Source organism: Anolis carolinensis, chromosome 1 (assembly GCF_035594765.1).
Source record: "Anolis carolinensis isolate JA03-04 chromosome 1, rAnoCar3.1.pri, whole genome shotgun sequence".
Taxonomy (NCBI): Eukaryota; Metazoa; Chordata; class Lepidosauria; order Squamata; family Dactyloidae; genus Anolis; species Anolis carolinensis.
The window spans coordinates 364,619,867-364,908,224 of record NC_085841.1 but is presented as its reverse complement, the minus strand read 5'-3'; the positions used below and the strand labels follow the sequence as shown (position 1 = coordinate 364,908,224).

The window sequence follows — 288,358 nt, the reverse complement described above, 5'->3', positions numbered from 1 at the left end:
GCAAAAGAAAGCTCTCCATGGACAGTTCCTGAGAAAAATTGAGAGCCAAATTGACAAAGAAAAAACATGGATGTGGCTCACAAATGGAACTTGGAAAAAGGAGACAGAGGGCCTGATTCTGGCAGCCCAAGAATAAGCCATTAGAACCAAGGCCACCTCCCAGCAGCAAAGAACTGGTGGGATCACAAACCTGCAAAAGTATTGTAAAATGAACATGCAAAGATACTGTGGGACTTTCGAATCCAGACTGACAAAGTTCTGGAACACAACACACCAGACATCACGGTTGTGGAAAAGAAAAAGGTTTGGATCATTGATGTTGCCATCCCAGGTGACAGTCGAATTGACGAAAAACAACAGGAAAAACTCAGCCGCTATCTGGACCTCAAGATTGAACTTCAAAGACTCTGGCAGAAACCAGTACAGGTGGTCCCGGTGGTGATGGGCACATTGGATGCCGTGCCAAAAGATCTCAGCCGGCATTTGGAAACAATAGACATTGACAAAATTACGATCTGCCAACTGCAAAAGGCCACCCTACTGGGATCTGTGCGCATCATCCAAAAATACATCACACAGTCCTAGACACTTGGGAAGTGTTTGACTTGTGATTTTGTGAAACGAAATCCAGCATGTCTATCTTGTTTGCTGTGTCATACAATAAAATAAAAAAGAATAAAAGACAAAGAGTGAATACCGCAAAAACACAATCTAGAGCAGAACAAAAAACTGGCAAAAGAAAGCTCTCCACGGACAGTTCCTGGGAAAAATCGAGAGCCAAATTGACAAAGAAAAAACATGGCTGTGGCTCACAAATGGAATTTTGAAAAAGGAGATGGAGGGCCTGATTCTGGCAGCCCAAGAACAAGCCATTAGAACCAAGGTCATCAAAGCCAAAATTGAAAAGTCGACGACAGATCCCAAATGTAGACTCTGCAAGGAAGCAGATGAAACAATAGATCCCGTCCTCAGCTGCTACAAGAAGATTGCGCAGACAGACTACAAGAAGAGGCAGAACACCGTAGCTCAGGTGATTCATTGGAACTTGTGCCACAAATGCCATCTGCCTGCGACAAAGAACTGGTGGGATCACAAGCCGGAAAAAGTTACAGAGAATGAACATGTCAAGCTACTCTGGGACTTCCAAATTCAAACAGACAGGGTTTTGGAGCACAAGACTCCTGACCTCACGATCGTGTTAAAAAAACAAAGTATGGATTGTCAATGTTGCAATCCCAGGTGACAGCAGGATTGAGAAGAAACAACTGGAAAAGCTGGCACAATATGAGGATTTAAAGATTGAATTGCAAAGACTCTAGCACAAGCCAGTCAAGGTGGTCCCAGTGGTGATGGGCACACTGGGTGCAGTGCCTAAAGGCCTTCGCCTGCACTTAAACACAATTGGCGATGACAAAATGATTACCTGCCAGCTGCAGAAGGCCACCTTACTGGGATCTGCACACATTATTCGCCAATACATCACACAGTCCTAGACACTTGGGAAGTGCCCGACGTGTGATCCAAGACAACAGCCAGCAGAGTGTCTGCTGTGGACTCATCTTGTTGTGTTTCAAATGATGATGATGATGATGATGATGATGATGATGATGATGATGATGATGATAGCAGGAACCCTATGTGTCATCCAGTTCAACCCCCTTCTGCCATGAAGAAAAAAAAAATGAAAGCACCCCCAACAGATGGCCACCCAGCCTTCAGTAATAGTAATAGTAGTAGTAGTCGTCGTACTCGTAGAAAACAATAGTAGCAAAAACCCAAAGAGTGATCGCGGAGCCCCTCAGTATGCTTCATGGTGCCCCAAGGGCTCCCCAAAGCATGCTTTGAGAACCACTTCTCTATAGTGATGATGATGATGATGATGATGATGATGATGATGATGATGATAACAATAATACTTTATTTATATTCCACCCTTCTGCCCAAGGGGACGCAGAGCGGATTACAGCATATAAACAGACGCAGGCGAACATTCAATGCCTTGTTACAATGACATACAATGAGACACAAATACACAGGCAAAGGCAAAGGCTTCTTTCATTTCCCGCTCTGGAGATGGTGCTCATCTCTGGCTCTGGGGGACCTGCTTGTTTCCATTTCCAGGCTGAGAAGCCTGTGTTGCCTGTAGACACCTCCTGATCGTGTGGCCAGCATGACTGCTTGGAGCATCTTTTTGCCTTTTTCCACCTATTGATTTACTCACATTGTCACATTTTCTTTTCTTTTTTTTTAAATGATTTTTATTGAGATTTATTACAATCGAAGTGGGAACTAAAGGGAGAGGAAAGGGGAAGATATGGGTAGGGGAGTATATGGGTAGGATGAAATAGGTTAAGGTGGGAAGGAGTAGGGGGTTAGGGGGAGGGGGTCTCTTCAGGGTGGAGGAGTTGTCAGGAAAAAGGGGAAGGGAAAGGATATAGGAAAAGTTATCTATGGGGGGAGGGGTAGACTTCCACTCTTCTGTCTTCCCGTTCGATCTGTTTTTCCATCATCTTCTTAGTTCTTCTTGTAGATACTTTTCAAAGTCTGCCCAGTCCGTTTCCTTCATGGCGCGTCCGGTGTTTTTTTTGACCATGTAGGTCAATTTATCCATATTCTTGATCTCTGTTACTTTTTCCAGCCACATTTCTTTAGTTGGGATAGTTGTTCCTTTCCAATGTCTCGCTACTACGAGTCTAGCTGCGGTCACTAGAAGCGTGAAGATTTTCTCTGCATTGTTCCTATTTTCCATTATGTCCTTCCTCTTGCTATCTAAAGTGGGGAATAGTCCTAATAAAAAAAATTCTGGCTTACATTCGAATTTGACTTTTAGAATTTTTCCACATTCATCTCTAATTACTTTCCAATATTTTTTTATGTTCTTACAGCCCCACCACATGTGGTGGTATTAGCCGACTTGTTCTTTACACCTCCAGCATCTATTGTCTGTATTCTTGAACATTGTCACATTTTCAAACCATTAGGTTGGCAGAAGTTAGGGCTAACAACGGGAGCTCGTCCCATCCTGCGGATTCGAACTGCCAAGCTTCAGATCAGCAGTTCAGCAGCACAAGGATTAACCCAATGCGCCACCGTGGCCCTTTTAGAATACTTTAGCGGCAGATTCCTGCATTGCAAGGGACTAGATTAAATGCTTCCTTCTAACTATAGGATTCTATGAGCAAAATTCCTCCTTGCCTGGTGAAGGAAGCCCTGATGCTAGAGTCAACTTGGAAGTCTTCTTATGGCCTTCTTGCCTGAGAGAGAGAGGAACAGCTGTATATCAAATGCCGGGGCTGTGGCGCAGACGGGAGAGCAATGAGTCACTGACCAGGAGGTCACAAGTTCGAGGCCCGCTCGGAGCTATGTTTGTTTGTCTTTGTCCTGTGTTAAAAAGGCATTGAATGTTTGCCTAATATGTGTAATGTGATCCGCCCTGAGTCCCCTTCGGGGTGAGAAGGGCGGAATATAAATGATGTAAATAAATAAATAAATAAATAAAGCGACTAGAGCAGGCATAGGAATTTTTTGGATTACGGTTGTATGTGTATGAAATGTAAATCAAGTGTTTCTGCTGTTTTGCAAGAGTGTGTGTTTCAGTAATGAAACAGTTAACAGCAGGCTAGTTTAGACTGACAGCCTGTTGTGCCTGCTATGGCCTATCAGGCATGATTTCCGGCTTTGGAGGTTGGCAACTTCCTTCGTACTGAGGAATGTGTTTCTTATCTCTGTGTGTTGAGCTGGTGCTTGCCAAGGCAAGAGGCTATAGAAAAATGCCAGCTCAGAATGATGGCTTTTGTTGTACTTTGTAAATATGTATTATAGATATTGAAATAAATGTTTGGACTTCAGACTACAGATGTGTTTGAGTCTGACATTGAATAGGAATCGGTGAGGCAGATGATTGCAACCAATTCATCAGAGTGCTGGAGAAGATGATCGATGGAGCTTGAAGAAACCCACCCGGCTCGCACCCTGACCCCCACGCTGTCAGAATTGTGGGAGTTGCAGTGCAAAACACCTGGAGGGAAGGCCAAAGTTGGCCCATGCCTGGACTAGAGAAATAGAATGAATGTAGCTTGACACTGCTTTAACTGCCAGGGCTCAATGCTATGGAGTCGTGGGTATTGTAGTTTTGCAAGGTCTGTAGCCTTCTCTTTAGCCCAAGAGAGCTGATGCCTCAACAAATCTGCACCTCCAAGGACTCCATCACGTTGCGCCAGGGCAGTTAAAGTGGTATCAAATTGCATTAATTCAATCCTTTTTATCAGCGCATGCCATGGCTTCCTGCTCAGTCCCCTTGCAGACGATGCAAAGCATTCTGCCATATTACAAATTCCAGGGTTCGTCATCATTAAAGCAGTCTCAATCTCACAAAACTCACAGCAACCCAGGACCAAGCTGCTATTAACCGTGTGGTGCGGATGCACGGCTAGAGAGGCTGCATCAAGGAGAGAGGTGTTCCAGTGTACGTATTATATGAGTAAATGATTCTCAGGTTATTAGACGGACGATGAGCCAGGGAAGGAGGAGGCTCGTGCTCCATCTTTGAAACCGCTTCAAGCATCGGCTTGGCAAAGCATTTGCAGCCATATGGCCCATCAGCTGTTGGGTTAGTGAGGAAATAACAAAAAGGGAATCAAATGAAAAAGGGCAAGTGGACTTTCAGGGGTGGATTTGTACCCTGATGTTGTGTCACCAGGGCGCATTGGCACAAATGAGCAACTGGGGCGGAAAGAAGAAAAAAAAAGACAAGCCAGGTACAAAGTGTTTGGGTTGGAAGCTTCAATCCAAATGGAAATGAAAGGGAGTGTCCTGCCGAGCCTGATCCAGCCACGTCTCTTCCGGAGAGCGGTGCGCACCTGCTCCCATCGAGCATGGACATCTTGCCTTTCCCGCACATCAAACCGGGCCCAGGATGGCTGTCAGCGCTGCCTGTTGACAAGCCGTGGCTGGGAGACAAAACGTTCATCAGAGCTAATGAGGCGACACTTTGATGGAGGGGAAACGGAGCCCCAGCACTGCTGGCGCCTTTGCGCTTGGCCTCCAAACGTTCTTGGAAGAAGAGCATCGATGGAGGAAGCAGAAGCCGTGTGAGCTCCAAAGGCATCTCAACGGAGCAGAACAAAAAGTCACAGCCACAGCCATCATCATCATCATCATCATCATCATCATCATCATCATCATTGTACTAGCTTGGGTACCCAGTGATACCCGGGTTATTTGAAAAGGACCTTGTTTATTTTTGGATGTTAAGTACGAGGGTTGAATGAAAAGTAATGCCTCCACCTTCGTAACTCCTCAACAGATGTCAGTCCTGGTCTGCGGCAGGTCCTGGCTTGTTCAGTAGACTCTCCTCTACCGTTCCATGTGGCGGGGAGCCTTAGCATTGAACGGTTGTGTTGTTAAAGTGTGAAGTATGGAACCCTGCACATACTTAAGGTCAATGCAACTTAGGCAACATGCAGTCAATGAATTCTTGACAGCAGAAGCTGTCACCCCAAAGGAGATTCCTCAGAGAATGCAAGCTGTTTATGGGGATTGTGTTGATGTGAGTCCTGTGTGTCATTGGGTGAGTAAGTTTAAAGGTGTTGAGGTGGGAACATCTGACTTGAGTGACAAACAAAGAGTTGGACATCCTGTGGCAGCAACCACCGAGTTTCACAAGCAAAAGGTGGACAGATTGATTCAGGACGATCGTCTTATCACTCAGAGAGAAATTTCAAGCATAATCGGCATTTCACAAGAACGTGTGGGTCACATTATTGCATTGCTTGGCTATCAGAAGATCTGTGCATGATGGGTCCTGTGAGACGCCGGTTGCGGAAACAGAGTGTCGACTTCTTCCATGACGGCTTCAGAAAACTTGTTCATTGTTGGCAGAAATGTATCCAATTGTCTGCTGATTATGTGGAAAAGTGAATAGCGGTAGTTAAAAAGCACATTCTAAGGATTATTTCTGCATTTCATTTATTAAAATATTCCCATCCAAACCCAAGTAACCAAGGTGGAGGCATTACTTTTCATTCAACTCTCATATGTTATGCTATGTCTTAGGGAAAAAACTCAGTCTTTGCCTTTATTTTGTGCGAAGGCTCCCATTAGAAAATAAATAAGGATGTGGGTGAACTACAATTCCCAAAAATCTTAGGTCAACCCTCCCAAAACTCGCCCAGTATTCTCAGTTGGCCATGTTGGGTCTGTGTGCCAAATTTGGTCTACATCCGTCATCTGTTGGGTTTAGTGTTCTCTCAATAAGGGTGAACTACAACTCCCAAATTCTCATGGCAATCACTCTGAAACCATGTTAGCCATGTTAGGTCTGTGTGCCAAGTTTGGTCCAGATCTGACATTGGCTGGGTTTAGTGTTTTCTGAATACGGATGAACTGGAACTCCTGGATGCCAATTCACTCATCCCCAAACCCCGACAGAATACAAAGTTGGCCGTGTTGGGTCTCTGTGGCAAGTTTGGTCCAGATTCGACCTATACATGAGTCTACAGTCTACACAATAAGTAATAGGAAGAACTTTTCTAGGGAATAGACCATTTCCAAATGTTAGATCCTCCTTCACTGGACATTTTTAAAGAGAGATTACATAGCCATCGTGAGGTATGTGTTGCACTCTAACTTTGAGGAACCTTTTCACCCAGCACCAGACCAGAGTCCAATAGCACTAACTACAGCAGTTTATTAAGAAAATCATGTTCAAAGAGAAAAGAGGCATTTCCCAAAAGAGCAGTAGAAAAGGAATTACAAAATAGCAGCAGTACAATATACAAAAGAACAGTAGTCCAGAAATGGCAAAGTACATGAAGTCAAGGGAGTCAAAACCGCAACCATAAATCCATGAGCATGAAAATAAAAACTTTTTTCAAGACATCTCAAGAATACAGGGAAACACAGGAAACTTGAATCATGAACTTGAGAACTGAAACTGGAACCCAAACCTTTTGGCAATGTTGTCTCCTCTGAGACATCAAGTAAACATCACTTAATTTAAATCCGAGCTTGACCAGGAAACCATCAAATTATGCCTCACACATCTGGGTTTCAAGGACTTCTCACGGAGTTTCTCCGAAAGCCTAAATCTATCTTTCACTCCCTCTGTCTGGAGACCTAATGTGATATTGCGGGAAAACTCCCCATCAGCTAAAAGCTTATTCCCAAGAGAAATTGACTTTTCACCAGTTTCATGCCTCACACATCACCAGATGTGTGAGGCATGATTTGATGGCTTCCTGGCTGGGAAATTATTTCAGAACCCCTGACAATCATCTTTGAGAGTTCTTGGAGAACGAGAAAAGACCCAGCAGATTGGAAGAGGGCAAGTGTGGTCCCTATCTTCAGGAAGAGAAGAAAGGATGACCCAAACAATTACTGTCCAATGTGTTGTCGAAGGCTTTCATGGCCGGGATCACAGGGTTGTTGTATGTTTTCCAGGCTGTATGGCCATGTTCCGGAAGTATTCTCTCCTGACGTTTCATCCACATCTATGGATGCCATCCATAGGTGTGGATGAAATGTCAGGAGAGAATACTTCTGGAACATGGCCATACAGCCATGGCCATACAGCCAATAGTCTCCACTATTTAAACAGCAATTGAATTTGGCAACCAAAATAATATAAACACATTCAACCTTTGCAAAATAATATTGGTTAATATATCTTTTAAGACTTCACAGGTATTGAAAAGCTTGTTCCAAAAAAAACCTTGACCAAAAGTTCTTTTGATTCTTTGAGATCCTGTGTTGATGGCATCAAATGTATAGCATATCTCTTGAAAAATTTTAAATTTTCTACATTGATTGCAGGTGAGACTAGATGGCCTTTGGTTACCATTTCCAACTATCCGTCTGTATTTGTACAGCAGACTAAGATGAAACAGGTGGATTCACTTTTTTTAATATGAATAATACACAGTAAAGCTTTGTTTTCAGTTTAATAAACGTTCCTAATGACCTAAAATCTGGCATACGATGTGAATTCTGCAAATTTGGGAAGGCCTTTAAAATGCAAACATATTGATGCGCAAGTATGAATAAAAGATGCCCAGATGATCCGGCAGCATCTGCCCCATTTTCAACAGGAATCATTTGCTGGGATCGCACTTTAATCAATTATTCCCTGACCGCTTGCTTGCCCATCACGAACAACTTCCTATAACTAAAAACTAATATAATGATAAGATTAACTGGCCGCAATTAAAATGAGAAAAGGCGCTCGGTCTTTTTCTATAAAAGAGCAAAAACTATATATCTTTTGGAGGTTCATCCACACAGAGATAACTGCAGTGTTTGATAACATTGTTAGATTTGCAATCATTTCTGAGCAAATGAGCCATATAATAGGCTGGCTTTATGTCTTATCCTTAAATGGCGAGTCTTCCAATTACGCCCAAAGAGGAATCGCGGCGGGCTGCTAATTGCAGAATTTTTTAATCTTGGGTTCGCATAAAAGGAGGAACGTGAGTTTGGCCTAAAACAAAGGAAGGTCCTGAGTTTCCATCAAGACCGGCAAGTTTTGTCGAAGGCTTTCATGGCCAGAATCACTGGGTTGCTTTGAGTTTTTCAGCCATGTTCCAGAAGCATTCTCTCCTGACATTTCGCCCTATGGCAGGCATGGTTGTGAGGTATAATATACCTTGCAACCTCTAAGGATGCCTGCCATAGATGTGGACGAAACGTCAGGAGAGAATGCTTCTGGAACATAGCCGGGCAAGTCTTCTTAGTCGCCACATAAAGTGTGTTATTATTATCGAAGGTACCTCCTAAAGCTTCCCCTTTTTGGAGCAAAAGATTGACAGGCAAGTGCATTGCCATGATGGCCTGTCTATAAAGGGATTTCCCCCTGCACTGTCTTTGTTGGTTAATATTAAAAGAAACACATCTCTGGCTTTATCTACACTGCAGAACTGATGCAGATTTTAACTGTCAAGGTGCAATGTTATGAAATCGTGGGAGCTGTAGTTTGGTGAGGCCGCAGTACTCACCAAAAGTAGAAAGAGAAACTGTATTGCACAGAAAACTCTATTATAGGGTCATTTTAAGTCATAAACAATGTGAAGGCACATAACAAAAAGATATACCGTATATGCTTTTCATGTGTTTTGATCAACCTAGGTCTGATCAAAATAGGTTGCTCGTTGTGGGCTGTTGGGGAAGGCCTGCTTCCATAAAACAAGCCTTTTATTGTTATCACAGTTATGATAAGGCAAACAGCCGTACATACCCCAAAGGGCTGTATCATGGAAATGGCCACCGCCCCGCATGTCGCAGCAAACAAAGAATATATGCCTTATCTAAAATTGACCAATAGCTGAGGATCTTTCTCACCTTCCACACCCACTTGGCATAAGTGTTGTCGACCGCGTTTCTAGGGGATCGGGCCCCTTAAGGAGAGAGCCGATCCGGTCCTGAGAGAACGGACCTTGGCGGAGCCAATAGGAGAATATGAGCCGCAATACAACCTGAAGCCGAAATGAAGAAGGTCCGCCAAAGTTGAAGGAAAATCCGCCAAGGAGTCTTTATTGAGCGATTCAGCTGAAAAGGACACTAGTAGCGATCATTCAGTCTACTAGCGTACCATATAATCAAAATAAAGCCATATTTATACAATGTTTCAGTCTGACAGCCCCTTGAATTTCCCGCCCCGCTCCCCCGCCCATCTGATCGTGGATAGGCTAGAGGGTTGAACGAGGCGGGCTTTCGTTTCCCGCCTTGCTCTGCTGGCCCAAGAGGGAGCTGCTTTTTGTCCCCACTCGAGCCAATCAGGAAGGAGAAGGCGGGAGTTATTGAAACAATGAAGTGACTGAGCAGGAAATATCGGATTAATTCCTGCCCGGCCGATTTCTAAAGGGATTAATGACAGCAATCAAGGGTTCCTGTCACATATACAGTTTTTAGATATGCCTTGGGGTGTCAGAGGTGGAAGTGGTGATGGGTGGTGATGAGCCATAATTGACAGGCTCCACAGGGCGCCTTCCTGAGGTGTCCTGGAATTTCCTTAGGGTGAGATATGACAATGTTTGCCTTGGGGGCGAATCACCTTTTGTTTTTGGGAAGGGGAAGCCTGGGTCATAGGAGCTGGGATGGGTTCTAGGGTTCAGGTTGAGTTCAGAATATTTCCTATTTGATTTCATGACTTGACAATTATATGAAATAAAATGAAAAATAAAACAAAGTTGGAATATAAACCCTGCTGGGGAAAATACATATTTTCCGGGGATCCCAAAGAGTACAAATACATATAGGCAGATAGATAGATTTCATGGAAATAAGGGAGAATCCATAAAAGTGAGTTACATTGCATAAAGGGGAACCATGAGTGATATAAACAATTGAAAATATTTGATAAGAACGAAGTTCATAACATCTGGAGAACCCAATATGGAAATTCATAAAAGTGGAGTTTTAGCAGCATGATTTTACAATTCATGAAGTTGTTATCTCTTGCCTCAGAGTGCAGGGATAATCCACAGTAAACTCCAGTAAAAAGTCTCAATCACCTTCTACTATAAATATATGGAATATAGAACACAAAGTCTTGATTTTTGAACTATCTTTTACAAAGTCCTGGGGGGGGGGGGGGGTGTCACCTCGATCACATTAGTGATACCTGCGACCTCACTTGTTGATTTCAAGCTAACATTTGGTCCTGGAACTTCCTGGAGAAAGGCACCAGCTCACAGGAAGGGAGGGGCATATGCAAAGGCAAAGCCACATAGGCAAAAGTTTACTATTTTCTGGCTTATGGTCCCTTCTGATATAGATGACAGGAGAGATAACACCAAGAGCGATCTTTTTAGAGGCCAAAAAGTCTGGTTTATTATATTCAGCTGAAGACTCTAGATGTGGAATCTCTTCCAAAAGCAAACCAGAGCCCCGATCAAAGCGTTGACATTGCCTTTTATACATATTCAGACAAAGAACATGCTTCTACATACATCTCGTCATTAGTATGTCACTTCACATGTTTACATACATGGGCATAAATATGCGCAATCAGCATTTTCCAATCTAAGCACTCTAAAAGCCTGTAGCAAGTTACAGATAACTATGGCTGGGCTATAGTACATTAATCAGGGGCCTACTTTTGCCTTGTCAAGAAGTCTGCTCTCCCTCTATTAGCTGTACTAGGAACCAATTCACACTGGAATTTATAGATAACAGGCCCCTCTTCTCCCTGTCCTGCCAGCTTGTACACAGAATCTAACACAGAGACAGTCTGATTTTTCTACATTTCACTGCTTCTAATGTGCATACAATATATGTCTAAAAAATCTATATTTTCCAGTTCCTCATCACTTCAAACTGTGCAAAGGCCCTCCCAAAAACCACCAACATCTGAGTCCAAGAAGAGCACCAGACTGTGGATTATCATAGAATAATAGAGTTGGAAGAGACCTCATGGGCCATCCAGTCCAACCCAATTCTGCCAAGAAGCAGGAAAATCGCATTCAAAGCACCCCCAACAGATGGCCATCCCGCCTCTGCTTAAAAGCCTCCAGAGAAAGAGCTTCCACCACACTCCACAGCAGAGAGTTCCACTGCTGAACAGCTCTCTCTCACACAGGGAGGAAGTTCTTCCTAATGTTCAGGTGGAATCTCTTTTCCTGTAGTTTGAAGCCGTTGTTCTGCATCCTGGGACTTCATCAAACCAGGGCTTGAATCCACTTTAAATCCGGTAGGCTGTTAGGAATGGTGGGAGTTGGAGTCCAAAACACCTGGAGGGCCTAAGTTGGCCCATGCCTGCGTATAGAGACTTTGGGGGAGAGCTATGGCATGTAGAAGATCAAAACACAGCTCTTTTCTTTCCTAGTCGCTGCCTGCAAAGCAGGGGAGCTGCCAGTCTTTGGTGCCAAAGAGAAAGATGGATGCAGTCGGCCACCGCTGTGGCCTGAATGCGTTGTCCTTTGCTTCCCATGGTTGCCGTCCAAGAGTTGATGGCAGTGATGGCTTGCTTAATGCCGCCCTAGAGATTGACACATGCTGGAGAGAAACACCCCCTCTCTCTGCTCTTCCTTCGTTTCCTCATGCGCTGTGTGCATGCCTGCAGATGCATGCCATTGTTGGAACATGGAAGCATAAAGCCTGATCATGGGGAGGGCGGGGAGCAGGTCAAATTGGGGGGAATATTGGGCCAAGTATCTGGATTACATGCCAAGCCCCCAGCCCTGTTTGCATGGCACTGGCGGCTCAAATGGAACCAGAGTGCTCTAATCCCCATAGGCACGCGTTTTTGTGATTACGTAAGCGGCATGGGCGCAATCCCTCATTTGGTGGTGTAATTAGCTGGTGGGCACGTCAATGCCAGCTTTATGCAAGAGGAGCATGCAAATGGCGGGATTGTGACGGCACATTGAGGAGTCAAGGAGGCAAACCGTGCATCAGGAAAACACACAAGCGGAGCTTGGTCTGTTGGAAATGAGACTCTGCTGAATTTAGCGGTATAATTTGGGTGCAAAGTAACAGGGCAAGTACAGATCATGGGCAAGATGCATGCTCTGTTGCCTATTTCAGAAGAATTCCACAGCACTGCTGGTCACAGCTGACCTCCAGTTAGAGCGCTCAAGGGCCAAGGCTTCCCAGTTCTCAGTGTCTATGCCACAGTTTGTAAGGTTGGCTTTGAGCTCTTCTTTAAATCTCTCACAGCAGTGCTGTGGAATTTGAAGAAGCACATATGGAGGGCTTAAGGGAGACTCGTGCCAAGAGTATTACTGTATATGCATGTATTTGACTAAGTTTCTGTGGGATCGCCACTTGTGTGTGTGTGTCTTAAGGGAAAAACACCTGGTCAATCAGAATTCATAGTTGGATAATTAGAACAATCAAGGATAATAATAATAATAAATAATAAAACTTTATTTATACCCCGCCACCACCTCCCCAGCGGGGACTCGGGGCAGCTAACATGGGGCCATGCCCAGAGCAATACAATATAATAAAATATAAAAACAGCATATCATAGCATAATTAAAAGTAATACAATAGATAATAATAAACATCACATCAAGGAATCGAGAAACAGTAAAACAAGAACAGGCCGCATGAACACAAAGATAAAACTGTCATAGACAGAACGCCACCAAATAGAGTACAACACAGTTTATTGAAGTTACAGAACTGAAAAGTGCCCGTAGAAAACAAAGGACTAGGCAAACACTTGTCTTCAGTGAAAAAGTAACAAAAACAGCTCCGTTTGAATTAAAACGGTTCGAAAGAATAAACCGGATTAAACAGGAGTTTAATCCGAACTAACTCAAAAGTGCTTACTTCAGCCTGGCAATTTAAACAAACAAAAGTTGGTAAACAAAGGTCAAAATGAACACAAAAAACTGGCAGCAGATTCCTCTCTGCTACCCAAAAGCTACAGATGAGTAACTCAGGCTGTTACTCCTCCGTGCAACGAGCGAAATCCGGGTCCAGGCACATCAATCAGGATCACGGCGGTCAACGGGGTCCCAGTCCGGTCCGAGGTCGGAAGCCAAGTGCAGGCGTCTAGAGTTCCACGAGTTCACCGATAGCCACAGAAGGGATAGTCCAGGGTCGTAGTCAGTCAGTCAGTCCAGCGTCAATCCAGAGTAGGTAATTAATGTCCGTCAAAAAGACGACGGAGGTCCAAGCTATCAAGATTAAACACAAGTTGCACAGAAAAACCCCACACAGTTCCTCCCGCCGTCTATGCCCAGTGTCCTTGGTAACTTACGTATCCAGCAACGAATCACACCCGTCTTCAGGAAGTTCCCCAACAAGAGCCCAAGCGTTCGTCCAGATTACCTTGCCCAACGCAATTAGCCATTGATCCTAAACCCCATTTTATGCCAGTTCATAACTCCTCATCGCTGTCAGCTGCTATCCTAATTCCAGGTGCCTCCTCATCATCATCCTCATCAGAGCTAAAACACCTTTGACTACGCCCCACAGCATCCCCAGCTGTGGATCCCGTTCCATCCCTCCAGCCCGTCCACGGGTCCGATCCTGCAACCCGCCAGTCGCCTCCCATGCTATCATTGCCGGTGACACCCAAATCCTCCCTCACACGAGTCCACTCCATGTCATCCTCCTCTGAGCTAACCATCTCTTCCTCCATTCCCTCGGTAAAACCCTCAAAGGAGTCTTCGTCAGTTGGTTCTGCAAATAAGTCCCGGAGCCGTTTCCTTTCTCGCTCCTCAAAAGAGTCCGACTCTCGAGGAGTCTTACGACCACGTCTCCCAGTATCGGAGCCAGAAGGCTCAACCATAACAATAGATAATAATAAACATCACATCAAGGAATCGAGAAACAGTAAAACAAGAACAGGCCGCATGAACACAAAGATAAAACCCAGAGTGAGAGGGACAGAGGGGTACTCCAATGTGGACAGGGACATATGAAAGTGGGGCAGTTTAGAGGATAGATGTTCGGGGGGGGGGGGGGAGTAACACAGAAATATATAACAGAAATTACTCACCGAAAGCACAGCGAAAGAGCCATGTTTCCAGGTCTTTCCCAAAAGCTAACAAAGTGGGAGCTTGCCTGATTTCAGTAGGCAGTGAGTTCCATAGTCGGGGGGCCACAGCAGAAAAGGCCCTCTCCCTTGTACTCACAAGGCGGGCCTGGGATATAGACAGTGGGATAACAAGCTTGAGCCACTCCCTAAATAGGGTATAACTTGGGGAATGTTTGTCATGCATTTTGGGACTTACTGAATCGCTTGCTTCAGAACTTACTCGGAGTAAGTTCCTGGCTGAGAGCCGACTATGCTTGTCTCCTTGTACCATTGAATGAAGAAGAAATCTCCAAAGAAGATGCATGGATGCAAAGAACTTTATATGAGTTTGTTGCTCCGGGTGGATTGAGTTATTTTGAAGCTGGATGTTTTGTGTTTTGAAGCTGCTTGTTTAATTTTCTCCTTGACTCTGCTACTTAAGAGAAAACTTGGATTTTCCTGAGGGTTTTTTGGCTTGTATTTGCTCATTGTGGAAGCACAAAAGGGCTGGATAAGTCTGGACAGGACTGCATGTAGTTTGTTTTTCCACAAACTGGTAACAAGTTAGAGTGCTCAAGGGCCAGTTCTCGGTGTCTATGCCACGGTTTTTGAGGTTGGCTTTGACCCCATCTTTAAATCTCTCACAGCAATGATGTGGAATTCGAAGAGGAACGAATGGAAAGCTTAAAGGAGAAACGTGCCAAGCCAACCCTGACCAGGACCACCTTCCATCTGGAAACCGATGTCTTCATTGAGGAAGAACATGTGGGTCAGGAATAGGTCTCCTACCGGCTGTTAGGAATGGTGGGAGTTGGAGTCCAAAACACCTGGAGGGCCCAAGTTGGCCCATGCCTGGTGCACAGTGATGTCCCATCTCCTTGATGTTGCATTTGGAGCAATATGTTTCCTATAATGCGCTGGAGCATTGGGGAGCATACTGTCAACATATTCCAGGCTCATTTAAAGTTAATAGCGAGAAGTACACAGACCCACACTTAATAGTTTTGTATCTGGCTTATTAATTGCATGAGTGTTTAATTATATCATGTCATAATTTTTCTATCTGGCTAATTAATTGTACGCTCTGCGGGCGCTCTGTTCCCCTTACGGCTTTGTCAATTCTATAATTTACAGCTCAGCTTGCATTATTTAGCTATTTATGTATTTTTTTTCTCTCCAACGAAGACTCACTCCAAAGCAGTGCTGCAGGACCCAGGCTGTTGCATTTTTAATTACGCGAGTTGAGTACCTCTTTTCCAAAAGGCTCAAAACCAGAAGTGCTTTTGGATTTCAGTTTCGTTTTTTTGTTGATGTTGCTGTTGTTTGGATACTGGTATTTACATATATCTACAGAATGCGATATCTTGGAGGCAGGTCCCAAGTCTACAACATTAAATTGATTGTTTTTCATATGCACTTTATAGAAGGTAATTTTATACACTATATTTGTTTTAATTTTGTGCACAAAACAAACATTGTGTGAATTGAACCATCAGAAAGAGAAGTTATCCCTATCTCAAAGGTTTGGAATATTTTGGATTTTGGAAGTCCAATTAAGGAATGCTTGACCTATTTTGATCACTTGTCCCATCTTGATAGTCCAGCAGAGGTAATACCATATCATGCTAGCTTTGAAGAACAGGGCAGTTTTAGCAGCGGACTGGAATCTGTTGAGGCTTGAGTCTGTTTGAGTACAGAAATCAGTGTCAGAAGTTAGAAGTCAGTTGAGGCTTGAGTCTGTTAAGAGTACAGAAGTCAATGTTAGAAGTTAGAAGACAATTGAGGCTTGAGTCTGAGTATAGAAGCCAGTGTTAGAAGTTAGAAGTCAGTTGAGGCTTGAGTCTGTTTGAATACAGAAGCCAATGTTAGAACTTAGAAGCCAGTTGAGGCTTGAGTCTGTTTGAGTACAGAAGCCAATGTTAGAAGTTAGAAGTTAGTTGAGGCTTGAGTCTGTTTGATTACAGAAGCCAGTGTTAGAACTTAGAAGCCAGTTGAGGCTTGAGTCTGTTTGATTACAGAAGCCAGTGTTAGAAGTTAGAAGTCAGTTGAGGCTTAAGTCTGGTTAAGTACAGAAGCCAGTGTTAGGAGTCAGAAGTCAATTGAGGCTTGAGACTGTTTGAGTACAGAAGCCAGTGTTAGAAGTTAGAAGTCAGTTGAGGCTTAAGTCTGTTTGAGTACAGAAACCAATGTTAGAGCTTAGAAGCCAGTTGAGGCTTGAGTATGTCTGAGTACAGAAGCCAATGTTAGAACTTAGAAATCAGTTGAGGCTTGAGTCTGTTTGAGTACAGAAGCCAGTGTTAGAAGTCAGAAGTTAGTTGAGGCCGAGTCTGGTAGAGTACAGAATCAAGTGTTAGAAGTTAGAAATCAGTTGAGGCTTGAGTCTGTTTGAGTACAGAAGCCAGTGTTAGAAGTTAGAAGTTAGTTGAGGCTTGAGTCTGTTTGAATACAGAAGCCAGTGTTAGAACTTAGAAGCCAGTTGAGGCTTGAGTCTGTTTGAGTACAGAAGCCAATGTTAGAAGTTAGAAGCCAGTTGAGGCTTGAGTTCCTTGGAAGTAGACTGTTATTAAAGAGAGCTGTACAGCGCAATATAGGTTTGAAGAGCCTGTTAAAGACTATAAGTTAAAGATACAAACCAAAACGTTTTTAAAGCTTAACGTGACAAGAAATGTACCTGTATATTTAAATACACAACGTTGTGAGTAAAGCAAGCATGTTATTTTAAAGAAGTCTACTTGAATATTTGTCTGCTGAGAACATTGAATAGAAACATGGTTTTTTTGCGCCCAGTGATCTTCCATTACCCAATAAACTCAAGGAACACTCCTGAAACTCTGCTACCCAATTGGTTATGATCCTAACATAATCCGATAGTCCAATAAAACGCAATCAAAGAATATGAAAAGCACTGCAGACTAATTCAACCAGAGAAGTCAGCTATAGCAGAACACTTGATTTATTTATTTATTTTTCAAACTTGATGAACCAACCTGGACATAGTATTTGGGGTCATAGAAATGCTGGGTCATGCTAAGAACCACTATGTCAGACTACACAGAGAAGCCACTGAAATCCACAAGCATTTGGATACTTTCAATAGAAAGGAGAAAACCATGAAAATGAACAAAATCTGGTTACCAGTATTCAGAACAACGCCAGAAAAAAGACAGTAAATAGGAAACATCACTCAGAAACAGGAGAACTCCAGACATCAAGCAATCAAGGGCCAGTTAATACCTCCCAAACAGAGGGTGCATCCAGGCAACAACAGCCAGGTTACCTTTATGCAGATGCCCTCACTGATTGACTTTGCAAACTTCATGGCTACTCAGATGCTAATCCAAGCTCGCTAATTGCAACATTCACACTTGCTTCAAACAGACGAGGGTGCTTTCTCCCACACTGGATTCATTCACTCCCGACATGCTGAAAGCGGGAAGCTAAATAATTAACGGAGCTGCTGGAGTGGCCTGAAATCAGCATGCTTGGGAGGACCCTTCGTTTATTTAAAAAAAGACCCTGTTCTTTTGAGAGAGCACAGGTGGAAAGGGGCAGGCAAGAGACCCCGGAAGGCTGGAGTCGATGGATTAATTAAACTCTTACCTGGAAAGGCATTAAGTGGGTTAATTAATATGCAATCCCTTTCAACCACCCTGCAAGAATCTCACAGAGACTCTGGATGCATTTGCTGGGGAATGGATGGCATTTGGCACCCCTTGGTGCTGTGGAGTCCTGGGAGTTGCAGTTTCACAAGACTCTATAGCAGGCTGTGTGTCACTTCGAGAAAAAAAAATTCACAATATATATAGTTTAAATAACAAAAATTTATAATTGTAATATATAACTGTATTTAATAAATCAAAAACTATTTACTACCATTATTTCCATGTACAACAATCTATGGTCCCTCTTGCAATTTCCACGCTGATTTCTCTCTATTGTAGTTTCAATGTAGTCATGAATAATAAATAATATAATAATAATAATATAATAGTAATAATATAACAATATACTACAATAATAATAGAATAATAGAATTTTATATATACACTAGAGTCTCACTAATCCAACATAAACGGGCCGGCAGAACGTTGGATAAGCAAATATGTAGGATAATAAGGAGGGATGAAGAAAAAGCCTATTACACATCAAATTAGGTTATAATTTTACAAATTAAGCACCAAAACAACATGTTATACAACAAATTTGACAGAAAAAGTAGTTCAGTACGCAGTAATGCTATGTAGTAATCACTGTATTTACGAATTTAGTACAGTAGAGTCTCACTTATCCAACACTCGCTTATCCAACATTCTGGATTATCCAACGCATTTTTGTAGTCGATGTTTTCAATACATCGTGATATTTTGGTGCTAAATTCGTAAATACAGTAATTACTACATAGAATTACTGCGTATTGAACTACTTTTTCTGTCAAATTCATTGTATAACATGATGTTTTGGTGCTTAATTTGTAAAATGATAACCTAATTTGATGTTTAAAAGGCTTTTCCTTAATCCCTCCTTATTAACCAACATATTTGCTTATCCAACATTCTGCGGGCCCGTTTATGTTGGATAAGTGAGACTCTACTGTACCAAAATATCACGATGTATTGAAAACATTGACTACAAAAATGTGTTGGATAATCCAGAACGTTGGATAAGCGAGTGTTGGATAAGTGAGACTCTACTGTGTATATATCTATATATATAAAAGAGTGATGGCATCACGGCGACCCACAAAACAACAAAACTACAGGCCCCCCAACCTCGAAATTTGACAACACAACCCATCATCCACGCCTCTAGGTTGATACAACAAAAAGAAAATAAAAATAAAGTCCTAATTACAGAGAGAGGAATAATTGCTTTTATCCAATTGCTGCCAGTTAGAAGGCTAAGCTCCTCCAACTTGGTCTCCTAGCAACCCAATAAAAAAAAATAAAAAACACTAAAAATTAATACAATAAAATACTATAATAACAGAAAATAACTAAAAATAATACAAGAAAATAATAAAATATAATAAATAAAAATATAACTTACAATAAAATTAATAAAAAAATGCAAATAACGTCAAATAAAAATTACACAACAATTTTTAACCAATACCACCACCACTTTGCCACAGCAACGCGTGGCCGGGCACAGCTAGTGTGTGTGTATATATATATATATATATATATATATTGCATAATTCCCATGGAGTAAACTACAAAACCACTGGACATAGGTTGGCCATCACTGATCTATGCTGTGGAATTAATCCACTTTGGTTTCCTTGGTTCAATGCTATGGAGTCATGGGGATGTCGTTTGACAAGGCCTTGAGCGTTCCCTGTCAAATGATGCTGATGCCTCAACAAACTACAAATCCCATAATCCCATAGCATCGAGTCATGGCAATTAAATTAGGGATGACATCTCTCCAAGAGGAGCTCCTGAAACATCTTCCCCTTTGGCTTTGGCTCAACACGGAGATTACATATGATGTGAGCCTAATGCGCATCCTAATTTGGGTGAGGTGATTTACCCTGTTTCCCTGAAAGTAAGACATCCCCAAAAAATAAGACCTAGTAGAGGTTTTGCTGAATTGCTAAATATAAGGCCTCCCCCGAAAGTAAGACCTAGCAAAGTTTTTGTTTGGAAGTATGCCCGCCAAACAACACCAGAGCATGCAAGAACAGTAAATGTACATAATAATAATAATAATAATAATAATAATAATAATAATAATAATAATAATCCAGCATATAAATCTTGTTTGCTGTTTCATAATAAAATAATAATAATAGTAATAATAATAATAATAAAAAAAAATACATCACACAGTCCTAGACACTTGGGAAGTGTTCGACTTGTTATTTTGTGATACGAAATCCAGCATATAAATCTTGTTTGCTGTGTCATAATAAAATAATAATAATAATAATAATAATAATAATAATAATAAATACATCACACAGTCCTAGACACTTGGGAAGTGTTCGACTTGTGATTTTGTGATACGAAATCCAGCATATAAATCTTGTTTGCTGCGTCATACAATAAAATTATTATTATTATTATTATTATTATTATTATTATTATTATTTATTTTATTTTTATACCCCGCCTCCATCTCCCTAGAGGGACTCGGAGCGGCTTACATTCCAGTTATATATGTAAATAATGGTAGTAACAAGAAATTCTTGACAGGGGTCACAGTTTGTCTGGTTTAGTTATGTTGGTTTCTGATGACAACTACTGTACAGTATAGAATAAATGGGGGTTTTTTGTTCAAAAATAAATGTGAATTCTTCTTCATGGAAAAATAAGACATCCCCTGAAAGTAAGACCTAGTGCATCTTTGGGAGTAAAAAATAATATAAGACACCGTCTTATTTTCGGGGAAACACGGTGAAAGGGGTGATTTGGGAGTCCCCCAATCACTTGAAAATACCGGGCTCTTGCCAAGCTGCTATGAGAACCACTCGGAGTCCAAAGGGTTGAGGACAAACACCTTTATTGTAGCTACAGACAGACAATAGCCTCACGCTGCAGTGAAGCGAGCAAAAATTGTCTGCCCCGAGCAAATCTGCCCAGGGTCTTTTATACACTACTTGTTTATCACATTTCTAGTTCCTCATTCTGGACTGGTTTTACTGGAAAAACCACCAGCACAGTTTGTGGTCGGCAGGCACATCCTGACTTGTAAACAACTCCAGGATGTAGCCCACCACAAACGTCACAGTTGGAGCAAAAGTACATGTATTGCATACATTTCTCAGAATCGGCTTAACCACAACTGATTCTTGCTAAACATACAGGACACATGCTATCTTGTCACAAGACAGCAAGTTGCAAACTTTAAAATCATTCTTGGAGGAGAGACTGATCTCAGGTTTCAAGCAGACAGGCATCAAACATGGAGTCACTCTGGTTCAGTGACCCCTTCAACGGTAGCCAAACTAGGTGAGCAGTGGACTCAAGTAAATAAGGTATATCGTGAATAGCTTTGGGTCCCATCCCAGGACAGCATAGCCAACAATCAGAAATGCTGGGTCTTCTAGTCTAATGACTACAGGAGGACCATGGGATTCCCACCACTTCTTTAAAGGAGCGGTGCAAGCAATGTACCCAAACTGGTGTGTTTCAGGACCTTGGACAGCTCCTAGAAGCTCAGCGCATGAGAGTTTCTCCTCCCAAGGACCCAGTGGCCTCCATTCATTCCAATGGGAGGAATGGAGGAGGGCGAATGTGGTCCCTATTTTCAAGAAGGGAAAAAAGAACGACCCAAACAATTACCGTCCGGTCAGCCTCACATCAATACCAGGCAAGATTCTGGAAAAGATCATCAAGTAAGTGGTCTGCGAACACTTAGAAACAAATGCGGTCATTGCTAATAGTCAACACGGATTTACCAAAAACAAGTCATGCCAGACTAATCTGATCTCTTTTTTCGATAGAGTTACGAGTTGGGTCGATACAGGGAATGCCGTGGATGTAGCGTACCTGGATTTCAGTAAGGCCTTCGACAAAGTCCCCCACGACCTTCTGGCAAACAAACTAGTAAAATGTGGGCTAGACAAAACTACGGTTAGGTGGATCTGTAATTGGCTAAGCGAACGGACCCAAAGGGTGCTCACCAATGCGTCGTCTTCATCATGGAAAGAAGTGACAAGTGGAGTGCCGCAGGGCTCCGTCCTGGGCCCGGTTCTGTTCAACATCTTTATTAACGACTTAGACGAAGGGTTAGAAGGCACGATCATCAAGTTTGCAGACGACACAAAACTGGGAGGGATAGCTAACACTCCAGAAGACAGGAGCAGAATTCAAAACGATCTTGACAGACTAGAGAGATGGGCCGAAACTAACAAAATGAAGTTCAACAGGGACAAATGCAAGATACTTCACTTCGGCAGAAAAAATGGAAATCAAAGATACAGAATGGGGGACGATGCCTGGCTTGACAGCAGTGTGTGCGAAAAAGACCTTGGAGTCCTCGTGGGGAGGAAGGGGAACATGAGCCAACAATGTGATGCGGCAGCTAAAAAAGCCAACGGGATTCTGGCCTGCATCAATAGGGGAATAGCGTCTAGATCCAGGGAAATTATGCTCCCCTCTATTCTGCCTTGGTCAGACCACACCTGGAATACTGTGTCCAATTTTGGGCACCACAGTTGAAGGGAGATGTTGACAAGCTGGAAAGCGTCCAGAGGAGGGCGACTAAAATGATTAAGGGTCTGGAGAACAAGAATCCCTATGAGGAGCGGCTTAAAGAGCTGGGCATGTTTAGCCTGCAGAAGAGAAGGCTGAGAGGAGACATGATAGCCATGTACAAATACGTGAAGGGAAGTCATAGGGAAGAGGGAGCAAGCTTGTTTTCTGCTGCCCTGCAGACTAGGACACGGAACAATGGCTTCAAACTACAGGAAAGGAGATTCCACCTGAACATCAGGAAGAACTTCCTCACTGTGAGAAGGGCTGTTCAACAGTGGAACTCTCTGCCCCGGACTGTGGTGGAGGCTCCTTCTTTGGAGGCTTTTAAACAGAGGCTGAATGGCCATCTGTCGGGGGTGCTTTGAATGCGATTTCCTGCTTCTTGGCAGAATGGGGTTGGACTGGATGGCCCATGAGGTCTCTACTATTCTATGATTCTATGATTCTATGATTCCTGTCAAATCATCTTTTTCTTGTGTAAATCTTTTAAAACATATTTCCCATCCGAAGACATAAAAGCTAGAAAAGAAGATATTTGCGAGGTGATGCAGGGAGGAAGCACGCACCTGTATCTTGTCAGCTATCTATCACGGCTTCTCCAGGTGCTATCACTAACAATATTATTTTCAGCAGTTCATGGCTCATTTCTTTAAAATTAAAATAAGGCTTCCGGCACTAAAGTGATATATATTTCCAGCCGTCTCCATGGAGAAGAAGGTGGACTTGCGGAATTTAATGAATGGGTTTTTTCTGTCATTCAAAGAGGGAGGAAAATAGAGGGGAGATCCAGGGATTCAAAGGGACTCAACATTTTGGGGTGTAGCTTTTATAGACATAGGTTTTAATACGTGTATTTGTGGTGTTTTTGCAGTTTTTATGTGTTTTAATTGTTCTGTAACCCACCTAGAGTCATGAGGAGAGGCTGATAAGAAATAAAATTATCATTGTTAGTAGTAGTAGTAGTAGGAGTAGTAGTACTGTGTGATGTATTTTTGGATGATGCACGCAGATCCCAGTAGGGTGGCCTTTTGCAGTTGGCAGATCGTGATTTTGTCAATATCTATTGTTTCCAAATGCCGGCTGAGATCTTTTGGCACAATTGCTCAATTGCAGCATTTAAAAACCAATATAAAAATATAAATACCAAAGAAAGTAGCTGATTTGGGAATCGTGGGGAGGAGAAAGGAGAGGATAAGAATCCCGCTCTGGATGTCACTTTAATGCTGGAAGGTGGAAGAGACCCATCACACCAAGGAAGGTAATGGCAATGTTGCAGGAATGTGAGATGTTGATGGGTTTTGCCCATTAATAAGGATGGGAAAGTCACAAGGAGGAAACATACCACACAAGGAGGGGCTGGGCTGTGGCGCAGCTGGTTAGTAGTCAGCTGCAATAAATCACTGCTGGCCGAGAGGTCATGAGTTCGAAGCCATCCCGGGTCGGATTGAGTGCCCAACCATTAAAATAGCCCAGCTCGTTGTTGACCTAAGCAACCCAAAAGATAGTTGCATCTATCAAGTAGGAAATTTAGGTACCACTTATGTGGTGAGGCTAATTTAACTAATTTATAACACCATAAAAAAAGTCATCCAGCAGCGTGAGGAAAGGAATGAGGAAGTATCCATCAAGGACTTGACGTCACAGTGAATGATGAAGCAGCAGCTCCTCTGTGGACGGAATCGAGCATAACCTCATGAAAGTTGGAAGCTGGAATGTTAAATAGCCTCTGTGTCTCTGTCTGTGTGTGTCGTATGTCTAATGGCATTGAATGTTTGCCAGTATATGTACGGTACATTGTGATCCACCCTGAGTCCCCTTTGGGGTGAGAAGGGCGGAATATAAATACTGTAAATATATAAGTAAATAAATAAATACCAACCATGGGATGCACGTGGCTTTGTGCAATAGGGACCATTGCTAAAGGAGGTCCAGCTATGACGCGGCCTTGACTATCTTGTCCTAGGCCTGAACTTTCAAAGATCTCTCCAAAGTGCTTAGCCAGATCCCTTCTGAGCACTTTGAGCTATTTTTAGTCTCCGTTGCAAGAAGAGCAACAGGATATAAATATTATAATAATAACAACAACAACAACAACAACAACAACGCTACCTGTCCCAGATTCAACACCTTGAATTGTTCTTTGACATTTTGGATTGAAACCCACCCTGGATTCCCTGCCCCATTGACCTCTGGGCTGCCAACTGCTGTGACCTGAGCCTACAAATGAGTTTAATCCACGGATGAGCCAACTGGCATTTGCAGGCACTTAACCGGAAGGCTGGTTTTTAAAGGCAAAGCTAAATTTGACTCCGTTGAGCAATGGGTTGAAAGCGAAGCCTTTTTAGCTCCTTGATGTACCTTGACACTTGACGATTGTGCTGATTTTTCTTGGCTGTAGGGCCATGTTCCAGTAACATTCTCTCCTGACGTTTCACCTGCATCTGTGGCTAATGGCACCCTCAGGGGTCTGTTGGCAAATGTTGCAATGAGCAAGCTTGAATAGCATAGAGTAGGGTTGTTGTGTGTTTTCCGGGCTGTATGGCCAAGTTCCAGAAGTATTCTCTCCTGACGTTTCACCCACATCTGAGGCAGGCATCCTCAGAGGTTGTGAGGTATAGAGTAGCTTTGTATCTGGAAAGGCCATCAATGAGAGTATCTTATAGAGGCAGCCTTGCCTCTGTTGCCTGAAGGCATCCTCTGTTTGGGAGGCGTTAACTGGTCCTTGATTGTTTGCTATCTGGAGTTCTGTTTGTTTCTTTACTTATTATATTGATTCTGATAATGTAGCAGCTCTTGAATATTTTATTTAAAGACCCTAATAATCCCTTACCTAGATGACCCTTACTCAAACATCTTGTTTTTCCATGAAAGTGTTGACAGGACATGTTCTGCCTGACATTTGCTCTTTGCTCACAATATAAGGTCATGCAAACTGCAGTAATGATTTGGCTGCCCGGATGAGTTACGTGGGATGAACTATGAACATGTCACCTGAGGATAGTGCATACGTGGAGCAAGCTATGGACACTTCACCTGATGTGATGAGTAATGAGTTATATAAGTTACAAGGCAACTACGCATGTCCAAAAGGATTGTAATAGTCAGCAAATTCCATTGTCAGTTAGCTTTCTGCGCATGCTTCTGTAAAATTGTATAAATTGGAAAGCCACTACAGGCAAGGGGTGGCATTGCGTTTTCTGGGCATTAGCAAACATTGTCACCTGCTCTTGGCCAAAAGTAAACTATCTTGAAGACAACTTCTGCTGTCAGTCTGCTTTCTTCACCCGCGTCTGTTGTCGACCGCGTTTCTAGGGGATCGGGCCCCTTAAGGAGAGAGCCGATCCGGTCCTGAGAGAACGGACCTTGGCGGAGCCAATAGGAGAATATGAGCCGCAATACAACCTGAAGCCGAAATGAAGAAGGTCCGCCAAAGTTGAAGGAAAATCCGCCAAGGAGTCTTTATTGAGCGATTCAGCTGAAAAGGACACTAGTAGCGATCATTCAGTCTACTAGCGTATCATATATTCAAAATAAAGCCATATTTATACAATGTTTCGGTCTGACAGCCCCTTGAATTTCCCGCCCCGCTCCCCCGCCCATCTGATCGCGGATAGGCTAGAAGGTTGAACGAGGCGGGCTTTCGTTTCCCGCCTTGCTCTGCTGGCCCAATAGAGAGCTGCTTTTTGTCCCCCCTCGGGCCAATCAGAGAGGAGAAGGCGGGAGTTATTGAAACAATGAAGTGACTGAGCAGGAAATATCGGATTAGCTCCTGCCCGGCCGAATTCTAAAGGGATTAATGACAGCCATCAAGGGTTCCTGTCACGTACACTGATTTCAGATATGCCTTGGGGTGTCAGAGGTGGAAGTAAAGATGGGTGGCAATGGGCTCAGCAGGGCGCCTTCCTGAGACGTCCTGGTTTTCCTTTTGGAGGAGATATGACAATGTTTGCCTTGAGGGCGAATCACCTTTAATTCGGCGACTCAAGCCCTATATTGTCCATGCAATCTGATTCTGATTAGGTTATGCGGCAGCGGATTAACCTTTTGTTTTGGGGAAGGTAAACCTGGGTCATAGGAGCTGGGGTTCATGTTGGGGTCAAAATATTTCCCATTTGATTTCATGATTTGACAATTATATGAAATAAAATGAAAAATAAAATAAAGTTGGAATATAAACCCAGCTGGGAAAAACACATATTTTCCGGGGATCCCAAAGAGTACAAATACATATAGGCAGATAGATAGATTTCAAGGAAGTAAGGGAGAATCCATAAAAGTGAGTTACATTGCATAAAGGGGAATCATGAATGATATAAACAATTGAAAATATCTGATAAGAACGAAGTTCATAACATCTGGGGAACCCAATATGGAAATTCATAAAAGTGGAGTTTTAGCAGCATGATTTTACAATTCATGAAGTTGTTATCTCTTGCCTCAGAGTGCAGGGATAATCCACAGTAATCTCCAGTAAAAAGTCTCAATCACCTTCTACTATAAATATATGGAATATAGAACATAAAGTCTTGACTTTTGAACTATCTTTTACAAAGTCCTGGAGGGGAGGGTGGTCACCTCGATCACATTTTTCCCCCTTCGGGGCTTGGAAATGGCTATGAACATTTCCCAAAGCCCCGACATTTCACTGCATGCAGGGCCTCTGCCTTGGTAGATCAGATTGTGACTTTTGTTGGAGGGCAGGAGCTTGAAGAGGTGAAAGCTGAGGTTCAGTCAGTGGTGGGTGATCCCATGGTGTTGAAGCAGATGTCCCTTGGTCTGGAGTCATGGGAAATGGAGCATGAAGGTGGAGGTGGTGAGGGCTGGGGATGATGGAGGCTGTGATGCAGTACTCCCATTTGGCTGCCTTTTCTTGGCTGCAGCTTGGGCCCCCCTTTGTAGTTGGCAGCTGGGGGCAACTGGGCACAGCTTCTGCGCCTCACAGCACGGCGCCTCCTGGTGACTGCAGGCAGGTCCAGCACTCCAACAGAGGAGACGGGAAGGAGAGAGTGCCTAGGGAAACTAAGGACAGATTATAAGCCCCCCTCCCTCCCTCCCGTGGTGGGGTTAGTCAGGGAAGTCACTCATACCTTGTGAGGGCTCCAGCAGTCCTGGGGTTCTTCTTTGGCACAGCTCTGGTGGGGGCGGAACATCCTTCCCTCATGGTGGTCACTGGTAGAATCCTGTTCACTTCTTCTGGGACATCTCCTGCCATGGCGGCCAATTCTGTCCCCTGGTGATGTCATGAGGGCCTCCTTGGCAGCGTCAAAGGCAGACCTGCACTCAGTAGCCCTTTGCCAGGGCAGAACCAGGCCAGCTGGAGGGCACCATACGGTGGTCTGGCCATAAAAGCCTGCCAGGTGCAAGAATCCTTTCAGCAGTGTCTTAGTCTCTAGCCCCTGAGCCAGGCAGATGGGGCTGCTTCCCCCGTGGGGGTCTCAGATCAGCCACAGGTGGGGCTGTCTCTTCTGGGTGACTGGGGGTCCGGGCTTACCCTCACAGGACCATCTCCAATGGCCTCTGGGTTCTAGCTGCTGCATGAAATCCACAGCGCACTCCGAGAGCCCCTACCCAGGTCTTAGAACTGTTCATGGTGGCAGGTATGGATTATGGGTCTTGCAGTCTGGTCTGTGTCCTCAGTCAGGTGGTTGGGTCCGGTCCTCTGGATCTCTTCAGCTGTGCCTGGAAGGTCCCCTGGACTCTAATGCCCTCCTCATATTTTAAAGGCAGTTAGAGGGATTTTTAAAACATTCACACGCATGCACTCAGGGAAAGGGAGGGAGAAGGACCCGAAAGGAAGAAAGGAGATTGTTGGGGAACTGCGGAGAGTGAAAGAGTGCCTTTACTATAAAAGTAAACCAGGATTTTGACTGTATGTTTATAAGGAGAAATGGGGATGCTGGGAAGGAAGGGGGGGGAGAAAGCTTTGAAAAAGGAGAATGTTGAAGTGCATTTTGGCCTAGGAAAACATGAAGTGGAAGAGAGAGAGAGAGAGAAAACTCACATATAGAAAAATACATCAATTCTTCCATCCCCCCCCCTTTTCTCCCCAAGATAAGGGAGGTTTGAGGAGAGAGAGAGAAAAAAAAGTTAAAACCACAGAAGCAGCAGGATTTCTCGGGGGGGGGGGGGTGGTCACAAAATATTAGGGCTTGAACCTTTGAAAATAGGGAGGTGAGATGGCACAGAAGAAAAGGGAGAGAGAGAGAGCATAGCACTAAGCTAGTCCATTCCAGCCCTCCTTCCCAGAAAACTATATATCACTGGTGGCTTTTAAGGCAAAGGGATGAGTAGAGAAGAGTTTACAGCCCACACATTACATAAACACACAAAATGTAATCAACACTTTTCTGGGAGTCCCCCTCCCCCACCCAAATCCTTTGCCATGCTTCCCAGATGGGAGAGAAAGAAAAGGGGAAATTAAGAAACAGAAGCGGCTAAAGGAATGCCCCCCCCCCCATTTGTAAGGACCAAAAGAAAATATAAGACAACACTGAGGTAAAACGTTAGGGATAGTGTCTAGAAAATGGGAACAAAGGGAAATAAGGGATTTTAAAAGGTGAGAAGAGAGGAAGGAGAGGAGAAATGGATTTGAGATTTGAGAGAGAGAGAGATTTTCACTCAGGCCGGGGAAGAGAGAGAGAGAGAAAAGAAAAAAAGGGTACAATTTGAGGGTAGGCAAGGCAGAATATCAAGTTGGAGAAGATTTGATTTGAAAGAAGGAAGCGATCCTTGGAGAACTATAGATCTTGGTGGCAGGCTTCAGGACTGAATCTTCTCCCCCCTTTGCCCCTCCAAAAACAGGAAGAGAAAAAAAGTGTCCTATTTGCACAATCTCCCCGCGGCCCCTCCTTCTCCTCTCTCTCCAAGAGAGGAATGAGCGCAGAGAGAGAGAGAGAGAGAGAGAGAGAGAGAGAGAGAGAGAGAGAGAGAGAGAGAGCCTGGTGGGGGGCAAGAGAAGGAGGGGGATGGTGGGGCGATTCTTCCCATCTGAGGAAAACTCAGAATGTGGCAGGAGTTGAGTGGCAGGGGCAGATACAATTTGGGGGGGGGGGGGCAATCAGGCTTCAAAGGAACGGCTGGGATGGGGGCTGAGAGAGTGTGACTTGAGAAGAGGAACAGTGTTTTGGATCAGGTGTGTTTCGGGGTCAGAGGGGAGGGGGCTGGGAGCCCTCCTCCACGTTAGACTGGGCTGAACTCTCTGGAGGGGAATTTCTTGGGGGGGGGGGATCCCTGAAGTAAGGGTTCCCTTGGAAGGCCAATTTGGGAGTCCTGGATCAGTGTAGGACTCAGGGTGAGGAGAAAAAGTAGGGATAGGGATTGGAGGAGGAGGCTGATGGGGTGGGGAGAAGGCAAGCAAATGTGTCCAGAAAATCCTCTGGAGGAGGGGGTAAGGGGAAAGGGTCTAGAGAGGAATCTTTGGGGGGGTTGTTTTTGGAGCCCAAATCTCTGCATGGGAAGACGTGGACCCCCTCCCCCCTCCAATTCTCTCCCTGGCTTTAGGGCCATGAACATCGCGGCATAAGCGAGCTGGAACCACCTGCCCTCCCCATGGCGAGTCACCTTTAATTCGGCGACTCCAAGCGGAGGGGGGGCAAGCTGTTCCCCTTCAAGGGCCACAAGGGGCCACTTATGCGTGCTGTGTTGGCCCAACCTGGCCTGCAGCATGTTTTTCGATGCAAGCCCACCCCAATTGGCCAGGATCTTGCCCAATGGAGAATCCCTGGGGATGTCTGCTGGGGTGGGACACCCTAGACGTGCTGAACAAACACCCATCCTTAGCTCAGCCCCTGCCTACACTGACAGTTAATGGAGTAACGACTCACCCAACCGGCCGGATGCAGCTCGTCCTTTCAAGAGTTCCCTCCACCAAGGCTGAATGGCTGGCGTTCGTGGAATCCGCAGGTGACCCGGGAACACAACCGTTCCCCTACCCCACGATCCTTGAACCTGTAATCTGCAAGCCAGACTGTTCTCACACGCCTTCAGGTGCCAGATGTTCCCGCGTTTCACCAGGAATTTGTTACCGAGCCCTGATCCGAAGTGCAATACCTCCAGAGCTCCGCCCACCTGGGTCTCAACAACGGAGCCGGTTCCCTTTTTTTTCAGGGCGTCCCCTGTTTCACGTTGGCGCCTTTCCTTCGAGGAGCTAAAAATCTGCTTCCTCCTATCTGGCTCCTTTGTTCAGTACCCTGAATCAGATCTAGAGAGAGAAAGGGACTGCCAGAGAAATTTGGATGTGAAATGAGGTCAAATTGTTGGTCGGAGGGCCCTCCTTGCAGCCGTTTCTCTCCCCAACCTGTTCCAGAATATCTGGACCAAGGTTGCCGCTTGGAATTTTAGCCTAGAAATTGATTTTTGGAACTTCCAAGCAAGTCCCTTCGTGGTAAAGCCAAATTATGTTGTCGACCGCGTTTCTAGGGGATCGGGCCCCTTAAGGAGAGAGCCGATCCGGTCCTGAGAGAACGGACCTTGGCGGAGCCAATAGGAGAATATGAGCCGCAATACAACCTGAAGCCGAAATGAAGAAGGTCCGCCAAAGTTGAAGGAAAATCCGCCAAGGAGTCTTTATTGAGCGATTCAGCTGAAAAGGACACTAGTAGCGATCATTCAGTCTACTAGCGTATCATATATTCAAAATAAAGCCATATTTATACAATGTTTCGGTCTGACAGCCCCTTGAATTTCCCGCCCCGCTCCCCCGCCCATCTGATCGCGGATAGGCTAGAAGGTTGAACGAGGCGGGCTTTCGTTTCCCGCCTTGCTCTGCTGGCCCAATAGAGAGCTGCTTTTTGTCCCCCCTCGGGCCAATCAGAGAGGAGAAGGCGGGAGTTATTGAAACAATGAAGTGACTGAGCAGGAAATATCGGATTAGCTCCTGCCCGGCCGAATTCTAAAGGGATTAATGACAGCCATCAAGGGTTCCTGTCACGTACACTGATTTCAGATATGCCTTGGGGTGTCAGAGGTGGAAGTAAAGATGGGTGGCAATGGGCTCAGCAGGGCGCCTTCCTGAGACGTCCTGGTTTTCCTTTTGGAGGAGATATGACAATGTTTGCCTTGAGGGCGAATCACCTTTAATTCGGCGACTCAAGCCCTATATTGTCCATGCAATCTGATTCTGATTAGGTTATGCGGCAGCGGATTAACCTTTTGTTTTGGGGAAGGTAAACCTGGGTCATAGGAGCTGGGGTTCATGTTGGGGTCAAAATATTTCCCATTTGATTTCATGATTTGACAATTATATGAAATAAAATGAAAAATAAAATAAAGTTGGAATATAAACCCAGCTGGGAAAAACACATATTTTCCGGGGATCCCAAAGAGTACAAATACATATAGGCAGATAGATAGATTTCAAGGAAGTAAGGGAGAATCCATAAAAGTGAGTTACATTGCATAAAGGGGAATCATGAATGATATAAACAATTGAAAATATCTGATAAGAACGAAGTTCATAACATCTGGGGAACCCAATATGGAAATTCATAAAAGTGGAGTTTTAGCAGCATGATTTTACAATTCATGAAGTTGTTATCTCTTGCCTCAGAGTGCAGGGATAATCCACAGTAAACTCCAGTAAAAAAGTCTCAATCACCTTCTACTATAAATATATGGAATATAGAACATAAAGTCTTGACTTTTGAACTATCTTTTACAAAGTCCTGGAGGGGAGGGTGGTCACCTCGATCACACGTCCAAACGAAATTCCACAACACTGATGTTGTTGTTTTTTAAGACTGCTAACCGGATTGTGTTCATTTTCATGGTTTTCTCCTTTCTGTTGAAATTGTCCACCTGCTTCTTGTGAATTTCAGTGGTTTTTCTATGTGGTCTGACACGATGGCTGTCAGAGTGGTAAAGCATTTCCGTGCTTCTGGAACATGGACATACAGCCCAGAAAAAACACAACAACCCTGTGATTCTGGCCATGAAAGCCTTTGACAACACATTCCTGTGTCCTCAAATAATATTCTGTGTCGACTCATTCATCGCCATGAAATATGCACTTCAGAACGCCGCGAGGCGGATCCCCACGCCTTCCTTCCTTCTTTCCTTCCTTCCCCAGGGTTGTCACACAAGCGGAATTTGATAGAGATAACTGTGGTTTACACGCACGTAACCAAAGAGGAGAAAGTTGCCCTGAAAAAAAGGGAATCCATGTGAAATGAGGTATGAAATTGGAAATGTAGCTCCCTGTGCCGTTCCGGCGGTGGGCTTGAGACGGAGAAGTGGCACTCGCTGGAAGAGACAAGGAACGGAAATTGGATCTGAGGCTCGCTGAACGCCAGGGTGGCCCACCTTCTGGAAGGCTTCCAGGTGCCGGAAATCTCTTTCTCGGGGTTTGTCTGCAAGGAAAGAGGAAGGGAAACAGACCTGGGAATGAGGGGTGGGAGGTGGGAAGCCCCAAGGGCCATCTAGTCCAACCCCGTCATGCCAGAAGGCACAAGCTAAGACAGGCATGGGCCAACTTTGGGCCTCCCTCCAGGTATTTTGGACTTCAGCTCCCACCATTCCCAACAGCTGCTAGGCTGTTAGGAATTGTGGGAATTGAAATCCAAAACATCTTGTATTTGGATGGCCACACCAAGTCCCTTCGGGGAGATGGTGGTAATGGAGCAGCTCTTGAATATTTTATTTAAAGAACCTAAAAATCCCTTACCTAGATGACCCTTACTCAAACATCTTGTTTTTCCATGAAAGTGTTGACAGGACATGTTCTGCCTGACATTTGCTCTTTGCTCACAATATAAGGTCATGCAAACTGCAGTAATGATTTGGCTGCTGGATGATGCATACGTGGGATGAACTATGAACATGTCACCTGAGGATAGTGCATACGTGGAGCAAACTATGGACACTTCACCTGATGTGATGAGTAATGAGTTATATAAGTTACAAGGCAACTACGCATGTCCAAAAGGATTATAATAGTCAGCAAATTCCATTGACAATTAGCTTTCTGCGCATGCTTCTGAAAAATTGTATAAATTGGAAAGCCACTACAGGCAAGGGGTGGCATTGCGTTTTCTGGGCATTCGCTAACACTGTCACTTGCTCTTGGCCAAAAGTAAACTATCTTGAAGACAACTTCTGCTGTCAGTCTGTTTTCTTCACCCGCGTCCAAACGAAATTCCGCAAGAGTGGCGGGGTAGAATTATTATTATTATTATTATTATTATTATTATTATTATTATTATCAACACAACGACGTTGTATGGCACAGCAAACAAGATAGATATGCTGGATTTCGTTTCGCAAAACCACAAGTCGAACACTTCCCAAGTGTCTAGGACTGTGTGATGTATTTTCTGATGATGTGTGCAGATCCCAGTCGGGTGGCCTTTTGCAGTTGGCAGATGGTGATTTTGTCAATGTCTATTGTTTCCAAATGCCGGCTGAGATCTTTTGGCACGGCACCCAGTGTGCCCATCACCACCGGGACCACCTGCACTGGTTTCTGCCAGAGTCTTTGAAGTTCAATCTTGAGGTCCTGATAGCGGCTGAGTTTTTCCTGTTGTTTTTCGTCAATGTGACTGTCACCTGGGATGGCGATGTCAATGATCCAAACCTTTTTCTTTTCCACAACTGTGATGTCTGGTGTGTTGTGTTCCAGAACTTTGTCAGTCTGGATTCGGAAGTCCCACAGTATCTTTGCGTGCTCATTTTCCAATATTTTTGCAGGTTTGTGATCCCACCAGTTCTTTGCTGCTGGGAGGTCGTACTTGAGGCATAAGTTCCAATGAATCATTTGGGTCACATAGTTGTGCCTCTGATTGCAGTCTGTCTGTGCGATTTTCTTACAGCAGCTGAGGATATGATCAATGGTTTCGTCGGTTTCCTTGCACAGTCTGCATTTTGGGTCATCAGCTGATTTTTCGATCTTGGCCTTAATTGCCTTTGTCCTGATGCCTTGCTCCTGGGCTGCAAGGATCAGGCCTTCTGTCTCCTTCTTCAGGGTCCCATTCATGTTGTTGTTGTTGTTGTTGTTGTTGTTGTTGTTGTTGTTGTTATTACCATATACCATGCAGGTGTGGACAAGACTAAATAGGGACCTCCAAAAGCAGCAGCATTGCCCAAACATAAATGAAGGAACATGAAAGATACTGCAGACTAACTCATCCTGAGTTGTCAGCCATAGCAGAGCACTTGGTGGACCAACCTGGACACAGAAGATTATCTGAGAACACAGAAATGCTGGACCACTCTCACAACCATCATGACAGACTACACAGAGAAGCCATTGAAATCCACAAGCAGGTGGACAATTTCAACAGAAAGGAGGAAACCATGAAAATGAAGACAATTTAGTTGCCAGTATTTAAAAAAACCCACCAGAATCAAGACAGTAAATAAAGTACAGCACTCAGAAACAGGAGAATTCCAGACAACAAATAATCAAGGGCCAGTTAACACCTCCCAGAGGATGCCTCCAGGCAACATAGGGCGTCTTCTGAGACAGGGAGAAGGCGGTTTGCAAGGATTCTTGCGAGGATTTTCCCAGTGGAGGTTAGAAGGGAGATACCATGATAGTTCCCGCAGTCTGTTCTATCCCCTTTCTTGAAAAGGGTGATGATGGTGGCATCCTTGAAGTCAGCTGGGATTTTCTCAGTCACCCACACTTTTTCAATGAGCTGGTGGAGTTGTTGTATCAGCTCAGGTCCACCCTCTTTGAAGATTTCAGCGGGGATCCCATCAGGTCCGCTGGCTTTGTTATTTTTTTGTTGACTGATGGCTTTGCTGGCTTCTTCCAAACTAGGCAGTGCTGCAAGCTCATCCCTGGTTTGTTGTTGCGGGATTTGTGAGAGGGTCTCTTCGGCCACATTGGAGCTGCGATTCAGCAGGTTCATCCTCATCAGTGAATTGAGACATTGAGCATTTGGATTTGCATCCCCTTGTACTTATGTACATGCACAATGCCCATGTGTCTGCACAGTACACAATACTCAATGTGGAGTGCGAATTTCAATACACTGTACCCCATTGCAGCTTTTCCAACCTTCAGGCTGTTTGTATAAGGAGAAACTAAGGGCATGTCTACAGTATAGAACTAATGCAGTTTGACAACACTTGAACTGCCGTGACTCCATGCTATGGATTCATGGGAGTTGTCGTTTTACAAGCTTTCTCTGCCAAAAAGGTCTTACCAAACTACAACTTCCTGGATTCCATAGATTGATCCATGAAGGTATGAGTGGCGTCAGGCTGCCTTTATTCCACGCTGAAGCTGCATGCAAAGTTTTACAAGTGTTGTTGTATGTCTTTTGGGCTGTGTGGCCATGTTCCAGAAGTATTCTCTCCTGACGTTTCGCCCACATCTATGGCAGGCATCCTCAGAGGTTGTGAGGTATGGATAAAGGAAAGGGAAGAATATATATCTGCGTAGAGTCCAGGGTGTGGCAAGAGTCCTTTGTCACTGGGAAGCCAGCATTAATTCCAACAACTATCATGTCAGCTGACACAGGGAACCCATTGAAATCCACAAGCATGTGGACAACTTCAACAGAATGGAAGAAACCATGAAAATGAACAAAATCTGGCTACCAGTATTACAAAACTCTAAAATCAAAACAGTGGATGGGAACCAACACTCTGAGGGCAGAGCACAGCTAATGACTAACAAAGGATGCCCCCAGGCAAGAGACAAAAACCTTTCCAATGCTAATTAGGGTGATTAACTGAAACATTAATGCTGGCTCCCAGTGACAAAGGACTCTTGCCACACCCTGGACTCTACACAGATATATATTCTTTCCTTTCCTTACTTAGTTTATCCATACCTCACAACCTGTGAGGATGCCTGCCATAGATGTGGGCGAAACGTCAGGAGAGAATACTTCTGGAACATGGCCACACAGCCTGAAAGACATACAACCCTGTGATCCCGGCCATGAAAGCCTTCGACAACACATTTTACAAGTGTGTAGCACAAATCCAATGCAAAGGTAATGATTGTCCATCCATTCTGGAGATGGGAAGCTTCCCAAGAGGCGCAGAGCTGTATCTTGAATCCATTCTAAACTCCAGAGACTGTTGAGCTTGCAAATGGTTTTCGTTTGCAACCATTCAACAAAGTAAACCTTCTTGTTAAGATATGGGAGGGAGCAAGGTGGGTGGAAAATGGGCCAGGAGTGCCATCTACTGGATCTGGAAACCCACAGGTGCAAGAAATATCCTGCTTTCCTTTCCACCTCAGCTGCATCTGCGTTGTAGAATTAATGCACACATAGGCACACATGTTCCATTCATGCACGCATCTTCATCAGGACATCATGTAACAGCCATGAAGAGAGGGATATAGAGATAGAAACTGCATCTAGAGGAGTCTGTCTAGATCAAATATGAGCAAACTTGGGCCTTCCAAGTTGCTAGGAATTGCTAGAAAACACCTGAATGGCCCAAGTTCGCCCATACCTGATGAAGAGAAATTTCCTTTCCTGGAGGTTTTAAAGCAGAGGCTGAATGGCCATCTGTCAGGAGGGCTTAGATGGTATCTTCCTGCCTGGCAGAAGAAGGTTGGATCATATAGCCCTCGGAGTCCCTTCCAACTCTATAACACTGTGTAACATGATTTTCGTACCTGGGTTATAAATGTTATTGCCGAATTGAAACTGTCATAAAAAGGTGTATTAAACTCCCAAAACTTTGTTTTTGCGGGAGGGACATCCTGCAGCACATTTTTCAATGGTTTTCCAATTAATATCTCAAAGAGTTCCAATCAATTCAACATACAGTAGAGTCTCACTTATACAACATAAGCTGGCCGGCAGTATGTTGGATAAGTGAAAATGTTGGATCATAAGGAGGGATTAAGGAAAAACCTATTAAATGTCAAATTACATTATGGTTTTACAAATTAAGCACCAAACGTTGTGTTTTACAACAGATTGACCAAAAAAGCAGTTCAAAACAAGTTATGTACCCTGTTTCCCCAAAAATAAGACATCCCCCGAAAAATAAGACCTAGTAGAAGTTTTGCTGAATTGCTAAATATAAGGCCTCCCCTGAAAGTAAGACCTAGCGAAGTTTTTGTTTGGAAGCATGCCCAACGAACAGAACATCAGAGCATGCAGGATCGGTAAATGTACATACTAGTTGTACATGGAAATAATGGTAGTAACAAGAAATTCCTGATAGGATTCACAGTTTGTCTGGTTATGCTGGTTTGTGATGAGAATTACTGTACAGTATAAAATAAATGTTCATTTTTTGGTTCAACAATAAATGTGAATTCTTCTTCATAGAAAAATAAGTCATCCCCTGAAAATAAGACCTAGCACATCTTTGGGAGAAAAAATTAATATAAGACACTGTCTTATTTTCGGGGAAACACGGTAGTAATTATTGTATTTACAAATTTAGCACCAAAACATCATAATGTAGTGAAAACATTGACTACAGAAACATTGTCTACTATAAGCAGACTGCGTTGGATAATACAGAATGTTGGATAAGTAAGACTCTATTGTAGTTTGTGGCAGCCGCAAAAAGCACAATTTGCGATATTGAATATCTCAGCCAAATTCAATATAGTTTGTAGCGACAAAGTTTCACAAGTATAAGAACTACTTTCAAAATAAGGACACAATTAAACAGGAAGTAACACTCCTAAGCCAGGAAGAGAAACTTTATCAAAGTTTGTTGCATAGTGTAATTTTATTATTCTATGAAGCCCTTTTCTGTAGTGCAGGAGAAAACAAGCTTGTGCCATCCTCAATATGACTTCCTTTCAAATAGGTCAACATGGCTGTAATGATCCTTTAGATCTTCTCTTCTCCAGGCTAAACATCCTCAGATGATATTATTGCTATGCACCTGGATAAAGAGACATAGCCAGGCACTCAATAAATGGTTATGAGAAGAGAACTGCAAAAGCATGGTGAGCCTTGCCACCCCATCGCATTGAGTCAGGGAAGCGTTTGGCAGAGTAGACCTCAGTCATATTCAGTTTTGAAATGAAACAGATGATTTCCCTGCCTTTCATCAGACTGTTAAATCTATCTGTGTTACTCAGTATTCTTTCAGTACAGGTCTCATCACACTGCAGAGACTTGGCCTCAACCACCATCCCTCCTCCCTTGTCTTCATGTCAGGACCCAGGCTGCAGAGCACCAATAACCATGCGCAGAGGCCAGAATCTATCTAATATCTTTATTAAAGGAATATATAAAGTCAGTAAAAACAAGTGAAGATTATAGTTCAGAAGTAGACCTTCCAGGAAAGGTCATCTATAGTCCAAGGAAACAATGTCCAATATGAGATATTAAGGTCCAAAGTTGTAATCCATTAACCGAAACACACACTTTGTCAAGCAAAGTGAGGGGAAATGACAAGGTCCTTTAGTCCATGGAACTTGACAAACAAGGCTGGAAGCAAACTAGATTCTTGGCAAACAAGGCTTGATTCAAGGCAACAAAAGCAAGGAACAAGAATAGGGTCCGTGGCGAATTCCGTGGCGAGGTCCGGGGAGCAAGGCAAGGCTGGGACGAGAACAAGGTCCTGGAAACATGGAACTGGAGTAGCGTAGTCTACACACGAAATCACTCCCGAAGCTGACGAATTGACTCCGCAAGGATTTCTTTGCGGCCAAACACCTATATAGGATCTTGTTTTCCCGCCAAGGAACACTTTCCCTGGGGAACAAGAAACGAAACCCATACTGTGTCCAGATGATGACTCCTTAAAGTTTCCCAAGGGAAACAGACTTAATCAGCTAATTGTCTGGCAGCTATCCTGGCGCTCCTGCGAGTCGCCTCCCGAGCGCCTCTATCTTGATTATAATAATCCCGGCGAGAAAATGGGGGAGATTTCTGCTCAAGGCTTGTTTGGCTGACTTCTGGTGGGCAAACATCTTGCAGGTGCAAGGGCTCCACTTCTGGCTGAAACGGTGGGAAACCCAAGTTTTCCTCTTCATCTGCCTCAATAGTACCAGGAACGGGACTACATGGCCCATCACACTTCATCTCTCTTTGAAATGTCAGTTGTTATGTGTCTTCAATAGTATGGAGCTATGGTATCTAAAGTAAGGTCCAGCTGACTTCATTTCACAGTGTAGATCAGTGATTCCTAAAGTGGGTGCTACCGCCCCCTGGTGGGCACTGCAGCAATCCAGGGGAGCGGTGATGGCCACAGGTACATATATCTTTCTGTTTAATTGCTATTAAAAAATTTTAAAAATTAATTTCCAGGGTGTGAGTAATATTTTTTCTGGAAAGGGAACGGTAGGCCAAATAAGTTTGGGAACCACTGATGTAGATGCACCCAGTGAAAGGTCATGGACCTTGGGAAACTGCAATTCCAAAGACCGTCTCATGGAGACATGGCATTTAAAGAAAAGTCCAACTGCATTCATTCCACAGTGGCGATCCACCCAGAGAAGAGTATGGACCTTGGGAAACTATAACTCCATTGCACGGAGCTATGGCATTTAAACTGGGGTACAAAGGCATTCATTCCATACTGTAAATGCACCAAGAGAAGGGTATGGACCTTGGAAAACTGTGACTCCCAGAACTTTTGGCTCTGGTGATGAGCACAGTGGCTTCTCACATTTTAAGTGTAGCACTCAGTGAAATTGAGTAAATGTGATGTATTGGTTGGAGGGGACAAAAGGAGAGTTTTTGTGTTTTGCCCAACAATGCAGAATCTCAGTTGCAGGTCATTTTCCACCAGCTGCAGAACTTTCGCCTGATCTTCCACCAAGAAGAGAAGTTGTTGTTGTTGTTATGTTGGTTTATACCCCGCTTTTTCTCTCCGCGAGGAGACCCAAAGAGCCCCGAGGGCGTCTTCCAGGCCTCGGCTCTCAGCCGGCGGAACGAGACCACCGCGTGTGTCTTTCTTTCCGCGTCACTCTTTGAAACTTGCTTCCTTTTTAGCATTTTTTAATTAAATGGGCCTGCGCCGTCTCTTTGGACAAACTATTATATTCAGAGATATTGCGTTTCACTCAAGTAGATGAAATTAGATTTAATTAATTCCAGCTAATTGAAATTCAAGGAGAATTTGGAGAAAGTTGAGACAGAACTAAATCTTTCCTTCTCGAAGAAGAAGGAAAAAAATGGGCGAAGAGGATTGCAAATAGGATACCTTTGGGGCATTTTGTGGCCGGGGAGGAAGGAGGGAGGCTCAACTTCCATCTAAATGAATAATAGGAGATAGAAAACGAGATCCCACATCAGGGCTGCAGAACATAAGTCTTCCTATGAAAAGTTATGCCTTGAGGGTGCAATCCTGCAGGGATCCGTGCAATGCAGTGGTTGCATTTCATAGAATCCAGGAGCAATTCAGTCCTTTGTGCCAGGCAAAAAGACACAATCAAAGCTCTCCAAACAGATGGCCATCCAGACACTGTTTCAAAACCTATAGAGAAGAGCAGCAACATATCCCACTGTCAAATAACTCTGATCGTCATGACCATGGCGCAGGCTGGTGAGCAGCCTGCTGCAATAAATCACTCTGACCATGAGGTCATGAGAATTGCCTCTGCGTTCTTCCTAATATTTAGTTGTAGTTCTATACGTTCTTTAGCTGCCTCTTCCAAAGAATCCTGGTGCTTTACCATGCTACCATGGGCTGAGCTGTGGTGAGCAGCCTGCTGCAATAAATCACTCTGACCATGAGGTCATAAGTTCGAGGCCAGCCCATGGCTGGGTGAGCATCTGTCAATTAAAAAATAAAAAATAGCCCCTGCTCGTTGCTGACCTAACAACCCGAAAGATAGTTGCATCTATCAAGTAGGAAATAAGGTACCACTTATAGAAGTGGGGAAGCAAATTTAACTAATTTACGATGTTGGAATGAGGAAGTGCGGTCACAGTGGATGATGAAGCAGCTGCTCCCCCCTGTGGCCAGAATCGAACATCCCCTCAGGAGAAGGTTAAATTGCCTCTGGGTCTGTCTCTGTCTCGGTTCTATGTGTATATGGGCATTGAATGTTTGCCCTGTATGTATATAATGTGATCCACCTTTGGGGTGAGAAGGATGGAATACAAATACTGTAAATAAATAAATACAACTCCCAGAATGGCATAGCATTGATCCATGGAACTTGAAAGTGGTACTATAAGACAATTACCTCAAAAGGGTTCTGGCTCAGGAGGCAATCAAGCATAAAAGCCCAGTCTCGGGGGAGTAGAAAAAGCAAAGAATTTATTTTCATCATAGCTATGATAAGGCAAACAGCCATACATACACAAAGGTCTGTACCATGCAAATGGCCGCTGTGAAGCGTGTCGCAGTTAACAAAGAATATATATCTTAGCTTATCTAAACTTGACCATTGCTGATAGTCTTCCTCACTTCCACACCTATTTTGGCACAGGTGATATCTGTGACCTAACTTGTTTACTCTGAGCTATCATCTCTCCTTAGGACTTCCTGGAGAAAAGCACCAGCTCACAAGAAGGGAGGGGCACAGGCCCTGTGTTACACATACTACAGTAGAGTCTCACTTATCCAAGGTTCTGGATTATCCAATGCATTTTTGTAGTCAATGTTTTCAATATATCGTGATATTTTGGTGCTAAATTCATAAATGCAGTAATTACAACATAACATTATTGTGTATTGAATATACTTTTTCTGTCAAATTTGTTGTATAGCATTGTGATGACTCATGGGCCTTGTAGTCCTGTTCCTAGTACTATTGTGGCAGACGAAGAGGAAAACATGGGATTTCCGCCGTTTCAGTCAGAATCGGAGCCTCTCCACCTGGAGGATGTTTGCCCTCAAGAAGTTAGCCAAACAAGCCTTGGGCAGAATTCTCCCCCGTTTTCCCGGAGGGACAATTATAATAGAGATAGGGGAGCCAGGGAGGCAAATCGCCGGAGCCTGAGAATCGCTGCCAAACAACTAGCTGATTAGGTCTGCTTCCCTTGGGAAATTCTAAGGAGTCATGCATCTGGACAGAGTTGGGTTTCGCTTCTCGTTCTCTAGGGAAAGTGTTCTGTTGGCGGGAAAACGAGACCCAATATAGGTGCTGGTCGCAAGGGAAACTTTGCGGAGTCAATTGATCAGCTTGAGGAGAGAGATCGTGTGTGGACTTCGTAACCCCAGTTCCTTGCTTTCCGGATCAAGTTTCCAGCCTTGCCTTGTTTCACGGACTTCAAGTTTCCAGCCTTGCCTTGTTTCACGGACTTCTTTGGACTCTGTTCATGTTTCATGTTGCCTCGTTTCAAGTCTTGAATCTAGCCAAGAACCAAGTTTATTTTCCAGCCTTGTTGTCAAGCTACATTGGACTTTAAAGACTCTGTCATTTCCCCACACTTTGCTTGGCAAAGTGTGTGTTTCGGTCAAGTGGATTATAACTTTGAACTCTAATATCTTATATTGGACAATACATTTCTGGACTATATTTGACCTCATCTGAAAGGTCTGCTTCTGAACTATATTCTTCACTTGTTTTTATTGACTTTATATATTTCTATAATAAAGATATTAGATAGATTCTGGTCTCTGCGCATGGTTATTGGTGCTCTGCAGCCTGGGTCCTGACAAGCATGATGTTTTGGTGCTTAATTTGTAAAAGCATAACCTAATTTGATGTTTAATAGGCTTTTCCTTAATCCTTCCTTATTATCCAAGATATTTGCTTATCCAAGGTTCTGCCGGCCCGTTTAGCTTGGATAAGTGAGGCTCTACTGTACTTTGGTTCATACAAAGAGCTTACATTGTCTATATCAGGGGTCCTCAAACTTTTGAAGCAGAGGGCCGGTCCACAATCCTTCAGACTGTGGAGGGGCTGAATTATCATCTGAAAAAAAATATGAACAAATTCCTATGCACACTGCACATGTCTTAATTGTAGTGCAAAACAACAACAATAACAATGAAAGACCAATACAATATTTAAAAATGAAAATAATTTTAACCAACATAAACCTATCAGGATTTCAATAGGAAGTGAGGGCCTGCTTCTGGCCAATGAGATAGTCAGGTTAATAAGGATTGTTGTTGTTGTCTGTCTTCAAGTCATTTCAGACTTTAGGCGAGCCTAAGTCCAAAATTATTTATTCATTCATTTACTACATTTATTTACTACATTTATATCCCGCCCTTCTCACCCCGAAGGGAACTCAGGACAGCTGTATGTACATACAATATATTATATTATTAGCATAGCACAATATTAGCATTATATATTACTATATTGAACTATACCAGTATACTGTAATATTATATGTAATATATAACATATAATTAATATTATTATATGGTAATATTATTAGTATTATATTGTATAAAATGATATTATTATCAATATTATATGTATATACAATATATTATATTATTAAAACTGATATAAAATATTATATTATAAATGAAGGTGGGGGCCAGGTAAATGACCTTGGAGGGCCGTATCCGGCCCCCAGGCCTTAGTTTGGGAACCCCTGGTCTATATAAAAGGCTAATATGATATATGCAGAGGCAAAGCCACAACTGCAAAAGTTTACGATTTTCTGGCTTTTGATCCCTTCAGTACCAAATTGCCCTAATTCTATAAATCCCAACCTAGAGTGCATCTACATTGTAGAATTAAGGCACCCTCTAGCTCTGATTGATAGGACCCCTGAGCCTCAGCCGGCCTCTCTGAAATGCACCAATATTCTTTCTAAACAGCAAGAGCCTCTGAGCTACTGAGGTTATGCAACCATTAATTTCTTTAGCACATCTTAATTGCTTAATCCAATTAAATAACTAATACATTTTCACAATTCCTGATCTTCCCTGGGATTAACTGAAATTTATCACATTTCTATGTAAACTCAGATGTTGTAGTTCAGCCTGTGTTACTTGTGTTAGTGTCAATGAGGTTTCTGAGCCTGGGCCTGTGTCTGATTGTAATGGGGATGATGGTCTTGACAGGCTTGCCTTAGAGCCAGAGGTTTCAGCAGAACAGAGACCAGATCCTCGAGGCCAAATTCCTGAAAGGGGTCGCTTTCCTAAGGGAGATTCCTCAGATACAGATGCAGCTGGAGAGGGTAATGAGCTGGCAGATAGGAGGCGAGACTTTTGTAAACAGAGATAGTTCCCAGCTCTGTTGGTCAGCTCGTCTTTGAGGGAAAAAAGAGCAGATAAATTATCTGCTGAGAAAGTGAACCGAAATGTGTTTTACTCAGGAGATGAGGTTTATTCAGTGAAAAAGAAAAGCCTGTTACTTCATTAGGGTCAACATTGGTGCTTCAAGTCAGTCATGTCCATTCATGCTCTAAGTTTCCTATCTGGATTTTGCTTCATGGTTCCTGTCATGCCAAGCTTTTGCTCTTTGAATCCAAGTGTATTCTTTTCTGGTTCCAGTTTACCAAGTTCATACCTTGTTCTTTGGGATTCCATTAGAATTACACTGACTGTTTCTACACAGAGAAGCTTAGAAGACAGTAAAAGACATCAAGCCAGAGTGAGAGAAAGCAGCATCCTTCCCTTTTATATGAAGCCTTTGCCTCAACAGAGCAGTAACAACAAGGCTCCCTCCCCATTATATATATATATGTATCTTTTATTAAGGTTTTGTATGTGCACCTATAACAAAATGTGTATATTATTTCTGTCAGAAATCACCAGGGTTAGGCATTTTTTACTGACCTCAGAAAGGGATTTCCTGAACTCTGAGGTAAGGTAAGGGTTTCTCCCTGACATTAAGTCCAGTCGTGTCCGACTCTGGGGGTTGGTGCTCATCTTCATTTCTAAGCTGAAAAGCCGGCATTGTCCACAGACCCCTCTGAGGTCATGTGGCCAGCATGACTGCATGGAGCACCATTACCTTCCTGCCGGAGCGGTACCTATTTATCTACTCACATTTGCATGTTTTCGAACTGCTAGGTTGGCAGAAGCTGGGGCTAACAGCGGGAGCTCAACCCGCTCCCCAAACTCAAACCACCGAGCTTTCGGTCAGTAAGTTCAGCAGTTTAGCGGTTTAATCCGCTGCGCCACCGGGGGCCCATGAATTCTTGGGGGTGGGATAATCCTCAAACACAGACTCATTGTGTAGGTCTTACATGGACACTGAATTGACATCCAAAGCTTGATAATTAAAAAAAACCAACAGCAGCTACCATACTTACATCTGCCCTTCAGGATTTTCCTTATAACTTTTCTACATACTATATCCATTCCATAGATTTATCGAATGTATAAACTATATCAGCCAATTGGGGCAAAAGACGGAAAAATTCAAACGTGGACGATGTTATAAAACTGGTTGCACAACACCATATCTTTCATGCTTGTACCTTTTGGGAAGGAGCCCTACTTCCATCCATACTTGGCCAGAATGCATTAAAAGCCTCTGTCTTTTGTCTTCACGTCTGGTAAGTATTTAATCTGGAACTCTGATTATTAATTGTGGTTAGCAATGCTTGCCAGGCTGTTCCCTCATATAATTATAGGCTAAATTCCCTATCAAGTCCATCTACATGGTAGAATTAATCCAAGTTGGCACCATTATTTGTAAGAGAAGGCTAAAGATCTTGTAACACTACATCTCCATGAATTTCATGGCATTGATCCAGGGCAGTTCCAAGTGGTGTCAAAACTGCATTAATACCACAATGTAGATGTACCTATAGTTGACTGCTTTTTAAAACAAACACACAAAAGAACCCGCTATGTAAGCTTTTGAGCATCCCAGAAATAAAACACCGAAGATTCTCTATTGGAAGGAGGCCTCTGGGACATTTTAAACCTAGGTTTAAGGCCGGCAGTGCCTCCCTTTTTATTCACATGAGCGGTGTTTATGCTAACAGAGCAATGCAGTTGAGTACCATGAGATTGTGGCTGTAAAAAAGGAGTAGCTGCTCAGGATGCTGCTCGTAAAACGAAAAGGAAACATTTACTTCCACAAAGAGGGAGGAAATAAAGTTTAGAACAGCAACCTGCATTTGCCAAAGGAATGATTATCTGGCAAGGTCAAAAGGGACAAAAGACATATTGCAATTGGTCTCTCAGACCCACTAGAATTGATTAGACCTTATTATGCAATGTGTTGACAACTACATTCAGTTCACAGAATCATAGAACCATGGGACCCTAGATTTGGAAGAGATCCCAAGGGACATCCAGTTCAACCTTATTCTGCCATGGAGAAAGACACCATCCAAGCCCTCCCAACAGACAGCCATCCAGCTTCTGCTTAAAAACCTACAGAGAAGAAGACTCCACCGGACTCCCAGGCAGCAGCGTAGCCCAATGTCTCCAGAGCAGCAGAAAACAAGCTTGTCCCTATTGCGGCTCAGCAAGATGCTGAGGATTTCTCAGAAGACAAAGCGGATGATGGGAATGATGCGTTTCCTATTGAGGAGTCTGTGTGTGATCAGGGTGAACTGCAGGCTTTAGATCAGAGAGAAATGCAGACAAATGATGATTTGGATTCCAATGCTCATTCCTTAACAACACCCGAGAAAAGGGAAACCAGTGAAAGATCCCCTTCTCTTGAAAGTCAGCCTTCAGCTTATGCAGCTGATGGGGAGTTTTCCCACAATATCAGATTAGGTCTTTGCACAGAGGGAGTGAATGATAGATTAATTAGACATTCAGAGAGGCTTCATGGGAAGTGCTTGAAGTCCAGGTGTCAAAGATATGATCTCATGGCTTCTTGGTCAAGCTCAGGCTTAAATTGAGTGATGTTTACTTGGTGCCTCAGAGCAGAAAACATTTCCAAAAGCTTCAGGTATTAGCTCTCAAGTCCATGTTTCAAGTTTCCTGTGTTTGCCTATGTTCCTGGAAGAATTTTGGTTTGGGAAAAGTTCTGCTTTCATGCTTATGGATTTATGTCTGTGATCTTGACTTCCTTGATTTCACGTACCTTGCTATTTTTGGACAATTGTTCTTTTGTATTTGGACTATTGCTATTTTATAGCTCCTTTTTTTCTTGTCGCACCTCAGGTTAGCTTCACCTTGCTAAATACACCAGGCTGCACACAGGTTATAGACTTTCATAGTTTATTAGAAGATAGAAAATAAGTAGCTCTTAAAAGTAAAAGTAAAGTTCCAAAAGATTGTTGCAAAATCAAAGCTATAGAGAATAATCCAAGAACATTCGGCATAAAACAAGGTTTCCTGAATGCATGACAAGGTCCCATGAACTTGGATTCACAAAACTGCAAGGAAATCCAGGAAAGCCAGAGATTGCTTCTTTACTCCAAGCGAGATGTTGCTTTTGACAAAGGTTTGTCTCTCAGCATACCCTTTAATATTCCCTGCATAGCATGAATGCATTTATTTGGCCTCTGACCTCTCTCTTGTTTGCTATTCTGACACTCCTGCGAACTCGGAATTCCAAACGGCCAGCTCGGTCCAGAGATGCTGTTTGGTCAAGGCCAGACAGCTCGTTAGCAGCAGCCTCTGTCTGCATGCTATCTAGCTGGGAGCTATCCTCCCTTTGCACCTGGCTAGCTTCGGTATCAACAACACCATTCCCTACTGTGGGGAAGTCTCCCTGCTCCTCTCACAGCAGGGACACTCTGAACCTGAATCCCATAATTCCTATCAGAGTCATCTTGAACCGGAATCCCATCATCTTGAACATCAGGAACCTGAATCCCACAATACCCATCAGAGTCACTCTGAGACTCCAACTGAGTCACAACACTACTGCTCTTTTGGAAAATACCCTTTTCCCTTTGTACATACTTTTCCTAATAAACTGCTGTAGTTAGTACTACTGGACTCTGATGTGGTGCTTGGTGAAAAGGTGTCTCAAGGCTAGAGTGGCTCTCATGCTCTCTCTCAACCTTCTCTTCTCCAAACTAAAAATTCCAAGTTCCCTGAGCTGCTCCTTCACTCACTTCTGGTCTTTTGAACATATTGGTGGCTCTTCTCTAGACACTTTCTGTCTTGTCCATCTCCTTCATGAATTGCTTTGCCCAGAACTGGACACAGGGTGATTATTCCAGGTGAGGAAGTCTGACCAAAGCAGAAGAGAGTAAGACTGTGACTTGCCTTGATTTCGACACTAGATTCCTGTAACGAAGTACGAATTTTGGTTTACAGATGTTATGTTTAATTGTGTGTTTATGTTTTAAAAGGGTAGGTATTACAGTTATTGCATCTCAGCACTCAGAGGCTGGTTGCCATGGAGAAGTAGGCGAAGCCAACTGCCGTTTAGTTGAAGAAGTGCAGAGTTTAAAAAAGTCAGTCAGTCTGTGCTCTGATGAGGCACAGGGAAGATTGATTCCAGGTTGATGGGATCAAGCAGACTCAATTGTTCATTTTGAGTTGGTTTTAAATATGTTTGGTGACTTATTTAATGTAGTCTGTGTCCTGGTAAGGAACAGAGAATCTGTGATAGTATATCACTGGGGTGACTGCGGTTTGAAGTCACTGGAAATTCCAAGTTTCAGGCTTTGAAAACCAATCCCAGCTGGACTCAAAGAGATCCTTTGAAGTAACAGTTTAAAAGTGGCGGAGGAAGAAGTTTTAACTACTTTAACTAAAAGAAGTGATACTTTAGAGAGTTGATTCATCTCATTCTAGTATTGTAACTGTTAATAAGAATACCTCTAAGTGAGAAACAACATTGTAACCGCCAAGCTTGTGCCTGAATAAACTTGTTATTGTTCTTCCAACATCTAAGCCTCTGTCGCATATATTCTAAACCAAGTAAAGCTACCCTTTAAAGTAAAAGTAAACATCTCCCTGCATCTTTGGTGGTCTGCATCTTTCCAAATTGGGGTTAGTCATTCATAGTCCTTTACAAATTGGTAGCAGTCGTTCATTAATCTTTACAAATTGGTGGCAGCGGTTGGATAAAAGATTCCCCCCTGCCTGAAAGAGCCTTAGTCGTGATAAGATCCTCACAATTCCTATCAATGCAACTTCTATTTATATGTCCCAGTTTCCATATCTGTAAGCTGATTGTCTGTTGAGGATATGTGGATGAATGGAAGGGGTATGTGGAACGGTCTGCAAGTAGACGTCCAATAAAGTGCTTTCCAAAAGCTTTATCATCATTGTCAAAATCCCACAAAGGGTTCAAGGCAAATAAAACCCTATCTTGAAATCCACACTAGAATCCCTTTGGAGTCTAACTCATGAACAGGTTCCTCTACAAATCAAGTTGGACTTTTTTTTTACTCCTAACAGAACAATGGTAAAAGAGATACATAGTTCTTAGTGCCTTTTTAAAAATATGGTTCTTATTTTAATTTGGATTTTATGTGGCTTTTTATATGTTTTTAATTGTAATATTTTAACGTGTGAGCCACTTTTTGGAAAAGAGCAGGATATAGAAATAGAGATGATGAAGATTATGATGGTGGTGATAACAAGTGCAGCACTCAGTTCAAGACTATGGAAAAGGACTTCACCAACAGCACAATTGTATCAGATGAATTTTGCACATGGAAGTACACTGCATGCAGGTGCATAAATTATTATTATTATCCCCACTTTTATCTTTTCATCAAGATCCAATTCAGCATGGATGCACATATGCATTTCTTTATGCGTTCAATAAACATATGAATATGCGCATCCATGCCCAATACACTTTTAGTTGTTATCTTGGTTCAGTAACACAGGGTGGTCATTTCAACATGTTATCAAAACACTAGGACCCCAAAGAAGACCCCAGACACAGAGCCCATGAATAACTTTCCACCCAGAAAACCAGTACCAGTTGGCTTTTAATGTGAACTCACCAAATGCCACAAAAGCAAGCCTGTAATTAGCAAGCGTGAATAGCATGAACTACAGACAGCAAACAATCAAGGGCCAGTTGGCAAACAATAGCACTCCAGACAACAAACAATCAAGTTCCAGTTGGCAAACAATAGCACTCCAGACAACAAACAATCAAGTGCCAGTTGGCAAACAATAGCAATCCAGACAACAAACAATCAAGTTCCAGTTGGCAAACAATAGCACTCCAGACAACAAACAATCAAGTGCCAGTTGGCAAACAATAGCAATCCAGACAACAAACAATCAAGTGCCAGTTGGCAAACAATAGCAATCCAGACAACAAACAATCAAGTGCTAGTTGGCAAACAATAGCACTCCAACCAACAAACAATCAAGTGCTAGTTGGCAAACAATAGCACTCCAGACATCAAACAATCAAGTGCCAGTTGGCAAACAATAGCAATCCAGACAACAAACAATCAAGTGCTAGTGGCAAACAATAGCACTCCAACCAACAAACAATCAAGTGCTAGTTGGCAAACAATAGCACTCCAGACATCAAACAATCAAGTGCCAGTTGGCAAACAATAGCAATCCAGACAACAAACAATCAAGTGCTAGTTGGCAAACAATAGCACTCCAGACATCAAACAATCAAGTGCCAGTTGGCAAACAATAGCACTCCAACCAACAAACAATCAAGTGCCAGTTGGCAAACAATAGCACTCCAGACATCAAACAATCAAGTGCCAGTTGGCAAACAATAGCACTCCAGACAGCAAATAATCAAGTGCCAGTTGGCAAACAATAGCACTCCAGACAACAAACAATCAAGTGCCAGTTGGCAAACAATAGCACTCCAGACAACAAATAATCAAGTGCCAGTTGGCAAACAATAGCACTCCAGACAACAAACAATCAAGTGCCAGTTGGCAAACAATAGCACTCCAGACAACAAACTATCAAGTACCAGTTGGCAAACAATAGCACTCCAGACAACAAACAATCAAGGGCCAGTTGGCAAACAATAGCACTCCAGACAACAAACAATCAAGTGCCAGTTGGCAAACAATAGCACTCCAGACAACAAACTATCAAGTACCAGTTGGCAAACAATAGCACTCCAGACAACAAACAATCAAGGGCCAGTTGGCAAACAATAGCACTCCAGACAACAAACAATCAAGTACCAGTTGGCAACAATAGCACTCCAGACAACAAACTATCAAGTGCCAGTTGGCAAACAATAGCACTCCAGACAGCAAACAATCAAGTGCCAGTTGTCAAACAATAGCACTCCAGACAACAAACTATCAAGTACCAGTTGGCAAACAATAGCACTCCAGACAACAAACAATCAAGGGCCAGTTGGCAAACAATAGCACTCCAGACAACAAACAATCAAGTACCAGTTGGCAAACAATAGCACTCCAGACAACAAACTATCAAGTGCCAGTTGTCAAACAATAGCACTCCAGACAGCAAACAATCAAGTGCCAGTTGGCAAACAATAGCACTCCAGACAACAAACAGTCAAGTGCCAGTTGGCAAACAATAGCACTCCAGACAACAAACAATCAAGTGCCAGTTAACACTTCCCAGAACAGAGGATGCCTCCAGGCAACAGAGGCCAGGTTACCTCTGTGCAGATACCCTCACTAACTGACTTTGCAGCTTCATGGCTACTGAATGCTATTCAAGCTTGCTATTGCAACATTCACACCCGCTTTAAACGGACAAGGTTTCTTCTCCCACCCTGGACATTTCACACACACACACACATATATATATACTCCACTTGCCTCACTGCCATGAGAACCTCTGAGGATACCAGCCACAGATGCAGGTGAAACATCATGAGAAAATGCTGCTGGAACGTGGCCATACAGCCCAAAAAACTCACAACAACCCAGCAATTCCAACCATGAAAGCCTTTGACAACACAAGAAGAAAGTTGTTAGCACCCATAGTCTCAGACCCTGCCTGCACCCCTTTCCTCTCGTACCCACCGAGGATGGATTAAAAAAATAGCTACAAGGCTTCAAACTATTATTATTATTATTATTATTATTATTATTATTATTTCTTACCCACCTTTTCTTGAGGCTCAATGTGGGTCACAGCACAGTAAAAAAAACACAAACATTACAAAAATTCTGTAATCATACATATATAAATGAAATTCTATTAAAGATACATATTAAAACGTATTTCTATAAAATACATATTAAATGCACAAAGGCTAATATTAAAATACAGGGCTTGAGTTTAAAATTAATGTTTAAAACTGGTTGGGTAGAAGCAATGTGAGTTTGTTAAAAATTCCCGCCAGATCTGTAAGTCATTCGGCAATGACGGCAGGCAGTATAGGGCCAAGCTTTAGCACAGCAAGTTAAACCACCAGCTGCAATAAATCTTGTCAGTCGAAAGGTTGACATTTGGAAGCCCAGATCAGGGTGAGCTCCTGTCATTTAGCCCAGCTTCCACCTCCCTAGCGGTTCGAAAGCAAAATGAGTAGATAAATAGGTACCACTTAAAAGCAGGGAGGTATTTTAAGACGCCCATAAGGAAATGCCAGTAAAATTCCGGCAATTTGGTCAAGGAAGTTTACGAACAAAACTCTTCGGAAGGGAGATGAAGCAACAACATGCACACACAAACACACACACACACACATACACATCATGACTGGAACCAAGCACAAGCCTCCAAGATGCCGAAGATGGGAAAAGCATATATGTGTGTGTGTGTGTGTGTGTGTGTGTGTATCTTATGTTGCTTATCCAACATAAACAGGCCAGCAGAAGGTTGGACAAGCGAAAATGTTGGATAATAAGGAGGGATTAAGGAAAGGCCTTTTAAACGTCAAATTACGTTATGATTTTACAAACTAAGCACCAAAACATCATGTTTTACAACAAATCTACAGAAAAAGCAGTTCAATACATCGTAATGTTATGTAGTAATTACTGTATTTATGAATTTAGCACCAAAACATTGCAATGTATTGAAAACATTGACTACAAAACATTGACTACTAAAAGGCAGACTGTGTTGGATAATACAGAACGTTGGATAAGCGATGGTTGGATAAGCAAGACTCTACTGTATTATATATATATATATACAATAGAGTCTCACTTATCCAAGCCTCTCTTATCCAAGCCTCTGGATTATCCAAGCCATTTTTGTAGTCAATGTTTTCAATATATCATGATATTTTGGTGCTAAATTCGTAAATACAGTAATTACAACATAACATTATTACGTATTGAACTACTTTTTCTGTCAAATTTGTTGTATAACATGATGTTTTGGTGCTTAATTTGTAAAATCATAACCTCATTTGGTGTTTAATAGGCTTTTCCTTAATCCCTCCTTATTATCCAAGATATTCGCTTATCCAAGGTTCTGCCGGCCCGTTTAGCTTGGATAAGTGAGACTCTACTGCATATATGTACAATAGTCTGTCTTGTCAGTGTATAAACGGCATTGAATGTTTGCCGCATATGTATGTTCTGTGATCCGCCCTGAGTCCCCTTCGGGGTGAGAAACACGGAATATAAATACTGTAAATTAATTAATTAATTAATATCAACCAACGACCAAATGGATCCAAGTCAGCCCCTGCCTGAGTCCTTTATTTCCTGTCAAAGCGCTATAAGGAAGCCTGTATGTTTGCATTGCTTTTGGAGTCCAGACTCTGCTGACATCTGCTTTGGCCAAGGAGAATAAAACCTCTGTTCTTTCTGCCTTCAGCCCAATCCGTGCCTTATTTGGTCTTTGGCTCTTGGCACACCGGGCTCCGAACACACCGTTCTTGTTGGAGTATGGTTGTATTTGTATGAAATGTAAATCAAGTGTTTACTGCTGATGAGCTAGAGTGTGTATTTTCAGTAATGAAATAGTTAACAGCAGGCTAGTTTTGACTGACAGCCTGTTGTGACTACTGTGACCTATCAGGATTGATTTCCTGCCTTTGAGGGTTGGAACTTCCTCTGGACAGAGGAATGTGTGTCTTATCTTATCTGTGGCGTTCGGCTTGAGCATTTCGCTGGAGATGGACAATGAATGCTATGCTCCGAAGCCGGGAAATGTAACTGTAAATATGTAAATAAAGTTTAACAACAGTTGTATTTACAACTGAACCTCCGGCTGCTGGAATTCTGTTGGCCAGTGCTGTTTCTCTGCAAGGGAAGTCAGCCTGCGGAAGAAAGGGGGCGGTGAGACCAGAATGATGATTTTTGGAATCCACTCTGCTACACATCATCCCCTGACAGAAATCACTTAACTAATTAAAGCATTGAAAAGCACAATTGATACACACATAACTCTAAATGTGGAGGTTTATGCTCCACAATCCCAACATGGCATGGCAGGCCACGGGTACCATGGCACGGGTGCAAATCGAGCCGTCTGTTTTCCTTACTCCCTCCCTTTCCATTTCAGCCCTCTCAATAACCAAACAACAATATCATCCGAACGTCCCTGCTAAAAGCTGTAATGAGACTCCGTTTAATATGCTTCTGTTGTAGAAAAACATGCTGCATATTTAAAAGAGAGATGAAAGCCACTAACCAATTTAAAGCCTCTAGCTGAGGTTGGTTTTTTCTTTTCCTCCCACCATTTGAAAGACTGTGCCTTTGGCCCAGAGAACAAAAGGAGGCAGAAGTCTATTAAATACTGTATGGGAGAGATAATAACCCAGCCATTCATGCTCAGCAGAGTTGGGTTCATAGCGGGAGAGGAAGAAGGGGTGTTTCTGCAAGTCTCTCCGTGTTCTCGGAAACTATGAGCTCAGGGCTGGGAAATTCTGAAAAATACGGATATATACCATACTTGAATGCCATGTTATGTGTCTTCAAATTGTTTCTCAGTGCTATGGAATCCCAAGAGTTATAGTTTGGGGAGTCACCAGTACACTTTGGCGAATAAAGTGGGAGACCTTGTAAAACTACAAATCCCAGGATTCCCTAACAATTAAAATGGTGTCAACCTGCATTCATCCTTTGTCTCTTGGTCTCTCTTCTGGGAAATGTAGTCTAAAACACTTTTCTAGAGCTCTCCAGCGCATAATTCTAAGTGATTCCTCCCCAAACTATACATTCCAGGGTTCCCTAGGATGGAGCCATGGCACTTCAAGTCATATCAGATTCCTATTTATTTATTTATTTGCAATATTGATATTCCACTTTTCTCACCCCGAAGGGGACTCAGGGCGGATCACAGGATATACATATGTGGCAAACATTAAATGCTGTTTCTATATTGACAAGACAGACAATTGTACATAGATAGAGGTATTTATAAGCTTTTCCCATCTGCGGCAAGATCCATGTGGGGTTGTGCTCTTGCTCCATCTCCCTGCCGAAGAGCTTTGTTCATAAATTTGCTCCTGGACCAAATCGCATGCATTTGTCTGGCATTTCCTTGTGGGTACCTTAAAATACCTTCCAGCTTTTAAGTGGCACCTATTTATCTACTCACGTTTTGCTTTCAAACCACTAGGCAGGCAGAAGCTGGGCTAAAGGCCAGAAGCTCACCCTGACCTGGGCTTCGAACTGTCAACCTTGGGCCGAGCTTTAGCGCAGCTGGTTAGTAGCCAGCTGCAATAAATCACTGCTGAACAAGAGTTCGAAGCCAGCCCGGGTCGGATTGAGCACCCAACCATTAAAATAGCCTAGCTCATTGTTGACCTAAGCAGCCTGAAAGATAGTTGCATCTATCAAGTAGGAAATTTCGGTACCGCTTATGCAGAGTAAAGGTAATGGTAAAGGTTTTCCCCTGACATTAAGTCCAGTGGTGTCCAACTCTGGGGGTTGGTGCTCATCTCCATTTCTAAGCCGAAGAGCCGGCGTTGCCCATAGACACCTCCAAGGTCATGTGGCCACTGGCATGACTGCATGGAGCGCCATTACCTTCCCGCCAGAGCAGTGTCTATTGATCTACTCACATTTGCATGTTTTCGAACTGCTAGATTGGCAGAAGCTGGGGCTAACAGTGGAAGCTCACTCCGCTTCCTGGATTCAAAGCTGTGACCTTTTGGTCCGCAAGTTCAGCAGCTCAGTGCTTTAACACACTTTGCCATCGGGGCTCCTAACTAATTTAGGACACCATAAAAATCGTCCAGCATACATGCAGAAGAATGAGGAAGTACTCCATCAAGGACTCGGTGTCACAGTGGATGATGAAGCAGCAGCTCCCCCTGTGGCCGGAATCGAGCATACCCTCAGGAAGCAGGAAGCTGGAAAATGTTAAATTGCCTCTACTGTCTGTCTGTATATGTGGTATGTCTAATGGCATTGAATGTTTGCCATGTATATGTACATTGTGATCCACCCTGATCCCCTTCGGGGTGAGAAAGAAGGGCGGAATATAAATACTGTAAATAAATAATAAATAACCTTTTGATTGACACGATTTACTGCAGCTGGTGGAATTGTGGGAGATGAAGTCCAAAACACCCGGAGGGTCGCAGTTTGCCCATGCCTGATCTAAACCGTAGAATGAATGCAGTTTGACACAGCTATAACCACTATGGCTCAGTGCTCATGGGAATTGTAGTTTGACCAGGTCTTTAGCCTTCTCTGTTGATGCCTCATCAAACTACAACTCCCAGGATCCCATAGTATTGAGCCATGCAGTGCCAAACTGCACTAACTCTACAGTATAGATGCACCTAAGACTTGTCAGGGTATTGTGAATTATGTGAAATGTTAAAATCAATCTAGGCTTTTAGAAATGCCTTCTGTGTGAGTTTTCAGCAAGGCATTTCAGTAACTATGGAGTTAATAAGAACCTGCTTTGATTGACGTATCACAGGACCAATGGGGTCAAGTTTGTTTGACCAGGACTTCCTTCATGGTCTGTGGAATACAGGGGAGTGTCGTCTGTGTGTGTGTGTTCGGCGTTGAGCATTCGCTGGAGATGGACTATGAATGCTATGCTCTGAAGCCGAGAAATGCAACTGTAAATAGATTTGTAAATAAAGTTTAACAACAGTTGATTTTCAACTGACCCCTTCGCCTGCTGGAGTGTTTGTTGACCAGTGCTGATTCTCCGCATGGGAAGACAGTCTGGAGAAAGAGGTGAGACCGGGATGATGAATTTTGGAATCCACTCTGCACCCCATCATCAGCTTCATTTTGTTCATTCCCAGTGCTATATTTGGTGCTAGCAACTGAATTCACTCCATAATAATCTCTTTATAAATCTACTTCTATGCATCGTTGACTTAGCAGAAAATCTCTGTGCGTACGCATGCGTGTGACGATCAAAGCCATGAAATCGGTTGCTAAATGGGAAATCAACACTGATTAAGTCCCATTGATTCTTGAGTTAGAACTCCGCTCTGGTTTAATACCAGCAATTGAATCTGGACCTTAATAAGGGCAAAGCAAAAAAACCCATCTGAACAAACCTTGCAAGGAAAATCCCATGATAGGGTCAGCATCCATTGGAAATTATTTGAAGGCATATAATAATAGCACATCTGCAGAGGATTGCTTTCAGCTGCCACCAAAAATATGGATGGTTTTATAACTTGAATTCTGTGAAAATATGTTCCTTCACACAGGAAATACAAACAGGACAATGTAAACCTTTAAATCCACTTCTCCTGGGATTTTAACACCAGCACTCTAAACTAGAGTCTCAATATAGTTTTCAGCCTTTCTTCTCTGAAGGCTTTTAACTATATTCCTCAAAGAGGTATCTCTCTAATAGCACAGTTCCCAAAATTATCTTGATCTTCACACTCCAAACACCAACCAACCAACTCCCTAAATGAATGAATAATTCTGTGGCTGCATAGCTCCAACTGTCACTTTGGCTCCGCCCATCTCCAGTTGCTAAGCAACTCTCCCCATTTACATCAACCAATCAGACCGCACTTCCAGTAATGGCTGTGTGCTTGCTCCTCCCCCTTGCTCTGCTTAACTTTTGCAAGCAAGGCCTGAAGCTACCTGTAAACCAACCTTGTAAGGTAGGCTAACCCGTTACAACATCTGTTTCCAAAGGGATGTTTGCACATACTCTTCAATGGTCCGAGTTTGGTATCTGGTTTTGAAGCTTCACAATACGGTCAGTGTAGACCAGGCCTGGGCAAACTTGGCCCCTCCAGGTGTTTTGGACTCCAACTCCCACAATTCCTAACAGCCGGTAGGCTGTTGGGAATTGTGGGAGTTGAAGTCCAAAACACCTGGAGGGAGGGCCAAAGTTTGCCCAGGCCTGATGTAGACTCATATTATGCAGTTCAATGCAGCTAAATTGCATAATACGAGTCTACACTGACCATATGCATTATATGGCAGTGCAGATGGACCCAGAGTGACACCTCTACTTTGTACACACACTGTTCACAACATTTGTTTCATGCACAAAATTACTACAAATATTGTGCATCAAATTACCTTCAGGCTATGTGTGTTATGAAACATAAATGGACTCTGTGTTTAGACTTGGCTTCCATTGCCAAGATATCTCATTATGTGTAAAAGGTAAACATTTTCATGTCTGACTCTGGGGGTTGGTGCTCATCTCCATTTCTAAGCCGAAGAGCCGGTGTTGTCCGTAGACACCTCCAAGGTCATTTGGCCAGCATGACTGCACAGAGCACTGTTACGTTCCTGCTGGAGCGGTATCTATTGATCTACTCACATTTGCATGTTTTTGAACTGCTAGCTTGGCAGAAGTGAAGTCGAGCTAAAATTTGGAAGGCTTTACCTGGAGAGGGAGAGCCCGTAGCCCCAAACAGAAGACGGGGGCTCAAAACCCTGGCGAGGAAAGAGAGCCTCTTTGATAAGAATTTCCCCTTATTTTCCCAAATAAATCTCACCAGAGTTGAAGAAATGCCACCGAGTCGTTTTATTGCAATCCAGCTGGAAAGGATGTCAAACCGCGATATTTTGTCAAGCAGACATACCACAGAATACATTACAACACTTTTTATAACTCAAAAACAGAGCAGTCAACTTAGAATTTCCCGCGCCTTCCCCCCTCGGCCAGCTTCATGCTGATTGGTTGTTGTCATCAGCTGGAGGGAGGCATGGGTGCCTCGACCAATCAGGAAGCCAGCGCCGCTTTGGCCTCCTGGCCAATCCGGAGTGAAGGGGTGGTCCAAGGCGGTCCGAGCGGGAACAAAGGACCGGGGATGGGTTTTGAGTTGATTAAAGTGATTCAATGAGTGTCCAACAGCTGGCAATAACCCCTGGGGTTCTCAAGCCAGCCAGGTATTGTTCTTGTTTTACCCCAGTCACCTTTGAGTTCTGAACCTGGCTCAGAAATGAACTTTGACCAGGATGAAGCTTCTTCTGACTTTTTACCGAGTTCTCCTCTGAGCTCCTTCCAATTACAGACCCCAGCTGTGGATAGCTCCGATGCTTCCTTAATTGGGAGAGATGCTGAAAACATTACTCCCGTGGAAGAACCAGATGTTCCGAGCTCCCCAGGGAATGTATCCTTTAATAGAAGGGAGTTTTTGCATCAACAGAGATCAGAGAAACAGGAGCTTCGAAGGAGTGAACGTTTGGCATCTAGAGGGGATACTGGATAGGAGATTTCCTTGGGAACCTTTGGGGAGTTGCTTTCCCTTCGCTGTGATTAGATCTAAGTTCCATAAAAGTGTCTTGCACTGTGAACAATTCGTGGTGTCAACGTAGCGACTTCTGAGAACACGTCACCGTTTCCATTTCCCTGATTTCACCAAGCCAAGTCTCCGGTTCCTGGCGGCCAAGCCGAGCCAAGACTCCCAATTCAATCCGGAGTAAATTCACATCCTTGCCTTGTTCCTGAATCCAGATTGCTTTCAGCTTCGTCCTCTGCCTGCCTTGATATCCAAGACTTCCTAGTGACTTTGGACCTTGTTATTCATTACTGCCTTCTTGTTGTTTCCCCGCTCAAGAACTTCCCAATAGTTTTGAGCATGTTTCGGTTTCTGGACTTTGGACAATAATATTTGACATATCTCTTCAACTCTTTGGACTAATTCTTACCATTCCTTAAAGGACTATTGCTCACTCATCCTTTCCACTTATTCTTTCCTGAATTTATTATTGTTTTAATAAAGATATTATATGATTACTGGTCTCTGTTTGGTTTCCAGTGCTCACGCTGCCTTGGGGTGCAACAATACCCCACAAACTTGCTAGAGGGTCTTCCCAAAAGGAGCAGCCCCATGTAGCCACAACGCTGCAAGTGGGAGCAGAACCATAGCTTCCCGACAGCTTTGCCCATGAGAAGCTCGTTTGGGAGGCTCCCTGCACCCCTCTCCGGATCCTCATCCCTGCCCAGTTCCAGTCTCCTGCTGCCTCGAATGATAGCAAGGCTTACTTTCCATAATTAGATCTGAGGAGGTGAAGTGAATTCAGGCAGGCCGTGAGCGGCGATGAAGCTTAATGACAGGCCTCTTCCGTGCCGAGAGCAACACCGTTAATAGTTGTATCAGGCAAAACACACGTTGCGTTCGCATGCAGAGAGAGGGCCCACTCGGAGTGGGTTTAATGTGCCTGCAAATGCTTCAGGGCACAACGCGGAGAAGTACAACGCTCCAGCAAGGCACCTGGGTGTGGAAGGGAGAGATAGCAATAAGATTGCAGCCGTGGTTATGCGTGCAGCTAGTCCGTTTCACGTTCTGCATCGTCCAAAGCAGCCCAGTTCTCTGGTGGTGCATCCAGACTGTAGAATTAATGCAGTTAGGCACCACTTTCACTGCCATGGCTATAATGCTATGGAATCATGAGATTTCTAGTTTTGCAAGGTCCTTAGCCATCTTTGCCAAAGAGTGCTGGTGCCTCACCAAACTCGCAGGATGCCATAGCACTGAGCCATGGTATTTAAAACAGTGTCAGACTGCATTCATGTTAGAGCATAGAAATACAAGTTGAGAACCTCCGGGTTTCAAATATAACCAGGTTTGGTTTAGTTTTGTGGTCAGGTCACTACAAACTTCTTAGTATGGGTTAAATATCCCTTATGTCAAAATGTTATTTTGTAGTCATCTGAATTTTGGAATCTCTGCATTTGCATATGTGTACATATAATGAACCCCCAATAGCGCAACGTATTAAAGCACTGAGCTGCTGAACTTGCTGTTTGAAAGGTCGGCAGTTTGAATCTGGGGAGTGGAGTGAGCTCCCACTGATAGCCCCAGCTTCTGATAAGGTCAAACCAAGGACTCCCTGCGTTCAAACTAATCTGACCTGCAGCAGGGAGTTCCACAGATCAGAAGAGCCCTGTTGAGCCAGCCAACCATGAAATGTGCAATCCAACCGCCTGAATCGCCTTCTCCTCTGCCTCTCTGCTTCTCTCCCCAACTCCAACATTGTAACTAATCCTTAATAAAAGTATCATTGCATTTTAACCTTCTCTCTCTCAGAGTGATACAATTTGTCTTTTCATTAATACTAACTAACCCATGAGCCTTTCCCCTCCACTGACTCTAAACCCTCTAGCACATGAATCCTCTCCTTTCCCAAGCCGCGAGAAGCCACTGGCAAGCCAGAATTGTGTTTCCTTGAACTGTGGTTACTGAGGACTCATTGAACCCGGTATCCACGGATCAACGGATCGACATCATTTTGATATCATATCCTCCTGGACTAATTCTAAGGCTAACTGCTATCCCAATTTCTGCACTTTTGACTCCTCCGCTTCGGGAAGTAACCTTTTGTACCAAGATATCAAACTTGAAGGGAAAGAACAGCTGATTGTCATCTGAGGTTTCCCACCACCGCGCTGCCCTCACCCTTTGCTCGTCGCTGACAACGGGATTTGAACTCAGAGGAGTTGACCCCGATGCTCCTCCGAACCTCCAGGCCAGGATCAGAGCCTTCATCAACCCTCCCTCTCTCTCTTTTTGTGTCAGACCCCAGGCAGCAGGGCACCAAGAACCATACACGGAGGCCAATCTCTATCTAATATCTTTATTAAGGAAATGTATAAAAGTAATAAATACAAGTGAAGAATATAGTTCAGAAGCAGACCTATCAAATGAGGTCAAATAAAGTCCAAAAATGTATTGTCCAATAAATGATATTAGAGTTCAAAGTTTAATTCCAATACCGAAACACACACTATTGCCAAGCAATAGTGTGGGGAAATGCCAGAGTCTTAGGAGTCCAAGGTAGCTTGACAACAAGGCTGGATATAATCTTGGTTCTTTAACAAGGTCCGTGACTAGGAACAAGGCAAACAGTGATTCTTGGAACAAGATCCGTGGTTAAAAGCAAGGCAAGGCAGTACTTGAATTCTTGATCCGGGAAGCAAGGAACTGGGGTTACGAAGTCCACACACGATCTTACTCTTGAAGCTGCTCTGTTGACTCCACAAAGATTCTCCCGCGTCAGGCACCTATATTGGGGTCTCGTTTTCCCACCAACAACCTCTTTCCCTAGAGAACGGGAAGCGAAACCCAACTTTGTCCAGATGCAAGACTCCTTAGAATTTCCCAAGGGAAGCAGGTCTAATCAGCCTGTTGTTTGGCAGCAATCCGTAAACTCCTGCGATTCTGTTCCCTGACTCCTCTGTCAGCACAATAGGATTCTCTCCTAGGGAACGGAGGCGAGGAATGTCCAAGGTCTGTTTTACTGAATTCTTGGGTACAAACATCAACATCCGGCAGGTGAAAAGACTCCGGCTCTTGTTGAACCGGCGAAAACCCCATGTTTTCGTCTTCATCTGCCACGATGGCACTAGGAACAGGACTACAAGGCCCATGAGACATCACATTTTGGGACTTTGACCAACTTTGCCGCGCTATTTTAAAATGTATTGGAACTTATTTTTCCCTTTCAGACCTCATACTTTCCTATGAGGTTTATGAACTTATCCTGGACTATTTTGGTGGGTGGGATGGGTCAATATGATTTCTTGTCTTCCTCCATGAGTGTCCCTTGTATGCCTCCCCTTCCCCCATGCCCCATATGTGATTATAAAATATGAAATGTCAGTCTCAGGAAAGCCTTCTCATTTCAAAGGGTATATAATCCCATTGCAAAAAGGACTCAATCAAATCTCCTTGCGTGGACAAAAGAACAAAGGGCATCCCCCTCAGGCATCGGAGCATGGCCACCTGAGAGGGGATGTCCCCTGGGGATCCAGTCACATTCCAATGTGGATAACCCGCCTTCGGAAAGTAGAGATTACCCCAACCGTTTCCCTTCTTTGTCTCCGGTTGAAACTGCTGTCAAAGCTTCACCTATTTGTTCCAATATTCAGACTTTAGAAAAAAACGGATTCTGATGGACCTGTCAGACACAGATGTATATTTCCACCTCTGAAGAACTGTTGCACCCCAAGGCAGCGTAAGCACTGGAAACCACACAGAGACCAATAATCATATAATATCTTTATTAATACAATAATAAATTCAGGAAAGAATAAGTGGAAAGGATAGTGAGCAATAGTCCTTTAAGGAATGGTATGAATTAATCCAAAGAGTTGAAGAGATATGTCCAATATTATTGTCCAAAGTCCAGAAACCGAAACACGCTCAAAACTGTTGTGAAGTTCTTGAGTGGGGAAAACAACAAGGAAGCAGGAGTGAATAACAAGGTCCAAAGTCACTAGGAAGTCTTGGATATCAAGGCAGGCAGAGAACGAAGCTGAAAGCAATCTGGATTCAGGAACAAGGCAAAGACGTGAATTTACTCCGGATTAAATCGGGAGTCGCGGCTCGGCTTGGCCGCCAGGAATAGGAGACTTGGCTTGGTGAAATCAGGGAACTGGAAACAGTGAATCATAGAATCATAGATCATAGAATCATAGAATAGTAGAGTTGGAAGAGACCACATGGGCCATCTAGTCCAACCCCCTGCTAAGAAGCAGGAAATCGCATTCAAAGCACCCCCGACAGATGGCCATCCAGCCTCTGCTTAAAAGCCTCCAAGGAAGGAGCCTCCACCACGGCCCCGGGGAGAGAGTTCCACTGCCGAACAGCCCTTCTCACAGTGAGGAAGTTCTTCCTGATGTTCAGGTGGAATCTCCTTTCCTGTAGTTTGAAGCCATTGTTCCGTGTCCTAGTCTGCAGGGCAGCAGAAAACAAGCTTGCTCCCTCCTCCCTATGACTTCCCTTCACGTATTTGTACATGGCTATCATGTCTCCTCTCAGCCTTCTCTTCTGCAGGCTAAACATGCCCAGCTCTTTAAGCCGCTCCTCATAGGGCTTGTTCTCCAGACCCTTAATCATTTTAGTCGCCTTCCTCTGGACGCTTTCCAGCTTGTCAACATCTCCCTTCAACTGTGGTGCCCAAAATTGGACACAGTATTCCAGGTGTGGTCTGACCAAGGCAGAATAGAAGTGTTCTCAGAAGTCGCTACGTTGACACCACGAATTGTTCACCGTGCAAGACACTTTTATGGAACTTAGATCTAATCACATTGAAGGGAAACCAACTCCCCAAAGGTTCCCAAGGAAATCTCCTATCCAGTATCCCCTCTAGATGCCAAACGTTGACTCCTTTAAAGCTCCTGTTTCTGTGATCTCTGGCGATGCAAAAACTCCCTTCTGTTAAAAGATACATTCCCTGGGGAACTTGGGACATCTAGTTCTACAACGGGAGTAATGTTTTCAGTATCTCTCCCAATTAAAGAAGCCTCGGGGCTATCCACAGCTGGGGTCTGTAATTGGAAGGAGCTCAGAGAACTGGGTAAAAAGTCAGAATAAGCGTCATCCTGGTCAAAGTTCATTTCTGAGCCAGGTTCAGAACTCAAAGGTGGCTGGGGTATAACAGGTATATATTTCTCCTCTGGAGTTATACAGACCTTGTGTTTAGAGGCAGGGCTATGCAACTCAACCCAAACATGCGTAACCTAGAAAGAAGTAACCTCCACTGGGAAAATCCTTACAAGATAAGAAGCAGGTGAAGAGACAAGGGGAATTAAGAAGGACGGCCAACCAGATAGAACTCAGGGCTGCTATAAAAGACTAAGAGACTATAAAGGGGGAAGAAAAAAAAGCAAGGCAAAAGGGTCAGAGTAACAAAACAATTGAAGGAGATTAAAATAACTCAGTAAAGAACAGGAAGAGGGGGCTTAGGGTTTTCCTCTTGACTTTTGACTTTGGACTCTGGGCATGTGAAATATTGGGAATATTGAGAGGAATAAGATTTCGGAAAAGGGGGATAGATACAACTAGAGGCAACAGAGCATGATGTTTTTTAGATTGGAGAAGTGTAAACTCAGCTAAACTGAGATAAAAGGAAAGAATACCCCATTTCCCTATCAGCACGTCTTGGAAAGATTGGGGATAAGTCTATAAGTTTATGATTCAGCAATTTGACCCTCTCTAAAAAAAAACTTAATTAATTTTCTTCTTGATCTATTACAAGAAATTGTTTTATGAATAAATGATCTAACTATTAAGCCCTTTAGGCATATACAACGGGACTGAAGCTCTCAAATAACACCGGACCCAAGCAGTTCAACTACCTGAGTCACCTATTAATTTATTATTAATTGATTAATCAAAACTTTTACACATAACAAGATACTAAATTACCGTATTCAAGAAACAATTTAATAAACAACCAAGAGAATCAAACAAGAAATGACTATGCAGAAATTAAGAATGGAAGATAGAAGAACACTCGAAAGGAGGAACTCACTACCGGGGGGACCAAATTTAAAAGACATTATGAGGGAACTCCAGAAAATAACAGAGAATCAAAGACAACTACAAGATCAAATGTTAAATATGCAAAGAGACTTATCTGATGAATTCACAGGCATGAAAAAAGAAATGAATGAAATTCAAAAGAGCATTAAAGAAATTAAAGAAGATGAACAGAAGATGGAAAAGAAACAAGACAAACTTGAAAGAAAAGTAGAAATGTTGGAAATGAAAAATGCGAAATTGGAAGTAAGACAGGAAAAAATTGAACAAAAAGAACTATTATATTATTATTATTATTATTATTATTATTATTATTATTATTATTATTATTGCAAAGACTCTGGCACAAGCCAGTAAAGGTAGTCCCAGTAGTGATGGGCACACTGGGTGCAGTGCCTAAAGACCTTGGCCAGCACTTGAAAACTATCGGCGCAGACAAAATTACCATCTATCAGCGACAAAAGGCCACCCTACTCGGATATGCATGCATTATTTGCCGATACATCACACAGTCCTAGGCACTTGGGAAGGGTCCAACATGGATCCAGTGCAACAGCCAGCAGAGTGATCGTGTTTGCTGTCTACTCATCTTGTTGTGTATCAAATAATAATAGGCAGAACCACCTAGGACTCCGTGGAGCACAGTTTGGGAACCGCTGCTATAGACCATATAATACAGTTCCAAACATCATTGTGTGGCATTATAGGTGGGGCCTATCTCAATATGAATATGGCAGTACCAATTTGAAAGATAGGAGCATCAATACAAGCTTATGAATAATCAAAACTGCAAATGTGAATCCCATGAAAGTGGAGAGTCGACACTTTTTCATCCTCCGTGACTCTTCCCACCGACTTTGTGTTTTATGACCATTCCAGACTGACGGAAACAAAAACCGTCCTTCGATTCAATCAGCATTGATCACTTCCATCAACGCTTATGCATTTTATCCCTACGGCGAGCCATTAGAGACCAACAAAATGGGATCTCACATCTGGACTGAAACCACATTACTGTCGCAAGCTTCCAGAGAGAGGGGGATTTTGGCTCCCGGCTGATTCCCAGCCGTGTTTGTTAGGTTCGTCTTCCTGATTTAGTCTCTTTCTGGCCCACAGTCTATTGTGGGAAACCTCATCATCCACAGTTCAAATGTATCGGGGCAAAGATGCAGATATTGTGGGGCGGCTGTTACAGCGGCTTCCTAAATACGAGGGTTGAATGAAAAGTAATACCTCCACATTCATTACTTGGGTTTGGATGGGAATATTTTAATAAATCAATCACAGAAATAATCCTTAGAATGTGCTCTTTAACTACAGTAGAGTCTTGCTTATCCAACATAAATGGGCCGGCAGAACATTGGATAAGCGAAAAATTGGATAATAAGGAGGGATTAAGAAAAAAGCCTATTAAACATAAAATTGCATTATGATTTTACAAATTACTGTATATACTCGAGTATAAGCCTAGCTTTTCAGCCCTCTTTTTAAGACTGAAAAAGCCCCCCTCGGCTTATACTCGGGTGAGGGTCCTATTGGCTTATATTTGGGTCAGCTTATACTCGAGAATATATGGTACATTTATTATTTTTCTCTATTATTATTGGTATGATTACATTTATTATTTTTCTCTATTATTGTTGCTACTTTTACATTTATTTTACACTATTTTTATTATTATTAATAATACATTTATTATTTCACTCTGATCTTATTATTATTATTGCATTTATTATTTTACTTTATTATTACATGTATTATTTTCCTGTATTTATTATTATTATTATTATTATTATTATTATTATTATTATTATTGCATGTATTATTTTACTCTATTATTATTAAAAGGATACATAAGCACATTTACATTGAAGAAGATGATAATAATGATTTGATCAGAGTTGGAGTCTTATCTTAAATTTGAGCTTTATGTAAATATTCAAAAACATTTAACCTACTGACGCCTCAATTAATGTAATTTTATTGGTATCTATTTTTATTTCTGAAATTTACCACGCTTGGCTTATACTGGAATCAATATTTTCCCAGTTTCTTTGTGGTAAAATTAGGTGCCTCGGCTTATATTCGGGTCGGCTTATACTCGTGTATATACGGTAAGCACCAAAACATCATGTTATACAACAAATTTGACAAAAAAAGTAGTTCAATACGCAGTAATGCTATGTAGTAATTACTGTATTTACGAATCTAGCACCAAAATATGTACTGAAAACATTGACTACAAAAATAGTTGGATAATCCAGAATGTTGGATAAGCGAGTGTTGGATAAGTGAGACTCTACTGTATTTACAAATTTAGCACCAAAACATCGTAATGTATTGAAAACATTGACTATAAAAACATTGACTACAAAAAGCAGGCTGTGTTGGAGAAAAAGCAGTTCTATACACAGTAATGTTATGTAGTAATGACTGTATTTACAAATTTAGCACCAAGACATTGCAACATTTACTACAAAACATTGACTATTAAAAGGCTGACAGTGTTGGATAATACAGAACATTGGATAAGTGAAGCTTGAATAAGTGAGACTCTACTGTACCACTATGCATTTTTCCACATCATCACCAGACAATTGGATTCATTTCTGCCAACGATGGACACGTTTTCTGAAGCCGTCATGGAAGAAGTCGACACTCTGTTTCCACAACCAGCGTCTCACAGGGACCATCGTGCACAAATCTTCCAATAGCCAAGCAAAGCAATCATGTGACCCACACGTTCTTGTGAAATGCCAATGATGCTTGTGAAACTCGGTGGTTGCTGTCCCAGGACGTCCAACTCTTTGTTTGTCACGCAAGTCAGATGTTCCCACCTCAACATCTTTTAACTTACCATACGACGCACAGGACTCACATCAACACAATCACCATAAACAGCTTGCATTCTCTGATGAATCTCCTTTGGGGTGACACCTTTTGCTGTCAAGAATCCAAGGACCTTGTGCAAAATAGAAAACTAACTGAGCATATTTATGGAGAAATTGTTATATTCCTGGGAATGTCTGAATAAGCATGGAGATCTGGGATATCTTACTGGAGTGCTTTACTGGAAAAGCAGGGAGCTAGGCTGTTTAATTGATGACCTCTGGAACAATAGATAGTATAATTAGAACAGGATGGATTCAACATTGGTATTTTCATTAAGACATCCTAGTCTATATATTTGTAGAAATGCTCTGACTCACTGCCTGCATATTATAATTTATTATGCTTTATTTTTATTTAATAAAAGAACATTCCTAAAATAAAAAAGTGATACAACAGACCATAGGATAATTCTGCCTGAAATGCAGGCATTTATATTCTACCATCTAAGGAAATACATTAAAAAGTATTTTTAATGTACTAAAAAGCAAAAATATTTATTACTAGCCTTAATGAAATATAGACTTATCATAAATGCATGTTATATTATTCTTCTATATCTCTCTGTTCACCAAATGATGACATACTGCTTGGAAATCCTGACTAATAGTATTATTATTATTATTATTATTATTATTATTATTATTATTATTATATTTTCCAACTGTTGTACTGGAACAACAATGATTGTTGTTTAACAGTTTTTGGCAGTTCTTTGTTAGAACATTACCAATGTCAGCTGCTTCTAATCTAACGATTTTACTCGAAGTGTTTAATGCCAGCGCTAATGCTTTTTTGCTTTTGCTTTTTGGTGTGTTTCTTTGCCAAGTACTTTTGCATTTCTATATATCGCCATTTGTTCAGATTTATTTATTTTTATTTTTTATATAAATATGGACACTTTAGCTTTGTTTTTGGTTTTTGGGTTTTTTTTCTCTCTCTCTCTCCCTTTTTGATCCTTTTTTAATCACAGTTTTCCTACTTTCTATACAATCAAATGTTCTCACTCTTTTGATGTTAATTTACTCTATCTTATAAGGTAAAATTTCAATAAAAATATTTTTTTATTTTTTTTTAAAAAAAGAATCCAATGATTGCATGTTGCTTAAGTCGCATTGACCGACCGTCTGCACAGGGTTCCATACTTCGTACTTTAACAACACAACCGTCCAATGCTAAGGCTTCCTGCCAAATGGAACTAACTGCCAGGACCTGCCGCAGACCAGGACTGCCAGCTGTTGAGGAGTTACGAAGGTGGAGGCATTACTTTTCATTCAACCCTCATAGATCTGTCTATAAATCCGGAATGGATTCATACAAGCTCCCCGTGCGAGGTTCCCACGTGCATGATAAATAGGAGACATCTGGGCGAGGTTTGCACAAGTGCCAGGGACCAATAGGGGTGATCCATTCTGGTTTCTCGGCACCTTTGCCAATTTATCACACTTAGGCCGGACTCATCACTCCTTACACATTGCAATAGATTCAGCCAAAAAAGGAGTTTTGCTTGCAACCAGAGGAGAAACCACTCGCATGCTTGCGGGTTTTTCTTTTTTCTTTTCTTTTCAGTGCTAAATCCACCAATTTCTCGAGCTCCGTCATTGCAGATGGGAAAACCGGATCCAAATCCCACCAATCTCTAAAGCTAGATGGGATTTGGCTTCGCTAAGAACATCGAAATGGCTCGGCTGAACATCAATCCAGCCCAACACAGTTATCACTTTCCAGGTGTTGCCATCATAATACACATGAAACAAAGAACCGCCTGCTGTTTTAGCGAAATCAGCACATTAACTGCCCCCTTAAATGCAGGTATTTAAAAAATTCTATCACATTTTATATCATGGGAATCAAAATTAAATGCTTTTCTTAAAATATGTCTGTCATGAGGTCCTGACAGACTTACAATTTGGAGCAACTGAAACTGCTTAAATGTATCCAGTGTTTAAAATAGATACAAACATAGTTGCTGTGAGTTTTCTGAGCTGTATGGCTATGTTCCAGAAGCATTCTCTCCTGTCGTTTCGCCCACATCTATGGCACGCATACTCAGAGATTGTGAAGTTTGTTGGAAACTAGGCCAGTGGGGTTTATATATCTAAGTCCAGGGTGGGAGGAATAATAATAATAATAATAATACTTTATTTATATACCGCCCTATCTCCCGGATGGGACTCAGGGCGGTTTACAGTCATAAAAGCAACACAAACATTACATAACAACATAATACACATTATTAAACAAAGTAAAATAATACAATTATAACAATAAATCACACTTACATTACAGGAAGAACTCTTGTCTGTTGGAGGACAGTGTGAATGTTGCCATTGGCCACTGAATGGCCTTGCAGCTTCAAAGCCTGGCTGCTTCCTGCCTGGGGGTATCCAGACTGTGATGTCTCAGAGACCTTCGAGTCATGACCCCGCAGCCATTATAGATCAGACTGAAGAGGATATGGGGTTTTCTCCAACTCAGCAAGATTCTGCTCCCTTCCAGATGTTCCCTGTTGACAGCTTGGGTCCAAAGCTAATTACAAAAGCCCTTGAAACACAGCCTGGTTCCCCGGAAAGTGTTCCTTTCGATAGGAAATTGTTTCTCAAAACACACCGCTCTGAGAAGGAGATTCGGAGACGAAGCGCAAGATTAGCGGAGAGAGAGGACGCTAATTAAACCGTTTCCCTTGGGAGTTTTCAGGGAGGGTTGCCTCTGGCAAAGTTGTTGTCTTCAGTCCGTTTCCCTTGGGAAAATGTGAACTCAGGCACCTGGTTTGGGGAAGATTTGAAGTTCCATAAAAGTTCTGGGCACAGGCTAGCCATCGCGGTGTCAATGTGTCAGTTGGAAGGTTAACATCGACTCTAGTTCCTGCAGCGCGCTACTCTTGAGTAGACCGGGCGCTGTGTCTCGTCTCTCTGCCAAGACTGGACTGCGTTTCAGTTCCACCATGACCAACTTGCCTTGCCTTGCTTCCTTGCCTTGCCTTGTTTCCCTGCTTTGGACATTGAACTTGGAACTCTCTTCAGAGACCTTGCTTTATTTCCCACTCAAACTGCCTGGAAGTTTGAGTGTGTTTCGGTTATTGGATTTACAGACTTGATCTCTAATACTGGACATTAAACTTCATATTACTGGACTATATTTGACCTTTCCTAAAAGGACTATTGCTGAACTATATACTCTGCTTATTTTTGTTTGATTCTTTTATTTCTTTAATAAAGATATTAGATTGTTTATTGGCCTCCGTGTTGGTTTCCAGTGCTCACACAGCTTAGAGGCGTCACACAGACAGGAAACAATCAGGGTCAGCCGACATCTCCCAACAAAGGATTCCCCCAGGCAGGAAGCAGCCAGGCTTTGAAGCTAAAAGGCCATTCAGTGCTAATCAAGCTGGCCAATTACAACATTCACACTTGCCTCAAACAGACGTTAGTTCTTTTTCCCACTCCGGACATCATTCCATAGATATATAAACCCCACTTGCTTCGTTTTTTCCAACAGACCTCACAACCTCTGAGGATGCCTGCCATAGATGAGGACGAAACGTCAGTTTTCATCCAAATACATACTGTAAATCTATATATATAAAAGAGTGATGGCATCACGGCAACCCACAAAACAACAAAACTACAGGCCGCCCAACCTCGAAATTTGACAGCACAACCCATCATCCACGGCTCCAGTAAGATACAACAAAAAGAAAAGAAAAATAAAGTCCTAATTAGAGGGAGAGCAATAATTGTTTTTATCCAATTGCTGCCAGTTTAGAGGGCTAATCTCTGCCCACTTGGTCTCCTAGCAACCAATTCAGCCAAAGGACAGCCAGGGTTCAGTTAGGGGACAGGCAGATTTAGGCCTTTGGCTTCTTCCACAGATTATCTAATTTGCACTGGATTATATGGCAGTGTAGACTCAAGGCCCTTCCACACAGCTATATAACCAATTTATCTATATATATAAAAGAGTGATGGCATCATGGCGACCCACAAAACAACAAAACTACAGGTCCTCCAACCTCAAAATTTGACAACACAACCCATCATCCACGCCTCTAGGTTGATACAACAAAAGGAAAAGAAAAATAAAGTCCTAATTAGAGAGAGAGGAATAATTGCTTTTATCCAATTGCTGCCAGTTAGAAGGCTAAGCTCCTCCAACTTGGTCTCCTAGCAACCCAATAAAAAAAATAAAAAACACTAAAAAAATTAATACAATAAAATACTATAATAACAGAAAATTACTAAAAATAATACAAGAAAATAATAAAATATAATAAATAAAAATATAACTTACAATAAAATTAATTAAAAAACGCAAATAAAGTCAAATAAAAATTACACAACAATTTTTAACTAATACCACCACCACTTTGCCACAGCAACGCGTGGCCGGGCACAGCTAGTAAATAAATAAATGAATAAATAAATAAATAAATGAAAATTCTCAACTTTCAAGACAGAAACATTCACATTGGAATGGCTGGTGATTGACTCTCCATCTTTGGAGATTTTCTAAATAGAGTCTGGATGAGCATCTGTCTGGAGGCTTTTGATTGTGTCTTCCTGCCCAGCAGAATGGGGCCGGACTAGATGGCCTTTGAGGTCTCTTCCATCTCTATGACACGATGGACTTCCCACAAAAGGCATGCATTGCTCTCCGGACAAAATGCCCGATGGAAGATGAACTTCGCAGATGCCCAAAATCCCAACAGAATCCCATCCACAGCATGCCATACGTCACCCAGATTTAAAGACGGGTCTATTGCAAGGAATTGGGCACGCTAAATAAGGAGAGGCAGCGGCAGTCAATCAGGATGGGAAGGATTATGTTGTGTTCCTTTCCCTCTTTCTTTCCCTTAATTGATTGTGACAAAAATGTAAAGTGAGATTTGCATAATAAACATTAAGGAATTATATAATAACCTCCACCGGCAAAGACTCATCGCCCGTCTTTCCCCCTGAAAAAAAGGGGATAAAGTTGACATCTTTATGATTCCAGAAACGTGCAGGCGCAGAAGCGGAATCAGATGCGAGGGAAATACGAAGACACATTTCCATAATCGCCGTCTTCAAAGATGTTTATTATTGTTTCCTGTGAATAAAGAACGATATTATAGCATTACAGAGAAAAGAACTGAAAAGCCGCTGCAGGGGATGGTGAACGCATCTATATATTAGGTCTTAAGGGACAGAGCAATGTAATTATTTCAGTCTTAGGCTAGGATTCGGGGAGATTCTGGCTCGAATCACACTCTCTCAGCCTCAAAGGAAGGCAACGGCAAGCCAGCTCTCAAAAAATCCTGCTCAAAAAAGACCGAGGATGGTTGCAAATCTTCATCAACCGGCATATGTAACAAAGGCTCCTGAGAGACAAGTGTGTGTTTTGTACATTATTTATTAAAAAGAGAATAAATATGCAGCTCGAGATGAATATGGTCATGGTTACAGGGTTTCAAGGCTTTGTAGTTACAGTTGTCTGCTTAATCTATCTATATAATGAAATTTCGGCCTAGGACAAAACAACAAAACTACACATCCCAGAAACACTAAACTTGGCAGCACAACCCCTCATCCATGCCTCTACGTTCATACAACAAGAAGAAAAGAAAAATAAAGTCCTAATTAGAGGGAGAGTAATAATTGTTTTCATCCAATTGCTGCCAGTTAGAAGGCTAAGCTCCGCCCACTTGGTCTCCTAGCAACCCACTCAGCCCAGGGGACAGGCAGAGTTAGGCCTCACTTAGGCCTCTTCCACAGATTATCTAATTTGCACTGGATTATATGGCAGTGTAGACTCAAGGCCCTTCCACACAGCTATATAACCCATTTATAATCTTATATTATCTGCTTTGAACTGGATTATCTTGACTCCACACTACCATATAATCCACTTCAGTGTGCATTTTATACAGCTGTGAAGAAGGGGCCTCATATAATCTAGTGCTAAATAAATATAGCTGTCCAGGGGTGCATCTACATTGTAGAATTAATGCAATTTGAGCCCACTTTAGCTGCCTTGAGTCTCTATATTGGGAGAAAGGTGGGATGAAAATGAATCAATTAAGTTTGCCAGGGCTCAATGCTATAGGATGCTGGGATTTGTAATTTCACAAAGTCTTCTGGCTTCTCTCTCTCGGGATTCCAAAGCCATGGCAGTTCGTAGAATCATAGAATCACAGAATGATAGAGTTGGAAGAGACCTCATGGGCCATCCAGTCCAACCCCATTCTGTCAAAAAGCAGGACATCTCACTCAAAGCACCCTCAGCAGATGGCCATCCAGCCCCTGCTTAAAAGCCTCCAAAGAAGGGGCCTCCACCACAGTCCGGGGGAGAGAGTTCCACTGCCGAACAGCCCTTCTCACCGTGAGGAAGTTCTTCCTGATGTTCAGGTGGAATCTCCTTTCTTTCCTGTAGTTTGAAGCCATTGTTCCGTGTCCTAGTCTGCAGGGCAGCAGAAAACAAGCTTTCTCCCTCCTCTCTATGACTTCCCCTCACATATTTGTACATGGCTCTCATCATGTCTCCTCTCAGTCTTCTCTTTTGGAGGCTAAACATGCCCAGTTCTTTATGCCGCTCCTCATAGGGCTTGTTCTCCAGACCCTTGATCATTTTATTTGCCCTCCTCTGGACACCTTCCAGCTTAGAGTCAACATCTCCCTTCAATTGCGGTGCAGTAACGGTAATGGCCATATTACAAAGAGTGCACTTTTTGCCACTATACATTACATTTAGAAACAAATACTTTCTTTAGTAGCAGGGTTTTGAAAACTGAAGTGTGCATTACATCTGATGGTGCATTAGACTCATGTAAATATGGTAGGGCAAAATATGTGTTGCACTTGTATGCCTCTGTCAAAGTGTTTCTGATTTACGGTGATCCTGAGGCATGTCAGTGTTTTTGTTGTTATAGTATGAAATGTTAAATCAATTGTTGTTGTTGGATTGTGTCTATGTGTTCCAACAAGCTTTCCAGCAGCACAGGAGTTAACTGCATGCCAGCCCTGATTGATTGCCTGCAGGGCCAATGGGTCAAGACTTCCGTTTCAACTGCGTGGACAGAACATTCGTCATGAACTGTGGAATCTACAGTGAAGAGGCCCACCAAGAGACTGAACTCTAACTTGGGGCCAGACCAACTGCCATAGGTAGCTCATTTCAAATTGCGGTTGCATGTTGTTGTTGTGCATTTCTCATTGTGTTGTTGAACACTGCACACTCCACCTAAAGATTTATAGTTCGCCTAGGACACCCAAGCCTACCAGCCATTAGGAATTGTGGAAGTTGAAGTCCAAAACACCTGGAGGGAGGGCCCAAGTTTTCCCATGCCTGACATAGTAGATGGGAGCAGACTGATAGTGAAAGGACAATAAGCCAGAAAATAGTAAACTTTTTCCTATGTGGCTTTGCCTCTGCATATGCCCCTCCCTTCCTGTAAGTGCCTGGTGCCTTTCTCCAGAAAGTTCTAAGGAGAAAAGAAAGCTGAGAGCAAACAAGTTAGGTCATTGGTATCACTTGTGCCAAAGTAAGTGTGGAAGGTGAGGAAGACCCTCAGCCGTTGTTCAATTTTAGATAAGACAAGATATATATTCTTTGTTAACTGCGACACACGGGGCGGCGGCCATTTCCATTGAAATGGGTGTATAGGGCTGTTCTGCCTTCTCATAGCTATGGTGAAAATAGACTTTGCTTTCTGCACCTTTCATGAGACTGGGTTTTCTGCCTGATTTCCCTCCTGAGCCAGGACCCATTGAAAGTAATTGTCCTACAATAGTATTTTGAGGTCTCTCCTCTTGTTTTACAGCAAACGATAGGACCAGAGTCTGTTAAACAAACACCCCCATGATTCCTGTCCTGGGTTTAGGGCCACAAAGGACCAACGTCAACATGAAATTATTCATGGCAAGTCCATTTGTCGCTCCTTCGGAGATGTTCTAACTCATCCCCATCCCTTCCTTTCTTCGCCATCTGATTAATCTGAAGCTGTCGCCAAATGACAGTTCATCAGCTGTCGCCAAATTTTTATGGGGAAATTAGCTCTTTGAACGGCCATATATCTGCCGAAGAGATGAAGAGAAGCTGCCTGACGTATCATCGAGCCGCGTTAATTCTTCCGGGCTCCGGATATAAAAGCAGAAATCAGTCTGCCAGGCAGTTTGGCCAAAAATATGGCGCTGTTAATTTGATCTAACGCATCCCTTCCGTCTGCTGCTTGGTGGAGCGAGAGGAAGGGAAGGAGGCCTCCGTCCCAAAAGGGTCGGGAGGAGTCTCTGCGGAATGGATTTGGGAAACGGTGTGCTTCCATTTCTTGTGAATCTCAAATCTGTGTCCTGTTTTGTCTTTCAAGAACAGCCTTAAAACACTGTGGTAAGTACATGAAAACTGCAGCAAAACATAAAGAACAGCACACTCAGTGGAATAATGCAAAATAAAGCAAGGAAGTCTTAGGGCAAATACAGTTCTTAGTCTTTGATAAATTCCCAGATCAAATAGGAGTCTTACTTCAGGCAAAGAATCAGTAATAAATCCTTAGGAGCAATTTCCCAGATGCAGACTCGAAGCAGGCACAAGGGGAGCGAAGGCTTAGGCATTAGAGTCAGTTTGTTACCAGCAAGAGCTGGCTGCACCTGCTTCTGCTTTATAGCCCTGAGTCCCCTCACAGCTGCTAGGGCAGTTCCTAATTACTCAGCTGCATTTCTGGAGCTATTCTAGTTGAACGACGTCTCTGCTCTGTTTCCTTTCGCCTCTCCTGAAATGTGGGTACTTACAAAATCTCCTCCTCAGATTCCAACTCACCCTCAGATTCATGAACTCTTTCCTGCTCCCCTTCCTCTTCTGAAGAAGAGGAATCCTTAACAATCTGTTACCAGGGAGCGGGGAGCCGATGTTCCCTTTGTCTTGTCTCACTCTTACCTTCCTTAATTGCATATCGTCCAGACAGAAATAGCATCCTCAAAAACCCAGGACATTATCGCACGAGTCTCCTGTTAATTGGGAACTGGTCAAATGGCCAAACCCAAAGGCTGTTCCTCTCCTATGGCTCCTTCTTCTTCCTCCTGGAGATAAGTCACTATTTAGGGTGTCACACGATGCTATTCAATAGACAATTTCAACAGAAAGGAGGAAACCATGAAAATGAACAATATCTGGTCACCAGTACAGTAGAGTCTCACTTATCCAACACTCGCTTATCCAACATTCTAGATTATCCAACGCATGTTTGTAGTCAATGTTTTCAATATATTGTGATATTTTGGTGCTAAATTTGTAAATACAGTAATTACAACATAACATTACTGCGTATTGAACTACTTTTTCTGTCAAATTTGTTGTATAACATGATGTTTTGGTGCTTAATTTGTAAAATCATAACCTAATTTGATGTTTAATAGGCTTTTTCTTAATCTCTCCTTATTATCCAACATATTCGCTTATCCAACGTTCTGCCGGCCCGTTTATTTTGGATAAGTGAGACTCTACTATTCAAGCTTGCTAATTCCAACATTGGCACTTGCTTCAAACAGACAAGGGTCCTTTCTCCCACCCTGAACATTATTCCACAGGTATATATGCACTCCACTTGCCTCACTGTCAACAGAACCTCTGAAGAAGCCCACCACAGGTGCAGGTGACAGATCAGAACAGAGGATGCCTCCAGGCAACAGAGGCCAGGCTACCTTTATGCAGATACCCTCAGTGATTGACTCTGCCGCTTCATGGCTATTAAATGTTATTCAAGCTTACTAATTGCAACATTCACATTTGCTTTAAACGGACATGGGTTCTTCCTCCCACACTGGACATTTCACACACATATATATACACACACACTCCACTTGCCTCACTGCAAACAGAACCTCTGAGGATGCCAGCCACCAATGCAGGTGAAACATAATGAGAAAAAGCTGCTGGAACATGCCCCATGCAGCCTGAAAAACTCACAGCAGTCCAGTGATTCTGGCCATGAAAGCCTCCGACAAGATATTTTTTAATGTGGTTTGAGAAAGACTGAAGCAGATGCTGGATGGCCATCTGTCGGGGGTGCTTTGAATGTGATTTTCCTGCTTCTTGAGAGAACAGGGTTGGACTGGATAGCTATGACTCTATGATTCTATGATTCTAAACCCGTCCAACATTTGTTTTCAGAACGAAAGGAGGGGAGGAGGGAGCCCACGGCGGTGACTGTGTCCAAGGTAGCTTTAAATAGTTTGTTGCCTTAAAATAAATTGAATTTGACATTCCCATTATCCCGGATTAGCAATGACCATTGATGTTAACAGGCATTTGTCATTTCGGTGATGGCTCATTTACGGGAGGGCTCCATGCTGCGGGAGCCCTTTAGAATTGATTTGCTTTCCTAACGGGAGTTTTAAATGCATCAACAAAAGTGAGCCATTTTTGAAAGACGGAGGAGGAGGAGGAAGAGGCATGAGGAATATTAATAGGCTCCATAGTCTGCTTCATCATCCTAATGAAGCCTTTGCTTGTGCATTTTTCCCAGGATAGGATTCAGTTGTTGATATTTCTGTTGTGTGACTTCACTTCCAACTTAGGGAGACCCTAAGGCAACGATGGGCAACCTTTTGCACTTGGTGTGTCAAAATTCACCAAAAAACCTAGCATGACTTGAGTGGTGTGTCACTTCGAGAGAAAAAACCATAATTTCGCAATATGTATAGTTTAAATAACAAAAATGTATAATTGCAATATATAACTGGATTTAATAAATCAAAAACTATTTACTACCCTTATTTCCATGTACAACAATCTATGGTACTCTTGCAGTTTCCATGCTGATTTCTCTCTGTTCTAGTTTCAATGTAGCCATGAACAATGAATAATATAATAATAATATAATAGTAATAATATGATAATATGATAATATACTACAATAATAATAGAAGAATAATAGAATATATGTATGTATGTATAAATGTATTGTGCATAATTCCCATGGAGTAAACAACAAAACCACTGGACTAAATCACACCAAATTTGGCCACAAAAGACATAGTCATCCAATCAATTTGCATGCGGCAGCGTGTCAGCAAAAATGGCTAGGCGTGTCAGCCTTCAGGCAGGGGTGAATCTTTTTATCCCACCGCTGCCACCACTTTGTGAAGGAGCTAATAAAGACTGCCACCAATTTGTAAAGATGCAACCACCAAAGACTCAGAGAGGAGACCTTTGACTTTTTCTTCTTCTTATTCACTTTAGATGGTAGCGTATGGTTTATAATATATGCGACAGAGGCTTAGATGTTGGAAGAACAATAACAAGTTTATTCAGGCACAGAGCTTAGTGGTTACAATATTGTTTCTCACTTAGAGGTATTTTTATTAACAGTTACAATACTAGAATGAGATGAGTCAAACTCTCTAAAGTGTCACTTCTTTACTTAAAGTGGTTAGAACTTCTTCCTCTGCTACTTTTAAACCGCAGTCACTCCTGTGATATACGATCACAGATTCTCTGTTCTTTACCAAGACACAGACTACATTAAATAAGTCACCAAACTTATTTTAAACTGACTCAAAATGAACAATTGAGTCTCCTTGATCCCCTCAACCTAGGATCAATCTTCCCTGTGCTTCATCAGAGCACAGACTGAATCCCTTTTTTAAACTCTGCACTTCTTCAACAAAACGGCAGTTGGCTCCGCCTACTTCTCCATGGCAACCAGCCTCTGAGTACTGAGATGCAATAACTGTAATACTTACCCTTTTAAAACACAAACCCACAATTAAACATAACATCTGTAAACCAAAAATTCGTACTTCATTACAATGGCTTTTATATGATTTCTATTTGATTGCTGTATAACATAAGGGGGCCGCGGTGGCGCAATGAGTTAAACCGTTGAACTGTTGAATCTGCTGACCTAAAGGTTGGCAGGTCAAAGCTGCAGGTCAAGGTGAGCTCCCACTGTTAGCTTGTTAGCCCTAGCTCCCACCAACCTAGCAGTTTGAAAACATGTAAATGTGAGTAGATCAATAGGTACCGCTTCGGCAGGAAGATAATTAAGGCGCCTATGCAGCCATGCTGGCAACACAACCAGAAGGTGTCTGTGGACAACAGGCTTTTTGGCTTGGAAATGTAACAAGAGCATCCCCCCATGGCTAGAGTTGAGCACCGCCTCCAGAAAGCCGGAGATGAAAGGAGAAGCCTTTACCTTTGTTCTGTGTATTTGTATGTCATTGTTATTCTACTGTATTAAAGGCACTGAATGTTTGCCTATCTGTGTATGTTGTAATCCGCCCTAAGTCCCCTCGGGGAGAATATAAATAAAGTGTATTATTATTATCATATTAATTTTTTCTTTTATTTTTATGTATGCCTTTTTCTATTTTTTTCTTTTTTCTTTTTTCATATACGCAATAAAATTTAAAATAAACTAATTCAAAAAGAAAATATTTGGATGGGTGACCACTGGTGTTCTAGATTCTATTTCAGAGGAACTTGCAAACTCACTTCGATGCACTCCTGGGCTAAGAAAACTCTTTGAAATCCATGGGGTTGCCATAAACTGACAAGCAACATAAAGGCGCCCCCACATACACAGCAATCAATGTTGTGAATCCAGTGTGAATTTTAATCTAAACTCTATAGGTGTTCTACAGGGTGCTGAGCCGGATCCCCAAAATAGGTTCACTCTTTCCAAATGTGAATCAAAACATGTGCAAGACCCAGCAGTTCCGACACTACAGCACTCTATTACGTTAGAATTAAGCAAGTAACTCTAACCACTAAGCCTTAAAACCCTGGAACCATAAGCTTCTTCACACAAACTAATCTCGACCTGCTTGTTTACCTCCTGTCTTTAATCAATCATTTGTAATGTACACAGGAGTCTCTTGGGAGGCTTCAAGCAATACTCTTCGAGGGTCTTCTTGGCAGGATTCCTTCGGAAGAGCCATTGTTTTCCTCTTGAGCAGAGAGCATGCTTTGCCCAAAGGCAGTCAGGGACTTCTGTGGCTGAGCATGGATTTGGACCATTGGGGTGGCCCTTCTCTGGACACCTTCCATCTTATTCATATCCTTGGATTTCTTTCTGTGCTTCCCTTTCCTGAGCCCCTTCTCCTTCTCCCCCTTGCTCTCCTCCTCCTCCTCCTCCTCCTCCTCCTCTTCTTCTTCTTCTTCTTCTTCTTCTTCTTCTTCTTCTTCTTTCTTCGCCAGGCAGCCTTTGTTTGGGGAGGCATTGGGGAGAATTTTTCACATCATGCTTACTTTGGAAAACTCTGATTCCTGTGGATGCAGCCTAGAATTGTATTGGCTTTTTTAGCTGCCACATTGCACAGCTGGCTCATGTTCAGCTAAGACTCCCAGCTCCATGTCAAGTATGCTGTGTTAACTGTTGGGAATGGAAGAGCCGTTAAGCTCTAATCACCCTCTTTATGAGGTAAATTCCCATTAAAATAGCAGAGTAAAGAATTGCAACAGCGTGAGACTTGCGGGTGTGAGTTTGGAAGGCCTCTGCATCATCAGGAAGGCAAAAGGGATGCAAAGTTAGCTTTAAAGAATAAAAGCATTTATTGAGGTAAAAAGATATCCATTGAAGGATAGAAAAGGTTTGGACCTAACTAACTAATCTATCCTGTTCTAATACACATAGACGGATTAAAATAACAAAGCTCTATAGATAGGCTACATCTTGGCTAGTAGAGGACAGAGGTGCGTCCTCTCTGGAACAAAGCAGGAAGCTGGAATGGCGGTCAGCCTCGTGGGTCTGGTCACTTCTTCTCTAGGGCCATAAACATTCCAAAGGACCAAATTGGGGAAGTTACATCAGAGCCCTAGGAGAGATTACATTTCTAGGAACATCAAAGGGTGGGCTGACCTAAATAGGATGGGAACCAGGAAACAATGGTTAATCCTATCTAGGCATGTATTGGAACCGGGGAAGGGATTCCCTCAATCTAACTCTATCATCTATCTGACTACATTTAGACTTGAGTAGTCCAGGATGAATCCCAACAATAACTCCATTGTATATTGTCAAGGTTATGTTGTTATGTAGTGAAATGTTTAATTCATTGTTACAATGTAAGTGTGGAAATTTGCTTCGGTTATTATTCCAGGACAGAAGTAGTTAATTGCATAGAGCACTGATTTATTGCTAGAAGGGCAAAGGAATGAGACTTCCCTTTTGCCTACATAGAAGAAAGACATGTCATAGACATTGGAATGTGGGTAGAGGTGTTCTTTACTGATATGAAAAGCTTTCTGTCACCATTATGAACTGCTTGAGATGAGACCGTGTATAGTAGCTTCGCTTTATGTAAATAAAAGGCTTTGAACTGCCAAGATTGATTGATGATAGCTTACTTTTCCTTGGGACTGGATAAGCATGCCATGTCTTCAGAAGGAGGGGAATCTGAGACAGGGAAAGGTATTTGTCTCAATTAACCTCTCACGCACTGACATATATAACTGTGTGGAAAAATACAGTTCTAATAGACATGTGGTCTCAGCACATTGTCCTGGAGGATTATGCAAGTAATGAGGTAGAACTAGAGGGACAGCTAAAGGAGCTGATTCATGACCATATGACAGGCATGACAAGAATTGTATCAATTCCTGTTGTCCCTGAGAGATGATGAGAAGCCTATGGGTATAAAAACAAGTGTCAGCCATGTGCACGCTCTCGTGCCATGTGGCTCTCTCACCATGCAGATCTCTCGCCATATGCTCTCTTGCCATGAGGATCTCTCACCATGATTTATCAACATGATTTTTTGCCATGCAGTACTCTCACCAGGATGCTCTCTTGCCATAATCATCGCTTGTCATTGTACTGTTGCTGTATTGAATGCTGTGAGTATATCTTCATTTATACTGATGTGTAAATAGTTGGCAGCACATGGAGGACATGAGAAGGAATCATATAGCTACCCGGCAGGTGTTTTGTTTTACTTATTTACTCCAACACTACGGACCCTAAGAGAGTTTTACACTTTGGACTAAAACCCAGACTGAAATCTCTGTCCTGATGTTATTGAAAAATCTGCCCCTCTCCTCTAATAATAATAATTATAAATTTATAGAATATTTTAAAGCCCCAGCCCAGCCCCAAACATTCCTGGAAGGATCAATCTAATCATTTACCAAGCTTAAAACTGGTTTGGCAGAAAACTCCTTAGGCCATACAAAGCTAACAAGAAAAGGTATTTCCTTAAGATACAACTAAGAGTTGGACCCCAGAGGTCCCATTATCTGCTTTCTCAGACTAATCTCCTGTTTTCCTCTCTTCCTTGTTAAGAAAACTATACACAACTGTATTAAAACTATTTTTCCAGTCGCCTACTAGAGGAGAACTTTTGTACATATCTTTTCTTTATTAATAAACAATCAAGCAAAGCCTCTTTAGAGATATACAGTAGAGTCTCACTTATCCAACATAAACGGGCCGGCAGAACGTTGGATAAGTGAATATTTATTTTATTTATTTATTACATCACTTCTACCCCGCCCTTCTCACCCATCGGGGGACTCAGGGCGGCTTACAGTATAACCATACACATTAAAAACAGTTTTCATCAAATTTAAAAATCCATCAAGATTAAAAATTACAATAAAATTAAGAATAGCCATTAAAATATACATAATTATACATTTAAATATACATTTAAGGCGCTTTCCATGTTCATGTGGGGTCTGTCAGTAGGTCATATATTCTTATCTCATTTTTGCTGCTACTCATGCTCAAATGCCTGGTCCCATAACCACGTTTTTGTCCTCTTTCGGAAAGACAGGAGGGAGGGAGCCTGCCTGACTTCAATGGGGAGGGCGTTCCATAGGCGGGGAGCCACCACTGAAAAGGCCCTGTCTCTCGTCCCCGCCAGCCGCACCTGTGAGGCTGACGGGACCGCGAGCAGGGCCTCATCTGACGATCTTAAGCTTCGAGGTGGGTCGTAGCGGGAGACACGTTCGGACAGATAAGCTGGGCCGGAACCGTTTAGAGCTTTATAGGCTAAAGCCAGCACCTTGAATTGTGCTCGGTAGCTAATTGGCAGCCAGTGGAGCTGGCGTAACAGAGGAGTAGTACGCTCCCTGTACGCCGCCCCAGTTATTAACCTGGCAGCCTCCCTCCCGTTGGACGAATTGAAGCTTCCGAACAGTCTTCAAAGGCAGCCCCACGAATATCTTGAATAATAAGGAGGAGATAAGAAAAAGCCTATTAAACATCAAATTAGGTTATGATTTTACAAATTAAGCACCAAAACATCATGTTATACAACAAGTTCAACAGAAAAAGTAGTTCAATATGCAGTAATGCTATGTAGTAATTACTGTATTTACGAATTTAGCACCAAAATATCATGATGTATTGAAAACATTGACTACAAAAATGTGTTGGATAATCCAGAACATTGGATAAGCAAATGTTGGATAAGTGAGACTCTACTGTAATCAGGGTATTTTCACAAGCTCTGTCTCTGGGGCTGAGCCCTATTATAAACCTCATAATCCCATCCTGGACTATTTCAAAACATTTCCCAGATCTTGCCCTTTTTCTCCTTAGAGGATCCTCCAAATGGCTCCATCTCCAAATGAACAAATAGCCGCTCTCAATTTTTCCCATCACAAGGGAGACTCTGTCCACCTCTGACATCACAGAGAGCCCTCAGCCAATGACAGCTCAGATCCTAACTTGACCATTTCACAGCCAATCAGGGGAGGGAGTGGGTCTTCTGAATGTCTGCCAAAGGGGATAAAATGCTTTCCACTGTATTATATGTAATATTGGTTCTTTGGATTGATTATGCTGTTCTGACATCTATCTGGCCAGATGAATAAAATTTCTGTTACTGACTTCAAACTCAGTCATGGTAGCATGATAGGCCAAATGACAGACCCACGCTGCCCCCTTGTGACAGGTATCTGATTTCGGTAACACTGACAGCCATCAACTGGTACAGCTAGGCTCAAAAAGTGCTGGGTTTCATAGCCATCCAAAAGCAAGGGAGAATAACCCTGCATTTCTCTCTCTCTCTCTCTCTCTCTCTCTCTCTCTCTCTCTCTCTCTCTGACTTTGAGGGCAGCAAAGGAAGGCTTCGTTCCACGCCTTCTCCCAAGAAGCAATTCCTCAATGAAGTCAAACAGTGGGACATCCTTTCTTTCTTTCTCTTTCTTTCTTTCTTTCTTTCTTTCTTTCTTTCTTTCTTTCATAACTCATTTCATTACAGTCTCTGCAGAACACTGAACTCAGAAACAACCCTCTCTGTGGCCTTATCATAAATTAAAGGAGGCTGTGAAGTTTCCCCGTTATTAAGATTGATATTCCCCACCGCACTTTCAAGTCCAACATTGAGTGAATGTAGTAATAATTTATCTAACTTTTTAAGTTATATGCTTGGTTTGTACGGACAAACTTTTGCATGAGCTCCTATATATAACCCCAATGGTCCCAATCTGGCAGAGAAAGGAGTCCTGATTAATCCTCTGCCGTCCCACTTTTCCAGTGGCTTGTAAAATGTCCCGGTCTCTCTCCCTCCTGCTTTTCCCACACCTTACTCCGTCCCCTTCCACACAGCTGTATAAAATCCACATTGAACTGAATTATATGTCAGTGTAGACTCAAATAACCCAGTTCAAAGTGGATTATCTATCTTGATATTCTGGGTTATATGGCTGTGTGGAAGGGCCTTCCGACGCCTGGAAACTGGGGAGAAATCTTACATTTTGTTTGATTGTTATATGGCTTCAAGTCATTTCAGACCTATGAGTATAAGTAACAGAGATACCAAAAGTTCCCGCAATATCATATGTATTTTCTAATGCTATTTATTGGAAATACTCATTGCTATCTTTACAATGGTGCCATTAGGGGTGCCATTAGGGGCCGGGCTGTGGCGCAGCTAGCTAGTAACCAGCTGCTATAAATCACTACTGACCGAGAGGTCATGAGTTCGAAGCCCGGGTCGGGTTAAGCCTCCGACCATTTAAAAAAAAATAGCCCCGACTTGCTGTTGACCTAGCAGCCCCGAAAGACAGTTGAATCTGTCAATTAGGGAAATTTAGGGACGCTTTATGCGGGAGGCTAATTCAACTAATCTACAACACCATAAAACTGCTCACGAGGAAAAGAAGAGGAAGAACAGCCACCAATGGACGGTGAAGCAACAGCTCCCCCTGTGGCCGGAAATCGTGAAGCTGGAAGATGTTAAAAAAAATGCCTCTGTGTCTGTCTAAAACTGAATGTTGTTTGTCTATTGGCATTGAATGTTTGCCATATATGTGTTCATTGTAATCCGCCCTGAGTCCCCTTCGGGGTGAGAAGGGCGGAATATAAATACTGTAAATAAATAAATAAATAAATTAGATAATACATGCTATATATATATATATATATATATATATATATATATATAAGCTGTGCCCGGCCACGCATTGCTGTGGCGAAGTCTGGTGTTATGGGAAATAAAGTATTGAGGAATTGGTGGTAGTTAAGGTAAAGGGTAAAGGTCTTCTCCTGACATTAAGTCCAGTTGTGTCCGACTGCACACTGAAGTGGATTATATGGTAGTGTGGAGTCAAGATAATCCAGTTCAAAGCAGATAATATAAGATTATAAATGGGTTATATAGCTGTGTGGAAGGGCCTTGAGTCTACACTGCCATATTATCCAGTTCAAATCTGATAATCTGTATTTTATAGGCAGTGTGGAAGAGACCTAAGTGAGGCCTAACTCTGCCTGTCCCCTGGGCTGAGTGGGTTGCTAGGAGGCCAAGTGAGCAGAGCTTAGCCTTTTAACTGGCAGCAATTGGATAAAAACAATTATTCCCCTCCCTCTAATTAGGACTTTATTTTTCTTTTCTTTTTGTTGTATCAACCTAGAGGCATGGATGAGGGGTTGTGCTGCCAAGTTTAGTGTTTCTGGGATGTGTAGTTTTGTTGTTTTGTCCTAGGCTGAAATTTCATTACCCTTATATATATATATATATATATATATATATATATATATATATATAGAGAGAGAGAGAGAGAGAGAGAGAGAGAGAGAGAGAGAGAATGAGAGAGTAGATGAGCATATATATGTCTTTAAAGATGGAGAGGCCCTATCCAAATGGTCCAAATAGTCCTCTGGAGACCTCCTTTTGGATATCTCCTCCTCTCTCTGAATCCATGCTTGTTCAAAGTTGTCAATCAACCTGCTCTGTCCTGCTCCCCATCCCCCAAAAAGGCCTTCCCCGAGAGCACCTGTGGATCATATACCTGAAAAATGTGTCAACCAGGGACCCATTTCGGCCAACATCCAGACGATAAATCAATGCATCAGAGGCAGAAACCTTGCTCTCTGCAATAGTCATTCTCTTCCCAGTTTCCTCTTTACGGCTCCAAACCTTCAGGGCCATAAATCTACACCTTGCAATCTTTTAGTATTTCTGGCCATGATTCTATATCAAGGCATGGGCCAACTTTGGCCCTCCAGGTGTTTTGGACTTCAACTCCCACAACTCCTAACAGCCAATAGGCTATTAGGAATTGTGGGAGTTGAAGTCCAAAACACCTGGAGGGCCAAAGTTGGCCCATGGCTGTCCTGTATCATGATCTACATTATGTGACTTTATGGATGCTTAGTTCCATAGTCACAGAGAGGGGTTTGGCTTACTGGCCAGCGTGGGCTGGGACAAGGGATGATTAAGTGTCGATGAATGGGGTTCCTTTTACTGAACAGGAAAAATAACAAAATGATTGAGGACGTATCTGGCCCTACCCAGGAAGGATATTGTTCTATGGGATGGACATGATCTGGCCCATTAAGAGGGCTGGCCAGGCGATTCCAGATCCCAGGGAAACAAAACATCATATATTAATACAATCATGCAAAAATGACAGAGGATGGGTTTTGGCTGTAGAAATGCTGATTCCTTCCGATGCGAGCGGTCCCGTTCATCAAAGTTGCAGGGGGGTGAAATTGGTTCTTCCCCAAGGGCAGGGAGAGGTGACTTCCCCCGCCTGAATAGAACTATTGTGTCACAATGTCCAGGTAAAGTCCAAAAATACAGGTGAAACTGGGAACTTGATGAGGAAGTTCACAGCTTAGTTTCTTTCCTCCAGGCTATACAATTGTGTGGGATGCGAGACATCTTTGGGTTCAGGAACAAGGAAAGGAATGGGGATCTCAGAAGTATAAAACATTAGGTTAACACAACATATACCCAAAACAGGAACACGGGAAAAAACATAGAGTGTTTGGGGCAAATTATATACATGAGAGACATAGTTTTCCAAAGTACCTTTAACAAGCCAGGCTTCCCAGTAAGTCATGGCCAGGTGTAATCTACCCCTGGTTGTCATGGTGAAATGGCAGACAAAGGTTTGAGGTAATGAGACAAAGAGAGTTCCGGTGGCTGTAGAAAAAAAAAAGACGTTTATTCTCAGTGGCCAGAGAGAATATAGACCCTCCTGTCTCCAGGAAAAAAGGCTACAGAACAAAGAAACAGGTTCTTATATACTATTTTTGCCTTCATCTATTTACGTCATATAGGCATTATCCATCACCAATTAGTGTCAAAAAAGGCTTACTTTGCACTTTACTAAAAGCTACTTTTGCATTTTCCTAAAATATAGACTACTTTCAAGACCTCTGACCCTCCATTAGGCCTTATTTAAGGAATTTCCATCTAGGCTCTCAGGATCCATTAATTAAGGAATCCCCCCCCCCCTACCTTAGCTTGTCAGAGAGTCATTAGCACTCCTACATGGCACCAGGTCTTATCTTGACATCCCAAAAAGCCTTAATTTGTCTTTTGTCCATTAGCTTATCTATTCTTGTTGACACTTAACATATGTCTCTGGCACTTAGAGTGAACTTTGGTCTTGCTTATGGGGAGATGGTTGTTTGCTGAGCAGAGTGTATTTTGGGGCTATATGCACACAATCTGCTTGCGATTACATTTTTCCTATTCCTATTTCTAATATGATTACATTCAATATAGGAGCCCCCAGATGGCGTAGTGGACTAAGTGACTTGAAGGTTGGGCTGCTGACCTGAAAGCTGCCAGGTTCGAATCCCACCTGGGGAGAGTGTGGATGAGCTACCTCTATCAGCTCCAGCTCCATGCGGGGACATGAGAGAAGCCTCCCACAAGGATGGTAAAAACATCAAAACATCCGGGCGTCCCCTGGGCAACGTCCTTGCAGACGGCCAATTCTCTCACTCCAGAAGCAACTCAGGTTGCTCCTGACACAAAAAAAAAACATTCAATATATAGTTTCCAATACAAGTATTATATTTTCCCAATACACCTTCATCAATGGCACATCATATAAACCTTCAGAAGAAGATGATGGCAAGGCATCTAAGGAGTTCTCCTTGCCTTTCATTGGGTTAGTGCTCCGGCAGGAGCCAGAGAGAGAGAAAAGAGAAAAAAAGGAGACTTCAGTGAGTGGGGACCTGGCCCAGGTAAACTAGACATCCCAAGGCCCCGGGGCTGGTTTTCTCATGCAACATTACCATATGTTTTTCCCCGTTAATGGGGAAGCACTGCATTCCATGACCATAAAATTATGCTTTTTCTCCTTGATGCAGGATCTCAATCAGAGAATTTGAAACAGAGGTTGAGATCAACTCATTCTGAATACATGTTGACCCTCATTCAGTCCCTTGAAAGGTATGTAAGACTTCAGAGCGGATGCATCGCCCCATCACCTGAGAGTGATCATTATGTGCACTAATGCACAGGATCTCTAGCCCAAGAAAATACATGTTACCTCCTATTTTAGGAACAAAGAAACTTAATCCATTAAAAGCCAGATGATGATACTCTCTGAGCAGAGGAGAGGCCTCTGTATTGTATTGCGTTCAATACGGATGTTCTCAGGCCAGCTCAGTTCTGTCCAGTTGAGCACCCAGCCTTGCATGACGGATTGACCGCTAGACCATAAATTATGGATCAATGAATCCAAGGCTTTAAAAAAAAGGAATCCAAGGAAACTGGCACGCAAACAAGAAGGAGAAAATGGATCATTATAGCCCTCACCCTACTTCCAGGCTTGGCCCAAGGAGCACTTCCATTACTTACGAAAAGGAACATGACAACTTTTGGGTTCTCTGTAATCCTAAAATACAGCTCGTCTTCTTTTTCCCTTGTAAATCATCTGCTGCGAATGCCATTAGAAATATTAACTGTTAACTGGAATTCCGCGCCCTGTTCTTAGCTCCAGGAAATTGCATTTATGAGCAACTCTGATCATTTAAAAAAGGGGAAAAATATATATGGGATGTCTTGAAATCCTGGGCTGGGGAAGTGGAGAGGGTCAGCATTCTGGCTTCCACTGAGGTCTATCAAAGCAAGCGGGGTTTCTTTTTAAAGGAATCATTAGCATATATATTCGGCACGGGCTAACTTGGGCCCTCCCTTCTTCTGTGCCCAGGGTGGTTTGTCATATGTCCTGCTATTGCTGATTAGCAAGCTTGAATTTGCAACATTCACACTTGCTTCAAACAGATGAGGGTTCTTCCTTCCACCCTGGACATTATTATATACACACACACACATATATACACACACTCCACTTGCTTCACTGCCAAAAGTCCTCTGAAGTTGAAATTAGCCACAGATGCAAGTGAAACGTCAGGAGAGAATGCTACTCGGACATGGCCAGACAGCCCGGAAAACTCAAGCGGCTGAGGAAGGGGAAAGGAAGGGGCCTGAGCCTGTTAGAAATTGTGGGAGTTGAAGTCCAAAACACCTGGAGGGAGGGCACAAGTTTGCCTATGCCTAATATATATGCTTTGCTGCCTGGATCTGCAGCCACTAAACAGATTTTGGGACTTCTGTCTGCAGCAAATAGATACGAGCAGTTTCTCTAAATCCATATTCTGCAAGGCATATTCAGCAGCCAAGACTTTCATACTATTGCAGTGACCGCATCCCATCAGATCCAATGTGCCATGGGCACCAATGCCAATTAGGGACTCATAGTGGTAATGGTTGAAAGATAATTTATGTAATTATTATTATTATTATTATTATTATTATTATTATTTTATTTCAGACCTTCCTCTCCTCGAGGTAGAATCCATATGTATGGCTAGAGCGCAACGCACATTGGATCTGAGGTGCCTATAGAAACTCTTGCTGGCTGCCTGGTGTGCATTTTCACAATTCATAGAATATAGAGTCAGAAGAGACCTCAAAGGTCATCCAGTCCAACCCTTTCCGGCCATATAGGAATCCACAATTTCTCCAACAGATGTCCATCCAGCTTCTGTTCATAATGCCCAGAAAGGAAGACTCCACATAGTAGATAGGATTGGACTGGATGGCCTTTAAGATCCCTTCCAAATCTAGCATTCTATGATTCTTTCACAAGCTGCATCCAAATTGTGATGCAGCATCTAAAAAAGCCAATGTGATTGTGCTTTTCCTGCCTGGCAGAATGGGATTGAACTGGGTGGCCCTTCAAACACTTATTCTATGACTGCATAGCACTATCAAGGCTGCCCCGCACACATACAAGGGTTGAATGAAAAGTAATGCCTCCACCTTTGTAACTCCTCAACAGATGTCAGTCCTGGTCTGCGGCAGGTCCTGGCTTGTTCAGTAGACTCTCCTCTGTAGTTCCATTTGGTGGGAAGCCTTAGCATCGAATGACTGTGTTGTTAAAGTGCGAAGTATGGAGCCCTGCGCAGATGGTCGGTCAATGCGACTTAAGCAACATGAATTCTTGACAGCAGAATTCTTGACAGCAGAAGGTGTCACCCCAAAGGAGATTCACCAGAGAATGCAAGCTGTTTATGGGGATTGTGTTGATGTGAGTCCTGTGCGTTGTTGGGTGAGTAAGTTTAAAGATGTTGAGGTGGGAACATCTGACTTACGTGACAAACAAAGAGTTGGACACTCTGTGACAGCAACCACCGAGTTTCACAAGCAAAAGGTTGACAGATGGATTCAGGACACTCGTCGTATCACTCAGAGAGAAATTTCAAGCATAATCGGCATGTCACTAGAACGTGTGGGTCACATTATTGCTTTGCTTCAAAAGATCTGTGCACGATGGGTCCTGTGAGATGCCGGTTGCAGAAACAGAGTGTCGACTTCTTCTGCGACGGCTTCAGAAAACTTGTCCATCGTTGGCAGAAATGTATCCAATTGTCTGGTGATGATGTGGAAAAGTGAATAGTGGTAGTTAAAGAGCACATTCTAAGGATTATTTCTGCGTTTGATTTATTAAAATACTCCCATCCAAACCCAAGTACCAAAGGTGGAGGCATTACTTTTCATTCAACCCTCGTAGAAACTGATTCTAGTCAGTCCTAGTGTAGAGTTTTATTTCATAGTCTCCTGAATTCTAATCCGTATGTGCCTCCTTTGTACATATATAGGGGCTGCCAAACCCACTCTACGCATTCATAGAGTCAAAGAGTAGGGAGGGACCCCCAAGGGCCATCTAGTGCAACCCCATTCCCATCAAAGCCCTCCTGACAGATGGCCATCCAACAGGGTGACCATCATCCCAGCCATGTTGGCCTTTCCTAGTCCATTCCCTGCCCTTCGATCATGGCATGCACCTGGACACAGAGAAAGAGCCGGAAACCGTGACCTGGAAATTAGTCCCCAGGGATCACTAAGCAGTTTGCGGAATGATATTGGCGACACGGAAAGAATGAGCCAAGCAAACCACAATATTTCAGAGCAATAAGCCTGAAAGCGCCAAATGTCTCCCTCCGGAAGGAAACCGGTTCCCCTGAAAGGCAATTCCGTAAATTCATGCGGCCTGCAAGTGATTGGCACACGTGGGAGTTTCCTGGCATTTTAGGGCATTTTTGCTTGAGTCCATAGTGATTTGGAGGTGACAGTTGTGGAAACAGGAATCCCCATGCGGCACAAGCAAGTAAGCATGGCGCATTCCTTGCACAAGCACACTCTCTGTATTGCACTATTCCATTTGACATTTATGTGCAGATTTGGTTGTGCAGCATCACAACTCAATAAGGCACAATTTGTTGTTGAAGGCTTTCATGGCTGGAAGCACTGGGTTGCTGTGAGTTTTTCAGGCTGTGTGGCCATGTTCTAGCAGCATTTTCTCCTGACGTTTTGCCTGCATCTGTAGCTAATGGCATCTTCAGAGGTTCTGTTGGCAGTGAACCTGAAACAGACAAGGGTTCTTCCTCCCACCCTGGACATTATTCCACAGATGTATGTACACTCCACTTGCCTCATTTCCAAGACCTCCGAAGATGCCACGATGCTTTATTTACTTTGACATCTATTCTGTTAAAGCTCAGCAAGAGGTTGGGGATTTCTCAGAGGATGAGGGGGATGATGGGTTTCCAGTTGAGGAGTCTGTGTGTGGTCGGGGTGAATTACAGGTCTTACAGCAGAGAGAAGTTCAGGCAGTTGAAGTTGAGACAGAGGATGTTTTGGATTCCAATGTTCATTCTTGAGCAACAAGGGAAAGGGAAAAGTCCATTTATCTTGGGAATCAGCCTTCAGTTGATGGAAAGTTTTCCTGTGATATCAGATTAGGTCTCTGGACAGAGGGAGTGAAGAATAGCTGACTTGGCAGTCTGTGGGAAGTCCTTGAAACCCACGTGTGTGTGGCATGATCTCATGGCTTCTTGGTCGGGCTTGGTCTTAAATTAAATATTTACTTGGTGTCTCTCAGAGCAGACAACATTGCCAAGAGGTTCAGGCCCCAGTTCCAGCTCTCAAGTTCATGATTCAAGTTTCTCTTGTTTGCCTATGTTCCTGGAAGAATTTTGCCTTGGGAAAAGTTCCTGCTTTCATGTTTATGGATTTATGCCTGTGATCTTGACTTCCTTGATTTCATGTACCATTTTGCCATTTTGGGACTACCGTTCTTTTGTATATGGACTACTGCTATTTTATAGCTCCTTTTTGGAATATTTATTTATTTTTATTTATTTACATCATTTATATTCCGCCCTTCTCACCCCGAAGGGGACTCAGGGCGGATCACATTACACATATTAGGCAAACATTCAATGCCTTTTTAACACAGGACAAAGACAAACAAACATAGCTCCGAGCGGGCCTCGAACTTATGACCTCCTGGTCAGTGACTCATTGCTCTCCCGTCTGCGCCACAGTCCCGGGCATATGCCTTTTTCCCCCTTTTGTAAATGCTTTTTTAAAATAAACTGCTGTAGTTAATACTACTGGACTCTGGTGTGGTGCTGGGTGAAAAGGTGTATTGAGGCTAGAGGTTTTTATAATGTGTTTTAACAATGTTATTAATGGATCTGTTTATATTGTTTTGTTTTTATGATTGCATTTTGGGCATTAAATTTTGCCAATTTTTGTAAGCTGCCCTGAGTCCCCTCAGGTGAGAAGGGCGGGGTATAAATGTTGTAAATATATGTAAACATATGTAAAAATATGTAAATCTATGGCAGGCATTCTCAGAGGTTGTGAGGTATTCAATGCTAATCAAGGTGGTGAACTGCAACATTCACACTTGCCTCAAGCAGACAGTGGACATCATTCCAAAGCTATAAAACCCCACTTGCCTAGTTTTCAACAGACCTCGCAACCTCTGAGGATGCCTGCCATAGGGCCGGGCTGTGGCGCAGCTGGCTAGTAACCAGCTGCAATAAGCCACTACTGACTGAGAGGTCATGAGTTCGAAGCCCGGGTCGGGTTAAGCCCCCAACCATTAAATAGCCTGGCTTGCTGTTGACCTATGCAGCCTCGAAAGACAGTTGCATCTGTCAAGTAGGGAAATTTAGGTACGCTTTATGCGGGAGGCTAATTTAACTAATTTACAACATCATAAAAACTGCCAGCAAAACACGAGGAAAGGAATGAGGAAGTACAACCACTAATGGACAGTGAAGCAACAGCTCCCCCTGTGGCCGGAATCGTGAAGCTGGAAAAAAATGTTAAATGCCTCTGTGTCTGTCTATATATGTTGTTTGTCTGTTGACATTGAATGTTTGCCATATATGTGTTCATTGTAATCCGCCCTGAGTCCCCTTCGGGGTGAGAAAGAAGGGCAGAATATAAATACTGTAAATAAATAAATAAATAAATAAATAAATAAAGCGTAACACTGCTGGTGGTGGGAAATTCAAGGATCTGTCATTTGCCATTCTGAAGTCTAGGTTAGTTGGGAAATCTGTTAGATAGAAATGGCATCACAATTGTAGTCATATAAAAATACTGTTTGACAAAGATGTGGAATATTGATAGCGCCTGGGTATGACTGTGAATGTCATGATGCAATACTTAAGGAAATGTAGTAATGACTGAGTTACAACTATATGAGGGTTATTGCAAATGGGCTGCATCTGCCAGTGTCTCTTACTGATGACCTATCAGCAGGCGGCTAAATAAGGAGGATGAAATATTCCATCTTTCTCTCTCCTGTGGGACTCAGTCTGAGTTTCTGCCTATGTCAATGATGGGCAACCTTTTTCGCTTGGTGTGTCAAAATTCACCAAAAAACCTAGCATGACTTGGTGTGTCACTTCGAGAAAAAAAAAACCATAATTTCACAATATATATAGTTTAAATAACAAAAATATATAATTGTAATATATAACTGTATTTAATAAATCAAAAACTATTTACTACCATTATTTCCATGTACAACAATCTATGGTACTCTTGCAGTTTCCACGCTGATTTCTCTCTATTCTAGTTTCAATGTAGCCATGAATAATGAATAATATAATAATAATATAATTGCAATAATATAATAATATACTACAATAATAATAGAATGATATTTAAATATATATATGTATATATATATATATATATACATACATACATACAGTAGAGTCTCACTTATCCAAGCTAAACGGGCCGGCAGAAGGTTGGATAAGCGAATATCTTGGATAATAAGGAGGGATTAAGGAAAAGCCTATTAAACATCAAATTAGGTTATGATTTTACAAATTAAGCACCAAAACATTATGTTATACAACAAATTTGACAGAAAAAGTAATGTTATGTAGTAATTACTGTATTTACGAATTTAGCACAAAAATATTGAAAACATTGACTACAAAAATGGCTTGGATAATCCAGAAACTTGGATAAGCAAGGCTTGGATAAGTGAGACTCTACTGTGTGTGTGTGTGTGTGTGTGTGTGTGTGTGTGTGTGTGTGTGTATGTATATATATGTATGTGTATATATACATATATATATATATATATATATATATATATATATGTATATGTGTGTATATATAGATATATATCTATATATATATATATCTTTATATATATATATATATATATATATATATATATATATATATATATATATATATAGAGATAGATATATATTGTAATGTGCATAATTCCCATGGAGTAAACATGGGACTATCTGATGACTCTGATTGCTTGCAGAAAGTGTATCTGCATATCCTGGTTGTATATTTGTATATATTGCCTGCGTCTGTTAGGAATTCTGGGAGTTGAAGTCCAAAATACCTGGACGACCCAAGTTGACTCATGCCTGGTGTAGATGCACCCTTAGATATAGAGAAAAATCAATCCCGAACATTCAACTTAAGTTGGCAGGATTTAATTTAAGTTTTCCCTCTCTGGTAGCAAATTCCCAACTTTGTTCGTGACTTCATTGATTTTAATTAGTTTGTTCCTATCAGCAGCAATGTGTGTGTATTCTGGAGCAGGTTGTCCCCCAAGGCTTCCAGGCATTGCGACGCCGCTTATTATGTGCGGAGCCACGTCCGGGAGAAACAAGGCTCCGTTTGCAACGGAACAAGAAGACAACAGAAGTACAGCAGAATAAGAATGTTCCGTTTGTTGTTGTTTTAAAAAGGAACAAGATTAAGTAGGAAAATGCCTTGCGGCTTCAGATAATGGCTGGTGGGGAAATTAGCCAGAGAATCCTCTTGTACAGGCTGAGTGTCCTCTATCCAAAATGAATTGGACTGCAGAAAACCTACAATTTTGGAATAACTGTATTTGTGTGTATACATACACACACACACACACACACACATATATATATATGCACACTGTACAAGTGTGTATATTTATGTGTAAGTGTGTGTGTGTGTATATATATATATATATATATATATATATATATATATATATATGCATACCTGTTGTAGTTGGGCCAAGAGGCAGTTCTGGTACTACTGCTAGTAGAAGGAAAAGGGGCAATAGGGAGCAGGTGTCTGATGAGGAACAGCAGGTAAAGCGGATTCGGGAAATACTTATGGCTCTGTCTGAGGATGAAAAGTTTGAAGGATTCTCTAGTGAAGAGGAGTCAATGCTGGAGGGTGATGAGTTAACAGGGAGCAAGAATCAGATGAGGAAAGTGTTGTCGACCGCGTTTCTGGGGGATCGGGCCCCTTAAGGAGAGAGCCGATCCGGTCCTGAGAGAACGGACCTTGGCGGAGCCAATAGGAGAATATGAGCCGCAATACAACCTGGAGCCGAAATGAAGAAGGTCCGCCAAAGTTGAAGGAAAATCCGCCAAGGAGTCTTTATTGAGCGATTCAGCTGAAAAGGACACTAGTAGCGATCATTCAGCCAACTAGCGTACCATATAACCAAAATAAAGCCATATTTATACAATGTTTCAGTCTGACAGCCCCTTGAATTTCCCGCCCCGCTCCCCCGCCCATCTGTTCGCGGATAGGCTAGAGTGTTGAACGAGGCGGGCTTTCGTTTCCCGCCTTGCTCCGCATGGCCCAATAGGAAGCTGCTTTTTGTCTCTACCCGGGCCAATCAGGAAGGGGAAGGCGGGAGTTATTGGAACAATGAAGTGACAGGGCAGGAAAGATCAGATTAATTCCTGTCCGGCCGGATTCTAAAGGGATTAATGACAGCAATCAGGGGTCCCTGTCATGTACACTGATTTCAGATATGCCTTGGGGTGTCAGGGGGAAGTGGTGATGGGTGTTGATGAGCCAAAATTGACAGGCTCCACAGGGCGCCTTCTTGAGGTGTCCTGGAATTTCCTTAAGATGAGATATGACAATGTTTGCCTTGGGGGCGAATCACCTTTGGACAATACTCCGAATTTTGGTGACTCAAGCCTTATATTGTCCATGCCATCTGAATTAGATTGGGTTAAGCTGTGGCAGATTATCCTTTTGTTTTTGGGAAGGTAAGCCTGGGTCATAGAAAATGGGGCAGGTCCTGAGGTTCAAGTTGAGTTCGAAATATTCCCTATCTGATTTCATGACTTGGCAATTATATGAAATAAAATGAAAAATAAAATAAAGTTGGAATATAAACCCAGCTGGGAAAAATGCATGTTTTCCGGGGATCCCAAAGAGTACAAACACATATAGGCAGATAGATAGATTTCAAGGAAGTAAGGGAGAATCCATAGAGGTGGGTTACATTGCATGAAGGGGAATCATGAATGATATAAACAATTTGAAAACATTTGATAAGAACGAAGTTCACAACATCTGGGGAACCCAATATGGAAATTCATAAAAGTGGAGTTTTAGCAGCATGATCTTACAATTCATGAAGTTGTTATCTCTTGCCTCAGAATGCAGGGATAATCCACAGTAAACTCCAGTAAAAAGTCTCAATCACCTTCTACTATAAATATATGGAATATAGGACATAAAGTCTTGGTTTTTGAACTATCTTTTACAAAGTCCTGGGGGGGGGGGGGGGTCACCTCGATCACAAAAGGATGAGTCTGGTTACTGAAATGTCTCTCTTTCAAGCTACCGGCTGTTAAGAATTATGGGTGTTGATGTCCAAAACACCTGGAGGGCCAAAGTTTGCCCATGCCTGGTCTATATAAACTAGGGGTCCCCAAACTAAGGCCCGGGGGCCGGATGCGGCCCTCCAAGGTCCTTTACCTGGCCCGCACCCTCAGTTTTATAATATAATATAATATGTTTATATCAGTTTCAATAATATAATATATTGTAGGTAAAGGTAAAGGTTTTCCCCTGACATTAAGTCCAGTCGTGACCGACTCTGGAGGTTGGTCCTCATCTCCATTTCTAAGCCAAAGAGCCGGCGTTGTCCGTAGACACCTCCAAGGTCATGTGGCCATTGGCATGACTGCATGGAGCGCCGTTACCTTCCCGCCGGAGCGGTACCTATTGATCTACTCACATTTGCATGTTTTCGAACTGCTAGGTTTGAAATATATTGTATATACATATAATATTGATAAAAAATATTATGTTATACAATATAATACTAATAATAATACCATATAATAATATTAATTACATGTTATATATTACATATACAGTGGAGTCTCACTTATCCAACACTCACTTATCTGGATTATCCAACGCATTTTTGTAGTCAATGTTTTCAATATATCGTGATATTTTGGTGCTAAATTCGTAAATACAGTAATTACTACATAGCATTACTGTGTATTAAACTACTTTTTCTGTCAAATTTGTTGTATAACATGATGTTCTGGTGCTTAATTTGTAAAATCATAACCTAATTTGATGTTTAATAGGCTTTTCCTTAATCCCTCCTTATTATCCAACATATTCGCTTATCCAACGTTCTGTCGGCCTGTTTACGTTGTAAAAGTGAGACTCTACTGTAATATTACAGTATAGTGGTATAGTTCAATATAGTAATATATAATGCTAATATTGTGCTATGCTAATAATATAATATTACGTATGTACATACAGCTGCTCTGAGTCCCCTTCGGGATAAGAAGGGTGGGATATAAATATAGTAAATAAATGTAGTAAATAAATAAATAAATAATTTTAGACTTAGGCTCGCCCAAAGTCTGAAATGACTTGAAGGCACACAACAACAACAATCCTAATTAACTTGACTATCTCAGTGGCCAGTAGCAGGCCCACACTTTCCATTGAAATCCTGATAGGTTTATGTTGGTTAAAATTGTTTTTCATTTTTAAATATTGCATTGTTCTTTCATTGTTGTTGTTTTGTATGTATGTAGTATGCATATGTAGTGTTCATAGGAATTTGTTCGTATTTTTTTCAAATGATAATTCGGCTCCTCAACAGTCTAAAGCAGGGGTCCCCAAACTAAGGCCCGGGGGTCGGATGCGGCCCCCCAAGGTCATTTACCTGGCCCCTGCCCTCAGTTTTATAATATAATATTTTTACATCAGTTTTAATAATACATATAATATTGATTGTAATATTATAATGTAATACAATGTAATACTAATAATGATATCATATAATAATATTAATTATATATTATATATTACATGTAATATTACTAATAATATTACAGTATAGTGGTATAATTCAATAGTAATATTGTTCTATGCTAATAATATAATATATTGTATATGCATATAAATTGTAAGCTGCTCTGAGTCCCCTTCGGGGTGAGAAGGACAGGATATAAATGTAGTAAATAAATAAATAATGAATAAATAAATTTTTGACTTAGGCTCGCCCAAAATCTGAAATGACTTGAAGGCACACAACAACAATCATCCTAATTAACTTGACTATCTTGTTGGCCAGAAGCAGGTCCACGCTTCCCATTGAAATCCTGTTCGGTTTGAGTTGGTTAAAATTGTTTTTATTTTTAAATATTGTATTTTTCTTTCATTGTTTTGTTGTTGTTGTTTTTGCACTACAAATAAGACATATGCAGTGTGCATAGGAATTTGTTTGGTTTTTTTCAAATGATAATTCGACCCCTCAATAGTCTGAAGGATTGTGGACTGGCCCTCTGCTTTTAAAGTTTGAGGACCCCTGGTCCAAGGAGTCTCTTCCAATCCTCTTTATTATTATTATTATTATTATTATTATTATTATTATTATTATTATTGACACAACGACATTGTATGACACAGCAAACAAGATAGATATGCTGGATTTCGTTTCACAAAATCACAAGTCGGACACTTCCCAAGTGTCTAGGACTGTGTGATGTATTTTCGGATGATGCGTGCAGATCCCAGTAAGGTGGCCTTTTGCAGTTGGCAGATTGTAATTTTGTCAATGTCTATTGTTTCCAAATGCCGACTGAGATCTTTTGGCACGGCACCCAGTGTGCCCATCACCACTGGGACCACCTGCACTGGTTTCTGCCAGAGTCTTTGAAGTTCAATCTTGAGGTCCTGATAGCGGCTGAGTTTTTCCTGTTGTTTTTCTTCAATGCGACTGTCACCTGGGATGATGATGATGATGATGATGATGATGATGATGATTATTATTATTATTATTATTATTATTATTATTATTATTATTATTATTATTATTGCTCGGTGACCATCTATAGTCCGGCCCTCCAACGGTCCAAAGGATTGTGAACTGGCCCCCTGTTTAAAAAGTTTGGGGACCCCTGGTCTAAAGGATTGTGCACCAGCCCTCTGCTTTAAAAGTTTGAGGACCCCGGATATAAACCAAAGCTGGACGGAGGAGTAGGTGTGGTGCTTCTATTTGTTTGTAGAGCTTGTCACTGTGCGTGTATCTGATCAAATAAACTCACTAAACAGAGATCTCCTGTTTAGGGACTTAGACGTAGAGATCCTTATCGGCTGTCCAGCAGAAAGGAAACAGATCTGGGTAATTTCATCGATGACATGCCTTTGCATCTGCCTCAATTCAGGCTCCCTACTTCCATCACTTCCATGTCAGGATAGCTAGCTTTTTATTGAAGCCTGGTATTGAAGCTATCCTCTGTGAGGGTTTCTAAAAGAGGCACCATGATGTGGTGAGTTAACTGGAAAGGGCATGTGGTGACAGCTGATTGGCTGAGCCTCTAACTGAGCCAGTCAGGAGCCAGAATTCCGATTGGCTGTTGCCTCTAACTAGGTGTTGAGGAACTAAATGGCTGCCATGCTCTCTGAAGCATGATTATTTATAAGGCAAATGAGGCATATTTAAAGGGACTGCTTATTCCATGTTCTGTGTGCGAATTCAGAAAGACTGTTATATATATTGTTGCCCTGTCTGAACTTTTGAACAAAAGTAAAGCTACCGTTACATGTTGCACAAGCCTGAGCGACATTTTATTATACTGCAGGGTTTATATTGATTCAGAAACTGTGGTAAAACTTCTATTTATCTATTTACTTACTGTATATACTCAAGTATAAGCCTAGTTTTTCAGCCCTTTTTTAGGACTGAAAAAAACCCTCCTCGGCTTATACTCGGGTGAGGGTCATGGTGGGCTTATATTCAAGTATATATGGTATACAGTAGAGTCTCACTTATCCAACACTCGCTTATCCAAGCCTCTGGATAATCCAAGCCATTTTTGTAGTCAATGTTTTCAATACATCATGATATTTTGGTTCTAAATTCATAAATACAGTAATTACTACATAGCATTACTGCTTATTGAACAACTTTTTCTGCCAAATTTGTTGTATAACCTGATGTTTTGGTGCTTACTTTGTAAAATCATAACCTAATTTGATGTTTAATAAGCTTTTCCTTAAGGTTTTCTTATTATCCAACATATTTGCTTATCCAACATTCTGCTGGCCCATTTATGTTGGATAAGTGAGACTCTACTGTATTAATTATTTTTCTCTATTATTATTGTTATGGTTACATTTATTATTTTACTCTATTAATTATTATTATTACATTTATTATTTTACTCTATTATTGTTGTTACTTTTACATTTATTTTACTCTATTTTTATTATTAATAATACATTTATTATTTTACCCTATTTATTATTACATTTATTATTTTACCACATTTATTATTATCATTATTATTATTACATTTATTATTTCACTCTATTATTATTAAAAGGATACATAAGCCCATTTACATTGAAGAAGATGAAAATAACAATTTAATCAGAGTTGAACAGTCATATCTTAAATTACAGTTTGATGTAAAGATTCAGAAACATTTAAACTACTGATTAGAAATGAAAAATAACAAATATCTAAATAGTAGGCTTGTCCGATCGATGGAAAAAATGTTTCAATTCTCGTTTCTAAAGTAGGGGGTGCCGGCACTTCGATATAGAAATTATTTCCGAATTTTTCACCCAAAATTTTCGGATATTTCTGAAAATTCGTAATGTTTCTAAAATGTTTCTAAAATAGCGGACGCGCATGCGCAATCGCCAAAAAAAAAAAGGAAACCGGGGGGGACTTTTACAGGGCTCTCCCACCCTCATTTCTTGAGCTATCCTCATCAAATTTGGTACAGTGGGAGATCACATTCAACACTCTTTGCTCAACAAATTGCAGAACGTTTCCTGTCTCCTATGATTTTTGGCGAATTTTCATAACTTTTTATAATACACTATTTTTCAATATTTGAAGAAACCTATTCCTGGTTTGAAAGTCTTATTTCCTGTTCAATTGGGTTCTTATCACTGTAAAAGTCCCTCTTCTACTTGTGTAGACTTTGGATTAGAAATGCAGCCCACGCCAAGCAATGCCTTGACAGGATTGGCAACGTCCTTTGGAAACTATAAATTGCCTTTGAACCTTTTGATCAATGGTGCCACTGGCTGACCTTGTGATTGCAAAAATGAAACTCTGGCTGAGGACTTTGGATTAGAAATGCAGCCCACGCCAAGCAATGCCTTGGCAGGAATGCCCACGTCCTTTGGAAACTATAAATTGCTGTGGACCCTCTATTGAATCAAATCAATGTCTGACTTTGTGATTGCAGAAATAAAACTCAGCCCAAGGCTTGGGAATAGAAATGGAGCGTGAGGGAAGCAATGCCTTGGCGGGTGCCCCACGTCCTTTGGAAACTATTTCTTCCAATGTACCCTTTAGGTTTGAAAACAATGTGTGTCTTTGTGATTGCTGCAATAACACTCAGCCCGGGGGCTTGGGATTACAAACGGAGCGGGAGGGAAGCAATGCACTTGCAGGGACGCAGACGTCCTTTGGAAACTATAATTTTCTAGTTCCCCCCCTTTCAGGATTGGAAAGATGGGCTTATGTGGTGATTGCTATATTCCAAAAAAAGAAAAAAAGAAAGGCAAAGGGTCTCCCTCTGGAGTAGAAAAGTAAAGCACCCCAAAGCAGGAACGCAGACGTCCTTTGGAAAAAAAAAATTCCCTAAAGCCACAGCAAGGACTCTGCAACAAGCCCCAAGCCAATTTCCCAAAAAAACAACAACACAATATCGAACCAGCAGTCACTTAGCCCTCTCTCCCCCAAGCAAGCAAGCAGCTTCCCAGCGCGCGCGAACCACCCTCTCTGCTCGGTATCCTAGCCCAGAATGGCTTGGCTCAGTTGCGGAGGGGATTTTTATAGCGATCCTCCACGTGGACGCGGAGGACGCTAGCCCCCACCTTTTTCAGCCATCATGGAAGACTCTGATTGGCCAGGGAGCAGTAGCCATGTTAGGCTGCACTAGGCTCCCATTCATGTTAGGTTGCAGAAACAAACAAAAAATTTTAAAAAATTTTGGAAGGAAAAAATTTAACGAAAATTTTAAGACACAATTAGAGAACGGGCCAACGATGGTTCGAATTACATTGCCAGTAGCGCCCAGGGAAAACGTTTCAATTCTCGTTTCATAAAGCGAGAACAATCCGAAATAATTACGGAAGGAGAATTATTACGAAAATATGGACAACCCTACTACTGATACCTCAATTAATGTAATTTTATTGGTATCTCGGCTTATACTGGAGTCATTTTTTTCCCAGTTTTTTGGTGGTAAAATTAGGTTCCTCGGCTTATATTCGGGTCGGCTTATACTCGAGTATATACGGTATTTCTACAACCATCAATATCCTCTTCTTCATCATCAGAGGAGACTCACCTCCTCTGGATCCCATTTAACTTTCTCTCGCAAGCAAGAAAGGATTATCCCTGCACACAGCAGTCTCTACCCTGAACTGAAAGGATGGCTGATGTTCGGGGCGGCACTGAAGGATTCCTGACATGTGTTTGATGTTCGCGGGATCAGGCCGCACAAACGGATTGTGGTGAAGAGCACAGACATCGGGATAAGAGCCATCCCTGAGTGACAGCTCAGAGCTTTGGCGCAGGAGGCGTTTTCCTTTCAGAGGCTTCAACCCGACAAGTCATTCTGAGCCACAGGAAAGTCTAAAAGGAAAAGGGAGAAAAGTTAAATGAAGATGTCTGTAGGAAAGGCCCAGCCGGGGGAAATGTTGCCTGTTGCTTTGAAACGGAAGGAGCAAAGAAAGATAAAAACATCACCCGACGAGGCTGATCCAAGTGGAAAATAAGATATCATCCGCGACAACTGGGGACTTGCATGATCATGGTGATTCCTCTCTGGGATTTAGCGCACTGTCCAAAAAGCTGGGAAGTGTACCAAAAATACTAACACTGTGTAACAAAATTTCAAAAAAAATTCTGTTCCTGTTTTGAAAGTGTTGTTTCCTGTTTAATTGTGCGATCCTTACTTGTTGTTCTGCTGTTCCCCCCCAAATTTTGGCGCCCACCCACCCCCCACAAACTGTCAGAGTATCTGCAGCGCAGCAGTAGTTGGATGGAAGTAGTGGTGCGCAGAATGAAGAGACACTCAGAGACGTTGGTAAAACTATTCACAAAGTTTTACTGTATGCAGCAATAATCAACACAAACAGACTTGCAGACGACAGACGAACACAGGACTGCTCTGTTCTCCAACAGAACTTGACTCGAACTCTAGACAGACAGACTCAACTGAACTGAACTAAACTGAACTGATGCAATCGTTATGCACAAACACTTGTGTCTGGATACTCCCTAGTTCCAGCCACACATCACGGTCATCATAGCTTCTTGGCAATTAACTCTTTCCACACTGTGGTACATTCTGGATGATGCAATCAGTTGCAATACAAGCATGGCACAAATTGCATTTAAACACTATCAATACACAAATCCCACATTAACACAAACCAGAGGCTGTGGAGGTGGCTGCGGAGGCCATTTTCGGCGATGGGACTCGTGCGCATGCGCAAGGCTTCGATCACTCGCCTGGCACACAGGAGCCCGATGGGACAGGTGGCTTGCGTGCCTTACGTGCCGGGGGAGCGATTGAAGCCTTGCACATGCGCACAGGAGTCCCATCGGCTATTTTGGGTGATGGGACTCCTGTGCGCATGCGCAAAGTTTCTGAAACCATGCGCATGGTTTCTGAAGGTTTCTTGGTGACAGGATGCATTTGGATGCGCATGGAATGGAAAGGTGTGATTGGTTGTGCATTTAGTTGTACAATATCGACATTGGACGCAAGATAGATAGATATTGCAAGTACTGTGTGAATTCCTGTGCAAACGACACAATCCTGATAAAGGGTCAATGCTCAATAATGCGCACAACTCTGGAAACAGAGGTTTCATTTGCCCATCGGTGCGAAGGGAAAGGCCTCAAAAGCGCAGCGTGGTCCATGCAGAGACATCACGGCGTGCGAAACCCACCCGTTTTTTCCCCTCCAGTGTTTTTTGGCCCCAGGAATTTTATTGCATCAATTGAATTTCAAGTTTGTTTAAAGACAATCTTAGCCTCCGACAAGTAAACATTTATCCAAAGTGAGCAGAGGGTTTCTCTGTGTAATCAAGGAGAGGCATCCAGAAGCAGCGTCCATAAATATTCAGTTATGGAAATGCCGCGATTTAAGTAGATTTCCTTGCCTGCCATAAATAAACATTGTCGGAGATGAATACATCCTTTCAAACAACCCACGAGGACGAAGGATTCGATGATGTCTGCTGACAATCCAAACACAAGGCAACGTTTCCATTGAGAGGCGCATTTGGCATCATTATCCTCCCAAAAAGCCCAAGTCGGCCGGGAAATGCTGATCTGCGCCTTGTGTTTATGCAACTTCAGAGGACAGGTCGGTCTCCTCTGCAATCCAGGGAGGCAATCTACCTGCAGCAAGGTGATCTTACCTGCAGCAAGGGGACACCTGGGTTGGCAGGTCTTTGCTCCAAGCCTGGAAAAGGGAAAGAAATTGAACTTTGGTGGCCTAGAACTGCCCACTTTCTGGCCCACTGAGCGGAGAGATCTCCATGTGGACAATACCTCTCCTGGTTCTTCAGCAGAGCTTTGGGAAAGTAACTTCCTGAGCCACTTCTGCTGCAGGAAAACTCTTACATGATAGTCAGAATTTCAAACAGAACTAGCATCGGATTGTTGTATGTATTCCGGGCTGTATGGCCATGTTCCAGAAGTATTCTCTCCTGACATTTCGCCCACATCTTTGGCAGGCATTGTGATGTCTCAGGGACCTTTGCCCCATGACCCCGCAGCCATTATAGATCAAACTAAAGAGGATTTGGGCCTTTTTCCATCTCAGCAAGATTCTGTTCCATTCCAGATGTCTCCTGTTGACATTTCCGTGCCAGAGCCAATTAGGGACGTCCTTGAAACAGAGCCTGTTTCTCCGGAAAGCTTGGTGTTTGATAGGAAGGCTTTTCTCAAAACACATCGCTCCCAAAAGCAGTTTTTAAGGCGAAGCACGAGATTAGCGGAGAGAGGCGATTGTGGCTAAACCGTTTCCCTTGGGAAGTTTCAGGGAGGCAGGCATCTGGTACGATGTTGAAACAGCTCCGCTCTCTGGGAACATTTGGGGAGTCAAACACCTGCTTGGGGGGAGTTCTTGAACTTCCATAAAAGTTCTGCACTGAGCTTTCCCTATTGCGGTGTCAACGTGACTTTTCAAACAAGAACATCGTCTCTTGTTCCTGAGCTTCCAAGCGGCCTCCGGTGCGCTTACTCACAAGTAGACCGGGAGTTGCGTTCCACTCCTGGTCAAGTTTGGACTGCATTTCAGATCCACCACGAAATACCTTGCCTAGCCTTGAATCCTTGTTCTGGACTTTACTTCAAGAATCTCCCTGTGAAACCTTGCTCTTTCCCCACTCAAACTTCCAAAGAGTTTGAGTGTGTTTCGGTTATTTGGATTATAGACTTTGGACTCTAATACTGGACATATAACTTCATTATATTGGACTAATTTTGATCTTCTCTAAAAGGTCAACTACTGGACTATATACTCTGCTTAATTTTTGTTTAGAACTTTTATTGCTTTAATAAAGATATTAGATTGTTTATTGGCCTCCGTGTTGGTTTCCAGTGTTCGCACTGCTTAGGGGTGTTACAGGCATCCTCAGAGGTTGTGAGGCATGGAGAAACTAGGCAAAGAAGGTTAATATATATCTGTGGGAAGTCCAGGGTGTGAGAAGAGTTCTTTGTCAGTTGGAATGTTGCGTGAATGTTGCAGTTAATCACTCTAATTAGCCACTGAAATCCACAAGCATGTGGACAACTTCAACAGAAAGGAGGAAACCATGAAAATGGACAAAATCTGGCTCAAAGTATTAAAAACCTCAAAAATCAGAACAGTAGATGGGAAGCAACACTCTGAGGGCAAAGGAGCTCCAGGGATTACTAATGACTCTGGAAAAAGGATGCCCCCCAGGCAAGAGACAAAGCTTTCCAATGCTAATTAGAGTGATTCCTTCCTTTTGGAGAATAATGATCTTTGGAAAGGCATAACCTTGTTAGAAATCATAACCTTTTGGGAAATGGAAATTTCCATACCTTTCAGAAAATGGCATTCATTACCATTTGGGAAAATCAGGGATCTTCCTGAAAAGAGTTAATGTCAGGATGTGAAAGCCCAGCATTCATAACAACTGTACTCTCCACATCCTGCCAGAGCAATGGGGGGTGAGAGATAATCTAAATGATAAGAGCCGTCTGGCCAGGGATGGGTTTTATGGCCAGCTCTGGTTTCTCAAACCTGGGAAAGGACTATATAACAAATACGTGTGAATGTGGGGAGGGGGGAAGGTAGGAGGTAGATATACTCAGGGTTTGGCGGAAATACGTCAGTTCTAGCTTCGTTTTCATCTTGTAAAGAAGGTCCTCAATAAAGCGTTTCCACGTAACTGCCTGCGTGAGCCTGCTTGAGTCCTATAGCTTTCAAGAACTGACAGTTAAAATCTCACCTGAGTCAACCTTCTCCTTTGTGGTAAATATCCACCAGTATTCATGCAAAGCAATCACGTTTCTCAGCTGTTATACTGATATGCCTAGTGTAAAGAAGTGTGTTTTTATTTTGATTTATAGATGTCATGTTTAATTTCGTTTTAAAAGTCATGTTTAAAAGGGTAAGTATTAGTTACCAGTGCGAGGGGGATGGTAACCAGCTCAGCATTCTGAGGCAGGTTACCATAGTAACGAGAGTGGAGCCAACCGCCGTTTGAAGGAAAAGGAGGGAATGTTTTAAAAAACAGTTTAGTCTGTGATCTGAGAGTCACAGGAAATAGACTGGTTCCAGGTTTAGGGAAACCAGGGAAGTTCAAATTTTAGTCTGTGATTTTTAGTCACAGGGAAGACACTGGTTCCAAGTTAGGGAAACCAGGGAAACTCAGATCTCTAGTTGTGTTAAATTAAACAAGTTAGGTGACTTGTTTAGGTTTATTTGTAGAGTCTGAGTAGTAAGGGGGAAGAAGTCCCAGTTAGATGCAAAGTGATCAGTCCATAACTTTGAAACCATTATCTAAGTGCCTCTAAAGAAGTTACTGTAACCACTAAGCTCTGTGCCTGAAATAAACTTATTATTCTTTCCATATCCAAGTCTCTGTCATATATATTCAAAACTAAGTTACGATACCATCTAAAGTAAATAAGAAGAAAAAAGAAGATAAATTCCCCTCTGCCTGACATCTCCACAATTGGTGGCCGCGGTTAAATAAAACATATTTATATTGGTGGCAGCGGATATAGTTAAATATATAATAATATAATTAATAAAAAGATTCCTCCTCTACCCCACATCTCCGCAAATTGGTAGCAGCGGTGGGATAGAAAGATTCCTTCCTGCCACATCACCATACCTCGGTATATCTTTGAACTGTTAGGGACAAAGATATGCCAGTACATAAAAAAAAACACACACACACATATAGCAGAGTTTCATAAGTGTTCTTTTCAATTGCCCAAAAAACATCAACTCTCCCTTAAAACATCTTGGTTTAACTCATGCTCTCAAGAAACCAAAAACAAGGAGACGTCTTTAAAGTAACATAGTTGGTTTACTCACAAACGTCATGTATTCAGCATACAGGTAGATTGCTTATCAGTCCAGTTACAGATAAGATTTGAAGTAGTTTTTCTGTGCAGGTAACACAGGGAATCTTTCTTACAATCTTAACAGTTCAAACAGTCAATGTTTTCAATACATTGTGATGTTTTGGTGCTAAATTCGTAAATACAGTAATTACTAGATAACATTACCATGTATTGAACTGCTTTTTATGTCGATTTGTTGTAAAACATGATGTTTTGGTGCTTAATTTCTAAAATCACAATGTAATTTGATGTTTAATACGCTTTGCCTCTGAAAAATCCTGCAAATCTCTTGGGAAGAAGAAAGGTGGACAAATGTCAGCACTCTGGAAGAAGAAGAAGCAAAAACCACCAGCATTCAAGCAATGAACCTCTGCTATCAACTCCGCTGGACTGAATGCTAGTTTGTCCAAATGCCCAAAGTGTTGTAGTTCAGTCTGATGATAAAGGGGAATTTGGGTTTATGCAGGCTGACCATGGAAATGTTGATGAGGGAAATGTTGAAGGCTCTGAATTGTTAGAGAGGCCGCAGGCTAGCAGTGAAGCAGAAGCCAGTGATAAGGGTGACCTTTCACAGGATTCAGAACATCAACAGAGTTCAGAACATCAACAAGTCCCAGGTGTCTCTGACAGCGAGTCAGAGGAGTCTTCCTCAGATAGGGATACAAGGTTAAGGTTAAAAGTTCATCGTCCCAGATGTTCTCTTAGGATAGCTGGTAAATGTGTGGGAACCCAAGGACAAAGGAATGCTTTCTTGGCTTGTAAGCATGGTTAAATAAGGGAGAAACAGGGAAAGATTTCAGACGAAGCAACACTAGTTTTGGAAGCAGAGTTCCTGTCTTGTCTATGCTCTTGGAAAAGTAATCTTGCTGTTGTTCATGCCTGGATCTTGCATTTTGGACGATGTTTTAAAGCTTATGCTGTCTTGTTTTCTGGATTGATCTTTTTATTAGAGACTTTGAACTATATTCTTCAGACTGCCTTTGCACTGGATTATTGCCTTCTACTGACTGCCTTTACATGTGGATTATTGCTTTCTTTACTGCTTTTTATCCAGATTTTGCTATCTTTTACCAATAAACTATTTAAACCAAGCTTGCTGTGGTGGTGTGTAAGAGCATGGTGAACCAGCCCAGAGGTACAACAAAGAGATAGGTTTCCACAGCAACAGGACACTTTGACCCAGGTTTTGGCCTGCAAAAGTGGCCAAAAAATTATGATAGCGGAACTGGAAAACAGTGACTTCACTGGGAGGGGAATGAACAAGGAAGGTGGACTTAAGGGAGGGACAAGAGCTGAGACTGGAGGTGGAACTGGGAGGGCATTGGCTAGACCAGGCATGTGCAAACTAACTCTCCAGATGTTTTGGACTTCAACTCCCACCATTCCTAACATCCTCAGGCCCTTTCCTTTTTCCCCTTGTCCGCTTAAGTGAAAAGGAAAGGGCCTGAGGCTGTTAGGAACAGTGGGAGTTGAAGTCCAAAACACCTAGAGAGCTAAAGTTTGCTCATGACTGGGTTGAGTGAGCAAATGTTAGTGTGGAATGGGGTGAGCACACATCTCCCCTACTAGCAATGCATTTCAACTTGGTTGCAAGAATAATTATGGGCCAAAGTAATCACCGACTTGCATTTCATTCTCTCTGATGCATGAAAGGCATTGCAAGAGGTAGAGGAAAGAGGTAAGTGGCGCAGCTGGCTAGTAACCAGCTGCTATAAATCACTACTGACTGAGAGGTCATGAGTTCGAAGCCCGGGTCGGGTTAAGCCTCTGACCATTAATAGCACCGGCATGCTGTTGACCTATGCAGCCCCGAAAGACAGTTTTGAAGTTCATGCTGCCTTGTTTTCAGGATTGATTTGTGATATTAGAGACTTTGAACTATATTCTACAGACTGCCATTGCATTGCATTATTGCCTTCTACTGACTGCGTTTACATTTGGATTATTGCTTTCTTTACTGCTTTTTATTCAGACTTTGCTATCTTTTATCAATAAACTGTTTAAACCAAGTCTGATGTGGTGGTGGTGTGTGTAAAGAGCAAGGTGAACCAGCGCTGAGGTACAACACAAAGATCCGTGCCTCCTGAAGCAGCTACTCTACTCTCAACTCAAGGATGGAAAATTGACAGCAAAAGAATCATAGAATCATAGAATAGTAGAGTTGGAAGAGACCTCATGGGCCATCCAGTCCAACCCCCTGCCAAGAAGCAGGAAATCGCATTCAAAGCACCCCCGACAGATGGCCATCCAGCCTCTGCTTAAAAGTCTCCAAAGAAGGAGCCTCCACCACGGCCCCGGGGAGAGAGTTCCACTGCAGAACAGCCCTTCTCACAGTGAGGAAGTTCTTCCTGATGTTCAGGTGGAATCTCCTTTCCTGTAGTTTGAAGCCGTTGTTCCGCGTCCTAGTCTGCAGGGCAGCAGAAAACAAGCTTGCTCCCTCCTCCCTATGACTTCCCTTCACGTATTTACACATGGCTCTCATCATGTCTCCTCTCAGCCTTCTCTTCTGCAGGCTAAACATGCCCAGCTCTTTAAGCCGCTCCTCATAGGGCTTGTTCTCCAGACCCATGATCCTTTGAGTCGCCCTCCTCTGGACGCTTTCCAGCTTGTCAACATCTCCCTTCAACTGTGATGCCCAAAATTGGACACAGTATTCCAAATGTGGTCTGACCAAGGCAGAATAGAATAAGGGGGAGCAGGACTTCCCTGGATCTAGACGCTATTCCCCTATTGATGCCGGCCAGAATCCCATTGGCTTTTTTAGCTGCCGCATCACATTGTTGGCTCATGTTTAACTTGTTGTCCACGAGGACTCCAAGGTCTCCAAGCCAGGCATCGTCCCCCATTCTGTATCTTTGATTTCCATTTTTTCTGCCGAAGTGAAGTATCTTGCATTTGTCCCTGTTGAACTTCATTTTGTTAGTTTCGGCCCATCTCTCTAGTCTGTCAAGATCGTTTTGAATTCTGCTCCTGTCTTCTGGAGTGTTAGCTATCCCTCCCAGTTTTGTGTCGTCTGCAAACTTGATGATCGTGCCTTCTAACCCTTCGTCTAAGTCGTTAATAAAGATGTTGAACAGAACCGGGCCCAGGACGGAGCCCTGCGGCACTCCACTTGTCGCTTCTTTCCATGATGAAGACGACGCATTGGTGAGCACCCTTTGGGTTCGTTCGCTTAGCCAATTACAGATCCACCTAACCGTAGTTTTGTCTAGCCCACATTTTACTAGTTTGTTTGCCAGAAGGTCGTGGGGGACTTTGTCGAAGGCCTTACTGAAATCCAGGTACGCTACATCCACGGCATTCCCTGTATCGACCCAACTCGTAACTCTATCGAAAAAAGAGATCAGATTAGTCTGGCATGACTAAAAGACTGAAAGATGGGCTTAAAGCCACCCTTAAAAACTGTGGCAGAGACACCGAGAGAGAGCTCACTGGGAAGCCCTGGCTGCTGAGAGTTAGAGTCCGAAACATCTGGAAGGCCATCAATTTTGCAAGCTTCATATCATGCATTTCCAAATGGCACTCTATGGCAATGTAGATGCTCCATTTTCCTAAAACACACAAAACCATCCGCATGACCACGGTGCCACCTAGCTTCCAAAGGCAACAAGAAACAGAGGAATCCAGAAACCGTTCCTTTGCAGCCGAACTCATTTGATTCCAGCCCGGCAAGATGATTAACCCGGCACATGTTGTCGAGCGCCGTATATTTATTGCCGGCGATAATAGATCTCCCCTTCTCCCGCAACCCCGCCCTGATTTAAATTAAAATAGCGGTTTGACCATTAGCCCGCCGTTCATATTTCCCCTGCGCTGAATACTGATGAAATTAATTTGCAAACAGCACCGTATTGCAAGATCGCAGGGCCAAACGGGGCTGAACCAGTCTGTTATTCCGTGGTCTGTTCTGACTGTGGCTACTTGGCCGTGATACAGTCTACAAAGGGACCACTAAACACAAATATTAATCAAAGAACACAAAAGCACTGCAGACTAATCCAACCAGAGAAGTCAGCTATAGCAATAATAATAATAATAATAATAATAATAATAATAATAATAATAATAATAAGTTTATTTATATCCCGCCTCCATCTCCCCCGAAGGGGACTCGGGGCGGCTCACAGCAAAATCAGATGCAAAACAATGATAAAGTAAAATATAAAACATCAAAGAACAATAATAAAAACCAATAATAATATATACACAGCAGCCGAAAAAACACAACACGGTATTAAAACATCGAATTAAAAACAATGAGGTTGCAATGCATGTGATGAACCAACCTGGACACAGATTATTATCTGAGAACACAAGACGTCATTTCAGACGACACAGAGACACCACTGAAATCCACAAGAAGCACGTGGACAATTTCAACAGAAGCCATGAAAATGGGCACAATCTGGTGACAAGTATTAAAAAGCACCAGAATCAAGACAGTAAATAATGAGCAACATTCAAAACAGGGGAACTCCACACAGCAAACAACCAAGTGCCAGTTAACACCTCCTCAACAGAGGATGCCTCCAGGCAAAAACAGCCAGGCTACCTCTATGCAGATACCCTCACTGATTGACTTTGCAAACTTCACAGCTATTCAATGCTATTCAGGCTTGCTAACCGCAACATTCACACTTGATTTCACCCTGGACATTCCAGAGATATATACTGTATATACTCGAGTATAAGCCTAGTTTTTCAGCCCTTTTTTAGGACTGAAAAAAAACCTCCTCGGCTTATACTCGGGTGAGGGTCCTGGTGGGCTTATATTCAGGTCGGCTTATACTCAAGCATATATGGTATATTTATTATGTTTCTCTATTATTATTGGTATTGTTACATTTATTATTTTATTCTATTATTGTTGTTACTTTTACATTTATTTTACGCTATTTTTATTATTAATAATACATTTATTATTTTACTCTATTTATTATAACATTTATTATTTACTGCATTTATTATTATTATTATTATTATTATTACATTTATTATTTTACTATATTATTGTTGTTACTATTACATTTATTTTACTCTATTTTTATTATTATTAATACATTTATTATTTTACTGCATTTATTATTATTACAGTTATTATTTTACTCTATTATTGTTGTTACTTTTACATTTATTTTACTCTATTTTTATTATTATTAATACATTTATTATTTTACTGCATTTATTATTATTACAGTTATTATTTTACTCTATTATTGTTGTTACTTTTACATTTATTTTACTCTATTTTTATTATTATTAATACATTTATTATTTTACTGCATTTATTATTATTACAGTTATTATTTTACTCTATTATTGTTGTTACTTTTACATTTATTTTACTCTATTTTTATTATTATTAATACATTTATTATTTTACTGCATTTATTATTATTACAGTTATTATTTTACTCTATTATTGTTGTTACTTTTACATTTATTTTACTCTGTTTTTATTATTATTAATACATATATTATTTTACTGCATTTATTATTATTACAGTTATTATTTTACTCTATTATTGTTGTTACTATTACATTTATTTTACTCTGTTTTTATTATTATTAATATATTTATTATTTTACTGCATTTATTATTACATTTATTATTTCACCGCATTTATTATTATTATTACATTTATTATTTCACTATATTATTATTAAAAGGATACATTGAAGAAGGTGAAAATAATGATTTAATCAGAGTTGAACAGTCATATCTTAAATTACAGTTTGATGTAAAGATCCAAAAACATCTAAACTACTGATGCCTCAATTAATGTAATTTTATTGGTATCTTGGCTTATACTGGAGTCAATGTTTTCCCAGGTTTTTTTGTAGTAAAATTAAGTGCCTCGGCTTATATTCGGGTCAGCTTATACTTGAGTATATACGGTATATGCTCCACTTACCTCACTGCCAACAGAACGTCTGAAGATGCCAACAGCCACAGATGCAGGCGAAATGTCAGGAGAGAATACTGCTGGAGCACGGCCAGACATTCCAGAAAACTCACATCAACCCAATATGCAGTCCCATGGATACAAAAATCCATGGCTTCCATTTAGATACATTTGTACCTACCTGGGAGTTGTAGTTTGGTGAGACCACTAAAGGCCCCTTCCTTTCACACACACACACACACACACACACACACACACACATATATATATATATATATATATATGAGAAAATAATTATATATATATATATATATATACACACACACACACACACACACACATACTTTTGCTTATATTTCTAACTCTGTATATATATCATAATACAAGCCATAGCAGACCGTTAAAAATATTATTCATATTATTCATAAAGAAAGATAAAGTCTCTTGATTTCTCCTTGGGCTGCATCCGCACTGTAGGATTAACACAGTTTGATGCCACTTTCAGTAGCTTGGCAGAAAGTTATGGAATTATTGTAGGAAGGAAAGGATTTTGCGAGGCCAAAAGGAAGGCGAAAGAGAAACTACCGTTTCCAAGATGCCATAATACTGAGGCATAGCAAGCAAAGCGGGGCTAAAGTGCGTTAATGTTAAAGTGTGGATGTAAAAGGGAGTAACTTGGCCCAGCTTGGATGTGCTTTCCTCGCTGAGCTCCCTACTTGCCGCCGTGGCGCAGCGCCTCCTGGCGTCGGCGGCGGGGAGAGGCTGTTTTTGGGCGCTGCAGTTGTGCGTCCGGCCGGGAGGAGTCGCTGCGGAGCGGAGGGGAAATGGCTTGAGGTGAATGGGAAAAGGGACTGAGAGGCGCCCCTATAGGCGCTCTCTCTCTGTTCCGAATGAAAAGGAAGCTCAGCCGAACGGGCAAAAGGTTTGAGGTCGGGTCTGGCTGTCTTGCCCAGGCTGCGCCGTGGCGGCTATTCACGGGCGCGGTCCCGCTACTGGTCGGCGCGGGAGTTTTGACCTGCTCCGTCTCCGGCCTGGGCCGGTTCACCCCTCCTGAGGCAACCTGGCGGCCCCCGGCTCCCCGCGGGCCCCCATATTGACGCCGGACTTAGCGCGGACACCCGATCGGCATAGCCCGCCGCGGCCCAGAACTCCTGAGCTCACGCCATCCGCCGCCCTCAGCCTCCGCGCAGCTGGATTACAGGCGCGCGCCACCGCGCCCGGCTGACGGGAGAGCGGCACAAAAGCCTACTTCAGGCAGCAGAGCCGTGACGTCACGGCGAGGGGCGGGGACGGCAGTAAGAAGACACGCCCACCGCGCCCGGCTGAAGGGAATGGACACCAAGGGTACTGCAGGCAGGAGAGGGGTGACGTCACGAGGTGGGAGGGGACGGCAGGGGTAGACACGCCCCCGCTTTCCCCTCTCTCGTTGGAGCCTGCGCAGTGGAGCCAGAGCAGGAGAAGCGCCCGGCTGAAGCAGGATGGCCATACAGGGTACTGCAGGCAGGAATCGGGGAGAATGACGTCACTGTGTGGGAGGGGCGAGGAGAGGGAGCCACGCCCCCGCTTTCCTATCTTGTTGGAGCCGTACTTTAGGCAGGACTGGAGGGAGGGTCTGACGTCACCGCCGAGGAGAGGGCCACGCCCCTTTTCTCTCCCTCGGAGCCTGCGCAGTGGAGCCCTAGCAGCACAGCAGCGCCCCCGCCCGACTGAGGGAGGCAGCACAGAGAGAGAGAGAGAGAGAGAGAGAGGCCTTTCTCCGCGGGGGCGGGGCCTGGCTAGGCTTGGGCCCTTCTGCGCCTGCGCGTCTCTCTCCGGCCTTTCTCTTCCTTCGGAGCCTGAGGCGCGCCACTGTCTCGGTCTCTCTCCTCTCCGCCATGGGCCACCAGCAGCTCTACTGGAGCCACCCGAGGAAGTTCGGGCAGGGGTCGCGCTCCTGGTGGGTCTCCCGAGGGGGACGGGAGGGGACGGGCCGGGTTGGGCCTGCCCTTGGCGCACGTGGGAATGGGCGGGCGGGCTGACGCGTGTCTTCCTTCTTCCCTCAGCCGCGTGTGCTCGAACCGCCACGGCCTGATCCGCAAGTACGGGCTCAACATGTGCCGGCAGTGCTTCCGCCAGTACGCCAAGGACATCGGATTCGTCAAGGTAGATATATATATATTATTGTTGTTTATCATTATTGTTGTGTTTGAGTTGCTGTGAATTTTCCAGGCTGTATGGCCATGTTCCGGAAGCATTCTCTTCTGACATTTCACCCACATCTATGGCAGGCATCTTCAGAGGCTGAGAAGTGTTAGAAACTAGGCAAGTGGGGTTTATATATCTGTGGAATAAGGTCCAGGGTGGGAGAAAGAACCCTTGTCTGCCTGAGGCAAGTGTGAATGTTGCCTTTGGCCACCTTGATTAGCATGGAGAGCTCTCTCAGCCCAGTTATAGCAAATTTCTACATGGAACACTTTGAGAAAAAAGCCCTGGAAACAGCAACAAAAAGCCTACCACATGGTCCAGATGTGTGGACGGCACCGTCACCATCTGGAGCCATGGAGAAGAAGAACTGAAACGAGTTCCTGGACCACGTCAACAGCATCCACCCCAACATCCAGTTCACCATGGGAAAAGAAAAGAAAATGAAGGGAAACTGCCATTTCTAGATGTCTTAGTCAGCCACAAACCCAATCAATAACTAGTTCACACAGCTTACATAGATGCAGGCGAAACATCAGGAAAGAATGTTTCTTGAACATGGCCATACACCCTAGAAAATTGATTCCAGCCATGAAAAGCTTGACAACACATTCTGGTACAGTTTAAAGTCCCATGCATTGGGGGGAGGGGATGTCTTCCTGGTGGACCTAGGGATTTTGAGAGAGGGCCATCTTCTGCATAAAACTATTGAAAGTACAGTATTGTATGAAAGAACCTTCAGGTTATGTGCCTAAGGGATATGTATGAACTTTATATGAATATTGCATTTGGAATTGGGTCCCATGTTTCATGCAACCATTCCAAAATAAGCCCCAAACACATCTGTTTCCAAGCATTTTGGATAAGGGATAATCAAACCATTCAACAGGTGTTATTTTATTTTCTGCAGCCAAGTCCAACCATTATATTTATGACTGAGCAAGGGGACGCTATAGGGGACCATGGAAGCATAATATGGGTCATATTGGGACATGAATACATCTACAATGTAGAATCAATATAGTTTGACACCTCTTTGTCATGGCTCAGTGTTAGGGAATAATAGGATTTGTAGTTTAGTGAAGCAAAAGCACTCTTGGGCAGAAGAGGCTGAAGGCCTTATAAATTTAGCACCTACTATTCCTATGGCAGTTCTAGGGGCTTCGTGCTACTTTTATTCCACACTGGAGTATAAATGAACCAGGATAAATCTTAAGTAAATCCTTCAAAGCAGGCATAGACCAATTTTGGCTCTCTCCGGGTGTTTTGGAGTGCAACTCCTACTGGCTGTTAGGAATTGTGGGAGGTGAAATCCAAAACACCTGGAGGAGGGCCCACGTTTGCCCATGCCTGGTGTAGATGCACCAGTAAAGTTCCAAAGGCTCTGCAAGAAGAGAAGGAGCTGGGGGAAGCCCCTGGGGATGATGGGAAAAGGAGGAAGGAAGACCTCTGCTCGGTAGTCAAGTGGTTTCCATTCACCCCCTTTGTCTTCTCTCCTTCCAGTTGGATTAAATGCCAGTCTACAGAGACAGCGGCCAAGCCTCGGTTGGATGTGCAAAGCCTGAGGAATTTCTACAGAAGAACATCTATGGTTGTACATGCTCATATGTACATGGGAAATAAATAATATTTTGTTCATTTTGCGATCATCTCTGTTTGACCACACCTTTTAAGCCTGTCACCTTTGGGTGTGAATTCCATTGGGTTTGCAGTGTGTGGGGACATAAATCTTAAATCTTTTTGTGCGTCATTTTTAAGATGTAAAGCTGGAGCCACTTACTGCATTTGTACATTAATTGAATGTGTTTTGGACATGGAGTGGATAGGTGCGTTCTTGTTGCTGTGCTGTTAGGAAGCTTCTTATCCCTAAATATTAGACAATGTGAACATAAAGGTGTGGGGAGAGAAATATAATTATTGTGCAAAAAGGTAGTTTTAAACATCTAAAGTTGGCAGGAAGGCACTCACTGTTTGACGAACCCCCTTTATGGGAAGGTAGATGTGTGAGTGGACAGTTGCTCTGATTTGGGCATTTGGGGCTCTGTAGATGGGCAGTAACCAAAGACAAAAGCAGGTACCAGTGTGCTGTCAATGCAGAACTACCAGGAATGGAGACCTAGCTAATGAATGCATTAGTCTATCTTCATTTGCAGCATTCTGGGTGCAGAAGCCCCATGAAAGTGGGAAAGGCACAGATATAATTAATAGTGATTAACAATTCTGTATCCACAAGCGCAGAACTGACCATGCAGGACCTAGACGTGCCTATATAGTGTCAGAATTCTCTGCTATCTTAGCAAAGTCCTGGAAGTTTTCCCTTGCAGTCAGTACTAAGAATCCAAGCTCCTCTATGTAATCTGGGAAGATCTCTGCTAGAACACACGCCACACACAAATTGTTTGTTCCAAATTATTTAGGAAAACTTATTTTCAGTTGCAGTCTGTTCAAGCGTATCTATAACACTATATACTCACAGCTCTTTGTTTTCTCCCTCATCATCAACCCAGGGTTTCTACAAACTTTGTCTTTATCTATGCATCTCTCATTCTCCAAACGTGAGGAATGTCTACACTGTAGAACAGTGGTTCCCAACCTTTGGTTTGTGGAACACCAGTGGTCTCCAAGAACTAAAATATGGTCCACGGCCTCACCGTTACTACACCGTTGCAATGAGAGCGACTGGTCTCACGAAACCTTTTTAGAGTGCCAAGACAATGGAGATGTCGGGAGAGGAGAGGCTGACTGCCTACCGGAGCCATTCCAAGTAGCGCCTGGTGTCTTTGTTTTTAGGCCTGTTCCTGGGTTATTTGGGGTGTCAATTCAGAAAATTACATTGGATAGACCACATCAGCTCTAGAGGATTAAATAGGGGTTTCTGTGGACAAGCAGATGGAGACTAGTGGATAGCATATGTTCTGCATTGTAAACTAGAGTTGATGTTGTCTATCCAATGCAGTTTTCTGAATTGGCACCCCAGATAACCAAACTGAATCTAAAGTTGACCAAAAACCAATTAGTAACCCTTTTGGTACTAACATTGAAGAGTGGCCCCTGGTCAAAAAAAAAGATTGGGAACCACTGCTGTAGAACAACCAGAAATGTGTAGGGAAAGAGTCACATAAAAATAGTACAGTATGACCCCACTCATCAAGCGGCTCATCACTCACCTGGAGAAAAGGGGTATCTAGGAATTTGCTATATGATTCCATAGTATGCATCACTTGCAAATTACCACAGAGTTGCTCTCGTAAATTCCTACACAAGTTTCCTTCCAGGAATATTTAGGTGTGAATTGCAGATTCTCTAGAAGGGAATTCTATCTATTAATTTACTAGACCCTTCAATGCAACTCATGTTGGGACTAAAAAATCAGGCAATTGAATTGTGATCTGTCGTATCTGCGGGTTTCAAGTTACAACAATAATGGGATGCTTATTGCATAGAAGATTATTACTTTCATAAAAGGCAGACATGGACTGACTTCCTGAGTGAAACACATGCCCAGCTTTGATGCTGCAATATCTGTAGTTGGCAATTGGTGGCATCCCAATCAGTGGGGCACCAAATCATAATTTTGTTACCTGCCTCTCCCCATGCCTCAAAGCGGGTCACAGCAGTTAAAAACAGACAAATACTATAAAAATTCTACAAGCACACATTAAAATGAAATTCCATAAAAATACATATGAAAGCATTTCTGTAAAGGGAATGAGCCCTAACTAGATAGGCCCCGTGCTTTGGTCAGTGCCTTTAAAGCAGGTCTGGGCAAAGTTGAGCCCTCCAGGTGTTTTGGACTTCAACTCCCACAATTGTTTGCCCAGGCCTAAGCTAAACATTATCAGAGCCCCTGATAGCACAGCGGATTAAACCGCTGAGCTTCTGAACTTGCTGACCAAAAGGTTGCAGTTGGAAAACATGCAAATGTGAGTAGATCAATAGATACCACTCTGCCGGGAAGGTAATGGTGCTCCATGCAGTCATGCTGGCAAAATGACATTGGAGGTGTCTATGGACAACGCCGGCTCTTCAGCCTAGAAATGGAGATGAGCACCAACCCCCAGAATCAGACGCGACTAGACTTAACATCAGGGGAAAACCTTTACCTAACCTAAGCTAAACATTAGAATGGCCTGAGAGCTGCCTAGGACTCCAGTCGAGTCTCCATCTCTAGAGGTATTTTAAGCAGAGGCTGCATGGCCATCTCTCAGGAGGGCTTTGATTGTGTCTTCCTGCCTGGCAGAAAGAAGGGGGTTGGATTGGATGACCTTGCAGTCTCTTCCAACTTGGATTATACTTCGGAAGAGCAAAACCACGACATTGAGAAGTCAAGGACAGGAATCTCATGGAACTGCAGATGTTGTGGAAACGAACTCCCCAGCATTCCTGACTGCGACTGCAGCCCAATACTAGCAGCTGTTGCCATTAGGCATCCTGGATCAAGCAGTCAAGTGAAAAGCACAAAAGGTGATGAAAGGTCAGCCTCTCACCTGCCAAATAGGAATCACCAACTTCTTTAGGAAACACATTTATTTTCTTCGTCTGCATCTTTTCTTGTAGTGTGGAACCGTCCACAGCAGAACAACCTGCCTCCCCAAATAATCAGTGTGAAGAATAACCATCATTTTAGGAAACCCAATATAATTGAAGCAACAAATTAGATCAAATATCTCACCGTCCTGTTTAATGAAGCCACCAACCAAGTACAGCCTTGGAATCCTGAAATACAGAGGCAGGTATCTCCTCCATTTATAGATTTCTCTAGAAACCCTTCCACACAATTTAAATAGGAAATCAAGTTGTTGTAAGTCAGATTCATTGCTAGACAAAAAAAATGCTAACTTGAAATTTACCAATGGTGTTGGCACTGAAGGCAGAGTAACTCCAAAAGAACACAATAATTAACTCAATGGATGTTTTAATATTTCCATTTGCCCTTTTTGAAGTGTTCTTCAGCTTTTACAATGGAATGTTTTCTGTACAAAATACATCTAAGAACTGCTGTTTTTGAAAGGAAATAGAAAACAATGTTTTTCTCCAGAAATCAGAAGTGTGGCAATACACCAATTACATCCTGGTAGGATTCTTGTTTTGTGTCAAATTAAAGAGAGCAATTATTGCATTTGAAAACATGTTAAAACAAACCATATTTTGTGTTTTTTAATGCACACCTTAACAGAAGCATGGGCCAACTTGGGCTGCTAGGAATTGTGAGAGCTGAAGTCCAAAACATCTGGAGGGAGGGCCCAAGTTGGCCCATGCCTGCATTAACGTGTACAGCAAGAGTTCATTAAGACAAATGCTCCCAGTCTGCCGCTGTTTTGCCTGGTTCCTCCGAAGCTCCACCGGCTGCTGCTTCTGGGGACAAGGCTTGGCCGCTGCCTCTGCAGGAGGGCATTTAATCCAACTGGAAAGAGAGAAGGCAAAGGGAGTGAGTGCAATCCTATTCCCTTTTGAGTTGAGGACTTTCTTTCTCCCTTTGGCACAATCCCCAACGGCTTTTCCAACTCCTGTTTCTGCAAAGGCTTCTTGTAGCACCTTTGGGACCAACTGGGAGAAAGAATCCAGCAGCATACACCTCTATTGACCAAGTCCACTTTTGCAGAGGCAGGCTTCAGTCAAAGGAAGCCGCTGCCCCAAAAAGCCTTCTCCGCATTGGACTCCAAGGGTGGCTCCAGGACCCTTTTGCACACTGGCCACCCCACCCAGACTAGGGCTCCTCTACACTGCCATATAATCCAGATTATCAAAGCAAATGATCCACATGATCTGCTTTGAACTGTATCATGTGGGTCTACACTGCCATGTAATCCAGTTCCAAGCAGATAACGTGGCTTTTATACAGCTGTGTAGCAGGGGTGAGGCGGGTAAGAAACAGAAATTATTATTATATTGGTTTCTGTCTCTCCGGATAAGCATTCAATGCAACCGGAAGGAGAGAATTAGATGTAAATTCTGTTTCTGGTGCAAGTTTTTTAAACATATGTTATTGTATTTTTGTCTCTGTAAAATACTACAGTAGAGTCTCACTTATCCAACATAAATGGGCCGGCAGAACGTTAGATAAGCAAATATGTTGGATAATAAGGAGAGATTAAGAAAAAGCCTATTAAACATCAAAATAGGTTATGATTTTACAAATAAAGCACCAAAACATCATGTTATACAACAAATTAGACACAAAAAGTAGTTCAATACACAGTAATGCTACATAGTAATTACTGTATTTACAAATTTAGCACCAAAATATCACAATATATTGAAAACATTGACTACAAAAATGTGTTGGATAATCCAGAACGTTGGATAAGTGAATGTTGGATAAGTGAGACTCTACTGTATATATATTGGATGCTCCTATGTTTTTGAATTTGTTGTACCTCGCCTGGAGCCATCAGGAGATGTAGGTAATAAATAAACTGTATTATTATTACTACAGTAGAGTCTCACTTATCCAGCGTAAACGGGCCGGCTGAACATTGGATAAGCGAATATGTTGGATAATAAGGAGAGATTAAGGAGAAGCCTATTAAACATCAAATTAGGTTATGATTCCACAAATTATGCACCAAAGCATCATGTTATACAACAAATTTGACAGAAAAAGTTGTACAATACGCAGTAACGCTATGTAGTAATTACTGTGTTTACACAGTAATTTAGACCAAAATATCACGATGTATTGAAAACATTGACTACAAAAATGCGTTGGATAATCGAGAACGTTGGATAAGCGAATGTTGGATAAGTACCTTAATAATTTATAATATGATATATATAATATTAATAATATAAAAATAATACTGATGATAATGATCTCTTCCTACCTTGACGAATCCGATGTCCTTGGCGTACTGGCGGAAGCACTGCCGGCACATGTTGAGCCCGTACTTGCGGATCAGGCCGTGGCGGTTCGAGCACACGCGGCTGAGGGAAGAAGGAAGACACGCGTCAGCCCGCCCGCCCATTCCCACGTGCGCCAAGGGCAGGCCCAACCCGGCCCGTCCCCTCCCGTCCCCCTCGGGAGACCCACCAGGAGCGCGACCCCTGCCCGAACTTCCTCGGGTGGCTCCAGTAGAGCTGCTGGTGGCCCATGGCGGAGAGAGAGGGAGACGAGACAGTGGCGCGCCTCAGGCTCCGAGGGAAGAGAAAGGCCGGAAAGAGCTGCGCAGGCGCAGAAGGGCCCAAAACCCAGCCAGGCCCCGCCCTCTCCTCTCTGCAGCCTCCTTCGGACTAGGTCTCCACTGCGCAGGCTCCGAGGGAGACGGGGGGGAGAGAGAGAGAGAGAGAGAGAGAGAGAGAGAGAGAGAGAGAGAGAGAGGGGGGGGGGGGCGTGGCTACAGTACGCTTTCTGTCCATTCCCTTGAGCCGGGCGCGGTGGGCGTGTCTCCCTCTCCTGTCCCCTCCCACCTCGTGACGTCACCCCCTTCTGCCTGCAGTACCCTTTGTGTCCATTTCTCTTGAGCCGGGCGCGGTGGGCGTGGCTTCTTACTGCTGTCCCCGCCCCCGTCCGTGACGTCACCCTTCTCCTGCCTGCAGTACCCTTGGTGTCCATTCCCTTCAGCCGGGCGCGGTGGGCGTGGCTTCCTCTCCTGTCCCCGCCCCTGTCCTTGACGTCACCCCCTTCTGCCTGCAGTACCCTTTGTGTCCATTTCTCTTGAGCCGGGCGCGGTGGGCGTGTCTCCCTCTCCTGTCCCCGCCCCCGTCCGTGACGTCACCCCTTTCTGCCTGCAGTACCCTTTGTGTCCATTTCTCTTGAGCCGGGCGCGGTGGGCGTGTCTTCTTACTGCTGTCCCCGCCCCCGTCCGTGACGTCACCCTTCTCCCGCCTGCAGTACCCTTGGTGTCCATTCCCTTCAGCCGGGCGCGGTGGGCGTGTCTTCTTACTGCCGTCCCCGCCCCTCGCCGTGACGTCACGGCTCTGCTGCCTGAAGTAGGCTTTTGTGCCGCTCTCCCGTCAGCCGGGCGCGGTGGCGCGCGCCTGTAATCCAGCTGCGCGGAGGCTGAGGGCGGCGGATGGCGTGAGCTCAGGAGTTCTGGGCCGCGGCGGGCTATGCCGATCGGGTGTCCGCGCTAAGTCCGGCGTCAATATGGGGGCCCGCGGGGAGCCGGGGGCCGCCAGGTTGCCTCAGGAGGGGTGAACCGGCCCAGGCCGGAGACGGAGCAGGTCAAAACTCCCGCGCCGACCAGTAGCGGGACCGCGCCCGTGAATAGCCGCCACGGCGCAGCCTGGGCAAGACAGCCAGACCCGACCTCAAACCTTTTGCCCGTTCGGCTGAGCTTCCTTTTCATTCGGAACAGAGAGAGAGCGCCTATAGGGGCGCCTCTCAGTCCCTTTTCCCATTCACCTCAAGCCATTTTCCCTCCGCTCCGCAGCGACTCCTCCCGGCCGGACGCACAACTGCAGCGCCCAAAAACAGCCTCTCCCCGCCGCCGACGCCAGGAGGCGCTGCGCCACGGCGGCAAGTAGGGAGCTCAGCGAGGAAAGCACATCCAAGCTGGGCCAAGTTACTCCCTTTTACATCCACACTTTAACATTAACGCACTTTAGCCCCGCTTTGCTTGCTATGCCTCAGTATTATGGCATCTTGGAAACGGTAGTTTCTCTTTCGCCTTCCTTTTGGCCTCGCAAAATCCTTTCCTTCCTACAATAATTCCATAACTTTCTGCCAAGCTACTGAAAGTGGCATCAGACTGTGTTAATCCTACAGTGCGGATGCAGCCCAAGGAGAAATCAAGAGACTTTACCTTTCTTTACGAATAATATTTTTTACGGTCTGCTATGGCTTGTTATGAAATATATACAGAGTTCGAAATATAAGCAAAAGTATACATACATTATATACACACATACATACATACATACATACACACACAGTAGAGTCTCACTTATCCAAGCCTCGCTTATCCAGGCTTCTGGATTATCCAAGCCATTTTTGTAGTCAATGTTTTCAATACATCATGATATTTTGGTGCTAAATTCGTAAATACAGTAATTACAACATAACATTACTGCGTATTGAATTACTTTTTCTGTCAAATTTGTTGTATAACATGATGTTTTGGTGCTTAATTTGTAAAATCATAACCTAATTTGATGTTTAATAGGCGTTTCCTTAATCCCTCCTTATTATCCAACATATTCACTTATCCAAGCTTCTGCTGACACGTTTAGCTTGGATAAGTCAGACTCTACTGTAATATTTTTACAGAAAAACTACTTCAAATCCTATCTGTAACTATATTGATAAGTACCTGTATGCTGAATACATGAAGTTTGTGAGTAAACCAACTATGTTACTTTTGAAGAAGCCTGCTTATTTTGGTCTCTTGAGAGCATGATTTAATCTAAGATGTTTTAAGGGAGAGTAGATGCTTTTTGGCCAGCTTAAAAGAACACTTCTGAAACTCTGCTATATATGTGTGTGTGTGTGTGTTTTGTGCATTAGCATATCTTTGTCCCTAACACTTCAAAGAGATATATTGATGTTTTACTGTTGGAATAATTGTTTTATCATTTTATTGTTGTATGTTTCGGGCTTGGTCCCCATGTAAGCCGCTCCGAGTCCCCATTGGGGAGATGGGGCGGGGTATAAAAATAAAGTTATTATTATTATTATTATTATTATTATATTTTGGTACATCAGTTTGACAGCTGAGAAACCTAATTGCCTTGCACAAACGCCGTTTTCCCAAAAAGTTATGGCATCATTTTTCAAAACGTTGTGACTTCTAATAAGGTCATGCCTTTCCAAAGGTCAAAAAATCTCCAAAAGGTTGTGGAGATTTCCATTTTCCAAAAGGACATTCCACAGATATATATACACTCCACTTGCCTCCCTGCCAACAGAACCTCTGAGAATGCCAGCCACATATGCAGGTGAAACATTAGGAGAGAGAATGCTGCTGGAACATGATGATACAGCCCCAAAAATTCACAGCAACCCTTCTGGATCCTCATTTAAATATTTAGCTTTAATAACCATCTGATCAACACATCAATCTAGGAACAGGTTCAGAAGATCGCCAGAATGCTATTCTGTGCCGTCCAAGTGGAACTGTTGTGTTGTTGGGACCTGCTTTGTGACACAACAAAAAAATGCAGTGCCGTTCCAAGCCTTAGGCATTCAGGCCCATCGAAGAGTTGAACAATAACACTTTTAAATAACCTCAAACAACAGTCCCGTGGTGCAAGTCCATCCAAAAGGGTTGCTAAGAGGCGCTGGTCTCCTCCAGGTATTCGGCTTTGGCCTTTTTTTCTTGGCGATAATTTGCAGCCGACCAAAAAGTGATTTTATCCAGCGCTTCCTCCAGGAGCCGAGGTGGAAGGAGAGCCATTTGGCTCTCTAAGAGGATGGCATTTCGGCCAATGCAGTCGAGGCTAAGTCTGGGAGGAAGAATACCAGCATTACAACAGGGGGATAAATCACTTTGACAACATAAAAATATCAAAATATATGCTCCCCTTCCCTTATTCTCTCAGTCTTGGGATACAGCAGACATAGGCCAACTTGGGCCCTCCCTCCAGGTGTTTTGGACTCCAACTCCCAGCATTCCTAACAGCCTCGGGCCCTTTCCTTTTCCCCCTTGGCCGCTTAAGCGGCCAAGGGGGAATAGGAAGGGGCCCGAGGCTGTTAGGAATGCTGGGAGTTGGAGTCCAAAACACCTGGAGGGAGGGCCCAAGTTGGCCCATGCCTGTAAACTAGGCCATATGGGTCTTGTTTCCTCCTGGAGAAGATGTGCTACTGAAATGTAATGCCATCCATCCTCTATCTGCAACTTACCTGAGAAGCGAGTATGGCTGTGTCTGAAAAATCAGTAAATCACTGCAGTGTCCCTGAGCAAGAACACAATAAACAAAAGTTATTTGTCGATTTAAGCGATTTTTTTCAAAGAATGGTTGTCTACACTTCTACTCTGAGCGTGTGTGTGTGTGCGTGTGTATATATTTCAAGCCAGTATAGATTGTGTATAATAATATTAACAATGTTAATAAAAATGAAAAGAAAACTCAATAATGCAATTTGTGTAGCAGCTACCATTAAATTAAAGCAATGTTTGGCTAGATGTGCTTGTTATCAGCTATTCCCATAGGCTTGAAGAGTAGTAGTTGTAGTAGTAATAATAATTATAATATAAACTATTATTATTTTATTATGACACAGCAAACAAGATAGATATGCTGGATTTCGTATTACAAAATCATAAGTCGAACACTTCCCAAGTGTCTATGTGATGTATTTTCGGATGATGCGCGCAGATCCCAGTAGGGTGGCCTTTTGCAGTTGGCAGATCGTAATTTTGTCAATGTCTATTGTTTCCAAATGCCGGCTGAGATCTTTTGGCACGGCACCCAGTGTGCCCATCACCACCGGAACCACCTGCACTGGTTATTATTATTATTATTATTATTATTATTATTATTATAATTTATACCCCACTTTTTCTCTGTACAAGGAGACCCAAAGGAGACTCAAAAGCATTTCAATACAATATAAAATCTGCAAATGTATAAACATTAAAGCAGAATTAAATATCATTGTATTGCCCAGGCTTTAGCACAGCAGGTTAAACCACCAGCTGCAATAAACTTTGTCAACCAAAAGGTTGACAGTTCAAAGCCTGGGTCAGGGTGAGCTCCTGGCTGTAGCCCAGCTTACACCTACATAGCAGTTCGAAAGCAAAATGTGAGTGGATAAACAGGTACTGCTTAAAAGCAGCGAGGTATTTTAAGCCACCCATAAGGAAATGCCAGAAAAATGCTAGCGATTCCATCAAAAGAGGAAGTTTATGAAAATAAACAAAAACTTTGACAGAGGGATGGAGCAACAGCACCCCCCTCCCCCAGCCAGAACCAAGCACAAGTCTCTAAGATGCGGAAGACGGGGAAATAAATATATATATATGTATGTATGTATGTATGTATGTATGTGTGTGTGTGTACACACACACACACACACACACACACACCTCTCTATGTACAATTGTCTGTCTTGTCAGTGTATAAACGGCATTAAATGTTTGCCGTATATGTGTTCTGTGATCTGCCCTGAGTCTCCTGGAGGGTCCAAGTTGGCCCATGCTTGCTCTATCAGGAATGGTACCATATTTAACCCACATTGTTCTGCATACGGACCGTGTCAAGGAAATGCAGGTCATCTTTGCTCCCTCCAAAGACCATCACCTCCGCTTCTTTCCCAAGACAAGCTGTGTGCCACAACCTAAAAAACAGGTTACAGTTACACTAAATTCTCAGGTACCTTTTTAAAAATTTCTCCATAATTATTACTGTTAAGTATCCATTTTATTTTAATTTCTAGCGTTGCAGTGCATTCCTCACACTTACGTTGTCAGGTTCCCTCCTTAATGTCCCAAAAGAGATTTATTGCAACTGAGCAGTCTTTCTTAGCAGGAATTAACTGGCAAGTCAAATGGGTTGGAAAAACGTTTTGACTCATCAGCCATGACTTAAGATTTGCATGTTCAAGTCACATGCCAATATACTAACCTTGTATTCACTAGACTTGCTCTTTTTAGCCAAACTCAAGTATTAAGACATTTACAATGCATGTATTCAATGTTATCTCCAGCCCAAAAGCTCTGGTTCAGTGAGACACATTCAGGATAAGAGTGCTTCCTTGAAAAATCAGAATTTAATATGCACTTGGCCAAAAAGGTTTTTTTTTCTTGATCCCTGTGGCCCACACTAATGGCCTAGCCAACTCCCAATATCATCCCGGCATGGCTATCAAAATGGCAAGACCTTCAGGGTGAGCACAGCAAACATTAAAAACCTATTTATCTGAAGAGACTGCTTATTCGATATTTAAGCTAAACACAGCTCACATACATGAGAACCTCTACTCTGGTTAAGAATCCCAATCTTTTGCGTGAAAGCAGGGTATAAATCTGTGTATAAAAGTCAACATATTATGTTGGTTGAAACCACTAAGGTTTCTTTTCTGTAACTTGATGGCACACAGAACTTTCATAATTCAACTTAAATGAATTTTGGGGTTTGAGCCAAAAATGTCATCCTTTTGGGCCAAGAGCAGAAGGGAAAAAAGAGGAACCAAGCTGACTGGCTGTGGCTGGGTGAAGTGGCCCTCTGTCACATGACTGAGAAAGAAAAGGAATGAAGCAGATTGGCTGCTGATAAGTGACATGTATGAGGGAGGGAGGGAGAAAATAAAGGAAAAAGAGAGAGAGAAAGGAGGGAGAGAAGGAAGGAAAGAAAGAAGGAAGGTAGAAAAAGGAAAGGAAGGAAGGAAAGAAAGGAAAATAAGTGAAAAGGAAAAAAAGGAAGAAAAAAGGGATTAAATGAGGGAAGAACAAAAAAGAGAAAGAAAGAAAGAAAGAAAGAAAGGAAGGAAGGAAGGAAGGAAGGAAGGAAGGAAGGAAGGAAGGAAGGAAGGAACGTGTATGACAGAAAGCAAGACAAGAAGAAAAGGGCCACAAAGAAAATGTAAATCTGGTCATTCTGCAAACAGCACAATCAAAACAGACATACACAATACACAAAAGCATACAATAATTCAACACGTTTCTAATCAAAACATTCTTTTAGGAGCGCTTCCCTGCACTGAGTCACATTTTCTGATTGCAACTTGCACATAACGTGTTCCCTTTGATTTTATTACTGCCAATAATAATATGGGCAAGGAGATGGATGACTCAGTGCTCAAGAGTGCTTTCTTACTTCACTGCATTCCAGAACACATATATGCGCCACACTCCTTGCTCTCCGCTGTATCCCACCTGTTCTCGTCTTCCTCGTCCTGCCTGAGGGTAGCTCTGTCTGTCTGTCTTATCTCTGCTTTGGGGAACTGGCCTGCGCTGGAGCTTCGCGGGAGGGACTCACTGGAAAGCCTTTCCTGCCTGGACTCTGTCCTCTGCCTTGACTCCTAGCTTGCAACCTGAGTGAGGTCTTTTTGCTACAGACTGACACAGGGTTTTCTGTCCTCTCACAGCTGCTCTAACTTAGCACCTAGACATTCTAATAAAGCATGTTATTGGTATCGTTAATCAGCTCAAGGAACAATGTACTTATCTTTTCAAAAATACCAAACTCTCCACCTAGAATGGTAATACCCGATGCAATTCAAATACTCTGAAGCAGGAATGGCCAAACTTTGGTCCTCTGGCTGTTAGGAATTGTGGGAGTTGAAGTCCAAAACACCTGGAGGGAGGGCCAAAGTTTGCCCATGCCTACTCTGAAGTCATATCCAGTTTTGTTTACATTAGATATTGCTAGGTTTTCAAGACACAGCACGCTTGTCTCTGGATGATGATAGGAAAAACCCAGCAAACCAGAGGAGAAGGGAGAAAATAATATCTGTAGGAAAATCTGGTTGCAGAGAGGGAACATCCAGAGAGGAAAACCCTCAGGAAAACAGGGTCTTATCTAATTACCAAAAGGACAAGAGGGAGGTCTTTCTAGAAAGAACCTTCCACAATGGAAGCAGTCAATTCTTCACCTGATTTGTCTCAAACAAGCTCAGTGAAGACATAATGTTCCTGACCAGCTAACCATGGTTAGGAAACCAGTGTGTTTGTGTGTGTGTATCACAGCCTGGAATAATAGCCCTGTGTCCAGTTCTGGGCAAAGGGGTACTTTGATTGTGCTTTTCTTGCATGGCAGAAGGGGGCTGGACTAGATGGCCTATATGGTCTCTTACAACTCTATTCTAAGAAGAATATTGACAAGCTAGAAGTTTTTTAAGATCAAGTCCAGAAGGAGACTCAAAGTGGCTTAACATAAAGGCATCAGCATACAATTTAAAATACTATTAAACATTCCAGTTAAAAATCATTAAAACATATTGAAAGTTAAAAACCACAGCACCCCCTGAATTGATCTTTAAAACCTTCTTCTTTAAAGGCCTGTATGAATACAAAGGTTTTAGCCTGCTGGAGATTAATTTTATACCTAATAATGATACAATAGTAGAAGATTTGGTAAGTATAGTCATATCTATGCACTGCCCTGTAATCTCCACATTTTCATTTTAAAGGATTTCACATTTTAAAGGATCTTAAAAAGCAGAGGGGGGATAATAATAATTGCTGCGGCTCAACTGGGACAAACTTCTGTGAGCCTGGAAGCTACAATTGGATTTGGGAATGGAGTAGTGCCCACCTGAGGGTTCCAATCCATCCCGTCCTTTGAGTCCACATTTGCAGGCATGGGCAAACTTGGGCCCACCAAGTGTTTTGGACTCCAACTCCCAGAATTCATAACAGCCAGTAGGCTGTTAGGAATTGTGGGAGTTGAAGTCCAAAACACCTGAAGGGCTGAAATTTGCCCATATCTGAGAAGAGGCCACACACAAACACACACACCTAACATAAATGTAATCTCGCTCCTTTGTCATTGTCTGTATTATCCACATACAAACAGATAATTATTTAAATCAGGCTTCTTGGATATTTATTTAAACCGAGGCTTCTAAGAATGCCATCCTAACAAACATCTAACAAAAAAGTAATTTCTGCTAAAAACTGTGAGACTTTTCCTATAAATAAAGTGGTAGGATGGAAGTCTAGACATTAAACAAATAGCCTTTGTCTTTATGTTTCTAATAGGTCCAAATGCAGACAAAAATTATACCCTAAATTTCTTCACAAAAAGAGTTAAAGATAAATTTTGGTGCAATGTTGCTGGGGGAAAGGACTTAAAATATGTTAATAATTCCATTAAAGATACAGGCTAAAGTTGTATAAAACACAAACTGAAAAGTGTATTCAGTTAATGTTTTTACAAAAAATAAGTGATTTGGATCATATAAATGGACCCCTCCCCCCAATCACTGCCTAAGGTCACAATACACTTATGTTCTAACAATACACTTTATACTTTCCTCAACTTCAGCAAATGTTGACAAGCTTTTTAATACCTAGGTCTACTCTTTGGTAAGTATGTCAGTTGTTGCCATTCGTTGCTTTTGACACTATAAATCCAGCCATCACCTGTAAATAAAGAAAGATGCTTGGATTAATGCTAATTCTTTGGCTTTGAAATCATTAATAGTTACTGAAAAACACATGATATCTTCTGATGAACATGAAAGAAGTAAAGGAGTAGGTAAAAGCAGGCCCATCCTGTCCAGGAGTCAGGAGCAGCTAGTGCTTGACCACTGGGCTCTGTCTTTTCCCCCTTTGAAAGCCTGGTTTGCATCCCGTATATTCCCCGTTTTTGAAAAATTCTTCTCCATTTTAGTAAAAGTTTTAGCACAAGGTGGTGACCATTTATATTGCTTGAGGAAAGCAAGCCTTGTGCCTTTCAGAGTTGACGTCTCTTTTTGGCTGGGAGATGTGTCTTTCATAAGGCACAGTGATGCTTTCCTCATTGAATACCAGCTCAGTTTCTGACAATCCTCCTTTTGCTGGCTGAAGACTGGGTTTGACTGGGCAGAAGATTAGGTTCAGGCTAAAGCTTGTAAAGGTTGTGTCAAGGACTCTGGGAGTTATAGGCTGAAAGACTAACTTTAGCAACTCTGCTTCAGCTCTGAGTATAACCATTAACTAGAGTACGGTATTAGCATTTTAGGCCAAGGATTACACCAGATAGAGCTTGCACCCACTTTGCAATACAACTTCAATGATTTATGTTATAGAGGATATATGGAACTTTCAAAAATTTAGACAATGGGTATAACAGTACTTGAGTTGAAGATATAGATGTATGGCAATAATTATAACAAATATAAGGTTTCTCTTCCCCCTCAATTCCCTTCCTCTTCCTCGGTGACATAGTAGACATTTATATAGTTCTAATTAATAATAATAATAATAATAATAATAATAATAATAATAATAATAATAATAATAATTTTATTTTTATACCCCGCCTCTATCTCCCCAAAGGGGACTCAGGGCGGCTTACATGGGGCCAAGCCTGAATCAAAACAATAGCAATATAAAACACAACAATAGACAAAAAACATGCACAATTATAAAAATTTAAACGTTAGCCAATAAAAACAAATGACAAGAACTAATAAAAACATGGATTAAAATGGAGAGGTTGTAAAAGTAGACTGGGTAAGGTGCACCATATAAATATTGTAAACACGAGGTGACTGATAAAGTGCTGCCAATTCTTGGAAGTGCAAATTGGGATGGGAATAGACCCTGTGTCTTTATCAAGTTGACAAAGGTAAAAAGTGCAAACCAGTACAGGAATGGTCACAGATACAGATTGCTATGGGGATGAGCAATCTTTAATTAAAGGCCTGAGTAAAGAGCCACGTTTTCAAGCTCTTCCTGAATGCTACCAGGGTGGGGGCTTGCCTGATTTCCCTGGGGAGCGAGTTCCAGAGCCGGGGGGCCACCACGGAGAAGGCCCTCTCTCTCGTCCCCACCAACCGCGCTTGTGACGGAGGTGGGAGCAAGTTAATTAGTTTCTAATTAACTAACCAGAAATCATCCCGTTCTTTGTTCTCCTTTTTTGTGTGAATTATTCTAATGCATCATAAAAACTTATGGGAAGAATAATTCTGAGCACAAACTACGTACGTACTTACTTAAGGGCACATTGTCTGAACTCAGTCCACCAAACAGGAAAAGCCTGTCATCCGTTACAGGGGTCAACGTGTGCCATGATCTGCTTCTGGGTTTCTCTCCAGTCGTATTAATTCTATGTAACAAAAAAAGAGAGCCCAAAATAGACATCATTCAGGAAACAAAGAAAACCATGACTGCGGTAGCATTAACACATTTATCAATGACAAAATTACCGGAATGGAGATTCCACCTGAACATGAGGAAGAACTTCCTGACTGTAAGAAGAGCTGTTTAGCAGTAGAACTGTCTCCCTTGGAGACTGGTGGAAGCTCCTTCCTTGAGGCTTTTAAACAGAGGCTGGATGGCCATCTGTCAGGAATACTTTGACAGTGCTTTTCCTGCATGACAGGGGGTTGGACTAGATGGCCCATGTAGTCGCTTCTAACTCTATGATTCCATGAACTATGTTCTGAAGCCACCGCTTAGTGTTAGCTAACAGAGTGCTTGCTTACTCATGATGGCAACAAAGTCTGGTCCCACACTTATTTATTTCCATTTGTATTAATTTACTTTTATCCTGTCTTTCTTCTAATACATGGACTCATCCGGTGTGATACCACATTAACTGCCATGGCTCAATGCTATGGAATCCTGGGATTTGTAATTTGGAGCGGCACTAGTACTCGATGGCACAGAATCCTGAAAGTCCTTATAAAACTACAACTCCCAGGATTTCACTGCATGGAGCCACGGCAGTGAAAGTAAGATCAAACTGGATAAATTCTACAGCGTAGATGCACCTTGAGAGCTAGCTTGAAGCTAGCTGTAAGAGGACCTTCAGTTCTGCAGTTTCACTGAACAATAAGGCAAACAGTAGGCTGCAAACAGTGCTTCCTAATTTACAGCTCAAGAAAAGATGTGTCTGACCACTAAATACTGTCACAAGTTAATGCACAACACTCTAGTTTTCATGTCTTTCTTGCTTTTCTGTTGAATCAGATGGTGCGCCCTTAACATCTCATGAAAAATGCCTATTTGCCTGGATATTCTCCCTGGTATTCACAACCATATATATCGGGATATATATAGATATACATACACAGTAGAGTCTCACTTATCCAACATTCGCTTATCCAACATTCTGGATTATCCAACGCAGTTTGCCTTTTAGTAATCAATGTTTTTGTAGTCAATGTTCTCAATACATTGCGATGTTTTGGTGCTAATTTCATAAATACATTAATTACTACATCTCTCCTTATTATCCAACATTTTTGCTTATCCAACATTCTACCGGTCCGTTTATGTTGGATAAGCGAGACTCTACTGTATGTGTGTGTGTGTGTGTGTGTGTGTGTGTGTGTGTATATATATATATATCAGGCTGTTAGGAATTGTGGAAGTCCAAAACACCTAGAGGGCCAAAGTTTGCCCATGCCTGATCTATGGCCATTAGATAAAACCTTTCCATCATCATCATGTTTCTCCCATTACTCAAATGTTAGCTGGTTGGCGAACTACATAGTCAAAAATCAATGGCAAATAACATTTAATGTGGTTTGTCAAGCAGAAAAAGAATGTGTTGTCGAACATACAACAACCCAGAAAAAGAATGACGTAAGGCAAAACAACTTACTTTCCAGACCACACCCAGCTATCTAAATTTAGAGAATGTAAATCGTCCATCCGTGTTTGCTATTAAAAAAAATTAAAAAGGGCAAATGTGACCATACGATTCTTTCAAAGGATAGCAACATGCAAGATCCAGCCTGATCCACTTCTGAACACTGAAACATAACCTGCAAACTGAATGGCATGCTGCTTTGGCCTTGGTGAAGGGAAGCATAGGAAAAGAAGTGCTTGTGTTTGTTAAGAAGTGCTTGTTAAGTAAGATTGTTTATGCTAATATTTGCCTCTAGGTCAATTCTGGTTTATGGCAATTTCACGAATGAGGGACCCCCAAGTGTTCCAGTCATCATCTTCACTGCTCTGGCTCTGCAAGTTCACAACTGTAGTTTCTTTAACTGAGCCAATTCACCTGTAATGTGGTCTTCCTCTTTTCCTATAACCTTTAACTTCACCAACTAGATATTCATTGGAAAACTATAGCAAAATGTTCTGCAGCATGGCCCACAAAAACAACATTTTGCAGTTTAACAAACCTTTTCCATGTTTTGATGATAGAACCACTTAGGAAATGACATTTATAACCGAGGAACAAAAATCATAGTGTTACATAGTAGATTGTTTCAAAATGATCTGCCTACTCCTTTTTCTGTACTAAATCAACAACTTCACCCACTTTTTTTTGTTTGTAAAGGAGTGAATGTTAGACAAGTACAAACCAGAACCCGTCCTCCAAACACGTAGCCTTTATTTCCCAGTACGGCACATGAATGCGCTGCTCGTGGCTGAGGAGGGACTCCATGCTGCAAGGAAAGATAGAAGGATGTAGACCAGGCATGGGCAAGCTTGGGCCCTCCAGGTGTTTTGGACTGTTAGGAATTGTGGGAGTTTCTGTCCAAAACACCTGGAGGTCCCAAGTTTGCCCATGCCTCTTGTTAAGGGTTTTTTTTTAACATTCTTATCATTCCAAGAGGAAACGTAAAAACATATCTGGAATGTAAAAAAGACAACAACCAAGAAAGGTTGAATGTACCAAATCAAACTTACTTTAATTGTTGGCTGATACCAGGTTTTTTTAGTGGTGTCAAAAACATGTACATCGTTGTGCCAACCCCAGAACATCTGGCCTTCCTAAAACAGGAACAGAGTGGCCAGATATGGAAAGAATAGCAAAATACATGGAAGATAAGGCAGTTGTAGACCATTAACCGTAAAGGCTAGATGTCTTATAACACAGCATGTCTCTGAGTAAGTTTTTGGGGAAGATGGGTGGGAGCACCTGTAGGTTTCCCACAGAAATTCCGTGACTGTGGGAAGTAAATGTTGGGCCAGAGGAGTCTTTGCTCTCTATACCCTTTGGTGACTCCAGCCCAGCTCTTCTTGTGCCCTTATAACACAGCATTCCAAATGTTTCATGTTGGTGACACACTTTTTAGAGACATGCATCATTTTTCAACACAGTAATTCAGTTTTGCTATCAAACCAGATGTTAAAACAACTCCTGATAAGAGATACAGACACCCACATAAATTATAATAAATAAGTGTATGGGGATACAACATATTTTATAAAACCTTTCATTTATATTTATAAAAATATATTTATTGCTTATTTTACACACTTACACACTGCAGCCAACACACTAATCTATCACAACACAATAATAAAAGCACCAATAAGATTGCATCTCTTACCCAAAACGCATCATGAACATCAAAACAGTCACTCAGCTCACTCTGTTTTCTACAACCATATCCTCCAAAATAGATTAGTCTGAAAAGATCAGAAATAAAACCACCAATTAATTCTTTTCTGGTCGACCTAAGACACCATTTATTTTTGCCTGATTTGACAATAGTTCTTTGGCAGTCCCTGTATCACCTTTTTCATCTCTTTGGGCATCAGAGTCTCCTTCTTTGGAGGTTGTTAAGCAGAGGCTGGATGGCCATCTGTTGTTGGTGCTACAATTGTGTTTCTTCCTGCCTGGCAAAAGAAGGGGGATGAACTGGATGGTCCTGGGGGTCTCCTCCAACTCTAGGGTTCTATGACCCCTTATCCAATATTGTTCAAGGAGCTACTTGATCAGAGAATTTATTCTAGGAAGCTTGTGTCCACGATATGCTAATATTCCTGTGGAGTTTTTTTTTTTTTAAAGCAGAATCAAGTTTGCACTGGAATCACTTATTCCTTGTGAGTGAATGAAAATGTTAGCCACTGTCATTTAAGAGCATTTTATTGCAATTTTGGGGTATCATATATAACTTAAAGATGTTGATATCGGCAGGACTCCCATTTTATAAGTGGAAGAAATGAAATTTGGGGAAATGAAGAGCGCAGGGTAATGCTTATAACGCCAAAGATTGACTTGTCCCCCGCTAACACCACCTCCTCCCCGATTGCGAAGGAGCCCCACGTGACAATTACCTGTCTTTATACACCCAGCAGGCCAATTTGTCCCGTGGTGTAGGAGGCTGGCCTTTAAAGTCTGTGATTTTTTTCCACAAATAGGTTCCATTTCTTGATCGCAAATTAACATAATAGAGCTTTAAAGGAAATTAGAACACTTTCAACAGACAGCAATATCCCAGAAAAATGAACTGCTAATTGGCATAAAATGGTGACTGGAGAGAACAATTAATAACATTCACTTCTCTGTTGTTTTAAAAGCTAAAGGCTCAACTCATTTTCCTTCTACTCTCTAAATGAAGTACAGTAACAGCTCTCCTCTGCAATGGAGAACTTTTGTGCTGCATTTAGACCTGCAGCATAAAGGTAAAGGGCAGCTCACTGTCATGAAAAAGCTGATATATTTTCAACTGCTTTCTGTTCCTATTAAAGTGAAACTGCTTGCCATTTCAAGCTGATTTTAAAAAGGACAAAGAAACAAGAAGCCATCTAGGTCCTAGGTATCAAGCTGTCCATTCCCACTAATTTCAAAGGTACTAGGCAATCTAAATCTCTTATACCAATTTTTAATTGATGAGGTTCAGCATGTCTAATTTCTCCCCACAAAAAGTTCCAAAACGCAAAATATAAATAAATTACATAAATAGAAATTCAATTTTAAAAGACCAATGACTTCTACGGATCCAAATGAAAAAGCAGGAAACCTGCCACATTTGATTTTGTTTAGGCCACAAGCAACACAGAAATTAATTATTATGGGGGCCCTTTTAAAGGGTCATATAATTTAGTTACAGGTTTGAGGCCTAAATTGGCTGAAATAGGGTCTTTCTGCCATCAAAAGCCTGCAGCAATTAATTCTGAAAGAGATGCATTGGTCACAGTTTACAACAAAATGAATATATTGGTGACAGAATACAAAGAATTATCCTGGTCGTTTCATGCATCAGCACACTCTGCATCCATGGCAAACCATTTTGGAAACTGGGCAAAAGCTTTAAAAGGAATTTTGTGATATTTCAAGGGGAAGGTCTTGCAGCTGAAAGGGAGAACTATTTAAAACCAATGGGATGAGTTCAAACACAGATTGATATATACATGGTACCCCGAGTGTATTTAATCTTTATTAGGGATTTAAAAAAACAAAGGGGGCTAGTACCCGATTGCTGTAGCCTTTGTCGTCAAATCCTCCAAAGAGGAAGAAGTTTCCCTTAATGCAAGACCCGCAGCTTCCAGACATGGATGGAGGTAGCTCCCCTTCCATTAAGTGCATCGACCTGCAGTTCAGCAAACACAAGTCACAATTTTCCACTGAGAACCACTTTAGAAGGTATCTAACCCCAAAAGTCACCCAAATGAATAAAAGCAATGCATTTGACACGTATAGATATGGTTAACTGATCTTTCAATTTGGCAATAACAATGGTGTAAGACATTGGTTTCTACTTGGCTTCCTGTATATTTTTTCTTCTAGGTACTGAACAGTATACACCACTCTAATATATTCCATTCATCTCATTCAGCAGGGTTGTTGCTTATAAGCATTGCTGGGTTCACTGTGTTTTATCAGATATTCGCAATACAATCTGTGATCAGAAATTGGCCATTGCAATATTACAAATGTGGTAAACATTGCAATACAAACAACAAAGGAAAATAATGAGATTTACCATAATCCACTGTCAATTTCATAAATCCAGAGCTCATCATTGGGCAAATAAACTTCATTTTCTTCTACGGACTGCAGCAAAAAAGGGCACATAAATTTTAATTAGTTTCGATGTAAATATTCGTTTTCTAGGAGCCTAGCAACATATTTAACATTTCAAAATTTTAAATGCTGAGCAAGTGATCTGGACTGCTGAAGAACACAAAAGTAAAACACACAATACTGTTTGTATCAAGGAGTGGAATGAGCTGTGCAAAAGCCAGCCAAGTCCAAGTTTGTGTAACTGGTGAGTTCTTCCAGTGAATTATTATTATTACTGTTATTATTAAGTTTATTTATACCTTTCTCCCTGTGGGGACTCAAGGTAACTAACAACCCCACACTTTAGTCAAGTTTAAAAAGTGCAATGCAAAAGTTAAAAAAACAATTAAAAACAATGTTACAGTGTGATATGAAAGCCCTGTCATAATAGACAGCCATCAGTGGGATGGGACAGGCCTGTCCATAGGAAAAGTATATCTTCACCACTTCAGACTGATGGCAACAAATATTATTTTTAAACATTTAAAATACATAAATAATTAAATAATAAACAATATAAATAACTAAAAATGCTAATATATTATTAATAATATATACATATATACATATAAATACAATATACTGTAAATATATATAGATATAATTATCTAAATATAATATAAATAAATAAGTATATAATATAAATATATAATATACATAAATAAATAAGTATATAATACATATAATATATATAATAATAAATAATAATACATTTTTAATGAATACATTCAGAAAATATATTAATAAACAATACAAATCACTAAAATATAATATATTATTAATATATACATATACATATAAATAAAAATATAAATATATATAGATATAATTATATATAAATATAAGTATATAATAAATATAAATATTTATAAATAAATAAAATAATAAATAATAAATTATTAATAAATATAAATAAGTACAGTAGAGTCTCACTTATCCAAGCTAAACAGGCCGACAGAAGCTTGGATAAGCGAATATCTTGGATAATAAGGAGGAATTAAGGAAAAGCCTATTAAACATCAAATTAGGTTATGGTTTTACAAATTAAGCACCAAAACATCATGTTATACAACAAATTTAACAGAAAAAGTAGTTCAATACACAGTAATGTTATGTTGTAATTACTGTATTTACGAATTTCGCACCAAAATATCACAATGTAATGAAAATATTGACTACAAAAATGGCTTGGATAATCCAGAAGCTTGGATAAGCGAGGCTTGGATAAGTGAGACTCTACTGTATGTAACAAATATAAATATGAAAGGTTAAAACCTTTTTATTCAGGCAGGCTTTTAAAGAAGAAGGCTTTTAAGATCGTCAGGGGCTGCTGTGATTTTATAGGCTTTTAATTATGTTTAATACTGTTTGTATAACTGTATATTTTAAGTTGTATTGTAATGCTTTCAGTTGTGAGTCTCCATATGGAGAGAGAAAGTAGGGTATAAACATAATATACAATTAATAAAATAAATAAATAAATACTTCTAACTGATTATTCCTTTCTTCGTGAACCCATGTTTTCCTTCTTTGGTGAAGCATCAACACTTCTTGGCAGGGAAAGCTAAGGTCTTTTGTCAAACTATAGCTCCCACAATTCCATAACATGGAGCCAGAGCAGTTTAAAGCGGTGTCAAACTGCATTCCTTCTAATCTACAGTGTAGATCAGGCATGGCCCAACTTGCGCCCTCCAGATGTTTTGGACTTTTACTGCCACAATTCTACAAGGAATTGTGAGAGTTGTAGTCCAAAACATCTGGAGGGTTCAAGTTGGCCTATGCCTATTGTAGTCACAACCCTGAGAGGCCTGCTCAATCTTTTAAGACAGATAAAGGGGGTGTGGCTACTGGGCAGGAGCCCTGGGCCAATCAGCGACCGAGTTGGAGCCTTGGCCCGCGCACTCTGCTCCTGAGGTAAACTCGGGCGGCCAGCGAACAGGCCGTAATAAATAACAATATTTTAATTATGTGTTGTTGTTTTGCCTCTCTTCCTTACCACGTATCCCCCCCACACGTAGAGGTAGCCCTCGTCCGCCACGGCGCAGTGCCCGCTCCGCTCCTCGGCCACACAGAACGGCTCCAGTCGCGGAGCAGCACCGGCGGCGGCCGCCATTTTGGGAATAGCGTCGCCTAGGCAACCGCGCCCGGCACGCATGCGCACCACGATCGGGCTGGCGAGAATATTCTTTTTTCCTTTTTTTTTGGTTTCAATAAAATAAAATAATAATAATATATTATTAATAATATAATATATTAATAATTATTAATAATATATTATATCTCGTTTGCTGAGTCATACTACTGTATATCTTTGTGTCACTAATAATACTAATATATTATTATGGTTATGATGATGATTATTATTATAAACAAACACCAAACCAGCTTCTCCACTAGGTTTTAGAATGTGGGAAATAAATATCATAGTTGTATGGAAATAGAATGCTGCTACAGTAGAGTCTCACTTATCCAACGTTCTGGATTATCCAACGCATTTTTGTAGTCAATGTTTTCAATACATCGTGATATTTTGGTGCTAAATTCGTAAATACAGTAATTACTACATAGCATTACTGCGTACTGAACTACTTTTTCTGTCACATTTGTTGTATAACATGATGTTTTGGTGCTTAATTTGTAAAATCATAACCTAATTTGATGTTTAATAGGCTTTTCCTTAATCCCTCCTTATTATCCAAGATATTCGCTTATCCAACGTTTTGCCAGCCCGTTTATGTTGGATAAGTGAGACTCTACCTTCCAAGACCCCGAGTCCCCGTTGGGGAGATGGTGGCGGGGTATAAATAAAGTTTTATTATTATTATTATTATTATTAAGACCTATAACCCTTCTGTTACTGCCAATAAATAACTGTATGGAAATATAATAAACAATGACAACTAGACTGACAAGTTATTACGGTAATAAAACCAAAATTTCCCTAAACTCTCACTACAGGTCTTAGGACTTCAATTCCCAGCATGCCTCCTCATTGGTTAAGGCAGCGGAGGCTTCTGGGAGTTGGAGTTTCAAAACTAAGAACCCGCTTTTAATCGCCTCAGAGGGGCAGGGGCGTGGCCGGAAGAAAAGGGGCGAAGGGAAAGGGGGCGTGGCCTCACCGTTGGCGCCAACGGTTCAAAAATGGCGGCCGAGAAACTGAAGGGCAAAGTGAGCGCTGCTTTCAAGATGCACGGCCTGATTCTCCGCGCGTGAGTATTTCTTTTCTTCAGGTTCGAGTGGAGGGCCGCTCGCTCAGGGCCGTGGCAAGTGAAGAAGGCCTTCGTGTAGAGAACATCTACAACCTAGGCCTCAGGTGTTTTTTTGGACTGCATTTCCCAGAAGCCTCTGCCACCTTGGCTAAGGAGAAGGCATTCTGGGAAGTGGAGTCCAAAGCGCCTGGAAGGCCAGAGCTTCGGAAACACTGCAGAAAGGCAGTGTAGACTCACGTAATCCAGTTCCAAGCAGATCATGTCATTATCTAGTTTAATAATCTGGGTTATATAGCAGTATAGACTCACGTAATCCAGTTCCAAGCAGATCATGTCATTATCTAGTTTAATAATCTGGGTTATATAGCAGTATAGACTCACGTAATCCAGTTCCAAGCAGATAATGTCATTATCTAGTTTACTAATCTCGATTGTATGGCAGTGTAGACTCACGTAATCCAGTTCCAAGCAGATAATGTCATTATCTAGTTTACTAATCTGGATTGTATGGCAGTGTAGACTCACGTAATCCAGTTCCAAGCAGATAATGTCATTATTTAGTTTAATAATATGGATTATATAGCAGTGTAGACTCACATAATCCAGTTCCAAGCAGATCATGTCATTATTTAGTGTAATAATGTGGATTATATGGCAGTGTAGACACATGTAATCCAATTCCAAGCAGGTAATGTCTTTATGTAGTTTAATTTGGATTCTATGGTAGTGTAGACTAATGTAATCAATTTCCGAGCAGATAACGTTATCTAGTTTAATAATCTGGATTATACGGCAGCGTAGACTCACATTATCCAGTTCCAAGCAGATAATGTCATTATTTAGTTTAATAATCAGGATTATATGGCAGTGTAGACCCACGTAATCCAGTTTCAAGCAGATAGTGTGATTGTTTCATTTAATAATCTGGATGATACGGCAGTGTAAACTCATGTAATCCAGTTCCGAGAAGGTCATTATCTAGTTTAATACTCTGGATTATATGGCATCGTAGACTCACGTAATCCAGTTCCAAGAAGATCATGTCATTATCTAGTTCAATAATCTGGGTTATATGGCAGTGTAGACCCACGTAATCCAGTTTCAAGCAGATAGTGTGATTGTTTCATTTAATAATCTGGATGATACGGCAGTGTAAACTCATGTAATCCTGTTCCAAGCAGATCATGTCATTATCTAGTTTAATAACCTGAATTACAGTAGAGTATTGCTTATCCAACGTTCTGGATTATCCAACGCAGTCTCCATATCGCCCAGATCCACAGCTATTTCTGTAGACAGCAAGGACTGAACTTTTTACAGATTTAACTTCCAACAATGTTGTTACTGTAAATTCATTTTGTGCAATTCTATCCTTATTTGTAGTCAATGTTTTAGTAATCAATGTTTTTGTAGTCAATGTTTTCAATACATTGTGATGTTTTGATGCTAAATTCATAAATACAGTAATTACTACATAATGTTACTGTGTATTGAACTGCTTTTTCTGTTGACTTGTTGTAAAACATGATGTTTTGGTGCTTAATTTGTAAAATCATAACATAATTTGACGTTTAATAGACATTTCCTTAATCCCTCCTTATTATCCTACTTTCTGCTGGTCTGTTTATGTTGGATAAGCGAGACTCTACTGTATATGGCAGTGTACTCACGTAATCCAGTTCCAGACTAACATGTTATCCACATCGCTAATTTTGGCTAAGTTTTCTTTTCTCTTCCATTAGTGAAGCTGCTAAATATCTCACAGAAGCTCTTCAATCAGCTAATGAAGTCGAGTTGGAAGACATGATAGAAAATATAATCGATGCTGTTGAAAAACAGCCTTGTAAGTAATACCTTCTGTTTTCTACAATGGTTAAAGAAGGAAACAATGAGATAACGTTTCTGTGGCTTCTGCCGGGATTTGTGATTGTAAGATGTTGTTACTCCTGGATTATGCTATCTATTTTCATAATAGATAACAGTGCCAGACACGCTCTCTCATCATCTATTACCAATAGAAAGAGTATGTTTTCCATGGGAAGGCTTTTTCTGGCAATATTCTTGAAAATAGATCTGGTATGGATATATGAGAATGTTTTGTTAAAACTACAAAACCTTATGTTACTGATTTATTTGTCTCATTTAGGCGCCTTCTACACTGCCATATAAAATCCAGATTATCTGCTTTGAACTGGATTATATGGCAGTGCAGACTCAGATAATCCAGTTCAAAGCAGATCATGTGGATTTTCTGCTTTGATAATCTGGATTATATGGCAGTGTAGAAGGTACCTTGGGGTTACAAGATCTTTATGCATAATAGTCCAGACTAATGCAGCTATGGGGAGACAGGGCGGAATACAAATAAAATATTATTATTATTATTATTATTATTATTATTATTATTATGTATTTGAATTCTTTCATATTCAGAACTTTGTTCTACTTCTCCATCAAATATGCCCAGTATGACAGGGATATATATATATGTGTGTGTGTGTGTGTGTGTGTGTGTGTGTGTGTGTCGTGTCAGAAGCAAATTCTAGTGTGAGAGAATCGGCAGTCTTCAAAGATATTGCTCAGGGGATGCCCGGATGTGTTACCATCCTGTGGGGGGCTTCACTCATGGGAAGCTAGGGCTGACAGATGGTAGGATGGTGGATTTGAACTCAAGTCAGCAGTTCAGCCAGCACAAGGGTTTAACCCGTTGCGCCAGAAAGTAAAGACTTTCTGTATATATTTAAGTTTTCAATATTAATGTCAAAAATACATAGTATGATTTTACATAGGATTTGTGCTACATTAAAGCAGTAAAGACAAATATAACTTAAGTGAAATAGGGACATATATATGATGAAACCAAATATATTTGATTTTCGAATAAGGGTTAAAGAGATGGAAGTATTACACTATGTAACATGATTTTTGTTCCTGGGTTATGAATGTTATTTCCTAATTATTTCTTTCATAAAAACATGGCAAAAGTGTATTAAACTGCAAAAACTTTGTTTGTATGGGACGGACATCCTGTAGCACATTTTGCTCTAGTTTTTCAGTGATTATCTCATAATCGAGTCTCAACCAATTCAACCTAGTATGTGGCAGCCACAAAAGCATCAAAGTTTCTGGAGTATAACAACTGCTTTCAAAGTAAGGACCGCACAATTAAACAGGAATAACACTTTGTTAGTACTTACTTTCAATGCAATTATGTAATACGCTTTTTAAGTGTGCTCCTCAATGCATAGGCAACCGTTTTTAATTTTCACAATATTCTTTTCAGTGTCATGTAACATGATTGAAAAGTCCATGGTAGAAGCAGCTGTCCTGGAGTGCAGCCAGTCTGTAGACGAAACCATGTATGTTTGCATGCATTAGTTTACTTCAAACGAGCAAGAGCTTTGATTCAGTCTAATTCAGTTGATGCTTTTGATGCTTTTTATTTACTTCCATTGCTTTGTTTGGTTGATATTTCAGATTTTAATGTCACAAAAATTCCTGATGTAGTAACTCAGCAATAATCTCAGGTTTAAAGCTAGCTGGTGATCCTGGTCTAAGTGGAAACAAGCATTGAATGTAATTCCTGGTATAGGCATGTTTCTGCCTGCTGTGTTAATTTCTTTTCGTGAATGGCAGAGTGAAAAGGAATAAGTGTGTTTCATGCATTGTTATGCTAGGAGTTCACATTGTCATATAATAGGGCAAGGTTCCTGTTACTGTATGTCGTAATGTGGAAATGCAGCTAATGATATCTTGCATCTGCTTTTTTTCAGAACTTAGAACATTATTTTTCATGTTATTGCTCGGTATTTTCAAATGATTCAATTAGGAGATAGGGCGGTATATAAATATAGTTTTGTTATTGTTATTACACATGTAGAAACAAGATAATTGGCACAGCAGAATACTGTAGCAATTTATTTTTCATAATTTGTTTGTCTCCAAAGAAAGCTTTCAAATGTGTTTCTTCACGTAATATGATTTTCCCACAGGGAACATATCTTCAACATAATCGGAGCTTTTGATATCCCGCGGTACATTTACAATTCTGAGAGAAAGAAATTTCTACCGTAAGTTTGAATACCGGGCCAGTTTACATGCCACGCTACTCTCTATAAATAAAATGATGACCAAACAAATTATCAAGTTATACATTTTTTTAAAAAAACAAGCCTACTGATCTACTTTTTAACAAATGCTGCTACAGTAAGGCTAGGTATAGCTCCCAGAAATGACAACACACACAAAAAGACACAAACCAATATGCAGAAACACACAGAACATAATATATTAAAACAGGATTAACTAACAAGCATAGAAACCAATCTATAGACCTCTCAGATTATATTCTTAATCTGCTCCCTTTTAGAAATATTGTATATTCACACTTCTACATTTAATACCATACTACTAGTTCATAATTCCCACAAATTGAGGAAGAGACCCAGGGCCCTTCCACACAGCCATATAACCCAGAATATCAAGGCAGAAAATCCACAATACCTGCTTTGAACTGAGTTATCTGAGTCTACACTGCCATAAAATCCAATTCAATGTGGATTTTATACAGCTGTGTGGAAGGGACCAGAGCTGTTTAAGAGTAGAATCCACTGCCTTAGAGTCTGGTGGAGTCTCCTGCTCGGGAGGCTTTTTAACAGAGGCTGGATGACCATCTGACAGGAGGGTTTGGATTTTATTTCCTTCATGCAGAAGGGCGTTGCACTCTCTCAACTTCAGAGGAAGGCAGTAACCAGCCTCCTTGGAATAACTTTTGCTGATTTCTGCTGGGATGGGATTGCTGTAAATTGGGTTCAGGTTGAAGCCCCGAAATAAAAAGCAAATATTTTTACATTTCTGCTTTTGTGGGAAACCTATTTTATCAGCTTCCCCAACATTTACACAAGTCTCTGTATCGTTTCTTTCAGCCTCTCGATGACCAACCACCCTCCGCCCTGTCTGTTAGGCTCTGCCAGGGATAAAGCAGAAGTGTTCCGTGAGCGTTACATCATCTTGCAGCAGGTGAGGAAAAAAATACCAAGGAGATGTAGTCCATTTTGTGCTTAAAACAGTGCTGTGAAAAGTTACATTTTTGGACAACAGCGCCAATCATCCCCAGACAGCAGTGCAGCAGCCCATTGCTTTAGCTGAAAAAAACTAAGCTTTCCAACATCTGACTTAAAGTTTTAGAAAGTTCCATGAATTCAGAAAAATATGTACAGAATTTGGAATCAGGATGTAAAGTTATGACTCCCTCGCAGGGGAAATAGGCATAAATAACACTATGTATAAATAACACCGTTTTTGTTCCTGGATTATCAATGTCTTTTCCCCATTAGTTGTATCATAAAAATATGGTCAAAGTTTACTAAACTGCAAAAGCTTTGTTTTTGTGGGAGGAACATCCTGCTATAGTGCATTTTGCTCTAGCTTTTCAATGAATATCTCACCATTTAGTCTCAACCAATCCAGCCTGGTTTGTGGCAGCAACAGTTTCTAGAGTAGAACAACTACTTTCAAATTAAACAGGAAAGATCACTTTCAAACCTGGAACATAGTTTTTTCAAATTTTGTTACATAGTGTAATGGATGAAATTCGAATCATTAGAAATAACAGAACTGACAGAGCTGTATTTGTATAAAGTCACGTGAATGGCTTTATACAAATATAAAGCCATTCACATGGGAGTGAGCAGCCAGTCCTTTAAGCTGCAAGGCCATTCAGTGATAATCAAGGTGGCCAATTGCTGCATTCACATTTGCTTCAAACAGACAAGAGTTCTTTCTCTCACCCTGGACTGTCCACAGATATATAAACCCCTCTTACCTAGTTTCCAACAGACCTCACAAACTTTGAAGATGCCTGCCACAGATGTGGGTGAAATGTCAGGAGAGAATGCTTCTGGAACATGGCCAGGCAGCCCAGAAAGACTCACAACAACTCAGTGATTCTGGCCATGAAAGCCTTTGACAACACATGTGAATCATGAGGGTGGGGCATGGATATCTTGGAATACATGGTGTAATCATGCAGTTGTATCACGTTAAAATGTTTTTTTGTTTTTGAAATAAAATTTGAATTTAATTTTAAAGAAAATACTCCTATTCACTCTTTACAGAGAACCCACAGGCATGAATTGTTCACACCGTCCGCTATCGGTGCTCTCCCAGAGGAAGGCAGGAGTAAATTCCAGGTAAATAGAGCCTGTTCCTATCATGCAAAAAGGGATGGATTTCATCCCTTGGGACTGGTGCAGGAGCTCTTATCAGTCCAAGGACCAAAGTAACATATTTGGAGGCTGTGGGAGATGGAGGCCACAGCCTCCATGGTCTCAATGTGCTACTCATATTGACTCGAGTCTCATGCACCATTGAACCTAATGCATACCTCAATTTTCAAAATCCTGAAACCAAAACAAGTATTTGCTGCTGAATGTAATGCGCAACAGCAAAAAAGTGCACTTTATACTTACAATTTAATAGTGAAATATGTTAAAGATTGTAGATGAAGTTAAATAGAAGCTATTTTTTTTAACCTGGTACAATCAGCTTTAATGTATTCATTGCCTTTGATTCCAGCTCAAAACCATCGAGACTCTCTTGGGCAGCTCATCCAGAGTCGGGGAAGTGATCGTTCTTGGGATGATAACACAGCTGAAGGAGGTGAGCTCTTTGGGCGGAGTGATGATAACGCATATGATTTTGTGGCCAATCCACCAAGAGAGAGGAAAGGGTGATTTTCCAAAATCCTTTGTGAATTAGATGTTGAAAGAAACCAGAGTAAGAACAGGCTGGGTTCATTTGCACTTCCAAGGGGAATATTGAAATGGGATAGTTTGATCTTACTCGCTTGTATCTGTATTTTTAAGGGCAAGTTTTTCTTGGAAGACCCGACCGGCGTTGTCCAGCTGGACATCAGTAAAGCAATATCCTTTCCATGTGTGTCCAGTAAGAATAATGATTGAGAGGAGGGCCCCCTCAGATGATCACAGTGGCCGAATGGGATTGTAAGTCGGGATGTGGGTTCCCAAATAGTTTTGGCCCAAACCATTTAGAGCTTTATAGGTAATAACCAGCACGTTGTATTTAGCTCAGAAGCAGACCAGCAGCCAATGGAGTTGCCGTAACAGGAGTTATTTGCTCCCTGAATGGCGTCCCAGTTAGCAATCTTTACAAGCCCATCACTGATGACAGATACTGGTTCGGGAGCAGAACGGCATCCTTGGCTTTAGGTGGAAAGGAGTAATAGAGTTGGGTGTTGTCTGCATAAATTTGACACCAAACTCCAAAACTCCAGACGACCTGTCCCATCGGTTTCATGTAAATATTGAATAGCATGGGGACAAAACTGATCCCATAAGCCATAGGCCAAGTAGTCGAGTCCCCCAGCTCCACCATCTGGAGATTAAAATATAATAAATAGACTTAAAATAGCATTTAAGTAGCCTTTAAAACTCACAGCTCCCCCTCAATGCCACCACCAACCTCTGCCTCTTATCCTTCCCCAAATGCCTGCTTGTTATATATATTTTCAAAATTAATGTCAAAAATACGTTGTATGATTTTACATAGGATTTGTGCTACATTATCAAAGTAAAGACAAATATCACTTAAGTAAAGGAGCTATTGAATATAAAAATAAAATAAGGTGTAAACACTAAACTAATTTGGGAAGCTGCTATTGCAACACATCCGATACTTTAGGGCAGGCATGGGCCAACCTTGGCCCTCCCTCCAGGTGTTTTGGACTTCAACTCCCACAATTCCTAACAGCCAGTGCTGTTTTAGAATTCGGACATACTGTTAAACTATTAATGAACATGGAAATGAATGTCATGACTGTTTACCTGCTTTGCTTCTAATGTGTGTTTCTGTTGCACTGCCTTAGTTCCTATCACCCTTAACCACTTTGCACCAGTTCCACAGCGGCTTATATACAGAGTCGTGCTTCGTTTTAACAGAAGGTAAGGCAGACAGTTTTCTTTTCATGACGATGGTTGACTCATATTTGAGATCCCAACGAATCCTTAAGGCTGACTCATAGGTCAGTCCTCTTCCAATAGCAAAGAGCCCGGATAGATATCCAAAATTATGAATAGTATCGGGATGAGGAGAACAAGAATTTGGTGTTTTCATCAGAAGCTGCAAACAGAGCTGTTTCCCTTGACCCGAGAGCTGTTGTTCTGAACCAGATAATTTTAGGTGTCAGTTGCGGTTTTGTTGTGAGATACAAACCACAGAAAAATCTGTTCTGCCACCCTTCTGGGAGCAGCCAACTTGTATGGATCTCTCTTTAATTTTTTGAAGTTACATTATACAGTAATTTAAAATGTTTCAGTATTTTTATGCATTAAAAATGTTACTGTAATTGAATGATTTTTAAGGTTGGAAAGCAACCTTTGGCAGCATTACCCATGCCAAGGGGACAGGGAACAATTCTCAAACGTCATGACAGAATTCAAAACGATGATGTTCTTGATCATGGAAGTAGATTAGAATATAAATTCAAAGATCCTGAGGCTCTGGTTGTAGGGTGTCATATTTACTGCCTCTCTTAAGAATATAGGGAACCATTTGGTGTAAGAAATGTCATACGTTTCCCTGTTTAATCAGAGGCACTTCTCATTTTACTTCCTAGGCTGGTATGAAGACGAGGTCTTTCACGTCAATGCTTTTGGGTTCCCCCCAACAGAGCCTTCTGCTACAACGAGGTATTTATATTCTTGACTTATAAGATCTGTTTGACGAGGTATAGGCAAACTTGGGCCCTCCAGGTGTTTTGGACTTCAACTCCCACAATTCCTAACAGCCTACCAGCTGTTAGGAATTGTGGGAGTTGAAGTCCAAAACACCTGGAGGGCCAAAGTTTGCTCATACCTGCAGTACAGTATAGTAATTATCATGCCTAAACCAAGGTCAAATCTTGAACAGGAATCCCTGCCTTTTTTGCTTGTCCTACCACTCATTGCACAATAGGTGCAGGTAACAAGGGTCCACTGCATAATGTTGTGCAGGCCTAAACAACAATGATACATTTTTATTTATTACCTGCCTCTCCTTACGAATCAAGGCGGGTTACAACTCAGTTAAAATATATCCTCTTCATACAATACATTCAACAAAAACATATATTAAAACATATTTCTATAAAATACACACATGAAAATACATATAAAATGTTATAATTGTATAATTTTTGAACCTTGAAAAATCCTTTGTTGAGATGACTTCTGTTATTCCAAAATACCTGCACTTCCGAAATGTTAATGCTGGTAAGGGTCTTAGTGGTAAATAACACTATGTAACACAATTTTTCTTCCTGGGTTATAAATGTCATTTCCTAATTGGTTCTATCATAAAAACATAGAAAAGGTTTATTAAACTGCAAAAACCTTGTAGTGATCTGTACATTGAAAGGTTAAAAATGGCATATTTTCATTAAGGAAAATTACTGTCAAGAGTCAGACGCCAATTAGCGAACAAAAATAGAGTTTATTCAGCAGATAAGCCAAAAAGTAATGTTAACACAGAAAAAACCTTGAAACACTTCACTATCAGTGCTTCAAGAGCAGTTCAAACAAAAATATAATTCAGCAACACAAGCAGGTAAAAACAAAGCTAAACAAACTTAGTGCAAACTGCACTTTCTGAGTCCAAGCCCTGCCAGCCGGCTCTGTAGTTTTCAAAGGAACAGTTCCCAAAAGAAAACACTAAATTGGTCAGGAAACAAACTAACTAACTAAGAATGCAGTAGACTGCTTCCACAATGTGGATAAAGCCGAAGGCTACAAAAGGATGGTGAAAAGACGTCGTCCGGGATTCCAAGGTCAGGTCAGGAGATAACAGCAAGCCAGGAGTCAAAAGCCGATAGTAGTCATCAATCACAGGGCGAAGGCAGTAGCAAGGTCAAATTCCGATCCAAGGTCTGAAGAGGGTGCAGTCATCCAAAACAGGTCCACGATAAGACACAGCGAGAGCCAAGCTAGGTGATAACAGCAGATTCAAATCATAGTCCAAGTCCAGTCTTCATGGAAACACAGAGATCCCAATGGCGCCTCAGCAACACCTTGCCACACACAAAGTGCAGTGGCCAAACATTCCCATTTTATTCCCCTTCCTCCTGGGTGACCAAACACTCACACCCAAACACCAGGTGTCCCAAATCTACTCAGAGTCTGAGCTCCACACAGCTAGAGCTTGTGGATCGGGAGTACCTAGCAATTCGTTGGAGTCCCAATCATCCTGCCCACACTTAGCCCCATGAACACTTAAAGAACCATCCTCCCTTCTCCAAGCATCCCAATTGGGATCAGCTCCTGCAGAAACCCCAGGTTCAGAAGTATCCATAGACCCCAAATCCTCAGACATCTCCGGTGGCTGTGCCCATTCAGTGCCCGCTTCCCCAGCCACCACCTGTTCCTCAGCATCCATCTCCCCATCTGAATCTTCCTCAGAAGATCCCCATATAGCTCTCTAAGTCGCTTCCTGCGCAACTCCTCCAGTGAACCCTCATCACGAGGGTTTTTTCTTCCTCTTCGAATTCCATCCCCATCAACCATAATCCCCGAAGGCGCAGTCACAACAATTACAAACCAAGTGCCTAGACTGAAGAAAATAGTAGTACTATCCTCAGCCTCAAAAAAAGTTTCTGGAGTAGAACAACTACTTTCAAAGTAAGTATCACAGAATTAAACAGGAAATAACACTATCAAACCAGTAATAGATTTTTTTTCAGGTTTTGTTACATAGTGTAATGAAGGATTTAGATCTTAAATTGTACTTCGAAAGAATACTCTGTTTTAAAAAGACTTCAACTCTAAGGCTGACCATAGAGAGCTTGCTTTTCTCATCGTTCCTTGTTTTTCTCTGCAGGGCATATTATGGAAACGCAAACTTCTTTGGAGGCCCTTCCTCAACCTCCGTCAAGGCTTCGGCCAAGTTGAAGCAACTGGAAGAAGAGAACGAAGACACCATGTTTGTGTTCCTTTCGGATGTCTGGCTGGACCAGGTGGAGGTTTTGGAGAAGCTCCGCCTAATGTTTTCAGGTACCTCCATTGATCCGTATCTTGGAAGCCTGTGAGGGTTCTGTTCAGACAAACAGCAACTTAAGAGATTTTTATGTCTGTAAAATAAGGAATGGTGCAGGCAGGGAAACATTTCACCATTACGCTAGAACAGGCATGGGCAAATTCAACCCTCCCTTCAGGTATTTTGGGCTTCAACTCCCACAATTCTTAGCAGCTTACATTTAATTCCATAGCCCAGAAACATTGGAGGGCTGCCTTTTATTCTCTGCTTGTGGCTTTTCAGAGGAAACTATTGGCTAGTTTTAAAGACCATTCTATTGGGTCATTCTTGAGAAACAACACAATATTGAATGTATTTCAGTATTATGATGTATTTTAGCTATGTTGTATCCCACCTCCAGTTGGAAGGAGAAGCAGATAATGAATTAAAAGTATTAATAATATTAATAATATCTACAGCTCCCATAATCCTCCAGCATTAACTGTGTTAGTTGGGGTTGTAGATCAGCAGCACCTCTAAAGGCCTTGGCTTTTCTGCTGTGTGCATCTTGTGTCCTTGGTGCACAGTGTTGTGTAGTGTTGCAGAATTCACCTTGCCCTCAACACCAACCAGGAAACCAAAAGTAACAGTAAAATAGTTTATTGATAAAAACACATATAAAAAGGAAAATTCGCTGTAAGAAATAAAGGCAAAATCCAAGAGGTAATGGCGAAAAATAGTCAAACAAGTAGTAAGCAAAACCAAACTGGCAATAGGAAAATACTCCAAAGATAATAATTCAGACAGTTTGAAGCTGTTTCATAAACCAGGTACAGAAATCTCAAAATTCAACATGAGCATAAATCCAGAGAAACAAGGACCAAAACATGAACATGAATCCAAAAGCCAGACTATAAAAACTTCTTAAACTATGCATCCACACTCCCAAGATGATGATTATGATAATAGTAATAATAATAATAATGATAATACTTCCGAATCCAGACTGGCAAAGTTCTGGAACACAACACACCAGACATCACAGTTGTGGAAAAGAAAAAGGTTTGGATCATTGATGTTGTCCCAGGTGACGGTCGCATTGACAAAAAACAACAGGAAAAACTCAGCTGCTATCAGGACCTCAAGATTGAACCAGTGCAGGTGGTCCCCGTGGTGATGGACACATTGGGTGCTGTGCCAAAAGATCTCAGCCAGCATTTGGAAACAATAGACATTGACAAAATTACGATCTGCCAACTGCAAAAGGCCACCCTACTGGGATCTGCACGCATCATCCGAAAATATATCACACAGTCCTAGATACTTGGGAAGTGTTCGACTTGTGATTTTGTGATATGAAATCCAGCATATCTATCTTGTTTGCTGTGTCATAATAAAATAAAATAATAATAATAATAATAATAAAAACTTCATTTATATCCTGCCTCCATCTCCCAGAGGGACTCGCGGCGGCTCAAAGAACACTCAAGGTGTGACATACAAAATACAACCAGTGCAAAACAAAACATAAACAGTCAACACAACATCTTAAATCCACAGTCCCCCCGGTAGAAACAATACAATACAGCTATTGCTGTAGATAAAACAGCAGTATTTTACCTCAAAATTTTAAAGTGCTAATAAAGGTCCTCATATGTATTATTAGAGAGCCTAAACATGATTGAAGGCTTGTCGGAAAAGCCAGGTCTTTAACTGTGTTCTTGAACTGAGACATGTTCTTGAACTAAAACATGAACTGGAAACAAGGCTTGCGATCCTCACTGTTATATGACATTATTCCCAAAGAGACACTTCCCTGATTTAAAGACCGCAAAACATGAAGTCATTTCTGTGAAATTGACTACCTTGCCTGTGAGACTTTTTATGCTCTTCTTTCTCACAAAGTCTTTTCGACCTTCTCAGTTTGCTTGATTCCTCCCTAAGATCAAGCCTGATTCGGCTGTCGAGCACAGGTGTTCTCTCGGGCAAGCTTTCTCGCCCATCTATGAGTATCTGGTTATGTGTCAGAGAAAGAAGTCAAGCAAGCATGCACTGGGGTTCTTATACTTGAATGTTTGCACATCACTCTTAAGGCAGATGGCCTGGTTTCCATGCAAACCAAATAGGAGTAACGGCCTTTGTTTTGCCACCCAGGTTACTCCGCTGTGCCTCCAACGTGTTTTTTCTTCTGCGGCAACTTCTCTTCGGCCCCTTATGTGAAGAACCAGGTCCAATCGCTGAAAGGTACTTGAGATCAGGCACTGTGTTTTTGTTTCTGAATTAATGCTGCATCAGTCAGTATTTTCCTGTTATTTATCTTTGAACTACTATAGCAGAAATGGGCCAACTTGGGCCCTCCGGGTGTTTTGGACTTCAACTCCCATCATTCCTAACAGCCTCAGGCCCCTTCCTTTTCCCCCTCGGCCGCTTAAGCGGCCGAGGGGGAAAAGGAAGGGGCCTGAGGCTGTTAGGAATGATGGGAGTTGAAGTCCAAAACACCTGGAGGGCCCAAGTTGGCCCATGCCTAGTTTAGAGGCTTACAACCTTAAAACGAAGTAGACTGAAACATAATACTAGCAACCCTGCACCACTGTTTTTCAGTGTCCTGTGGATGAAACGACGAACCATTATACTGTTTCACAGGCATTTTTTTTCCCTGTCACCCTTCCAGATTCTTTGAAAGCCCTTGCAGATATTATATGCGAGTTTCCCAGTATCCATGAGAGGTACGTGCTGCGTTACTATTTGCGCAACAAAACATTGACACAACAGATGTTGTTTACATCGGTGAGTTAGAAAATATTGTACTTGGGAGAATATTAGGTGGACGTTGAGTTCAGAAAGTTTGGGTATATTGTTTTATTTAATTTGCTGTTCAGCCATAGATAGAGTCTTGTCTTCGTATTAGTCGGAAACTCTTTGCAAGCAGCACTGTTCCGAAGCAGTTGTGGGTCCTCCGTTATTGTTGTGGTGGTGGTGGTGTTTATTTATATCCCACTTTTCTCTCCACAAGGAGACTCCTTCTCTGGATAAGACACGGAAGCTGAATGTTGGTCTCCTAAGCTCCCCTTCCCATGTTTATATTGAACTGGCACTGCCTGAATTTGCATTTTGTCTGTGGCTTTTTCTTTGCTTCCTCCCTTGACCTCGTACACCTTGTCCCGTCTCTTTTCTTTCTTCTTGCTTTCCTTCTCCTTTCTTCCTTCATTCCTTTCTCCTCCTTCCTTCATCTTCCCTTTTTCCTTCCTTCCTCCCTTTTTGGTCCCTTTTCCCTTTTTTCTTTCTTCCCTTCCTTCTCCTCATAGCTCCCTCCTTTTGTTTTCCTTCCTTCACCTGGACCATTCTTGGAAATCACACTCTCAGCCTCAGAGCAAGGCCCAGACATACACATATTCCTTCCAAAGTACAAATCTTCATTAAGTTGCTTGCTTCCTTATGGAATTGATGTCTTCTTGCCTCATCTTGCATCTGAGCACTGCATACAAAGATTCCTGTAGGCCAGTAGCGAATCCTTCCCCTCTATATCAGGCATGGGCAAACTGGGGCCTTCTAGGCTGTTAGGAAATGTGGGAGTTGATGTCCAAAACATATGGAGGGCCCAAGTTGGCCCATGCCTGATCATATACTGCCATTTTTATTTTTGGGGGTCTTCACTCCAAAATGGGAGTGGGTTTTGTAGGTTAAACCCAGCAGTTATTTTGAGTAATGATGGGTCTGTGTGCCAAGTTTAGTCCAGATCCATCAAGCTACGGAGGAGTCTTTGTAGGAAAAACAGACATCTATATATATAAAAGAGTGATGGCATCACGGCGACCCACAAAACAACAAAACTACAGGCCCCCCAACCTCGAAATTTGACAACACAACCCATCATCCACGCCTCTAGGTTGATACAACAAAAAGAAAAGAAAAATAAAGTCCTAATTAGAGAGAGAGGAATAATTGCTTTTATCCAATTGCTGCCAGTTAGAAGGCTAAGCTCCTCCAACTTGGTCTCCTAGCAACCCAATCAAAAATAATAAAAAACACTAAAAATTAATACAATAAAATACTATAATAACAGAAAATAACTAAAAATAATACAAGAAAATAATAAAATACAGTAGAGTCTCACTTATCCAACATTCGCTTATCCAACGTTCTGGATTATCCAACGCATTTTTGTAGTCAATGTTTTCAATACATCGTGATATTTGGGTGCTAAATTAGTAAATACAGTAATTACTACATAGCATTACTGCATATTGAAGTACCTTTTCTGTCCAATTTGTTGTCTAACATGATGTTTGGGTGCTTAATTTGTAAAATCATAACTTAATTTGATGTGTAATAGGCTTCTTCTTAATCTCTCCTTATTATCCAACATATTTGCTTATCCAACGTTCTGCCAGCCCGTTTATGTTGGATAAGTGAGACTCTACTGTATAATAAATAAAAATATAACTTACAATAAAATTAATAAAAAATTGCAAATAATGTCAAATAAAAATTGCACAACAATTTTTAACCAATACCACCACCACTTTGCCACAGCAACGCGTGGCCGGGCACAGCTAGTACTTTATAAAGAGATATACAGAAAGTTGGCTCCAAGCGGGAAAGCCTTCCCAAAATACCTTTCAGGTTTTATGTGTTGCACCCCTAGGCTGCGTAGGCACCTCAAAACCACACTGGAGCCCCAGGATATAAGCAACAAGCTGTTTATTGAAGATTATATGCAAGCAATAGCAAATCAAAGTTCAAAGTTTAAATCCACAAGAACAAAGTACTTGAAAATCTTGAAGCAAGAGTCTAGAAAAGTCACTCAAAGAACAAACTCCAAACTAGATAACATAGTAAGCCCCAAGAAAGGTATCATGAACAGTCTGTAGAAGATATCAAGGATTAATCCAAGGTATGAGTTAAGCTGGAAACACAGGAAGCAATACTGGAATGCAGGAACAAAACTCCAAGTTTCGTCCAAGGTACAGGATCAATGCTGGAAAACAAGGCAAGGGTCTTGGCTGCAACAGAAATCCAAACTCCAAAATTACTGACACATTCAACTGGATACACAGGAACAAGAACGAGGCTGGACCTTAAATCAAGGTACAAAGCTGCAGGAACTCACAGGAACACGAAGCAGAGATCTTCCTCTCTTGGATAAGCAAAGTTACCACCTCTGACTCTGTCAGAGAAAGCAGCCCTTCTTAAGAGAAATTCAAGGTCCCTTCCCGTGAGAAGTTTGCTCATTATTTCGTTTAAAAAGCAATCATTTACTCATAGAATCATAGAATAGTAGAGTTGGAAGAGACCTCATGGGCCATCCAGTCCAACCCCCTGCTAAGAAGCAGGAAATTGCATTCAAATTCCTTCTGACATACTCCTTATCTTTTCTCTGTTGAGTTATCACTTTCCTTCTGTTAAGCTCATTAGCCCTATCACTCCCAGAATCCGACCTTGACTGCTTTGAGGAATGTGGGAGATCCAACCTTGACTGCTTTGAGGAATGTGGTTCAAATTGCGTACTTGTAACCATTATGTCTCTGGTCCCAGAATCAACTGGAGCAAACTCTGTCTGCATAGAAACAGGAATCTCAGGCTCTGACAAGCCAGGTGCAGGTGCGGGGACAATCACAGGCTGAACAGGCCCAACCTCAGGCTCACCTGACAGCTCAGGTGGAGGCTGGGCTACAACATTATGTTGCCCTCTCCTCACTTTGCCAAATATAATTATTAAAAGGTAGTCATAACTCACCAATGTGAACAACATTATTGAATGCTTTGCCAGAGCTTCCACTTTAACCTTGGTTTCTGCATTCATCCCTTTGTAGCAGTCGATTTGTGTTCGTTCCTGGCTCTGAAGATCCCGGCCCAGGCTCCATCTTGCCCAGGTAGGATCATAGCAGTTACAGGTGAAGGCTTTGTTACTGAATGTGGTGCTATTTGCAAATGCTCTTCTGGCATTCCTTTTCAGGCCTCCGCTCACAGAGAGCATCACCCAGGAATTTCGGGAGCAAGTGCCAGGTTCGGTTTTCTCAACAAATCCTTGCAGGTAAATGCCCCAATTTTACACCTGGGGGTTGCCGAGGCCTGTTGTGTCCCTTTTGTGAGGGACTGGTCTTCTGGGAAGGGTTTGCACAAATTCCTGTGGAAATAAAAGCTGTGCTTGTTTTTTCCTCATAGGGTCCAGTACTGCACACAGGAAATAATCATCTTCCGAGAAGACTTGGTAAACAAGATGTGCCGGAACTGTGTCCGATTTCCTAGCAACAACTTGGATATTCCTAACCATGTAAGAAACATTCTCCTACATTTTGTTAACATACTTTTTTTTTACAATTAGTCAGAGTGCAGTTTTTTCTCTCTTTCTTTCCTGTATGCAAAATTGTTTGGAGGGAGCCAAGGAGGGAAGGAAATTGAAACTCTGAACTTATTTCTAGCTAGAAACCATAAATGTATATAGAATCTCAAACCTTCGACACATTTCAGTTTCTATTCTCTCGTTCACAGTCACAGGCTTTTCTTGGTAAGATTTTGTTCAGAATGGATTTGCTATTGCCTTCTTCTGAGGCTGAGGAAATTTTTCAGTGACGGAGTGCAGGTTTCAAACCCTGGAGTCTTAGTCTTGGATCCTAGTAGGATGCAATTAATTAATTATAGCTTGGGTTGCTGTGAGTTTTCCGGGCTGTATGGCCATGTTCCAGGTGAAACACGAGTTCTTTCTCCCACCCTGGACATTACACAGTTGCCTAGTTCCAACATACCTCACTACAGACTCGGAGGATGCCTGCCATAGATGTGGGCAGAATGTCAGGAGAAAATGCTTCTGGAACATGGCCATAAAAGCCTTTCGCAACACATCTATAGCTTTCTATTTATCTGTCTTACACAGGGAATAATATATTTATTACACACCTCTGCTTTTGGCTCAAGGTGGGACACAACACAAGTCAAACAGTCTGTAAAAGGACATTTTCAAACATAATTAAAGTGCAACCACTTAAATACATGACACAAAAATAAAAACAACACAGTTTAAATTCGTAAACAAAATATTTGTGGTTTTTAGTTTTGAATATTTTATGGATTTTAACTGAATTGTTTAATACCAATGATATTTAATCCTGTTTTAATGTTTGTATATTTTAAATTGTATTGAAAGGCTTTCAACGTAAGCTGCTTTGAGTCTCCTTGTGGAGGAAAAAAGCAGGGTATAAATAAACATAAAATAATGTTTCAGCTCTGGCCTGTCTTTTTCTTTTTAGCAGCTGAGAAGAGCAGAAGCTGAAATGTTTTTATTATCTATAGCAGGCATAGGTAAACTTCGGCCTTCTAGGTGTTTTGAACTTCAATTTCCACAATTCCTAACAGATGGTAGGCTGTTAGAAATTGTGGGAGTTGACATCCAAAACACCTGGAGGGCCGAAGTTTGCCCATGCCTGATCTATAGCTTCTACTGATTAATCACTGCAAGATATATAGTAAGATACACATTTATATACATGTACTCTTCTATGCATGTGGATAGGGGTGTGTTTTGTATATATGTAAAGGGGACAGAAAAATCTACACTTTAGGCCAGGCATGGGCCTACTTGGGCCCTCAAGGTGTTTTGGACTTCAGGCCCTGGACTTCGGGTGTTGGAAGTCCAAAGCCACCAAAGTTGGCCCATGCCTGGCTTAGGCAAACATACAAGAGTAGAACAGATAGAAGCCAAATGCAATTGTCCTTTGCCTTGCAGTTTGTCAAGACGGTTTTGTCCCAGGGTCACCTGAGCCCCTTGCCTCTGAGCGTCAGCCCCGTCTTCTGGGCCTACGACTACACCTTACGGACCTATCCTCTGCCGGATGTGATCGTCTTCGCTGACAAATATGACCCGTTCACAGTGACAAACACCGACTGCCTTTGTATAAATCCCGTAAGGAAACACCTTTGACCGAACTGACATTACTTTTGTTCCTGGGGTATAAATTCATTTCCTAATTGTTTCTCTATCATACAAATATGGAAAAGGTTTACTAAACTGCACAAACTTTGTTCTTCCGGGAGGGACAACTTGCAGCATATTTTGCTATAGTTTTTCAATGAATATCTTATCATAGAGTCTCAACCAATTCAACATATTTTGCCAGAAAAACAATGACGTTTCTGGATTAGAACAATGACTTTCAAAGGAAGGACAACACATTTCAACAGGAAATAACACTTTCAAACCAGGAACAGAACATTGTTTTTCAAATTTTGTGACATAGTTATCTTCTGTTGCTGCTGTGAGGATCCCATCAGTGGCAGAAACCAGTAGCCAACTCTTCAGGTCCTTTTCTCTTTCTTCCCTTTGTCTTAACTGAAGTTTCCGGGCTGTCTTCACTCCTCTCCAGATCTTTTAAGCTTTTTAGGCAGGCATCCTATCAGTGATGTGTGCAAACAGAAATGCAATACATGCCTTTTGTATGTACTTTAAAAAAAAACTTGTTGTGCATACTGGTATTCCCTTTGTCCCTTGAGAATGACCAAAGCCCTTTGGGACTCATAGAATCCTAGAGTGGGAAGAGACCAAAAGGGACATCCAGTCCACATTCTTCTGCCAGCCAGGAACACACAAAGCATTCCCAGCAGATGGCCATCCAGCTTCTCCTTAAAACCTCCAGAGAAGAAGACTCAATTGGACTCTCAGGCAGCAGAACATTCTACTTGTGAAGCACCTTTCACTGTCAGGAAGTTCTTCCTAATGTTCAAGTGGAATCTCTTTTCCTGCTATTTGAACCATGTGTCACTTTTCCTCCATCTCTACAGTTCATTCTTTCTGCCTAAGTATAGTACCATACATTTCCCCTGTTTGCACTGTTTAGGTGCCCCTCATGGCAATTTTACAGCTATGGAGAACTGGGGGGCAGTTTGCATTTCTATTTTGCCTTCATGGAGCATTGTATTTCAAAGAGGGCCTTCTCAGTGTTTACATTTATTTACATTCAGTCACATAAACTGCCCCTAGCAAGGTATTACAAATAACTATGCAATTATACACTTTTTATATACAGTTTTGCTTCGTGGCATACAGGAAATAAAAGCAAGGCATTGCTAGACTATAGCAGATTATTATAACAGTCCTTATTGCAGGATGTGTAGGTGTTTTTTCCCCCTGTGCTTGTTCATACAGCCTAGTCTCTGAACAGGGTGTAGTATGTATCTGTTTAGCACATTTCCCCAGTTTTGAATGTTTTGTAAACTCCTGTATGTTATCAACTTAACAGCTGTGGGTCCATGGATGGTAATGACGTGTGTGTGTGTGTGTGTGTATAAGCTAGTTAACATCATTTGAGTAATGTCAACTTTGTATTTAACTGCACTATTCTAGAAAATAGCACCTCCCGGTGATACTCAAAGGTGTTTGTGTCTGATAGAAATAAATACTTGAAAATGGCAATAAGATGAATAGCATTTGCTGAAAAAAATGATACAGATTTTAAAAGTGGAATTCTTTTTTTTCTCCATTTATACTAGGGGTCTTTTTCAAAGAGTGGCTTTTCATTTAAAGTATACTACCCATCAAACAAAACAGTTGAAGACAGGTAAGATCTTGATTTTTGCTTTCAAATAATAATGAATGCCTGAGTATTTCCAAGCTTCTCCTTTTAAATACAAAAGGCCATTTTATTGAGCTGCCGCCTGCAGCCAGAAGCACCAGGCAAGCTTCAAAATGACACAGAACGTTGTTAGGAGGAAGAGAAGAAAATGAAGCGTCACACTATGCAATTACAGCACTTTGATACCACTTTAGCTGCCCTGGAAGTTGTGCAGTGTTGCAAATATGCATTATGAAATCTATATTTCTGTATTTCCGATGTCATTCTTCCATTTTATTGGGAGAAGTATTTCATGTCACTCGGTATAATTTACATGTAATTTTATTTTTTTATTAAAAAATAAAACCGTAAAATAATAAAAACACCAATAAAATAAAAACACAATTCCTCTCCTCAAGCAAAGTCAACTATCAAACTATTACATATCTTTTTTGTTCTCTTTGATCATATTTCAGCTTCTGCTAAATATAAGCCACTATATTTAAAATTAATGCATAAGTGCAAGCAATAATTGTGTCATCATTTTATCCATTTTGACTAGAATTCCAATTCCTATGATTTGTTTTGTAAATTCTTCTTTGGATAATTACCTTAATAATTATTTTCCCCAATTTTATTCCCTTTTAATGTAAATAATTTCAGATTTGTTGAGGTTGTTGTTTATTCGTTCAGTCGCTTCCGACTTTTTGTGACCTCATGGACCAGCCTACACCAGACCTCCCTGTCGGCCGTTGCCAATTTCAGATTAATCGCATATAATCCCCTCTATTTTTTTCATTATATAATTTTACTATATTCCAACTTTTTTCCAATTTAACATCTTTACTGTATTTCCCACTTTCATCTTACCATCAGCAGTTTAAAGCATTTGTCAAAAGTTCAGTTCTTGTAGTTTCATTTTTGTATTTAATGTTCTGACCAAGCTATAGTTTCTATTTTTAATCCTTTTTAAATTAACTATAAACTAAGTAAACTCCTGGTGACCCCAAACATTTGGGAAACTGCCAACTTGAATCTTAAGATAATTAAATCTCCAAGTATTAAGGTCTTGCTTGATGTGAGGCAATCTCAATAGATTTGTATGTGAATGGAACCTTTTTTTCCTTAATTAAACAGAAAGTAATCCTCACTTAATAAGACAAGGCATCACAAATCCATGTGAAGGGGTCCCTTTGAGCCTCAGTCAAGGAAAATGAGCTGAAATATTCTGATACCTTTAATAAAATGGGGAAATTGTTTCCCTGTAGCCATAGGAACAGTTATCTCAGAGGCTCTGAATATGTTTTAATGGTTTTTAACTGGGAATTTTTAAATACTGTTTATTTTTAATCCTGTTTTAATGTTTGCATATTTGTGTATTTTAAATTGTATGCTAATACTTTTGTGTTAAACTGCTTTGAGTCTCCTTCAGGAAAGATAAAGCGGGGTATAAATAAATATACTATTATTTATTTATTTATTTGATAAATTTATATCCCGCCTTTCTCTGAGCACAGACCCAAGGCGGTTAAAACAGAATAAAACACGCAATACTCAAGTTAAAACAACCTATTAAAACGTAATTTTTCCTCCAAAATGGTATTTGGAGATCATAACCTTTTGGAAAAGCATGACCTTTCAGAGAAGAACCAAAAGCCTGTTTGAGTAGAATCTTCACAGGTGTTATACAACCAAATGTAATATGCAAGGCAATTGGCTTCATTTGTTAGACTGAACCTATTGTTTCGGATCTGTTAGAAAACAGAGAATATACCAATGCATAAAAACAGCAGTGCTTCAAAAGTATTTTTCAGTTGCCCAAAAATACATCTGCTCTCCCATAAAACAACTTGTTTTATATTATGCACTCAAGACAAAAAGAAGTAGACTTTGATAAAAATAACATACTTGGTTTACTCACAACTTTCATGTGTTTAGCATAACACAGGTACATAGCTTATCAGTCCAGGATATGTTTGTGATAATCTCTGTGTGCAGATGGCACAGGGCATCTTTCCTAAACAACAACAGGCATGTGTTGGTCTGAGCAGTCCCAATGTCTAATGGAGTCTAAGGTCTGAGCAATCTCAGATCAGATCATGCCACAACCTCTCGGGAAACATAGAGCAAAAGAACCTACATTGCAGAACATACATACTAAACAGTAAGCAAACAGAATCATAGATTAACCAATTACTAGAGGTGGCTTGAAGAAGGTTGTAATTTCCAACATTTTTGAAACTGCAAACACAATTAAAGCCATGTGAACATTTAATAATAACAACAACAACAATAATAATCTCCTTTGAAGTTGAAGGCTTTCATGGCTGGAATCACAGGGTTGCTGTGCGTTTTCCGGGCTGTACAGCCATGTTCCAGAAGTATTTTCTCCTGACGTTTCGCCCACATCTACGGCAGGCATCCTCAGAGCTTGTGAGGATATGCCTCACAACCTCCGAGGATGCCTGCCATAGATGTGGGTGAAACGTCAGGAGATAATACTTCTGGAACATGGACATACAGCCCGGAAAATACACACCAATCCTTTGAAAGTCATTAGTCCTATTCCCTAGCTTTCAGTTAAGCACCAAGGAGATGGGGATAATAACTTGGTTTTGAGGAAAACACAAATATGGTTCTTAACGTTACTTTTTATTATTTCCAGCAAACTTCAGGGCCTTTGAAGACAAGGAGGAGCAAATCAACGTCCCAGTTTCGATACTGTTTAAGTCCCACTTCTGTGGACCACGGATTATTACAACATGTGGGACATTTTGAGTGCAAATCTTCAAATGAAGGGATGAAATGTGGATGCGGTGTATTTGCATCCTGGGAATTGAAGATCCCACAAAAGACCAAGCTCTCAATGGACTTACATTTAAACCGAAAAGGAGAAGCCCTGGAAGAATGGGATTTCAGGCTTCTTTCTTCCCATCTGCCCTCAAGCATCATTGAAATGAATACCATCGCAAGCTACACAAATTTGAGCTGAAACCTGGGAGAGAAATAGGAGTAGATGGAATGAATGGAAGAGCTAAAAAAGGACAATGAGACTGAATTCCTTGCTGCTGCAGAGGCTCATGTGTTTCCTCTTCAGTCTCATGTGCAGAAGGCCCAGTGCTATAAGTCTGTGGTCCATTATGGCTGCTGCTGTGATTGGCCACACATACACCATCCACACTGCCATATTACAGCAGTTTCACACCACTTTTAACTGCCTTGGCGCCATCTGAGATTTGTAGCTTGTAGCATTAGAGCTCTCCCACACAAAAGGATAAATGTCTCACAAAACTACAACTCCCAGCATTCCACGGCACTGAAGTATGACAGTGAATGTGGTGCCAGAACTTGTCAGTTTAATTTGATTAAATTATCAGGATTTTAAGCAACCTTCATGTTCTTAATTTATAAAATTGATAATATTTTTTTCAGTGTATGTACAATATTTTATGTAATAATTGCAATAAAGTGTTTACAGTTTAAGGGCTTGGAATGGTGGCTTCTTAACATTTCAAATAGCAGTGTTTTGTGTGTCACCTGTTCTGTCTCTTCCGCTGCAGAACCAAATTCCCCCAAAACAAGCAAATTTGGGGAAACTAAACATTTAAGAAACCATGTTGGTTCCCAGTTTTCAGTATCCTCAACTCACCTGGCTCATCTCTCTATATCAGGCATGGGCAAACTTGGGCCCTCCAGGTGTTTTGGACTTCAACTCCCACAATTCCTAACAGCTGCAGGCCTTTTCCTTTTCCACTTAAACGGCTGACTTACCTATTTAGTTAGGCGATCCTTCGTTGTCCAAGTATTATGGTCCTCCAAGTGTAGTGTCTGGTGGGTATGTAGGTGACTGTGGAGTCCTATTCTCGACTGGCATGTTCTTCCGCAGTGAGGGCGTCAGATTCTAGACAGAAGGCGGTCCCGGTCAGGATTGGCTTGACACGCCTTCCCCTTGACACATTTCTCCCTTTCGCCTTCCATTTGTGCCTCTTTGAATTCCACAGCACTGTTGGTCACAGCTGACCTCAGGTTAGAGTGCATTGATGGTTGTAGAAATAAATAGAAGCTTTACCACAGTTTCTGAATCAAGATAAACCCTGCAGTATAATAAAATGTCACTCTGGCTTGCGCAACAAGCAACAATATCTTTACTTCAGTTCAGAAGTTCAAACAGGGCAACAATATATATATAACAGTCTTTCTGAATTCACACAGAGATAAACAGTCCCTTTAAATATGCCTCATTTGCCTTATAAATAATCAGGCTTTGGAGAGTATGGCAGCCATTTTCTTCCTGACCATTTTCAGTCAGCTGCTCTCCTCCCTCTCCAAGATTAAAGTGGCAGTTAAAACCAAGCTAGAGGAAGCAGCCAATCTGAATTCTGGTTCCTGAGTGGCTCAGCCAATCAGCTGTCGCCACATGCCCTTTCCCATTGGCTGAGGGGAATGGAAAGGGCCTGAGGCAAATTCCCTAAAAACAAGCAAATTTGGGGAAGCAAAACATTTAAGAAAGCATGTTAGTTTCTGGTTCTCATTAGCTCCAGCTCACCTGGCACATCTCTATATCAGGCATGGGCTGTTAGGAATAGGAGTTGAAATCCAAAACACCTGAAGGCCCAAGTCTGCCCAGGCCTGCCTTTGGGGAAGATAAAGCAGTTATGTATCAATTATTATTATATATTATATGAATTATAACTACAGTAGACTCTCACTTATCCAACATAAACAGGCTGGCAGAACGTTGGATAAGCGATTATGTTGGATAATAAGGAGGGATCAAGGAAAAGTCTATTAAACATCAAATTAGGTTATGATTTTACAAATTAAGCACCAAAACATCATGTTAGACAACAAAAGTAGTTCAATACGCAGTAATGCTATGTAGTAATTACTGTATTTACGAATTTAGCACCAAAATATCACGATATATTGAAAACATTGACTACAAAAATGTGTTGGATAATCCGAATGTTGGATAAGTGAGATTCTACTGTATAAATATAATGCAGTAGAGTCTCACTTATCCAAGTCTCTGGATAATCCAAGCCATTTTTGTAGTCAATGTTTTCAATATATCATGATATTTTGGTGCTACATTCGTAAATACAGTAATTACAACATAACATTACTGCGTATTGAACTACTTTTTCTGTCAAATTTGTTGTATAACATGAAGTTTTGGTGCTTAATTTGTAAAATCATAACTTAATTTGACGTTTAATAGGCTTTTCCTTAATCCTTCCTTATTATCCAAGATATTCGCTTATCCAAGATTCTGCTGGCCCGTTTACCTTGGATAAGTGAGACTCTACTGTAATAGCAACTGCTAAGTTCTACTCTACCATCAGCAGCCACCAGTCGCCATCTTGTTAGCAGAGTAACCATAGCAACGCCATTGATCTCCTTGAACTGCGTTCGGGCGCCATCTTGTTGTGCGCGTAACCATAGCAACGCCACAGGCTCCTCGCGCTGCCGCCATCTTGTTAGGAACGTAACCATAGCAACGCTTCTAGGCGCCGCCATTTTGCTTCCTCCAGTCTCCTTGGCGACGGGCCTTTCGTCCTCCTCCGTGGGAAAGGAAAGATGTCTTCGTCGAGGCCGGGCTCGTCCTTAGAAGACCTGGACTTGACGGGGGAGGAGGCGGCGCGCCTGGCGAAGGCCTTCCAGGACGAGGAGTTCAAGCGCCTGTTCGCGGAGTACGCGGCGGAGCTGTCGGACCCGGCCCAGCGCGCGACTTACGAGGCGGAGGTGTGCGCCTTGGAGCGGGAGCGCGGCGTGGAGGCCCGCTTCCTGCACCCGGAGCCCGGCTGGGCCCTGAGGACGAGCCTGGGCGGCGCGCGGAAGTGCTACCTCAACATCTGCGCCAACGCTTTAGTAGGCAAGCCCGAGGCGGAGGCGGAGGTAGGCCGCAGGGGCTGCACGTGGCGCCTGCCGCACTGCCTGTCTCCCGGGAGGGAGGAGCTCGGCCGGGGAAGGCCTCCCGGAGGAGAGCCGCGCCGCTGCCTGGTCTACGACGTGCTCTTCCACCCGGAGGCCCTCCGCCGCGCACGGAGGGAGCCCCGCTTCCGGGAAGTGCTGCACCAGACCGCGCTCGAGGCCGTGGAGAAGCACTTCGCGCCCCAAGGCCTGGACAGGGCCAACGCCAGGGTCCTCCGCGGAGTCAAGTACAAGGGCGTCCCGCAGGCCTCGCTGCTTAGGTTAGCACCCACCCGCTCGGGCCCCTTTCCGGAACTGCGAACATGGATATATCCCCGTGCGCATTTGCAAATGTCTCTGATTGCCCAACTGTTAGATTGAACTATTTTATGTACAGTAGAGTCTCACTTATCCAACATAAACGGGCCAGCAGAATGTTGGATAAGCGAATGTGTTGGATAATAAGGAGGCATTAAGGAAAAGCCTATTAAACATCAAATTAGGTTATGATTTTACAAATTAAGCACCAAAGCATCATGTTATACAACAAATTTGACAGAAAAAGTAGTTCAATACACAGTAATACTATGTAGTAATTACTGTATCTACGAATTTAGCACCAAAATATCACGATATATTGAAAACATTGACTCCAAAAATGCGTTGGATAATCCAGAACGTTGGATAAGTGAGTGTTGGACAAGTGAGACTCTACTATATTTTATTTATTTATTTACGGCACTTTTATCCCGCCTTTCTCAACCCCGGAAGGGACTCAAGGCGGCTTCACAACATAGGCAATGCCTTTTAAAGCATAGTACAATAAAAACATCCGCACCAACCATTAAAACATTTAGAAGCATTTGAATCCATATAACAAGTTAAATCACATGATCCATAGGCATAGTCTTGAGCCCTTCCATAAGTCAATTAATTACACATCTTTCATATCTAATTATTGTACAAATTTTCAAAGGCTTGATCAAAGAGCTACATCTTTACTTTTTTGCGCAAGATCAGGAGGGCGGGGGATTTCCCGGGGGGGGGGAGTTTCATAGCTGAGGGGCCACCACCAAGAAGGCTCTGTGTTTCGTCTCCGCCAATCGTGCCTGCAAAGAAGGCAGAGCCGAGAGCAGACTCTCTCCAGACAATCTTAAACTCCAAGATGGTTCATAGAGGGACTCAGCACTTTACCCTCAACCCTGGCCCTACAAAGTTGGAGGACCCCAATAACCCCCAGATTGAAGACTCATAGAATCACAGAGTTAGAAGAGAACCCCACGATGGGAGATTAACAAAATCACAGAGTTGGAGAAGAACCCCGGTAGGAGATTCGTAGAATCACAGAGTTGAAAGAGAATACAAGGTAGGAGACTCATAGCATCATAGTTAGAGAAGAACCCCAGGATAGGAGACTCAGAATCAGTTGCAAGAGAACCCCATTAACCCCAGAAAAGGAGAGTAGTAGAATCACAGAGCTGGAGAATAATCCCCAGGTAGGAGACTTGTACAATCACATAGATGGAGAGGCTCATACCGTGTTTCCCCGAAAATAAGACAGTGTCTTATATTAATTTTTGCTCCTAAAGATGCGCTAGGTCTTATTTTCAGGGGATGTCTTAGTTTTCCATGAAGAAGAATTCATATTTATTGTTGAACAAAAAAATGAACATTTATTATATACTGTACAGTAGTTATCACAAACCAGCATAACCAGACAAACTGTGAATCCTATCAAGAATTTCTTGTTACCACCATTATTTCCATGTACAACACTATGGTATGTACATTTACGGATCCTGCATGCTCTGGTGTTCTGTTCAGCAGGCATGCTTCCAAACAAAAACTTTGCTAGGTCTTACTTTCGGGGGAGGCCTTATATTTAGCAATTCAGCAAAACCTCTACTAGGTCTTATTTTCTGGGGATGTCTTATTTTAGGGGAAACAGGGTAGAACCACAGAATTTAACTCCAAGGTTTATTTATTTCATATCAAAAGCATTGCATAGATTAGTATAAAATGATAAAAAAATAGAAAGAGCACAAACGACTAAATGTCTTTTGACCAAAAATGGGCAACAGCAACAACATTGTAGCCTTACACAATTCTTCCTCTGTGCATGAGGCAGAACATGGTAGGCAAGCACACAGATGCGAAGTTGTCTGTTCTGCTCCACAGTCACACAAGGTGGAGGATTCTTCTAGGCAATGCCATTTTGCCAGGTTGTCTTTTGATCTAACCACTCCACTTCTGAGTCTGTTCAGGGAATTCCAAGTTGCCCATTTTCGGTTTGCCCCTGGAGGCAACCCCAAGGTAGGAGACTCATAGAATCACAGTTGGAGAAGAGCCTTAAGAACCCCAAGATAGGAGACTCATAGTATCACAGTTGGAGAAGAACCCCAATGATTCCTGTGCAGTTATGGGGCAGGAAGCCAATACCTCTTTGACGTTAAGGTTCTCAGTATGCCCCATCTATGGTAGGCTAAGAACAATAATAATATAATAAAACTTTCTTTCTAGACTGCCGTCTCTCCCAGAAGGGACTTGGGGCAGAGCACTGTTGTTTCAGGTTGTCCCATTCGTAGGGTATCAGTGTGTCCTGCCCCCTTCCCTTCTGCCCACTGCCCTATCCCCTTCTTCCAAATTAGAAATTTGTGCCCATGGAAAACCTGATCTATCCCAGAGCCTTGCACTCACCTTCCACCGTTGCGAGTCCCCACAATATATTTTTGCACAAGCCCATGCCCAGCCCGTGCCCTCTCTAATCTTGATTTGCCCACTATAATCCTGGTTCTGGTTATTGAGATTGGTTTTGACTTATTTTAATGATGTTTTTATACTTTATTGTTTTAACTGTTTAATTAGCTTGTTTTAGGGGGGTTTTGTGTGTGTTTTTAAATGTCTTTTTATCTGGTTAACTCTGTTTTATTGGGCTTGGTCCTGCTTGTAAGCTGCCCTGAGTCCCTTCGGAGAGATGGTGGCAAGATAAAAAAATTAAGTTGTTATTATTCTTATTCTTATTAGAACACCGCTGCCTCGGAGAGAAGGAGGAGAACAAGGAGAAGGAGGGGGACCCCCTTCGCCACTCCCACCCTTCCCCACGCCTTACACCTACCCCCCTCCACCTCCGGAAGTGGAAACCGAGCTCAGCCCAGCCCCAGAGGAGTCCCCTGCTTTCACCACCCCACGCTGGACCCTCCGCCACCGCTCCTTCCTGGACCTCCAGGACTTCCGACCTGACTCCACGCCCACAACTGTTCCCCGCGAGTTGGAGCTCTCAGTTGAGCTGCCGCTCCTCCGCTCTGCTGCTCAAGCCCACCTCGAGGTACAAGGCAAGCTCCTGGAGCTCGACTCCCCCAAACCGGCCGCATACAAGCTCCGCCTGACGCTGCCTTACGCCGTGGATGAGGCCGCAGGGAAAGCCACCTTTGACAAGGCTGCGCGGAGGCTCGTCGTCACACTCCCCGTCCTCACCCCCACCGTGCCCACAAGCCCCTTCTCCGGAGAAGCACCACAGGAAGAAGAGAAAGGCTGCTCAGGACTTCCTTCTTGTAAACAGGAGCCTCTTCTGGACACCCATGTGACTGCTTCTGGTTCTCCTCCGCGCTCCCAGGAAAGCCATCTTGAACTTATTCTTCCTCTTTCTCAAAAACCAGAACTTCCGGTTGATGTGGAAGAAGAGGCGGGATCTCCGGAACCGGGCACTGAAGTCATGGATATGAGGCCTCTGTCGTCACTTCTGGCTGGGCAAGAAGAGGCTAGCTTAGTCTCTGAAGCTACAAAGAAAGTGATGAATCCCTTGGAACTTCTAGCACCTGCAAGAAGCATCGACCACGTGGGTCTGTGTGTCTCTGAAGCAGTGGCTCCTCTGTCACTTCCGGCGCCTGTCACTCCTTTCAGTCACGTGGGTTTGTGTGTGTCTGAAGTCAGTGAAGTAGTGAGCTCTCCGTCACTTCCGGAGGCTTCTACCAGCATCCAGCATGTGGGTCTAAGTGTTTCTGAAGCAGTGAGTCCTTCACTTTCAGCACCTGCCACTCCTGTCAGCCACGTGGGTCTGTGTGTCTTGCCAGAAGAGGCAAGTTCTGCCTCTGCCCCTCCTTCAGTTCCTCCGCCTGCTGCTCATGCAGAGGAAGAGGCGGGATCTCCAGAACTGGGCACTGAAGTCATGGATGTGACGCCTCTGCCATCGCTTCCAGCCAGGCAAGAGAAGTCTGGCTCAGCCTCTGAAGCTACAAAGGAAGTGATTAATCCCTCAGAAGCTCCAGCGCCTGCCAACAGCATCGAAAACATAGGTCTGTGTGCCTCTGAAGTCAGTGAGGCAGTGGGTATTTCATCACTTCCAGCATCTTTCAGCCATGTGGATCTATGTGTATCTGAAGTCAGTGAAGCAGTGAGTTCTCCATCACTTCCGGTGGCTTCCACCAGCATCCATCACGTGGGTCTGAGTGTTTCTCAGTCACTGAGTCCTTCACTTCTGGCACCTGTCACTCCTGTCAGCCACTTGGGTCTGTCTGTCTTGCCAGAAGAAACAAGTTCTGCCTCTGAAGCCATAGAGGAAGTGGCTCCTCCTTCACCTGCTACCCATGCCAACTACGTGGGTCTTCAAGAGATGGAGCAGCCCCCAAATGCCCTTGGCACTGTTCCACAAGAGGACCCTGTGGCTCCTGCCTTGTGCGCCAGAGACATCCCTTCTGCTCCTGGCCCTGCTCTGACGCCTCCTCCCGCAAGGCCATTACCCTGCCCCGATGACCCTACCAAGCCCACCACCAGCCCTTCAGCTCCACTGTGCCCCCCTTTCTGTTGCACCCAGGATGAACAGACTGTGACCCTCCTCCTGCAGGTGCACAGCGTGGCCCCCCAAAGCCTCCAAGGGGAAGGGGGCACCAACCACTACAGCGTCCATTTCAGCAGCCAGGACTCTGCTTCTTACAGCATCCTCTGGCAGTTCCTTCCAGAAAACACATTGGCTCATCCCAAGGCGGACATCAGTGTCTCTCCCAATAACATCGTCATTGTCCTGTCCAAGTCTCCAGAGACCCGTGGACTCTGGACTAAGCTCTATTTCGGCCCAAATACTGACACCTTGCAGGTAATTTAAACCTTTCAGTTGTATGTGGCAGACGCCTTGCTGTCTCAATATATTGTTGGGGGCATTTTTGTAATAACACAAGTAGCATATACCTGTATTGACTTGAGTCTCATGCACCGTCAAATCAAATGTGCAACTCCATTTTCAAAACCCTGAAACCCAAAAAAGTATTTGCTGCCAAATGTAATGCGCAGCAGCAAGAATTGCACTCTTTGTAACATGACCATTACAGTTGCTGCCTACTTAGATTTTCTTCTTTAAAAACATAAGTATTAGAACCTGAGCTTCCAGCAACAGAAAGGAAAACCTTGGGGTGCATCTATTCTGTGGAACAGTGGTTCCCAACCTTTGGGCCTCCAGGTGTTTTGGACTTCAACTGCCATGATCCCATAGCATTGAGCCATAACCATTAAATTACAGATAGGAGCTCCAGGTGCAGCTCATGAAGCAGCTTGCTCTTTTGCTTTGGCTCAGCACTAAGATTTCCATATTACGCAAATCTAATGCACACCCTAATTTTGGCAAAGTGATTTAGCCAAAAAGGTGAATGTTAGATTCGAGTAAATACAATATACCTGTCTGCTTTTTTCCCTTCGCCAGCGTACCTCACAGTGTCTCCATGGCAGCAGTGTGGCAACATTGTGCAAGGTTCTCTTTGTGGCTCTATTGTGGTTCTTTATTTGGATCCTTATAGCCCAGTGTTGTTGACTCTGATGGCTAGTATCTCTCTCGGATTTGGGGCCAAATTCATGGATGTCCCTGGATTCCCTCCTGGTGATTTTCTAGCCCAGCCTGACCTTGCTTACAGGTAGTTGCTGAAATCAAATGGTGCATGTGTTTTGCCTAGCTTGGCACTTGGACTGTTGAATTTGTTTTTTGTCAAAGCTCCAAAATGGAGAACAAACACATATTTCATCCTGTAGTGCATACTCTTGTAGTGTAGTGCTCACTGGAATTGTGGGAGTTGAAGTCTAAAACACCTGACAGGCTCAAATTTACCCATGCCTGTTCTAGATGTTAAATCATTGAGCTGGGGGTTTTGAACCTGTTTAAAGATTCATTGTCCTGCCTGGGTTCAAGCCACCCCCCACCTCTGTGCACACACTTTGGCTGCTTTGCTTCTCTTGGATACTGGGCCTCTGCCTGGGAGAACAGGGAGTCTGCAAAGATTGGCATGGAGGAAGATTGTTCCTTGAAACTGTTTTCCTGTTGATGTTATCAGAGTTTTCCAGCATGAAGTCAGCAGTGAGCAGAATCTATCCTCTGCCACCCTTTCTCCTAAGGAGAAAACAGGTAGAGCACTCTGGATTTTACTTTTCATGTTTATCAAGAAATGGGGAGGCAAATCAAAAGTGTCCCTTCCTGCTTTGGCTTCCAAATGAACTCCTGTTCCCAGATCTCCTCATAGAAATGACATTTGCTTATATTGCAGGGACCTTTGCAAATAGACAGTGGGTGTTGGATTTTCTTGGAATCTGCAGGTTGGATTTCTGTAACGTTTAGATTCTCAGAATGTAATTTGAATTATGGCAAGGCTAGTATGCGGAGGAGAGCATACAAGTCTGTCCTTCTTGCTGATGCTGAGGCAGATGTGTCTGTGATTTTCTCTCTTGAAAAAGATCTGTTGCTTTTTAAGTAGTTCTTCTGAAATTTGGAACAGTCATTGAAATGACAGAGTCAGCCTGGATTGTAGGATCCCAGAGTGCATTCTTGGCCTGTGATGCATATCTGTCGCATTCCCAATTTCCAATTTTAGACGTGCCTTTTTTTGAATATATAAAGTTATGTATGGCATTTCCCCTTAGCTTGCATTACATACTTATTTTAAGTAACTACAATGAAGTGTTCAAATAGCAGACTGTGACATTAAGTAGAAGCTAAGAGTTTGAAACCTTAGCAGTTTAAAATTTTAGCCCGTTGGAATATGAATTTTCGGATGGCCTTTGAGTTGTGTCAGAAGGAAATGAGAGGTTCTTGTTTATAAAAGCATAATCTTAAAGATTTTAAAGTGGCTATGATAAATTAAAAAAACACATACAAAAATAAAAATCAATATATTAGTTACACCATAACTGGAGTTAGTCAAGGCACGCTTATGCAGGGACAGCAGACTGCAAGAATGAAAAACATAGAAGCATGGGTAGCTGTTTGATTAAGGGGCACTCCACATGATTGGGGCTGTTTCAATAAAGGCCTTATTCCAGAGAAACTTCAAGGAGATCTCGGTTATGTCAAAACAACAGGAGTCTCTACTCTGAATGCTTGGGGATCAGGAAGGATGGTATTCAAGTCAGATATTCATGGGATGTGAAAGGACAGATCTGTGTTGAGGAGGTGATGGCCTTTCAAGTGAGACTATCATACTTTGAGGCATTACACCAGTGAAACTTTTGTAAGAAGAGGGCTTGTATGTTCCTGGTAATCAGCTGTTGTTACTGGAATAGGCATAATATGCATTAGCCAAGGTTGCTCTTCCATGGGTAACCCATGCAACCATAGCGTTGGGAATTGCCAACCTATGTTCTTTTTAATCTGGTTTCCGATTTCTAGCCAGGACCACATTCTTTAAGGTAGGTATGGGCAAACTTTTACCCTCAACTGTTAGGAATTGTGGGAATTGAAATCCAAAACTCCAGGAAGAGGGCTGAAGTTTGTCCATGCCTGCGTTAAGGCCTTTTATCAGAATTTACTCAGTGCAGAAATTCTCTATAGAGTTCTGAACATGTTGACTCTGCCTCTCTTCTTCCTATCTCCAACTCATCAGTTTGTGAAACTAATCAAATCTTTAAAAGGAGCGAGTGCGCGGGAGGCATGATGATATTTTGCTGTTGATGTTACACTGTTGTGACTCCTGTGTCTTTTGAAGCAGCAGAGCGACTTTTCATTCAGAGGTTACTTAAAGGTCGTCTGCTTGTTAAATGGGTTTTCAACAGATCAAGTGCCCTTTTGAGTATGAATCTTGAAATTATATTCTCTCCTTCTGTATGGATCAGTGATGGCAGAGAGATAAAAAAATAGCAGTGGCATTTCTAGCAGAGACCACTGAAAGGTCATTAATTTAATAGTTTACAGGAACCATTAACTTCTTGTGTCAGCCTTTTCCCTTGGGAAAGGTAGGCTTCCACTCTGGAGAAGATAAAATTGCAGATGTCTAGTTCCAGTTCAGCTCATTTTTCAACCAAGCTGTGCAACAAAGACAAATCATGTTTTAAACTTAAATACAACTTCTTCTTAAAGGCTAAGGATGGCCAGTAGTTCAGCTGGCTGCCTATGTAAGTTCCAGGATGGGAGCTTGTTGTGGTGATGATGATAATGATATTTACTTACATCCTGCTTTCTTGCACTCTTGGGGTCTTGGCAGTTTATGAGGGTCCAAATAAATACAACTTTAATAATGATGAATTTGGGATTGTCGTTGTTGTGTGCCTGAAAGCCATTTCCGACCTCAGGTGAACCTATGACGGGGTTTGCTTTGCAGGATTTTTTCACTGTTGTGTGCCACGTTTGCTTTTCTCCGAGGCTGAGAGAGTGTGACATGCCCAAGGTCTCCAGTGAGCTTCATGGCTGAATGAGGATTTGAACCCTGCTCTATAGAGTTGGCACTCAGTACTCAAAGCACTACATACAAAATAATTGCATCCTTATTCCTTGCTTTTCTTGTTGTCTCCGATTTCTCTTCTGTGCTAAATGTTCATGCATTGCAATAAATTGTTGTTTTTTTAAAATTTAAAATGGCCCTTATGCTTCCAAGAGCCATGAGATGGAGTTTCTTACAGTTCCTCATGATCTATTTTAGCTCAGAAGAGATTTTGTTTTCAAAACCAAAAATGATCAGAAGTAACTTTTTTAATTCTGGGAGGTGAGCAACTCATATACTCCAGCAGTTGACATTTGGCAGGGACAGTGCCTGATAGTGATCTGTTCTCCCACTTTTTGTGCTGCTTTCTTTTCCTTCCACTTTTCTCGTTTTGTCTTCCACTCCTGCAAACTCCTTTCAAAGTGCAAAAGTAGTTTGCATTCCTCATCCGAGGGACTCAAAAGAGTGAGGCAGGCTCTTGTTCTGTGAGCTCAGGCAAAAGCACACTGCTGCAATCGCTCCCAGCCTGTGTGTTCTTCCTCATCCACAACTTTTGCCAACTTTAATAACACTCTGGTGTTGCTTAAGCATACAAGTCCCAGTTTACATTAGTGAGAAACTGGGAAGGGTACCAGGTGCCTCATGGGGCCTACAGACTGCACTTAGCCTACAGTGGATGAAAAACATCTGGTTTCGCTTTTGAAGGTCCAAACCTCATGGAGACGGACTTGTTCATAGAATCATCATCATGTCATCATCATGAGCCATCACTTGTGGCCGGGTCTTATTGTCTTCCAAGGGTAGAGTCTTGGCGGTGGATCTGTGGATCTGTAAGTGATTGGAGAGAATCAGAGGGCTGGAAGGGCCTTCATGGGTCATCAAATCCAAACTCCCTCCCATCAAAGCAGGATCTCCTGCTAAAGCATCTGTAGCAAAGAGCTGTCCAGGGTCTTTTTTGAAGGCATGCAAAACCATTTCTCTGGGCAATTGGTTCCATTGCCAAACCAGTCTTACTGATGAGAAGTTCCTTTTCATGTTCAGTTGAAATCTGCATCAGACCATTAGACCTGGTCCTTCCCTCTGGGGCAGCAGAGAACAGGCATGGCCTGGCTTCTTGGTGGTGGCCCTTGAAGTATTCAGAAAGTCATGTCTCCTTTCCGTCTTCTCACCACCAAGCTGAACATGACCCTTCTAGTAAGTATTTTTAATCGTACCTGTTTTCATAGACTCCTAGAGTTGGAAGAGACCCCAAGGGCCATCCAGTTCAACCCTCTCCTTCCAGGCAGGAAAACCCCATCAAAGCACTCCTGACAGATAGCCATCCAGCTTCTGTTTAAAACCACCACATTCCATGGCAGTGCATCCCACGTTTGAACAGGTCTTACTGACATGAATTTCTTCCTAATGTAAGATAGATTATATCTCCCAGTAGTTTGAGCAACTACTGCATGCTCTAGTCTCTGGAGCAGCAGAAAACAAGCTTACTTCATCTCCAACATGATATTCTTTACAATATTTAAACATGGCTATCATATCACCTGTAAACAGTCTCTTCTTCAGGCTACAGATACCTTATACTTTTCCTCATAGAGCTTGGTTTCCTGACCTTTTACATTTTGTCTGCCCTCTTCTAGACATGTTCCAAATTGTATTCTTGAATTGCCTTGCCCAGAACTAAACACAGGGCTATTATTCCAGGTGAGAAAGTCTGCCCAAAGCAAAAAAAAAGAGTAGGACTAGAACTTCTCTAAATCCTAGACACTGTGCTCCTATCAGTTCAGCCTAGAATCACATTGGCAAGCCTCTGCTCCAGCTTGTCTTTATGTTCAGATAAAGAGAAGCAGGGATTCCAGAGCAGAAGCTTGCAAGCAAAGGTATATTGCTCAGAAAAAGAAGAAAAACCAAGGGTTTACTGAGGAATGGAAGGTACAAAATTATCCATGTGATGAATCACACTTTTTGTCAAAAGTACAAAAAGACTGTTTTTACATTACATGTAGTACCAACAATAGCTTCTTCCTGTTGTAATCTTTTTAATAGTCTAAATCCTTCTCAAATTAACCACAGTATTGTCTCCAGCCATTATGTAGGAATTGGAAAGTCTACCTATAAAGAAAGAGAATGTCTGAAAGTTATTTTTAAATATTCAGGTTTAGAGTAAACATTGGACCCTCCTTTTTCTAAAAATGATGCATAATGAATTATTGATAGCTTCCAAAAATAGTTTCTTGACATGCAGATATCTTCTGATCATTCTCCTGGAAAAATTAGGTGGATCATTGTGATCTTTATTCCATAACTGTTAGTCCACTTAGGTGTTGATTTCTGTATCATTTTGGTACCTGGAATAATTAAGGAAGGTGTGTTTGTACTCCACATGCACAGAAATGAAAGTTACATTTATCAGACGGTAGGGTTTTTTTTTTTGCACTATTTCTGACCTTTATCAGTGAAATGGGGTGAAATGACTTTGCCTATCCAGATGTGTTTCAATGACTCCCCAGCTCCTTCCCTTGGCTGTGCCAAAACATCTGGAGGACCAAAGCCTCTTCATTCTGGCTTTAAAACTGCAAAAAGATTGAGATCTTTGGAGCAGTTAGTGGGACATTCCAAAGGGAATTTGTATCTTGGCTAAGATATTGTTTGTCAGCAAATAATGGATTAGCTGCTGTGATTAAATATAGAAAAGGACCCGACCATGAAAATGAGTTCATAACTCTTTTGTTGATAACGTTTGTGGCTGAAATGCCAGTATGTAATTTGGCTGCCTTGTAATTGTAGACTTTGGATTAGTCCCAGCTTTGTCTTAGCAAATCTGATACTCAAAGGCCAGTCTATCAGATTGTTGGCTCTTCCATGAATTTAAGAGATATAGTCACAACATTCCACTTTTCCCCCTTGTCCTCTGTATAGCTGGATTTTGAGCAGCATCAGCACTGGAAGGATAGTAGACTGGAGAAACTCAGACATTCAGTGTCAGGTTCATCAGCATTATTCGCAGTAAACATTTAAATAGGAAAGAATGGCTTAAACCATTGGTTCTCAACCTTTGGGTCTCCAGATGTTTTGCCTACAACTTTGCCTACAACTCCCAGAAATCCCAGCCGGTTTACCAGTTGTTAGGATTTCTGGTTGAAGCCAAAACATCTGGGGACCCACAGGTTGAGAACCACTGACTGGTTGTTTCATTTCATTTCATGAATGTACATTGTTAGTTAAGTATGAAACTTTTATGAGAACATGGTGAACTTCTGCTCCTTTTCTCCCCTTTCCTGCTCCTCTCCCACTCAGCCTTCCTGCTCTTCTTCCTCCTCCTCTCTTTTTATCTCTCTCCTCTTCCTTTCCTCTCTTCTTCCTTTCCCTGTTACTTCTCTTTCTCTTTCTTCTCTTATTTTCATCCCTACTCTTCCTCCTCCTGTGTTTTTCTCTCCCTCCCCCTTCTTCCTTTCCTCCTTCTCCCCTCTCCTCTTCCTCTAGTCTTAAAGTCTATAACAGTTGAGTCTCTAATAATCATTCTGTCCCATCATTTCAGAGCTGGGAAACGGGTTTGTCAGTTCAGAACAAACCAGAATGGTTAATTTATTTATGTATTTATTATTTATTTATTAAGCTCGTATACCACTACTCCCAGTTTGGCTTGGAGCGGTTTACAGAAATAGATTAAAACAATACAATTAACTTTAAAATAACAATAAAAACAATAAAAACAACAATAAAAACAGCAATAAAAACTGACATAGCCCCGAGTTTTTCACCCATCGAAAGCTTGTCAGAAGAGAAAGGTTTTGCAGGCTTTCCGAGGTCTCGGATAGTTCGAGTTTCAACTGGCAAGGCATTCCATAAATGAGGGGCTACTTCAGATTGTAGTTTACTATCCTGATTTATTCGATTCCCTAGAATTAACCAAAATTTGTAGTTTGCACAAAATGATAAAATGTGGACAATTTTATGCCTCTTAATCACAGTTCATATGAAGGAAGAAGCAAAGAGGCTGCATACAAGCTGGTTTATGTGTAATGAAAAGGCCTGTACATATCTTGGTGTGATAACCCTAGTGGGACTTACTGAGCAAGATAGTTCAACTAAGTGAAATAATCTTCCACAGTGTCAGAAGCCAAAAATTGTTTCTTCTAATCTTACATTTTCCTTCTTTTTTGCAAGATTTGAGAGTTATAAGTACATGTATGAGAGAGGGGAGAGAAACTAAAATCAGATATTGGAGTCTTTTTCATAAGAACATGGAAAACTTTTATAAGATTTTTAGAAATTCCTTATATTGTAGTTGTATTACAAATTAATAGTTTTCCACTGTTTCCATTGGATAAATCCAACCCTATTTTGTTTAGTATGTTTAAATTACAAAGCTTTATACTTATTTGACTTGCTTCCAGTTTGTATGTTGCACATGAAATCCATGTTAATGCAAAATATTCTAGTTTTTCCTGTGCCTTGCTCTTTTTCTATGGTGCAATTTTTTCCAAGTTTTTTGGCTCTCATTGTGGTTCTCTAGATGACACGTTGGCCCTGTCACTTGTTGCCAAAAGCTGAGCAATTTCAGGTTTTGCCAAAATGGTTTTGAAGTACCTTAGTTCCTAAGAGTCTCCAACTGGGCAGAGAAATGCCAGATTGATTAGTTTGGGCACTTTTTTGGATGCTTTAAAGAGATTTTCCATGGTGAGAAATACTACTAGAAAAGCTGCATCTTGTTATAATTAACAAGGCAATAATTAAAAGCATCATTAAAAGCCAGGGATAAAAGTCAGAGAAACAGCCTGTGGGTGTTTTCTTATCCTTTGAATGTTTGCTGTAGTTTTCCGTGTTTTATAATACTGGTGCTATATTTGTTTGAGTACATGGCTGGCAGTAACAGAATTATACTTAAAATATGTAATATAGCATTGCACGTGAAAATGAGACCCCAAACTGTACCAAGACTGTCTTTAAAGTTTTTAGGCATTTGGCCATTTTAGTATCTCACATAAGCTAAAATAAAGGTCAGAAAAAACGTATTTTGAGATAATATGTTTTCGTTAAAACCATTACTAACTAGTGATGAAAATCAGTCATTATTATCTAAGTGTCATGTGCCATTTTTCATAAATAGGAAGCCTGTGTGTCAGAGAGATTATTAACCTTCCAGCTAAACTATAGAAACCCATTCTGGGGCTATCTTTTTTTCTTGCTTCAAGGAAGACTTGCTCCCATCTTGGAGACTTTGAGCCTGCCTTGCAATGGAGATGCTGACTTTGATCTCTTCTGTGCCAGGATTTTACAAAAACTGAGAAGCCTCTGAGATTTGCAGATTTAACTTCCTTTTGAACCTTTTCCCTCAATTTCATCCTTAGGGGAGCCTGCCTTAATTTGAGATCCAACGCATGACCTACTTAGCAGGCGCCTGCAGTCTCCTTGAGCGAGGCTTTCGCTTCTAATAACCTGGCAATGGGTTCTATTGATAAAGGCATAAAACGTGTCTGGTTTGCATTGCAAAAGCGGTAGCAGCCACAGTAGCTTCTTGTCATTTTATAACGGGCACACGTTTCCCATGCAGTGACAGCATGCTTTAGGAATCATTTTTATTTGATGTGGATTCAGCAAGACGACAAACACAGCAGAGACAAAGTAAGGCAAAAGTAAAATGTTGAATAAAACAGTAATCGTGATGGATTTCCCTATATATCAGATATGAAACGCTCCTTAGTAAAGAGCTTCCTAGAGTAATTTTTATAAACCTCAGACTTTTATTTCTGCTCCTTCAAAGAAGTTTGAAGATTATGGGTTGGAAGTGCTTGCTCAATGTACAGGAAACTTCTATGGACATGTTCCTTATATATATGTGTGTGTGTGTGTGCTTTCATTTGTTTGTGATAAAATATAAGGTGTGTTTGTGTGCATATTATACTGTGGACCCTTCCAGACAGGCCTTATATCCAGGATCTGATCCAAAGTTTTCTGTTTATCCCAGATTATCTGGCAAAACGGACTCATATAATCCAGTTTAAGGCAGAAAACCTGGGATCAGATCCTGGGATATAGTGCCTGTCTGGAAGGGCCCCATGTAACACCATTTTTGTCCCTGAACTATAAAAATAATTTCCTAATTGTGTTCTATCATAAAAAATATGGTGAAAATTTCTTAAACTGCAAAACCTTTGTTTTTACGTGACACCCTGCAGCACATATTACTTCAGTTTTTCAATGATCAAGTCATTCAAGTTTTCAATGAACAAGGTTTTCATCATCAAGTCTCAACCAATTCAACTTAGTTTGTGGCAGCCACAAAAACGAAGTTTCTGGAGTAAAACAGCTATGTTCAAAGTAAGTGCCACACAATTAAATAGGAAATAACATTTTCAAACCAGGAAAAGAACATTTTCAGATTTTGTTACGTAGTGTTATAGGAACAAGCCTGGACACATACAGCTTGTTTTTGGTGTGACCACAAGGTTGGGAGATTTCTTACCTACTTGCAGCTAGCCATTGTTGTCCATGTTATTAGAGGTGATACCTGTCCTTCTTGTTACCTGGTTTATTGAATCAACTTAGAACCACATATACCTGGCTTCCTTCACAGAATAGTAATTGGGTCTCATCCCAGCCTGTTTGGGTTCACATGTGGTTGGCTGGAAGTAGACTTGGAAGCATTTGATTGCCATACTAAAGGAGGAGAGGAAGCAGAGGAGCCCCAGAATATGTGCCATTGTGCCATTGTGTAGTGTAATTTATGAGAGAAGCCAGAATCCAGACTGATCTCTTTGCGTACTGATTGTGCTGTGAATGCTGTGCAGGAATTCAGAGGCCTTGGAGAGATGAAATGTTCATTACCAACAGATTTTGTCCATCTTCCCTCCTGCATTTGATATAACAAATCCTATGCATATATCATATATCTCTGGAAGAATAATCATATGTCTCTGGGAGAAGTACAACTGATGATATAGTGAACCAACAGGAGTCCAATCTTTGCTGCATACTGAAAAAGGAGTGACATCATTGAGTGGATCTGTACCTCACAACCTCTGAGGATACCTGCCACAGAGGTGGGCGAAACGTCAGGAGAGAATACTTCTGGAACATGGCCAGACAGCCCGGAAAACATACAACAACCCTGAAACAGATTGTATAGATTAGAAGTAAATAAGTAAGTAGGTAACTTTATTTTATCCCGCCACCATCTTCCCGCAGGGACTCGAGACGGCTAACACGGGGCAAAAGTCTGAATGCAATACAAAGTGCAGCAAATAAAAACATATTTATGGAGGGAGATAGCGTGGAGGGGCCATTAAGACTAAAATGCAATAATGTAGTTATAAAGTGCTTTAGGGCAGAAGGACAAAGTGCAAGTATTTCTCAACAGTTGGAGTGAGGACAGACATCCAATTAGGTATAGGGAAAGGGAACAGTGCAAAGGATAATATAGTAATTTTTAAGTTTAGGTCATGGGGACTAAATTAAGAACCAAGTTTTTAACTCCTTTTTAAAATATACAAGGGTAGGTGCCTTTCTTTTCAATAAATAATTTATCTAAATGTCTTTAAAATGTAGCTAAAGAAACTCTTCTTCCCTCCCTCCCTCCCTCCCCCCAAACTAGGTAATCATTTAATCAAGTTCCTTAGTCGAATGCTCTTATATCGTCAGAGCACATATCCAAGACAGCTGAGTGATCAAGGGAATAATGAAAGTGGGTATTTGGTGGGTGGAGAGAGAGGGGGGGACATCTCAACCTCTTTGTAACCTTAGATAATGAAACAGCCCTCTCTGACACTCCCTTTCGATGGGCCTCAGACTAGATGGGTCTCTCCTCCCCTAGTTTTCGAAAAGAAGCAAACTCTCAGCCTTTGACCGGCCTTGAGCCAACAGTGTGATGCGGCAGCTAGAAAGGCCAATGTGATTCTAGGCTGCATGCAAAGGAGTATAGTGTTGAGATCAAGGGAAGTCCTACTCCCATTCTCTTCTGCTTTGGTCAAGCCTCACCTGGAATGACACTGCAAAGCAATTCAAGGAGGAGACGGACAAGATGCAAGGGGTCCAGAGAAGTTCAATGAAAATGCAAATGGTTTGGAAACCATGACTCCCTCTGAGGAGCAGCTTGGGGAGCTCGGTATGTTTAGCTCGGAGAAGAGAAGCCTGAGAGGAGAGGGTATGAGAGACTGGTTTACATATTTTAAAAGAGGTCCCATTGAGGAGGAATGGACAAGGCTTGTTTTCTGCTCCTCTGGAGTCTAGGACACAATACAGCAACAACTTCAAATGTCAAGAAAAGAGATTCCACTTAAACATTAGTAAGAGCTGTTCAGCCATGGAATATACTGCTTCAGAGTCCGGTGGAGTATCTTCTCTGGGGGTTTCTAAGCAGAGGCTGGATGGCCTTCTGTCAGAAGGGCTTTAATTGTGTGTTCCTGCCTAACAGAACAGGCTTAGACTGGAACTTTTGGATCTCCTCCAACTCTAAGGTTCTAGGGTTTAGTTATTATTATTATTATTATATTTATTTATACCTTGCATTATCTCTCTAAAGGGGACTCAGAGCAGCTTGACATAAACGTTCTGTGGAGAGAGGGGCCCAAGAGTCAAGGTCTTGTGGTGTGCTGGAGCGCATGGCTTGGCTTGAGCCAGACTTTGCCCTTCAGACAAACACCTTCACAGGACGATGAGAATCATTCTCTGTGTGCTGTGGGGAAAGAAAGGTTGGTGTGCACAGGCACAATAGAACACAAAATGTGGAAGGGGAATTGGTTTTAACACTGAAGCCACCCAAAGCGGTGCTTTGAGAGTTGACCTAGAATGGCTTAATGCAGGGCACCACCGGCCCTTGTCACGGAATGGGTTCTCTTCTATTGGCATCAGTTTAATTGGTCCTGTTTTTCAAACAAAAACCTGTCTCCCAAAGCAACTTCCAGCCATTTACACTGAACACACCTTGCTGCCTGCAAGCACTCTGTTTAAATAGAAATTTTAACCAGAGGAGGTAGACAGGAGGGAAATGCTGAAAGAGGCTGAACATTTGACAGTGTTCATGTGGAGGCATCAGCAGCAATTGATTCTGGGGTCTATTTATTTCATATCAAAAGCATTGCATAAATTAGTATAAAACTGTTTACAAATAGAAGGAACACAAGTGGCTAAATATCTTTTGACCAAAAACGGGCAACGGTGATCGCATTGTCTGTAGCCTCAAACAATGGATGGCTTTCACAGTGTTCAATCTTATTTCTCTCCCAGTTAGCATCAACTTTGCATTTCACATTGGGGTGGGGGGCAATGCAAGCTAGCTTGTAGAGGTGTAGGTTTAAGATTGGTTGTGACAGAGAGGGACCAGCTGCCCACCAGTTATGTGGCCATATAGCTGGTGGGCAGCTGGTCCCTCTCTGTCACAACCGATCTTAAACCTACACCTGTTGGTAAACTCACAGTAGAAGAAAGGCACCTCTTCTCTCTGCAGCCACAGGTACAGGTAGCCCAGCTTTTCTGGCAGGTATGGAGGTATGAAGCCAGGGAAGGAGCATTATTATTATGATGTTCATATTTATTTATACCCCACTTTCCTCTCCACTAGGAGACTCAAAGAGAAATAATATTGTATTTCTTTGATTCTACAGTGCAGTCCCCCCCCAATATAAAAATCTCTAAAAATGTGGTGTGTTTTAGAATTGCAGGTGCTTTTTTTACATATAAGTGCAATTTTTCTATTGGTGGCACCGAAATTAGTGTGTGTCTAACAATTGATGGCATGATTGAATGGAAGGAATACAGTAATTATAGTACTGTATTTCTTCAGTTTTAAGATGCATTTTCCCCCAAGTAAACATCTCTAAAATGGGATGCATCTTAGAATCGTAGATACTTACCGTATTTTCCCGAAAATAAGACAGTGTCTTATATTAAATTTTGCTCTCAAAGATGCACTAGGTCTAATTTTCAGGGGATGTCTTATTTTTCCATGAAGAAGAATTCACATTTATTGTTGAACAAAGAATTAACATTATATACTGCACAGTAGTTGTCATCACAAACCAGCGTAACTAGACAAACTGTGAATGCTATCAAGAATTTCTTGTTATTACCATTATTTACATGTACAACACTCTATGGTATGTACATTTACCAATCCCACATACTCTGGTGTTCTGTTTGGCGGGCATGCTTCCAAACAAAAACTTTGCTAGGTCTTACTTTCAGGGGAGGCCTTATATTTAGCAATTCAGCAAAACCTCTACTAGGTCTTATTTTCTGGGGATGTCTTATTTTCGGGGAAACAGGGTATATATTATTAATGCTTTTTTTCTGTTGGTGGTGCTAAAGTTAGTGTGCATTTTACAATAGATTGTATCTTACAATCAAAGATATATAGTATTATCTTTATTTCTACCCTGTTTTTCTTTCAGGACCAGGCCCAAAGTGGCCCAACAGCTGGCTTGAAGGCACACATACACTCTTAAACTCTCTCTCACATATCCTTACATGCATAGTTACATAATAACTATTATATGTGGCCAGATGTATTAATATCTGATATTGCGGTTTAGTTTTGTGCATAGGAAGCCTGAAATTTAAAAAGCTGTACAGTTCAGATTGTTTTTCTTAGTGTTTCACATCTTTCAGCATTTTAAATCATTCCTTGAAAGTTTTTACGTATAGTTTAGAATGACAACTCTGGATGATCTGATCCTGATATCTGAGAACTAGACTGAACTCAGGTTACACATCTATGCATTGTGCATACATTTTTGGTAGTAGGTTAACAAAGCAGAGCAGGAAACTCTTTTCAAAGCAGGTGCCAAAACCCACAGAAATCCCAATTCTGCTGGAAACTGGTTGGCAATCCTGAGCAATTTGCTTTTCTGTGTGCTCAGATATGAATCAAAGTGCGTTTCCACCAAGCATCCCTTTGCCTTGAACAGTTGGACATTCCGCAGCATGAGCTTTCTGGGCACAGCTAGTAGGGTTCTTCTTACCAGTTTAATACGCAAATGCTTTGACTTGGTTTGAAAAGGAATGTCCCATGAAAAAATGTTGGCAACTCCCCATGCACTTGTTTTCTCATTTAGGAGGGAGAAAGGAGCAGAGTTGGAACTAAAATGAGCAGCCTCAGACTGTGTATCCTGAATGCGGCACAACAACTTGGAAACCATTAGTGCCTTTAAAATCAGTAGTGCCTGATATGCTTGCCCTTTTCTACCATGGAAAACATAAAACCCATCCTGGCATGCTCTTCTGCCAGAGAAATGGACAAAAAAGAAGCCCAGGTACAGGTGCAGGGGCTGCTTGTACTATAATGATGATGATGTTTGTTATCCACCTCTCTTTACAGCTTGAGGAGTACAGCATAGTTTAAAGATCTGGATAAATCTTGGTAATGTTATGGCAAATAAAAGTTACGATAATTTTCAACTGATAGAGACGGTAATGCCACGTTTGTCCATTTTTCCTGGGCTTTTGTGGGGGAAATGTTTCCAGAATTTCACATCTTTACTTAGGAGTAAGTTTTTATTTGAACATACATTTTTAGTAATTAAGGCTCTTTGTCTCATCTTCAGGAAAGGTGGTTTGTCACTGAAAACAATGTGGATCAGATTCTGAGCAGCCTGCCCTCCGCCTCCAGCTCTGTTCAGAAGGAAGAGCTGCCATTGATTGAAGTGTTGGATATTTCTGAGGACAAAAGTCAGATCAGATTAAAGGTAACAGTTGTTCCATTCACCTGTGTCACATCCGCAGACAGCACTGCAATGGCCCACAAAATGTAGATTTCGGTAAAGTGTGAAGAAAGATTTTGAAATAAATTTGAATTATGTGTGCAAGAACATTTCTAAGTGATCATATCCTTCAAGCATTTTTGGACTCCATGGTCGCCTACTTGGAGTCAGGTTTTGCTCCCCTTCTGAGTCTTTTTGTGTATGTATTTTAAACTCTTCAGCTGTAGATCACAACATATCTTACTTGTATTATGCTGGCAAAGAAGAGAAGCCAGTCCAAAGCCATAGAAAGAGATAATAAAGTAACTTTGCCCCTTTATTACACCTTCCTAGCACAACTCATCCATGGATTTCTTGGTTTTGCATTGAAGTTTCATGATAGCTTTCGGAAGGAGGTGTGTTATAGTTCTATGTGTGTTGGGCCCCTGATTCCTATCACAGTAGCCTTTGTGATAGCAACAGTTACAGGTGAATCTCCCTTGCTCCTTGGGCTCGGCGAATCTACTCTGAACTTTAGTTTTAATGTTAAAGGAGCTGGCCAGAGTGAGGAACCCTGTTTCTAAATGGCTTTAGCACCATTGGCACTCCATTAAATTCAGGCTAATGGCCTGGAGAGGCGTTTGGTGCCATATGGCCTGTGACAGCTCCATGTTTTCTAACTCATTCTGTTATGATTGAGCCTCGTGGCTCTGTTACTGACAGGCGTGGGCGTAAGACTCCTCGAGAGTCAGATACTCTCGAGGAGCGAGAGAGAAAAAGACTGCGAGACATATTTGCAGCACCATCTGATGAAGAGTCTTTCGAGGGGTTTACGGAGAGAATGGAGGAGGGGCAGGTTAGCTCGGAGGAGGATGAGATGGATTGGACTCGGGTAAGGGAGGAACTGGGTGCCACTGGCCATGATGGGGCAGAAGATGAATGGGGACCTTCAGGATCAGATCCATGGCTTAGCTGGAGGGATGGGACGGGATCCACAGCTGGAGATGCTGCTGGGCGTAGTCAGAGGTGTTCCAGCTCTGACGAGGAAAGTGATGAGGAAACGCCCGGGTTAAGGAGGACAGCTGACAGTGATGAAGATTTGTAACTGGCATAAAATGGGGCTTGAGAGCAATTGCAAATTGCGTTGGGCAAGGTAATCTGGGCAAACGCTTGGGATCCGTGTGTGTGTGGGACGCTTCCCTGAAGACTTGTGTGCTTTCCTGTGCTGAGACCTTGACCTTCCGTCGTCTTCCTGACGAACGCCATCTCCTGCTTTGAATACCCGGACTGAACTGACCACGGCTTGGCTTCATCCCCTTCTTGGACTTGGGAAAACTACAAACGTCTGCTTCTGGCTTTGAACTACGGAACGGAACTGGTCTACTCTACTGTTGCATTCCCTGGCTGATTTGTTCGTGCTGGAAGATCCTGTCTGCTGTGTGTGTGTGGGAGCGACGCAAGTTACTGTAAACACTGTGTTGGCAGCAGAGAGGAATCTGCTGCCAATTAGCTGCATTCTTTGTATCTTTTGTTCTTGGCTCTCGTTTTGTTTATATTCAGGCTGAAGCAAGCAGTTTATTTTTTACCCGGATTAAACTCCGGTTTAATCCGGTTTATCTTTTGAACATTTATTTTGCCCCTTTTTTGCTCCTAGAGGCAAATACTGCCTGGCCCTTGTGTTTTACGGGCTTGTTTTGAGTTCTGTAACCTAATAAACTCTGTTACTTTGAATCTCGTGGCGTTCTGTCCTTGACAGATTGCCCAACGCAATAAAAAGTTTATTGCAGCAATAAACCCGTCAGGAAGACGATGGATGAATTAAGGGCCAAGTTTGACCAACTGCAAACGGCTTTTACCGTAAGCCAAACAGCTTTTGCTGTGAAAGGACATGTTTTGACTCCTGAACGCTTTGACGGAACCAGGTGCAAGTTGCCAACTTTTTTGGCACAAGTGGAGCTTTATTTTTCTCAGCTCAGCGTTCATGCTTTTCCTACTGACACTAGTAAGGTGGCCTTTATTTTGAGTTTGTTGACCGGTCCCGCAGGACAATGGGCCACTAATTTAATTTTGGGCAATGACCCAGTCAAGGACAATTTGAATGATTTCAAAAAGTTGTTAACTGATACTTTTGGGGATCCTCTCCGCACAGAGAATGCTGGGTGGGCTTTGTATCGGTTAAAACAGGGAAAAGGGACTGTTTTGGATTACTTAAATAAGTTTAACATGTATCGCCACCAGCTGGATTGGGGGGAAAATGCATTCATGCTTTTATTTACTGCTGGGTTAAGTGATATGCTCCAGGATGAATTAGCACGCTTGGAGCCGGCTGAAAGTTGGGACGCCTTAGTTGCCAAAGTGCTGCGCTTAGACGCAAGGTTCGAGGCTCGTAAACACTCAAAAGCAATGTGTGCGCCATCTATGCATGTAACCAGGGCACCTGTGGTGATGGGGGAAGAGCCTATGGAGCTTGGGGTCTTTAAAAAGCTGTCTACCGAGGAAAAGAGCCGTAGGAGGCAGCTGGGCTTGTGTTTGTACTGTGGGAATGCGGGGCATTTTGCCAAAAATTGTAATGTGAAACCTTCCCAGCTTTCGGGAAAAGGCCAGCCCTAGTGCGACGTGAGTCCAACGCACTAGGGCTCCTCAAGCAGTCAACTGAGGGGAGGAAGCATGTTTTCGTACCCATTACATTATCTGTTGGGGGAAGGGAACTTGTTTCTACTTTGGCACTGCTGGACTCAGGGGCTACGGTCTCTTATGTAGATATTGAGTTTGCTAAGAAGCATGGCATTCCTAGAGTGCGCAAGGCATGCGACGTGTGGGTGGAAGGAGCAGATGGGAGACTGCTGGAGACTGGGGTGGTTAACCATGAAACCTCAGCAGTAACGTGGGAGGTGCAGGGAGTAACGGGAACGTTTGTGTGGGATATTACAAGCTTGCCTAGATATGATGTGATCCTGGGGATGGATTGGCTAGCTGTAGTAAACCCACAAGTAGATTGGGCTTCACGTAAGGTGATCTTAAAGAGGCAGGATTGTTGCACTCTAAATGTTACTCACTCTGATATGGAAGGAGTGCCTGCTGAGTATGGGGAGTTCTCTGATGTATTTTGTAAAAGGGATGCGGACAAATTACCACCGCACAGGCCTTATGATTGCGCCATCAAGTTGGCAGAAGGTGCGAAATTGCCAGCAGGGAGGCTATATGCCTTGACTGTACCGGAAAGGCAAGCTTTGCGGGAGTTTCTAGATGAAAATTTAGCCAAGGGGTTTATTCGCCCATCTAGTTCTCCAACTGCGGCACCAGTATTCTTTGTAGCCAAAAAGACTGGGGAACTTAGGCTGGTCTGCGACTATCGGATCCTAAACAAATACACCATTCGGGATAGGTACCCACTACCCTTAATCTCGGAACTGTTATCAAGGGTGCAAGGGGCTAAGGTCTTTACCAAGCTTGACCTGCGGGGGGCCTATAACTTAATCCGTATACGGGAAGGGGATGAGTGGAAGACGGCATTTAATACGTGCTTCGGATGCCACGAGTTCCGAGTCATGCCTTTTGGGCTTTGTAATGCTCCCGCGGTCTTCCAGAGGTTCATGAACGATGTGTTTAGGGACCTAATTGACCAATTTTTAGTGATTTATTTGGATGATATCTTGATTTTTTCTAAGGACGAGAAAGAACATCGTCAACATGTCAAGCAGGTTCTGCACCGTCTGCGGGCTAATGGGCTCTTCGCCAAGGCTTCCAAGTGCGTCTTTCATGTGCCTGAAGTGGAGTTCCTAGGTCATGTAGTGTCAGGTAGGGAACTTAAGATGGACCCACATAAGGTTGACGCCGTCAACTCATGGCAAGAGCTAAAGACTAAGAAGGATGTACAAAGGTTCTTAGGTTTTGCTAATTACTACCGGGAATTTATTCCGAACTTTGCAAAGCTCACGGTACCTTTGACGCAGCTTCTGCGCAAGAAACAGCCATTTGTGTGGGGGCGGGAAGCTCACGAGGCGTTTCTACGACTTAAGTCTAGTTTTCAATCGGACAACATACTAACCCATCCTGATGTTGACAAACCGTTCGTGGTAGAAGCGGACGCTTCTAGCTACGCGTTGGGGGCTGTATTGTCTCAGAAGGATTCCTCAGGGACCTTGCGTCCCTGTGGATTTTACTCGCGGCAACTAACACCCTTCGAGCAGAACTATACCATATGGGAGAAGGAGTTGTTGGCGATTAAGGTGGCGTTTGAGGTGTGGCGGCACTGGCTTGAAGGGGCACGGCACCAGATCGTGGTCAGGTCTGATCACAAGAACTTAGAGCACTTGCAAACAGCAAAGAAGTTAAACCAGCGTCAAATCCGCTGGGCTTTGTTTTTCTCCAGGTTTAACTTCAAGGTGCAGTTCGTGGAGGGGAAGGCAAACTTGCGGGCCGATGCTTTATCCCGCAAGCCGGAATTTAAGACCAATGAGCAGGTAGTATGTCAGACCATCTTGCCTACTGCCTCTCTGTGTGTTGTAGATAATGAGCTCGGGTTACATGACCAGATCCTTGAGGCTCAGAAGGATGATGTGTGGACTCAGGAGCAACTGATGCTGCTCTCTGCAGGTAACCGTACCATACTGCCGCATCTCCAGGATCAAGACGGGGTATTGGTGCGTAGGGGGCAGGTTTACGTACCAGTGGGGGCCCTCAGGTTGGAGGTGATTAGAGCCCACCATGACGAACCCATGGCTGGGCACTTTGGCAGGTTCAAGACCGTACAGCTTATCACCAGGAGCTACTGGTGGCCAAAGATGCGGCAAGACATTCTGCGCTTTTGTGACAGCTGCGCCGTTTGCCAGCAGAGTAAGACGCCTGTTGGGCGCCCTAGAGGGTTGTTGTCGTCTTTACCTGTTCCGGAGAGGCCATGGCAAATCATTTCCATGGATTTTATTTCAGATTTGCCTAAGTCTGGGGGTTATACTTGTATTTGGGTGGTGGTGGATTTATTTAGTAAACTGGCTCATTTTATTCCTTGTTCAACCATTCCGGCGGCCCCTACGTTGGCCTTACTATTTACAAAGCACATCTATCGTTTGCACGGAGCACCCGAGGTGATTATTTCAGATAGGGCTCCGCAATTTGTGTCACGCTTTTGGAAACACTTCCATGAGTGTTTGGGGACTAAGTTAAACGTGTCTTCAGCCTTCCATCCGCAAACGGATGGACAGTCGGAACGGGTTAATGGGCTCTTAGAGCAGTATTTGCGTTGTTTTTGTTTAGATCAACCCACGGCTTGGGTAAAGTGGTTACCGGTGGCGGAATTTGCTTACAACAATGCGGTGCACACGTCTAGTCAGCATACGCCATTTGAGCTTATGGTTTTCACCCACGGGGAGGTGTGGCGCCGTCGACCAATGTGGTCTCTTCGGACCCTGTGTACCGCTCTACGGAAATGGCTGCATTGCACGATGTTGCCCGTCGCTTACTGTTGGAAGCTAAGGCAACGCAGAAGACTCAGGCTGACCGCCACAGGCAGCCAGGGGAGGAGTTGGAAGAAGGGGATTTGGTGTGGTTATCTTCCAAACATATTAAACAGGCTGGGGGAAAGTTTGCGCCTCGGTTTTTGGGTCCCTTTCCTATCGTTAAAAAGATTTCTTCCGTTGCGTTTCGTTTGCGTTTACCGTCTAGTTTAAAGGTCCATCCAGTCTTTCATCGTTCGTTGTTGAAACTTGATACCTCTAGTCGTCGTGGTGCTATAGCAGAGGGTATCACTGCCACTTCTCCACCATCGGGGGAGGAGGCCTTTGTGAGAGGGGATAGTGTTATGATTGAGCCTCGTGGCTCTCTTACTGACAGGCGTGGGCGTAAGACTCCTCGAGAGTCAGATACTCTCGAGGAGCGAGAGAGAAAAAGACTGCGAGACATATTTGCAGCACCATCTGATGAAGAGTCTTTCGAGGGGTTTACGGAGAGAATGGAGGAGGGGCAGGTTAGCTCGGAGGAGGATGAGATGGATTGGACTCGGGTAAGGGAGGAACTGGGTGCCACTGGCCATGATGGGGCAGAAGATGAATGGGGACCTTCAGGATCAGATCCATGGCTTAGCTGGAGGGATGGGACGGGATCCACAGCTGGAGATGCTGCTGGGCGTAGTCAGAGGTGTTCCAGCTCTGACGAGGAAAGTGATGAGGAAACGCCCGGGTTAAGGAGGACAGCTGACAGTGATGAAGATTTGTAACTGGCATAAAATGGGGCTTGAGAGCAATTGCAAATTGCGTTGGGCAAGGTAATCTGGGCAAACGCTTGGGATCCGTGTGTGTGTGGGACGCTTCCCTGAAGACTTGTGTGCTTTCCTGTGCTGAGACCTTGACCTTCCGTCGTCTTCCTGACGAACGCCATCTCCTGCTTTGAATACCCGGACTGAACTGACCACGGCTTGGCTTCATCCCCTTCTTGGACTTGGGAAAACTACAAACGTCTGCTTCTGGCTTTGAACTACGGAACGGAACTGGTCTACTCTACTGTTGCATTCCCTGGCTGATTTGTTCGTGCTGGAAGATCCTGTCTGCTGTGTGTGTGTGGGAGCGACGCAAGTTACTGTAAACACTGTGTTGGCAGCAGAGAGGAATCTGCTGCCAATTAGCTGCATTCTTTGTATCTTTTGTTCTTGGCTCTCGTTTTGTTTATATTCAGGCTGAAGCAAGCAGTTTATTTTTTACCCGGATTAAACTCCGGTTTAATCCGGTTTATCTTTTGAACATTTATTTTGCCCCTTTTTTGCTCCTAGAGGCAAATACTGCCTGGCCCTTGTGTTTTACGGGCTTGTTTTGAGTTCTGTAACCTAATAAACTCTGTTACTTTGAATCTCGTGGCGTTCTGTCCTTGACACATTCATTACTAAAACACTTGCAGGCTCTCTGTGCCATGAAATCTCAGGTCTAAATAAGAATGTACTGGTGGCGAGAACAATAGGAGTAATTTAAATAGACTTTGCAAGTTAACAAGTTAGAAACAGATCACAAGGTTAAGACCACTCCTAAAACATGCTTCGGAATGAATGAGGCTCTTAAGCAGGCACGGGCAAACTTTGGCCCTCCGGGTGTTTTGGACTTTAACTCCCACAATTCCTAACAGCCGGTAGGCTGTTAGGAATTGTGGGAGTTGAAGTCCAAAACACCCGGAGGGCCAAAGTTTGCCCATGTTTGCCCTAAAGGCTGTAGTGTGTAACCATGTTTTTGAAAAACCACCCATGAACAAAGCCAGAGCAAGCACATCTATCCAGTCAGAAATATTGATTAAAAACTGCCAGGGGATCCTTTGGTGTGTCTGTCTAAAAGAGAGTGGGTTGAACCTTGCACTTGAGGCACCGGCTGCTACGCTTGCAGATAATCAATGGCTCACGTGTCTCAGGCAGCCTTTATTCTAGGCCGAGCCACAGAAGCTCATGGCTACCAGCTGGACTTTGCTCCCTGACAAGGGGAAGGGAGGACAGTGCAATACATGAACTGTATTCAGTGAGAATGCTCAAGACAGGGAATGCATCTGCTTCTGGAGCCCAGTTCTGCTCCCAGGCTCCATGGGGCGATTCTCATTTTGCATTGACACATTAAAATAGCGCTTCAGGTGTCGCAGGCATTGGCCTTTCAAAATTTAGTTGCTCTTCAAGTGCTCACAAGCTCAGGCTGTGCACTTTCTCCCTGCCTGGTTTCTTCTTGGTTTTCTGCTAAGGCTGGACTTACTGTGAAGTTACATTCTGGGATGGCCAGAGAAGTGATCCACCCCAGTTGGGTTCTCTCATATGTTGACCGGTTCAGGCCTGAAAGGTTAGCACATGGGAGAACACAGTCATGAAGGATCACTCTAGGTCATCCCAAGATCTTTTCAATTCATGTCTATATATCAGGCATGGGCAAACAAGGGCCTTCCAGGTGTTTTGGACTTCAACTCCTGCAGTTCCTAACAGCCAACTGTTAGGAATTGTGGGACTTGAAGTTCAAAGCACCTGGAGGGCTCGAGTTTGCCTATAACGCTCTAGAGCAGCAGAAAACTGCCCTCTTTTCAATGTGAAATCCTGATATTGAAACACAGCTCTCCTATCCCCTTTCAGCCTTCCCTTCTCCAAGCTAAACATAGCTAGCTGCTCAAGCTGCTCCTCAGAGGGATTCATGGCTTCCAAACCTTTGACCATTTTGGCTTCCCTTCTCTGGACACCTTCCAGCTGGTCAGTATCTCATGGTTGGATCCAGCTCAGCCTCCAGGCCAGTTTGTGTCATTCCCTGGCTGTGTAAATAGAACCAGCCTGAGGTTTTCAAGCAGCACAGGTGGCCTGTGGTCAGAGGAAGCTGCAGGCAACTTTAAATCCGCCCTCAGCGACTCTGAAGGTTGGAAGGAGCCATTTCAGGTTCCACAGAATCCCACAATCGAAGAAGGCAGGGCACATGGGCTAGAATCCTCCTATTTGTTTAGAATAGAGCAGACCCCCTTACACACAGGAGACTTAGTTATTCTGAATCCTAGAGTTGGAAGAAACAAGGCCCTTCCAGTCCAACCCTCTTCTGCCGCGCAGGAACTCAAGTCTGTTGGCCACAGACTCACAGCCATTCATATCCAAGAGCAGCGTTGCTGGAGAGCGAGGGAGATGAAGTTAACCTCCTCTGGAAGTATCACCAAAGGCAGGGGAGCAATCACCATCTTGATCTTGGTGGGAGAGAATGGTGACAGACTATAGCAGGCATTGGCAAACTTTGGTCCTCCAGGTGTTTAGGACTTCAACTACCTGGCTGTTAGGAATTGTGTGAGTTGAAGTCCTAAACACCTGAAGGGCCAAAGTTTGCTCACGCCTGGTGCAGATCAAGAGAGGTCAGTCCCACTCTATTCCGCTTTCATTCAGATCTCACCTGGAATAATATCCCTGTGTCCAATTCAGGGCACTATAATTCAAGAAGGAGATGGACAAGATGGAAGGGGTCAAGAGAAGGTCAACTAAAATGGTCAAGGTTATAAAAGCCATGAATCCCTCTGAGGAGCACCTTAGGGAGCTGGCTGTGTTTAGCTTGGAGAAGAAAAATGGAGAGAAGGGAACATGAGAATTATGTTTAAGTATTTGGAAAGGATGTCACATAGAAGAGGGGGTGAGGGGACACGGTTGTTTTCTGCCACTCTGGAGATGAAAACAAAATGGAATCATATTCAAATTTCAAGAAAAGACATTCCGCCTGAACGTTAGAAAGAACTCTCTGGCAGTAAGAACCGTTTGGTGGTGGAATCCTCAACTGCTTGGGAATCCATTGGAATCTCCTTCTCTTTTTATGCATAGGCTCCTTGTTGAGAGGGCTTGGATGGTGGCAGAATGGAGTTGGGCTGGGTGGCCCTTGGGGAGGTCTCTCCCAACTGTCTTTCTCCTTGGTGGCTGTGGTGCAGCCGTGCCTCAAAGCCAGCCCCCATGGCTTTGTATGCCGAGTTCTGCTGAGAGTCTTGTGAAATCCCCACCAACCGACTCTGTTTACAGGAAACGCGGCTGCACGGCATGAGCACAGAGACCTGCTGGGGAGGAAACCCAGGTTGTTCCTGTTAGCTAGCTGATAGTGCTTTCAGCAGTACTTTTCCACCTTTGGTCTACAAAAGTAACTTCCTCCCTCTCTCTTTGCAGGCCCAGGGACCCAGGGCAGAGAGCGGTGAAAAAGGCAATGGCTGCAAACCTTCAACCGAGGCAGAAAACGGCCTCGTAGAATCTCAGAGGGTTTCAGGCTCGCCTGCAACCCTGGCAACAACGGGACAAGTTGGCAAGGGGCCCAGCCATTGTTCGGCACTTGACCCCTGTGATCCCGGCCCATCAGCAATTCCTCAGGAAGAATCACATGAGTCAGAACTTTCTTCCCCGGTGAGCAAAAGAGCCCCGTCCGCAACACAATCCCAGCCCAGTTCAGGGAGACCGGCCCAGACAGGAGAGGAGGAAGAAAGGCACCCAAATGCTGCAGAAAACAAACACGGGGCCAAGGACAGGCCCCCACCTGCCGTGATCAAGGAGACCAACATGCAGGACGGGAGCGTGCAGTACATCAGCCAGCACACCACACATTGCGCAGTCACCTTCCAGAATGCATTGTTGTACGAACTGGATTGATTTTGCCCTGCTAAGCTTTGGCAGGGACCCACATTTACATGGAATTGTGACCTGTCCCAAGGATTTAGAGAATCTCTGAAGACAAAGGGCAACTCCTTTAGGTCCAGTTGACTTGTTTTGACCTGAATATGCTCTAGCTGGAGAGCAGCACACAGGCCTTTGCTCGGTTTATTATTCTGAGCTTTCCTTCCTTGTAGTTGCTCCTTCGTTTCTGCCTTGATAAGCCAGGAATTCAGTTTGAAGTGTCTTAGAAAGTTGTGGGATCTCACAATGCCTGTTTACATTCACAAGGGTTGTGTGTGCAATGCCTTTCCTTCCACTTTCCCTCTATCTTGGGCCAGTTCTCTTCAACTAAATGGCAAAGAGCAGCCTAATCTTTGGGCTAAACACTCTTTTTCAAATCCTCACCTCATTATAGGACACTTCTCAGGTGCAAATCCGGTCATAGAACAGGTAGACCCTCCAGAACTTGCTAAACTACAGTTCCCTTCATCCCTTCCCCTTGCCTGTCCTCAGTGGGGCTTATTGTAGGTGTCTAGCAGAAGCAGAATGGCCACACAGTCCCTATTATATGTACCTTTTATACTGTTTAACCATCCCACCAGTAGAACAATGTACCAATACCAAACCAGGTAAACCTGTTTGCTTCCGCAGCACCTGCCAAAACGAACCCTTCCTTCCTTATGTGCATCATTTTTTGTCACTTTGATATTGGTGACCCTGCTCCTGCCATTCTTGTGAGGAAAATACAGACCTCTGGGAAGTCTATTTTTCTCAAGCCCTAATTTGGGTGGCCCATCTCTCTCATACCAAATACAAATCTCTTGCTTTCAAAGCAAGTGCGAGTAAACAGCCATCCTTTTTGCTGCCCCACTGTAGAGCACACAAACACTGCTTCAGATTTAGACACAGGTTGGAAAAGCTGGGCGGAGGGGCTCCTGCCAGGAATCCGAATATCACCTTTAACTTGTTCAAGACTGAGATGGAGCGGAGAGACTTCAAAGGACCCAATACAAACTCCCTCCTGCCTTATAAAAATCCTAGGAAATATATTTCCATATCAAGAAGATCAAGGCCTGGGATATAGAGTTCATTTTCTGATGGGAAACGCACAAACTTTACGAAGAACACCCCAATGGATAGTGCTTTAAAAATGGGATGGATGGCTTAGTTCAGCCTCCCAAAAACCAACTTTTTGATAGTTCTGATTCTAGGAACAGCCTCACAACTCAGTCTCTCTCATAGACAATACTGTTGCTTAGCTATTGCTGAAGTGCCTTATTTCTCCTCTCCTCCTTCCTCACCCAAACCTCTTTTTGAACTGTTTGTTCAATGGAGCCGTCCAAACCTGAAAGCTGAATGGTTTCAATATCAGAAGGCTAGTAGTTGTACAGTTGTTTTTTGGTTTCGTTCCTGAAATAGTTGCCAAGTTCTTCATCAACGCTGTTCTTTTTACATGTTGTGTTTTTTATACAAATCCTTTAAGTTTGTAATAATTTGAAATAAAATAGATTATTCCAAACCAGGAACCTTGTAATTCGTATTACAAAAACATGATTTTCTTTTATTATTTTGGCAAATCTCTTCTCCCCCCCCCCCCCCCCCGGCTTAAAAAAAAACAACGGTTGCATATTTCTACAGTAAAGTGAAAAGAAATGGTTTTCCTTTTGTCTTATAACAAACACATATTAGCAAATAAAAGAGAATGCTGCTTTCGAGGGCATTAAGATGCCAAATTTCAAGCAAATCTGAACAAGTTCAAAGAGAAAGGGGTCTTTTTAAAGCCAGTGGAAAGCAACACTTTTCCAAAAAAGAAGAATTGTCCAAACATATTGGAAATGCCTCCGGAAAAGGTCCAGGTAAAAGCCTTTCGCTCTTTGCTCAGCAAACAAGCAGTATTTACTGTCACCACCTTTCCTCATGAAAAGGAGAAAACCAAAACACATTCACATCTTCTTTTATTTGAGACCATCCCTTAAAGAAAACAAAAGAAAAATCCTTTTGTCCAATTGTGTTGGGGACGCCACATCAAGAGGCCCAGATAAAAACCATCCATTATTTGGTGGCTGTGAGTTTTCTGGGCTGTAGGGTCATGTTCCAGAAGCATCCTCTCCTGACATTCCGCCCACATCTATGGCAGGCATCCTCAGAGGTTGTGAGGTCTGCAAATAGGTTTATATATTTATTGAATAATGTCCAGGGTGGGAGAAAGAACACTTTTCTGTTGGAGGCATACGTGAATGTTGCAATTGTCCACTTTGATTAGCATTTAATAGCCTTGCAGGTTCAAGGCCTGCCTGGGGGAATTCTTTGGAGGTGTCAGCTGGCCATGATTGTTTCATGTCTGGAATTTTCCTGTTTTCTGAGTGTTTTTATTTAATGAACACAATTTGGCTACCGGTATTTAAAAGCTCTAAAATCAGGACAGCAAATGAAGAACAACACTCAAAGACAGGAGAAACTTCCTCAAACAGACAAGAGTTCTTTCTCCCACCCTGGGCATTATTTCAGATATATAAACCTCCCTTGCTTAGTTTTCAACAGACCTCACAACCTCTGAGGATGCCTGCCATAGATGTGGGTGAAACATTAGGACAGAATGCTACATGGCCAGATAAACCTAGAAAACTCGCAGCCACCCAGTTGCAACACAGCCATTAAAGCCTTTGACAACACATCCATTATTTGCTCAGTAAACAAAGAAGTATTTACTGTTAGCTTCCTCACCTTCTGGCTTCATGATTCTTCCCGAAAATGAGAAAACCCAAACATATCTTCCTCCTTTTTTAAATAAGGAAAATGACCTTGTCTGACTGTGTACCAGCTGTTAGGAATTGTGGGAGTTGAAGTCCAAAACACTTGGAGGGCCCACGTTGGCCCATGCCTGGTGTATAGGGGACACTTCATCCAAAGGCCCAAAAAGGTTAAAAACAAAAAACCGTTTAATTTTCTGGCCAATAGTTTTTACTAGTTTTATCATTTCTTGACATTCTGATTTTGTGAGTCCCGCTTTTCCTCATGAAAAGGAGAACATCAAAACACATTCCCCTCCTCTTTTCTGAATCCTTTGCTTAGAAAAGAGCTTGTCTGAAATGAGTTGGAAGCACCCCATAAAAGGGTCCAGGTAAGAACCTCAGAGTAAACAAGGCATATTTACTGTTTTAGTCTTTCTTCGCACCTTCTGTCACTAAGTAACTTCTTATTTGTAATTTCCACTTTTTATCAAAGAGAAAATCAAACATGTTCTCCTGATCTTTTCTGAATCCTTCACTTAGAAAAGAGCTTGTCGGGAAAGAGTTGGGAGCACCCTGCGAAAAAAAGGCCCGGGGAACACCTCTGGCGAAGAAGGCATGTCTACTGTTTTGGCCTTTTTGCACATTCTGTCTCTGTGCAACGTCTTTTGCCATTCCTGCAAAGGAGAAGACGCGAACATGCCTTTCCTCCTTCTCTCAAGGCATGTTTACTGTGTTGCGGTGAGTTTTCCAGGTTGTATGGCCATGTTCAAGAAGCATTCTCTCATGACGTTCATCCACATTCGTGGTAGGCATCCTCAGAGGTTGTGAGGTTTGTTGGAAACTAGGCAAGTTATTTATTTCGTGTCAAAAGCATTGCATAACAAATCCATTTTAAAATGATGAAAAAAAAGGAAATCACAAGCAACTAAATAGTTTTAGACCAAGTAGGGTTTATATATCTGTGGAATAATGTCTGTTGGATGTGGCAATTGGCCACCTTGATTAGCACTGAATAGCCTGGCAGCTTCAAAGCCTGCCTGCTCCCTGGAATCCTTTGTTGGGATGAGTTAGCTGGCCCTGATTGTTTCTTGTCTGGAATCCCCCTGTCTTCTCAATGTTGTTCTTTATTCAACACTAATCAAGCTGGCCAGTTGGAACATTCACGCTTTCCTCAAACAGACATGAATTCTTTCACCTACCCTGGACCTTCCACAGATATATAAACCTCACTGACCTAGTTTCCAATATACATCACAACCTCTGAGGATACCTGCCCTAGATGTGGGCGAAACATCAGGAGAGAATGTTTCTAGAACATGGCAGAACAACCCAGAAAACCCACAGCAACCCAGTGATTCTGGCCATGAAAGTCTTCAACAACACATTTACTGTTTTGGCCTTTTTCACATACATCATGTCTCCACACAACCCTTTTGCTATTCCTGCAAAGGAGAATACCTGAACATGCCTTTCCCCTTCTTTCAAGGCATGTTTACTATTTTGGCCTTTTTGCACATACGTTATGTCTCCGCGCGACCCCTTTTGCCATTCCTGCAAAAGAGAAGACCTGAACACGCTTTCCCCTTTTTCTCTCTCTTGTTTAATGACCGGTTCCGCCATAATAACAATCACAAGACGAGGCTGCCTGGTCTTGGTCGTATCATTATCACAGGCCTGGCTTTGGCGATGACAGCAGTGGCCCTCTCGATCCCTTTCCTCACTGCAACCGCCGGTAGCTCTTGCAGAGTTCGTGGTCGCGGATGTCCCCCCAGCCGCCGTTCTTGACGTGGGGGCTGAGCGGGGCCAGCGGGAAGCGCTTGCTGAGGGCCATGGCCTCTGGGAAGAGGGATCTCCGGTGTGCGGCCAGGAGGACCTCCACTTTGTGGATCTGTGCAGCTGGGTGGCAAGCGGGAGAGGCCTTGTCGTCCTTCTTCTTGTTGTGGTGCATGCCGCAGTCCCCTCCGGTGTGGAAGACGCGTGGCATTTGGGGCAGCAGCACCTTCCAGAAGCGGGGCAGGCACCCCACGGTCAGGTGCTGCAAGGTCCAGTCCCAATTGTAATCGTCGTAGGTGCAGAAGGCCTCGGCGCAGGCGGCCAGCTGCCGGTAGGTCTCTCTGGGGAAGGCCAGGCCCATGTTGTGCTCAGTGGACTTCCAGGTCTTGAGCTCAGCCGCCCGGGCCTTGGCGGGGAGGTCGGCATCATCCGCACGGACGGTGGCGTAGGATCCCAAGGAGAGGACCTGGCACTCGGGGCACTCGCGCTGGCGCAGGTCCCAGAGCCGGCGCAGGACGTGCAGCGCGTCGGGGGCCAGAAAGTGGTCCTCTTCGAGGAAGAGCAGCAGGCCGGGCCCGGGCAGGTCCCGCAAGGCGCGCAGCCGCTCCCAGGCGAAGTGCAGCTTCCACCACCAGTGGTGCTTGGCCTGGGCGAAGGCGGCCTCGCGGTAGTGCCCGAAGGCGTCCGGGAAGCGGGCGTTGAGGCAGCCGCGTTGCAAAGCAGCCGCCCGCCCCAAATCGCGGGGACAGTCGCGGGGGTCCGGTCCCGGGAACTCGTCCGGGTAGAGCTGCAAACTGAAGGGGAAGAAGATCTGCAGGACGGCACAGAAGTCCACGGCGTTGGCCAGCGCGTTCAACTCCGGGCTCCAAACATCGTGGCTGAGCACCAACAACACGTTTTCGATGCCTTTTGCTTTACGGAGCGAGTCGAGCAATAGAGACAAGTGCTCCGGGCGGGAATGGACTTGCACCACCAGCACCAACCACGGTGCCTCGTTATCCGCGTCGTGTTCCTCACGCGGTCTCCATTTGTCAGCATTGCGCAGCGGCTGGTCGAAGTTGAGGCGGTAGATTAAAGAGCGCAAGCGGAGAGTGGCGTTGGGCCCAGAGAGGCCTTGCTCTTCGGGGAGACTCGAAGGCGGGAAGACAGAGGCGTTTTGAGGGAGACGAAAAGGCAGGCCTCTGGTCGCTGGGAAGGCGGGCGAGTGGGGCGTGAAGGGAGAGGCCTTGCCCTCCTCCTCGGGCCTCCTCCACAGCGTCAAGGCACAGGCGGCGGCGGCGCCCAGGCCGAGCAGCAGGGCCAGCACCTTGCGCTTGTAGATGCGGAGCCTCATGGCCAAAGGCGGGCCGAGGGCAGGCCCGGGCTCACAGGCATCGCCTCCGGAGAGAAGGCGCCGCGGGGAGGAAGGCGAGCGGGGAAAGGCCTCTCCGCCGCCCAGGCATCGCCTCACGGAAGGCGGGGAGAGAGCGAGGCGAGAGGCGGCTCCGCTCCGCCCGAGCAACGCCTGCAAACTGACGCCGGCAGACTGACGCCGCTTCCGCCTCCGGCCTAGGCTCCTCCCTTTCCTCTTCCTGTCTTTCTCCTCTGAGGAAAACGCTCGCTCAGGTAGGACTGAAGAAACTTAGGCCCGACTGAGGCCTTCGACGGGTTTTGGACTTCAACTCCCAGCATGCCTCACAGCCTCAGGCCCCTTCCTTTTCCCCTTCCTGAGGCTGTGAGGCATGCTGGGAGTTGAAGTCCAAAATGCCTCAAGGGAAGGCCCAAGTTGGCCTCGGCCTGACTTGAGCCTCCATGGAGGCATTTTGGACTTCAACTCCCAGCATGCCTCACAGCCTCAGGCCCCTTCCTTTTCCCCTTCCTGAGGCTGTGAGGCATGCTGGGAGTTGAAGTCCAAAATGCCTCAAGGGAAGGCCCAAGTTGGCCTCGGCCTGACTTGAGCCTCCATGGAGGCATTTTGGACTTCAACTCCCAGCATGCCTCACAGCCTCAGGCCCCTTCCTTTTCCCCTTCCTGAGGCTGTGAGGCATGCTGGGAGTTGAAGTCCAAAATGCCTCAAGGGAAGGCCCAAGTTGGCCTCGGCCTGACTTGAGCCTCCATGGAGGCATTTTGGACTTCAACTCCCAGCATGCCTCACAGCCTCAGGCCCCTTCCTTTTCCCCTTCCTGAGGCTGTGAGGCATGCTGGGAGTTGAAGTCCAAAATGCCTCAAGGGAAGGCCCAAGTTGGCCTCGGCCTGACTTGAGCCTCCATGGAGGCATTTTGGACTTCAACTCCCAGCATGCCTCACAGCCTCAGGCCCCTTCCTTTTCCCCTTCCTGAGGCTGTGAGGCATGCTGAGAGTTGAAGTCCAAAATGCCTCAAGGGAAGGCCCAAGTTGGCCTCGGCCTGACTTGAGCCTCCATGGAGGTTGGTTTCAAGGCCTCGTCAGCATTGGCAAGAGAAGCCAGGGCCCTCAATGAGGAGGCAGGCAGAATCATAGAATCCTAGAGTTGGAAGAGACCTCAGGGGCCATCCAGCCCAACCCCCTGCAAGAAGCAGGAAAATCTCATCCAAAGCACCCCCGACAGATGGCCACCCAGCCTCTGCCTAAAAGCCTCCACCACACTCCGAGGCAGAGAGTTCCACTGCTGAACAGCTCTCTCTCTGAGTCAGGAAGTTATTATTATTATTATTAAACTTTATTTGTACCCCGCTAGCATCTCCCGAAGGACTCGATGCGGCTTACAAAGGCCAAGGCCTCAACACACAATATAACAATACAAAACAAAAGGCAAATTAAAAACAATTAAAACAGTATAAACAAGCAATAAACAATACGCTAAAACACAATAAAACTGGGCCGGGCCAGAGTAATGGGTACAAGATTAAAAGTGCTGATGTGACAGGTGAAATATAAGGCTTCTAGGGCAAGTGCAGAGTGCGATATACGATCTTAATTCTAATAAAGTGCTTATGGGACTTGGTGTTGGAGATTGCCTATTAATCTGGGAAGGCACATTGGAACAGCCAGGTCTTCAAGTTCTTTCTGAAGACTGCCAATGTAGGGGCCTGTCTGAGATCCTTGGGGAGGGTGTTCCAGAGTCGGGGGGCCACCACAGAGAAGGCCCTGTCTCGTGTCCCCACCAACCGCGCTTGCAACGCAGGCGGGATCACGAGCAGGGCCTCTCCAGATGACCAAAGTGAACGCGTGGGTTCATAGACGGAGATGCGGTCATGGAGGTAGGATGGTCTCAAACCGTTCAGGGCTTTGTAGGTAAGCACCTGCACCTTAAATTGGGCTCGGAAAGTAAATGGCAGCCAGTGGAGCTCCTTGAACAGGAGGGTTGACATGAAGTTCTTCCTCATGTTCAGGTGGATCTCCTTTCCCGTAGTTTGAAGCCATTGCTCTATTTCAGGGGTTCCCAAACTAAGGGGCCCTCCGAGGTCATTTACTTGGCCCCCGCCGTCAGTTTTATAATATGATATATTGTATATACAGTAGAGTCTCACTTATCCAACATAAATGGGCCGGCAGAATGTTGGATAAGCGAATATGTTGGATAATAAGGAGGGATTAAGGAAAAGCCTATTAAACATCAAATTAGGTTATGATTTTACAAATTAAGCACCAAAACATCATGTTAGACAACAAATTTGGCAGAAAAAGTAGTTCAATACACAGTAATGCTATGTAGTAATTACTGTATTTATGAATTTAGCACCAAAATATCACGATATATTGAAAGCATTGACTACAAAAATGCGTTGGATAATCCAGAATGTTGGATAAGCGAGTGTTGGATAAGTGAGACTCTACTGTACATATAATATTGATAATAATATTATAATGTAATACAATAGAACACTAATAATAATACCATATAATAATATTAATTATATATTCTATATTACATCTAATATTACTAATAATATTACAGTATAGTGGTATAGTTCAATATAGTAATATATAATGCTAATATTGTGCTATGCTAATAATATAATGTATTGTATGTGAATGTAATTTGTAAGCCACTCTGAGTCCCCTTTGGGGTGAGAAGGGTGTGATACAAATGTAGTAAATAAATGCAGTAAATAAATAAATAATACCGTGTTTCCCCGAAAATAAGACAGTGTCTTATATTAATTTTTGCTCCCAAAGATGCTCTAGGTCTTATTTTCAGGGGATGTCTTATTTTTCCATGAAGAAGAATTCACATTTATTGTTGAACAAAAAAAATGAACATTTATTATATACTGTACAGTAGTTGTCATCACAAACCATTATAACCAGACAAACTGTGAATCCTATCAAGAATTTCTTGTTACTACCAATATTTCCATGTACAACACTCTATGGTACATACATTTACCGATCTTGCATGCTCTGGTGTTCTGTTCGTTGGGCATCCTTCCAAACAAAAACTTGGCTAGGTCTTACTTTCGGGGGAGGCCTTATATTTAGCAATTCTGCAAAACTTCTACTAGGTCTTATTTTTTGGGGATGTCTTATTTTAGGGGAAACAGGGTAAATAAATATATTTTAGACTTAGGCTCGCCCAAAGTCTGAAATGACTTGAAGGCACAACAACAACAACAACAATCCTAATTAACTTGACTATCTCATTGGCCAGAAGCAGGAGCACACTTCCCATTGAAATCCTGATAAATGTATGTTGGTTAAAATTGTTTTTATTTTTAAATATTGTATTGTTCTTTCATTGTTCTTGTTCTTGTTGTTTTTGCACTACAAATAAGAGATGTGCAGTGCGCATCGGAATTAGTTTGCATTTTTTTTCAAATGATAATCCGGCCCCTCAACAGTCTGAAGGATTGTGGACCGGCCCTCGGCTTATAAAGTTTGAGGACCCCTGCTCTATTTCGTCCAAGTCTCCAGGGCAGCAGAAAACAAGTCTGCTTCCTCCTCTCTCTGACTTCCCCTCACATCTTGATCCATGGCCCTCATCATGTCTCCTCTCAGCCTTCTCTTCTGCAGGCTAATCATGCCCAGCTCTTTCAGCCACTCCTCATAGGGCTTGTTCTCCAGACCCTTGATCCTTTGAGTCTCCCTCCTCTAGACACATTCCAGCATAGAGTCAACATCTCCCTTCAATTTCGGTGCCCAGAATTGGACAGTGATTCCAGGTAAAGTGGTCTGACCAAAGTAAAATAGGGAGAGGGGTGGCATGACTTCCCTCAATCTAGGCACTAGACTCCTCTATTTATGCAGGCTGTTATTTTTACTAGATTTAAAGTAGATAGAAAAAGTAATTTTATTAGATATGGGAGGGAAAGATTTGATAGAATATTGCAATATATTTGTTTGCGGGGACAACATATCTGCATTAGACGTACAGTATTTAACAATCTAGATGTTTTGTATCCCATTAATTTCATTCAACAAAAATCATGTATGTACGAGGGCTATCCAGAAAGTAGGCTACGTTTTGGATTTTTAAAAGATCAAAGTATACGATAAATCATTTACCATATGCAGCTGAAAGACACATCCCAAAACTACAATCTCATGTAATCCCCATTTAAATTTATCCACGTTTCTTATAGATAAATGAGTTTGAAAAGTACTGCACCAGTACATTTGCCGCCTCTCTCCTCCGTTTCCAACAATGGGGCCGTGGCTGGCAGCGCAGCGTTTTGGCTATGCTGCAGGAAGGGAGAAGGGGGAAGAGCTGACGACACAAGCGGGGAATTTACTGGTGCAGTACTTTTCAAACTCATTTATCTATAAGAAACGTGGCTAAATTTAAATTTATCCTATACTTTTGATCTTTTTAAAATCCAAAATGTAGCCTACTTTCTGGATAGCCCTCGTATGTGTGTGTGCATATAGAGGCCCCAAGGGAAGGGCAGAAGCAGAGAGGGAGAAGTGTGAAAAAAGGGAAAGGGAGAGAGGTTTGATTTGCCTGTCTGGGTGCACGTTTATTTTAGGCCCTTTCTACACTGCCATACCCTCGGTGGTTAAACTGCTGAGCTGCTGAACTTGCTGGCTGAAAGGTCAGTAGTTCGAATCCGGGGAGCGGGGTGTGTTCCCGCTGTTACCCCAGCTTCTGCCAACCTAGTAGTTCAAAAACATGCATATGTGGGTAGATCAACAGGTACCACTTCGGTGGGAAGGTAATAGCGCTCCATGCGGTCATGCCGCCCACATGACCTTGGAGGTGTCTACGGACCATGCCAGCTCTTCGGATTAGAGATGGAGATGAGCACCAACCCCCAGAGTCGGACATTGAACCTATGTCAAGGGAAAACCTTTACCTTACACTGCCATGTAATCCAGAGTACCGAAGTAGATAATCTGAATTTTATATGGCAGTGTAGAAGGGACTGTATTCTGCTCTGGTCAATTATAAAACCCATGTTGCAGATCAGTGTAAAGTGGAACACTTGCTTTTTCTATCTAAGTGTTACTCTGCAGATTAAAATTGCTGTATTTTAAATTCTACTCATCTCGTGTTTTCTGATTGGAATATAGATACTAGAGATTCTGGGGCATCAAGCCTCAACACCCGTTTATGCTACTCTCCCTCAATCCTGTTTCTTCCTCCTGTCCTTCCACCCTTTCGTCTTCCCCTTTCCTCCTCCTCCAATTTGCCCCCCTCTTCCTCAGACTCCTTCCTCCCTCCATCCTCTTTCCACCATTCAGCATTTTCCACATCTCCTGTCCCTGGCCACCAAGAGACCTGCTCCTCGCCCAAGGAAGTCCTCTGAAATTAGGAAGGCAACAAACAAGCAGAAGACACACACAGAACTGCACACAACCCCTGCATCTTCATGTACTTTATTTTGTAACCAAATAAGAGGGTTTTCGTGTAGCTGCTTGGAGGATTAGTCAGGAAACCTTTCCCAAATACCTCTGCATATAACAGTTTTTCATCAATATGTCAGTAAACATTGGTGGAATGTGTTTTAAGGCAAGGATTTTTAATAAACATTGCAGAAACACACACATACACTGGTACATGTTCAGCAAGAGCACCGTGTTCAAGGATTGAGTGTTCAACTGTGATATGAAATAAAACTTGACAGTTTTTGAAGACTTGAGTTCTGTTGCTATGCATAAAAATCTTTCATTCCAAGCCAGCCAGGCTTCTAATCACTGTGAACTCTGTTTGATCTATCTTAGCCCCCTTCTACACTGCCATATAATCCAGATTATCAAATCAGAAAATCCACATTACCTACTTTGAACTAGATTATGAGTCTACAATGCCAAATAATCCAGTTCAAAGTAGATAATCTGGATTTCATACGGCAGTGTAGAAGGGGCATTTGAGAAGATCTACTGAGCATTCCCATTTCTAACTAGAAGGACAAGTCATTATATTCTTGGTTGGAGTGTAGTTTTAAGAGAGTCAAAGGACCGACCACTCAGTGGTGTAGGTGAAGGGACCGGTGCTTCCCATCAAAAACAAAGAATCCCAATAAGTAAACAACAGTTTCAGGGAAGACAAACAAGCCAGGAGCAAGTGGTTTGATTGGACCTCAAACCACTTGAGTGGTGGGAGATGAGATCCAGCAATATCTAGAGAGCCCTAAACTGCCTTGTCCTCCCTTCAACACAGTTTCCTCATCTGAGTTGCATTCTGTCAAAAAGCCAAACTCCCTTTCCTTCCTCTTTTAGGATGATGTAAAAGGAAAGAGATTAGCTAGCTCGCTGTCTAGTATTGACCCAGTATTCCTTACTCAATAGAATTCCTCAGATCCCACGCAACATAGGGGTCTCCAGGCAGTGTTGTCCTTTGGGCTGCAAGTACACACATCAGACACCAAGCAAGCCCAAACAAAGCCTGTCCTGTATCCTGCTAACAATCTGTGAGAAACCAGGAGATGGGGAATTTCTCAGGGTCGACAGAGAGGCACCAGAGCATGTGCAAAAGGCCAGGGATCTGGTGAATGGGAAGGAGGAGAAAAGGCTGTGCTCAGGGCCCCCGGCCGCTGCTGTTGCTGCGCAGATGTCTGTCCAGGAAGGATGAGTAGCAGGTCAGGGAGCAGAAGAAGCAGAGAAGGGGGGCCTCAGTGCCGCCCATGTTGTCCACCAAGACCACAGTGTGGGCCACGCTGTGAAGGTTCATGGTCAGCGTGGTCTGGATGAAGCAGTTCAAGCAGGAGCGCCCGCAGGGACAGGTCTTGGCCAGGTCCAGGTCGACGCAGAGGTGGGAGGGAAGGAGATGAGGGCCGTAAGGGACTCTGAGAAAGAATCAAGGATGAGAGTGAATGCATGGTTTGGTTCTCTCAAACACTACATGGCACTTGGGAGCCCTGAACTACAACTCCCACAATTCCTAGCAGCCAGTAGGCTGTTAGGAATTGTGAGATGAAATCCAAAATACCTGGCGTAAGGCCAAAGTTGGCCCATGCCTGTCCTAGAGGCACGGTCTCTTCCTGTCCAAAAGCAGCAGGTTGGATGGCTCCTGGGGTCTCAACTCGTGAGATTCTTTGACACAACCTCCACCCCAAAACACACCTGGAAGTCTGAGCTAAAAAGCATCTAAAACTTTCCCACCGACAAGTACAAAAAAACCCTCTCCGCGTGATGAAAATTTAAAGCACAGCTTTTATATAGATAACAAGCATAGTCCATGTTATCAGGAAGACAAAGAAAACAACTAAAGCCTTCTGGCAACATTGCACATATTATTCAGCTCTCCACATTCACAGGCCAGGGGCGCAGGGCTACCATGAAAGTAAAACAAAGGAACAATACTGCTTCTTTTAGGCTTTCTAGGAATCTCAAAATCCTTCTATGTCTCTGGTTCTCAACCTTCCTAATGCCGTGACCCCTTTATACAGTTCCTCATGTTGTGGTGACCCCAACCATAAAATTATTTCCGCTACTTCATAACTCTCGCTTTGCTACTGTTATGAATCATAATGTAAATATCTGATCTGTGGGATGTATTTTCATTCACTGGACCAAATTTGGCAAAAAATACCTGATACGCCCAAATTTGAATACTGGTGTGATTTTGTCATTTGGGAGTTGTAGTTACTGGGATTTTTGAATTCTGAGAGTTGTAGTTCACCAACACTCAGAGAGCACTCTGTACCAAACTGGTGATGGGACTAGTAAACCTGCCACACATACCCAACATGCCAAACTTTGAATACTGGTGCGGTTTCAAGGGGACTAACCTCAGAGGTTGGGAGTTCTAGTTCACCCATATCAACAGCAATGTGCACCAAACTGATAGATCTGGACCAAACGTGGCACAAATACCCAATATGACCAACTTTGAACACTAATAAGATTTTTTTTGGGGGGGGGGGGGAAGGGGGTAGAATGAAACAGCCTTAGACACAAATAAAAGCAACTAAAAGAGCTTTACTTCAGCCAAAATAAAGAATGCAATTTAGAAAACAGAACGTAATATCTCGATGTTAATCTTCAAGCAAACTCAAAACAAATCTTTGCAGCAGACATCAAATAAAGTCTTTGATAAACAGGCTTATAAATTGTCAACAGGAGGTTTCAGAGATTCCACGCTAGACACAATGCTGGGTTCAGGCTCTTTCTCAAAAGTAAGACAGTTGCAGCCAGCACTGGGCTCTAGCCTTGCTCCTAATTTATAGCCCTGAGCTTTCCAGCACAGCTGACTCTAGGGCGAGGTCTGATTGTTCAGCATTTTCTCTGCTAACCTAGCTGACCTCCTCCTGCCTTCTCTCTCTTCATTGCTCCAAAAAAGTAGGGATCTCTGCCATATCTGCTATCACTCCTCTCTCATCTTCCACCAGTTAACCCTAAATCCCCAAGTGCTGTCTTCAACCCTCCTTCTCCCTCAGAATCAGAAGAGCAATCCACAACACCCTGTGACCTCCACTGATGATAGAGCTGAACTAAACTGGGTTCACTCACTTCCAAAGAACACTGAACCCAGCTGACAACGGATCTAGACCAAACTTGGCACACAGACGCAACATGGCCAACTGTGAATACTGGTGGGATTTGGGGAGGATTGATCCACGATTTTGGAAGTTGTGGTTCACCCACATCCTTATGCATTTTCCAATGGGAGCATTAATAAAAAACATTGGGAAATACTTTTTTTCTAATAAATAGTATTACTTATTACCTAAGCTGCTCCTGCTGCACCTCATGATGCTACTGGGCCACTCTCCCCCACCCCTTGAAGGGACTTGCTGGCATGAGCCTCCCTCCAGCTTCCTGCGCTCTCCCTTACCTGTGCATGCACACCACACTGCCATGTGCTGAGCACACCTGCTCTCCCCTCCCTGCTTGGGAGTCTCAGAAACTGCCTTCTCCTTGGCTGAGAGGCCAGTCAATCACAGCAGGAGGAGGGCTTTTGGTGTGAGGATTTGTGAGATCTTCAGCCTTCTTTGCCAAAGGGGGTTACTAAGACCATCAGAAATATGTTTTTCTGATCGTCTTCAGCGACCCCTCTGATGCCCCCTCGCGACCCCACCCCGGGTCCCGACCCCCAGCTTAAGAAACGCTGTTCTATGTAATCATGCTGTCAACTAGTTGGCCAGAGTCTAGCTGGAGAGGTGAGATTCCTAAAGAGGTGTTTTCTCTAGGAGTTTCTAGGTCCTCCAACATCAACATTGATCAGAGTCGCACTGGAGGATTTCTAGAAATAATATTTTTAATCAGATCTGTGAATAACCAAACCTGCAAAAGTCAAATCTACAAGTGTGGAGGGCCAACTGTATAACACAGTTGTATAATGGGACAGGCCTATGTGCAGCCCTCCAAGGCTGTGGGATTGAAAAATGGAAGGAGTCCTACTCAACACAACCAATGGTGATGGATACTGTGGTTGGTGTCCAGCCACATCTAGAGACCCACTAATCATGCAATTATCCCATTGTTGTTCAAGTCCTTTCTGACTTACAGCTATCCTGATTCTTATGCCACACCACACTTGCATCCCACCCTTCGACCACTTTAATCTACCACTTTGCAAACTTGACAAAGTTCTGTGCCCCTCCTCCCCTTGAAAGATAAACTATCAAATACCTAGTTCAGACCTCCACATTTTCAGGTTTAATATGATCAACTCTAGAAATCTAGGTCCTCCTGTGAAACTTCACTAAAGAAAGTTGACCACAGTCACATGGCAGAGAGGAGAAATTCCTGGAGAAGTGTTCTTCTCAAGTAAAACAATATGTAGGGTTTTTTATTTGTGTTTTCCCCACTTTTGCTGGGGACCTGTGGCACCAATCCCAAGGAATATGGAAAGCTGGCTGTACTTGGGACTGAAGAAAAGTTACTCTCAACAGCTTCAAATTGCTGACTATTGTGGAGATTCCTCTGCTGTGTGAGGCTAAGCTCTCCTGCCTGAGAACTCTGTATTTTTACTTATCCACCAACTATTGTAAAAGGTATAACAGATTATCTCTCACCACACCCAGCCAATAGACGGTTTGCTACTCAGCACAGTACTGTCTCCAAGGCACCCTTCTACACTGCAATAAAGCATCCAGATTATTTGCTTTGATAATCTGGATTAAATGGCAGTATAGAAGGGCCCTAGTGAGCTCCTAACATGCCTGTGGGCCTGCCCCCTGTGCTTGCAGCTGCAATGGGGCAAGGTTACCCAACCCTCCAGAGATACTGGTCAGGAGATGGAGGTGTGGTTAAAGCCTCCCCATCCTGAGCAGCAATCCTGATGAGAACTGCAGGATTTGGGAGTGCAAAGACAATATAAAAGATTGCATATGTACAGGAAACACTCCAAGTAGGTATCACCATTATGCTTTAAATCTACATTTGAGAGGGAGAAGAGAAGGTGTTATCCTTCTTAGAGTTCTGAGAGAGTCCCCCCACCTTTACCTGTAATTGACTGTTGCTCTTGCAGCATATTCTAATAACGTCAAGGGTATTTCCAGGTGCATTTGGGGAAGGAGAGGTGTGGGCTGCTCAAAAGGGTTGCCAAACAAATCCAGGCTCTCGAGAGAGAGCTTTACAAACTCGCTGGGCAAAAAGGGGAGCTTGTTCCGAGCCACAGACAAGAAGCGGAGCTGGCTAAGCTGCCCGATCTTGAAGGGCAGCCGGACAAGGTGGTTGTCATCCAACTTCAGGTGAACGAGCTCCCGCAGTTGGCAGAACTGCGCCGGAAGGGCCTTGATCTTGTTCTGGCTAAGATCCAGGGACTGGAGCGACTTGCGGAGGGTGGAGTTGCACAGGGCCACCCCAAAAGACTCCAGCTGATTGTCCTGAAGGTTCAGCTCCTGAAGGTACACCAGGTCTCCAATTGTCGCCGGAAGGGTTTTAATCCGATTGTGGCTCAGGTCCAGTTTCCGGAGGCTTTTCAGGCAAAGCATGCGCATGTCGATGCGGGCGAGTTTGCAGTAGGAGGCCTGGAGGTGCTCCAGGGAGTACGGGAAGTTCTGGGTCAAAGGATAGTCCTTCCTTGAAGTGATGGTCAGTTTCGTCTTTGGCTTCTCAATCTCGGAAGCTTTTGGGGGAACCAAGGTGGAGAGTGGTAAGCTTTCCTTGTCAGAGCCTCGGTGAGCCAGCTTCACTGCAGACAGGAAGGTCTTCAGCTGGCTGACATTGGCCTGCAGCCAAAAGAGCAGACAATTATTATGTTTATGTTTCTTTATACCCTGCTTTTTCTCTTCACAAGGTGGCCATCAACAATTGCAGGTTCACTTTTTTTCACTAATTTGTCTTGACTACTTGTAACTGATTGAGAAGCAGGAGGCTTTGAAAAATAGAAACAACCTTAACAGTGGTTGGGTATATTAATCTGTCTCTTTGAGTGCTAAGCTTTGCCAATGTACAGTGTGCTCAATGTACAATATTTAGTCCGTCTAGCATAATCAACTGCAGTATAACAATCCAGATAATGTACATTTCCATCCCATCTCCCTCCTTTTTTCTGCAAGCTTGCTAGTACTTTTTGAATCATGAGACAAACATACATAAGAACACCATGAGGCCAATCTTTGGAAATTAGAAAGGAATGAAGTCAATACACATTTGTTTAGCATCATCTTCATCACAATTAACAAATAGTCACAGTGGCGCTGAATTCATATGAGCATCTCAATATTAAAAAGAGCTTGCAAGAACAAAGCCAACTCCATTGATTAGTTTCAATAGAAGCAATGCAACCTGTTCCCAGAGAGAGTACAGAAGACCCTCTTGGTGTGGCCCTACCTTGCTGAGGTGGAGGTCCACAGCTGGTTCTTTCAGCCTCACCGTGGCTTTTCCTTCCTCCACAAACTTGGTGAAAAGGTGCTCCACATTCTCTCTCAGCTGTTTCAAGAAAAAGGAACACAAGAGACCTATAAGTGTACAATAAACATGCCAAATGCTTACAGCCGATTGAATGTGTTTTCACTTTCTCAGTGTAGACTGATGGCAATCCCATGGATTCCACAGAGCTTTCTTAAACAAAGAATATAGTCCTCCCTCCACATGACCGACATTACATCAGACTTATCCAAGCCTCGCTTATCCAATTCGTAAATATAGAATTACAACATAACATACCTGTAATTCTACATTTACGAATTTAGCACCAAAATATCACAATATATTGAAAACATTGACTATAAAATGGGTTGGATAATCCAGAACCTTGGATAAGTGAGGCTTGGATAAGTCTGATGTAATTTAATAACTTTTTAATTGATTCACAATGTATTGTACAATTTTATATATGTGTTTTATTGTAAGCCGCCCCGAGTCCCCTATTGGGTGAGAAGGGCGGGATATAAATATTGTAATAAATAAATGAGACTCTATCTTGTATGTCTCATGTAACCACGTGCATTGTAAATAACCTTTAGCCACTATATGTGTTCCCTATATATAAAAAACTCATAAAAACAAAATTAATAGGCTGCATTCCACCTGGTAAAGACTCTCTTGAGTTGAAACCGGTTATGGTTTTGGAGTCTACTATTCATAGTAAAGAAATAACTAATTATATATAAGGAGTCAATTTGTGCATTTGGAGTCTACTACTTCCCAGTAAAGAACAATTATTGTTTATGAGAAGGAGTCAATTCATCTTTTGAGAGAAAAATATTTTTACTGTGAATGTAACAGTCCTTTGTTTTAATGTACAGCAATGCGTTTTTTGGATTTGTATTCATATTGATGCATTGAACTAAATATAGGTTTAAAAACATTCAAAGAAATTCTGTATTACTATAATAGTGGATACTTGTCTTTGTACTCCCACTACAGTAGAGTCTCACTTATCCAACATTCTGGATTATCCAACACAGTAGTCAATGTTTTTGTAGTCAATGCTTTCAATATATTGTGATATTTTGGTGCTAAATTTGTAAATACAGTAATTACTACATAGCATTACTACGTATTGAACTGCTTTTTCTGTTAAATTTGTTTTAAAACATGTTTTAGTGCTTAATTTGTAAAATTTATTTATTTATTTATTTACAGCATTTATATTCCGCCCTTCACACCCCAAAGGGGACTCAGGGCGGATCACATTACACATATAGGCAAACACTCAATGCCTTTTAACATAGAACAAAGACAAGACAAACACAGGCTCCGAGCGGGACCCGAACTCATGACCTCCTGGTCAGAGTGATTCATTGCAGCTGGTTGCAGCTGGCTTGCTCTCCAGCCTGCGCCACAGCCCGGGCCCATAACCAAAAATCATAACCAAATTTGATGTTTAATAGGCTTTTCCTTAATCCCTCCTTATTATTCAACATATTCGCTTATCCAACCTTCTGCCAGCCCATTAATGTTAGATAAGTGAGACTCTACTGTATTTTTACTGTGTATGTAACAGTCCTTTGTTTTATTGTACAGCAATGCGTTTTTTGGATTCGTATTCATATTGGTGCATTGAATTATAGGTTTCATGACAATGAATAAAAATCTATTACTATAACAGTGGATACTTGTCTTTGTACTCCCACTACAGTAGAGTCTCACTTATCCAACATTCTGGATCATCCAACACAATAGTCAATGTTTTTGTAGTCAATGTTTTCAATATATTGTGATGTTTTGGTGCTAAATTCGTAAATAAAGTAATTACTACATAACATTGCTGTATATTGAACTGCTTTTTCTGTCAAATTTGTTGTGCAACATGATGTTTTGGTGCTTAATTTGTAAAATCATAATCCAATTTGATGTTTAATAGGCTTTTCCTTAATCCCTCCTTATGATCCAACATATTTGCTTATCCAACCTTCTGCCAGCCCGTTAATGTTAGATAAGTGAGACTCTACTGTATTTTTACTGTGTATGTAACAGTCCTTTGTTTTATTGTTCACCAATGCGTTTTTTGGATTCGTATTCATATTGGTGCATTGAACTAATTATAGGTTTCATGACAATGAAAAAAAATCTGTATTACTATAACAGTGGATACAGTAGAGTCTCACTTATCCAACACTCGCTTATCCAACGTTCTGGATTATCCAACGCATTTTTGTAGTCAATGTGTTCAATATATCGTGAGATTTTGGTGCTAAATTCATAAATACAGTAATTACTACATACCCTGTTTCCCCTAAAATAAGACATCCCCAGAAAATAAGACCTACTAGAGGTTTTGCTGAATTGCTAAATATAAGGCCTCCCCTGAAAGTAAGACCTAGCAAAGTTTTTGTTTGGAAGCATGCCCGTCGAACACAACACCAGAGCATGCAGGATCGGTAAATGTACATACCATAGAATGTTGTACATGGAAATAATGGTAGTAACAGGAAATTCTTGCTAGGATTCACAGTTTGTCTGGATATGCTGGTTTGTGATGACAACTACTTACAGAATATATTATATGTTCATTTTTTGTTCAACAATAAATGTGAATTTTTCTTCATGGGAAAATAAGATATCCCCTGAAAATAAGACCTAGAGCATCTTTGGGAGCAAAAATTAATATAAGACACGGTCTTATTTTCGGGGAAACACGGTAGCATTACTGCGTATTGAACTACTTTTTCTGCCAAATTTGTTGTGTAACATGATGTTTTGGTGCTTCATTTGTAAAATCATAACCTAATTTGATGTTGAGTAGGCTTTTCCTTAATGCCTCCTTATTATCCAACATATTCGCTTATCCAACATTCTGCCAGCCCGTTTATGTTGGATAAGTGAGAATCTCCTGTATTTGCCTCAGCTTCTGCCAACCTAGCAGTTCGAGTGAGTAGATCCATCGGTACCGCTCCGGTGGGAAGGTAACGGCGAGCCATGCATTCATGCCGGCCACATGACCTTGGAGGTGTCTACGGACAACGCCGGCTCTTCGGCTTAGAAATGGAGATGAGCACCAACCCCCAGAGTCGGACACGACTGGACTTAATGTCAGGGGATCTCCGGGTTGTGCCAGTCAGCCAGAGACCCTCGTATGCCTTGGCTGGGCCTGTTCCGCAAGGCAAGCCTACCTGGTAGTGGGACCCGGGCCTGTTCCGGGCGGTGCTGAGCAGGAGCCGGGCCCCGCTCCCTCCTCCGGCGGCCCTTCCGAGGGAGAGCACGGCCCTGATGGCGCGGCCTGGGCCCCGCAGCCCCGCCGAAGGGAGCAGCCGGCTGGACACCGACACCTCGCACGGGAGCCTCATTTCCCCTCACGACACCGAGACCGAACTTCCCGCCCGCCTGCGCGCGCACCCGCTCTGAGGCAGGGGCAAGGACTTCCGCTTCCGGCTCTTCCAAGCCCCTCCCCCTTTACAGCTGTCTAAGCCATTGCCTGATAAGGAACCTTCTCATCCTAGGACCCCATAGTATTTATTCAGTTCTGATCTAGTCACATTCAGGGCTGGGGAGTAAAAGGCAACACAATGCACGTCCCCATCCACAGAGGAGTAATAATAAAGCTAAAGATGATAATGACAATGCACATCCTCCAGTAACATGCTATGCTAATAATATGATATCTATATATATAAAAAAGGGTAATGAAATTTCGGCCTAGGACAAAACAACAAAACTATACATTCCAGAAACACTAAACTTGGCAGCACAACCCCTCATCCATGCCTCTACGTTCATACAACAAAAAGAAAAGAAAAATAAAGTCCTAATTAGAGGGAGAGGAGTAATTGTTTTAATCCAATTGCTGCCAGTTAGAAGGCTAAGCTCCACCCATGAGGTCTCCTAGCAACCCACTCAGCCCAGGGGACAGGCAGAGTTAGGCCTCACTTAGGCCTCTTCCACACTGCCTATAAAATACAGATTATCTGATTTTAACTGGATTATATGGCAGTGTAGACTCAAGGCCCTTCCACACAGCTATATAACCCATTTATAATGGACTTAATGTCAGGGGAAAACCTTTACCCTTGACCTTAACTACCACCAATTCCTCAATACTTTATTTCCTATACCACCATACTTCACCACAGCAACGTGTGGCCGGGCACAGCTAGTATATTATATATACAATATATTGTGTATAATATACAATATAATATATAATAATATAATATATTGTATATACATATAATATTGATAATATTATTATACTGTAATGGAATATAATACTGATAATAATACAATGTAATAATATTAATTATATATTATATATTAAATGTAATATTACTAATAATATTACAGTATAGTGATACAGTACAAAATAGTAATTTAATAATATAATACATTGAATGTATAATAATATAATATATTGTATATACATATAATAGTGATAATATTATAATGTAATACAATATAATATTCATAATAATACAGTAGTAAAGGTAAGGGTTTCCCCTGACACTATAACAATATTAATTATATATAATATATTACATGTAATATTACTAATAATATTACATTATAGTGATACAGTACAATATAGTAATTTAATGCTAATATTGTGCTATGCTAATAATATAATATATTGAATGCATAATAATATAATATATTGTACATATATATAACAGTGATAATAATATTATAATGTAATGAAATATAATACCGATAGTAATACAATATAATAATACTAATTATATATGATATACTGTATTACATGTAATATTACTAATAATATTACAGTATAGCGATACAGTTCAATATAGTAATTATATATTAAATGTAATATTACTAATAATATTACAGTATAGTGATACAGTACAATATAGTAATTTAACGCTAATATTGTGCTATGCTAATAATATAGAATATATTGTATGTACAGTAGAGTCTCACTTATCCAACACTCGCTTATCCAACGTTCTGGATTATCCAACGCATTTTTGTAGTCAATGTTTTCAATAAATCATGATATTTTGGTGCTAAATTCATAAATACAGTAATTCCTACATAGCATTATTGAATATTGAACTACTTTTTCTGTCAAATTTGTTGTATAACACGATGTTTTGGTGCTTAATTCGTAAAATCATAACCTAATTTGATGTTTAATAGGCTTTTCCTTAATCCCTCCTTATTATCCAACATATTCACTTATCCAACATTCTGCCGGCCCGTTTATGTTGGATAAGTGAGACTCTACTGTACATATAATTTGTAAGCCGCTCTGAGTCCTCTTCGGGGTGAGAGGGGCAGGATATAAATGTAGCAAATGAATGAATAATGATAATAATATTGATTATAATTCTACTGGCAATAATGATAATAAGCATTATGATAATAATAATAATGATAAGGATCATAATAACTTCTGATCCATATAGTAATGATGATGATGATTAGATTTTTCAAATTTTCAGTATTTGTAGTGTTTCCCTTTTCATAGAGGAGCCTGCCTAGGTTTTGGACTCCATCTCCCAGAAGCCTCAGCCGCTTTGGTCAGTGGCGAGGCATGCTGGGAGCCGAAGTCCCTTGAGGGTGCACTTCCCCTCCGCTCCTCCAGGGGGAGCGCGCGCTCTCCCCGATCCGGGGCCCTTGAGTGAGCCGGCGAGGAGGCGGGACTTCCTTTGTGAGGGAGAGACGGATGTTGACAGAGCGAGAGAGGCCTTGCTGAGGTGAGTTCTGCCGCCCTTCTCTCCTCCTTTTTCCTTTCGGAAAGGCTTCGTCCCCTTTCCTCCTCCCTTCCCTTTGAGGCCAGTCCCCTAATGGAAGGCCCTGGCTTCTCTCTTGCCAGTGTTGACAAGGCCTTGAAACCAACCTCCATGGAGGCTCTAGGCCTAGGCCAGGCCTGGGCCAACTTGGGCCCTCCCTCGAGGGGTTTTGGACTTCAACTCCCAGCATTCCTCACAGCCTCAGGCCCCTTCCTTTCCCCCCTCAGCCGCTTAAGCCTTATGCCTTCAAGTTCCTTCTGACTTGTTGCCACCCTGTTCCAGGATTGTCTTGGCAAAATTTGTTCCCATGGCCTTCCTCTGAGGCTGAGAGAGTGTGATGTGTCCAACATCACCCAGTGGGTTTAATGGTCAAGCAGAGATTTGAACACAGAATTCCAACCAATATTCCAACCACTAACCTAGTTGACATATAGGAAAGTAGAGTTATAGGAGTTTCCTCATTGATCCTACCGTGTTTCCCCGAAAATAAGATAGTGTCTTATATTAGTTTTTGCTCCCAAAGACGCACTAGGTCTTGTTTTCAGTTGATGTCTTATTTTTCCATGAAGAAGAATTCACATTTATTGTTGAACAAATAATGAACATTATATACTGTACAGTAGTTGTCATCACAAACCAGCATAACCAGACAAACTGTGAATCCTATCAAGAATTTCTTGTTATTACAGTAGAGTCTCACTTATCCAAGCTAAACGGGCCGGCAGAAGCTTGGATAAGCGAATATCTTGGATAATAAGGAGAGATTAAGGAAAAGCCTATTAAACATCAAATTAGGTTATGATTTTACAAATTAAGCACCAAAACATCATGTTATACAACAAAATTGACAGAAAAAGTAGTTCAATACGCAGTAATGTTGTAATTACTGTATTTACGAATTTAGCAGCAAAATATTACGATATATTGAAAACATTGACTACAAAAATGGCTTGGATTATCCAGAAGCTTGGATAAGCGAGGCTTGGATAAGTGAGACTCTACTGTACCATTATTTCCATGTACAACACTCTATGGTATGTACATTTACCAATCCCACATACTCTGGTGTTCTGTTTGGTGGACATGCTTCCAAACACAGACTTTGCTAGGTCTTACTTTTGGGGGAGGCCTTATATTTAGCAATTTAGCAAAACCCCTACTAGGTCTTATTTTCCGGGGATGTCTTATTTTCAGGGAAACAGGGTAGTAGAGCAGTGAGTCCCCAGGTGTTTTGCCTACAACTCCTAGAAATCCCAGCCAGTTTACCAGCTGTTAAGATTTCTGGGAGTTGAAGTCCAAAACATCTGGGGACCAACAAGTTGAGAACCACTGTAGTAGAGCTTATTTCCATGTGGATACATACAAATGAAACTACATTTGAGCATTTCTCACAAGAGCACTTTGGTCACCCAACTTATTATGTCATTCATATCGGCACAGGCCAAGAGTTTAATAAACAAACTGTGGACAGACAAGACCAAGCTTCTTGTTTCTAAAACTGGATTATATGGCAGTCTAATCTTAGACAGCCTAAGAGAAGGGATACGTGAGGGCAGTATAGCTCCAGATTAGTACTGGGACCAAAGAAAGGACTAGAGGAGTAACTGGCCTAAAAACCCTAGACAGCTGCTGTGAGTCTGAATTGAGCATACTAGGCAAGAGGGACCAGTGGTCAATGGGCCAATTTAAGGTACCTTGCTATGTTCCTGTCTGAATAGAATAGAACCTTGCGGGACCCCACAGATCAAAGGCCAAGGGTCCGAGCAGGTGTCCCCTGGCTTCACCATCTGGGAACGACCCTCCAGGAAGGACAAAGCAGTGCAAAAGCCCATCCCGGAGAGCCGTCCCAGAAGGATACCATGGTCGATGGTATTGAAAGCTGCTGAGATGTCCAAGAGAACCAGCAGTGTCACACTCCCCCTGTCCAGTTCCCTGCGGAGGTCATCCACCAAGGTGACCAAAGCCGTCTCAGTACTGTGCCAAGGCCTGAAGCCAGACTGCGACTGGTCTAGAAAATCGGTGTCATCTAGGAACCCCTGGAGCTGCGAGGCGACCACCCGCTCTAGCACCTTGCCCAAAAACGGAAGATTAGAAATTGGTCTGTAATTGTTTAAAACTACATGTAATCACCTACATAGCCTTGCACGGTTCGAGGCCCGTCTACCTTCGTGACCGCCTTTCCCCCTATGAGCCCTCACGATCTCTTCGATCTTCTGGAGAGGCTCTCCTCTCGTTCCCGCCATTATCACAGGTTCGGTTGGTGGGACGAGGAAAAGAGCCTTCTCTGTGGTGGAACTCCCTCCCTAGTGAGATTAGGCTGGCCCCAACACTGTCTGCTTTTCTTAAACAACTTAAAACATGGTTCTTTCAGCATGCTTTCAATTAAACAAGACACTACAGACCCCTTGACAACCATGCTGCCATTTCGCACTTTATTCCCTGTCCTATTCAATCCTACCCCTAACGTCACCTTAGGAAACATTGGGACACTCGTCCAGGCACTTTACCGAATAACCTTGTTATTACGCACTTTGCTTTGACCCCCCCCCCCCCCCAATTTGTTTTCTTCGTTTCTTTGGTGATGAAACTGTAATTGTTTTTTTAAAATTTTTTATCTTGTTTTATGTATTTGTATAATTGTGCTTGAATTTGTTTTTGATTTTATACTGTTTTGCTATTTTATTGTTTTGTTTATATGTTAACTTGTTTACACTTTGTCATCTTCTGGGCTTGGCCCCATGTTAGCCGCTCCGAGTCCCTTCGGGGAGATGGTGGTGGGATACAAAAATAAAGTTGTTATTATTATTATGCAGAAGATGCTGATTTCCCTCTTTGTGAGGATGACATCAGAGATACATAAAAAGCAATAGGTTATATGTCAGGCAATTTTTAGAGCTTTGTGCCCAGACCAAAACTTCCACTGTGGCAGATGCCAATAATGGGTTGCCAGGTGGAGATGAGTAAACTGAGGCTGTCCTACTTTGAACATGCCATGAGAAGAAATGACTCACGATAATAAGAGACAACCATGTGATCTCTTCCAACTCTGTGAATCTATGATTGTATGGTAGAAGGCAGCAGGAGATTACATTACAAGCAAATAGATTCAGTGAGAGAAACCATAGGTGTCCTGAGCCTGCAGTACCTGAACAGGGCTGTTGAAGATAGGCACACTGGGAGGGCTATTCCTCATTGGTTCATGATAAATTCCAACAATAACAGGCTGGAAAGTGTCTAGAGTAGGGCCACCAAAATAGTCAAAGGTCTGGAAGCCATGAATCCCTCTGAGGAGCCATTTAGCTAGGTATGTTTAACTTGAAGAAGATAAGACTGAGAGTGGAGATATCTGTAATAGCTATGTTTAAATATTGGAAAGAATGTCACATTCAGGAGTGGAAAAGTTTCATTTTCTAGCACATGAAGAATCTTTCCCTCTCCTGCAAAACAACTTTCTACATCAGGATGTTCTTAGAATCACAGAAACATAGAATTAGCAGTGACCGCAAGGACCTTCCTGTCCAACCTGTTCACCTATTTCTCCGGTGCTGAAGAAAATTCACTTGCCAGTCCAACTTGCTTCTGGATGGACTGGAGAAGGATAGAGGAGCAAATCATATTCTTTGTCTCTCAGCCAAATGTTTTAGGGTCATAGAAGGGACTGCCTGGGCTATCTAATCCAAACTCTATTTAAAGACTTGTAAAGCAGTCCATTCCACTGCTGAACTGCTCTTAATGATGAAGTTCTTCCTAATGTAAAACCTCTTTTAATATTTATTTAATAAATATTTTAATATTTGTTAATTAATTGTTAATTAATAAATATTTTAATATTTGAATCAATAGCCTTAGAACAAGCATGATGGGCAAACTTGGGCCCTCCAGGTGTTTTGGACTTCAACTTTCACAATTCCTAACAGCCTACCGGCTGTTAGGAATTGTGAAATTTGAAGTCCAAAACACCTGGAGGGCTCAAGTTTGCCCATGCCTGCCCTAAGCTGTTCCTCACAGTGCTTGATTTTCAGTTATTTGAACATCTTGGTTGACATTTTTTCCTCCCCTTTTCTTCGTCTTTGGAAGACTGATATCCCTACGCCGACATGGCAGAAGACAATGAAGAGTTGCCAATGGACGAAGAGGCACCTCCAGCGGAAGACAACCTGGATCCGTTGGAGACCGGCAGCCCTGCCGAACGGAGTGGCCACGTGGCCGTCACTGACGGGCAGTGCATGTTCGTGTGGGGGGGATACAAGGTGAGCGAGAAAGGACCCCCATCTGTTTCGGTGATGCAGCCAGCCCTCAACGTTCATTGGGGTTAGGAACATAGGACCTCCATGAAAATGAAGAGGTTCTTCCCATGCTTTCTGGCCTTTAAGTTGTTCCTGACTTATGACAGCTCTGAGGCAAACCTGTCATGGTTTTTCGATAAGATTTCTTCAGAAGAGAATGGAGGTGGGGGTTACTTGACCTCTTCGCTTTAAAAATGTCTGGGATGTTCCCAAATTATTTGATATATGTAATCATTTTTATTTGACATATCCTCATTTGTATTTATCATATAATAATGGGATATCTTCTTCCTCCTTTCAGAATGCGCAAGTGAGGGGCTTTTACGACTTTTATCTGCCTAGAGATGAAATCTGGATCTATAACATGGAAACTGGACGATGGTACAGTACTTAAAGTAGCTTCTTAAAACATATGGCCACATCTCTCTGTTTTAAGCTGTTTTTAAAACCATCTTTTGACTATCTCATTTAAGTTTTTATTAAATGTTAAATCTATTTCGTATTTGTGAGCCATGCTGTGATGCTTGTTCAATGTCAGCCTATGTAAAAATGCAAAGATTCTGTTTTAGGATGCCCACTGAGTTCCTACGGTTTGGAAAGGAAGGCTTTTACCATTTGGAAAAAAGATAATTTTTGAGGTCTGTTACAGCGGATCCAATCTGACAAATTTATTTGGTAGTAGAGTTTGTGAACGATGGCCTGTGTCACAATAAATATTGAGGTGCCAAACTACAGTAAATGCTGCTTGTTTATAAAAAGGAAAGGTAACATTAAAAAATAGACTAGATACAGCCTGCCCAGATAGAACATTTTAGTTAATTGATAATCAATTTGCAAAAGTCAGAACCACAAATGTGGAGAGCCAACCGTTTTTCTGTTTCTATCCAAATGCAATATCCTTTCAGTAGTAGATCAAAACTTCTCTGATACTACAGACTTTTGGAACTGCTATTAAGGCAAATGCTATTAAGGATGTGTTATATATAATATCGATATTTTAATGACTGTTTTTACAGATGTTTTAAATTATATTAATGTTTTAATTATATTTTAAACTTATTTATTTACATCATTTATACTCCGCCCTTCTCACCCAAGGGGACTCAGGGTGGCTCACAAAGATTGGCAAAATTCAATGCTCAAAACACAAATATAAAATCAGAACAATACAAGCTTATATGTTTTGCTTATAATGCATCTGTTGTTGCTAAGCTGCCTTGAGTCTTAAGACTTGGGAGTAGATGGGATATAAATCATATCAATAATATTTTTCCGCTTAATTGTAATATTTGTGTTGTGATGTAGCATTTCAAAAGCTCGTGCTTTGTATTCTACTGCGAGCTGTTGCAGAAAACCATGGTAACATTTAAAATGCGGTTTTCAAATTAGAATGAGTAATATTTAGAGCTGCATGAAATCTTTTTTTTTTTAATTTTCTAATCTATATATTGACTGATTTTTCTCCAGTAATATAAGTATTACTATACATTTTTTTAAGTTAAGTGTTTAATTAGAAAATGGTTTGCATACAGCCTTTGAGCCTCACCTCCTCCATAACTGCCCTCAAGGTGGTTTATAACAATAACAAAAAATACAAGGAAGAAAAATGAGACTGTAGAAACAAACAAAAGATAGCACAATTAACAGACAAATCTTAATAATAATTATTCTACTGCCTCTTTGCTAGGACGAAACACAGAACGTCAGGAGACGTGCCACCTTCCATGTCGGGAAGCTGTGCCGTCTGCATGGACCGAGTCTTATACCTCTTTGGGGGGCATCATGCGCACGGCAACACAAACAAGGTCAGTGGCTAGGAAAGGTTTTTAATAGATTCAATATGTAATCCTAATTTTAGTGTTTGTATGTTTTTTAGAGTTTAAATTGTGCATTCTATTGTTTTTAGTGTGGATAATAATGATGATGATGATAAATAATAATAATAATAATAATAATAATAATAATAATAATAAACTCAGCCGTTATCAGGACCTCAAAATCGATCTGCAAAGGCTCTGGCAGAAACCAGTACAGGTGGTCCCGGTGGTGATCGGCACACTGGGTGCCGTGCTGAAAGATCTCAGCCGGCATTTGGAAACAATAGACATTGACAAAATCACGATCTGTCAACTGCCAAAGGCCACCCTACTGGGATCTGCGCGCATTATCCGAAAATACATCACACAGTCCTGGACACTTGGGAAGTGTTTGACAGATCTGTTTTTAGCCTCCCGTTTTTAATATTTTATGCAGTATATTGATTTTTATGACTGTTTTACTGATGTTGATGTCTTATTGATGTGTAAAATTGTTTTTACTGTTTTATCGCTGTTATTGTATTTTTATGTCGGGCATGGCCCCATGTAAGCCGCTCCGAGTCCCTCCGGGGAGGTGGGGCGGGGTATAAAAATAAAATTATTATTATTATTTTGTGATACAAAATCCAGCATATACGTCTCGTTTGCTGTGTCATACTATGTCTTTGTGTCAATAATAATAATAATAATAATAATAATAAACTTTATTTCTACCCCGCCACCTTCTCCCCGAAGTGATTCGGGGCGGCTAACAAAATACAGCAAAGTGTATATAGACAATACATAAATCTAAAATGATAAAACCACAGAACTGCAATCATACACATACATAATTGCAATGGAGGTAAAGTGCCTTTAACTTTGGAGCACCTTAATTAAAGCACCAGCAAGTCTTGAGCAAGTCTTGAGAGGAAGAGGGGAAAAAACAAGTTCACAGAGGTTTTGTAGTTCACAGAGTTTGGAGTTTTCTATTTTGTGTTTTGGAGTTCTTTCTTCTTTTCAGTTTATATAGTTTTAGTTAGAAACTCCTCAGCAGTAGGTGTTGTTTGCAGTGTAACAAAGATAAGTATGAACAACAAGGAGTAGGAAGCAACATACACAGCACAAGTAATGTGAGCAAACAGCCAGAGTTTCTAAAAAAATGTTGCTCACTGCTCAAGCTGGAGATAACTGAAATAGACTGGAGCAGAATGGGAGTAAAATGATATAAAAATATTAAAAGATAAAAATAAGGAAAACAATGACGATACCGGAGCTCGGCTGAATGCCTCTTAACTCCCCAGCGTCCGCCTCAGTTACAATGTAAAACATTAAAATTCATAAAATGCAGTCCTAGCTGTGGATAAAAACAAGTTGTTTTGATTGACACGGTTTCAACTGACACAGGCTGGCCTCATTGGATCTCTTTTTAGAGAGAGAAAGTGGGCTACACTATTATTATTATTATTATTATTATTATTATTATTGGTGCAAAATCAATTGCTAAACACTCAGAACCGGAGAAAACATGAATCTGGAGAAGTAAAATCTCTATAGACTACATAAATTCTACAGTGTAGATCAGGCATGGGCCAACTTAGGCCCTCCCTCCAGGTGTTTTGGACTTCAACTCCCAGCATTCCTAACAGCCTCAGGCCCCTTCCTTTTCCCCCTCAGCCGCTTAAGCGGCTGAGGGGGAAAAGGAAGGGGCCTGAGGCTGTTAGGAATGCTGGGAGTTGAAGTCCAAAACACCTGGAGGGAGGGCCCAAGCTGGCCCATGCCTGGCGTAGATGCATCTTTGATTCTCCACTGATTGTCCTTCTCGTCGTCTGTGTCTTTTCCTTCCCTGCAGTTCTACATGCTGAATTCCAGGTCGAACAACGAGGTCTTGCAGTGGGTCCGGGTGGAGTGCCAGGGGGTCCCTCCTTCCTCAAAAGACAAACTTGGCGTCTGGGCTTACAAAAACAAGTGCGTGAGGAAAACGTGTCTCTTCCAGGTTTCCTGGCCAGAAAGGATTGCGTGACACCCTGTCTTGTGTTTCATTTCAAGAAGTTATAGGAAGAACTGTCATTCTTTTTTTAAAAAAAAGAATTTCATTAAATTTTATACTACACTAGCTGTGCCCGGCCACACGTTGCTGTGGCGTTGGTGAGAAATTGTTGATGTAGTGGTGGTATTGAATGTCTGTTGTATGGCTGTCTTTATGTTTAGTATGCACACTGAAGTGGATTATATGGCAGTGTGGAGTCAAGATAATCCAGTTCAAAGCAGATAATATAAGATTCTAAATGGGTTATATAGCTGTGTGGAAGGGCCTTGAGTCTACACTGCCATATAATCCAGTTAAAATCTGATAATCTGTGGAAGAGGCCTAAGTGAGGCCTACGTCTGCCTGTCCCCTGGGCTGAGTAGGTTGCTAGGAGACCAAGTGGGCAGAGTTTAGCCTTGTAACTGGCAGTAATTGGATAAAAACTATTATTCCTCTCCCTCTAATTAGGACTTTATTTTTCTTTTCTTTTTGTTGTATCAACCTAGAGGCATGGATGATGGGTTGTGTTGTCAAATTTCGAGGTTGGGGGGCCTGTAGTTTTGTTGTTTTGTCCGCTGCCCTGATGCCATCACTCTTTTATATATATAGATTGAAAGGGTGAGAACAACCAAGGTATAGAAAAGTAAGAAAAAGAGAGAAAGATAAAAGTCTACAATCTACAAAATATGCCCACACACCAAAAAAAAAATAAAAAAATAAAAATGACTTCCATTCCATCTTCTTGAATAATATTTTCTTATTATTCAATAATATTTTTTCTTACTAAAGAAAAAAAATAGTAAAATTTTCTCTCATAATCCTCATTTTCTCAAATTATCCAGATAGTCCTGAAGATCGTCCCAATTCGTTCTTTTCATATCTTGCCTGTATTTTTCTTCAACAAAAAAGATTTAGACTTACAATTGACTGAACAAGAAGAAATGATGGAAATAAATAAATAAATAAAATAAGATGAACTTTTCACTTATATTACGACCACTGCTAGAATTGTTTTCGCTAGAGAATGGAAACAGGAATCAGCCAATCCAATTGAGGAGTGGGTGGAGAAGATAAGATAAATAAAGGGTATGGAGGAAGAACTGTCATTCTATGTAGTACATTCAGAGAGAAAAACCCCCAAACGTTCCTTTTTCCTGTCTTTTTGGATAAGGGATACTCAGCCTGCATTCCTTCTCCCCCAGGAATATTCTACCAGATATTCCAGATAAGTGATTCTCAACCTGTGGGTCCCCAGGTGTTTTGGCCCACAACTCCCAGAAATCCCAGCCAGTTTACCAGCTGTTAGGATTTCTGGGAGTTGAAGGCCAAAAACATTTGGGGACGCTAGGTTGCGAACCACTGCTCTAAATTTTCCTTCTTAAAATCCCAGGTTTAAATGTTAAAACAACAGCCTAATGCATACCTTCAGTTGTGAGCCAATCATCTGCTGGGTGTTAACCTTGTTGCGTTTTTGCTGACTTTTCCATATTTTCCATGTCTTGACAGGCTTGTCTTTTTTGGCGGCTACGGCTATTACCCGGAAGGTGAGCAGATAGGCACGTTTGAGTTCGATGAAACGTCGTTTTGGGTGAGTCCCTTTGCATTTTCCACCCTGGAATCCCTTCTAGATGCTTAGTAGCTGGAATCCCTTAGTAGATGCTTATGGGAGAAAATCTGCAAACTCACCAGGCCCAATGTGAGGGGTTTAAATTATATCAGATCTGAATAGACACTGAATTTTTTTAAAAAATGATTACACAATGAAACACAATTTTTGTTCCTGAGTTATAAACGTCATTTCCTAATTGGTTCTATTATTTTTTTTTAAATGGGAAAAGTTTATTGAACTGTAAAAACTTTGTTTCTGTGGGAGAGACGTCCCGCAGCACATTTGCTCTAGTTTTTCAATGAATATCTCATCATCAAGTCTCAACCAATTTAGCCTAGTTTGTGAGAGCCAAAAAAAAAAAAACTATGAAGTTTCTGAAGTAGGAGAACTGCATACTTTCAAAGTGAGGACCACACAATTAAACTGGAAATAACACTTTCAAACCAGGAACAGACCATTTTTCATTTTTTCAAATTTTATTGCATAGTGTTATGCAAAGTGCTGTGAAATTGAAAGTTTTACCCCTTTTGTTGTTGCTGTTAAAGGAAAGTGTGCATCTATACTGTATGGAATTAATGCTGTTTGACACTGCTTTGCCTGCCATGACTCTGTATTATAGAATCCTGGGAGTTGTAGTTTTGCCAGGCCTTTAGTTTCCCTTGCCAGAAAGTGCAGAGCCCACTTTCTGGCCAGGATCTCATAGCATTGAGCAACGGCAGTCAAAGTGGTCTCAAAATGCATTCATTCTGCAGTGTAGCTGCACCGTAAGTTATCAGAGCTGCAACTTCTTCACAGAAAGAGATGTTAGCATTACTACTTCTATATGTTTTCAATATGTTCTATATGTTTCTATATAGATCAGGCATGGCAAACATTGGGTCCTCTAGGTGTTTTGGACTTCAACTCCCAACATTCCTAACAGCCTCAGGCCCCTTCCTTTTCAGCTTAAGTGGCTGAGGGGGAAAAGGAAGGAGCCTGAGGCTGTTAGGAATGCTGGGAGTTGAAGTCCAAAACACCTGGAAGACCCACGTTTGCCCATGCCTGATAGAGAGTACTTTGAAATTATTCAGTTGCTTATTTATTCTGTTGTTCATATTTTTAAGAATGCTTGTTGTTTTAAATTGCCATTGTCCTGAATTTAAACGTGTGTTATTGTAATTTTATGATGTGAGGCAAAATGTAAACATTTTCAGTGAGGTCTGAAACCTCTGTTGTTGTCTCAAGAATTCAGGTCTCCCTCGAGGGTGGAACGATCACGTACACGTCTTGGACACAGAGACTTACACATGGAGCCAGCCAGTGACCACGGTGAGCCCCCTCAGAACTTCCTTTGGCAGGAGTATTGCCTGCTTCTTGTTCTCTGCCAGAGCATATTTGACATAACTTCCATGGCATGCCCTTCAGTACAAAAGACACTATTTGCTTTTGGAATTTACCTGTTACGGATTTATGTGGCTGTTTTTCTCCAGTTTGGAATATAAATGGCTCAAGAGAAATATTAAGATCCATCTATCATGGTGGATAGGTTCCTGGTGGGACTGCAGATGCTTAAAACCGTGGATATGACCAAACCCCATTAAATAGCACAACCTATGATCCAGCATAACATAGAGTTGCACTGGATGACCTAGACATTCCTACAGAGAAGGTATGAGCAAACTTTGGCCCTCTCTCCAGGTGTTTTGGACTTCAATTCCCACAATTCCTAACTACTGGCTGTTAGGAATTGTGGGAGTTGAAGTCCAGAATACCTGGAGAGAAGGCCAAAGTTTGCCCACGCCTGTGCTGGCCTGATCGATAACACACAAACTCATACCTAGGGCTTAGAATTGTGCTCAGAAATAACCGCTATGTGGTCATACAAGAGATGCATGAATCAGTAGCATTAGACTTGCCTCTCAGGGCTGTTTTAAAAATCATCGAGAACAATAATGAAGTAGATGTGCTTCCAAGCATTACATTGTAAATAGAAAAAAAACCCGATTCCAGACTCAGAAATAACATGGAAAGAATAGGGAACCCGGAAAGGTTCCTACACCACAGGAAGGACAGCTCAGTGTGTTTCAGCAGATTTTTCATTCTGTTATTCACTAGCATGCTTATTCTAGAGTATAATCTAGAAGGCAACAGAATAAAGCCTGTCATGATCTCTTGGGCCAGAGACTTGGGGGGAAAATTGAGATGCATTTCTTAAACTCTTTTCCTCCAGATGTCTGATAGTATCACAATTTTGGAAAAGGAGTTTTGGAAACAAATAATATGCTCATCAACAAGGTCAAGAAAAGCCCAGCAATGTGTCTTCTAGGTCTATTCAGATAGGGTATTAACCAGGAAGATAAAGATATCTGCCAATACAGCTTTGTTGGAGCAAGAAAGGTTATAGCGAAATCATTGAAAGGAGAAAGAGAGATTCGAGAGAAAAATTAATAGATTACATACTGTCTAATGGACTTCGGGGTAAAAATCATGAAGAGTTTGAAAACAAAGGATGGCTGGCCTTTGCATATCTTGGAAAGAAGACAAAAGTTGACTTTAAGTATACTGCAAGGAGAACTACTGTATATACTCGAGTATAAGCCTAGTTTTTCAGCCTTTTTTTAGGACTGAAAAAGCCCCCGTCAGCTTATACTCGGGTGAGGATCCTGGTTGGCTTATATTTGGGTCAGCTTATACTCAAGAATATATGGAACATTTATTTTTTCTTTATTATTGCTATTATTACATTTATTATTTTACTCTATTATTATTACATTTATTATTGTACTCTATTATTGTTGCTACTATTACATTATTTACTCTATTTTTATTATTATTAATACATTTATTATTTCACTCTGATCTTATTATTATTACATTTATTATTCTACTCTATTTATTATTACATGTGTTATTTTCCTGTATTTATTATTATTATTACATGTATTATTTTACTCTATTATTATTAAAAGGATACATAAGCACATTTACATTGAAGAAGATGAGAATAATGACTTAATCAGAGTTAGACAGTCTTATCTTAAATTAGAGCTTTATGTAAATATTCAAAAACATTTAACCTACTGATGCCTCAATTAATGTAATTTTATTGGTATCTATTTTTATTTCTGAAATTTACCACTCTCGGCTTTTACTGGAGTCAATGTTTTCCCAGTTTTTGTGGTAAAATTAGGTGCCTCAGCTTATATTTGGGTCGGCTTATACTCGAGTATATACGGTATTTAAGGAACCTATAGGGGTAGGTATTCTAAGGTATAGATATCATGAGTAGGGATGGAAATCCACGGTGCAGGGATGGAGGGACTATATTGTCTACTGTGTTTGTTACTCTCTTTGTATTTTGTGTGCTCTGTTTGTAAATGCATATTATGGTTTTATATATCAATTTCTTTTACCAATATTTTTAAATAATTACAAATAACATGCCCATGTGAAACCATCTCGGCTTCTGAACCTCTCCTGAATTTTTCTCCAGGGCAAATCGCCATCCCCCCGCGCTGCTCACGCCTGCGCCACTGTCGGCAACCGGGGCTACGTCTTCGGAGGCAGATACCGGGTGAGGAATTGTCCTGACAAATGGAAGCCGCACTAAGAAATAGGAATAGTTGGTATCTCTACCAGAGCAGAGTAAAGAACAGCCAGTTCTATATACTGTATGAGCTGATGGTAAGAAATAGGAGAGGAAATATGCAGCTCTGAAAAAGTTTTAAAAACAGGTAAAAACATATTGGTATTGTTGCTCTTGCAGATATAAAAGCGTAGATAGACAAAAGAAAGTTGCCTGACTTTGGGAGAAGAGTCCCTAATTCTGGTCTCAGATGTGTTTATAAGAGAGAAGTTAAGATGTTTCTTTCTCAAAGAAAGGGCAATAAAGCACACTTAAAGGCTTTTGGAAAGAAGAAGGGGGAAGTGATGCCTATAGACAAAATAATAGACAGACAAAACTTTGGTAGAAGAGTCCCTAAAGCTGACTCTCATGTCTCTGTGTGTCAGGCATCTCGGGGTAGAGAGAAGCCTCATGATGCTCCCTTCTCAAACAAAGGGTCATAAAGACACACTGAAGACTTTGGGGGAAGTGACCTCCCAATGCAGGCAGGAAACAGAACACCCTGAGTTACATAAATCTAGGAAACATGAAAAACAAAGACAGGGTTCCCTCTGTCCCTCTGCTCTTGATACAAGTGTTGATGCTTCTTCCCTTCCGGCATTACGTGACATCCCTCCCTCCCTCTCTTTGCAGGAGTCTAGAATGAACGATCTCTATTACCTCAATCTGGAGAAGTGGGAATGGCATGAAATGTAAGTTGGCCTTTTTGTAAAACTGTAGGTTGGGAATGGAGGCTTCCTGCCCTTTCATAAGCTGGGAAAGAGCATCCAAAATTCTGAGGTGCCAAATTCTGAGATGATAATTAGATCAGAAGGTCCTCTGAGAGTAAATCAGGCAATTACTGCTTGTTTCCAACTTGGAGTGAAACTAAAGTGAACTTCTCACAGGGCTTTCTTGGCAAGATTTGCTCAGAGAGGGTTTGCTTTGCCTTCCTCTGAAGCTGAGACAGTGAGACTTGGTCAAAGTCACCCAGTGCTTTCCATGATTGAGGAGGGATTCGCCTCTTAGGCTGCTTCTACACAGCTGAATAAAATCCCACAAGATCTGCCTTGAACTGGGATATATGGCAGTGTGGACTCAGATAACCCAGTTCAAAGCAGATATTGTGGGTTATTCTGCCTTGATATTCTGGGTTATAGGGCTGTGTGGAAGGGCCCTTAGTCACCAAAGTTGTAGTCCAAAGCTCAGACTATTGCACTGTGCTAGCAATGCATATCCTCCCCAAACTTTACCTCTTTTCCCTTCCAAAGTGGGATTTCTCCGGAGGTGTATGTCTTTGCCTTTGCACATTTAACTTAGGTTTACCTTCCGGTGATCAAGCACAAAGTAAATCACCCTAAATGCAAGATACTGAGGTGAGGAAAATAATGTGCCATGGAAAATATCTATTGCCTTTTCAAAACAGCAAAACAAATCGTCTAGTTTGGATGTGTATTAAAGTGTCTCAAGAGTTCCTACAACATCCAGGGCACTCTCATTACGCCTTCCCTAAAACATGCCCTTAAGATAGATCAGGCCTTTAAGAATTGTACGTGGCTTCCACCCAAGTTAATGTTGCCTCCTTTTCCCCTCAACGCAGCATCACGCAGGGGGCTTGCCCTCTTGGCAGGTCCTGGCATTCCTTGACCCCCGTGTCGTCTGACCATCTCTTCCTCTTTGGCGGCTTCACCACCGACAAGCAGCCACTCAGTAAGTAGAGCCCATTCTGCGTAAGGGCCCTTTCTTTCCCAGCTGCAAGTGTCTGCCTTGGATTTTTTCCCCTTCCTGTGATGATCGCACAAAATAATAGTGTTACGGGCTTTGGTTGTTTCTTTCTGCATGGCCGAAGGGGGTTGGACTGAATGGCTCCTTAGGGCAGGCATGGGCCAACTTTGGCCCTCCCTCTGGGTGTTTTGGACTTCAACTCCCACAATTCCCAACAGCCTGATTCACTGTCAGTTTTGGTGAAACACTTTCAAGGTGGTTTTGAGGGATGCACTGACTTCTGTTCTGCGCCTTGCAGGTGATGCCTGGATCTACTGCATCAGTAAAAACGAATGGATCCAATTTGAGCACAACTATTCAGAGAAACCCCGGTAAGGAAAGCAATGCACAAAGACACTGTGCTGCAATGGCTCTTTGAACCTTTGGGGTGGATGGGAGAGGAACCCCATGTAACTAGGTTTGCAGCTCTTTTGGAAAGGACTGAAGCATCATCAGTATTTGTCAATACTGGTAGCCAGGCTTTGTTTATCTTCATGGTTTCTTCCTTTCTGTTGAAATTGTCCATGTGCTTGTGGATTTCAATGGCTTCTTTGTATAGTCTGACAAAGTGGGTATCAGAGTGGTTCAGAATTTTCATGTTCTCAAATAGCATTTTGTGCCAAGCTTGCTTTATCATGTGTTCTGCTATGGATGATTGTTCCGGCCAGAGTAGTCTGCAGTGCCTTTCATGTTCATTGACTCGCGTTTATTCCAAACATCAGTGTTTTATCGAACTTCAGAGTTATGGAGGCAAAGTGCTCATGAGCAATATCCAGCTATTATTTTATTATTTTTATTGAGTTTGTTATGTTACTCTTGGCATTGAATGTTTGCCACTGTTTTATATTGCTGGGAGCCACCCTGGGTCCCTTCGGGGAGGTTATAAATAAAGCATCATCATCATCATGTGCAATTATCCCACTTCCATGGGGGTTCTACGCGCCTCCATCAATGACTGCTCCTAGACTCTGGAGAAAGTGTGTGTGTGTGTGTGTGTGTGTATACATACATACATACATACATACATACATACATACATACATATATTTAAATGACATTCCTTCAACCTCTCTTGGAATTTCTATGTCCTCTGGAATTAGATCAAAGAGGTGAACTGTAAGACCTAGAGAGAAGTCGGCAAATAACACTATGTAACACGATTTTTGTTCCTGAATTATAAATGCCATTTCCTAATTGGTTCTATCATAAAAACATGGGAAGGAGGGACATCGTGCAGCACATTTTGCTTTAGGTTTTCAATGTACAGTAGAGTCTCACTTATCCAACATAAACGGGCTGGCAGAACATTGGATAAGCAAATATGTTGGATAATAAGGAGAGATTAAGGAAAAGCCTATTAAACATCAAATTAGGTTATGATTTCACAAATTAAGCACCAAAACATCATGTTATACAACAAATTTGACAGAAAAAGTTGTTCAATACGCAGTAACGCTATGTAGTAATTACTGTATTTATGAATTTAGCACCAAAATATCACAATGTATTGAAAACATTGACTACAAAAATGCGTTGGATAATCCAGAATGTTGGATAAGTGAGTGTTGGATAAGAGAGACTCTACTGTAGCAGCCACAAAAACCTTTCTAGGCTATAACTACTACTTCCAGTACCTCACAATTAAACAGGAAATACAGTAGAGTCTCACTTATCCAAGCTAAACGGGCCGGCAGAAGCTTGGATAAGCGAATATCTTGGATAATAAGGAGGGATTAAGAAAAAGCCTATTAAACATCAAATTAGGTTAGGATTTTACAAATTAAGCACCAGAACATCATGTTTTACAACAAATTTGACAGAAAAAGCAGTTCAATACGCTGTAATGTTATGTTGTAATCACTGTATTTATGAATTTAGCGCAAAAATATCACAATGTATTGAAAACATTGACTACAAAAATGGCTTGGATAATCCAGAAACTTGGATTAGCGAGGCTCGGATAAGTGAGACTCTACTGTAACACTTTCAAACCAGGAACAGAAGTTTTTTTTTTTCAAATTTTGTTACACAGTGTAATCACATTTGCAGAAGTCAAACCCACAAATGTGGAGAGAGGGTTGCCTGTAATAAACAGCATGGATTCCTGCAAGTTGCAACTTGCTCACAGATGGCAAAGCCAGCCTCCCAGGGTTAGGCCTGTGGCTGCTGCTGGCTGAAAAGATCTGTTTCTGGGTGGTTGCGTGTTTTTTGGGCTATATGGCCATGTTCCAGAAGTATTCTCTCCTGACATTTCGCCTGCATCTATGGCAGGCATCCTCAGAGGTTGTGAGGTACATATATGCTTCTGGAACATGGCCAATACAGCCCAAAAAACACACAGCAACCCTGTGATTCTGTCCATGAAAGCCTTCGACAACACATCTGTGTTTCTTCCCCACGGACCTCCTTTCCCTTTGTGTCTCCTTGTCTCTGTGCCACCCCTGCCAGCCTCGGCCTCTCACTGCTTTGTGTTGTGTCTCCCACTCCCAGGCTCTGGCACACGGCCTGCGCAAGCGACGAGGGCGAGGTGATCGTCTTTGGCGGCTGCGCCAACAACCTCCTCGCACATCAGAAAGCGGTAAGCCTTTCTCCACCACAATCACAAATGTGACTCCAAAGAGGCATGGGCCAGCTTGGGCCCTCCCAGTGTTTTGGACTTCAACTCCCACAATTCCTAACAGCCGGTAGGCTGTTAGGAATTGTGGGAGTTGAAGTCCAAAACACTGGGAGGGCCCAAGTTGGCCCATACTGGAATACTGGCCTGAAAATCAAACATCTTTTTTTTCCCAGTTGTGAGATTCACTATTGTTGTCTCTTTCCTTTTTTTTCATCCAGGAGCACAGTAATGAGATCCTTGTGTTTTCTCTTCAACCAAAATCTCTTGTAAGGTATGGGTTTGAACACTTTTCGGGTCTCTGGTCAGGGATGAAGGGAGCTGCATTCCCAAACATTCAGAGGATATATCAAGTTTAAGGGGAAGCCTTCCTTGGGGGATCACAGACCTCAATTCCCAACATCCCTTGCCATTGCCTGTGCTGGATATGGCACATGGGAGCTGCCGTTTAGCACAATTTGTGGGTGTCCAAAATTTCCACCCCTTCACATAGGAGACAATGGCAAGGCCTTATCAGTAGATGGACAGATCTTGGAGGCCTCTGTGGTTGGGATGAAGAGAGTGACTGTGCTCCCTGGGTGGAATAGGCTGCAGAAAACCGGGGTTTCCCTTCCTCCTTCCCCTCAATGCTCTTTTTCAGGCTTGGGAAAAAGTGGAGCTACTGCCAGATAGGATTCCAGCAGAAATGTAGGCCAGTTCGCCCCCTTATTTCCCAAAACCAATGGGCAGAAAGAAGCGCTCCTTGCCTCTACTTTCTGAAGCGAAGTCTAAACTATTTCTCTTCTTCCCCTTCTTTTTCCTTCTCCTCCTCCTTTTCTTCTTCCTCCTCTTCTTGTTGTTTTTCCTTTTCTGCTTCTTCTTCCCCCTCCTCTTTTTCCTCTTTTCTCCTTTTTCTCCTTCCTCTTTTGTTCTTGTTGTTCTTTCTCCTTCTTCCTCCCTCTTCTTCCTTCCTCCTTGTTCTTCCACTTCTTCCTCCTCTTCTTCTTGTTGCTCTTCCTCCTCTTCCCTCTTTCTCCTCCTCCCCTTTTCTTGTTCTTCTTCCTCTTCTTCCCTTTTCCTTCCTCCTCTTGTTCTTGTTGTTCCTCATCTTCCCCCCTTTTCTTGCTCCTCTTCTTCCTTCTTCCTCCTCCTTCCTCCCCTTCTTCCTCTTGTTCTTCCTCCTTTTTCCTCCTCCTTCCTCTCTTCCTTTTTCCTCTTTCCTCCTCCTCCTTCTTCCTCCTCTTCCTCTTCTTTTTCTTTCCTCTTTTGTTCTTGTTGTTCTTTCTCCTTCTTCCTCTTCTTCCTTCCTCGTTCTTCCACTTCTTCCTCCTCCTCTTCTCTTTCTCCTCCTCCCCTTTTCTTGTTCCTCCTCCTCTTCTTCCTTCCTTTTTCCTTCCTCTTGTTCTTGTTGTTCATCTTCCTGCCCTTTTCTTGCTCCTCTTTTTCCTCCTCCTTCCTCTCTTCCTTTTTCCTCTTTCCTCCTCCTCCTTCCTCCTCCTCTTCTTTTTCTTTCCTCTTTTGTTCTTGTTGTTCTTTCTCCTTCTTCCTCTTCTTCCTTCCTCGTTCTTCCACTTCTTCCTCCTCCTCTTCTCTTTCTCCTCCTCCCCTTTTCTTGTTCCTCCTCCTCCTCCTCTTCTTCCTTCCTTTTTCCTTCCTCTTGTTCTTCTTGTTCATCTTCCTGCCCTTTTCTTGCTCCTCTTCTTCCTCCTCCCCTACTTCCTCTTGTTCTTCCTCCTTTTTCCTCCTCCTTCCTCTCTTCTTCCTTTTTCCTCTTTCCTCCTTCTTCCTCCTCCTCGTTGTTTTTCTTCCTTCTCCTTTTGTTGTTGTTCTTCCTCCTCTTGTTCTCTTCCTCCTCCTCCTTCCTCCTTTTCTTCTTGTTCTTCTTCCCCTTCTTCTCCCTTCCTCCTCTTGTTCTTCTTCCTCTTCCATCTTCTTCTCCCTTCCTCGTCTTGTTCCCAGACTCTGCCTGGAGGCCATCCTGTGCTTCAAGGAGGCCCTGGCCAGCTCCTGGCACTGCCTGCCCAAGCATTTGCTCCAGAGCCTCAACCAGCGCTTTGGCAGCATCAACACCTCCGGCTCTTAGGAGGAGGAGCAAGACGTCCGGTCCCTTCACTGGCCACTTTCATGCGTGGATGAGCCCTTCGGAGAAGAGGTGTGGAACCCTCCCGCCATCTCTGTGTGACACAGAGTGTATAGGCTTTTAACTATTTCGCAGCGTACGTAGTGGCTTTTCTGCTTCGGCCTCCTTTTTCTGTTGCATGTGAATGGCTTAGAGAGAGAACCTATTTTTGTGTACAGATTTGTTTGCAATAAAGGTATTTAATGCAAAGGTGGAATATATGTATAAGCAAGTGTGTAAGGCAGGCATGGGTTAACTTGGGCCCTCCGGGTGTTTTGGACTTCAACTCCCACCATTCCTAACAGCCCCAGGCCCTTTCTTTTTCCCCCTCCGCCGCTTAAGCGGCGGAGGGGGAAAAAGAAGGGGCCTGGGGCTGTTAGGAATGATGGGAGTTGAAGTCCAAAACACCTGGAGGGAGGACTGAAGTTTGCCCATGCCTCAATCTATTTAACCTCGTTCCTTCTGGAACAATTCTTGTTTCCTTCCAGACTTTCTTGCTCAATCTAGAAGGAACGGACTTAAGAGTTTTAAACTACAGTCAGCCCTCCATTTCATTGGATGTGTTAAAAATGAGGAATTGGCAATTGTATTATTTTTAGGTTGCTGTGAGTTTTCCAAATTTGTATGGCCATGTTCCAGAAGCATTCTCTCCTGAGGTTTCGCCTGCATCTATGGCAGGCATCCTCAGAGGTTGTGAGGTCTGTTGGAAGGTCCAGGGTGAAGGTTAAAAACTATTGGCAGACAATCCACAAGGAAATAGAGAAAATAATTCAAAAGAAATTTGACTTAAAACCGGAATACTTCCTGCTAGAAATTACGGATTTCCAGATGGATCATAACACAGACAAACTGTTTACATATATGGTAACGGCAGCCAGGATCTGCCTGGCCAAAATGTGGAAGACACCAGAAATCCCCTCGAAAGAAAACTGGCTTCTGAGACTTTTGGATGTTAAAAATATGGATATATTGACTCAAATTGTTAAACAGGGCAATGTTCCAAGACAAGAAACAGACTGGACAAAATTAACAGAGTACATGGATAAAGAAACCAAGAACTAAATATTAAACATGAAAAGACACTACCCTAGAACTTAAATGTTCCAAGGGAAGCCACAGAAAGGAAAATCAAGCAAAAGGGGGTAAAATACGGTTATGTGAAAGCTCTGGAAGGGGAAACTGGGATATATGTGTACTTTTGTCTAGTGTTGTAGTTGTTATTCCCTTTTTTTTTCTTTTTTTCTTTCTTTTTTCTCACTTTGATATTTACATATTATTATTTCAATATTTTTTTTCTTTTTTTCTCTTTTCTTTCTCTTTTATTTCTATATTATAATTATTACTGTTGTCTTCTTCTTTTATGCATTTCAAAAATCATAAATAAAAATTTAAAAAAAAAGGAAGGTCCAGGGTGGGAGAGAGAAAGAACTCTTGTCTGTTGGAGGCAAGTGTGAATGTTGCAAAATGATGAACTTGATTAGCATTGAATAGCCTTGCAGCTTCAAAGCTTGCCTGCTTCCTCCCCGGTGGAATCCTAACACAGACTATTATTTGAGAACACAGAAATGCCGGACCACTTTAACAACCAGCATGACAGGCTACACAGAGAAGCAATTGGAATCCACGAGATTTCAGTTTTTGCTCAGGTTTTTAATCATCCATGTTTATGTTGATGTGATTTCGTTATGCTTTATTTGGATTTGCTTTTACTTGGATGTGTTTTATTTACTCTTACTTGGCCCCATGTAAGCCGCTCTGAGTCCCTTTGGGGAGATGGAGGTGGGGTATAAATAATAATAATTATTATTATTATTATGAAGTTTGTGGACAATTTCAACAGAAAGGAGGAAACTATGAAAATGAACAAAATCTGGCTACCAGTATTAAAAACTAAAATCAAGACAGTAAATAAAGAACAACATTCAGAAGACAGGGGAATTCCAGACAGGAAACGATCAGGGCCAGCTAACACCTCCCAACAAAGGATTTCCCCAGGCAGGAAGCAGCCATACCTTGAGGCTGCAAGGCTATTTAGTTCTAATCAAGGTGATCAATTGCAACATTCACACTCAAACAGGAAATAGTTCTTTCTCCCACCTTGGACATTATTCCACAGATACAGAAACCCCATTGCCTAGTTTCCAACAGACCTCACAACCTCTGAGGATGCCTGCCATAGATATGGGCAAAACGTCAGAAGAGAATGCTTCTGGAACATGGCCATTTAGCCTGAAAACTCACAGCAACCCAGTTATTCCAGCCATGAAATCCTTCGACAACACACTGCATTATCTTTTATTTTTTAACAGGAACAGAATTGTTTTCAAATTTTATTACATCATATTATTAAATCTGGAAAGAATGGAATCTCAAAATTTAAACCTGCAATTTATGGAGGGCTGGCTGTAGCAGGAATGGGAAATGCATGCCAGTCTCTTGGGACTACCCTGCATATCTCCGAATACACCTTGGTCTGGCTTCCGCTTGCCCCCAAACTAGGGCCTAACCTTCTGAAGGCAGGTCTGCTCTCGAGCAAGAAGGAACCAGAGCTCCATGGAGAGGCCCCTCTGGCTCTCCTGCTGCGGATTCAGGAACAAGGATCATGCGCCATTTGAAGGGCGGAGGGCTTTATTATTAGCAAAACAGGAAGCCGTTCCACAAAAGGAGTCCCATTCTAGTTGCTCCAAAGTTGGAGGGAGGCGATACAGCCCTCACTTCTTCTTCATATTCAGGAGGTTGGGGGCTGACACTTTCACTTTGCCTGGGATGTTTCGAGAGAGGTCTGTATCCTGCGGGAAAGAATAACAAAACAGGCATCATATATAATTATTAGTCAGATGCAGAGTGAGAGTGAGACATTGCTCTGCCAGGACTTTTCTTTCAAGAAGGCAGAACCCCCAACGCTTGACTCAAAGTGCACAGCTTAATGGCCTTTTAAAAATAAATAACAAAAAAGACAGCACTTTGAATTGGGATCAGAAACAGACCAGTTTAAGTTGGGTTGCTGTGAGTCTTCCAGGCTGTCTGGCCATGTTCCAGAAGCATTTTCTCACATCTATGGCAGGCACCCTCAGAAGCTGTTAGGTCTGTTGGGAACTAGGCAAGTGGAGTTTTATATCTGTGGAATAATGTCCAGGGTGGAAGAAAGAACTCTTGTCTGTTGGAGGCAAGTGTGAATGTTGGAATTGGCCACCTTGATTTGCATTGAATGGCCTTTCAGCTTCAAAGCCTGGCTGCTTCTTTTGTTGGGAGGTGTTAGCTGTCCCTAATTGTTTCCTGTCCGGAATTCCCGTTTTCTGATTGTTGTTCTTTATTTACTGTCCTGATTTTAGGGGTTTTTAAAATACTGGTGGCCAGATTTTGTTCATCTTCACAGTTTTCTCCTACGTGTTGAAATTGTCCACATGCTTGTGGATTTCAATGGCTTCTCTGTGTAGTCTGACATGGTGGTTGTGAGAGTGGTCCAGCATTCCTGTGTTCTCAAATAATATACTGTATCCAGGTTGGATCATCAAGTGCTCTGCTATGGCTGACTTCTCTGGTTGAGTGAGTCTGCAGTGCCTTTCATGTTCCTTGATTCGTGTCCAATGGTGCTGTGTTTGGTGTTGCCTATGTAGACTTTTCCCCAGCTGCATGGTATATGGTAGAGTCCTGCAAAGGTGAGAGGATCCCTCTTGTCTTTTGTTGAACACAGCGTTTATTGGATTTTCTTAGTAGATCTGTAGATTGTTTGAAGTTAACACCTCCCAACAAAGGATTCCCCCAGGCATGAAGCAGCCAGGCTTTGAAGCTGAAAGCCCATTAAATGCTAATCAAATTGGCCAATTTCAACATTTGCACTTGCCTCCAATAGAGAAGAGTTCTTTCTCCCACCCTGGACATTCCACAGATATTTAAATTTCAGGAGAGAATGCTTCTGGAACATGGCCATACAGCTTGGAAAATTCACAACAACCCGGTGATGAAAGCCTTTGACAACCAGTTTAATTTGTCCCAGTGCTATCAGTTTCCAAAACCAAGTCTCCATGGAGAGTTTAGCACAGGCATGGGTGTGTGGCCAGCAGGCTGTTAGGAATTGTGGAGTCCAAAACACCTAGGGGGAGGGCCGAAGTTGGCCCATGCCTGATTTATGCTGAACTCACAAGAGCTTCCAAACACTCAAATGCAAACCCACAGAACTGGCAAGGGTCCCATTTTCCTATTCTGATACTCAAGCCTGGATTCATATGTTAAAGGAACAACATCTGGAATGGAGCAAAAGGACACACATTTGCCCCCTGGGAAGACTCATGCATCTTGTGTGCCTTTAAGCTGCCAAGTCTAATTTATTCTGGTTACTTTTGTAACACATGAGGAGAGCATGCTAAGGTGCATCTACATTATGGAATGAACGCCATCCGACAGCACACTTCAAAGTGACGGAATCCTGGAGTTATAATTTGGTGAGGCAGCAGCAGCACTCTTGGACAGAGGAAGCTAGACTGTGTTAAGCTACAACCCCTGTGATTCCCCAGCTTTGAGCCATGACACTTAAAGTGGTGTCAATCTGCATCCATTCTACAGTGCAGATGCACCCTCTATGCTCTAATTTCCAATTTGGGATCCCGTATATTTTGACATTCCCAAGGATGGCCTGGAAGACGATGGGACCGATAATGAGACACAGAGAGGGAGGCCTCTCCTCACCTTCACGCTGCGAAAGAGATCCTTTTCCCGAGACGTTGCTTCCTTGGACTGCATGAAATTGTGCAAGGCAGTCTTGGCAGCTGTCAGAAGGCAAAAGGCGTGGTTTTACAAAAAAGGTGTGAGCAGCAAAGACGGAAAGGTACACAACTAGTAATAGATAGCAACTATTAGCTAACAGCCTGTCTTGTCTTCTTTGCAAAATCCTGAGCCCATCCAGTCTTTGAAACCCCTTCTGGGAACCTAGAGCTATTACTAATCAATATAGATGAATGTGCTCATTTAAGTCAAATTGCAGGGGGGAAACTCCACCTAAACCTTAGTAAGAACTTCCTGAAGGAAAGAGCTGTTCAAGAGTGGAATTGGCTGCCGTCTTGGAGCCTGGAGGAGTCTCCATCTCTGTGGGATTTCAAAGCAGAGGCTGAAAGGCCATCTGTTGTGAGGGCTTGGTTTGTGGATTTCTTGGGGCTGGATTGGATGTCCCTCTCTACAAAAGAGATGAATAAATGTCTCTGAGCCAAGGACTTCTGGAGCATAGTTTTCAGTGGAAATTCATGCTGAAAAACTAAGGGAGTGGAGCTGTTTGTTCATGCATCTCCATCTTTGGAGAACTTTAAACACAGGTTGGAAGAAGGGCATCTTTCAGGAATGCATAGGCTTTGGATTCCCACCTGGCAGGATGGGGTTGGACTATATATCCTTTCTGTCTCGTTCAACTCTGTTTCTATGAAACTTGAAAGCAGAGACAGAACCCCTTGAGGCTTTTCCTGCAAGACCTGCATCCTTCTTGGACTTTGTGTAACTACTTCTCTCCCAAGAAAAGAAAGAGAAGCCAGAGAGAGCAATGCCTACCTTTCCCCTTCTTCTGGGTCCCCGGCGTCAGCTTCACTTTGTATCTTTAAGACAAAAGAAGAGGGAGAAGCAGGGGCTTTAATGGGATGCAGGCACACATTGCAGGCACACTGCCAAAGAGCTCTGGCCCCTTTACTCACTTGTAGTTGGTCATGGCGGTGTATGGGGCGCAGATGGGCACGGCGAAGAGAAGGAGGTCTTCCTGGTGGGGCTGGCCGGTCAGGGAGTCAAAGAAGGTGTCTCCTTCCTGGAAGGAAGAGCAAAAGGGCCTCAAGAGGAACCTGGCCAGTGCCCTTGCAATCTTGTTTGTGTGGTCTTTGTATACATGTGCACCCTTTCCCATATGCAAGGGACCAGTGCCCATGCTTTTGCCTACTTGCATCATACAGAATATGTCCTCTCAAAGGATTTTCTCAGTCTTTCCAAAGATTCTATGGCAGACATGAGCCAACTATACAAAGAAAGGATTCCCTGAAATGCACAGGCAAGAGGCCACTATAGCTAGAAATGTAATCCAATAATATGAACTATAAAACAGTAATTAAACCAAAATATAATCCATGTGTTACCAACACACATACATTCATAGAAAGTAAAACTCTATATCTCAGAGTTTGTGAGTCCAATGCCCACCAGAGTTCATGTTCCACATGGAGGACTGTATAAGTCACTAATTGTGAGTCCAAATTTAAATGTCCAAGTAAGTGAATCCTTTTATGTTTTAAACAAGTCCAAGGTTAGTCACCATCCACCTCATGCCTAGCATGAGCCAACTGTCATGAAACGGTTAAATTGAGACTTAATCACTTCCTGTCTCAATTTAGCTCCTGCTCTGATGTGCTCAGTCACATGGAAATAAATCCAGACCTCCCAGTTGTCAGCTGAATCCAGCGGTTTATACTTTATTGCTGTTATATACAATATTTACATAGTTTTGCCGGAGCCTAGCGTTTGTGCATCCGACCTCGATTATTCACCGCATAAGAAGCACTGCTGTCTCCTCCCACATTCCACAGCAGTGATGAATGTCTTATTGTACTGGAAATCTTTCACTTTTCCCTCTAGCTATAAATCTCTATTCTATGCAGTTAACACTTGCATTACTGGATTACATGCTGCATTACAGACACACACACTATCAGATAGCTTTAAACCATGAGTACAGATTTCAAAACTACACAAAAATCATACATTCACACCAACTTTGTCCCTCCAGGTGTTTTGGAATGCAACTCCCACAATTCCTAACAGCCGGTAGGCTGTTAGGAATTGTGGGAGTTGGAGTCCAAAACAACTGGAGAGACGAAGTTGGCCCATGCCTGCCCTGCATTCACACAGAATTCTAGTTCCAATTAACGAAACAGCCAAGTAAAATGGTGTAATGGTCCTAAAAGGAGTGGGTACACGAACTACATATCAATCTGGTCCATTTGAGTGACTTCTACAAGTCAAAGGATGTCAATTTGTGAAACACAGCATTGCACAGAGACGTATGGATGTTTACATGGAATAAGCAAAGTACAACTGGGGTCATACCATACCAAGAGGTATAAAATTTTAAAAAAGTTCCCACCATCATGTTCTCCAATTTTGTTCAAATTTTAGCTGTAGCACCAGTCAGGTGTCTCCCAAAATTTGAGGTCTGTAACTACAATAATTGCTGATCTAGACCCCTGGATCTGGAGGGTAATCAGTCAGCGTGCGCATGACGTTTAACAAAATGCCATTTTTGGGGTCTAATAAAATTGCAACTTAATGTAGAAGAATGGCTAGTAAACTTGAAATCTTGTATCTTTTTTCTGCTGATTTTGATTAAATTAATTTTAACATTATGGATGCAAAATCCAGTCAAACAAGTTGCCCCAAAGTGTGCATTCAAATGTGTCGCGACAAATTTTGACCAATATTCAGACTGCAACCATTTCCATGCAAACAAAGAAATTTTGACCAAGCATTATACTTGTGCTGGACATAATACTGCCAAATTAGCATCTACCCAGCATCTATAATTGCCTTGCAGGATCTCTTCAAATTTGGCACTTTCGGTGCAAATGGTAAAATCTACCAAAGTTCAAAGGCAATTCTTTAAAAAGACTCCACCTGAATATGCTTGTGAATAGTAGCATCTGAAAGAGAAAATTTTGCTCTGCAAGACTGATGGGTTTTTGTTTTGCAATGCGACTATTAAGCATCCATTTACTCAGGTCAAAGTATGTTATATTTTGTGCATTTATGCATCCTCATGGTCCTGCCCGTTCATTTTATTGGTTGCTAAGACATGATATTGATGATCAAATGTGATGCAAATCACTCAGGAAGGTAAAAACACTCAGCCCTTAGGATCCAGTGAGCCTCAATACTATTTTCCACAAAGACTCATCCAAAAACTTGATTTACCTCATGTGTGTGCTGATCTTGATCCAGCTCTTCCTGTAAAAAGGAAAAAGAAATGGTGAACTATCAACAGAAGCAAGGAAGGGAAAGGAAAAAGAAAAAGAAAAGGAAAAGGAATGGAACGGAAAGGAAAGTTAGGTTTGTGATACTCCCTTCAGCTCAGTATAGGAAACACTGTATCTTGATGCAGACTAGAATCACATTGCCTTTTTTAGCTGCCACACCACATTGTTTATGTTCAACTTGTGGTTTCCTATGACTCCTAGATCCATTTCACATGAACTGTTTTCAAGCCAGGTGCTTCCCATCTTACATCTGATGGCAAGGTGGCTTCACACCCATATTTAAATGGGTTGCTGTGCATTTTCTGGGCTGTATGTCCATGTTCCAGAAGCATTCTCTCCTGACGTTCCCTGATGCTTCTGGAACATGGCCATACAGCCCAGAAAATGCACAGTAATTCTGGGCATTCAAGCCTTCGACAACACATCTTTAAATGCCTGAAGAGATGCCATGTAGAAGAAGAGATGGGGCTCCAAAATCCTACTAGGCCAAGCCTGGGCCAACTTGGGCCCTCCAGGTGTTTTGGACTCCAACTCCCACAATTCCTAACAGCCGGTAGGCTGTTAGGAATGGTGGGAGTTGGAGTCCAAAACACCTGGAGGGCCCAAGTTGGCCCAGGCTTGTACTAAACACTCCCCTTGGTGATTTACCTTCTCATCTGGAGGGTCTTCCAAGGCAACGGCCTCCATCTCAGGGGTCAATTCTTCTATCCTGACCCCCTTCTCGGGCTTCTTTCGGGGTTTCTGGGGCTGCTTCTTGGAGGGCTCTTGGTTCCCCTTCCCCTTTTTGGCTTTCTTTGGTTTCTCCTCCTTGTTCGACCCTGCGGACTGGAGGCAGAAGAAATCAGAAGTGTCTGGGTCAACCTTCAAACAACCAGCAGAATGGTTCCAAGAAGGATCTGGCTTCTAAAGAGTCAAGAGGGCAGGTTCATCTTGCGCAATGTTGCCATAGCCTTGCTGAGGTTTCAAGCCTTGCTTGGAGACCCTCAAGGCCCCTGCAGATGGACTCCCATCCCAGTCCCAACCCAGCTTGGCATGGTTCAAACCAAGAGATGCCAAGAAAAGGAAAGCAAAAGAGCCTTACTCCCAGCAGCTTCATGATGAGCTCGCGGTCCTCCTCGTCCTGGTCCTTGTACTTCTCCTTGATCTTCTTCAGCTTGCTCTGCAGGAAAGAGAAGAGTGATAAGGAGGCTGAACTTGGCCACAATGACTGAGGCTGAACGGCCACATTGAGCCAATCGAAGAGGTTGAGATTGAGACTGTTTCTGACCACGTTGAGCAGGGTTTTGTCTCTTAAGAGAACTCACTCCCTGCATTTTTGTCTCTTAAAAAGCTCAATGAAATCTCAGCATGCCCTCTGTGCTGTATTACTCCAAAGCTAAAGGAAAAGATTTTTCCTTGACATTAGATCTAGTCATGTCCGACTCTGGGGGTTGGTGCTTACCTCCATTTCTAAGCCGAAGAGTGTCCGTAGACACCTCCAAGGTCATGTGGCTGGCATGACTGCAAGGAGTGCCGTTACCTTCCCGCAGATGCGCTATCTATTGATCTACTCATATTTACATGTTTTCAAACTGCTAGATAGGCAGAAGCTGAGGCTAACAGTGGGAGCTCACTCCGATCCCTGGATTCGAACTACTGACCTTTTGGTCAGTGAGCTCAGCAGCTCAGCAGTTTAACCCACTGTGCCACCAGAGCTTATTACTCTAGGATTACTCTAGGATTCTATAAATGGGTGAAGACTGAGTATAAATTCAGTTGATGAAAATAAGGATGGAAAAGATGCACCAAACCCCCTGAAAACTGTTGACCCCAATCAGACCACCTCATCTCCCAGTTCTGCCCACCTTCTGCCCTCTCTTCACAAGTGGTTGGTTGCCTCCATTTCTGATGCCGCTGGAAGACAGAGGCAGGGAAAGCGAGGCTTCCTCCTCCTCATCCTTCTCCTTCGGCGGCTCTGGCTCCTCTCCTTCGCTTGGCTGCTTCTTCTTCTTCATTTCTCTGAGGAGAAGCACACAATTCCAGGCTCTGGCTTGCTTTCGGGGTGATGGAGAGACACATAAACATAACCCAGGTGTGGGACAACTTGGGCTCTCCCTCCAGGTGTTTTGGACTGCAACTCCCACCATTCCTAACCGCCTCAGGCCCACCTCAGGGGCCTGAGGTGGTTAGGAATGGTGGGAGTTGCAGTCCAAAACACCTGGAGGGAAGGCCCAAGTTGGCCCATGCATAAGACACAATGGAGCCCAATACAAACACACACCAAAGTCCCTCACCTCCTCTGCTTGGCCGAGAGATGCCTGCGGCCCGCCTGGGACTTGCTCTCATTGCTCGAAGTGTCCTCTTTGGAAGCAGACTGCAGCCGGGATCTGTGCAAAGAAAAGAAAGAATCCGGACTGAAGAAAAGATCCCGGACTGAAGAAAACCATCACCATTCAGAATTTATCCTGTGCGAGATTGTAAGGAAGCTATTTATGACTGCCACCAATTTGTAAAGCTGCAACCACCAAAGACTTGTCAGAGCGCGCGGTTTGGAGAAACACACATGCAGCGGAAGATCAACGAAGAATCACTGGCACCAATAAAGAGGCTTAAGCCTGTTTGGCTTTCTATAAAAGGTTTACTAATAAACGGAAAACTCTCAAGACGATATATACAGACAGAGTGCAAAGAGGCAGAGAGCAGAGGGCAGAGGAAATAACAGATAATACAGGGAGCTATTTATAACCACCTCTGCTGTCTGATGCAATACACAGTTAACTCTTTACACACTCGCATAGTGGACAGCAGACAGTGCATGATGCAATCTCCAGCTCACATTGCACCACTATAACTCAATTACATTTAAACAATTCTATAAACAATCATTCCCACTTCAACAAGACTCAGGGAGGAGACCTTTTACTCTTTTTTTTTTCTTTCTTCTTCTTATTCACTTTAGATGGTAGCGTATCTTGGTTTATAATATGTGCGACAGAGGCTTCGATGTTGGAAAAACAAGAACAAGTTTATTCAGGCACAGAGCTTAGTGGTTACAATGTTGTTTCTCACTTAGAGGTATTTTTTATTAACAGTTACAATACTAGACTGAGATGAGTCAAACTCTCTAAAGTGTCACTTCTTTCTCTGCTACTTTTAAACCGCAGTCACCCCTGTGATATAGGATCACAGATTCTCTGTTCCTTACCAGGACACAGACTACATTAAATAAGTCACCAAACTTATTTTAAACCGACTCAAAATGAACAATTGAGTCTCCTTGATCCCCTCAACCTAGGATCAATCTTCTCTGTGTCTTATCAAAGCACAGACTGAATCCCTTTTTTAAAACTCTGCACTTCTTCAACTAAACGACAGTTGGCTCCGCCTACTTCTCCATGGCAACCAGCCTCTGAGTGCTGAGATGCAATAACTGTAATACTTACCCTTTTAAAACACAAACACACAATTAAACATGACATCTGTAAACCAAAAATTAATACTTCATTACACATTACACATACTAACAACGATCCCCATGTAGTGGTGTGTTTCTGCCAGATCCTGCTTTTTTATAACACTGACCTGACTCTCGCTGGGACAAGTGCATCTCACTTACCTCTGAGTGTGGAGGTGGGAGAGGTCAATGGTGGTGTCTGGGAAATGGATCTCCTCCGAGGCCTCCTTGGCTGGCTCTTCCTCCCCTTCACCCTCGTCCTCTGACCCAGCGTCCTCTTCCTCTGACGATCCCGCTACGAGGTCCCCTTCCCGTTGGTGTGTTTCTGAGGGATCCTGCTCACTCTCCCCTTTCTCCTGGGATTCTCCCTTCTCACCATCTTCACTGCTGCTTTCCTCTCCTTCTGGAGCATCTTGGAGACAGCAAAAGAGAAGGCAAACTTGGCACAGAGTTCGGGTTTGGGACCACATGGGCCACCTAGTCCAACCTCCTTCTGCCAGCCAAGACAAGCACAACCAAAGCACCCCCAAGAGATGGCCATCCAGCCTCTGTATAAAAGCCTCCAAGGAAGGAGCTTCCACCAGACTCCGAGGCAGAGAGTTCCACTAATGAACAGCTCTTTTTGCACTCAAGAGGTTCTTCATGTTCAGGTGGGATCGCCTTTCCTGACATTTGAACCCATAACTCTGAGCCCTACTGTTCTAATCATTATTTTAAAGCCAGTTTTAATCATTAATTTTAAACTCAGGTCTTGTGCCACTGTATTTTAATTATTGTTATGTGTATGTATTTTGTAGAAATACCTTTTAATATGTGGATTTCATATAATGAATATGTATTTTTAACTATGTTATAACATGCCTAGAGCTATGGGGAGAGGCGGACAAAAAATATCATCATCATTATTTGATACACAACAAGATGAGTACACAGCAAACTAGATCCCTATGGTGGCTGTTGTATTGGATCACACGTCAGACATTTCCAAAGTGTCTAGGATCGTGTGATGTATTGGTGAATAATGTGTGCAGATCCAAGTAGGGTGGCTTTGGCAGCTGACAGGTTATTTTGTCAGTGCCAAGGCCTTTAGGCACTGCATCCAGTGTGCCCATAATCACTGGGACCCCCTTGACTAGCTTGTGCCAGAGTCTTTGTAGTTCAATCTTTAAATCCTCGTATCGTGTCAGCTTTTCCAGTTGCTTCTCGTCAATTATGCTGTCGCCTGGGATTACAACATCAATTATCCATACTTCATATTTTCCCATGATCATGAGGTCAGGAGTCTTGTGCTTCAAAACTCTGTCAGTCTGAATTTGGAAGTCCTAGAGTAGTTTGACGTTTTCATTTTCTGTAAGTTTTTCCCACCAGTTCTTTGTCCCAGGCAGATGGTATTTGTGGCACAAGTTCCAATGGATTGCCTGAGCAGAGGTATTCTGCCGCTGCTTGTAGTCCATCTGTGCAATCTTCTTGCAGCAGCTGAGGATGTGATCTATTGTTTCATCTGCGTCCTCGCAGAGTCTACATTTGGGATCTGTCATCGACTTTTCAATTTTGGCTTTGATGGCATTGATTCTAATGGCTTGTTTTTGGGCTGCCAGAATCAGGCCCTCCGTCTCCTTTTCCAAAGATCCATTTGAGAGCCACATCCATGTTTTCTCCTTGTCGATTTGGCTCTCAATGTTTCCCAGGAACTGTCCATGGAGAGCCGCTTTTTGCCAGTTTTCTCTTCTGTCCCGCATTGTATTTTTACGGTATTCACGCTTTGCCTTTTGCACCTTAAGCAGTTTTCTACCCTTGTCTTCCATCAATAATAGTTCTTGACTGCCTTTCAACATAATCTGCCAGTGCAGGATTCTCTTCCTCTACCATTTGTTATTGTTGTTATTATTATTATTATTATTATTATTATTATTATTGTTGTTGTTATTATTATTGTTATTATTATTGTTATTATTATTATTATTATTGGAATTCACAAGGGAATCCAAAATCCACATTGATACCACCTTTAAGCCAACCAAAAGGAGCAACAAGCATTAGGTTCACTATCTGGATTTTATCTTCAGGCCCTGCCATGCTCTTTTTCTCTTGCTATGTATAATGACATATAGCTATTGTTTGTATCCAATATGCTTTCTGTATTACACTATACTACAATATGTCTCAGCTATCTAGCTATATGCTTATAATACTCGAAATTGTGATCATATATTAGATATATTTGAATTATCATATATGTAAAGAAGGTAAAGGCTTCCCCTGACGTTAAGTCCAGTCATGTCTGACTCTGGGGGTTGGTGCTCATCTCCATTTCTAAGCCAAAGAGCCGGCGTTGTCCATTGACACCTCCAAGGTCATGTGGCTGGCATGACTGCATGGAGCACCGTTACCTTCCCGCCGGAGCGGTACCTATTGATCTACTCACATTTGCATGGTTGGCAGGAGCTGGAGCTAACAGTGGGTGTTCATTCTGCTCCCGGGATTTGAACCTGAGACATTTCAGTCCACAAGTTCAGCAGCTCAGCGCTTTAACACACTGTGCCACCGGGGGGGCCTGTATCATATATGTAGAGGAGGTGAACAGGTGATGTAGAAAACTCCTTGATGGAAAGAGTACCTAAAGGCTCGGTTTCTTCTGCTGCCAGCTCAATGGTGCTGCTGGTCACTGTATCCATGTCTTCTTCTTGCACTTTCACCTTCCGCTCCCCTTTGTGTCTCCAAACACAGGACTCATCCACCTGGAAGAGAAGACAGAACACTTTGGGTTCCCACGGGAGACAAGTGAACGACCGCTGGAGAATGGGCCTGTCACCTGCATCCTCCACAGAAGGCCTGAACAGGGGCTTTTAGTAAAGCCAGGCCATTCATGTGTTTTAGATATGAATTAACAGTCTGACTCACCATAGTACGTGGAATAAACACTGGCCAGTGTACAGACGCTAAGGCAGGCATGGGCGAACTTCAGCCTTCCAGGTGTTTTGGACTTCAACTCCCACCATTCCTAACAGCCTACCGAGGAGTTAAGTCCAAAACATCTGGAGGGAGGGCCAAAGTTGGCCCATGAGTGATCTAAGTCTTCCGATCCAGTAGAAGTTGGCCACAGAGTCGAGTTGGAGAACCTAGAGATCCCGAATGTTGAGATCCACAAATTAATGCACACAAACACAGAGATCTGCAAATTAATGCATGAAAGACCTGGTACCTTAAAGAGGAAGCTGAAGCCCATCATTAAATAGGAAGGTGGGAGAAAATTCTTTTTTCCTGGGGAGAAAAAACAAGAAAAGGTCAGGGTTGTTGTGTGTTTTCCGGGCAGTATGGTCATGTTCCAGAATCATTCCCTGTTGACGTTTTGCCCACATCTATGGCAGGCAACCTCAGAGGTTGTGAGGTAATAGTCCGAGGATGCCTGCCATAGATGTGGGCAAAACGTCAGGAAAGAATACTTCTGGAACATGGCCAGACAGGCCGGAAAACACACAACCCTGTGATTCCAGCCATGAAAGCCTTCGACAACACAAGAAAAGGTCAGTCAGTCATTTGACTAAGAATAGCAGAACGAGAGGAGATGCTGGTTTGGGATCAGAAATGGGTCCACTTTGGCCAAGGGCTCAATGCAAAAGGAAAGGGCCACGATTTCCTTCCTTTCCTCCAGCCCACCTTCCCCTGGAAGTGCAGAAAAAGGTCTTACCTCGGATCATGAAGCTCCCGGTTGTCAGGTATTCTCCAGTGGGGGCTGTTTTGGACACCTGCACAAGGTTTTATTTATTATTATGTTAATATGTAAAGTGTGTCTCTATCCCCTTCCTGTCATTAATGGTTCCCAGAGATAAACACCAAACTGCAGTGGGAGGAGTGTGTCTCTAAAGTTGTTTTCATAGTCCTTGAATTTTCAAGCTGCTCCCCACTTTTTATGACCCCCCAAAAGGAGGGCAAATAGCCTTTTCGGTGGTTGCTCCCTAGAGATCATTAGCATGGCCTCATCTCTGCTTGTCTTTTGCCGGCAGGTGAAAGGGCTCCTCTGTCAGTCAGCATTTTTAAAGGTTGAGAGGCACAGGGATGGAGTTTTAATGCAGTTCAGTATTTTATTGTGTAATGGTTTTAATAACCCAAATGGTTTAACTGTTTTAAATCTATCTATGTATATAGATATATAGATATACAGATATACCATAGAGTCTCACTTATCCAACATAAACGGGCCGGCAGAATGTTGGATAAGCGAATATGTTGGATAATAAGGAGAGATTAAGGAAAAGCCTATTAAACATCAAATTAGGTTACGATTTTACAAATTAAGCACCAAAACATCATGTTATACAACAAATTTGACAGAAAAAGTAGTTCAATACGCAGTAATGCTATGTAGTAATTACTGTATTTACGAATTTAGCACCAAAATATCACGATGTATTGAAAACATTGACTACAAAAATGCGTCTGATAATCCAGAATGTTGGATAAGCGAGTGTTGGATAAGTGAGACTCTACTGTATATTTCAGTGAATGTGCATTGCTTTACACTTATTGCCATTGAGTCCCTGTATCAGTAGAAAACTGGGATAAAAAAAACAAATATATCTCCTTGTGGAGAGAAAAAGCAGGGTATAAATTAGCATATTAAACATGGTAAAAATAAAAATAAAATACAATGTTCCCTCACTTATCGCAGAGTTAGGTTCCAAGACCACCCACAATAAGTGAAAATCCGTGAAGTAGGGACACTATATTTATTTTAATATTTATACATTATTTTAGTAGTTATACACTATTTTAAGTCTTTATCAACCAATCGTGTGTTGATAAATCGCCTCCTTCTCCTCCCGTTGCTGCTTGGGCTCCAATAATAATAATAATAATAATAATAATAATAATAATTTTATTCTTATACCCCGCCACATCTCCCCGAAGGGAGTCGGGGCGGCTTACATGGGGCCAAGCCCGAACAGAACAATAAAACAAAACAATAAAACCAATAAAACCAATAATCAGACAATAAAAGCAAGTCATAAAAACCACATACAAGATAAAATGTTAAAAACTCTCCCTTCGGCTTCTCCTTCCTCCCTTCCTTAGGCTGTAAATTGTAATTTTTTTATGATTTATAATAGTCTTTTAGAGTTTATTGAAAAACCGCAAAACAGCAAATCTGCGAAAAGTGAACCAAAACATAGTGAGGGAACACTGTAATTATGTTTTGGAGTACAATACCCCTGACCACACAATCTTGGGGGGGAAAAAAGTATGGATTGTCAATGTTGCAATTCCAGGTGACAGCAGAAATGACGAGAAGCAACTGGAAAAGCTGACACAATACGAGGATTTAAAGATCGAACTGCAAAGACTCTGGCACAAGCCAGTCAAGAGGGTCCCAGTGGTGATTGGCACACTGGGCGCAGTGCCTTGGCCTGCACTTAAACACAATCAGCACTGACAAAATTACCATCTATCAGGTGCAAAAGGGCACTCTACTCGGATCTGCACGCATTATTCGCCGATACATAGTCGATCACATAGTCCTAGACACTTGGGAAGTGCCCAACATGTGATCCAACACAACAGCTAGCAGAATGATCTTGTTTGCTGTGTACTAATCTTGCTGTGCATCTAATAATAATAATAATAATAATAAGAAGAAGAAGAAGAAGAAGAAGAAGAAGAAGAAGAAGAAGAAGAAGAAGAAGAAGTGTCCTAGACACTTGGGAAGTGTTCGACTTGTGATTTTGTGAAACGAAATCCAGCATATCTATCTTGTTTGCTGTGTCATACAATAAAATAATAATAATAAACACGATTTTTGTTCCTGGGTTATAAATGTCATTCTCAAATTGGTTCTATCATAAAAACGTGGAAAACATTTATTCAACTGCAAATACACAATAACGTTGTGTAGTAATTACTGTATTTACGGGTTTAGCACCAAAACTTTGCAATGTATTGAAAAATTGACTACAAAAACATTGACTACTAAAAGGAAAACTGCATTGGATAATACAGAACGTTGGATAAGCGAAGTAAGGACCGCACAATTAAACAGGAAATAATACTCTCAAACCAGGAACAGAACATTTTTTCAAATTTTGTTATACAATGTAATGATAATAATCAGGCATGGGCAAACTTCGGCCCTCCGGGTGTTTTGGGCTCCAACTCCCACAATTCCTAACAGCCTACCGGCTGTTAGGAATTGTGGGAGTTGGAGTCCAAAACACCCGGAGGGCCGAAGTTTGCCCATGCCTGATAATAATAATAAAAACAATAATATATCAGTTATAGGATCAGCTGTTTGTTCACCATTTGAGCTGGGTCCAGGTGCCTCTGCACTGTGCTCCATCCCCAAAATACTCAACCAACTCCCCATTTCTCACCCACCTAAATGGGTATTTTGTGCCCTGAGAAACCAGTCAGCCGAGAAACCCCCTTACCTGATGGTGATGCACCCACCATGCGCTGGTGATGACCCGGGCGTCCCAGGCGGCGCTGTAGCAAAGGGCCATGGCACCTGCCTCCGTGAGCGTCCGCGGGGGGATCGGGTCTCCTGAAATGCAAACCCAGCCACAAACCAAAAGCTATTCAAATAGGATGACTAGAAAGAGACTTTTTATTCATTTCCTAAAGCAGGATTTGAAAATAATGCAGCGCTCCAGACATCACGGCTCTTATGAACCCTCACCAGCACGGCCAAGAGTTAGGAGTGTTGGGAACAACAGTGAAAGTACTGTATATACTCAAGTATAAGCCTAGTTTTTCAGCCGTTTTTTTAAGACTGAAAAAGCCCCCCTCGGCTTATACTCGGGTGAGGGTCCTGGTTGGCTTATATTTGGTATTGGATAAACACAGATGTCTATTCTAAACAATGTAATGAGCTATACAAAACACAATAATGGTTCAAAACATAAGTAGTACACAATATGTATATTAGAGCATCATATACATATTACATTCACAGAATTAATGTTCAGTCCTTTGGTATATAACCCAAAAGTATCTAACTCAGTATTATAAATCAAACAAAATGATATACGTCTCTGCAGTCCTAAAAGGATTAGATTGGCTTAAAGGCAAACCGATTCAGAGTCTCTGCAGTTCTGGAAGGATTCCTCAGGACTCCACAGGTTTTGAAACAACAGTAAAGCCAAGGAGACAGAGTCAATGTTGGTGTAGATCAGGGGTCCCCAAACTAAGGCCCGGGGGCCGGATGTGGCCCTCTGAGGTCATTTACCTGGCCCCCGCCCTCAGTTTTATAATATAATATATTGGATATACATATAATATTGATAATAATATTATAATGTAATACAATATAACACTAATAATAATACCATATAATAATATTAGTTATATATTCTATGTTACATATAATATTACTAATAATATTACAGTATAGTGGTATAGTTCAATAAAGTAATATATAATGCTAATATTGTGCTATGCTAATAATATAATATATTGTATGTACATATAATTTGTAAGCCACTCTGAGTCCCCTTTGGGGTGAGAAGGGTGTGATACAAATGTAGTAAATAAATGCAATAAATAAATAATAAATAAATACATTTTAGACTTAGGCTTGCACAAAGTCTGAAATGACTTGAAGGCACACAACAACAACAACAACCCTAATTAACTTGACTATCTCATTGGCCAGAAGCAGGAGCACATGGGAACATTGAAATCCTGATAAATGTATGTTGGTTAAAATTGTTTTTATTTTTAAATATTGTATCGTTCTTTCATTGTTGTTGTTGTTGTTGTTGTTTTTGCACTACAAATAAGACATGTGCAGTGTGCATCGGAATTTATTTGTATTTTTTTTTCAAATGATAATCCGGCCCCTCAACAGTCTGAAGGATTGTGGACCGGCCCTCGGCTTAAAAAGTTTGAGGACCCCTGGTGTAGATCTTCAGTAGCTGGTTATTGCCTGGAGTAGGTGGTAATATATCCGTTTACGTCGTTTACAACTGGTTCCCAGGTTTTATCACAGTTTCGGTAACCCTTCTTCTGGTAAGCGGCAAATGTTTTATTATTTCTTTATTGATGGCTCTGCTTCAGGTATTATGTTTGCAGTATCAATATGCTGCTGTGGATTTTGTGGTGCAAGCTTGTATGTGTATGAAATGTAAATCAAGTGTTTCTGCTGTTTTGCAAGAGTATGTGTTTCAGTAATGAAACAGTTAACAGCAGGCTAGTTTTGACTGACAGCCTGTTGTGATTGCTATGATTTCCAGCCTTGGAAGTTGGGAACTTCCTTCGTATTGAGGAATGTGTTTCTTATCTCTGTGTGTTGAGCTGTGCTTGCCGAGGCAAGAGGCTGAAGAAGAATGCCAGGTCAGGGCTATGGCTTTTGCTGTGCTTTGTAAATATGTATTATAGATATTGAAATAAATGTTTGGACTTCAGACTACGGATGTGTTTGAGTCTGACATTGAACAGGAATTGGTGAGGCAGACGATTGCAACCAATTCATCAGGGTGCTGGAGAAGATAATTGATGGTGTTTGAAGAAACCCACACAGCACGCACCCTGACCCCACACTGACATTTATTACATTTATTATTTTTCTCTATTATTGTTGCTACTATTACATTTATTTTACTCTATTTTTATTATTAATAATACATTTATTATTTCACTCTGATATTATTATTATTACATTAATTCTTTTATTCTATTTATTACTACATGTATTATTCTCCTGTATTTATTATTATTATTATTATTATTATTATTATTATTATATGTATTATTTCACTCTATTATTATTAAAAGGATACATAAGCACATTTACATTGAAGAAGATGAGAATAATGATTTGATCAGAATCGGAGAGTCTTATCTTAAATTTGAGCTTTCTGTAAATATTCATTTACATAACATTTAACCTATCGATGCCTCAATTCATGTAACTTTATTGGTATCTATTTTTATTTCTGAAATTTCCCACCCTCGGCTTATACTGGAGTCAATGTTTTACCAGTTTTTTTGTGGTAAAATTTCGTGCCTCGGCTTATATTCGGGTCGGCTTATACTCGAGTATATACGGTACATTTGAGGGCCCCGTTTTCCATTCACTTCCCCGAAAGTATCACCTGTAGGGTTCTTGATGACACAACTGGTTGCTCCGTGGAGGTCAGCGTGAACATAGATGTCACCTTGCACAGAAGAAGCAACACAAAGAGAGGGCAAGAGTGATTAGCCTGCAAAACCGAGGGTCACAAAAACAGAAGTTTTATAGAAATTTGACATTCTAGATCCAAAAGATGAGCTCAGATTGGCTCAATTACATGCATGTTTTTAGGTGATGTTGGTATTTCTAATATACACAAGAGGCTGGGACCTATTTTCGGGGAGGAGATCTCCCAGACTCACCTGGCCGCAGGTATCTCTTGACGATCATCTCGTTTTGCTGTTGGTCTCTCCCAGCGATAACAAGGTAATTTTCAGAGCTAATGAACCACAGGAATTTCTCAAACCTGCCAGGCGATATCAAGGCAGAAGGAAAAGGAACTGTAGGTATTGTCAAAGGGCTCAAAAGGGCAATTTGCTGGCTGCAAACAAGATTTCATGGAATTCCTAATTGATCTAAATCTTGTTAGGGTAACAACAGGGTTACCCGACTATTATTCTTCAATCAAATGCTTCAACCAAGGTGGGAATTATGTGGGCCTGTTGGAAATAGCAACCTCCCAAGCCTCACACTACTTACTTGGTAATACAGTAGAGTCTCACTTATCCAACATTCTGGATTATCCAACACATTTTTTAGTCAATGTTTTCAATACATCGTGTTATTTTGGTGCTACATTTGTAAATACAGTAATTAATAGGTAGCATTACTGCATATTGAACTACTTTTTCTGTCAAATTTGTTGTATAACATGATGTTTTGGTGCTTAATTTGTAAAATCATAACCTAATTTGATGTTTAATAGGTTTCTCCTTAATCTCTCCTTATTATCCAACGTATTCGCTTATCCAACATTCTGCCGGCCCATTTATGTTGGATAAGTAAGACTCTACTGTATATATAGTTGCTAACCTGTATTCTATGTATATGTTGATTTGCTAGTTTGACTGTACCTCTTTTGGTGTGGGAGGGACTATAGACATGTGCTTGTACTGAGCATGTTCAGACTCAGGACTCCATTTTGTATTCACCTTTTGCATCAGACCTCAGTGGAGGTGGATGCACGTCACTGTTTGGACTTTAGTAGATAAGGGTTGTTGTGTGTTTTCCAGGCTGTCTGGCCATGTTCCAGAAGTATTCTCTCCTGACATTTCACCCACATCTATGGCAAGCATCCTCAAGGAACATCAGGAGAGAATACTTCTGGAACATGGCCGTACAGCCTGGAAAATTTATTTATTTATTTCCAGCATTTATATCCCGCCCTTCTCACCCGAAGGGACTCATACAACAACCCTGTGATCCCAGCCATGAAAGCCTTCGACAACACATTGAGTAGAGAAGTATGACTTATGGACTTTAGTGAGTACAACTATACCTAAAAACTATGGACTATTGATTAAGAATGATACCCTGTGTACTCAACACAGAGAAGCTACATTCTATCTGTAACAAAACTTAAATAAAAAATGTGCAAGGATGGTGAATTAAAACAAGATGTTTGTGAGTAAACAAGATACATTACTTTTCAAATAAGACTTTGTTTTTTTTTATCTCTGAGTGCATACGTTGAACTAAAAGGTTTTTAAAGGGAGTGTATATGTTTTGGGCAATTACAACTGCAATTACAATTACAACTGCAAAGAAGCAACCAAATATATTTTTGTAGTGGCATGTCTTCATCCTTGGCAGTTCAAAGACATGGTTCTTAAGTTTAACAGCTGAGTTCCCTGTGTGCCATTACATCACTTGTTCAAAGGTTGACTTCTAACAAGGTCATGCTTTTCTTGACTAGTGGTTTTCAAAAGGTGGTTTCCACATGTTCGTGGAGATTCACATTTGCCGCTTCCACCTCTACAGAGGACTCACCAGTACACTTTCCGTGCCTTCTGAATGGTGGTCACCGTTTGAACCTCTTTCAGAGTTTGCTTGGTCTTCTTCTCTGCTGATTTGAAGGCCTGTTCAAGTAAAGTAAAGAAGAATGCCAAAGCCCTACATGTACTGCCGTTACCAAGTCTCCAGCCAGGCAGTGCCGAGCATGAAAAGTGCATACAAAGATTCAGTACAAACAGTTTGCCTGCCCTGATATTTCTGAATATACAGAGTATGTTGTCTATGTCTACATGGCAACACAATACCCACAGCCCACCAGTGGCCTTCTGGTGATGGTATGGCTGGGCTGCCCGCTTCCAAACTCACTGGAACAATTGCCTGTTTCTGTGAAAACAATGCATGCAGTTGCTGGAGGCATTGCTTTAAAAGAGTGTTGAACTTTTTGGCTTTATTCTAAGGTTCTGTAGAGAATGCCATGTATTCCCAAGCAGAAGAGAATCATGTAAGACAGAGGAAAGATGCTCAAGGTGGCTGTTTTAAGCCCCTTCTAAAGGAAGAAAGGCCAGAAAACCATTGACAGGCCTACCTTTTCAGCAGCTTCTACTGTTTTCTGGGTTTTTCTGGCAGCAAATCTTTTGTGATCATAATACCTAGGAAAAAATACCATCATGTTAAGTTTTCAAGCCACTGGAATGACCATCATGACACTGATAAAAATGTTTGAAGGACTTCCTGATAGCATAATAACACTAGTCCTTTTAATAATAATAATAATAATAATAATAATAATAATAATAATAATAATAATAATAATAATAATAATCTGCAAAAGGCCACCCTACTGGGATCTGCGTGCATCATCCAAAAATACATCACATAGTCCTAGACACTTGGGAAGTGTTCGACTTGTGATTTTGTAATACGAAATCCAGCATATCTATCTTGTTTGCTGTGTCATACAATAAAATAATAATAATAATAATTATAATAATCTGCAAAAGGCCACCCTACTGGGATCTGCGTGCATCATCCGAGAATACATCACACAGTCCTAGACACTTGGGAAGTGTTCGACTTGTGATTTTATGATACGAAATCCAGCATATCTATCTTGTTTGCTGTGTCATACAATAATAATAATAATAATAATAATAATAATAATAATAATAATAATAATAATAAATCATCACACAGTCCTAGACACTTGGGAAGTGTTCAACTTGTGATTTTGTGATATGAAATCCAGCATATCTATCTTGTTTGCTGTGTCATACAATAAAATAATAATAATAATAATAATAATAATAATAATAATAATAATACATCACACAGTCCTAGACACTTGGGAAGTGTTCGACTTGTAATTTTGTGATACTAAATCTAGCATATTTTTCTTGTTTGCTGATAATAATAATAATAATAATAACAACAACAACAAAACAACAATTATAATAATAGTAATAGTAATAATCAAAATAATAATTAAAAAAAATGAGGATTTAAAGATCAAACTGCAAAGACTCTGGCACAAGCCAGTCAAGGTGGTCCCAGTGGTCATCAGCACACTGGGCACAGTGCCTAAAGACCTTGGCCTTTACTTGAAAACAAACTGGCTGTTAGGAACTGTGGGAGTTGAAGTCCAAAACACCTGGAAGGCCCAAGTTTGCCCATCCCTGGGATAACCTATTTATAAAGATGCACAGCTTATGCTACTGTATGCCAAGTCCTTCTCTCCAGAACACATAGTTAAAGCCTCTGGCTCCTTACTTTTTGGCATTTGCGTATGCAGACAGGCTGAGATCCAGATCTACCAGCAAGGGCTTGTTCTTCTGAGGTTTCTTCGGCTGCTTGGCTTTGTTCTTCTTCTTCCTCTTTCCCTTGGTCTCTTCTCCCACCTCCTCTTCCACCTCTCCATCCTCCTCCTCCTCCTCCTCTTCGGAGAAGACGTAAGGGTTTCTAGGCAAGCAGAAAAAATACATCTATCTTGTTAATTACATTATGTAACAAAAAAATTTAAATCCGTTCCTGGCTTGAAAGTGTTATGTCTTGTTTAATGGTGCGGTCCTTACTTTGAAAGGAGTTGTTCTACTCTAGAAACTTCATTTTTGTGGCTGCCACAAACTATGTTTGATGAGGGTTGTTGAGGGACAAATGGTATGCTGGAGAATTGCTGTAACTAATGAGGAAGAAGAAGCTGTGAAGTTTGTATATTTTGTATATGCTTTGTTTACTGTTGATACAAAGGAGAAAGAAAAACTTTCCTGATTATTCGGGAAAGAACAAAAGTCCCTACATGTTTTGTTGTTCGAGTAGAAGACCACGACAACTGTGCTTCTGGATGCCTGGTTCCTTAATTGGAACTAATAGAGTCACTTCCTCAAGAACAGGAGTTTTATTACTGACTTATTATTATTATTATTACTATATACCCCTGAACTACTATTATTGTTGTTGTTGTTGTTGTTGTTGTTGTTGTTGTTATTATTATTATTATTATTATTATTGTGGTTGTTATATCTTTATTTCTACCCCAACTTTCTCCCCATGGGGACTCAAGGCAGTTTGCAACAACAAGACACAACCCAACTAAGTTAAAAACATGGGAAAAACAAAAATTAAACACAATTAGATATTTGTGTCATGGATACAAGTTGAAATACAGTTAAGATGCAATATAATAGGGCCACGGTGGCGCAACGGGTTAGACCCTTATACTGCTGAACTGCTGACATGAAGGTCAGCAATTTGAATCTGTGGGACAGGGTGAGCTCCCGCTGTCAGTCCTAGCTCCTGCCAAGCTAGCAGTTCGAAAACATGCAAATGTGAGTAGATAAATAGGTACTGCTTGGGAAGGAAATGGAAAAGAGACACTCCAAGAAATCATGCTGGCCACATGACCAGGAGGTAACAATGCAGGCTCCTCAGCCTGAAAATGGAGAAGAGCACCTCCCAGAGCCAGAGATTAGTACTGCCTCCAAAGCCGGAAATGAAAGAAGTCTTTACCTTTGTCTGTGTTGTGTGTCTCATTGGATGTGATTGTAAATAAGGCATTGAATGTTTGCCTTTGTCTGCTTTATATATACTATAATCCACTCTGAGTCCCTTCGGGGAGAAGGGCAGGATATACATAACGTGTATTATCATCATTATAAAAATATTCATACCATTAAAACGATATTTAAAACTGAATATCCTCCCCAACACCTGCCCATGGCCCCGCTTACTTGAGGAGCATGGTGATGTGGTTGGTCTGCAACTTCAGCTCCTTGATGGCGCTGGCCAGGGGGTCCCCTTGTGCCTGGGCCTCCTTGACCAGGGCCCCGATCTCCGTCCAGTCAATCTGGTTGGCCAGGGCGCTCCGGACCACCGTGATGGCGCGGTCCACCATCTCCAGGTTCATCTCCACAAGTTCTCCTTTCACCTTGTCAATTTCCTTAGGGGGAAAAAGGAAGAGGAGAAATGGAGGACTGAAGCCTGGACTGAACATAACCTAGGCTTGACTTTGCTTAATTAACTAGTCACTGTGGACCAAGGAAGTTGCTCCTCTGGTTTGAAGAAGCGATTAGGATTCCTTACAATATTATTTGGTAATATATATATTTGCTTACCTGTATTCTATGTATATATTGATTTGCTAGTTTGACTGTACCTCTTTGGTGTGGGAGGGACTATAGACATGTACTTGTACTGAGCATGTTCAGACTCAGGACTCTATTTTGTATTTACCTTTTGCATCAGACCTCAGTGGAGGCGGATGCATGTCACTGTTTGGACTTTAGTAGAGAAGGGTTGTTGTGTGTTTTCTGGGCTATATGGCCATGTTCCAGAAGTATTCTCTCCTGACATTTCGCCCACATCTATGACAAGCATCCTCAAGGAACATCAGGAAAGAATACTTCTGGAACATGGCCATACAGCCCGGAAAACACACAATAACCCTGTGATCCCGGCCATGAAAGCCTTCGACAACACACTGAGTAGAGAAGTATGACTTATGGACTTCAGTGAATACAACTATACCTAAACACTATGGACTATTGATTAAGAATGATGCCCTGTGTACTCAACACAGAGAAGCTACATCCTATCTGTAACAAAACTTAAATAAGAAATGTGCCTGGATGGTGAATTTACACAGTGGCAGCTCCAATTTCATCACAGTGAACCTTTCCTGAAACAGCTCACAGGTAAAATGGACAGAGATATTTCAAATCTTGGCCTCCGAAGACCTTGTAAATGAGACACTAAGGACCTAAACCAGGCATGGGCAAACCTTTTTGTTTCTCCTCATTTGTGGTACTTTGTGTGTTCTGCTGCCACTGCCTGACCCATAGGGAGAGAGTTGCCCCCTGACCCTCACTATTGCCCATTGTGGTGTGGTTTCTGAAGTCAACCTCTCTTGCTGTCTAACTTATGAAGGAGAACACGAACACTGGAGGACTCTACCTGGGCTTGGTGAAGGGCTTCCAGCCTGTGCTCATGGTCCTTCCGAACGTTTTCCAGCTTCTTCAGAGCCTGTTTCTCCTTGAAAGCCAAAAAGATTGGGGAGAGAAGGGCAAAGAAATATTGGCAAGATGCTAGCAATGCCCCAGTGTGCACATAAGAATTAATGTAGTTTAATAGCACTTAACTGACACAGCTCAATAAGATGGAACTGCTGGCTCCAGGTTTGAGCCACAAGAAGGGCAATATCCTTGTCTTTAGAGCAGGCATGGGCAATTCCTACCGGCTGTTAGGAATTGTGGGAGTTAAAGTCCAAACATGCCTGCTTTAGAGGACCATACAAACCACATATCGAAGGTGAACCGTTACCTGTTGCAATGCCTTCAAGTCTATCTTCTGGCCCTCCAGCTTTGAGTAGAATTCATCCACTGCCTTTCAAAAAAAAGTAAATACACATACATGAAATTGCAAACTGATTACCAATTTCTCACAGAATGCAGAAAGGAAAAAAAGAGTTTAAACAAACTCTAGTAGTCATGCCATGTGCCACTTAAGCACTCACAGATTATTTTGATTATGCATTATTGTATTTGTCACTGCCACCAATCCAAGGATTTGAACTCTGGTCTCCAGAACTATAGCCCGATTCTCAAACCACTATACCAAGCTGAAACTCAAATAATGTATACATAGAAATATTGTTATCAATGTTTTCGTGTGGTTTTGTAAAAGGGGGCAGGCTGTGGCGCAGGCTGGTTAGCAGCCAGCTGCAATAAATCACTCTGATCAAGAGGTCATGAGTTCGAGGCCAGCCCGTGTTGGGGTAAGCACCCGACAATTAAAAATAAAAAATATAGCCCCTGCTTGTTGCTGACCTAAGCAACCCAAAAGATAGTTGCATCTATCAAGTATGAAATTTAGGTACCACTTATATGTGGGGAGGCTAATTTACAACACCATAAAAATCATCCAGCCGTCATTGGAATGAGGAAGTTGCCACCACAGTGGATGATGAAGCAACTGCTCCCCCTGTGGCCAGAATCAAGCATACCCTCAGGAAGCTGGAAGCTGGAGAAGGTTTAAATTGCCTCTGCGTCTGTCTCTGTCTCTGTTCTATGTTATATGGCATTGAATGTTTGCCTTATATGTGTACAATGTGATCCGCACTGAGACCCCTTCGGGGTGAGAAGGGCGGAATATAAATACTATAAATAAATAAATAAATAAAAGAACAAATGGCTTGCGGTTGGGCTGCTCGCGCGTTGCTGAAATACCCGTATGTCTTCCAAGGGTGGGGGCAGGGGCCATCTCCGCGCATGCGCACATAGCTGTTTTGGGATTTTGAGGGACATGGACTTCGAATTGTGTTTTGATTTTGTCGTCTAATCACAGCGGGGAGGACCATGTGTTTTGTTGCCAAGTTTCCTGGTTCTGGGTTTTGTAGTTTCGCTGTTTTTATTAAGGTAGAAATGGACAGAACAGATTTATATATTTAGATTACAAAGTTGTAAACTTTACAACCTAGTTAGGTCATGATCACTAGGCCCTGAAAAGGTTAGGAAAAGTCTAGCTGAAATGGGAGACGATGCTTGTGGTAGTCACAGCTTCAGGAAGGTGTTTCATGCATTTGGGAGCCATAGTGGAGAAGAACCTCTGCCATATCATCCAAGAATATATAACTCCCACAATGGGAGAAAGATAGGATTGTTCTTGTTGGCTGCCTTGAGTCCCCATTATTGGGGGGAAAGATGGGATACAACAACAACAATAACAACAACATAATAATAATAATAATAACTTTATTTTTGTACCCCGCCTCCATCTCCCCAAAGGGACTTGGGGCAGCTTACATCGGGCCAAGCCCAGGTAATTACAATAAAAAGAATAAAACACATCAAAATAAAAGTACAATATTATACACATGAACATAGTAAAATTAAAATGGTGACCATAGTATAAACGTAGTTTAGACACCAGAGTAAAAGTCATAGAAACAGGCTGGGCCAAAGTGCGCAGAGTGAGTGTTGTAAACCTAGGGGATGAGGTAGATGACTAAGGTGCAACAATCAATAAGAAGCTTGGAATGAGGTGGACACGGGAGCTATTTCCAACTGATGGAATAGAGTAAAGTGCATCAGATAAAGTAATAGTCACTAGTACGGGATCTATCATGAAGATGAAAATTCAAAATGATGAAGATATGTCTTAATTAGTTTGTTTTCCATCAATAATTCACAAGACCCTCACAGCCCTGACTCCTACAATAACACAGATAAAGCTCCTACAAAGCAGAGCATCTTACCTTATTGAAAGAGTCAAACTCCACAAACGGGCACTTTGTGTATTGTGAGAACAAGAAAGGGTGAAATTCCTCATATCTGCAAGAGACATGATGTTGGAGAAGGTTGCAAAGCCATAGCGAGACAGGCTTCCCAAAGGCTTCTCTGGCCCCTTCCGCACAGCTATATAAAATCCCACATTATCTGCTTTGAACTGGGTGATATGGAAATGTAGACTCAGATAATAATAATAATAATAATAATAATAATAATAATAATAATAGGAAATCTACTCTGCTGACCGGAGCCAGCATGGTGTCCTGAGTTGGTTTAAACAGCTGAATTTTAAAGTAGATATAACTGACTTTAATGTTTTAATGTTTTTCATGTTTTTGTATATTTATAATTATTTTATGTCCCGGCATGGAATGCTTGCCGTATATATGTGTGTATAGGGTGAGAAGGGCGGAATATAAAAGTTTTAAATAAAATAAATAAAGAAAAACCCAGTTCAAAGCAGATATTGTAGGTTATCTGCCTTGATATTCTAGGTCAGGGGTCCCCAAACTAAGGCCCGGGGGCCAGATGCGGCCCTCCAAGGTCATTTACCTGGCCCCCGCCCTCAGTTTTATAAAATAATATTTTATATCATTTTAAATAATATAATATATTGTATACATATGATATTGATAATAATATTATTATGTTATACAATATAATACTAATAACACCATATAATAATATTAATTATATGATATATATTACATATAATATTACAGTATAGTGGTATAGTTCAATATAGTAATATATAATGCTAATATTTTGCTATGCTAATAATATAATATATTGTATGTACATACAGCTGCTCTGAGTCCCCTTCGGGGTGAGAAGGGCGGGATATAAATGTAATAAATAAATGTAGTAAATGGATAAATAAATATTTATTTATTTATTTGTTTAGGCTTGGCCAAAGTCTGACATGACTTGAAGGCACACAACAACAACAACAATCCTAATTAACTTGACTATCTCATTGGCCAGAAGCAGGCCCACACTTCCCATTGAAATCCTGATAGGTTTATGTTGGTTACAATTGTTTTCATTTTAAAATATTGTATTGTATTGTTCTTTCATTGTTGTTGTTGTTTTGCACCACAAATAAGACATGTGCAGTGTGCATAGGAATTTGTTCGTTATTTTTTTTCCAAATGATGATTCGGCCCCTCCACAGTCTGAAGGATTGTGGACCGGCCCTCGGCTTTAAAAGTTTGAGGACCTCTGTTCTAGGTTATGGTTTGTGGAAGGGCCCTCTGACGTCCAATACCTACGTGAGGATTTCCTCAGCAGGCTTTTCTGGCTCCAGGCTTGGCTTTTTCTCCCTCTTTTGGATGATGTAACCCTGACAAAATAAAAATGGGAAGAGATGACACAAAATATTTATTTGCCTTGCTTTACTCACCTAAGAATTGCACAAGGCGATGAGCTGGGATGGGAATGACACAGGTTCAATGTTCAGCCAGAAAGTGTTACAGAAAAGCATTAGACTAGACCAGGCCTGGGCAAACTTTGGCCTTCCTTTCAGATGTTTTGGACTTCAACTCACACAATTCATAACAGCCTATCAGCTTTTAGGAATTGTAGGAGTTGAAGTCCAAAACACCTTGAGGGAGTGCCGAAGTATGAACTCAGTGATTCACTATTCTTTTCCCCTCCAGAAATGTATGGATATAATAATTAGCAAACACTACAGAAAATGTCTAGCTGCCATATATGGTTACGGCTAGAGTAGGAAAAAGTAGACCCTATTTCCCTCTGAATATAAAAGTACTGTCGGACCTTTTTAAATGTAGCAGTATTGGAAGATTTGTAGTGGAGGTTCCTTTCCATTAATGCTGGCAAAAAAATTCACAGGAAAATACAGAAAAAGTAAAACAATAAAAGAAGAACTAACTTCTCTTCACTTAAAATATAGAACATCAAGAAGGAACCTAGGTGAAACCTTGCAACTGTTTTGCAGGGTTATTGTTAAGTAGAAAAAGCACTTTGCTAATTAATGTATGGTAGGAAAAGGTTGTTCGGAATTGTGGGAGTTGAAGTCCAAAACACCTGGAGGGCCCAAGTCTGCCCATGCCTGGTGTAAGGTAACTGAGAATTTCGCTATAATCTAAGAACAGCTGCTCTTGCTTCCATGCTGGGTAAAAACAAAAGTGTTTGTCAAAGAGTTTGAGCTACCTTGCCATCAAAGTTGTCCGTCACTTCCATATATTCTTCAGCTTTCTGTAAAGCAGCTAGTAGCCTTTCAATATCTTTAAAAAAGAGAGAAGAGAAGTAAAAAGAACTGGCTTTTCCTAAAGCTGAGTTAATTAAAACAGAGGTTTCCTATTCTCTGTACTGCATGATATCTTGGGGGGAACTTCATAGTAAGAAGCAGCTTTAGATTGAATCAGACGCTTGGCCCACCTAACCTCCATTCAGCGGCAGGATGGGATTGAATGGCTTCAGGACTCAAGACCTTTTCTGAGGAAAATCTTATCTTTCTCCCATTGTTGGTAGTTATACATTCTTAGATGATATGGCAGAGGATCTTCTCCGCTATGGCTCCCCAATGCTTGAAACGTCTTCCTGAAGCTGTGACTACCACAAGCATCGTCCCCCATTTCAACTAGACTTTTCCTAATACTATAATAATAATAATAATAATACTGTAATAAATAATAATTATTTTATTTTTGTACCCTGTCTCCATCTCCCCGAGGGGACTCGGGGCGGCTTACAAATACAAAACGGACATACAATAACAACAAGTACCAAAAAACGTGCAAATGAAAATTAAAAAGACATAAAATAAAGTCACCACCATTAATAGAACACAAGTTAAAACACAGCAATGAAATCATAAAATGAACTAGGCAAAAGTGCGCTACGTGAGACTTGTAAACATGGAGGAAGTTAAAAGTGCTATAAGATCATGGGGAAGGACCTTAAAATGGGGGTGAACCCTGAGGCTATATCAAGAAATTAACCGCTAGTACAAAAGTTTAACATACAACTGGGTGGTACTTATTCAAAAGCCTGTGTGAAGAAGCTAGGGATCATGACCTAACTAGGTTGTAAAGTTTTACAACTTTGTAATCTATTTCTAGTCTTTTAAAATTGTGATTTGGGTTTATATTACTATTAATAGAATCACAAAGGTGGAAGGAATTCCAGAAGTCATCAGGTACAACCCACTGACTCAATCCAGGATCTTTAGCAAGACAACCCCAGCGGGTAGACTTTATAAATAAGGAGATCCCACAACAGGGTTGTTGTATGTTTTCCAGGGCTGTATGGCCATGTTCTAGAAGTATTCTCTCCTGACGTTTCGCCCACATCTATGGCAGGCATCCTTAGATTATATGGCAAGACTATACACACACACACAGTAGCTTTGGATCACATAGGGAATGCTTAACACCCTTGTAGTTTTTGTTTTGCTGTTTGTGTCCTTCTTCAGAAAATCTCCCCTCACTTTCTGTCCCTGTGAGAATTGGATTTTTTAAAAATTGGTCTGTTATGGAAACAAGGATTGGAGATGAAGACCTCTTCCAGGGGTGAATTTCCCTTCCTAGAATAGATTTCTCTTGCTTCCTGTTGTCTCAGCCCTGTCTGTAATTAGGTATGTGTCATTTGTAAATTGAATGTTTGCAACTCAGGGACCGCCTTTATTTAATTCTGCAGTATTCCATGCTCACATCTCTGCGTGCAAGAATAAGGAGATTTATAGCTTCCTTCCCTGACAGTTGAGCTTTGAGAGTTGATCAAGGTGGGAGAGTTTAAACCCTTCCCACCATCAGGCAGGCAGCTTTGCTCCCAATAGTTGCATCCCCTCTGCTGACCCAGGGGGTTCCAAAGACCACTCATAAAGCAGTTGCATATTATAAAATGCCCATATTTATCTATCACTCCTTGTGGTTCTTCCAGTTTCCAGCCAAAGCAATTTCCATCCAAACTTTACTCTGAGACAACCAGAATTGAACCCTAGAGTTTCTACCTTCAATGCCAAGAACCTTCCTTAGGTGAGGATCAAAGCCATCTAAGGAGAACAGGAATCCCACTGGCTGAGAATTAATCAACACAAACACATACACATATAGAGGCACCAATGCAAAACAAGAATTTTTAAATTTTGGATTTAATTTGGAGACAGAAGCACATATAATTAAACGTCAGGCAACGTGATAGAAACAACGCTGCCCATTTGATATTCGGACATTTGGACACCTACCTTTGCTGTCTATTTGTTCTATTCTAGTATTCCCCGAAAATCCTGTTTCTATGAGGCAGTGTTCAATCAGAGTGGCTCCATAAGCTACAAATAAAAATCAAAAAGGAAGAGATGTTTCTGATGGGAAAAACAGCAGTCAGAGCTATAAAAAACAAACTACAGGAGCTCTGCCCATGAATACAGAACATAGGATCCAACAATGAAAAATAAAACTAGTATCTATGGCAGGTGTCCTCAGAGGTTGTGAGGTCTGTTGGAAACTAGCAAGTGGGGTTCATATATCTGTGGAATCCAGTCAGAGCTATAAACAAATATCTGTACCCCAAACAAAGTCTTAGAACTACAGTAGAATCTCGCTTATCCAACCTTCACTTATCCAATGTTCTGTATTATCCAACACAGTCTACTTTTTAGTAGTCAGTGTTTTTGTAGTCAATGTTTTCAATACATTGTGATGTTTTGGTGCTAAATTCATAAATACAGTAATTACTACATAACATCACCGTGCATTGAACTGCTTTTTCTGTTGATTTGTTGTAAAACATGTTTTGATGCTTAATTCGTAAAATCATACTGTAATTTGACGTTTAATAGGCTTTTCCTTAATCCCTCCTTATTATCCAATATTTTCGTTTTGCCAACGTTCTACCAGCCCGTTTATGTTGGATAAGTGAGTCTTTACTGTAGTAGTAAGGTGAGATCTAGAAACTTTATAAGCACTCTCCAACAGCACCACTTTAATTATAACCATTGTACAGTAGAGTCTCACTTATCCAACACTCGCATATCCAACGTTCTGGATTATCCAACGCATTTTTGTAGTCAATGTTTTCAATACATCGTGATATTTGGGTGCTAAATTTGTAAATACAGTAATTACTACGTAGCATTACTGCCTATTGAACTACTTTTTCTGTCAAATTTGTTGTTAAACATGATGTTTTGGTGCTTAATTTGTAAAATCATAACCTAATTTGATGTGTAATAGACTTTTCCTTAATCCCTCATTATCCAACATATTCGCTTATCCAACATTCTGCTGGCCCGTTTATGTTGGATAAGTGAGACTCTACTGTATTTGCTATTATTCAACTGCTCAAAAACATTTAACAACAACAGCTAGTATGTTATGGGAGCCATCTGTCTAAGAATGTTTAGGTTCTTCAGCTCAGCTCTATAATATGCTGGAACCAAAATTTAGGTAATGATTTTTGGTCATATCCAGTTTCAGGTAACCATGGTCCAGCTGGGAAAGTATTCCTCGTGGCCACAGGTTTTACTGTATTCTGAATGTTAATGTACCGCAGATAGTACTTACGAAGGTGAGGGTTTAGGACTCTCTTGATCTGCTCCGTCTTGGGTGATGTGGTTATTATTTCTGTCAGCCTACGAAAGAAGACAGGGAGATTGCCAAAAGAGCTGACACTCTGAGGTGCAAAAAGGTCTTTCTCATCATGACTACTGTCCAAGAAGTCTGGCTCAAGGCTTTGCAGACAGAAACAAGACCAGAACAACCTTGCAGAAAAATGAATTTAACATGCTCACCTAGCTAGAGGTAAAATAATGTCAACTATTCCTGATTCTGATTTCTCATCAACTTGAGGCCCAACAGCTTCTCGCATAAGGCTTTGGGTTCCCATCTTATAATGAACTCAATGAATTATAATCACAGAAGTACAGAGTTGGAAAAAATGCCAAATGCCCTCAAGCCTAATCCCCCAGGAACATAGAAATCTAGTGCTAAAACACTCCCAAGAAATAGACATCCATTCTCTATTTAAACACCTTCAATAAAAGAGAGTCTTTTTGTTTCTTTTGTAATAAAGGCCACTGAATTATTTTAACCTGGTTATTGCTAGTTGCCTTGTAAAAAGGAAGAGATAAAAGGGGGAAGGATGTGGATTCTTTTGACATTATCACCCAATAAAAGCAAAAAAGGAGAGTAAGAGTGTGGGATATCTGTCCACTTCTGTATCTGAAGAAGTAACAAACCTCACAAAGCCTCATCATCTAAATCCAACTGCTTTCCCCAACCACAATAGACCAACTCAATGAAATGGTAAGTCAGGCATGGGCAAACTTCGGCCTCCAGGTGTTTTGGACTTTTGGAGTTGAAGTCAAAACACCTGGAGGGCCAACGTTTGCCCATGCCTGGTCAAGCAGTTGGGTTTAAACTGACTTGTATTCTTTTCAAATAAATGTGGGGAGAATGAGTCATTACCATGACGTCCCTAGTATACGGTGTTTCTTGATCTTACAAAAAGTATTATCCAGACTCAGCTTCTGGGGTTTGGTTCTGCTCCAGTCCAAGTGTCATGCCACATAGAGACGTACCTCTCCAAACTAGGCAACGGTGCTGCTGGTTTGGCAATATCGACCGGATAGTGTTCTCGCACAGCAAACCTGACATCATCTGCTTCGTCTGTACGAAACCTCAGGATGTTCAGAATGAGATACTCGTGATCTGTCAGCACAATGTTGCCCTGCAACAAATCCAAGACAAAAGCAGATCAGAGTGTTTCCATTCCCAGAAAGTAAGCTGCAATCTGCAAGCAATCCAAATTCAGGACATTGGAAGAGTCAACCTGATGGGAAGTCCAAGTCATTTCAGCACAGGTTAATCCTAATTCCAGATTCCAGGAGACGTGTAACCTTGGCATCTAGCCTAGTGGCAACAGAAAAAATTAAGGGCTATCCAACTCTTTTGGGCTTTAGAAGAGCCCTAAAAACATGGCTATGTGCCCAGGCTTTCAACGAATAAACGATAAAGATGATACGGACTGACTCATGGATAAAGCACGAGGTTACCGGACGAACAGATCTGAGCATACGTATTTTTAAAATTTATATACTGTAATCTAATACTGTATTTAATAGTTGTTAACTGGTGTTATGTATTGTTGATTGATTTTGTATAGGCATCTAATTGTGCCAATGTTGTAAGCTGCCCTGAGTCCCTTCGGGTGAGAAGGGCGGAATATAAATATTGGAAATAAATAAATAAATATCCAAACTAGTACTACTCACCCCATAGATGCCCAAACCCCTCTCCTTCCGCTTACCCTGTCATAGAGCTCAATAATCAGATGGTAAGCCGCTTCATCGCTTCCAAATTGGAAGTCTACTATTCTGTCCACACCGAGCTGCTTCACACTCACAAGCCTCCTGGTCTTCAAATGCTTACGACACTATGAACAAAGAAAGGGCAAACGGGTCTGAAAATGTGACTCTGGGCAAAGGCATATACATGCATTTCAAAACAGCAATGGCCAGCACACAAACATATGATTAGAGATGATGCAAACAACACCTATTACCGTGCATTGCTGCTACTAAACAAGGAGGAAAAAAGATTCAGATGCACATTGCCAAGGCTAAAACCTTTTTATTCAGACAGCCTTTTAAAAGAAGAGTTTTAATATTAATTCAAAGGGTGCTGTGGTTTTTAACTTTGAATACGTTTTACAGGTTTTAACTGGGAATTTTTTTATTACTGTTTATATTTGATCCTGTTTTAATGTTTGCATATTTGTGTACTTTGAACTGTGTGCTGATGCTTTTATGTTCAGTAGCTTTGAGTCCTCTCCGGGAGAGCTAAAGCACAGTATAAATAAATAAATAAATAAATAGTATAACAACAACAACAACTACAAGTAGAGATGCTGTAGTTGGACAGAACCACAGAAGACCTGCTTGACACAACTTCACTCAACCGATACAGATGTGCAATAAATCTGTAGCAAGAACAATATTTTACCTTCATTGCAAAGCCAGAGGGCATCATGTTCTTGGGCCACTCGAATTCTGTGGTGTGAATCCTAATCCCAGATTCCAGGAGAAGGGTAGCTTTGACATCTGGCCTAGAGTCAATGGAAAGAAATAAAGCATATCCACATTTGTGTTCGCAAATCATTTCTGTCTTCCTAAGATCTCACCATCCAGTTCCCTTCTGATTTCAGATAAAAGGTAATTTTACACAACTGCATCCATAGGCCCTATGAGACATTTATCCAGTTTGCTACAGGAAGAGTGATGGGAGGGAATTTGTAGCAAGAAGGGAAAGTTGTGTTTTTGTCTTCTTCCCAAAACATACCCAGTGACTCTCACTGAGGCTGCCAGGACAGATACCATATCTGTTACACACAATGCGTGTTTTCTGGGCATCTACCATGGAAAACCAACCAATAACCATTGTGCCAGTTCATGGGCCATTACAACAAGTAGCCAGATATTCCCTTTAAAGAATACCTATTTTCCAGAAGAACTGCACCCTGGACATTATTCCACAGAGTCTCGCTTATCTAATATAAACGGGCCAGCAGAACGTTGGATAAGCAAAAATGTTGGATAATAAAGAGGGATTAAGTATTTGTTGGTATATAAGCCAATTTTCCGAGCCCAATTCTCTTTTATGTTTTGCTTCTGTGGGAGATATCCAGAGTGGGGTTTTATCATACAGTCTAAATTTATACTTTTCCCAGGTCCTAATTAGTGCTGTCCTGATGAAATGATTTCCAAAGTTTTTCTCTGACTTTCTTTTGTTATACCACACATAATCATGCCATCCCGAGCGGAGATCATGTCCTTCTAATGATAACAATTTAGTATTTTTCAGCGTAGTCCATTCCTTTACCCACACCAGATTGCAGGCTTCATAATATGGCCCGGGGCTGTGGCGCAGACGGGAGAGCAATGAGTTACTGACCAGGAGGTCATAAGCTCGAGGCCCGCTCGGAGCTATGTTTGTTTGTCTTTGTCCTGTGTTAAAAAGGCATTGAATGTTTGCCTAATATGTGTAATGTGATCCGCCCTGAGTCCCCTTCGGGGTGAGAAGGGCGGAATATAAATGATGTAAATAAATAAATAAATAAATAAATATGATTTGAGGTCCAGGAGACCCAGTCCTTCTCTCTTCTTGTTGTCAGTTAATATTTTTAACTTTATTCTAGGTTTTTTATTTTTCCATATAAATTTCGTTATGTCGGTATTCCATTTTTTTGAAGAGATAATCGTTCCTTATTATAGGTAGTGTTTGAAAAAGGAATTTGGGGAGAATGGCTTCTTCTCCTCAGAAGTGAATGTATTCTTTTTTTGTCATTTCGTTCTGTTTAACAATTCTCGTGGTGCTGGTGGCAGATAGAACTTTTAGGAAGACTTTCGTCCCCTGTGCCTTTAGGTTTGAGCTGCCCCTCTTTGCACGCCGCTGCCGGGTGTCTTGGGGACGTCTCCTTGAGGGAGGCGCCCCTCCTGACGCTGTCGGCCGGTCGCGCTGTGAGGGTAGAGCCCCCTGGGCCTTGATCCACCACAAGGGAGGGGGGTCACCACCACCCCTAGCTCCAAACCAGGCTGTCCCCCTTGGAGCTCCAGGGAGACACGTTGTCCACCATACAGCCACCAACCGGAAGTTCCCGTATTTGTTTAATTTAATAAAGAGGGATTAAGGAAAAGCCTATTAAACGTCAATTGACATTATGATTTTACAAATTAAGCAACAAAATATCATGTCTTACAACAAGTCTGCCACTTGTTTGCGAGTGTGGCTGCACTTGTGTTGTTGCTGGGCGTGTTGGCTCGCTGCACGTTGCTGCGTAGAGAAACAGCTGTGGATCGGGTGGGAGGCAGACTGCGTTGGATAATACAGAACGTTGGATAAGCAAAGGTTGGATAAGCGAGACTCTACTGTACACTCAACTTGCCTCATTTCCAACAGAACCAGAGACAGGGCCTTCTCGGTGGTGGCTCCCCGGCTGTGGAACTCCCTACCCAGTGACATTCGGCAGGCCCCATCCCTTTTGGGGTTCAGAAAAAAACTGAAGACCTGGCTATGTACGCAGGCATTCGAAGAATAAGCATGTGTTGGCTTCAACGCGGTCTGAATTACGGCTCTTATATAAGGTCTGGTAGATGAATGGCATAAGCACTTTGCATTGTTTTAAACTTGTATATTGTATTTTATGACTATTTTATGACTGTTTTAGCTGTTTTAATCCTTTTAGTTTATTGTATATCAGTGTAACGGCATCAATTGCCACTTGTAAGCCGCCCTGAGTCCACTCGGGTGAGAAGGGCAGGGTATAAATAATTGAAATAAATAAATAATAAATAAACCTCTGAAGACGCCAACCACAGATGCAGGCAAAACGTCAGGAGAGAATGCTGCTATAACACATTGTCCATACTGCCCAAAAAAACTCACAGCAACAAAGAGATTCCGGCCATGAAAGCCTTCGACAACACATATAAGCTCAAAATCCATGGTTCAAATTGCAAAAACAATTATGTGAGTCTTACTTCTGAAGGCGGATGAGGTAGGTCTTATTATCCACATCATAGACGTTGTTGACTCTCATTCCCAACAAGCTGTAACAAAGAAAATATAGATATATCTATTAGCATGTATTTTCTTCACAAGAGTATTATAATTAAACATAGTTAAGGAAGCAGATCAGGTCTGAGCCAACTTGGGCCCTCCAGGTGTTTTGGACTACAACTCCCACAATTCCTAGCAGCCTACCGGCTGCTAGGAATTGTGGGAGTTGTAGTCCAAAACACCTGGAGGACCCCAGTTGGCCCAGGCCTGATCTAGACAGTTCCTTTTCCACTTTTCTCCAGGTTGCGGCCTACCTCTGCCTCAGCTCTGCAATTACCGACCGGATATCCACCGTGTTGAAGCGGGACTTCATGTTGAAGCAGCTCCCGGTCCGACTTCCCGGATTGGAGTGGCTGCTCTCCCCTGACAGGAATTGAGTGACCGCATGCGCATGCGCAGAACACAGCGTTGTAACTACGGCGAAGGCACCAGGCCAAAAGTGTGCCGCCTAACGTCTAGCGAGGAAGTTAACTTTCCCACATTGGCTGCTTCGCAAAGAGCTCGCTGCTTCCCTCTGCCGGAGAGATTCGGAACGACAAGCCTTTGGACTTCAATTCCCAGAAAGCCCACCCAGTTTATCCAATAGAGAGGAATTCTGGGAAATGAAGTTTAAAGCAGACAATATGGATCATCTGCTTTGATAATCTGGATTATAGGGCAGTGTATATAGGTTTTAAGGCTGCATCTACATTGCCATATACTAATCCAGATTATTTTCTTTGAACTGGATGATATGGCAGTGTAGACTCATGTAATCCAGTTGAAAGCAGACTATAATAATAATAATAATAATAAAACTTTATTTATACCCCGCCACTCGGGGCGGCTTACATGGGGCAGAGGCCCAAACAACATAGGACAAAATATAGGCAACATAATACAAATCACACTATAAAAAGATAAAACAGTAATGCAATATATCAATTAAAACCAAAAAAAAAGGATAAAAAAATGCATTTAAAACACATAAATGGTAAAATTGTAATAAATACAGGATAGATTATCTGGATTATTTATTTATTTATTTATTTATTTGCTACATTTATTTATATTATTTATTTATTTGCTACATTTATTTATATATACCCTGAAGGGGACTTAGAGCGATTTACAAATCAAATGAACATACAATATATTATTAGCATAGCACAATATAAGCATTAAATTACTATATTGTACTATATCATTATATGGTAATATTATTAGTAATATTACATTTAATATGTAATACATAATTATTATTACTATATTGTATTATTAATAGTATAATATTGTATTCCATTATAATATTATTATCAATATTATATGTATATACAATGTATTATATATTTATAAACTATTATAAATTGTATGTACACACACAGTAGAGTCTCACTTATCCAAGGTTCTGGATTATCCAACGCATTTTTGTAGTCAATGTTTTCAATACATCGTGATATTTTGGTGCTAAATTCGTAAATACAGTAATTACTACATAACATTACTGCATATTGAACTACTTTTCTGTCAAATTTGTTGTATAACATGATGTCTTGGTGCTTTGTAAAATCTTATTAATTTGATGTTTAATAGGCTTTTCCTTAATCTCTCCTTATTATCCAACATATTCACTTATCCAACATTCTGCCGGCCCGTTTACATTGGATAAGTGAGACTCTACTGTTTCACAAAATCACTAACATTCTGGTCATGTTTTCCTAATACCCCATATTAACTGGAATTAAATGGAATAGTGATTTAGGTTTGCGTTAAAAAGGATGCCCAACCTCCCATTCCCAACCTCTAATAATATTACCATATTTAAACAGTGGCCCTGCCTTATTGCTAATTTTTCGATTGATAAGACTCATCTTTAATTCTGTCACCATCTCTGTTGTAATCTAATGTGGCCACCCAAGGAAGAGTTTCAAAAATTGTAAAATAAACCATTGAATATGATGACCGTCACCCCGGCTTTCAAATTGATTTGAAATCGCAGCGGGGAGTTCCGCAGATCAGTCACCAGAAGGGAACGGAGCGGGACCGCAGCAGACTATTATTAAAAGATCTTTTTTTTCTCTTCACTTTCCCCTTCCCTGCACTATGTAACAAATCCCCCAATAAAAGTAGCATTTATTTTAACAGTAACACTCTCTATCTGGTTATTTTGTGTCATTCTCTGACTCCTTCCTTTGCATGCAATCTTTCTCTCTCTCACTAACCCGTCTGATCTTTAAAAACCCTAGCGGAGGCTTCTCCGCCATAGATTAATACGGCGGACGATATAAATTGGCTCATATCTCTATCAAAATTACCCCTAGAACGCTCCTCTTTTAGTCCTAACCCTTTCTAAGGCTCCTGACTCGAAGACCACCAACGGAACCGAAATCGGTCCAGTTTTCGGCACCTCAACAGCTGACTGTCAAACGGGACCGACTGCTCTTTTCAAGCCGGGCTGCCCTCCTCCAGCCTTATCCCGGACTTTCCTCTCCCCGCGGCTCGCGGAATGGTTTTAAGAGATCCCTAGCCCCTTTCTGTGAACTGGGGATGGGGGGATCGCTCTGGGAGACATAGATCTTCAAGTACCCTCACCCTCTCTGCAGCTGCCAGGGGGTGCCCGGACGGGTGCCCTCCACGTTTCATTCATACCTTCATAGTTTTATGGAGGAGAAGAACACTCTTCCCCAGACCTATCCCTGGACTTATGAAATCTTATACTTCCGAAGACTATAACCCACATGTGCCCCTTCCCCATGCCATCTCTATGAATTTCCTTCCATCACAGATGAACTCTTTTCCCTCATGTATCCATGAATTTGCATATTCTATGTACCTGGACACCCTCATGACCCACTGTTGTATGAATTTCTAATCGTTGGGCTAACTTCATGAATTGTGAAATCATGCTGCTAGAACTCCACTTCTATGACTTTCCATATTGGGTTCCCCAGATGTTGTAAACCTCGTTCTTATCAAATGTTTTCAATTGTTTATATCATCCATGATTCCCCTTTATGCAATGTAGCCCCCCCCCCCTATGGATTCCCCCCTTACTTCCTTGAAATCTGTCTATCTGCCTATATGTATTTGTACTCTTTGGGATCCCCGGAAATTATGTGTTTTTCCTAGCTGGGTTTACGCTCCATCTTTATTTTATTTTTCATTTTTATCTCATATAATTGTCAAATCATGAAATCAAATGGGAAATATTCTGACCCCAACATGAACCCTAGCCCCTATGACC

General features: G+C 42.1%; 9 protein-coding genes across 11 annotated transcripts; 4 read left to right on the top strand and 5 right to left on the bottom strand.

Moving 5' to 3' along the window:
* The first annotated feature begins 118,397 nt into the window (after positions 1-118,397).
* Positions 118,398-120,441, top strand: LOC100553999 (small ribosomal subunit protein uS14). The gene is made up of 3 exons (XM_008121465.3): positions 118,398-118,558; positions 118,665-118,764; positions 120,307-120,441. Exons 1-3 carry the CDS (start codon positions 118,497-118,499, stop codon positions 120,313-120,315), a joined length of 171 nt encoding a protein of 56 aa, XP_008119672.1. The 5' UTR covers positions 118,398-118,496; the 3' UTR covers positions 120,316-120,441.
* Positions 120,442-123,701: 3,260 nt separating this feature from the next.
* Positions 123,702-125,994, bottom strand: LOC100554193 (small ribosomal subunit protein uS14). Its single transcript, XM_003227996.3, has 3 exons — positions 125,834-125,994; positions 125,628-125,727; positions 123,702-124,207 (listed from the first exon to the last, which is right to left on the bottom strand). Exons 1-3 carry the CDS (start codon positions 125,893-125,895, stop codon positions 124,199-124,201), a joined length of 171 nt encoding a protein of 56 aa, XP_003228044.1. The 5' UTR covers positions 125,896-125,994; the 3' UTR covers positions 123,702-124,198.
* A 2,761-nt stretch (positions 125,995-128,755) lies between these two features.
* Positions 128,756-144,234, bottom strand: klhdc1 (kelch domain containing 1). Of its 3 annotated transcripts, none has more exons than XM_008121464.3 (13): positions 144,080-144,233; positions 142,004-142,074; positions 141,493-141,610; positions 140,355-140,473; positions 139,625-139,703; positions 138,978-139,061; positions 138,650-138,733; positions 137,941-137,999; positions 136,325-136,437; positions 134,696-134,768; positions 130,918-131,020; positions 129,584-129,636; positions 128,756-129,186 (listed from the first exon to the last, which is right to left on the bottom strand). In XM_008121464.3, the coding sequence occupies exons 1-13, from the start codon at positions 144,194-144,196 to the stop codon at positions 129,012-129,014; spliced, it is 1,248 nt and encodes a 415-aa protein (XP_008119671.1). In that variant the 5' UTR covers positions 144,197-144,233; the 3' UTR covers positions 128,756-129,011. The 3 variants fall into 3 exon arrangements, 2 of the variants coding, with proteins under 2 accessions (XP_008119671.1, XP_003228042.1); XM_003227994.4 differs by having other exon boundaries at positions 130,936-131,020; XR_010002255.1 differs by having other exon boundaries at positions 129,091-129,186; positions 129,584-130,180; positions 130,936-131,020; positions 144,080-144,234.
* A 940-nt stretch (positions 144,235-145,174) lies between these two features.
* Positions 145,175-169,324, top strand: pole2 (DNA polymerase epsilon 2, accessory subunit). The gene is made up of 19 exons (XM_003227991.3): positions 145,175-145,292; positions 147,035-147,135; positions 148,576-148,651; positions 149,285-149,362; positions 150,218-150,311; positions 151,409-151,483; positions 151,869-151,952; positions 152,159-152,215; positions 153,205-153,253; positions 153,928-154,000; positions 156,162-156,334; positions 158,451-158,540; positions 158,968-159,022; positions 162,110-162,169; positions 162,253-162,330; positions 162,462-162,570; positions 164,020-164,196; positions 165,780-165,847; positions 168,507-169,324. Exons 1-19 carry the CDS (start codon positions 145,225-145,227, stop codon positions 168,523-168,525), a joined length of 1,584 nt encoding a protein of 527 aa, XP_003228039.1. The 5' UTR covers positions 145,175-145,224; the 3' UTR covers positions 168,526-169,324.
* Positions 169,325-171,346: 2,022 nt separating this feature from the next.
* Positions 171,347-203,710, top strand: dnaaf2 (dynein axonemal assembly factor 2). Its single transcript, XM_016997722.2, has 4 exons — positions 171,347-172,035; positions 174,779-176,843; positions 191,955-192,095; positions 201,712-203,710. The coding sequence occupies exons 1-4, from the start codon at positions 171,422-171,424 to the stop codon at positions 202,183-202,185; spliced, it is 3,294 nt and encodes a 1,097-aa protein (XP_016853211.2). The 5' UTR covers positions 171,347-171,421; the 3' UTR covers positions 202,186-203,710.
* A 2,787-nt stretch (positions 203,711-206,497) lies between these two features.
* mgat2 (alpha-1,6-mannosyl-glycoprotein 2-beta-N-acetylglucosaminyltransferase) lies at positions 206,498-208,307 on the bottom strand. The gene has a single exon (XM_062968719.1). It carries the CDS (start codon positions 208,024-208,026, stop codon positions 206,638-206,640), a length of 1,389 nt encoding a protein of 462 aa, XP_062824789.1. The 5' UTR covers positions 208,027-208,307; the 3' UTR covers positions 206,498-206,637.
* A 5,144-nt stretch (positions 208,308-213,451) lies between these two features.
* lrr1 (leucine rich repeat protein 1) lies at positions 213,452-223,319 on the bottom strand. Its single transcript, XM_003227992.4, has 4 exons — positions 223,040-223,319; positions 219,813-219,911; positions 218,481-219,208; positions 213,452-214,876 (listed from the first exon to the last, which is right to left on the bottom strand). Exons 1-4 carry the CDS (start codon positions 223,211-223,213, stop codon positions 214,609-214,611), a joined length of 1,269 nt encoding a protein of 422 aa, XP_003228040.1. The 5' UTR covers positions 223,214-223,319; the 3' UTR covers positions 213,452-214,608.
* Positions 223,320-225,414: 2,095 nt separating this feature from the next.
* On the top strand, positions 225,415-245,609 carry klhdc2 (kelch domain containing 2). Its single transcript, XM_062968718.1, has 14 exons — positions 225,415-225,577; positions 229,691-229,863; positions 230,201-230,280; positions 231,587-231,704; positions 233,548-233,663; positions 235,231-235,312; positions 236,558-236,641; positions 238,806-238,886; positions 239,571-239,629; positions 240,517-240,626; positions 240,940-241,012; positions 243,171-243,258; positions 243,516-243,568; positions 245,233-245,609. The coding sequence occupies exons 2-14, from the start codon at positions 229,711-229,713 to the stop codon at positions 245,354-245,356; spliced, it is 1,221 nt and encodes a 406-aa protein (XP_062824788.1). The 5' UTR covers positions 225,415-225,577; positions 229,691-229,710; the 3' UTR covers positions 245,357-245,609.
* Positions 245,610-247,999: 2,390 nt separating this feature from the next.
* Positions 248,000-285,544, bottom strand: nemf (nuclear export mediator factor). The gene is made up of 32 exons (XM_062968717.1): positions 285,390-285,544; positions 285,057-285,125; positions 282,523-282,625; positions 281,828-281,953; positions 281,100-281,248; positions 280,084-280,151; positions 278,766-278,849; positions 276,731-276,804; positions 275,827-275,897; positions 274,522-274,597; positions 272,589-272,651; positions 272,223-272,300; positions 271,001-271,209; positions 269,544-269,732; positions 268,363-268,426; positions 267,813-267,901; positions 266,186-266,289; positions 265,906-265,968; positions 263,242-263,354; positions 260,508-260,565; positions 260,022-260,080; positions 259,437-259,557; positions 256,982-257,231; positions 255,660-255,752; positions 255,231-255,384; positions 254,468-254,545; positions 254,035-254,211; positions 253,325-253,357; positions 251,068-251,174; positions 250,928-250,971; positions 250,079-250,158; positions 248,000-248,181 (listed from the first exon to the last, which is right to left on the bottom strand). Exons 1-32 carry the CDS (start codon positions 285,446-285,448, stop codon positions 248,104-248,106), a joined length of 3,183 nt encoding a protein of 1,060 aa, XP_062824787.1. The 5' UTR covers positions 285,449-285,544; the 3' UTR covers positions 248,000-248,103.
* Positions 285,545-288,358: the final 2,814 nt, after the last annotated feature.

Excerpts from the sequence above, each read along its gene's own strand:
- lrr1 (XM_003227992.4), bottom strand. The coding sequence starts at position 223,213 with ATGAGGCTCCCGTGCGAGGTGTCGGTGTCCAGCCGGCTGCTCCCTTCG. Across the intron at positions 219,912-223,039 it reads GGCCCGGGTCCCACTACCAG|CTGAGAGAGAATGTGGAGCA; the intron begins GTAGGCTTGCCT and ends TTCTTGAAACAG. Across the intron at positions 219,209-219,812 it reads TGGACCTCCACCTCAGCAAG|GCCAATGTCAGCCAGCTGAA; the intron begins GTAGGGCCACAC and ends TTTTGGCTGCAG.
- nemf (XM_062968717.1), bottom strand. The coding sequence starts at position 285,448 with ATGAAGTCCCGCTTCAACACGGTGGATATCCGGTCGGTAATTGCAGAG. Across the intron at positions 267,902-268,362 it reads CAGTAGAAGCTGCTGAAAAG|GCCTTCAAATCAGCAGAGAA; the intron begins GTAGGCCTGTCA and ends TTACTTGAACAG. Across the intron at positions 255,753-256,981 it reads TCCCACCTCCACACTCAGAG|ATCCCGGCTGCAGTCTGCTT; the intron begins GTAAGTGAGATG and ends TTCTTTGCACAG.
- mgat2 (XM_062968719.1), bottom strand. The coding sequence starts at position 208,026 with ATGAGGCTCCGCATCTACAAGCGCAAGGTGCTGGCCCTGCTGCTCGGC.
- dnaaf2 (XM_016997722.2), top strand. The coding sequence starts at position 171,422 with ATGTCTTCGTCGAGGCCGGGCTCGTCCTTAGAAGACCTGGACTTGACG. Across the intron at positions 172,036-174,778 it reads CCGCAGGCCTCGCTGCTTAG|AACACCGCTGCCTCGGAGAG; the intron begins GTTAGCACCCAC and ends TATTCTTATTAG. Across the intron at positions 192,096-201,711 it reads AAAGTCAGATCAGATTAAAG|GCCCAGGGACCCAGGGCAGA; the intron begins GTAACAGTTGTT and ends CTCTCTTTGCAG.
- LOC100554193 (XM_003227996.3), bottom strand. The coding sequence starts at position 125,895 with ATGGGCCACCAGCAGCTCTACTGGAGCCACCCGAGGAAGTTCGGGCAG. Across the intron at positions 125,728-125,833 it reads GGGCAGGGGTCGCGCTCCTG|CCGCGTGTGCTCGAACCGCC; the intron begins GTGGGTCTCCCG and ends TTCTTCCCTCAG.
- pole2 (XM_003227991.3), top strand. The coding sequence starts at position 145,225 with ATGGCGGCCGAGAAACTGAAGGGCAAAGTGAGCGCTGCTTTCAAGATG. Across the intron at positions 145,293-147,034 it reads CACGGCCTGATTCTCCGCGC|TGAAGCTGCTAAATATCTCA; the intron begins GTGAGTATTTCT and ends CTCTTCCATTAG. Across the intron at positions 152,216-153,204 it reads AGCTGGACATCAGTAAAGCA|CAGTTCCACAGCGGCTTATA; the intron begins ATATCCTTTCCA and ends ACCACTTTGCAC.
- klhdc2 (XM_062968718.1), top strand. The coding sequence starts at position 229,711 with ATGGCAGAAGACAATGAAGAGTTGCCAATGGACGAAGAGGCACCTCCA. Across the intron at positions 236,642-238,805 it reads GGAGCCAGCCAGTGACCACG|GGCAAATCGCCATCCCCCCG; the intron begins GTGAGCCCCCTC and ends ATTTTTCTCCAG. Across the intron at positions 240,627-240,939 it reads CACCGACAAGCAGCCACTCA|GTGATGCCTGGATCTACTGC; the intron begins GTAAGTAGAGCC and ends TGCGCCTTGCAG.
- klhdc1 (XM_008121464.3), bottom strand. The coding sequence starts at position 144,196 with ATGGCGGCCGCCGCCGGTGCTGCTCCGCGACTGGAGCCGTTCTGTGTG. Across the intron at positions 141,611-142,003 it reads GAAATTGACAGTGGATTATG|GTCGATGCACTTAATGGAAG; the intron begins GTAAATCTCATT and ends GCTGAACTGCAG. Across the intron at positions 138,734-138,977 it reads GGTATCAGCCAACAATTAAA|CATGGAGTCCCTCCTCAGCC; the intron begins GTAAGTTTGATT and ends CTTTCCTTGCAG.
- LOC100553999 (XM_008121465.3), top strand. The coding sequence starts at position 118,497 with ATGGGCCACCAGCAGCTCTACTGGAGCCACCCGAGGAAGTTCGGGCAG. Across the intron at positions 118,559-118,664 it reads GGGCAGGGGTCGCGCTCCTG|CCGCGTGTGCTCGAACCGCC; the intron begins GTGGGTCTCCCG and ends TTCTTCCCTCAG.